The sequence below is a fragment of the Thalassophryne amazonica genome, chromosome 22, assembly GCF_902500255.1.
Source record: "Thalassophryne amazonica chromosome 22, fThaAma1.1, whole genome shotgun sequence".
Taxonomy (NCBI): domain Eukaryota; kingdom Metazoa; phylum Chordata; class Actinopteri; order Batrachoidiformes; family Batrachoididae; genus Thalassophryne; species Thalassophryne amazonica.
Genome location: NC_047124.1, coordinates 27,413,825 through 27,702,182, shown reverse-complemented (window position 1 = coordinate 27,702,182; position 288,358 = coordinate 27,413,825). Strand labels below are relative to the sequence as shown.

The 288,358-nt window shown below is 41.3% G+C and overlaps 1 protein-coding gene across 7 annotated transcripts; it reads left to right on the top strand.

Annotated features, from left to right (window-relative positions):
- The first annotated feature begins 71,891 nt into the window (after positions 1-71,891).
- On the top strand, positions 71,892-275,410 carry LOC117504381 (ELKS/Rab6-interacting/CAST family member 1-like). 7 transcript variants are annotated; one of them, XR_004558776.1, is made up of 24 exons: positions 71,892-72,525; positions 77,593-77,670; positions 77,878-78,033; positions 105,229-105,485; positions 105,580-105,751; positions 113,423-113,497; positions 116,235-116,390; positions 117,143-117,235; positions 120,282-120,449; positions 120,545-120,712; positions 125,906-126,043; positions 128,198-128,338; positions 131,196-131,336; positions 132,848-133,041; positions 133,283-133,393; positions 150,387-150,398; positions 176,410-176,545; positions 180,909-181,040; positions 189,620-189,780; positions 222,411-222,558; positions 232,729-232,836; positions 245,938-246,123; positions 272,555-273,560; positions 273,613-275,410. XR_004558776.1 is itself a non-coding variant. In XM_034163850.1 (23 exons), exons 1-23 carry the CDS (start codon positions 72,013-72,015, stop codon positions 272,690-272,692), a joined length of 3,582 nt encoding a protein of 1,193 aa, XP_034019741.1. In that variant the 5' UTR covers positions 71,892-72,012; the 3' UTR covers positions 272,693-275,410. The 7 variants fall into 7 exon arrangements, 1 of the variants encoding a protein (XP_034019741.1); XM_034163850.1 differs by having other exon boundaries at positions 272,555-275,410; XR_004558781.1 differs by lacking the exons at positions 272,555-273,560; positions 273,613-275,410 and adding an exon at positions 233,001-233,078 and having other exon boundaries at positions 71,893-72,525; positions 245,938-246,059.
- The last annotated feature ends 12,948 nt before the right edge of the window (positions 275,411-288,358 follow it).

Here is a 288,358-nt window from a genome sequence, read left to right as displayed (position 1 = left end):
ATCAGAATCAATCATATGCTGTTCACAACAAAATAAATTGATCTAATTTACTTGACTCTTTGTTGTTTGCTTCATTTGGGAGGGGGGTGGAGAACATAATTGATGGATGGCAAGTCATCCAACATAGAGAAATATTGGCCTCGTCCAATATAACTTTTCTTCATCCAATATTTCTCTATGTCGGACTCCTTACCATCCATTATTTGTATTATATATATATATATATATATATATATATATATATATATATATATATATATATATATATATATATATATATATATATATATATATTTGAAAGTGATCCACAGGTGTATACGTATAATTAAAGCGGCCACCTCATTGTTAATGCAGAATGGCACCGAGCACAAAAGAGCGATTTTGCAGAAATAAACAGATGAACACAAAGTTAAAAGTGGGATCACGGTGTAAAACTGACTGTGTTTAAATCCAGGGGAAAAAATAAAGCCAACAAGCCACAGATGGAAAGGAAGCCAGTGAGAAGGAGCACAGAGGCGGCTGTCCATAAATGGAGAACAGCAGCGCGTGTGCAATAGAGCGATTTTGCAGAAATAAACGGACAAATACAAAGTTTAAAGTGGGATCATGGTGTGTGTGTTTAAAGCTACAGAAGAAATAAAGCCAGCGAGCCACTGAGCCAGCGAGGAGCACAGATGCGGCTATCCAGGAACCCTTGGTTCGGTTCTAGCTGGTCTGGTGCATTACAGGTGGACAGCAGCCTGGCGCACAGTGCACAGCCGCGGGTCTGCACTGGAGCGTCTATTTTTGGACTGCATTTAAAAAATGTGACATCTTTAAATGTTGCTGTGAATCTGTGAATTGAAAGCCCACACTTTAAAGGGAATAGGTGTGGGAGGGCTGGAGGTTTGGACCAAGCCCTAAACGTGCCTCAACATTGCATTATCATGGCGCTATCATGGCACTATCACGGCACTACGTGGCTTAGTGTGGCTGATGCGAGCCATTCGAGGCTCTAATGACAGGTTGGTCGTGGCTCACTAGAGGCTGCTACGTGGCACATGCGGGGTACAGAGAGGCACATAGAAGCACCTTCATAGCTGATACGTGATAGATGAAAATGTGGGTCATTCTTCGAATAATCGTTGACACACCCATGCGTGGCTCATTATTCATGGCTTATTATTCGGTGGGACCCAAGCGTTAAGCTTATTACAGTATAGTCTACTAAGATCAAAGATTATTTTTAGGTCACCTTACCATCCTAAGAAGTCTTTTTCTCAGACCCACACCACTCGGTCAGATACACATCGTGCACCCTGCTCAGAGTGCCGCTCTCATTGGACCGACATCTCTGATATTTTGGAACTGTAGGATAGCTCGTACCCACAGACTGAACTCGCCGGACTACTTTCGCCACACTCTCACTCTCTCAGATAGATCTCTTTCAGTGCGGCTTCTTGTTATACTTTAACACAAAGTTAACACCCAAGTCTTTCATCGCCAACTGTAAATGGAAATAAGTGTCTTAAATATTTATTACAGCCACTCTAAAAACTTCAGTTGTCTTTATAATTTTATTACTGGTAAATTGTTGATTTGATTTAGATGAGATATACTCATTATCTCACAGGAATATATCACAATTATCTGGGAACTACTTTTTGCACAGGAATTCATCAAGCACGTCAGCCGTGGGCGTGTACTAACACAGAATAACCAGAAACTGGACAGTTGTTCGGCCATAACGAGAGCGTCCACTTTTAAGTTTGCCATAAGCTAAGCTAGTGGCGCTCGTGAGAGTGTGGGGTTGCACTGGACTCCCCTGAAATCTGATTGGACACAGATGATTGACATGTCACAGCACCGCACATCTGGTTGGAAAGAGCTGCATGATGAGCCACATCAACTGCTAGGTTCCTCCTGTCCACAAAAAGTTATAATCCACCTTAATAGAAGAAGAAAGGTTTTTGCCTCAGATTTGGACTGAACACATCGTTTGCACCAAGGACTTCTAATGGCACCAAACTTACAGTATATTGGTGAGTTAACAGCCATATTTTATACTTTAAATGAGGTCCAGGTTGTTAAATAAAGCACATCTCCTTTAGTTCGGGTTGCCTCATATACACATGTTTAAGATAACAGACAGCAGCTGGTTCATGCTCTGTTGGCTTATTAGTGCAGCAGATAACTGAAACAATCCTTCAAATGGTGATACAAGCATCAAATTCAGCACAAATACACCTTAGACATTACACTTTTGAAAAAAAAAAAAAGACTGGCCACGTGAATTTTCAACAGGCAGCCAGGTAGGGGTCAATTAAAGAGCATTTAAAAATGCTCCAATCAAATTGAAAACTACACTAGAGGTGGGCGGATCGATCCTAATATCGATAATATCGATACCAACACTGGTATTGATATTAAATGATCCTCGTGTAAAAAGATCGATACTCAAGCTTTTTTTCTCTCCTGCACGCGCTGACTGCTGCACACGCACATTCATCGAAGTCTACTCTCTGTCTGTAAGAGCAGCTCTGCACTGTCACACAACACGGAGCAGTGCACCCTTGTATTGTGGTTTGTCAGCCCTCCACCTCAGGAGATTTTGTTTTAAGTTGTGTTGAGTGATATTTTTTTAAACAAAAATGTTGATTGTGAGAATAAAGTATTTTGTTGTCACATACAATGTTTGGCGAAATTCTATCCTAGGTGGAGCTTTTGGATCTATGAAGCTTAAATATGAAAAAGTATCGGTATCGATATCGGCGATATTGGGCCTGTATTTACTTAGTATCTGATCAATACCAAAATTCCCTGTATCGCCCACCTCTAAACTACACCACATTACTTGTCTGATCATAAAGATTCCAAAAAGGTATAGTTTGGACTATCTGTGACTGACTGTTATGGAGTTATGGGGTAAAACCAGCAAGAAAAGTGACAAAGATCAATTTTAGTTTGTACAGGGGTCAAAAGTTAAAGTGGCTCAAATTTTGGTTAAAAGTGATTTAAATTATTGTTTGAACTAATAGGATTAATAAATGGAATAGAGGTTCCGGTGACGTCATTGTTCCGAATGGCAGCCTAAGTTAAGAGCTCCCTCCGAAAACATAATAAATACTCCGCAAATAGCCCAATTTGAAGCATTTCTACCATAAATAAAACGAGCTTAAGTCGGAGTAACGATGGGGGAAAAGGACACAAAACAGAAGTCATTAAACGAAGGACGGGCAAATGAAGAAAGCCTGGCGACGCAACATGCGGATGGGGCTGAAGCTAATGCTAGCACGGTCCGGGAGGCAAGTTTAGCTACGGTGCTACAAGAAATACGGGACTTTCTGGCAGAAACAAACCAACAACTGAATGATATCAGGTCAGAGCTGACTACAACAAATAATAAAATACTTGAAGCAGAAGCTAGAATTAGCAAGGCTGAAGATTGGGTTCAGAATATAGAGCAAGTGTTGTGTAAAATGATCAAAGTTATGAACCAACAAGAAAGTAAGCTACTGGACCAGGAAGCAAGATCGCGACGGGAGGATTTATAATGTTCCGGAAGGTGCAGAGGGAACGTCAATGATTAATTTTACTGAGAAACTTTTTCATGACTCTCTGGGCATCCCCCAAGGCACAAACCTCGACATTGAGAGAGCACATCGAGCCCTAGCTTGGAACACGTCCGGAAATTTACAGGATAAACCAAGATCGATAGTGATTAAATTCTCATGCTATACAACTAAAGAGGAAGTTCTGCGCAAAGCATGGGCTTTGAAAAAGGTCTTTCTGGATGGGAGACAAATATACTTTGATCAAGATTACCCCGCGGCTATATTAAAAAAACGCAGAGACTACGCTGAAGCTAAACGAGTGTTGAAACAACAGAATATCAGGTTTCAGACGCCATACCCTGCCAAACTCCGTTTATTCTATGAAGATGGGACCTGGCTTTATGAAACAGCAAAGGAAGCAACTACAGACATGAACACCAGAGGGCTGTCAGTCACCCTGATAATGTTGTGTGTTGGGTGGTTTGACTGGATATTTTTGTGTTGTTTTCTTTTCTTTGCTCTCCAGGTGGTATGCAAACTGGTTTTTGTCTGTGGAGAAGGTGCTGGCAGAAGAGTCCTTCACCCTCATCAGCATTACTAGCTGCACTTGTAGAGGATGTTCACGTGCAGGCCTAATGACTCGCAGCACCTGTGGATGATGCTCACGTGCAGACTTAAAGACTTTCAGCTGAAGCAGATAATGAGATGGCGTTCTGCATTTAAGCCATGAGTGATTCAAGCAGAATTGCCGGGAACTCGACCTTGTGACGTTCGTTTGTGAGACGCTGAGGACCGCGCCAGGGTTTGACACATCATGCCTGTGAAGGAGGACAGGTGAGGGACACATGCTGTCAGCACACATCAGAGGTGATTATTGTCTGAATGATCGTTAATAGTAATTTGGCATTTTGTTACGCAGTATATTTGAACATTGATGAGAATTGTGCAGTTTGCTTCTCACTGCCATGGCGTACGGACTGATGATCCTCCACCTGTTGTGAGAAGCTGCTCATTTACATAAAGCTTAAATTCAGACCTGAATGTGTTGCTGATAGTGTGTGCCTCTGAAGGATATTTGTTGTAGCTGTTGACTTACCTCACCTTTTCCATCCTTCACAGAGTCAGTTTGTCGTATCCACCTGGGGGGTGTTCGGCGGTGAGTCTGGGTCCAGAAGCGCCGAGCTTTGATCCTTTTGGGCGCTGGAGAGCGCGCCGTCCTTCACCTCTCCAGACAAACCGCACATTTATGTTGTACACAATTATTGCACAAAACCGCTTTCTGGTTATTTAGCGCTGGGTTCAGTCAGACGCTGGTCCGCTCCTCAACTCGCTTCTGCACATAACAGTAGTTCCTGGCCATTCTAAAATGGACCCAGCGGCAGAAGCGGTTCCATTTGCCGAAAGAGTTCAAGAATACTTGGAGAAAATATGGGAGCAATTACAGTATTTCGCAAACCTAATTAAACAAACAGATGCCTGCATTACGGAGCTTGCAGCGCAAGCCGTTCCGCTTCCTGCTGCTCCAGCTGCGGCACCATCAATACCGGTGCAGATAACTCCGTCACCCAGAGATTCGGTTTCCGAACCAATTATTTGCCATCCGGAGCCTTATGCGGGAAACGTTGAAGCCTGTGCTCCGTTTTTGATGCAGTGTTCTCTGGTTTTTGCTCAGCGACCGGGTTCCTTCTCTTCTGATGGTAGCCGTGTCTCATATGTGACAAATTTGCTCCGAGGTGACGCCTTAGCTTGGGTCACTGCATTGTGGAGTAATGACTCTCCATTGTTAGGGATCCTTTAAGGATATCTCCAGGTGTTCTTGGACAGGCATAATGATGGACAAAAAAAAAAAAAAAAAAAAAAATTAGTTATTTGGGCTGTTTTTGGTTTTTTTTTTGTAAGGGGTTATAAATTGTTTGGGGATTAGAGGCGGTTCTGGTGGAGTGAACGACTGGCAGTTCGGAGCTCGGCTGGACTCAGGTAATCATTATTTGAATTTAGGTAATTTTTGTTTGAGGATTGGGTCGTTTTGTTTTGTTGTTTATTTCCCTGCTTCCCTAACCCCAACCTCACATGCTCTAAGACCGTTTGTCTTTTGGTTGTGGGGTGGTGCAGGTTGGGTTACGCTGAGCGTTCCTCAGAAAACCTCTGCACCTAGGGGAGGGTTGTCAGGGGGCGTTTTTTGGGTTTGGTTGATGCCCGGTTCCACTCCAGCCCCGGTGGGCCTTTGACCGTTCGTCATTGATGTTACCGGGGTCTGGTGCAGCGGGAACGTACCTCAGTCGGAGTGGTGGGCCGATCTGTGCCGTTCGCCATTTCGGTAGTTCCACCCCTCCTGATGGGCTGATGGTATGGTCGGTTTGGGGCACCGGACGTATTTCTGGTTTTCCGCTGCGCTTAGGGGATGGGACTGGGTTCGTTTTTCCTGTTTCCTTCCCCAGCTTGGTTGTTTTGTGCCGTTCGCCAAAATTGTAGCTGACGATAGGCTCTGGGAGTGATCTGGGGTCTTTCGGGGTGCTGGGGGGGGTAACAGGGTTTTCCAGTTGTTTTATTTGCCCCCGGGGTGTTTTAATGAAGTCCGCCGGGGGTTGGATTTTTGTGTTTTTATGTTTCCTTCCAGGTTCCACCTCCAGGGTTGATGGGACGGTCCTCTGGGGGGGGAATTGATTGTGGGGCCGACTAACCAAGTGTGGCCGGGTCTGGGGTTCCTGGGTTGTGGGGAGGGTGCCTCTGGGGTTGATGGTACGGTCCTCTGGGGGGCGCTGTTCCTCCATGTATACCTTGGGACCTCTGTGTGATCCCGGTTTTGGTTATCACTCCTGGAACTGGCGGTAAAGGTCTTCTGGGGGGTGTTGGGCTCTGCAAGTCATTCTGGGGGGGGTTGTTTGTTATTTTTCTTTGTGAATTTATGTTTGTATTGTGTTGTTGGGGCTATGTTGGGTTATTGCATTTGGGAGTTTTTCTTTTCTTCCCGGGGTTGGATGGGACAGTCCCCTGGGGAGGGTTTGGTGGGTTTGTGTTTTTCTTGTATGTTGGGTTGTATATGGTACTCTTTTGGGTTTTGGTTGATGCCAGCCGGCCTTCCAGCCGCGGTGCCCTGTCCTGCTGTCTGCTGTGGACCTTGGGAGCGTTACGCCATCTGCTTCCTGTCGTGGACCCCGGAGGGAGGTGCTGTTCTCGGGCCTGGTCTGTTCGGTCGCAGGGAGGCTTCCCGTTGATGGGGGGGTACTGTTGTGTGTTGGGGGGTTTGGCTGGATATTTTTGTTGTTTTTTTTTTTCTTTTCTCTCAAGGTGGTATGCAAACTGTTTTTTGTCTGTGGAGAAGGTGCTGGCAGAAGAGTCCTTCACCCTCATCAGCATTACTAGCTGCACTTGTGGAGGATGTTCACATGCAGGCCTAATGACTCGCAGCACCTGTGGATGATGCTCACGTGCAGACTTAAAGACTTTCAGCTGAAGCAGATAATGAGATGGCGTTCTGCATTTAAGCCATGAGTGATTCAAGCAGAATTGCCGGGAACTCGACCTTGTGACGTTCGTTTGTGAGACGCTGAGGACCACGCCAGGGTTTGACACATCGTGCCTGTGAAGGAGGACGGGTGAGGGACACATGCTGTCAGCACACATCAGAGTTGATTATTGTCTGAATGATCGTAATAGTAATTTGGCATTTTGTTACGCGGATATTTGAACACTGATGAGAATTGTGCAGTTTGCTTCTCACTGCGTGGCGTACAGACTGATGATCCTCCACCTGTGTGAGAAGCTGCTCATTTACATAAAGCTTAATTCAGACTGAATGTGTTGCTGATAGTGGGTGCCCTGGAAGGATATTTGTTGTAGCTGTTGACTTACCTCACCTTTCCATCCTTCGAGTCAGTTTGTCGTATCCACCCTGGGGGTGGTGTCGGCGGTGAGTCTGGGTCCAGAAGCGTCAAGCTTTGATCCTTTTTGGGGCGCTGGATGAGCGCGCCGTCCTTCACTCCGCCAGACAAACCGCACATTTATGTTGTACACAATTATTGCACAAAAGGGAAATAAATGTTTTGTTTTTGGAACCGCTTTCTGGTTATTTAGCACTGGGTTCAGTCAGACGTTGGTCCGCTCCTCAACCTGCGTCTGCACATAACAGGTAACCCCCAAAGAGAGCCTGGCGGAGCAGCTCTCCAAATCAGCGTGGAAAGCGGTGGGGACTAAGCGGGGGATGGCAGATGAACGGGAGAAAGGCATCAGAGAAAAACTTCAGGTCTACAGACGGCAAAGCCCCCCCTAACCCAGAAGAGGCATGAGATTAACATGTGCACAATTTTTAGGAAGGATAAGAAAAACATTTTATTGTGTCCTAATTCCACATTTATGAGTAAAGACAATTAAGAGGGAGAAATTGTTTGTCAGATAGAGAACCAAGCCATAGGGGCCCTCCACTCATTCCAGAGAGAGGCTTTCCCCTACGTTTTGACACTTTTCCACCATGTTACAGGGTCCTTGGTTACAAGAGACCCCAACCTTGGAATCACACTGTTTTTGTTTTTGTTGTTAATAAGTTCTGTTATATTGTTGTTCAGTCGGGGTGTTGACCTAATTGTTTTTGTTGTTAATAAGTTCTTTTATATTGTTGTTCAGTCGGGGTGTTGACCTAAGTTACTTTTTACCACTGCTGTTAGATTTGAGTAAGACAAATATTTTATATGGCTAACGTTAAGGTAAAAGTTATTTCTTTTAATGTAAACGGTTTAACAAATCCAATCAAGCGTAGTAGAATACTGACTAAAATGAAAAAAGAAAGCTCATATCGTGTATCTTCAAGAGACGCATTTAAACAAAAGTGAACATGAGAAGTTAAGATGAATGGGGTTCACAGAACTTTTTTTCTCCTCATATAAATCAGGACGTAGAAGAGGAGTTGCTATCCTCATTTCAAATAGACTTAACTTTGAGAAAACAGAAGTGATAAAGGACAAGGATGGAAGATACATATTGGTACGGGGGAGTATAGATGGGAATTTAGTTACTCTGATGAATATATATGTACCCCCAGGAAGTGATTTTATTTTTTTCCAGAAAAATATTAATTTAATGGTTACTGAAACCAGAGGTTTATTAATAAGTGGAGGAGATTTAAATATCAATCAATCAATCAATTTTTTTATATAGCGCCAAATCACAACAAACAGTTGCCCCAAGGCGCTTTATATTGTAAGGCAAGGCCATACAATAATTATGTAAAACCCCAACGGTCAAAACGACCCCCTGTGAGCAAGCACTTGGCTACAGTGGGAAGGAAAAACTCCCTTTTAACAGGAAGAAACCTCCAGCAGAACCAGGCTCAGGGAGGGGCAGTCTTCTGCTGGGACTGGTTGGCGCTGAGGGAGAGAACCAGGAAAAAGACATGCTGTGGAGGGGAGCAGAGATCGATCACTAATGATTAAATGCAGAGTGGTGCATACAGAGCAAAAAGAGAAAGAAACAGTGCATCATGGGAACCCCCCAGCAGTCTACGTCTATAGCAGCATAACTAAGGGATGGTTCAGGGTCACCTGATCCAGCCCTAACTATAAGCTTTAGCAAAAAGGAAAGTTTTAAGCCTAATCTTAAAAGTAGAGAGGGTGTCTGTCTCCCTGATCTGAATTGGGAGCTGGTTCCACAGGAGAGGAGCCTAAAAGCTGAAGGCTCTGCCTCCCATTCTACTCTTACAAACCCTAGGAACTACAAGTAAGCCTGCAGTCTGAGAGCGAAGCGCTCTATTGGGGTGATATGGTACTACGAGGTCCCTAAGATAAGATGGGACCTGATTATTCAAAACCTTATAAGTAAGAAGAAGAATTTTAAATTCTATTCTAGAATTAACAGGAAGCCAATGAAGAGAGGCCAATATGGGTGAGATATGCTCTCTCCTTCTAGTCCCCGTCAGTACTCTAGCTGCAGCATTTTGAATTAACTGAAGGCTTTTTAGGGAACTTTTAGGACAACCTGTTAATAATGAATTACAATAGTCCAGCCTAGAGGAAATAAATGCATGAATTAGTTTTTCAGCATCACTCTGAGACAAGACCTTTCTGATTTTAGAGATATTGCGTAAATGCAAAAAAGCAGTCCTACATATTTGTTTAATATGCGCTTTGAATGACATATCCTGATCAAAAATGACTCCAAGATTTCTCACAGTATTACTAGAGGTCAGGGTAATGCCATCCAGAGTAAGGATCTGGTTAGACACCATGTTTCTAAGATTTGTGGGGCCAAGTACAATAACTTCAGTTTTATCTGAGTTTAAAAGCAGGAAATTAGAGGTCATCCATGTCTTTATGTCTGTAAGACAATCCTGCAGTTTAGCTAATTGGTGTGTGTCCTCTGGCTTCATGGATAGATAAAGCAGGGTATCATCTGCGTAACAATGAAAATTTAAGCAATACCGTCTAATAATACTGCCTAAGGGAAGCATGTATAAAGTGAATAAAATTGGTCCTAGCACAGAACCTTGTGGAACTCCATAATTAACTTTAGTCTGTGAAGAAGATTCCCCATTTACATGAACAAACTGTAATCTATTAGACAAATATGATTCAAACCACCGCAGCGCAGTGCCTTTAATACCTATGGCATGCTCTAATCTCTGTAATAAAATTTTATGGTCAACAGTATCAAAAGCAGCACTGAGGTCTAACAGAACAAGCACAGAGATGAGTCCACTGTCCGAGGCCATAAGAAGATCATTTGTAACCTTCACTAATGCTGTTTCTGTACTATGATGAATTCTAAAACCTGACTGAAACTCTTCAAATAGACCATTCCTCTGCAGATGATCAGTTAGCTGTTTTACAACTACCCTTTCAAGAATTTTTGAGAGAAAAGGAAGGTTGGAGATTGGCCTATAATTAGCTAAGATAGCTGGGTCAAGTGATGGCTTTTTAAGTAATGGTTTAATTACTGCCACCTTAAAAGCCTGTGGTACATAACCAACTAACAAAGATAGATTGATCATATTTAAGATCGAAGCATTAAATAATGGTAGGGCTTCCTTGAGCAGCCTGGTAGGAATGTGGTCTAATAAACATGTTGATGGTTTGGATGAAGTAACTAATGAAAATAACTCAGACAGAACAATCGGAGAGAAAGAGTCTAACCAAATACCGGCATCACTGAAAGCAGCCAAAGATAACGATACGTCTTTGGGATGGTTATGAGTAATTTTTTCTCTAATAGTTAAAATTTTGTTAGCAAAGAAAGTCATGAAGTCATTACTAGTTAAAGTTAATGGAATACTCAGCTCAATAGAGCTCTGACTCTTTGTCAGCCTAGCTACAGTGCTGAAAAGAAACCTGGGGTTGTTCTTATTTTCTTCAATTAGTGATGAGAAAGATGTCCTAGCTTTACGGAGGGCTTTTTTATAGCGCAACAGACTCTTTTTCCAGGCTAAGTGAAGATCTTCTAAATTAGTGAGACGCCATTTCCTCTCCAACTTACGGGTTATCTGCTTTAAGCTACGAGTTTGTGAGTTATACCACGGAGTCAGGCACTTCTGATTTAAAGCTCTATTTTTTAGAGGAGCTACAGCATCCAAAGTTGTCTTCAATGAGGATGTAAAACTATTGACGAGATACTCTATCTCACTTACAGAGTTTAGGTAGCTACTCTGCACTGTGTTGGTATATGACATTAGAGAACATAAAGAAGGAATCATATCCTTAAACCTAGTTACAGCGCTTTCTGAAAGACTTCTAGTGTAATGAAACTTATTCCCCACTGCTGGGTAGTCCATCAGAGTAAATGTAAATGTTATTAAGAAATGATCAGACAGAAGGGAGTTTTCAGGGAATACTGTTAAGTCTTCTATTTCCATACCATAAGTCAGAACAAGATCTAAGATATGATTAAAGTGGTGAGTGGACTCATTTACTTTTTGAGCAAAGCCAATAGAGTCTAATAATAGATTAAATGCAGTGTTGAGGCTGTCATTCTCAGCATCTGTGTGGATGTTAAAATCGCCCACTATAATTATCTTATCTGAGCTAAGCACTAAGTCAGACAAAAGGTCCGAAAATTCACAGAGAAACTCACAGTAACGACCAGGTGGACGATAGATAATAACAAATAAAACTGTTTTTTGGGACTTCCAATTTGGATGGACAAGACTAAGAGTCAAGCTTTCAAATGAATTAAAGCTCTGTCTGGGTTTTTGATTAATTAATAAGCTGGAATGGAAGATTGCTGCTAATCCTCCGCCCCGGCCTATGCTACGAGCAAATATACGTTTAAAACCAGAATTAGATAGTTCAAAATTGAAGAATTCGGACTCTAATACTCTACATAAAAAAGTTAATATGCTTTTTAATGAGGTCGGGTTGATTGATATATGGAGAAATTTATTCCCTACAAGAAGAGACTATACCCATTACTCTCCACCCCACCACCTCTACTCAAGGATAGATTATTTCATAACTTTCGGGAAAGACAAGGATAAGATTCAGACGTGAAATTGGGACAATAGATGAAATTGGGACAATAGATGATCTAAATCTGCAACCCAAAATAACCACTTGGAAATTAAATTCAAGTCTACTAAAAGATGATAACATTAAGGAACAAATAAAAAAGAACCTCCAAGAGTTCTTAGAGATTAATGACAATGGGAAGGTATCTCCTTCTATACTCTGGGACACAATGAAGGCCGTGCTTAGAGGTAAGGTTATAGCAATAGCGTCTTATAAAAAGAAAAAACGTATCCAAAAATGGAGGACTTACAAAACAAGTTGAAGCAACTGGAAAATGAACATAAATTTAAATACTCATAAAATGTTTTTGGAAGAAATTAAAAAAATTAGGGAACAGGTTAATGAATTGGAAACACAAGAAATAAAGAGAAAATTAATGTTTTTGAAACAAACGTATTATGAGAGTGGGTCAAAATCTATGAAAATCTTAGCATGGAAACTTAAAAAGAAAATAGCTGAAAATACAATAACTAAAATTAGACACCCTCAAACGGGACAGACAAAAAATAAGTTACAGGAAATTCACGATGCCTTTGAGGAGTTCTATAAGAAATTATACTCTAAAGTCCCAGGAGGAAATGAAAATGAAATTGACATTTTTCTTGATTCACTGAATTTACCAGCCCAGAGCGAAAAGATGATAGAGGAAATCACTGAAACTGAACTTTAAAAAGCTATTAGCAGACTAAAAATAAATAAATCACCAGGTTCAGATGGATATACGGCAGAATGGTACAAAGAATTTAAAAGTGAACTGATTCCTATAATGCTAGTTACGTTTAATTGGGTCCTTAAAAAAGCACAAACCCCACCTAGTTGGAAAGAAGCAATAATATCTACTATACCAAAAGAGGGTAAAGATAAAACTGACTGTGGTTCATTTAGACCTATATCTGTTTTGATTTTAGACTATAAGCTCTTCACCTGTATTATGGCCAGATGCTTGGAAGAATTTTTACCCATGTTAATACATAATGACCAAACAGGCTTTATTAGGCAACGTCAGACCCAAGATAATATTCGTAGAACTCTTCACATTATAAATCATATACAAAAAAATAAAACTAATGCAGTACTTATGAGTGTGGATGCTGAAAAGGCATTCGACTCCGTTAACTGGGATTTTCTTTACAAAACATTAATTAAATTTGGCTTCCATGATGTAATCATTGGGACTATAAAAGCAATATACCACAAACCTACTGCGAGAATAAAGGTTAATGGAAGCTTATCAAATAGATTTATATTACAACGCAGAACAAGACATGGTCCCCTTTATTGTTCTCCCTATATCTGGAACCGCTAGCGCAGTCAATAAGACAAAATGGGGATATCAAGGGAATTACTATTAAAGGCCGAGAACATAAAGTAGCCTGTTACGCAGATGATATATTGATATATTTAGATCAGCCAACAGACTCTTTATCAAAATTGATGCAGTTATTTGAACAGTATGGTCGACTTTCAGGATATAAGGTCAACATGACTAAAACTCAAGTACTAACATATAATTACAACCCCCCAAATGAAGTATTAATCAAGTATCCAATGATATGGCAAGCCAAATCACTCAAATATTTAGGTATTGACATACCAAAAGACTACACAAAACTCTTTGACTATAATTATATACCCTTAAGTAAAAGAATAATTGAGGATATAAATAGATGGAAATTAATACCTTACTTTTCTTTAAGTTCTAGAATTGACTCCATAAAAATGAATATCTTGCCTAGACTTCTCTATTTATTCCAGACATTACCAATAGAGATTAAACAAAGCAAATTTATAGAATGGGATAAAATGATATCAAGGTATATATGGCAAGGCAAAAAACCTAGAGTGTGTTTTAAAACTTTACAATTGGCCAAGGAAAAGGGGGGGTGGGGCCTATCATCTTTGAGGGAATATTATCAGGCAGCTCAGATTAAAGCAGTGATAAACTGGTGTGACAATTCATATACAGCACAGTGGAAGGACATTGAGGAAAGTATATTTCCTTTTCCAATACAATCTATTTTGGCTGATAATAATATTCAAAAATATATAGATGAGGCTAATAACCCATGGGTAGAATGTACTCTTAAGGTTTGGAAAACTGCAGTGATGGAATTTAAATTGGACAAAGACATTGTGGGTTTTAAGTGGTACGCCTACGATTCTGACTTTCATCCAAACAAAAATGTTATGTGTCGGACGCAGCTCGGAGAACCGACCAGCGTTTGAAGGACCCAGTATGAAATAAGCAGAGCACGGTTCAAAGGATAACTGAATTTAATACATAACAGTGATAATATAATAACAAAAAGGTGCGGCCTGGCGTGGTGCGCTCCCAGCAGCGCTAACGGTCCGGAGCCAGAAGCTGTTTCGGACCCAAGGACCCCACCGACACCCCCCAGGTGGCCGCAACAACCGAGTCTGTGAAAGAAGGAACCATTATGTGAGTCCACACTCTACACACAGAACACTTAAAGGTGTACAAACAGCAAACACTTCCTGGCTTGATTACTGATCAGCTTCCCAACCTGCAGGCATGGAACATCCCGTTCACAAAACTCCACTGCAGTGGAAGCTGATACATGACTAACATACAGCTCAATATAATAAGGTGTGAGGGACACCACATTTACTGACTGTATAACAGTTAGTCACAAAATCTAACGTACCTCAGGAAGTGTGCTGACGAGCGTGAGACCTCACCCCCTCCTCTTTCACAGACTGTGCATCAAACCTGGACGTTCTCAGCATCCGCTGCTGATGAGATGGCTCCCGAGACGACGATCTCACCCGTCTGGTCACAAGGTCGAGTCTCTGGCAAATACACACTGTGCACTCCAGTCTTAAATGCCAACATGTTCCAATCCATCCAGATGCACCACAGCTGTGAGTCCTGACGAGTCGCAGGTGATCAGGGTGAGGTCCTGACAGCCTCAGCAACACAGCCACTCAGTCCCAAACGCACGCCACCTGGGAGGAAAACCAAAAAACAGAAACAAACCGGCAGCCAGGCCCCCCCCCCAGCCATATAACAAAAAATGATTCACGTTTTAAGACATGGACATCAAAAGGACTAACAGTAATATTCAAATTCTTTAAGAATGATATTTTTGTTGAATTTGAAACACTACAAAAAGAGTATTCTCTTGAAAAGCAAGATTTCTATCGATACTTACAGTTAAGACACTATGTGCATACTAAAGTTAAGAATAAACCTGTAACTAATGTGAATTTTGTGGAAATGCTCAAGAAAGCATATAATGGTAATATTGGTAAGGGGATTATCTCACAGTTATACAAATGTTTAGTAAATGCTAAAACACATTCTACATTGTATCTGAAAGCTTTATGGGAGAAAGAGGGAGGTATATATATGTAGCGGGATGAAAGTCCCAGGTCCCAATTGAAAAGATGTTCCCGCTAGCTTGGCTAACGGGGAGTTCCCGTTGGCTGACCTGGTAGAGGAACAGTCTTTTGTGCGAGCCGCGTGGGTTCGATCCCCACCGTTGTCCCGGCCACGAAGGTCCTGCTGCTTCATATATAACAGAGGAGGAATGGGCATCGATCTGGAAAGCACAATGGAAATGTACAAATTCACTAAGATGGAAAGAGTTTGGATGGAAGGTATTGATAAGGTATTTTATTACTCCATGTCAGAAAACACATTATGATGGGACCCCTCCGGACTGTTGGAGAAAATGTGGAAACCAGAGTGCAAACCATTTTCACATTATGTGGGATTGTCCTCTCATTAAACAATATTGGATGGACGTACATGTAGCCCTACGAGACATCTTTAATTATCCCCTTCCATTTGATTTCAAAACGGTTTACTTTGGATGTCTACCACATTTACAAGACTGGAAAAAAAAATGGACAAACGCTTGTTTATTATTTTATTAGCGGCTGGTAAGAAGGCAGTGACTAAAAACTGGCTGTCGCAGAAGAAACCAACTTTGTCAACCTGGATGGATGTGACACTGGACATTTACAGACTAGAAAGACTAACAGCTGTAGTAAACCAAAAACTGGATTTGTTTGTTTCTTGTTGGGAAAAATGGCTTCAATATATAACCATTCAGAGGCCCAACATAGGGCTTTAATATATGACATGTAGATAACAGCTATTTTGTTTAATGGTCACCCCCGACAGTTCTGTGTTCTATTTTTATTTTTATTTATATTATTGTTTTTTTTGTTTTGTTTTTTTGTTTTGCTCTCCACTGATGTGAAAGTTTAATATATGTATTCACATGCTTGTAACCTCACATATTGTGTGTGTATTTGTAATGCATCATCAGTGATGTTATGTTAAAAAGCAAGAAATAAAGAATTTAAAAAAAATAAATGGAATAGTTTTGACAGTGCTAAATGCTTGGTCTCAAAAGTAAAGATGAAAAAAAGGTCAATGTCCACTGGATTCTAGGACATGTGACATATGTTACCCTGTAACATGAACTAAGCATGACACGATGCAAACTGTTACTTTTTAAAACCCGATTAACTCAACCAATAATTTGCTTTTTTTTAACCAAAATTGGCGCAACTTTAACTTTTGACCCCTGTACAAACTGATACTGATCTTGTTCACCATTCTTGCTGCTTTTACCTCATAATTCCGCTTGGTCACCACCCCAAACTACATCGTTTTCCAACACATTTTTACCCGAGGCCATCAAATATGGCCATCGGGTATTGGAAAGACTGCGTCCGTCCATCCCTCTCTGCTCAGCATAAGTTAAGTCCTATTACTGCCAGAGTCTTCAAATGAACAGGGAAACTTCTTGGGACACACCTTGGACAAGTTCAAAGATGGCTAACCTGGATATATTTTAAGAGGTTAAAATGTCGCATTCTATTCTTATTTTTAAGGTATAATCTCGCAGACGTTAGCATGGTGACAGCACTTCCTGGTCTTCAAATTCACAGGTAACATTCTTGGGACACAGACCTTGAACAAATTAAAAGATGACTAGCCTTGACCTGTTTTAAGAGGTTAAAAAGTCACATTCTGTTCTGTTTTTTTGAGGGGCGGGGGTGGCAGCCAATCAGAGGAGAGCAGCACTATGATGTCAGTGGCTGGTCTAGCTAGTTGCAAACTCTGTTTTGTTTGTGTGCAAATATAAGCTCCTTGTCATATATTGTAAAGGCGAGTGAGAAATAAACACTTCTAAAACTGAAAACACTGTTTTTGGAACACAATAACACCTCTGGAGTGATTTACAAGACATATCATGAATGTTAGCATGGCGACATCACAGGTTGGTCTAGCTAGCTGCAAACTCTGTTTCATTTGTGTATAAATATAAGCTCTTTGTCATATATTATGTAAAAGCTAGTGAGAAATAAACACTTCTAAACCTGAAAAAGCTGATTGTGTAACCTGATAACACCTCTAGAGTGATTTACAAGACATTTCGTGGACATCAGCATGCACATTAACTTCTGCTCATGTCAAAATCTCATGTGCGTGTGAGGCAAATGGCGTTAAAACATAAATATTGTTTATGATTGACTGATTGATAGAGGGGCTTTATTGAACATGTACAAATTGTACATAAGACAATAGAATCGTAATAATTAATGTAAATAACAATAAATGCACACACACACACACACACATATATATATATATAATATATATATATATATATATATATATTTTTTTTTTTTTTCATTTCTTCTCTGTTGTCAGTCTTGCCTCAGTCTTTCTTCTTCTCTTTTGAGGAGTAACATTTGTTGTTGCCTCTATTTTTCTCAACCTTCCAGAATTTACAAGTTCATGTTTTTTGGTTGATTTGCTCTGCTTTTGTTCCATCGTTGCGTTCACTCTGTTGTCAGTTTCTTCTTTCTTGTCTGCCATCCATTTTTCTTGCTTTACCTTTTGCCAATTTTTTATTTTTATTTTTTGCACGTTTTATTCTTTGTCTCCACGGATCAAATCAAATCAAATCAATTTTATTTATATAGCGCCAAATCACAACAAACAGTTGCCCCAAGGCGCTTTATATTGTAAGGCAAAAGCCATACAATAATTACGGAAAAACCCCAATGGTCAAAACGACCCCCTGTGAGCAAGCACTTGGCGACAGTGGGAAGGAAAAACTCCCTTTTAACAGGAAGAAACCTCCAGCAGAACCAGGCTCAGGGAGGGGCAGTCTGCTGGGACTGGTTGGGGCTGAGGGAGAGAATCAGGAAAAAGACATGCTGTGGAGGGGAGCAGAGATCAATCACTAATGATTAAATGCAGAGTGGTGCATACAGAGCAAAAAGAGAAGGAAACACTCAGTGCATCATGGGAACCCCCCAGCAGTCTAAGTCTATAGCAGCATAACTAAGGGATGGTTCAGGGTCACCTGATCCAGCCCTAACTATACGTTTTAGCAAAAAGGAAAGTTTTAAGCCTAATCTTAAAAGTAGAGAGGGTGTCGGTCTCCCTGATCATCCATCACCAGGTCATCCATGTCTTTATGTCTGTAAGACAATCCTGCAGTTTAGCTAACTGGTGTGTGTCCTCTGGCTTCATGGATAGATAAAGCTGGGTATCATCTGCGTAACAATGAAAATTTAAGCAATGCTGTCTAATAATACTGCCTAAGGGAAGCATGTATAAAGTGAATAAAATTGGTCCTAGATGCGGATGCGCATGACCCCACTCTTTGCACTTGTCATCACATTCAAAAAAGTTCCTGATCCTGAGGAAGTTGTCGGGCATTACTTAGAGTACTGCTGTTTTCTGGTGCTACTTTGGGTGTTCTTCCTGAACTCTCAGTACTACATCGTAGTGGATGAGTTCGGTGTGCTTGAGATATATTGCCACATTAGAGCAAACAACATTTGGGTCAATAAAATTTGGACAAAAACATAACCAAGTCCAATTATGGCCATATTTTGAGTACACGAATATACACATTCTTAACAAATGAGCTGCACCATGTAGCTCTGCATGGGTAGCCCACGTTCCGACCTGGTCCATTTTTGATGAGGGTTCGTATCCAACTATTCTTTGTGCCTGGATATCTAATGATTCCAATGTGACACCACCAGGGCACGTATTTCTGTATGGTTCCTCTGACTGCCAGTGAGAACATACGAGAGGGAGCGAAAGAAGCAATTACCGTCCCCAACAGTTTGCTTTGTTTCCACAGGTGGTCCCAAAGGTATCTGATTATATGGAAGATTTTGTACATTTGACTGACAGACAAAGTCAAGTGACATATCTTCACATTTCTGTAGCTGCCAGTGCTGGTCCACAGGACTGAAGAATCTTCTTTGGCTTGTCATATGAGAAACAATGGATGAATCATTTTTGTCAGCAACATTTGCCAAAAATGTTGTGGAGAGATCTGATATTCTTGGTCCCTTGGTCTGCTGTTGGGGTCCCTGCTGTTTACCAGTTTCCTTCTTTATTGGGTCCCTGGCTGTGGGGAGAACCGATATTCTGGTCCCCTCGGTTGGTTGATGGGGTCCCTGTTGTTTACCAGTTTCTTTCTTTATTGGGTCCCCGCCTGTGGGGAGAACCAATATTCTGGTCCCCTCGGTTGGTTGTTGGGGTACCTGCTGTTTACCACTTTCCTTCTTTATTGGGTCCCTGGCTGTGGGGAGAACCGATATTCTGGTCCCCTTGGTCTGTTGTTGGGGTCCCTGTTGTGTAGCAGTTTCCTTCTTTATTGGGCCCCCGTCTGGGGGGAGAACCGATATTCTGGTCCCCAAGGTCGGTTGTTTGGGTCCCTGTTGTGTAGCAGTTTCCTTCTTTATTGGGTTCCTGCTGTGGGGAGAACCGATATTCTGGTCCCTTGGTCGATTGTTGGGGTACCTGCTGTTTACCACTTTCCTTCTTTATTGGGTCCCTGGCTGTGGGGAGAACCGATATTCTGGTCCCCTTGGTCTGTTGTTGGGGTCCCTGTTGTGTAGCAGTTTCCTTCTTTATTGGGCCCCCGCCTGGGGGGAGAACCGATATTCTGGTCCCCAAGGTCGGTTGTTTGGGTCCCTGTTGTGTAGCAGTTTCCTTCTTTATTGGGTTCCTGCCTGTGGGGAGAACCGATATTCTGGTCCCCTTGGTCGGTTGTTGGGGTCCCTGCTCTTTACCAGTTTCCTTCTTTATTGGGTCCCTGCCTGTGGGGAGAACTGATATTCTGGTCCCCTTGAACTGTTGTTGGGGTACCTGCTGTTTACCAGTTTCCGTCTTAATTGTGCCCCTGCTTGTGTGGAGAAACAATATTCTGGTCCCCTTGGTCAGTTGTTGGGGTCCATGTTGTTTAGCAGTTTCTTTCTTTACTGGGTCCCTGCATGTGGGGAGAACTGGTATTCTGGTCCTCTTTGTCTGTTGTTGGGGTCCCTGCTGTTTACCAGTTCCCTTTTCTGTTTTGTCTCTGCCTGTGACTTCATGGACTTTGGTATAACATGCACCAGCACGCTACATGAAGACACAATAGAGAGGATGAATTGAAACCAAATTTAATACTTCAGATTTTTAATTTATTTATCAATTTCAGTGCAGTTTTAGTTTTTAAAAAAACAAAACAAAACATTACAACCTGTGATTCCGTCAGAACTGAATTTATCTAATTGAAATTCATCACATGCTCAACCTGTTAATCACTGTGAACAGAGGCAACCATGGAGTAAAAACAGCATTTGTCTTATTTATCAAACCAGTTCAAACAATGAAAATCCAAACAAGCTTTTGCTGGATTTGTTGTTCCACAAAGAAAAAGACAGAGCAATGAATTTCCCATCTGAACTAAGGCTTCCACAAGTCAGTTTTCTCCTCATAGTTTCCTCTCCTCCTCCTCGCGGAGCAAACTGAGATGAGAGGTAAGCCAGGAAACACCAGGACCTTCAACAGTTGGATTTTCATTCACCAAACACTGACCTCATGACTCCATAAGATCTTCCATAGCAACTCTCAAACTCAAAGGTAGAGGACTCAGAGATATTGACTTGTGGAGATAAGTCAATGTCTCCATTCACTGCATACAGATACACATCTGATGGCTGAGTCCACGATGTTGCTGAAAGCCCAGATCTTAGCCCGGTCAATCCAGTGTTTGACTGGATTGACCGGGCTGTTTTTCTCCATCTACAACCCCTGGCAATAAATATGGAATCACCGGCCTCGGAGGATGTTCATTCAGTTGTTTAATTTTGTAGAAAAAAAGCAGATCACAGACATGACACAACTAAAGTCATTTCAAATGGCTACTTTCTGGCTTTAAGAAACACTATAAGAAATCAGGAAAAAATAATTGTGGCAGTCAGTAACGGTTACTTTTTAGACCAAGCATTGGGAAAAAAAATATGGACTCATATGGAATCACCCTGTAAATTTTCATCGCCAAAACTAACACCTGCATCAGATCAGATCTGCTTGTTAGTCTGCATCTAAAAAGGAGTGATCACACCTTGGAGAGCTGTTGCACCAAGTGGACTGACATGAATCATGGCTCCAACACGAGAGATCTCAATTGAAACAAAGAAGAGGATTATCAAACTCTTAAAAGAGGGTAAATCATCACGCAATGTTGCAAAAGATGTTGGTTGTTCACAGTCAGTTGTGTCTAAACTCTGGACCAAATACAAACAACATGGGAAGCTTGTTAAAGGCAAACATACTGGTAGACCAAGGAAGACATCAAAGCGTCAAGACAGAAAACTTAAAGCAATATGTCTCAAAATCGAAAATGCACAACAAAACAAATGAGGAATGAATGGGAGGAAACTGCAGTCAATGTCTGTGACCGAACTGTAAGAAACCGCCTAAAGGAAATAAGATATACATACAGAAAAGCTAAACGAAAGCCATCATTAACACCTAAACAGAAAAAATCAATCAATCAATCAATCAATCAATCAATCAATCTATTTTTTTATATAGCGCCAAATCACAACAAACAGTTGCCCCAAGGCGCTTTATATTGTAAGGCAAGGCCATACAATAATTATGTAAAACCCCAACGGTCAAACGACCCCCCTGTGAGCAAGCACTTGGCTACAGTGGGAAGGAAAAACTCTCGTTTAACAGGAAGAAACCTCCAGCAGAACCAGGCTCAGGGAGGGGCAGTCTTCTGCTGGGACTGGTTGGGGCTGAGGGAGAGAACCAGGAAAAAGACATGCTGTGGAGGGGAGCAGAAATCGATCACTAATGATTAAATGCAGAGTGGTGCATACCGAGCAAAAAGAGAAAGAAACAGTGCATCATGGGAACCCCCCAGGAGTCTAAGTCTATAGCAGCATAACTAAGGGATGGTTCAGGGTCACCTGATCCAGCCCTAACTAAAAGCTTTAGCAAAAAGGAAAGTTTTAAGCCTAATCTTAAAAGTAGAGAGGGTGTCTGTCTCCCTGATCTGAATTGGGAGCTGGTTCCACAGGAGAGGAGCATGAAAGCTGAAGGCTCTGCCTCCCATTCTACTCTTACAAACCCTAGGAACTACAAGTAAGCCTGCAGTCTGAGAGCGAAGCACTCTATTGGGGTGATATGGTACTACGAGGTCCCTAAGATAAGATGGGACCTGATTATTCAAACCTTATAAGTAAGAAGAAGAATTTTAAATTCTATTCTAGAATAACAGGAAGCCAATGAAGAGAGGCCAATATGGGTGAGATATGCTCTCTCCTTCTAGTCCCCGTCAGTACTCTAGCTGCAGCATTTTGAATTAACTGAAGGCTTTTTAGGGAACTTTTAGGACAACCTGATAATAATGAATTACAATAGTCCAGCCTAGAGGAAATAAATGCATGAATTAGTTTTTCAGCATCACTCTGAGACAAGACCTTTCTAATTTTAGAGCTATTGCGTAAATGCAAAAAAGCAGTCCTACATATTTGTTTAATATGCGCTTTGAATGACATATCCTGATCAAAAATGACTCCAAGATTTCTCACAGTATTACTAGAGGTCAGGGTAATGCCATCCAGAGTAAGGATCTGGTTAGACACCATGTTTCTAAGATTTGTGGGGCCAAGTACAATAACTTTAGTTTTATCTGAGTTTAAAAGCAGGAAATTAGAGGTCATCCATGTCTTTATGTCTGTAAGACAATCCTGCAGTTTAGCTAATTGGTGTGTGTCCTCTGGCTTCATGGATAGATAAAGCTGGGTATCATCTGCGTAACAATGAAAATTTAAGCAATACCGTCTAGAAACTCACAGTAACGACCAGGTGGACGATAGATAATAACAAATAAAACTGGTTTTTGGGACTTCCAATTTGGATGGACAAGACTAAGAGTCAAGCTTTCAAATGAATTAAAGCTCTGTCTGGGTTTTTGATTAATTAATCAGCTGGAATGGAAGATGCTGCTAATCCTCCGCCCCGGCCCGTGCTACGAGCATTCTGACAGTTAGTGTGACTCGGGGGTGTGACTCATTTAAACTAACATATTCATCCTGCTGTAACCAGGTTCTGTTAGGCAGAATAAATCAATATGTTGATCAATATTATATCATTTACCAACAGGGACTTAGAAGAGAGAGACCTAATGTTTAATAGACCACATTTAATTGTTTTAGTCTGATGGTGCAGTTGAAGGTGCTATATTATTTTTTCTTTTTGAATTTTTATGCTTAAATAGATTTTTGCTGGTTATTGGTAGTCTGGGAGCAGGCACCGTCTCTACAGGGATGGGGTATTGAGGGGATGGCAGGGGGAGAGAAGCTGCAGAGAGGTGTGTAAGACTACAACTCTGCTTCCTGGTCCCAACCCTGGATAGTCCCGGTTTGGAGGATTTAAGAAAATTGGCCAGATTTCTAGAAATGAGAGCTGCTCCATCCAAAGTGGGATGGATGCCGTCTCTCTAACAAGACAGGTTTTCCCCAGAAGCTTTGCCAATTATCTATGAAGCCCACCTCATTTTTGGACACCCACTCAGACAGCCAGCAATTCAAGGAGAACATGCGGCTAAACATGTCACTCCCGGTCTGATTGGGAGGGGCCCATAGAAAACTACAGAGTCCGACATTGTTTTTGCCAAAGTTACACACCGATTTAATGTTCATTTTAGTGACCTCCGATTGGCGTAACCGGGTGTCATACTGCCGATGTGAATTACAATCTTACCAAATTTACGCTTAGCCTTAGCCAGCAGTTTCAAATTTCCTTCAATGTCGCCTGCTCTGGCCCCGGAAGACAATTGACTATGGTTGTGGTGTCGCTAATGTTGGAGTTATTCTGTAGATACACTGTTTTATTTTATCATGCATGTTTGTGTTCTCCTGCTCTGGTAGAATGTAGTTCTCTCTGCTCTGATAAGTGTATTGTTACTTATGTGATGGGTGAAGGTTACTTAAGATAGGTGACATGACATGTTTCTGCAAGTGTGGTATCTCTGTGTGCACACTAAGCTCTTTTAGGCCATGTGAAGATGACTCATGCAGGACGCAGCCAAAGCTGAGCAGTAAGATAAAGAATAGAGAATTGAATGTTCCAACCACAGTGTGATTGTGATACATCAGTCCTTTTGTCAGAAGAAGTGTGATTAATCGTTAGATGTCTTAAACACATCTTAACCGAGCCCAAGATTAAAAAGGTTCTGAACATCCTGAATGTATTGTGCAATCAGCAGTTCTGCGGCAACAGCTCACGCGCTATCACTCTTCCCCTCAGGAGCTGTACCGCCCATGTATGTAGGGAAGTCCTAAATAAAAAGAGCGGGAGCGCAGGCCAGACTTTAGTGTAGCTTTGGTGTACAGCCTGACTGCACTCCTCGCGAGCTTAAATTGAATTCTATCTCTCACTTGTTTTATTGCCTGGTTGTCTCTTCCTCTTATCAAAGGTACAGTATTCTAAACCCGACAGCTAACTTCACATTTCGCAAAACAGAGTCGCCAATAACCAGAGTTTGATCCTCGGCGGGTGTGTCGTCGACTGGGGAAAAACGGTTAGAGATGTGAACGGGTTGGCGGTGTACACGGGGCTTCTGTTTAGGGCTACGCTTCCTCCTCACAGTCACCCAGTCAGCCTGCTTTCCCGGCTGCTCGGGATCTGCCAGGGGGTAACTAACGGCGGCTAAGCTACCTTGGTCCGCACCGACTACAGGGGCCTGGCTAGCTGTAGAATTTTCCACGGTGCGGAGCCGTGTCTCCAATTCGCCCAGCCTGGCCTCCAAAGCTACGAATAAGCTACACTTATTACAAGTACCGTTACTGCTAAAGGAGGCCGAGGAATAACTAAACATTTCACACCCAGAGCAGAAAAGTGCGGGAGAGACAGGAGAAGCCACCATGCTAAATCGGCTAAGAGCTAGTAGCTACGCTAAGCTAGCGGATTCCTAAAAACACGCAAAGTGAATAATGTGTAAATAATTTAGAGGTGATTCAGCAGAAGGAGTGCTTTAGTTAAGGCACGTAAAGATTACACTGGGAAACAAATCGTAATCTAGATAACTAGATCAATCTAACTGCGCAGATTAAACAGCTAACAGATACAGAAAAACACCGCTGTGCTCCGGAACAGGAAGTGATACAATACCGCAGTGAGAGCCAACCACCAGTAGAGGCAAGCAAGAGCCTTCATGCAGCCAATGGGCTAAGGAAAAGCAATCGTGGACTGTGGATGACTGGATGAAAGTCATATTCAGTGATGAATCTCGAATCTGCATTGGGCAAGGTGATGATGCTGGAACTTTTGTTTGGTCCCGTTCCAATGTAAATTTGGGGCTGCATGTCAGGTAAAGGCACTGGGGAGATGGCTGTCATTACATCATCAATAAATGCACAAGTTTACGTTGATATTTTGGACACTTTTCTTATCCCATCAGTTGAAAGGATGTTTGGGGATGATGAAATCATTTTTCAAGATGATAATGCATCTTGCCATAGAGCAAAACTGTGAAAACATTCCTTGCAAAAGACACACAGGGTCAATGTCATGGCCTGTAAATAGTCCGGATCTTAATCCAGTTGAAAATCTTTGGTGGAAGTTGAAGAAAATGGTCCATGACAAGGCTCCAACCTGCAAAGCTGATCTGGCAACAGCAATCAGAGAAAGTTGGAGCCAGATTGATGAAGAGTACTGTTTGTCACTCATTAACAGTGATGCCGGTAACGCGTTACTCTAATCTAACCACTTTTTTTAGTAACGAGTAATCTAAAGCGTTAATCTTTCCAAATCAGTAATCAGATTAAAGTTACTTCTCCATGTCACTGTGCGTTACTATTATTTTTCATTGTGGGTCGATAGCAGCATTAAACTTGGTCCGTGGGCAGGAGGTCGGGGTTCGACTGAACTGCACACTTTAAGCGAGCTGTGAGCTTTTCATCCGCGGTTTTTTGCAGCTGCTCGACTCGTCGTCGTCTCCTCTTAAGGCGCGGTGATCAGCACACCTGCACTGAGCTTTACAAAGACATTTTATACTTTTTTTTCTCCTTTATTTAGAATTCTGAGCTGAGCCGCTCCGTATCTGCACGTTAAAACAGCTGATCCTCCGCGACGCGTCAACAACTAACACTATTTTCCACTCAAATGCACCTAAACTCTCTTTCTGAGGACCACATGATGTGAAAACACAATAAAACTTTCTACCTGTAAATCTGGTCACGTTTTCTGCATAAATAAATGTTATCCATTCTTTGTGCTCAAACGCCAAAGCAGGGGCGAATCCAGATGGAATGGGGGCGTGGGGCAGGGATGTGCCCCCCCACAACACCCCTAGATTAAAGGTCCAGTTTTGAAGCCTTTTTTTTACTACAACTACTAATACTACTTAAAATAATATTAATTTCGACAAGTAAAATATTTAGAGAGAATTTAAATGTTAGAAAAATGCTAGAATGAATTTAATAGTTACATTTATAAACAATGTAGGTTCGAAATTGCAAGTTTTACTGTTACAGTGCTGTCAACAGTTAAATATGAGGTCAAGAAAGAGGTCTTATTTTACTTTTTATAAAACAAGTATTATTTTCATTTGAAGTCAAGAAAGGGTGACTATAAAGTGAGTTTTGGCAAAACAGGTATCATTGTCATGTTGAGGTGGCAGAGGGTTGTTGTCGGGAGCTGGGAAAAGTAACTAAAAAAGTAACTAGTAATCTAACTTAGTTACTTTTACAATTGAGTAATCAGTAAAGTAACTAAGTTACTTTTTCAAGGAGTAATCAGTAATCAGTAATTGGATTACTTTTTCAAAGTAACTGTGGCAACACTGCTCATTAAGTCCATGCCTCAGAGACTGCAAGCTGTTATAAAAGCCAGAGGTGGTGCAACAAAATACTAGCGATGTGTTGGAGCGTTCTTTTGTTTTTCATGATTCCTTAATTTATTCCTCAGAATTAAGTGATTCCATATTTTTTCCCTCTGCTTGGTCTAAAAAAGTAACCGTTACTGACTGCCACAATTTTTTTTCCTGATTTCTTATAGTGTTTCTTAAAGCCAGAAAGTTGCCATTTGAAATGACTTGAGTTTTGTGTTATGTCTGTGATCTGCTTTTTTTTTTACAAAATTAAACAACTGAATGAACATCCTCCGAGGGCGGTGATTCCACAATTTTTGCCAGGGGTTGTATAAACAGACATCTGTCAATGTGTTGCTGAGTGAGCATATTCCCATCTTCACTGCATGATTTGGAGCTTTTTTCAGTCATCATGGATTAAAATGTCTACTTATTCACAATACAAATGGTCTTGGTTGTGATTTGAATCAGTTTTTTTAAAGTAACCTGGTATTTATGATTTGTTGATTAGGCTCGTTGCAGTTGATCAATAGGCCATCAAAGTGGAAAAGAAAATATCAACGCCACCTACAGACAGTGACTGACGACTACGCTGTTCCATAACGAAAAGCACGACACATCTTCCAGGTGGGAAATGATCGTGGAAAGACCGTTTGTGCAAGAAATCTTTCTTATTATTATCTGTGATACTGCTGCGGTGTTACAACAATGAACTGCAGGAAGTTTACCTAAGAAAATGCTTAATATGCTGTGAAGTGAACAAACTGCACAGAGGAAATTGAACTTACCAGATGTTCTGCAGAACGCTTTGGAACAACAGCAGGTGGTGTTTCTTTCCTGCAGGGAATAAAAGCAACACAAAGATTTATTAAAGTGTTCTTTTGCATGAAAGCCATGTGTGACTCCAAATATCTATCATACCAGTCATTACCGGCATGATAGAGTTTTGTGATTCATGCTTGATCGAACTAAGAGAGGACAACCTGCACCCTGCTCAGCGTGCCGCTGTCATTGGAGTGGCACGCTGCTGTTTTGGCATTGTGGGATAGCTCGCCCACAGATTGAGCTCGCCTAACTACTTTCGCCTCACCCAGTTTCCGGTTGTTTGCAAAATGGTGCTGAATTTGCTGACCTGAGAAGATGCTGCTGGACGAGTGTGAGTATTGACTTACGATCATTTAGGTGTAAAAACACACAAGATACACAAGTTCTTGTGCCAAATATTACTATTATCTGGGAACTACTTTTTGTGCAGGAAATCATCAAGCACATCGACCATGGGCGCATACTAACACAGAATATACAAAAATTGTACATGCATATTGTATTTCAAAGTGTATACTTGAACTGTAACCTGTTTACAGACACCAACAATGACCAATATGTTGCTAATATTGGTAGATGCTTACAAAAACTTGACATACAAATGAATAAATAAATTGGGGAATGCAGGAAGTCCTCTTAAATCACATTAATTTACAAAACAAATACGTTAGTATAAGTGTTTCTTGCATGAGGCCCAACATCCAGAAATCCTGAATTTTTTTTTCAGAATTCAAATCCAAACCTGTTGTAAATGGTAATGGGACAAACACATTTTGGTATTCTGGTGGTGCAGTCCTTGGAGCTTACCTTAGTTTTTTGAAGTGCCCATATCCAGCTGCAACATAAGACTCCCCATTTTGAAGCTCATCCAATCCAGTAACTCTGCGGCCTTCTGCTGTGTAAAGTTTCCTCACAGCACCAAATGGAGCATTAATCCTACTGTTCAAAAAGTCTAAGAGACTTTCAAAGCTTCGTATCTGTCTTGGATTAATAACAATTTGCTTTCCGAGAAAAAAGGCGTCTCCATTTCTGTAAACTATAATTTTTTTTACAGATGGTGATGATTTGTTGGTTGTATTTGGCATCATGAAAAGTTGCACAAGAGCAAAGTTTTTAAACCGTAGTTTCTCTTATTTAAAACCGTGGAATACTGATACACCGAACAAATTCTGCATCAGAGTCAACACGACAATATCCTAAACATTAAAGCAGAACACAAAGCTTTTACAGATAAAGGTACAGATGTAAAGATGTTTAACTTTGAACACATTAAAGCAACTAATCAACTTTAAAGTTAGAATTTTTGTTTTTAAACTAAAAAGAAAAAAAAATTCTGGTGTACTGCCTGGTACACAACACAGTTTCTGATGCTCAGACAAATACAAAATTATTGTAAAAAATAAAAGAAAATAATTTTTTTTTCAGAATAAATCTATATACATAAAGGACTAATTCTGTCTGTCTGTCTGGCATAAACTCCAAAACTATAACATGTAGCCCTAAAAACTATATATATTCTGAATCCTCATGACATAGGGAACAAACTGGTACCATTTTTTTAAAGTTCTGGGCAACCAATAATTAAATGCTTTAATCTGTTCTCTTTATCTATTTATCGTTTATGGTTACTGGGCAACCAATAATTTATTAGTTCTATTCTCCTTATCTTTTTATCTATTACAGAATTCAGTTTCCATCCCCCCACTCCACCCCCCAATCCTGATGATGTCATCAAGAAAGCCTGAGTACAACAATTACAAAGTGGTCAGAATTCTAATATCCCCTCCCATCCTGATGATGTCATCAACTTCCACCCCCCAGTCCTGATGATGTCATCAAGAAAGCCTGAGTACAAAAAGTACAAAGTGGTCAATTCTAATTTCACCCCACCCAAACTATAATATGTAGCCCTAAAAACTATACACAGTATATTCTGAATCCTCATGACATGGGGAACAAACTGGTACCATTTTTTTTTAAAAGTTGAACTGAAAATTACTCCCAAAATAGCCTTTTATGTAAGACCATACAGTGTTGTAACATGTGCTTTTCATGCTGCCACTTCTGTCTGTCCGGGATAAACTCCCAAACTATAATATGTAGCCCTAAAAACTCTATAACTTCTGAATCCTCATGGCATTGGGAACAAACTGGTACCGGTTTTTAAAAAGTTGAACTGAAAATAGTCGGCTGTGGGTATGACTAGGCAGATTCAAATTCCCAGCCCTGTATATGTGTTGGCCATCTCTGTTTATTTAATCCCTTTCTACAGCACACTCAGCACAGCACAGCCACAGCACACTCAGCAAAACAACAACATGCTTAGGCTGAGGCTGTGGGTATGACCAGGCAGATTCAAATTCCCAGCCCTGTATATGTGTTGGCCATCTCTGTTTATTTAATCCCTTTCTACAGCACACTCAGCACAGCACAGCCACAGCACACTCAGCAAAACAACAACATGCTTAGGCTGAGGCTGTGGGTATGACCAGGCAGATTCAAATTTCCAGCCCTGTATGTGTTGGCCATCTCTGTTTATTTAATCCCTTTCTTCAGCTACTTTATGTTCTCAACTGTTAAGCACCTGACTGTCCTGTACAACCGAGTTTGCCTTCCTGTCTGAATACATTCATTTTATGTTTGTAAAATTGCAATGTAAAAACAGTGAAATACACCACTACCTCAATTTTGATTCATTGATATTTACATTTACTGTTACCTACCTTTTGTGTGTAATTTTGTTATAAATTTGATTGCAAAACAAAGTCTGCATGAAGGACTTCCACTTAGTAATTAGACTTAGTTTGGGGAGTCCACCTCTTACAGTTCTGCTGGACAAACTTTAACCCATTAACTATTATATTTATAAGACATCAGCATTACAGAAACAAATGTTGGGCAATTGTTTTAAAATGACTGGCATTTGGCCTATGTCTAAAACGGTTAACCCGGGCAGTGCCGGGTACCCCAGCTAGTGACTTCATAAAGCAAGACATCTTGATGAAATACTTTAAAGTGTATCTCACAACACCAAAGAAGATAACGAAAGAAGCTGAACAAAAAACTATAGTTAATCTGGATCACCACCAAAATGCAACTAAATTTCTGCGCATCAGTTCGTCAAAGAGCGTGTGTGTGTGTTTATGTTTGAAGTTAATGTGCTTTCTATTACACAGAAAAACAGATTATGTCTGCTGACATTTTCCATTTGGTATGCTTATGTATTTTGGGTCAAGGATGAATGCTGCGAAAACAGAAAGTTGATAGGAGAAACATTTTTTAGAAATTAACAATTTTTGCTATAGTAAACAATGGACATTGTGCTGCAATGCACCATGGGAGTTAGAGGATTGGGGTTTTAATATGTTGTTATTGTGGTTCATGTTAGTTAAACAGTGTTGTTAGTGTTATTGATTTATTGTGTGTTTGTAGTTCAGCTGGTTTAGTTAGTTTAGTTACGTGTCATGTTGCCACTATGGCTGAAAAGTGTATTGCATTTGATGTCTTCTGCCACCATCTGTTTCTGCCTGTCTAAAAATAGAATCATTTACTTGCGGCAAAATGAGGAAAAGACAAAAAGCTCTGTGTGTGTGTGTGTGTGTGTGTGTGTGTGTGTGTGTGTGTGTGTGTGTGTGTGTGTGTGTGTGTGTGTGTGTGTGTGTGTATAACTTTGATCACATAGAAAGTGGGGAGAGCTGGGATTTGCCGATCACGACTACCAGCCCTGAATTTGGCCAGATAATGGCCTCCATTTTGGAGTGGGAATTCTCACTCCTAAATGACCAATAGGAGATCAGCACTGGAATTCCAACTCCTAAATGACCAATAGGAGAGCAGCGCTCACCCCACGTCAAAGTGAGGCTGACGTCAGCGTCTCGGTCGTCAGGCAATCATAGGCTAGGAGAGAGAGGCCAGTATCTGGCCCAATTCAGGGCCAGTTGTCGGGCAAATTTGGCCTTTGGTATGGTTATGTATTTTGGGCCAAGGATGGATGCTGCTAAAACAGAACATTGATAGGATTAATATTTTTGGAAAAGCTACGCCTGTTAGCTAATATCACTGAACAATGGACGTTGCCAACCCTTTATATTATACGTGGTCTATTAGATAATAAACCGACCCTTTTATTTTTTTTTTAACTATATGGATTTGAATGATGTGCGATTACACCAATCATGCTTGAACCCTCGTGCGCATGCGTGAGTTTTTTCACGCGTGTCGGTGACGTCATTTCCCTGTGGGCAGGCCTTGAATGAGATGTGGTCCCGCCCTCTCGGCTGAATTCCTTTGTTTCACACGCTGCTCGAGACGGCGCGCGTTGCTTTATCAACATTTTTTCTGGACCTGTGAGGAATATCCGAGTGGACACTATTCGAGAAATTAAGCTGGTTTTCGGTGAATAGTTTAACGGCTGATGAGAGATTATGGGGTGTTTCTGTCTCTGTAAGGACTTCCCACGCAGCGGGACGTCGTGCAGCGCTTCCAGGCGCCGTCGTCGGCCTGTTTCGACCTGAAAACATCCTAATTTAAGGCTTAATTCACCCAGGACGTCGTGAGAGAACAGAGAAGATTCAGAAGAGGCCGGCATGAGGACTTTATGCAGACATTCCACTGTTTAAGGACATTTTGTAATGAAAGACGTGCGCGCAAATTCGCCGAGTCGTTTCCGTGACGACTCGGCAAATCTGTGTGCGCCGCGACAGGAAAAAACACCTCCGTGTTGAAAACCATTTGTAAAATTCAGGCGGCTTTTGATGGCTTTCAACAAGTGAGTAACTGAGAAATTGTTTAACAGCTTGGGCATGTTCCAACTTGCCCGTTAAGGTTTCCAACGGAGGTATTTTTCCTGTCGCGACCCCCCGCGCTCGGGTCCGGCCCGACATGCGACTCTGCCCGCACGTTCTTTCATTACAAAATGTCCGTTAACAATGGAATGTCCGAATAAACTCCTCATGCCTACTTCTTCTGAAAGTTCTCTGATGACTTCCTGGATCAACAGAGCATGAAATGTGGAAGTTTTCAACTTGAAACGGCGAGACGCTGCCGCCTCGAAGCGCAGATCGCCGTCAGGCGCCGTGGGCCGTCCTTAAAGTGACACTACCAGACCAAAATCTCTCATCAGCTGTTATCGAATGGTGTCCACTCAGTTGTGCCTTACAGTTTTGAAAAAAGTTTGATCAAACAAAGCAGCAGTCTCTGAGCCATTCCTAAACAATGAAAAAAATGAGGAGAGGGTGGGCGACTCCTCATTCAAAGACTGCCCACAGGCGAATGACGTAACCGACAGGCGTGAAAAAACTCTCGCATGCCCACGAGGGTTCAAGCATGTCTGATGTAATAACACGTGATTCAAATCCATATGGTTTTTGAAAAAAATAATAAGGTCGGATACTTTTCTAATAGACCTTGTATATTCCTTCTCTTTGCTTAAAAAAAAATCTTGAATTCTAAATGGCAATTGCTTATTATGCCCCACCTCGCAGAAACTTCATATTTGGTGGGTACATGCCTTGGAGGAGTAGGTCCCATGGGTTTGACGTCCAGTGACCTTGACCTACTTTAAAAAAAAAAAAGACCAATAGTTGCATTTGTTCAAAGGCTACTGACTTTTTATGGTCACTGTTGGCCACATCCTCTAAGTAAATATAATGTCAATCTCCAATTTATCCACTGTGTAAATTTGGTTCCTACACTGACAATCCTGTGTAACACCAATAACTTTTAAAATTAATGGTTTTGTGCACGTTCTTGTGGCATTAAGTTGAAATTGATCAAAATGCCTGTTTTATTTCAATATTTTTTAGACCAATGCTGTGACATTAAATACATGCTTAATGTTTTAAAATACAATACCTTGGAGTTTTTTTTGTGTGTGTGTGATTTTAGCAAATATACGACACTGAAGGAATATACTAACTTGCGCCACTGATTGTTCTGGAGAAAGAACATTGTTTTAATTATTTTTGTTGATGGGAAATGCATCCTAAATTATAGAATGACTCATTTGCTAGCTTGAAGAACAATTTCCTGAGCTCAATTACAAGTCCTTCAACTGTATATTTCTATGTAAATGGGAATAAACTGTACTAAAACACTAAAATGCCCAATTTAGGCTCCCTATACTGGTGTACTTCCTTAACTTTGGTTACTCTAAGGGTCTTTCCCTCATTGTTCCATTCACACAATAGCAAATCCTAAAGAACTCTTACCTTCTACCCACTTTCCTGGCCTCCAGTGGTTCCTACAACTGGGGTATAAATAGACTTCTAGCTGAGGTTCTCCTTGAGAAAAACTACAGATAGAGTCATGGTTTGCTTTCTTAACCTGATCAGCAAAAATAATTATTTTGTATGTGTCTATTTGTATTAATAAAAGTTTTACTTTGTTGAAATTAAACTGCAGGAAGCACTACAAGTCTCAAATGCACAGAAGTACTTGACTTCCAAATCTTGTGCTGTACCCTGTGCTTTTGCCAGTAATTTTGAAAAATACATAATGAGCCATTTCCTCAGAAGCAGTCTTTTATTAAGCAATAATCAAAACAAATTGTATTTTACGAAACATGCCAAAAATCTTTATTGTAACAGATTATCAATACCGGCCTTCAAACATGAATTCCAACCTTGAGATCAAAGAGCTCCAGACAACTTTCCAGACTTTCTCTGGTGTCACTTCAATCTGAACAGGCATTTTACCATTTTATATCAAGATCTTTCCATGATGGAAGTTTTTCAGATTCTTAGCTCCATGCTGCTGCCAAACAGAACACATCATACTTAACTATGTCACCATCTGCTGGTCAGATAAGGAATTGTTGCATTTGTCCACAGGTTTTATTTCAAACTTATATAAACTGATATAACTCGTCTACTTACACCTTTTAAAAGCAGGACTGGAGCCAGTGTGAATGTGTCTCCGTGCAGGTTTGAATACCAACAATCCACACAGAAAACTGTATGTACTACATGCTACACTGGTAGCATTTATGTAAAAAAAAAAAACACACACACACACACACACACATATGTGAAGCCAGAAATAAAAACTGTTAAAATATTTCAGCCAAGTTATACATTGCCACAGGCATAAGTAGGAGTGTTTGGAGTGTGGCTGTCTAATGATTCTTAAGTAGACTTTCAACCATTGGGACAGAGTGAATCAGCCTGTGGCACCTCAGAGGCTCTGCTGCGGCAGTCTGTGGCACTTAAAAGTTATTTGCAAAACCGGAAGCAGTTTGTTAAAATTAGGGACTGCTGTTCTGCATATCTGGACATCATTTGCAGGGTTCCCCAGGGCTCTGTCCTGGGACCAAAATTATTTATTTTATATATTAATGATTTATGGAAAGTTTCCAATATGTTTAAAGCAGTTCTCTTTGCTGATGACACAAACCTGTTTTGTTCTGGAGAGAATTTGCAGCAATTGTTTGATTTGAGAACCGAATGTGAATAAGGTGAATATTATAAATTCATAATTGGGATTTGGCTGTTCAAGTGGAACAGGTAAAAGTGTTTTTCACTGCTCAGCTACAACACTCCAGGCTTATCTAGCCTCAAGGACAAATTGCCCAGTTTACCTCCAGAGGAATTTATTCAGACCTTGGTGAGATTATTCGGCTCCATTCTTATCTCAACCCACAAAGACAATAAACTGACAGACTTACACATGGACAGAAGCATGCTCCAGCTTTTCCCTTTCACCACCCTTCCTGCCCCCCTGTGGCAGGCCCCCATTCTTCCCAAGCTGGCAGGCGGCGCAGCTCCAGTTGCAGCGGCTACCATACACTCACATCGCCTCAATTTGGAAAACGGACTGTTTCAAGTTTAGTGCACATAAACAATGTCAAATGTGTATGTGTTGTCTTAATTCTGATGTGTGGCATTATTACGGTAAACAAGTAATAATTGTGGATTAATTGCTGTTTGTCCGTGGAATGTGAGTGTAGCAATCTCATTGTTGTAATGACAATGATAATAAAGCTATCCATCCATCCATAAAGTTGAACTGTTGGTTTGAGATGAACAAATTGTCATTAAATTGGTCTAAAACTAAAATTCTGTTATTTGGAAATTATAAACAGGATGTACAAATACAGTTAAATATACTTGGGGTAAATATAGATTGTGTCAAGGAGAATAAGTTGTTCGGTGTGATTATTGATGATAGAATCAACTGGAAAGTGCATATTCAAAATATCCACAAGAAAGTTTCTAAAAGTATTGCAGTATTTAATAAGGCAAAGAACATTCTAGATGGTAAATCACTACATACTTTGTATTGTGCATTGATTGCACCTTACTTTACTTACTGTACTGAAGTTTGGGGTAATAACTATAAAACTACATTACAATTATTATTCATCCTTCAAAAAAGAGCATTAAGAATAATTCACAATTCAGGGTTTCGGGATCATACCAATCCCTTGTTTATTAAATCAAAGATATTAAAACTTTATGAAATTATTTCATTTAAGACTGTTCAGTTGATGCATCGATTTGGGTTGACAGAAGAGATGGAATCTCATGGGAACTCAGTGAAACAGTGAAACAGGAAATGCCAAATGTTGAACACTTCTGGCATGGGTGGAGCTCGAGTGGAGGCCAGGGTTGCACCACCCTGCTTAGAGCGTCGCTCTCATTGGACCGCCATCTCTGCTATTTTGGCATTGTGGGATAGCTCACCCACAGGTTGAGCTCGCCGGACTACTTTCACCACACTGCTCAGTGTGCCTCTCTCGTTGAAGCGACAACACACAGAATGTGTGAGTGTGTGCAGATCATGATGATTTGCAACACTCTTTCACGAGCGCCACTAGCTTAGCTTATGTCAAGCTAAAAGTGGACACTCTTAATTATGGCCGAACAACTGTCCAGTTTCTGGGTATTCTGTGTTAGTACGCGCCCGCGGCCAATGTGCTTGATGAATTCCTGCGCAAAAAGTAGTTCCCAGATAATTGTGATATATTCCTGTGAGATAATGAGTATATCGCCTCTAAATCAATTCTAAAATTTACTAGTAATAAAATTAGAAAGATAACTGAAATTTTAAGAGTGGCAATAATAAATATTTAAGTAACTTAAATTTTATGCGCAAATTCCCGTTATTGCTCAAGCACATTGTAAACATTGACACGATGGAGTTTGATGGGGAAGAGTTCAGGAAAAATACGGCTGGATTGGTTTGATTACTGTTTACAGTTGGCCATGAAAGACTTGGGTGTTAACTTGGTGTTAAAGTCAAACTGCACTGAAAGATATCTATCTGGGAAGAGACACACCGTGTGCGCTGTCACTCCAACGAGAGCGGCACGCTGAGCAGGGTGCATTTGCTGGCGTGCAGTAATGACGTCACACACGCGACTCTCCTCCCAAGAGGAAATCGATTTCGTAACGTAGCGCGACAGTGCCACCCGCTGGACACTTTGAAAACCGCACCATGGACTCGTGCATCTATGCAGACCAAAAGTCACACACACGCAAAAATAAACAAATAAATAAATAAATGAATAAACTTTGGCAAAAGGTAAAGTAAGAAAAATGGATGCCAGACAAGAAAGAAGAAACTGTCAACACAACGATGGAAGAAAACCAGAGCAAATCAACCAAAAACCGTGAACTTGTAGATTCTGGAAGGTAGAAAATAGAGGCAACAACAAATGTTACTCCACAAAACAAAGGAAGAAAGACTGACAACAGAAATGAAAGGAAAACACACACACACACACATATACACGTTATTTACATGAATTATTAAGATCCCATTGTCTTATGTACACTCAACAATATAAACGCAACACTTCTGGTTTTGCTCCCATTTTGTATGAGATGAACTCAAAGATCTAAAACTTTTTCCACATACACAATATCACCATTTCCCTCAAATATTGTTCACAAACCAGTCTAAATCTGTGATAGTGAGCACTTCTCCTTTGCTGAGATAATCCATCCCACCTCACAGGTGTGCCATATCAAGATGCTGATTAGACACCATGATTAGTGCACAGGTGTGCCTTAGACTGCCCACAATAAAAGGCCACTCTGAAAGGTGCAGTTTTGTTTTATTGGGGGGGGGGATACCAGTCAGTATCTGGTGTGACCACCATTTGCCTCATGCAGTGCAACACAATTCCTTCGCATAGAGTTGATCAGGTTGTCAATTGTGGCCTGTGGAATGTTGGTCCACTCCTCTTCAATGGCTGTGCGAAGTTGCTGGATATTGGCAGGAACTGGTACACGCTGTCGTATACGCCAGTCTAGAGCATCCTAAACATGCTCAATGGGTGACATGTCCGGTGAGTATGCCGGCCATGCAAGAACTGGGACATTTTCAGCTTCCAAGAATTGTGTATAGATCCTTGCAACATGGGGCCGTGCATTATCCTGCTGCAACATGAGGTGATGTTCTTGGATGTATGGCACAACAATGGGCCTCAGGATCTCGTCACAGTATCTCTGTGCATTCAAAATGCCATCAATAAAATGCACCTCTGTTCTTTGTCCATAACAGACGCCTGTCCATACCATAACCCCACCGCCACCATGGGCCACTCGATCCACAACATTGACATCAGAAAACCGCTCACCCACATGACGCCACACACGCTGTCTGCCATCTGCCCTGGACAGTGTGAACCGGGATTCATCCGTGAAGAGAACACCTCTCCAACGTGCCAAACGCCAGCGAACGTGAGCATTTGCCCACTCAAGTCGGTTACGACGACGAACTGGAGTCAGGTCGAGACCCCGATGAGGACGACGAGCATGCAGATGAGCTTCCCTGAGACGGTTTCTGACAGTTTGTGCAGAAATTCTTTGGTTATGCAAACCGATTGTTTCAGCAGCTGTCCGAGTGGCTGGTCTCAGACAATCTTGGAGGTGAACATGCTGGATGTGGAGGTCCTGGGCTGGTGTGGTTACACGTGGTCTGTGGTTGTGAGCCTGGTTGGATGTACTGCCAAATTCTCTGAAACGCCTTTGGAGACGGCTTATGGTAGAGAAATAAACATTCAATACACAAGCAACAGCTCTGGTTGACATTCCTGCTGTCAGCATGCCAATTGCACGCTCCCTCAAATCTTGCCACATCTGTGGCATTGTGCTGTGTGATAAAACTGCACCTTTCAGAGTGGCCTTTTATTGTGGGCAGTCTAAGGCACACCTGTGCACTAATCATGGTGTCTAATCAGCATCTTGGTATGGCACACCTGTGAGGTGGGATGGATTATCTCAGCAAAGGAGAAGTGCTCACTATCACAGATTTAGACTGGTTTGTGAACAATATTTGAGGGAAATGGTGATATTGTGTATGTGGAAAAAGTTTTAGATCTTTGAGTTCATCTCATACAAAATGGGAGCAAAACCAAAAGTGTTGCGTTTATATTTTGTTGAGTATACAATTTGCACATGTTCAATAAAGCCCCTTTATCAAACAATGACTCAATTATGGTCGCAAAACTCCTTTTTACCTGCTCCACTAACGCATTGCTGGTAAAACACAATTTGTGACCGTAAAATCCAGCATTAATGGCCGCAAATCAGACACAACAGGGTTATTCCCTAATTCATTGTCAAATGTTTCTGCAGCTTTTTGAGTTGAGATATTCTGAACCAGCTGTTGAAGCTGTGCCCTGCAACAGACTGGCATCCTATACAGAGTGCACCCCGCCTCACGCCATTACTGCTGGGTGATTTATGGAGATTTTAATTTTGCACAGACCTTCAACAGAAAGACGTGTATTAAGCTATGCTATCCTACATCATCATGGTGTAGGATAACATATAGGATAGCAGCTATCCTACACCAAGATGGTGGCTGCATCGCTCCAATGAACAGCAGTGGCCAAGGCGACAGCTCCATCTGGTGGCAGCTCACATATAGACTCAGGATAAGTGACTGACAAATCAACACAATTCCTGACAATCTAAAAAACAAACGCTTGAATTGACTCTCTCCATGCACAAACACTTCAGAAACTATACTTTAAGCTGTTAAGTCCAAAAATCAGAAGATGTTGTCAGGAGACAGATCACAGACTTGATGTTGGGAATGAGTAAGTCACAGTAAAGTGTGCACAAAATGATTTAAATAGCTTTAAAAAAAAAAATTTTCAAATGGCCTCCATGTCCACTGGTTGGGATGTACTGACTGGGGGATGCGTTGAACTCTGTTATGCCCATATACATAGAACCTACGGGACTGGTTGTGTATGTACCCTAGTACAACTTTACTGTGTAATACTCAATGTTGTCAAATGTAATGTCCAATTCTGCTACAACTAGTTCTGCAACTTCAACTGCGAGTACTGCAGCATGTAACTCTAACCTTGGGTTTGTTAGACCTGCTAGAGGAGCCACCTTTGCTTTCCTGAATACAAAGCCCACTTCTGTGATGTCTGAAGTGGAAACTTTTATGTAGACAATAACGGCAATGGCTTTTACTGATGCATCGGCAAACACACAGTTCTTTCTTTTGGGGGTTTAATGTAGACAGGGTTATATATAGACGTAGTACTTGGAGATTTTGCAATTCTTGGAGTGAGTCTTTCCATTTACTCAACTGATTTCATGCTGTCTGGAAGAGGTGCACCCCAGTTGGCAGTAGTGGTGCTGAGTTCCCTCAGAATTAATCTGCCTTGAACTGTGACAGGAGCGAGAAACCTTAAGTGGATCATAGAGGCTATTAACGGTAGAGAGGACGCCTCTACGTGTTCAGGGTTTTTGATTATCATCAACTGTCAATGTGAACGAGTCTGCACCAATGTTCCACAACAGCCCTAGACTGCGTTGTACGGGTAAAACTTGAGCACACAAGTCTAAGTTCTCAATGTCTTTTGCTCAGTCCTCCGGGTGAAAGGCCTCTAGGAGGGCAGCACAATTAGAGGTGAATTTGTGCAGTCGGTGGTTTGAAGGTGCAAGGGTACTCAATAATGCCCGAGGACATTCATTATCTTTGTACCATAAGAAGCGGAAAAAGTCTCTGTGGTTCGCTTCAACAACAAAACAGTGGAACATGTGTTAAATATCTGCAGTTACTGCGACTCGCTCTTTCCTGAACCTCATCAGCACACCCACCAGACTGTTGTTGAGGTCTGGGCCTGTAAGCAACTCATTGCATTCTTTATCCCTATGATCTGTCAGCTGAATTGACTCGAGTTTTGTGAACAGGACTGTTTCCTCTCCGGTGCAGGCTGGTTAGAGCCGTGCAAGTTAAAATTGGGGTCAGTTCACATTTTGGCTTCAGTGCATATAAGTTGGAAAAGGCGGTGACATTTATACTTTGAGCCCTAAGTCATCCACTTCCCCTGTATGTTGTAAGATAGCTTGTTGACGATAGGTTGGATTCCCCTAGATTTGTCTAAATAAGACAAGCCAGGTAAATAGCCATCGAGTTTGGCAGCATCTAGCTCCAACAGCAGATCGGCGAGATCGCGGAGTTTAAAAGGTTCTCTTGCTGCAATTTGGGGGAAGGTTTCTACTTTATAAAACAGGGTTTGCTTTATGGACTCTGTAGAGCTGTATGTTTCCTCAAGTCTCTCCCAAGTCATCATTAAGTCATCTTCAGGGCACCTTATGTTGACTGCTTTCATTTGTTTGGCTGAGTTTTTAATCAAAGTACCGTACTAGCAGATCAAGCTCTTCTCTTGCAGATAAGTCTAAACCCGCTATGGCGCTTTGAAGGATGATTTCCATGCCCAGTACTTCATTGGCTGGTCATTGAAGGTGAAAAGGCCTGTCGTGAGTTGGCTGCGTGCAAGGTATTTGGCAAGATCATAGGTTGGTAGGGCTGGCATATACAACCCCTGGCAAAAATTATGGAATCACCGGCCTCAGAGGATGTTCATTCAGTTGTTTAATTTTGTAGAAAAAAAGCAGATCACAGAGATGACACAAAACTAAAGTCATTTCAAATGGCAACTTTCTGGCTTTAAGAAACACTATAAGAAATCAAGAAAAAAAGATTGTGGCAGTCAGTAACGGTTACTTTTTTAGACCAAGCAGAGGAAAAAAATATGGAATCACTCAATTCTGAGGAATAAATTATGGAATCACCCTGTAAATTTTCATCCCCCAAACTAACACCTGCATCAAATCAGATCTGCTCAGTCTGCATCTAAAAAAGAATGAACACACCTTGGAGAGCTGTTGCACCAAGTGGACTGACATGAATCATGGCTCCAACACGAGAGATGTCAATTGAAACAAAGGAGAGGATTATCAAACTCTTAAAAGAGAGTAAATCATCACGCAATGTTGCAAAAGATGTTGGTTGTTCACAGTCAGCTGTGTCTAAACTCTGGACCAAATACAAACAACATGGGAAGGTTGTTAAAGGCAAACATACTGGTAGACCAAGGAAGACATCAAAGCGTCAAGACAGAAAACTTAAAGCAATATGTCTCAAAAATCGAAAAATGTACAACAAAACAAATGAGGAACGAATGGGAGGAGACTGGAGTCAACGTCTGTGACCGAACTGTAAGAAACCGCCTAAAGGAAATGGGATTTACATACAGAAAAGCTAAACGAAAGCCATCATTAACACCTAAACAGAAAAAAAACAAGGTTAGAATGGACTAAGGAAAAGCAATTGTGGACTGTGGATGACTGGATGAAAGTCATATTCAGTGATGAATCTCGAATCTGCATTGGGCAAGGTGATGATGCTGGAACTTTTGTTTGGTGCCTTTCCAATGAGATTTATAAAGATGACTGCCTGAAGAGAACATGTAAATTTCCACAGTCATTGATGATATGGGGCTGCATGTCAGGTAAAGGCACTGGGGAGATGGCTGTCATTACATCATCAATAAATGCACAAGTTTATGTTGATATTTTGGACAATTGAAAGGATGTTTGGGGATGATGAAATCATTTTTTAAGATGATAATGCATCTTGCCATAGAGCAAAAACTGCAAAAACATTCCTTGCAAAAAGACACATAGGGTCAATGTCATGGCATAGGGTCAATGTCAATGAGCAGATCTGATTTGATGCAGGTGTTAATTTGGGGGATGCAAATTTACAGGGTGATTCCATAATTTTTTCCTCAGAATTGAGTGATTCCATATTTTTTTCCTCTGCTTGGTCTAAAAAAGTAACCATTACTGACTGCCACAATCTTTTTTTCTTGATTTCTTATAGTGTTTCTTAAAGCCAGAAAGTTGCCATTTGAAATGACTTTAGTTTTGTGTCATGTCTGTGATCTGCTTTTTTCTACAAAATTAAACAACTGAATGAACATCCTCTGAGGCCGGTGATTCCATAATTTTTGCCAGGGGTTGTAATCACTCAGAGCATTGCTTGTTTTGGGGACAGTTTGAATCTCAGGTGTGAGTGGTTTAAAGCTGGTTGACAGGGGTTTATCAAGGCCATTGTCCAAAGGCAGCATAATTTGATGCATAGTTCGGTTTGCTTTCCTGCTTTGCTACATTTTGGGGAGGAGATGCTGGAGTAACATTACCAGTCGTTGCTGGAATGTCTTGCTGTGCCGCAATAAAAGCTACTTGTTCTAATACATATTGGGCAGTGCGCTGTTTTTGGTCCTCAGTGTGAGATGACCCACAAGTTTCACTGCTTGTTTCAAGGCTCAATTCAAGTAGTCCAGCTTCTAAAGTATTTGCTTCTCCTATAGCAACTTCCTTTTCTTGCTCTGCCCTAAAAGCATCGAGTGGCTTGTAAACATGCTTGTTCAACTTTGATTTGTATTTTTTTTGTTCATAGGAGGCTCTGATTTGAGCAGCTTCAGCCTTTGCATTTGCTCTCAGTAGTTCAATGCTGGCTCTTCAGCTTGCGTGTGATGACGACTTTCATGAAAGGATTGATCGAATGTCACTTTTTTGGGATTTGGTTTCAGTCATTTTGAGGCGGTTTGTTTCCTGTGGAGAGGTGTTGAAGCACAGATTTCTGCTGCCGGGTCACTCTTGACTCAGCTCTCTGAGATGGCAGTGGCTCCACGTGGTAGCTTCTGTAGCTTTGCCGTTTGCTGTGGTGCCGTCTTTTCACTGTATATGGCCTCGCTAGAAACTGATCTAGCAACTAAACACAGATCCAGAAACTTTGCAGACTCCAGGGAGATGTTCAATGTAGTTTAGCAAACCTTATCTTTTTTGTGAAACTGTAACAATACAGAAAAAAACAGACAAAATGCATATCAATATTTGTACTAAAAAAAATAGTGTCAAGCTGCAACTAGCACATTACCATAAATCTAACCATGAGATATAAACGTTAGCTTAGCGATTAGCATCGCAATTAGCATGGATATTAGCGTACGGTTTTAAATTTTATAGTGCGGCAAAAACGGTTTAACTCTTAAATATGCAACCAAAGGACTGGTGTTAAATTATTTTTACTAAGAAATACTTACAGACGATGCTTTAACAAACACCAAAATGAAGGACCCAAAAAAAAGAAAGGCTGCTGTGACACCGTGTTTCAGTGACTTCCTGCCTGCCTGTCTTCTTCTTCTTCTTCTTCTTCTTCTTCTTGATTTCCGGCATTGCTGCCTTTCACTGGCAGACCATGACTACTACACTCTACTCACAGACTATGCTGCAAGCCAGAGCTAAACACAAAATCCATCAGGTCATTGTAGACCTCTTGCTGACGTGCAGACGGATCAAGCAGCACTTTAATAGAAACAAACTCAAAACCAAGATCAAAAAGATGTGAAAAAAGAACTCTCCTCTGCTCAGAAAATCTTTGACACTCCATCAGAACATGAGGGATAGTCTCTTTCTTTGTGCAGGTTTCACACAATCCATTGTGGTGTTTACCAATTAGACATAGGTCAGCTGCCAGTCCACAGTGTCCTAGGGTGATTCTTTAACTACGGGCACTATTGGCCTTGTAAATGTAATTTCCACCACACTATTGCCTTACAATATAAAGCGCCTTGGGGCAACTGTTTGTTGTGATTTGGCGCTATATACATGTGCTCTGATGTTACTGTTTATCTCCATAGAAACTACCCACACAACCTTTCATACAAACTTTTTAAAGGGACATTATTGTTGTGGTGGAAATTACGGCAATAGTGTGGGACAACTACATTTTGTTTAAAAAAATCACAACAGTTGTATGACATTGAATACCCCAATTATGTTTTGATTATTTTACTGATATTTTATTCAGAGATATTTTAAAACATTAGAAAAAACGTTTGTTTACTATTCATTTTTATCATTGAAGATCATAAGTCTGGGTGTGGGACAAGCACAAAACGGCAATATTTGCATATAATGATGCTGAAAAAAGGTGAAAAAGTCATCATAGACTACTAGGACAAATTTCTTAAAACACTTTCATTGTAAAGATAACTATAAAAGTGTGAAATTTCCCCTTTTTTCTTTTTTTCATAAAATATGATCAAGGGACATAAAAGTGCCCGTAGTCTAAGAATCACCCCCTAACCTCAGTCTTGTTAACAGCGCTTGCTCCCTTCTGTTATTCCCCCGGGTTGGGCAGTCACCAAAAACAGACTTCTGCACACTATAAAAATGCCTACCCTTATGTCCCAATCCTTCTGCCATTGAGCCCACAGTACTTTTTTAATCATGGCTTTATGTTCAGAGCTGCTATGAGCCACTTCAAGAGCTACAGTGTCATGTCTTAAAGCGTTCTTTGCAACCTGATCCACAATTTCATTACCCCTAACCCCTACATGTGCCGGGACCCACATGAAGCACACATCTGACCCTCCCTTCTCCACTCTGAGCAAAGCAGTCAGCACCTCATCCACCAGATCAGGCCTACACCGGGAAGAGGCTGACTCAACACAGCAGCTGAGTCAGAGCAGATGACAACCCTTTCCGGTCTCACTTCTTCCACCCATTCAAGAGCCCACACCATAGCCAAAATTTCAGCTGTAAATACTCCTACTCCATCAGGAAGTCGTCTGCCCAGACTCAGAGACAGAGCAGGAATAAAAATCCCAAATCCCCCTCTCCGGCTAGTGGGGTCAACGGACCCATCAGTAAACAATTGCAGATACCCATCCCAATTGTTCTGCATAGCCTCCCTCACCACAGTTACAGGACATATTCCCCCCTCCCCTTTGAGGCGATCTTTCACAGTCCAATCCACTTCCACTTGAGGGAGTAGCCAAGTAGGAACCGCTGGCCAGACAACTACCGGAGCTGTATCTCTCTGACTGAGCTCTGGCAACTCACCCTTCTTCTAAGATAAAGGTTTTCCCCCTCCCTCTTCCTGACTCCCATGAATCCTGAAGGAGTCTCCTCCCAGGGAGGTCACCCCTCTGACCCAGGGCTTTGCCTACAAACTGGAGTGCTAGCTTAAGCCGTCTCTTTTGAAGGGGCATCTCTCCCACTTCAACTAGGAGGCACAGAGGTTGTTCTGAATGCACCACAGCACACTCAAAGTGCTTTTGCTTGGATCACATCTAATTTTGCCAAAGTTGTTTTAGCTGCATTTCCAAGACAACCATAATCCGTAGCTCTATAAATCATCAGTAGTGTAGCTTTATCAGCTCCCCAGTCGCTGCCAGAAAGGCACCGCAATACATTTATTACTCTATTGCATTTATCCACCACCTTCTCAATGTGAGTTTTGAAAGTTCCCCTCTCATCAAAATGGACCCCTAAATACTTAAAAGATTTAACCCTTTCTAAATTTAAACCATATAATTGCAAACTTGCATTACCCAAATTTCTCTTCCTCTCACACACTACAAACTTTGAATTTTCCACAGATATTTTAAAACCCCAACTACTTGCCCACTCCACAATATTATTCAAGGCATTTTGTAACTTTGCAAATACAAAACCCACATTTCTAACTTCCTGCCTGAGTTCTTCTTCTACTGACTTAAACAAAGCACTACCACTAGATGGCGTATTTTACGAAGCTATACACGCAATATCCACAGTGAACATAACATATTATAGATAAAACAGCAGAAAATGTTTCTCTTGTATCTGCACTTCACTCTCTGTGAGCATCTAAATGCTTCAAAACCAGATACTTAAGTTTAATAAATATCAGAAACTTCAGTAAAGATGGCGCCTGCTAGTCACGTGACTTCTATGTAGCGTCTTTCTTCTAACTTTAAGGTCAAGTGTTTTTTTGTTTTTGTTTTTTTGTTTTTTCAAATTTATTGGGGAAATGTGACCTTTCTGGTGATGTTGAATTACTTCAAAAGGAAAATTTATGCAGCACCAGATAAACTAAGTGTAGAATGAGATTAAATAGGGCGGAAATTAATTAATTCATGCAGAAAAAAAGCTAATTTTATTTATTTAATTAATTTATTGACAGAGTGCAGTACTATGGCACATATGAATTTGTGTTATTTACTATGGACACTGATTATATTGATAAGAAGTGTTTGATTTATGATGGGTCCAACACTGGCGGCTCTAGGATGGGATTGATGGGAATGTAGCCTCCTCAAAATAATTACATGTAGTAATAATAATAATAATAATAATAATAATAATTTCACTATGACATAATCAGAAAATTGATATTTCTGTGGTCAGCTGAACTCCAACATCATGCAAAAAACTACATTCTCATTAGGACAGTAACCATTTCAGAAGTTGTGTTAAAAACATTTTAGACAGTTGTTGAGGTGACATCGTAATTGCAGAGAAGATCATCATCAGACGTTTACATACATTCATCATGGGAATGAATGCCATGATGTCCATGAACCACCAGAGTGGAATGACTGTACAGCAGACATCATTAATGACTAATGACTCTAATATACAATAATTGGGTGCACAAACTTGAAAACATTTTGTATCTTCTGTAATCACACATGGTCATAATTATGCATACAGGCTCAAATATATACATAAAATCACTTAAATCTTTTAATAAGTGGTGCTGAAGGTTCTAAAATGTCTTTTAACATGACAAGGCCAAGGCCTATTAACTCCTCGTTAGTGATCATGAATGACTACAACTGGTATAGTTTCTCTTTGCCAGCATAAAAAGCATGTTTGACCAAAACTGACCAATACTCAGAACAATGGGAAGGTCCCAGGAACTCAATGAAGATCTCAGAAGAAATGTAGATTTACACAACTTGGGAAAGTCTTTTGGGGCCATTTCTAAACAACTGTTGATACCAAGGTCATCAGCTCAAGCCCTGACCTCAACCCTAAAATTTGTGGACTACTTGTATGCTTAAAGCCGAGTCTCTGCCAGGAAACCAAACAATTTATAAAACCTCCAGCCAGAATTATGCCAAAAGCTTGTTGATGGCTACCAAAAGCATCTGGCTGAGGTGCATCTTGTTCACAAACACTTAACCAAATTATAGGTTGGGTGTGTGTATGCGTTAGAGCCTGTATGTATAATTTTGACCCTGTGTGGATTAGAGAAGATCCAAAATAAATTCAAACTTCTGCACCTTGGCAAAAGAACAGTTTAAACAAATCATTAAAGGAACAAAATTACCATGCTATTTATGCCCATTATGAGTGTATGTACACTTCTGACCAAAACTGTAGAACACGGACACAAATGGAACAATTCTTTGTTTAACCAACAGATGGCGCCATGGTTATGGATGATGGCTTATATATAATAAAGGAAGGTTGAAAACTGGAAATTAAATTAATCCAAATAAGGACATGCAAAAAATCTCAAATTTGGTGACTTAAAAAAATAAGTCACCAAATTAAAGCTGCTTGTATTTGCTGGTCAAGTTAACTAAGCTATTTTAAAGGAAAACACAGGTCTACTCATAGTTGACTTTTCCCAAGGGGAACTTAAGCCACAACACTATTTTTACCTCAGTCGTTGGACCTACTGGCGCCCAGGGAACTAGAATACTGTGTGAGACATCAATGGCTAGTTGGAAAGATTCCTTTAGGATGTGCAATTGTGTGAAAGGGAAAACGAGAACAAGTCCATTACAGTGACCAAAGTAACGGAAGCACCCCGGTGTACATAGATGGTCTGAATTGGGCCCCTTGGTAATTTCATGCATTTTGTCTCCATTTCTTTAGAAATATAAAGTTGAAGGACTTGTAATTGAGCTCAGCAAGTTATTGTTTATGCCATAAAATCTCAACATTATATTCTAGCTCCTAGCTAGCATGCAAGTCATTGCATTGACTGGGACAGGATCTATATTTGGCATGGTTGCTACCCTCACAAAGTTACAAACTGCACGAAGGGAATGTATTTGTATTGTTGTCTTTACCAAACTATTAGCGTCTTGATGTAACTGATTATAAAGGTTCCTGTCTGTTGCTAGGGCAATAATAAAAGCACAACAAACAAAAAAGCAGATAATATAATAGTCTTGACGATGGATGGGTAAATCCCCCTAAATATTACTTCTTCTTTTTTTTTTTTTTTATTCAATATTGGTGTAATATTATCTGTTTCTATAACAAAGAGACAACTGTCTGAGTGTGTGGGTGTGTATACGAGGTCTGTCCATAACATATCGTACCTTTTTATTATTTTTTTAAACTATATGGATTTGATTCATATGTTTTCACGTCAGACAAGCTTGAACCCTTGTGCGCATGCGTGAGTTTTTCCACGCCTGTCGGTGACGTCATTCGCCTGTGAGCACGCCTTGTGGAAGGAGTGGTCCCGCCCCGTCGTCGGATTTTCATTGTCTGGAAATGGTGGAATGACTTGGGGTTTTTTTTCCATCAGAATTTTTTCAGAAGCTGTTAGAGACTGGCACCTGGAAACTATTCGAAAAATTTATCTGGCTTTCGGTGAAAATTTTACGGGCTTCACAGAGAATAAGGTCTGTTAGTACAGCTTTAAGGACCCCTTTAAGGACGCTCAGTGCTCCGCGCTCCGAGCTGTGACGACACGGCACAAGCCACCGGACCATTTCTGAGCTGATGGCTCTGTGGATACGAGACCGTCGCGTGCTCTTTCTCTGATTATCACAAGAGCTGGACATCAGCCATTTTCTGGCAGAATTCACTTTTAACAAGAGATTTTGTCATGGAAAGCCGCGTGGAGGCTTCGCGCGTCACGACCGATTCGCTTTGGAAGCGAGACAAAGGAACACCTCCGTTTCTGCGTGTCAGAGGACAAGTTTGGACATGTCCAGCTCTCCACAATTTCACTGATACTTACTGGACTGGTAAGCATTGAAAGCCGAGATAGACATGTCCAAACTTGTCCTCTGACACGCAGAAACGGAGGTGTTCCTTTGTCTCGCTTCCAAAGCCAATCGGTCGTGCCGCGCGAACCCTCCGCGCGGCTTTCCATGACAAAATCTCTTGTTAAAAGTGAAATCTGCCGGAAAATGGCTGATGTCCAGCTCTTATGATAATCAGAGAAAGACCACACGACGGTCTCGTATCCACAGAGCTATCAGCTCAGAAATGGTCCGGTGGCTTGTGCCGTGTCGTCGCAGCTCGGAGCGCGGCGCGCTGAGTGCGGCGCGCTGAGCGTCCTTAAAGAGATCCTTAAAGCTGTACTACCAGACCTTATTCTCTGTGAAGCCCGTAAAATTTTCACCGAAAGCCAGATAAATTTTTCGAATAGTTTCCAGGTGCCAGTCTCTAACAGCTTCTGAAAAAATTCTGATGGAAAAAAACCCCCAAATCATTCCACCATTTCCAGACAATGAAAATCCGACGACGGGGCGGGACCACTCCTTCCATAAGGCGTGCTCACAGGCGAATGACGTCACCGACAGGCGTGGAAAAACTCACGCATGTGCACAAGGGTTCAAGCTTGTCTGACGTGAAAACATATGAATCAAATCCATATAGTTTAAAAATAAAAAATAAAAAGGTACGATACTTTATGGACAGACCTCGTATGTCCCTCTCCTGTACATTCAACACCTTGGAATTGAGTCAAACTTGGCACAAGTATACTTTGATGTATGGGGAGTAGGCTATTGAGCACTTTATTAGTACTGTAGTAGTAGTAGTGGTAGTAGTAGGGGAGAGACTTTTGTGCTGCAGAATTGAGCCAAACTTGGCACACATATACTTTGACGTACAGGGAGTGACACAGGCTACTGATCACTTTAGTAGGAGTAGGAGTAGTAGTAGTAGTAGTAGTATTAGTAGTAGTTAAAGGGAGAGACACTTATGTGCCACATCGTCATTGGTAAGTGTGCGAAAAGTTTGCTGTCACATTTTTCTATTCTCTTCTTTTTCCTTTGAACTTTTTACTTCATTTTTGCAAGTTATAGTAACATACTATAGTAGTACTATAGCAGCAGCAGCTGTCTTTTCTTGAGGCAGCTTTAGTCATGCCATAGCAGTTCTCTAGAATCCAGGATAAGTGGGAAGTGATAGCTTGTTGGTAAAGATGAAGTTTTCTTTCCAGTCTCTAACCTGCCCTGGGCTGGGTAATTGCCAGTATAATAATAAAATGGATGTATTAAAACATTTAAAATTGCTTACATGTTATTTATAGAAAACAAATAATGCTGGATGATGTTTTGGGGAATTATAAACAATTCTGAATATGTATTCTGTCTGTTAACAGTTAATTCGTTGATGCTAATACTGTAGCACCCCTAACACAAATCTTCCCAACAGCCATCTTGCCACCCCTGGCAGAGAGTAATGGATTTTTTGTTGTTGTTTGTTTTGTTTTTTCCATACACATAAATACTAAAAAGTATACATGACAAATATTGGATTTGTATCAAAAAGATAGCCGGGCCACATTGAATTTCTTTTCTTTTTTTTTGGACTTCGAGAAAGTCGTAATATTACGAGAAAAAAGTCGTATGACTTTATTCTCGTAAAATTACGAATTTATTATCGTAATATTACGACTTTGTTCTCGTAAAATTACAACTATTCTCGTAAAATTACGACTTTTTTCTCGTAAAATTACGACTTTTTTTCTCGTAATATTACGACTTTATTCTCGAAGTCTTAAAATTACGACTTTATTCTCGTAATGTTACGACTTTATTCTCGAAGTATAAAAAAAAAAAAAAAAAAAAATTCAATGTGGCCCAAAAACGCCGTGGTAGATAGCAGTATGATCAACACATGGTGATTTTCTTTATTTTCTTTTTTTATCTGCGAGAACGCGGAAGGGAGCAAGTGGAGGAGGGGGCGGAGGGGATACGTCTCGGGGGCGCGCATCACCGTGGTGACGTCACGGGAGCGCCCGAGCAGCGGGGAAGCCAGCAGCGGGAGCAGTGGGCGAGGAAGAGGAAAATACACACCGCAGGGCTAAATTCAGAGAGAAGGAGAACGTTTTACTCTATTTGTGTTGTCATGGGGTGTCACTTAATGATTCGACAGCCGCTGACGAACTGAAGAGGACCCGTGAGTGGCCTCTTTGTGATTATTTCACAACCGAGGGTAAGTGGACACACACAGCCGCAGTCAACTTAGCTGGCAGTCTGACTGTCTGCGTGTACGCACACACTCTTATATATATCTTTTTTTTTTTACTATAGGCCTTCATGTTTATGTTAGCCTGTGTTTCTCTGTTGGTGTGGAAAGACTATTTGTATTTTTGCGAGCACATTTTTCTCCATAAGCCAGCTGTGCGCGCAGCCTCTAAATGCGATTATCAATCTGTTCAGTGCAGATAAAGTGCTGCTAAAACAGCCTTTTAGATTTCCCAAAACCATATAAATAAACATGCAGTATTATTTTACAGTTATTGCACGTCATGGTGTCTCGAATGGTGTTGTAATATATTCCCTTGAGAGATTTAAAGGTGTCATTGTGTGAAGTCTTATTTTTTTTAAATATACAACCCCTGGCAAAAATTATGGAATCACCAGCCTCGGAGGATGTTCATTCAGTTGTTTAATTTTGTAGAAAAAAAGCAGATCACAGACATGACACAAAACTAAAGTCATTTCAAATGGCAACTTTCTGGCTTTAAGAAACACTATAAGAAATAAGGAAAAAAAAAAGATTGTGGCAGTCAGTAATGGTTACTTTTTTAGACCAAGCAGAGGGAAAAAAAATATGGAATCACTCAATTCTGAGGAATAAATTATGGAATCACCCTGTAAATTTTCATCGCCAAAACTAACACCTGCATCAAATCAGATCTGCTCGTTAGTCTGCATCTAAAAAGGAGTGAACACACCTTGGAGAGCTGTTGCACCAAGTGGACTGACATGAATCATGGCTCCAACACGAGAGATGTCAATTGAAACAAAGGAGAGGATTATCAAACTCTTAAAAGAGGGTAAATCATCAAGCAATGTTGCAAAAGATGTTGGTTGTTCACAGTCAGCTGTGTCTAAACTCTGGACCAAATACAAACAACATGGGAAGGTTGTTAAAGGCAAACATACTGGTAGACCAAGGAAGACATTAAAGCATCAAGACAGAAAACTTAAAGCAATATGTCTCAAAAATCGAAAATGCACAACAAAACAAATGAGGAACGAATGGGAGAAAACTGGAGTCAACATCTGTGACCGAACTGTAAGAAACAGCCTAAAGGAAATGGGATTTACATACAGAAAAGCTAAACGAAAGCCATCATTAACACCTAAACAGAAAAAAACAAGGTTACAATGGACTAAGGAAAAGCAATCGTGGTCTGTGGATGACTGGATGAAAGTCATATTCAGTGATGAATTTCGAATCTGCATTGGGCAAGGTGATGATGCTGGAACTTTTGTTTGGTGCCGTTCCAATGAGATTTATAAAGATGACTGCCTGAAGAGAACATGTAAATGTCCACAGTCATTGATGATATGGGGCTGCATGTCAGGTAAAGGCACTGGGGAGATGGCTGTCATTACATCATCAATAAATGCACAAGTTTACGTTGATATTTTGGACACTTTTCTTATCCCATCAGTTGAAAGGATGTTTGGGGATGATGAAATCATTTTTCAAGATGATAATGCATCTTGCCATAGAGCAAAAACTGTGAAAACATTCCTTGCAAAAAGACACACAGGGTCAATGTCATGGCCTGCAAATAGTCCGGATCTTAATCCAATTGAAAATCTTTGGTGGAAGTTGAAGAAAATGGTCCATGACAAGGCTCCAACCTGCAAAGCTGATCTGGCAACAGCAATCAGAGAAAGTTGGAGCCAGATTGATGAAGAGTACTGTTTGTCACTCATTAAGTCCATGCCTCAGAGACTGCAAGCTGTTATAAAAGCCAGAGGTGGTGCAACAAAATACTAGTGATGTGTTGGAGCATTGTTTTGTTTTTCACGATTCCACAATTTTTTCCTCAGAATTGAGTGATTCCATATTTTTTTTCCTCTGCTTGGTCTAAAAAAGTAACCGTTACTGACTGGCACAATTTTTTTTCCTGATTTCTTATAGTGTTTCTTAAAGCCAGAAAGTTGCCATTTCAAATGACTTTAGTTTTGTGTCATGTCTGTGATCTGCTTTTTTCTACAAAATTGAACAACTGAATGAAGATCCTCCGAGGCCGGTGATTCCATAATTTTTGCCAGGGGTTGTATATCAGACTATGTTTGGGGTTTCATAAGTGTCAAATTCCTGCAGTTCTATGAGTGTGGAAATTCCACCACTTTAAGTAAAATGCAGGCTTGAAATGGCTTATTTAAGACACATGTTACAGACTTGGTAGTTTCTTGAGACACGCCCACTGAGCTGTCATCATGCTGCGTTCAAAACGCTCGGAAGGTCACCGATTCCAACTGCTAGCTCAGGGGAAAAATGCCTTTGAAAGTTCGGTTGAGCTGGAATTTTCTCTCGTAACCCAAGGATTCCGAGTTGACGTCACAACCTTGGCAACTGTGTTTGCAACTGGTTGTACAACAGTGCTGCTAATGTTGAAAATGCATATTTAAAATCAAACTTTAATAAGACATTAATGCTATTAGCGGGGCGGACAAATGGGAATTTGACTACATCCGGGTCTTTCGTAACACAGCGACAGTGCACAGCCAGAGCGTGTTTACATTGAGCCTTCAGATTTGCCACTTCACCTGGAGTGATGTATAATAAGTTAAGCTAGCAGCACCACACATCAGCAAAAACATGTTTGAGGATTATTTTAGTCCAAAAGATAACAATAGCCTAGCCTCTACTGTGATAGGCTAAATATTTGATCCATGTCTCCGAGGTAATCTCGTGAATGCACTTTTTCCGGAAGTAGGGATTTTTTTTTATGTTGGGTCTTTCGGCGCTTCCGAGGGTTCTGAACGCAACGTCAGACCTCTGGCTACTGCACTGAACAGACATGTTTATTTTTTGTTAAATTTCACATCCAAAGCGGTGGTAGATTTACAGTTTCACAAACATCTTTCCACATTTTCAAACAAATATGATCAACAGATGAAATAAATTCCTTGCCAACTCTATAGTATTTGAGTGTGGGTTGGACGTTTGAGGATGCCACCTTAGTGAAGTTCAACTTTCTTCTTCAAGCTGGAGAGAAGAAGAGAGGGGGGCGTTGTGCCAGGTGTGACATTTGACACGCCCCCTTACGAGATGAGGTGTGACACTTCGGATTGCTAGAGAAGTCTAAAGTGAGCTGTTTCAGTGGGTCTAAATTTTGCTTATAACCCTATGAGAGGTTTTGCAGTGATGTCATGAGCCAAGGGGTGTGAATTAACATCCAGCATATTGTGATCAGATGCTCCTTATCTTTCATTTCTGTAATTATGCATCCCTGAAAGTCACGATCCATAACTATGACAAAACCTGCACCAGGGTACTAAAGTTATACTATTGGTGTACTGCAGTTGGCTTTGCACACATTCATGGGCATCCACGATCTTCAGAAAACTTCCCTGTGATGTCAAGGCATGTATGGCAGTAAAGGGGTAAAATATCACACATATTAAAGGGTTATTAACTGAGCGTGAGGTCTGTACGGGAAAATATCAGACGAGGTGTTGACAGTACAGACCGAGCGAAAAACACAGAAATCTGATACGTACAGATCGAGCAAGCAAGGATAATAATTTGTTTAATTTATATAATAAAACACGCAAACTTACAGTATCGCCTGAATATGAAAGCTGCTGATGGTTTTGGGCTCGTAGTCAGACCTGTTCGCTTCACCTCCACGAAGAACTTGCTAACACATGGTCCGGTCGTTAGCTGGTTAGCTTTCAAGTTGTGTGTTTTTTTTTCCGATGCTGTTTAGATATTTATGGAATACGTTCATGGCCGACTTGGTTTTTATAATCGTGTTTCTGGCTTTCTGATTTGTAACGAATGTGATACGCGATCCGGACCGATTGTCATGGTAACGGTCTGATATGGGAAAATATCAGACCAAAAAATCAGTCAATCAGAGCGCATGTAGTGTCGTAGCCATATAATAAGATGTAATACTTCCGGGGACCGCCCTCGCCTGTCCCCATCAGAAACATGGCACTTTTGCTCCATTTTTGGGCAAATTACACAACAAAGTGAAAATGCAAAGAAAAAGTAACGATTCGGTTTGTTTGTGACCCGGAGATTAAACATGCCGAGGCGGTTGTACAGGCGAGAGAGTGCAGCTACTTTGTCAGGGTGTGTCGGCTAAAACTTACCAACACAACCTCTCCTATTTGCCTTGTCTTCCCTTTTCTACTGGGAAGGAAAAAAACCTACACTTTTCGCAATTACTTTGGTGATTGCAGCCGAAAACAAAACAGTTGACTACACCATTTTTCCATTAGGGGTTCAAACGAGACTGCGGTTCCTTATATAAGTGATTTATTCCTGCTTTGAACGGACTGAAAATGCAACCCAAAATTGCTGTTTTTTTGTTGTTGTTTTTTTTTTCCAGACTCTATATGCCATTTTAAATATATTTTTTCCCTCCCCTGGCCTCACAAAAAATTCTAATGGGCATCCATGACATAGTGACCTTCACTGTTGGCTAAGGAAGATACACTTGTCCAACTGCCCAACCATAGTAAATATTACACTACGCAGGTGGTACACTACAAGTTGTATTTTTACATTTCCAGTATTGCAATATGTGTAGGACAGCTGTGTCTTGCAGTACAGTCATACATTGGTCCTTGCATTGTGATATATATCGTAGCGTGAGGTACTTTGCTATACCAAGGCCTACCTCTGATTTAGTCAGGAGGATTCAGATGTGTGGAGGGCGGGCTGCCGATACTAATGTGTAGATAACTCCTCAAAATGATGCATACAATGGAAATTTCCAGTGGCAATAATAACAACACGAGTTAACGTGACACCACAACTGTATTTATTTATTTAACAGATTTTTACAGAATGTCACCTATTTAAACAGCTCATTTTTATGTTTAAGCCAAAAAATATGTGTGTAAAAGTGCCGTACATGTTACATTACTGGCAGCCGTTGTCTAACATTATAAAACTGAAAATGACACATTAAAAACACGTTTGCATTCTCGTCTTGGCTGCCACTGGCTTCACTTCTTTCTGAAACGCTGACAAAAATAATTGTCAACATGGTTTCGGAATAAAATATAAAATCGGTTTTGGATTACTTTTTTATCCAGATGTGATCGCTCACGTTATGTCGTACTACCACTTTCATGAAAATTTCAAGTATCAGCTTGTTGAAAGTCTTGCGGGTACTGAAGTGATTTTTGAAGTGATACCCAAGAAATTCTGGGCTCAGGTGTTAAAATGACAAACAGCACTTTAAAGCTAAAACATTAATATTTTGAAATGCAGTTGTAAGTTTATTTATTTGAGTAATCTTCAGAAAAAAGACCTTATCAGCTGTGCTGCACATTATTTATTATAAGACCAACCCTTGAATAGTTTTGTTGAGTTTAGGTCAAAGGTCTGTGTTTAAATCATAAACAAAGGAATGCCCATTGAAGTACTTTTATGTGTTTGGATCCTTTGCAGGAATGTCTGTTGTTCTGTGCAGTTTCTCTGGACTGTCAGGTTGTCAGACTTCATGCAAAACGTTGCTGACAGCAACAAACTCTGTATGCAAATATTTCCAAACTAAATCGGTTTAAGCAAAATATATGATTGATCAAGAGAATTTCAATCTGCTGCGCGTGTTTTGTAATGTCTTACGAGGGGAGAAGTGTTCAGGGGTGGGGCTGTGAGAGAGAGAGAAACGCTGTGAGTTTCCGTCACATTCCTCCCACCGTTTCACTTATTTGCACCTCCCCTCTTTTGGGAGCAGGGAGTTGACGAACTGCACCGCTTCCGTCCACAGAGACTGTTGTAAACATTCAACATTGCATAAGTCCAGGCTGACCTGCAGACCGCAGTTTGCCTTTGTTCTCGTACTGTCAGGGTGTCCTGTTTCAGAATTTGTTTTATTGATTGTTGTGATGTGATCTGTGTGAACTTTGGATCATCAATCTACATCTCCGCAATATCTGTTTATTTTTTCTTTTTCTTTTGGCTCTTCGGCTCTTCTGTTTCCAGGATTAACATCAAAATCAAAAACTTTTGACTTAAGGGTCGGTGTCTTGGGAGCTGCACCAAACACACATAGTAACACTTTCAGATGCTTACCAGATGATGTCCGTCATACGACCATTTCATCAATGGCTTTTTTTTTTTTTTTTTGCCCCGCCCTCTACAAGGGCGCCATTAAAATGGGTTGCATCCATCCGTCACATCCCCATCACCGTAACTCATCGCTGCTTCCAAGTATCTATTTTGTATCAAATACACATCCTCTATGGGCCAAAATGTTGGATGTGTTTGCATATGAGTGCTCTGTCACCCTTCTTAAAAATAGGTCATATTCAAAACCTTATCACTGCATTAACTCAGTGCGTCCAGCATCACCTTCATGTCAGATACATGTGCTCTTTGCACCATAATCTTGGGAGGGTTCACATGTGAGTACTCTGTGACCCTTGTAACCTAGTTAACAGCAAGTCACCGTCAAAACCTTTTCACGAACATGCTGTATATGTACCATATTTTCTGGACTATATGTTGCACTGTAGCATTATTCACATCTGTCAAAAAAGGTGTAATGAAGAGGGATTAAAAAAACCATGCATGAGTTGCAACGGTTGATTACGACAGCGTTTTAGGGACACATTAAGGTTTTTTGTTGTTATTTTTAAGTCTTCAAGAATGAAGTCATAATATTACAAGAATAAAGTCGTAATTTTAAAAGAAAAAAATCATAATTTTATGAGAAAAAACTCGTAATATTACGAGAATAAAGTCATAATATTATGAGAATAAACTTCTAATTTTACGGTGTAAAACGTAATTACAAACGTAATTTTATGAGAGAAAAACCCTTTAAGTTGTACTTCAGTACAGGTTTTATAAATAAGGAAATACTTCATCTTTTGGCCCATCTGCACCACATTATCATTAGTATCAGAACTTTGAAAGGAATATGCAAGAAAATGCCTCTTCTGGAGGAGGAATCACACAGATTTGGAGGAAATCGTGCCTTTCCTGGAGGAAGAGGTGGCTGGAACTGGCAGTCTGCAGGGTTATCACTTCTCTCATAAATACAACTTCTCGTAATATTACGATTTTATTATTGTAATATTTTGACTTTATTCTTGTAATATTACGACTTTATTCTCGGCCTAAAAAAAACAACCTCAATGTGACCCTAAAATACTGTCGTAGTCGATAAGTCGCTTAAAAAAAAAATGGTGCGTTTCATGCAACATGAAGACCTGCCAGCAGAAATATTTAGTGTACATTCATCTCCTTGCCAATTTCCTGGGTATGGAGATGTAACCACATCATTGATAAAGGAGAATTTCACCTAATTACAACCTCAGCTATGTTTTCAGATATTTTGTGGGGTCATTTTTTCACTCACATTATGTACCTATAATGCAAACACTGCCTTAGGAAGCAGAAGCTAACAGGCTAGTTAATGTTGTGCAAAAAAACTCAGAGTGAAGTGCTTCTTGTCACCCCTTAACACATAGGTGTCAAACTGATTCCAGAAAGGGCCAAGAGGCATGTAACCATGCCTCCAGCAGGTGATTTCACTGATGAACTCTTCCCATCTGCTCAAAGTGATGTTCATCAGTGAAATCACCTACTGGAGGTGGTGGTTACAAAGAAAACCTGCACCCTCTTGGCCCTTTCTGGAATCAGTTTGACACCTATGCAACAGATGAAAACCTCATTAGAAGTGCCCAGATACATTGGGACACTTTAATAAGGATCTAAATGTGCGCACATTTATCTCACTACATGTAAATAAACATTTCAAAATGACTGATCATGCAGTTAGCCTTACCTTAGCCTTGCTGTCCACCTCTGTTGTGGCGCTCCACAGTCTGTAAACAAGTTGAGTGTCAGGTTTTACACCAGATGTCCTTCCTGACACAACTCTGTTTCGTTCATGGAGATTGGGCACAGATGGTGTTGAACTAGGAACATTCTGCTTTGAAAGCAGCCAAAATCGCATTTTATTCATGATTGTTTAAAACACATGGATGAATATGTATACTGTATTTGCCTCTAAACCTTTTGACCTCCATCTCGTACAGTAGATAGATGTTTTGATGGATCATGGGGTCACCTTTTCACCATCCTTGTTCAACTTAAACAAAGTGCACATTCCTCCTTACAGGCGGAGGAGTTACACTTGTGCATTCTCTTCCATTAATTACCACACTCTGCTGAAATAGTTTTGTGCTCCTTTTGCCTTTGTATTAATTTTCAAGTCCCAATGGTGCACTTTCCATATTTGTTTTGAAGGCAGGAGCCAAGATGAGAAAAATCTGCTGTTGTGTGGTTACATGAGTGTGATTCTCATTGAGTGTGTCTGTGTGTGTTTGCGTACATGAATGTGTGTGGGTGTGCTGCCGAATGTGTGTGTGTTTTGTTTGCCCAGTCTGCATCTCAGATTAATTTCCTGTGGTGCAAAATAGACAGGAGCTGATGCTATCTGTCTCTTATCACTGTTGTGCTTTTCCACTGCCTGAGCAATATTTTATTCATCTTAATGCTGTTAAGTCCGATGGCACATTTTGAAGCTACAAGTGGTAAAGTAACTTGCAAGGCAAAATCAGTATTCTGCCAGGTAGGGCTGTGCAATTAACCGAATTTCGATCACGATATCGATATTTGAATCAAACGATCTCCAAACTCGTATAATCGAGTAAAACGATTTAAGGGCCTTTCATCAGGCCAATCCGTCAATGTGTCCCAAGACGCATGACAGCAGACGCGTCGCTTCGGAAGCGGCAAGGGGGCAGGATTGCTACTCTGGCTGTTTCCACAACCTGAAAAAAGTTCAGCGATCGCCTTCTTGAATTTGCGTCGCCTGAACCACAAAAAAGCTTTAAAAAACAGCAGTAGAACGATTCTCCCATCAGCCTGCTGGGAGAAGCTTTTTTCAGCTACTTTTCGGAGTGACGCCAACCGAGGGAGGACTGACGACTTGGTGGGATATCGATCGAACAGCGACAGCAAGCCAATCCGTACGGAGAAGCCGGCCTTCAGGCATCATTCCTGGGCAGAGCGAGGCAGGCAGCCGGGGTGATGGAGCAAACCCACTCAGTCCGAAATCTCCCACTTTTTGGATATATAAGTCCCAGTTTGCCCAACGGAGTTTAGTTCTGCAGCTTTATCGAGGTGAGAATAATGTAAAAATAAAACGTGATGTTTACTGAACTGCTGTGAAAGTTTAATGATTGGCTAACATTAGCTTAGCCTTTTAGCACAGTTGATCTGAGTGAACGCTTTAATTTGTAAATGGTTCAGTCTTTTTTATTTTTACCAAATAAAGCTACAGCTTTTTTCAGACACCACAAAAGCTCAACTTTAAATAACTTATTTTTTCGGGCGTTTGCCTTTTTTTTTTTTTCCTTTTTTATATATAAACTGTTTAGTGTTTCTTTATATTTAAAGAAATATTTTTATTTGTCCCAATCAGGAACATTTGCTGTGCAGACAACCAAACTTCCATTGATGAGCTGAACACCACGTCGAGTTGAAAGAAAACATCTCTGCTCTTCAGCAACACCAGCAGAGTTCAAAGCTGCAGAAGAGACCTTCATCTGGATTCTCCTGAGAATCCAGCAGAACATCACCCGCTTCTAAATAAAAGGCTCTTTAAACAGCACCTATTTTATTATTTAAAAAAAAGCTGTTTCAGTTTATATTTTAACAATAAATGAACGGCTCATTAAAAATGTCCACGAATCAAAGTCCAAAGACATTTGCACAGGTAGAAGCTCTCCACTTATTGTGCTCAAATTCATATTTTAGAAATGACTCTGTCCTGATAACAACATTAAAGGCAATTACATATTTTGGCGAAATTACAAGTTGAAATGACCATTAAAAAATTCATCATGATTCATGAGGTTTATGTCACAGAAATCCTACTTTACAATCACACTGCAGTCATTGTTAAATTATTTCCTGTTGCATTTATAATAAACATTTGTATTTATGTACAGTGTCTGTTTTTCTGGTTGAAATGAGATATAAATAATCTACCAGACAAAAAATGTACAAATTTCCATGTTATTTTGTCTAAAAATAAATGTCCGAGGTTCCTTATGTTACACAAGAAATTATCTAATCTGAAATAAACAGGTGGTTTTAATTTACAGATGAAAGGTTTCTAAAGAACCATTTATTGATTTATTTAGCTATTTTAATTACAAGTGTTCTAAACTTTTTTTAAACAGTAATCAGAAATTCTGAGGTAACAAACAACAGCAAAAAACATTTCCAAGGATTTTTCTTCAGAAAACAGCTCCATAAATGAGCAGTCCTGTGACACGTACAGTCACTTGCCCAGTTCCGGATCATTGCCAGTTCCGGATCACTGCTGTCGTTTTTGCACCGCCGTTTCTTGTAATCGGCACGAATAAGCTAATACTTGGTACCATTGGAAAGATTGATGTTTTGTCTACAAATGACCACAAGCTCGACCGGATCCAGCCATCCTTGTGATCAGCAGAGGAATCAAAATATCCCGGTGTCTGCGGTGTGTGCGCTTTTTCTGGCTCACTCATTCCTGCAAGTTTTAAAGTAACGATCTCTAAAACATAGCAAAGGTGAGTTAGCCATTCAGTGTTTTACTTACTTACTTGGGTAAAAAATGTTGGGTGAAATATTTTTGGGTAAAATATTTTTAATATTTATTCATTTTATGTTTTTTAAGTATAGTATGTTTTTTTAAGTAAGTATATAGTATTTTATGTTCATTTTATGTTTTATACATGTAAGGTACAGTACATTTTCAATTTGGAGGTTTTGCGCACATTGTCTATAACAGTGTTTTTTTTAGAGTGAGAGAAATGCTGAATAAATGCATAGTGTAACTAAAAAAAATAATCGTTTGAATAATCGTGATTTCAGTATTTACCTAAATAATCGTGATACTGATTTTTTCCATAATCGAGCAGCCCTACTGCCAGGCATTTGCTGAACATAAGTGTTTAGTGTTGAGTATGCTAATGTTTCATCCCACATGTGCTCAGGCTGCAGGGCTAATTGAAAAAGCCAAGCCGAACTGAATATAGCTGGTGGAAGAAAAACTGATTATTAAAGTTGATGCATTTATTGAACAAAACAAAAAGTGGGTGAATATATACTGCAGAGAGGAGGAGATGTAAGATGTAATGCAGGAGGAAAAGAGACATGGCAACGGGAAAAACTTTTTTTTTTTTTTTTTGTGGATATAGCACATGCACCATCCATCAGAAACAGACACTTTATATTTGAAGTGAAGGAGAGTGAAATGTTTTTAAAATGTGCAGCTCTGAATTATGAAATGGTGAGACTAACGCAAGCTGTTGAGGAATCTGTGTGATTAAAATAAACTTGTTGTGTATTGAAAGTGAAGGAGAGTACGAATCTGCTTTTAAAACCTGCACTGCAGCTCTGTAGTGAATTGATCCACAATGAAACAGAGAGAACACATACCTATTTGGTGACTATTTATTAGATATTGATCGATCAAAAAAATGCATTGATTGGACTGAGTCTATTCACTTCCATTTGATCAGGACATACATAAAGTGAAAAGAGTAAAAAAAAAAAAAAAAACTGATGAGAACTGGTCTGCCTGTCTCCGTTACTACCTGGAGCAAGATTACACAATATCTAAGAGAACCCATGATGTTCTCAGGGGCAAGTCCATGGTGGGTGGGGTGGCCCTAATAGAGATTTGGACTCCACTGACTAATCGCGATAATACCCGTGGAGTTTTTTTTTTTTTTTGATCCAGGAAAACCCCTCTCTGAAGTAAGTGTGTGTGTGTGTGTGTGTGTGTGATGCCTGTTCTGTCGCTGATATTTACAAAGCCTTTGTTTATTTATTTCATCGGACTCTCCGGGTGGAGGCCTACATCAAACATTTAAGAAAACGCCACGTTAAATAATGTGAGGATTTTTTAACCGGATTAGAAAGATAAAATCAGCAAGGTAATGATGATTTACCCAGACTGACTTCAAATATGAGTAAAGTGAATATTTTTATTAATTTGTTTTGGTGGTTTCGTGTTGAGTTTCGGAAATGAGGAAATGTAAGTTTTATTTATTTTTATCAATTTACCTTTGCTAAGGGACCCATTCAGAAACACTTGCATTATACTTTTTACACTTGTTTATATGGTAATAAATACTGTTACCGTGAAGGGATTCAATGTATACCACGATATGAATTTTAGGTCATATCGCCCAGCCCTAATTCAAGTTTTTTAAATATTCTCAAATGTCGGTGCATCTCAACTGTTTTCCATAAAAACAAAGACCCTCCCCATCCTTTTTGTACTCTGGCTGCCACCCTTCAAAGTAAATATTCATCACTTCATGGTGTGCCCCATCCCCTCTCAATCTGTTTGGATGGATGCCACATAATGTTAAGTTTAGGTCGACAGCAAATACATTCTGCCTTCTGTTGAATGAAAGCAGCACTCCATTGTTTCCACCTCCTCTATAAGCAGTTGAATTAGAATTTTCTATTTATTTTTGGACTTTAAAAATCAATTCTCATATCGTAAAAATAAACATTGTGATATTGTATTGATTGATTTTGTTTTGTTTTTTTCATCCTGCCCCTAGCAGACAATATCTTATGACATGTGGAACCAAGCCAAACCACTCAGGGTGCATTAGTGAAAAACAAGCAGCAGCTTTTTATTTATTTATTTATTTGTTTTTTTGTTTTTTTTTATGCATTGAGCTACTACCACACAGCAGGCATGTGGTCTATTAGTGGCAGCCATTGACGTACTATATTCGCCGCCAATAACGGTGACTGCTGACGTGCACAGGGTTTAACGTAACATTTCATCTGCTGCTTCCTGGGCAGCGTTTTATCAACTTTGTCTCTGTTTTCTGACATTTTTATAATGGAGGAGACTATTGTGAGTGCTGTTAACCATGTGACATTAGGTGATGGATAGTGGCGAGTTGGGTGACAAGTGCTACGTGCACCTCTAAATGCTACACATGCTATGTGTGTGAGAGGGACTTTACATGAGCTTGCAGTGAGTCATTAAATTAAATCAGCCATTCAGAAGTGAGAATTACTGCTGAACTCTGGAGGGACGAGGACACAAAAAGCTGCTTGATCTTGCTTGTGCCTTCTCAGCTTTTCCACTCTTTCGATGTATCACAGATTTTCAGAAAGATAAGATTAAGATGGTCACACTGAAGTGGGTGTGAATATTTTTTTCTTTTAAAGTGTTGATTTTGTGAAGAGGAGGTGCAGAAATTAAATGTGCATCTCTCCCTTTCTTGCCAAGATAACATCCTGCGAATGTGCATCCCCAGACAGCACTGGTTCCTTCTAGTCACATCATATCACAGTGTGTCTGGTGGAAAGAGATAGTAATATAGAATAATAACGTGAAAGATGAGCAGAATCTGTTTTTACAGGATGCGGTCCCTAGGCTAGAGAGGAACTTTGTCGAATTCATCTCCCACGCCAAAAACGGCAGCCGATTAAGTGCAGGCTGAGGGCGTCTGTGCCTCATTGTGCCGTGTGATCGGCGAGCGTGTAGTTGTCACATAAATAGAACATGCCGAACACCTCCTGGAATGCTGACGGAGAAGCAGAGGGAGCGAGTCAGTCGGAGACAGTGAAAGCATCAGGGAGGAGAGAGAAGTGAGAGATAAAAAGATGAGTGTATTTGGTGGAGTGCTTGAATAAACCAAAATTCATCTCTCAGATGTGCTATGTGAGAACATGACTTTCATGCTCATCCTGTCATAGCTCATAAGATCGGCTGTTTCCTTCGATACAGGGTGCACGGGGTTCTGTCTGTGCACAGGATCACTCCCAAAGCAATGAACAGACTTTCTTTAAAAATATATCAGAGCTTGGCAGTGGAAACACATAATTACATTTTGTCAAATGTGCCAGATCTAAGTGCAGCTTCTAGATTAAAAAAAAAAAAAGTCATAATTGGAACATTGTTGTTGATGGCACATTGCGTTCTACATTTGGTGATAGGCTTAAAACAGATTTTCTCATTTTATGCAGTTAGATGTTCCCGTTACCAAATCTTTGCCCAAATTGAATAAAATCCTGGTAAGGAACTGGATTTGCAATTTTTTCATGAATTCTAATTGAATATTTTCAGTACTTTGGCTTGTGTCTCCTTTGATATTTCCTGCAGTTAGCTGTGTAAGCAAGAGAGAAATAGAGTCAGTCAGTGGGACCACAATATTTCTAGACAGGCCTATCAGGTTGCTTATGAAGTCTTGTTGGTAATCGCAGGGTCTAGGTGCTGATTGTGTTTAATTTTTAAAGGGAACTCTTCAACATGGGCCTTATCGTTAATCTGTTCATTTCTAGAACAGGTAACTCAGTAGATAGCTGGTCTGCAAACATGTAGACCTGTGTTCAAATCCCACTCATGCTGGCTGTCTCTGACCTTGGACAAGACACTTAATCTACATTGTCTTATAGTCTTATAGTCCACCTAGCTGGAAATGGGTACCAGCCTCAGCTTGGGAAGTAACCTGTGTCAGACTGGTGTCCTGTCCAGGGGGAGTCATAGACTATCATCCGCTTGACACTACGGAATTCATAGATAGGCACAATCAGGTCTCAGGGCCTATGAGACTTATACTCAACAAAAATATAAACGCAACACTTTTGGTTTTGCTCCCATTTTGTATGAGATGAACTCAAAGATCTAAAACTTTTTCCACATACACAATATCACCATTTCCCTCAAATATTGTTCACAAACCAGTCTAAATCTGTGATAGTGAGCACTTCTCCTTTGCTGAGATAATCCATCCCACCTCACAGGTGTGCCATACCAAGATGCTGATTAGACACCATGATTAGTGCACAGGTGTGCCTTAGACTGTCCACAATATTTTTTAACGATTCTCAAAAAGAACCGGTTCTCGATACCAAACCCTAAGCGTGAATGCCATTGTGGTTTGACATTGAAAGCTTGCACAGTGAGCAAACCTCATTCTTGTTTTGAGCTAATTTCAAATAATCCTGTACTTTTGATGCCTTCTGTCTTTGGGAACTTTTACCAACCGGAGTCTGACTGCTGGAGCCGCTGCAGTCTGCTTGCACTTGATAAATGCAATGTTACTTAAGTTTGACTTTTTTAAAATAATGATGGTGACGATTATTATTACAATTAATGTTTATAACCACTAAAACACCATCAGGTTTTCATCCATGTTGTTCAGTCAGTATTACTCTGATTCCTGTTTTACAACTACAGTGCTGCACAATGTGGAGTTGGCAGGAACATATAAAAATCAGTTTATTTTGTAAAAATCAATAAATAAACACATTAAGAAGGAGCTTCTATTGAACGTAGTTTTTCTTAGTGCTTTGCAAGGCTGTTGAGTTGTCAAGCATAAACATTAAATAGACTTTAATGTACTTATAGTGTGTTATCTGGGGACTCGGTATTGGCAGATCCTCAATATTAGATGACTCAGATTAAGGTCAGAAAAACCCCTACCACCAGTTAGACTGCTGCTTTGCTTGCTTTTTAAGGCAATTCAAGTACGTTTTTTGTCTGCGGTCTTATATATTGTTCATTCCCTTCCCTGCTGTCGTAGCACATCTCGAATATCTGCTAACGTACTTGGCGCTCGACCACATAGACTCTCTTGGCAGCCTCCTGTGATCGTCTTAAGAGGCTCAAGATTGTGTCAGTGAGGAATGAAGAGACAACAAGACTCTAGGAACAGTACAGGAAGGTGAAGAGTTTTGTACACAAGGTGAATAAGAAGTTATGTTTCAGGATCAATTCAGTGGTCGTGGGCTTCACTCGGATTTACTTTATTTATTTTTATTCATACAAAGTCAGCTAAGATGTAATTGCAAATGCGGATAACTGAGGATTTGGCAAATGGTGCTAATTGTGGAGCGGAGAGTTTGGTGTGATTACGCAACTGATTTCATAAGTCACACTTTTAGTAGCGGTTTGCAGTTAGCATGCACATGTTCCAGTAATCATCGAGTTTAATGTGTGCGTTATTTGTCAGTAGCAGAGGCATGAAAGTGCAAGTGTGAATGGCAGAGAGGGGAGGGTGAGTTTGTGGGCAGATGGCGATTGGGGAGTCATGCTTGTGTTTCCTGGGTCTCCTATGCTAACTGCGTCATAAGCGTGTTCGACGGTGCCTGTTGCCAGTGTCTCCAAGAAGTTGTTTGGACAGCCAACGCAAATAGATGTGGGTAGTGCAGTCAACAGCGCAGAGAAAAGTGCAAAGTTGAGCGGTTCATGAGAAATTATGAGTGACTGACTGATTTATAAAATCTACACAAAATTTCAATGAGCTAAGAGTGATCTTTTAAAATGTTTTGTCTGATTAACATATACACTGAGAGATAACAGAGATTCACTTGTGAGATGTTAAAACCAGGAATAGTTGGTGTTTGCCACACCGAGAAATGTAGTACTCTTTGTATTTCATAATTACGTATGTAAATGAAGTCCAAGACATATTTAGTGATTCATGTATCCATCCCCTCACTTGTCCCAAGAAAACAGATTGTAGAAGTGATTATTTAATCCATATATTTAGACAAAATTTCAACTCAAAACCTCAACTTTTTTGGAATGTGGAATGCAGGAATGAATCAATAATGAAATGAAGTTGACTACACAAAACATGAAATGTCATTGGGTCATGCTGACTGCAATAAAATAGAAGTCAAAGTAAATGAAAGGATCACAGCCTTTTTCTTCTTCTTCTTCTTCCTAAATATGCTTTTTCCATATCTTTTCAACTTTTTCTGGGGTTTTATTTTACATAGGATCAACACAAATTTTTGTTTTTGTTTTGCTTCCATCCAGTTAAATAGTAAGTCCCTTGTTTGCACTCGGGGTCGCCACAGCAAATCCAAGGTGGATCTGCATGTTGAATTGGCACAGGTTTTACACCGGATGCCCTTCCTGACTCAACTCCACATTACATGGAGAAATGTGGCAGGGGTGGGATTTGAACCCGGAACCTTCTGAACTGAAACCAAGCGCATTAACCACTTAGCCACCACTCCTGCCCTCCGCCTCCATCCAGTTAAATTAAAAAAAAAAATAATAACGCTCCCTGCAAAGAACCTTTAATTTGGCACAATACAGACATATTCCCCCAACACTGTAACTACAGAACAGCTATTTATTTTGTAATATTGTATTATGTTACATTGTTTTTGTTGATTGGATAAAAGGTGCGTTATTTTTCCTATTTGCTACATTTGCAGTATTATTTAGTTATTTATTACAGTTTTGCACAATAAATGTTCTAAAATACCTCTGTATTACTTTCAGTTTGTTTTGTTTTATATAGCACCAAGGCATCTCACGGATGTTAGCGTGGTGACGTCACTGGCTGGTCTCGCTAGCTGCTCACTATATGTTTCTCTGTAAATCTAACACTTTTCTCATATATTATGTATGAGAAGCTAGCAACAAATAAACACTTCTAAAACTGAAAACTCCATTTTTGTAACAGCTCTGCAGTGATTTGCAAGACATCTTGTGAACATCAGCATGCATGTGCATCACACACGGTCAAAGCTAACTTCCACCCTTTTCAAACGCTCATGTAGGCACACACGCACATGTTCCTGGAGACGCCGTTAAAATGTAAATAAAGATATTGTTTGTGATTGATTTATTCTGCGATATCAGTATACCATAATTTCCAGACTATAAGCCGGTACTTTTTTCACACGCTTTGAACACTGCGGCTTTTACAATGATGCCGTTAATTTATGGATTTTTACAGGCTTTTTCATTTGCCTTGCCTTTAAAACACAGAAAATTAGCAAATGAAAGAAGAACAAGTCAAAATCTGTCACCTTTAAACCTGATAAAAGATTTGAACAATCAAAATAGTTGCAAATAATTTGATCTAGAATAACAATTGCATGAATTGACTTGTGGTTTCAAGTCCACTGAAAGCCCCTGATGATGTATTTCGTGTATTAATGTGTGAGTTCACTGATGGGGATGTGGCTTCCTGTGTGTTTCTGCACCTGTGCATCTTTTGTTTACGTAAATCAGCCGTTTAAGTGCACATTTGTGTGTGTGCATCACTGCTGGAGACAGGGTCCTGGTCTGCTTCTGTCCAGGTGTGTTATTGGCCTGTTGGGAGGCAGCAGATGGCGTGTGCCTGCTTATGCCCACGGTTGTGCTCGTTTGGCCGTCAGTAATATCTCTCCAGCCAAAGATGTGCACCGAGCAGAACATCAGTCGAAAAAAGATGCGCCACCTCAGGGATGCTCAAGGATCAGGTCAGGACCCAAAAATAGGGGTCCAGTTAGATTGAAATGGGTCATGAGAAATCACTGGCCTGTTAATAAGCCTGAAACTGAGATGTTAACTGTTGATATTGTCAAAGGCTGAATTCTACTTATGGGAAGAAAAATTCTTGGGACCATTTTTGGAAATATTGTGACTATGAGGTAGAATACATAGATAGACCGTTTTAAGTTAAGCAGGAACAATGTCAGTGGTGAGCGATTAAATTAACAACACTCAACACAGAAGGTCCCAAGAATGACCTGAGATCTTCAATGACCCAAGCTGGAAAAATGTCAAAAACACAAATAGTACATGTAGCATCCCTGACCACCTTTGACAGACACTGTGGGGAAATAATGTCAAATCGGACCCAACAGTTGTTAAAAGCTCATAAATGCTGAAGATATTTAGTTTAGAATGGTATAAAATGAAGAATTGTAAGAGGATCTTTAGAGCTAATGGGTTTTGAAATGCTAATGTTACTTTTACTCAAGTAATGCCTGTATTTTTTTTTTTTTTTTTTTAAGCAGTGTGTGATAGTTGTATATATTCAGTTGAATATTACACCCATTTTGGCACCTCTTCACTGGCTTCCTGTCTCTGTGAGATCAGATTTTAAGGTTCCACTACTGGCCTATAAAATTGTTCACGGACTGACACCTCCCTACCTGGCTGACCTGATTAAATCCTACGTACCGGCCTGGGCTTTGCATTCTCAAGGTGCAGAGCTTTCTCTTATTGTGCCCCTGTTCTGTGGAATGATCTCCCTGCGTCAATAAAGCAATCAGATTCTGTTGAGACTTTCAAGTCCAGACTAAAGACGCATTTATTTTCCCTTTCGTATGGCATCAGTAATTATTCAGATGAAGAAATACCGTATTGATTAACTAACAGATTTTTCTTTTTTCAGTGTGGTTGTAGTGCAGAAAGCAAATGTTTAAAGTCTTGTTCCGATGTTCATTAGTCATTTCTTGCCTGTTCTTCTTTTCTCTCTTCTAGGTGATTGCATCATCTCAGATGTGGTAGACTGAACGCAGTAGCTGCCTTATCAGAAGCGATGCCCCGTTGATTACCGCTTGGCGCTCATTGGATTACAGTGATCATGTCAGGAAGGCTTTGATAGCAGCGATGTTAACACTGCATCAGGATACGTCCCACCGAGGAGGACGCCAGACAGGATTTTATGTTCTCAGATGCTACATTTAGATTTTTTTTTTTTTCTTGATGCCCATTTCTCATTTTTTGCCTCTGGTGATCTGACGTTTGCCCCCCAAACTACTCATTAAGTGGTTAATTACTCATCTAGATTGTGATTAGTTCTTACAGGGTTTTTCCAAATAATCTTTCTCAGGACATCAGCGGACTTTGGACACTGTTGGTTCATCTGTCTACGTGTTCACTTGGACTTCTTTTGTTTCTTCAGAATACACTCTACATTTCTTCACCATGTACAACAGCTCTCGCTCTGTCACCAAGTTGGACGTGGTTGGATCCAACGGCAACGGATCGGTTTCTGGGAGCCCTGGCCGATCCCCTCGCCTCCCTCGCTCACCACTCCTTGGAAACAGACGAAACAGTGGCAGCAGCTCCACTGTTGGACTCAGTGGCTCTGGCAAAACCTTGTCAATGGAGAATATTCAGTCTCTTAATGCTGCGTATGCTACAAGCGGGCCCATGTACTTTAGCAACACGGCCGAAGACCCAGTCAGTCTTGGTAGCAGCATGGGTAGCGGGCTGAACCCTTCAGTCCCAAAAAGCACCATGACCCTGGGCAGGGCCGGGGCCAGGGTACCCTACGGGGTGCGAGCGGCCGTCATGGGCAGCAGTCCGAATATACACACTGGAGGAGGAGGAGGGGGGAGCGGTGCACTGGTCATGCCCAGTGATGCAATAGCATTTGGTGGAGAAATTCAAAGCCAGTCTCCTCAGGCGGCTACTGTGCCTCACTCCATGAGACAGGTGAGGCCTTAATTCCTTATTTCCCACACCTTCCAAGCTACAGTTCATAACCTGAAGGGTAAAAGTTGTACTGCTTTTATTTAAATGAACAAATTTTCTTCCTTTGTCTGGTATTTTTGGATTCAAGTATTATTGCTAGTTGGGTATCCTGACAAAGTTGTTGATTTGTATCACAATCGTATTGTTTGTGTCTTTATTTTTTTTAATTCAGTCTGTAATATCCTTGTTTCTCCCCATCTCTGCTCCTACTCACACCTCTGCAGGCAATAGTAACTGAGAAGAAAAACTAAAAAAAAAACCCCACCTTTCCCGACTGACAGGAGGCCTGCTTTTACCAGGTGTTTTAGTGTAATTTGTCAGACAGCGCATCAATAGCATGTCACTGCAGTTTAAACCACATTTAAACATTTCCACGTTTTCCCATAAGACTGCAGTGAATGCGCTTTCATGCTGCTGAACACGGCACTCTGCTTTTTGGAGGCAAGAGGGGGTTCAACAGAGTAAAGATGGGCCACATGCTCCATGATGGTATGATGTGACTGTGATAGTGTAATGCACTGCTAATAAATGTAATTCAAAAGCATTTTGCAGAAGAATCACAGGACAGAGCGCCTGTATTCATACAGTGGAGGAGGAGCAAGACCTGCGTGTTGCTGCACAAAATGAAATTAATATGTAATGAAGATGCATTTTGTTGAACACTAAAAATGCTACAGTTGTATGCAAATGTTTGGGCACCCCTGATTATTTCCATGATTTTCCTTTACAAATCATTGGTTGTTTGGATCAGCAATTTCAGTTAAATATATCATATAGCAGACAAACACAGTGATATTTGAGAAGTGAAATGAAGTTTATAGGATTTACAGAAAGTGTGCAATAATTCTTTAAACAAAATTAGGCAGGTGCATAAATTTGGGCAACCCAACAGAAAAAATACATCAATATTTAGTAGATCCCCCTTTTGCAGAAATAACAGCCTCTAAACGCTTCCTATAGCTTCCAATGAGAGTCTGGATTCTGGTCGAAGGTATTTTGGACCATTCGTCTTCACAAAACATCTCAGGTTTTTTGGTTTCCGAGCATGGACAACCCACTTAAAATCACACCACAGATTTTCAATAATATTCTGGTCTGGGGACTGAGATGACCATTCAGGACGTTGTACTTGTTCCTCTGCGTGAATGCCTTAGTAGATTTTGAGCAGTGTTTAGGGTCATTGTCTTGTTGACAGATCCAGCCCCTGCGCAATTTCAACTTTGTCACTGATTCTGAGCATTATTCTCAAGAATCTGCTGATATTGACTGGAATCCATGTGACCCCCAACTTTAACAAGATTCTCAGTACCTGCACTGGCCACACAGCCACACAGCATTTTACTGTATGTAGCAAGAGTTTTTCTTGGAATGCTGTGTTCTTTTTCAGCCATGCATACCACCCCTTGTTATGTCCAAATAACTCAATTTTAGTTTCATTAGTCCACAGGAACTTATTCCAAAATTAAGCTGGCTTGTCCAAATGTGCTTTAGCATACCTCAATCGACTCTGTTTGTGGCGTGTACGCAGAAAAGGCTTCCTCTGCATTACAGCATCTTAAGAGGGCTTCTTAAAGAAAAATTAACAGGTCTATGTGAGCCAGAATTCTTGCTGGTTGGTAGGTGTTCAAATACTTATTTGCGGCAGTAACATACAAATAAATTATTTAAAAATCATACATTGTGATTTCCGGATTTTTTTTTTTTTTTTATTATGTCTCTCACAGTGGACATGCACCTAAGATGAAAATTTCAGACCACTCCATGATTTCTAAGTAGTAGAACTTGCAAAATCACAGGGTGTTCAAATATTTATTTTCCTCACTGTATATATTTTTCTCGTGTACGATTTATTAAACTGTGCAAACTACACTCAACAAAAATATAAACGCAACACTTTTGGTTTTGCTCCCATTTTGTATGAGATGAACTCAAAGATCTAAAACTTTTTCCACATACACAATATCACCATTTCCCTCAAATATTGTTCACAAACCAGTCTAAATCTGTGATAGTGAGCACTTCTCCTTTGCTGAGATAATCCATCCCACCTCACAGGTGTGCCATATCAAGATGCTGATTAGACACCATGATTAGTGCACAGGTCTGCCTTAGACTGTCCACAATAAAAGGCCACTCTGAAAGGTGCAGTTTTGTTTTATTGGGGGGGTGGGGGGGGATACCAGTCAGTATCTGGTGTGACCACCATTTGCCTCATGCAGTGCAACACATCTCCTTCGCATAGAGTTGATCAGGTTGTCAATTGTGGCCTGTGGAATGTTGGTTCACTCCTCTTCAATGGCTGTGCGAAGTTGCTGGATATTGGCAGGAACTGGTACACGCTGTCATATACGCCGGTCCAGAGCATCCCAAACATGCTCAATGGGTGACATGTCCAGTGAGTATGCCGGCCATGCAAGAACTGGGACATTTTCAGCTTCCAAGAATTGTGTACAGATCCTTGCAACATGGGGCCGTGCATTATCCTGCTGCAACATGAGGTGATGTTCTTGGATGTATGGCACAACAATGGGCCTCAGGATCTCGTCACGGTATCTCTGTGCATTCAAAATGCCATCAATAAAATGCACCTGTGTTCTTCGTCCATAACAGACGCCTGCCCATACCATAACCCCACCGCCACCATGGGCCACTCGATCCACAACATCGACATCAGAAAACCGCTCACCCACACGACGCCACACACGCTGTCTGCCATCTGCCCTGAACAATGTGAACCGGGATTCATCCATGAAGAGAACACCTCTCCAACATGCCAAACGCCAGCGAATGTGAGCATTCGCCCACTCAAGTCGGTTACGACGACAAACTGGAGTCAGGTTGAGACCCTGATGAGGACGACGAGCATGCAGATGAGCTTCCCTGAGACAGTTTCTGACAGTTTGTGCAGAAATTCTTTGGTTATGCAAACCGATTGTTTCAGCAGCTGTCCGAGTGGCTGGTCTCAGACGATCTTGGAGGTGAACATGCTGGATGTGGAGGTCCTGGGCTGGTGTGGTTACACATGGTCTGTGGTTGTGAGGCTGGTTGGATGTACTGCAAAATTCTCTGAAACGCCTTTGGAGACAGCTTATGGTAGAGAAATGAACATTCAGTACACGAGCAACAGCTCTGGTTGACATTCCTGCTGTCAGCATGCTAATTGCACGCTCCCTCAAATCTTGCGGCATCTGTGGCATTGTGCTGTGTGATAAAACTGCACCTTTCAGAGTGGCCTTTTATTGTGGGCAGTCTAAGGCACACCTGTGCACTAATCATGGTGTCTAATCAGCATCTTGATATGGCACACCTGTGAGGTGGGATGGATTATCTCAGCAAAGGAGAAGTGCTCACTATCACAGATTGAGACTGGTTTGTGAACAATATTTGAGGGAAATGGTGATATTGTGTATGTGGAAAAAGTTTTAGATCTTTGAGTTCATCTCATACAAAATGGGAGCAAAACCAAAAGTGTTGTGTTTATATTTTTGTTGAGTGTATATGTCATCACACTTTTTCATTATGGAAGCTCAGGTGCAAATTTGTGTGCAGGTCTTTGAGCCAATGTATGTGTAACATCTATATAACACCATGCAGTGTACCTTATAATGTACAAGTAATAAGGAAAATACTGCAGTCGCATCTCTGAAGATGCTTGAATTTCTGCGAGCCAAGATGCAAGATCCTACGAGAATTTCTTGTTGCATCATCACATCATGTGCAGCCTACTTAAGGTTGATTTTAGCAGCAAATTGAAATTCGAAGCTTTTTATAAAAAGCAGTCAAACATCTTGTCAAGAAACCATGAAGAAAAGGGTTTTTATTCTTTAAAAAATAAAACATTATTTAACTGTCCAACCTGGTTAAATTGCTGACCTGTGATTTTGATTCATTCTTATGGGTGCCTTTGGTAGTTTTGACAAAAAGCATTCAGACAGGAGAATACACTTTTTTTCTGGTTTTAAAAACATTCATCCATGAGTCAGTTAGTTTTACAGAACGTTACCGTCAGATAGAAGATGCAAAAGTGTATAATGAAGTTTAGAATGTCAGTAAGAGCTGCGTGGGGGGGTGAAGCGCCTTCTTCACCATTAGTCATCATCTGTAAGCTCGCAGACTCAAAGATGCGTCATCCTCCACTTGTTTCTTAAAATGTCTCAGAGAAAACAAGAATCCTTTTTGTCTTTTCACATTTTACATCTCAGCCACCGTCGGCTTATTTGTTATGTTTATTATTCCGATGAGTAGTTATACTTTTCCACATGCAGTATTTTGTGAGCTGAGGATGCTCTGGACACAACAGCTCTAGTTATCCTATTAAAACGGCAGATTTTAATTCATATATACTCTTCTATTGTGCTGACGGGCTTAATTACACAACTTTTTGTGAAAAATATCAAAGCGCAATGTGTCCGACAAGTTGGAGCTGCCCATCTTACCTTGAAAAAAGTTGGACTGAAAATATGACTTGATATTGTATATATGCGTTTGGTAGATTTACGTTTTGGCACTCATGGATAACCCTAACCTAAGGCAAAACCTGGATGTCTTCGGTCATAGCTCCTGTCGGATTGTCCTTGCTTGCCACAGCAATGACTTTGCGTCAAATGAGCGATTACTTTGGACGACTCGGATGAGGAGCATCACATGCATTTTGATTGAACAGTATCTACAACATTTTGGCCATGTGGGTGGTCATCTGTGCATGATCCACAGCAAGGAGAAGCATGGAGAAGGCCATATGGTTGCGGCAGATAGATTGCTTTTGACACTTGAGGATGGGCCAGTTGTTCGCCTGGTTGTTGCCATCCAGGACCCAACGTGGTTCCGTGGTGCAGCACCAGCACAGGCCTCCAGAAAAGATTTATAGCAGCAATTTTTTTTTTTTAAATATTTGTTTGTAAATCTCTTCCTATGAGGTGTTAAACAGAAAATGATATATAATAACATCATTAATATTAAATTATGTGTTGTTTTTCTCTTCAAGTATGGAGTTTAATGGTGTACTGTGTATCTGGATGTGTGTACCAGGTGAGGGATGGTGCCATGTCGGACCTGCAGACACAACTGAAAGAAGTGCTCAGAGAGAACGAGCTACTACGCAGAGAAGTACGGACCTACACTTTAAATTTAAATCTCCAAGGGTTTTTTTATATTTACTGACTAACTCATGGGGATTCCGCGAACATCTTGCCCTGACTTTAAGCCACATTTATTATCCAGTACTTTACTATGACACACCTCAGTGATAGATGTAATATGATACAACAAGGTGGTCAGAAGACGGATGCCGACGTGTGTATTGCTCTCTTTTAGCTGGAGGCAAAAGAGTCCAAACTGAGCTCCTCTATGAATTCCATTAAGACGTTTTGGAGTCCAGAGCTGAAGAAAGAGAGGGCGTTGCGAAAAGATGAAGCCACGAAGATGAGCGTCTGGAAGGAGCAGTACAGAGTTGTGCAGGACGAAGCCCAGGTAGGGAACAAGCGCAGATCGCGCGTACTCACCCCCGCTAGTCACTTCAGAAAGACGTGTGTCTGTACGGAATATCCACAGGGATAGGTGCTCACATTTTTAAACACTGGCCCCACGGGCAACCAGACCACTAAAATTGGTGGCCATAGTACATTTTTGGTGGCCCAACGTACATCTGTTTCAAAACAAGTTAAAAAACATGGCTTTACACAAGTTCTTCCTTTCCTGTTCTTCAATAAATTAAATGTCATTAACTGAGTGACATTATGTAACTATTTTAAGTTGAATTTAATTCAAATTATGTGTTTTTGGAGGATTTAACTGCAAGCTGTGCTGCCAAGAACCACAAGTGTGATCCACGTTTTCCATGAATTGTGAGGAGGTGTTTCCTGAAAGGATGGTTTCTTATGGGAGTGGGGAAAAAAATTACCTCGACATCTTAGCTAGTTGAGTTAACCGCTGTCATGCACCGCTGAAACTCTTGCTTTAATACGTGTCAAATTCCAGCCACTTAAACAGCTGCTTCCAGTCGCTCCCCCATCCCCGTAGACTACCTTTTTTGTTTCTGGTTCAAGTTGTGTAGTTATGCTAGCAGTTTAAGTAGGCTTGGTAAACCCATACTTCAGTAGCCCCGACATATTGGTAACTAAAAGGCAGCTGACGCCGAGGACAGTACTCGCACAGACGTTTTCCAACGGCATCATTACTCTTCGGTTCACTGTTTTTATTAGAATATTTGACTGACAGATTTGAAGGCTTGGGATGTTTGTGGAATTGTTGGGTAATACAGCATTTGTGAAGACGTGAAACATGGTGGCCACAGGGGGCCACTTACATGGAATATCTGCTGGCCACAGAACATCTTTTGGTAGCCATGGGCCACCAGTCCTTTGGTAACCTGTGATGTACACTTTGTACTGCAACTTTGCTGTGGAGTATTTGTTGATTGTGCCAACGTTATTATTGCCATTACAGCTATTCCAGAAGCGGGATTTTCTTTCAGCCTCAACAAGCCACAAAATTCAGGAAATGCAAGTCTGTAATTTGCTCATCTCGACATATTTAATTTGTAGTTTCAAAAGGATTTTTGGGATTATCTGCTTTAAACACATTATGTTGGATCTGACTTGCTAACAACAGATCTTAAAGGCGGGTTAACAGATTCCACAGACAGCCTGGTCGGGGATTCCCAATTTTCTGGCGAGTCAAATCCCACCTGGTTGAAACAGCTGGATTACATTTAAACTTGTGTTCCATGTGTGAACACGTTCGTCAGCACATAATGGACACAAATCTCTCAGTCAGTGATCTCAAATAAACTACCCGATGCACTCCAAGCAAATCAGGTGTTCCGAGTCAGTTCCAATTCAGAAATTTTACCGGGGTGTGGTGAAGCGGTTAAGTTAGTTGCCATGTAGAGTAAATTTGTTTCTTTCTGTGCTGCTTTCTCTCTCTGCTGTCTCTTCATTCTTTCTGTCCTCTCTCTCAGCCAGCAGTTCACTCACAGATTCACTGAGTTTTTAGTCACATGAATCTTGGCCTCAGCTGAACTTCCCAGCTCTGCTGATGAGCTCACATTTGGTTTTATTTTTTACAGAGAACAAAATGGTTCGTTGTTGGGAAAGTTTTAAAAGTGACATGTATATATTAAAAGCCAAGTGGCTCTGTGTGTGTGTGTGTGTGTGTGTGTGTGTGTGTGTGTGTGTGTGTGTGTGTGTGTGTGTGTGTGTGTGTGTGTGGCTTCGATCACAGAGAAACTGGGGAGAGCAGACATTTTCCGTTTGGTATGTATTTTGGGTCAAGGATGAACGCAGCCAAAACGGAAAGTTGATAGGACAAATATTTTTGGAGAAATTAGGCGTGTTACTTAACAGTGAAAAATGGCCATTGATAATTACATTCTGAATTCACAATCCATTCCAGCAGGGGGCGGTATATCATCTATATATTAAAAGCCAAGTGGCCTCTATGTACGTGTGTGTGTGTGTGTGTGTGTGTGTGTGTGTGTGTGTGTGTGTGTGTGTGTGTGTGTGTGTGTGTGTGTGTGTGTGTGTGTGTGTGTGTGCCTTCGAACACAGAGAAACTGGGGAGAGCTGACATTTGCCGTTTGGTATACTTATGTATTTTGGGTCAAGGATGAACGCCGCCACAACCGAGTGTTGTTAGGACTAATATCTTTGGAGAAATTACAAATATTACGTTAACACAAGTGGATGTTGATATTTGCATTCTGGACTCACACACTATTCCAAATCATTATTGAAACTTTGCATAATTTATTACCACCCTTGAAAAATGTCAGCTACCTATTTTCTAAACACTACCCAATCTAAAGCCCATGCGTCCCCACGGGCAACGCTCTAGTGTACAATAAAAGGATTTGGGTGAAATATCACTATTGTAAGCATAGAGTTGGTTGATTTAACTGACAGAAGAGTTCAGTATGCAGGATTAGTTCATGACCATTAGAACTTTGAAATGTCAGTGTTCATTTTGATTTTTTTCTCAGTTTCTGGGCGATGGTTGATATTCAGTAGGCTCACACAATGTAAGAAAACCCTGCAATGTGTCACTGTTCAGTATTGTTATAATGATATGATGCAATAAATGAACAACTATTTAAACAAAAGCTCACTTAAGGGCTTTCACTCAGAGGTCATTAGATTTAAGCTTTGCCTGCAAGCATGCCAGTGAAATGACAACTCCTACAAGTTTACTTTTCAGGTCTAAAAACTGCCATTTACGTTCTAACTTGGTTTAACCTAAATTGACGGTGTGATTTTATGCTTCTTTTTTTTTTTTAAAGTAAGCCTTATATAATGGTGCAATTTAATGATATCCAGCACTGAACTTAGTAAGTTCAGGGTTTTTGTTTTTGTTACGGGTGCTGCTTAAAATCATTCATTCACTCATTTTCTGAGTCTGGGTCATGGTGGCAGTACACCAACAGCTCTTCCCACACTTCCCTATCCTTGGCCAAATCCTTCTCCTGCTTATTTACTGCTTATACTTAAAACACAGCAAATGTACCATGATATTTTTTATTGTGTGCATTCATTATGGTTTTGATTAAAATCCTGGTGAACTTCACCATACAACCTAGACTTTTTGGAAGCGTTGACATAAACTTTACATATGTGATTGTCACATTAAATTTTAGCTAGTGACTTTATTAGTGACATGCTAATGTAGCTAACATTAACATGTTCTGAGCAAAAATTCGGTTGTCTTTGTTACCTGGTATCTACCTCAACCACTACGTTGAGTCAGTTTTTGCTGGATTCAGGACTTGTCTTCAGTCAACAACATCTTGTTTTAATCTGCTTGGTTTTGGTCACTAATAGGTGATGTTTGGTTGCTTTGCCACAGAAATTTCGGCGAAATACCACCCAGCTTCAGTTCTGTAAAAGCTCCTTAAGTTCCAGTAATTACAGCCCACCTCCTAAAATGATCTGATGTAGTTTCTGGGTACTTCATTTCCTCTGACATACCACAGTTTTTGTTGTTGAACTCCTTTAACCTTTAATCCACTCACCAAAAAAAAAACAAAACCCTAGAATGCCAAGGGCTCTGTGGGTTACCGGCTCAATTAAAGCTCAAGGCAAAATGGCCATTTTTGGCATAAAAATGGCTGCCATTTCCAAACAAATGAATCTACGCACATAATTTTGGGAGGGGAACAATGTCGATGACCAATATTGTGCCCTATTAAAAGAAAAGTTATCGGACAGTTTTTGAGAAAATCGGGTCGAACTACCCACATTGGCTATTTTCAACATAAAAATGGCTGCTATTTTCAAACAAACAAATCTGTGGCTTTAATTTTTTGATGTGAAATATGTCAGTGACCCATATTACACCTTGCCAAATTAGAAAAAAATTATCAGACAGTTTTTGAGATATCGCAATAAATGGACGACGATGCCAATGACTGTAGCAGACGCTGTACCACGACATAGGGTTACCGGCCTATAGGCTGGTAATCCAACAATTAAGTTAATTATGTAGCACCAACATGTAATATGGATTCAGATTGAAGCAAATAAGATAATACGTGAAAAATACTGTAAGAGCTATTCGGCGTCATCAAAACCAGCCAGTTGAAAAAATGTGTAAGAATCCAACATGGAGGATAAAAGTTTATCATACTGGTCTGTATGATTAAAGTACAAAGTACCTTCTGGTTAAATCAACTTTCCATGTGTACCATTTTTAATAATACCTGATAAGACAGGATGTGGCCTGTGGGCTCCATGATTATGGACCTTATCCGGCCCCCTGACTCTCAGTTTGAGACCACTGCACTAAATCCTGACACCTTTTATTCTTATGATGATTTAAATATTCATGTATTGGAATTAGGATGTGCTTTGACTTTTAGCGTGGGTTTTTAATTCGGGCGTTAATATCACTGTCAAAACTAATTTAATGTGGGGCAAATGACAGCAGCTTGTGAGTTTGTGCCAGCGAAATGAATCACAAAGTTAGATTTACAGCCTGATTGGTACACCTGTGAGCGCGCCCGTGTGTGCATTCACGAATGAGTTCAAACGGATTTGTGTGTATTTTGTGTGTGGGTTTATTCAAAGTAACAACGAAGCGGATGATCTGTTTATCACTTTCTCTATTGCTGGGCCGCCGCCAGCTGCAGGAAACTCTACTTGCCGTCTCACTGAGTCAACTAAAAAAAAAGAAAGAAAACCTCGTGCTGAGGCATGTCAGAATATTTCTGATCTCTTATGTCAGCAAATATGTTACTTGTCTTTTAATCTCTTTCACTTTCATTCTTACAGATGTTTTTAGCCCAAGGTCCGATTTTCATTTCCCACACTCATTATTTCTGCTCTTCGTCTCCATTTTTCTGTTTGGCTTTTCTTTTATTCCACAAATCAGCTTGAGCTTCTTCTCTTTTTTCCCTCTTCTCTATCTTGGCTGTCAAGTTTGTGTACGAAATCAAATAAAGTAATTTCGGGAAATGTGTGGATAGACGCACTTGTACTCGCAGGGTCACGCCCCAACTGTGGAATGTTTGGCAGTTCCACCCTATGTTTCTTTCTTCCCTTCTTTTCTCCATGCTTCCTCCTTTTTCACTCTTTCCTTCTCTGCACTGTTTGCGCATTTTTCCTTTCCTTGGCGCTATTCTTGTGCCTGTTTTTGGCAAACTGATTTGTGCCACATAAAACAAGTACAGAAAAAGTGAAATGTGGAAAAATGAGAGCAGCTTATGAGTTCATGCCAGAAAAATAAACCATGAAGTTACATTTACATCCATTTACATTGATGTGCCTGTGAATTACTTGAAATATGTGAACGTGGCCAAATCCAGGAAGTCATTGAAATCAGTATAGTGAAAGGTTTTAAAATTTAAAAAGCTGAAAATTTAAAATTTAAAAAATTGAAAGTGAAGGTGCCACATTCCACTGCAGAAGCTATCTTGTGATTTTGCTGAAGTTGAATCAGGATTGTGGTACCAGAAAATGTTGTTCGGGCTTATTTTAAAACATTGACAACTGATTTACATGGCCACTCTGATGCTATAGGTTTAAGTTGGAATACAGTAGGTACTGTATTTTCTGGTGTATGTTGTGTTTTTTTTTCTATGCATCCTGTGACGCGTAAAAAAAAAAAAAACAGCATTATCATCTGCAGCCACAAGATGGTATTGTCTACACAAGTGACGTGCTGCTTCTATATACTGATCTGCAAGAGATACTGTCTGATGCATACTCCAGAGCAGAAGGTGGTGGCAATACACCATTAAACTGAAGAAGATCTGAATGAGGAGGGTGTGTTGGATCTTAGAGAATGAGTGAAATTAATAAATCATGGTGTCAAACTGATAGATTCCCCCCCCCCCCCCCCCCTTGAATAAAGAGAGTGAATAACCTTCATGCACTCATGAATAAAGATGGGGAATAACTTTTATGCTACTAGGCATTCGAATTCTTTGCACATTTTGGGACAGCCAGAACCCCAACTAAGAGGATGGCTAGGCTAAGGTAAGGCTAACTGTAATGATTTAAAAAAGGTATAATCAATTTAAAAGGTTTTTTACATTTAGTGAGGTTAATGTGCACACGTTCAGCTCCTCCTTGACGTTTTCTTCTTTTCAGTACTGACAAGAAGCAGTTTACTCTTGAGTTCGTTGCGTCTTTTACAGTAACATTAATTAGCTCGTTACCTTCTGCTCACTAACATGATGTTTCGGTTATAAATAAATAATGCACGAGTTAAATACATTTTCCTTCTTGATCCTTGAAGCAGTAATACCACATTGCAAAAATAAATACGACTTATAAAATCAGGCGAGATAATACTTTATTGTCAGATCAGAGAGCTGAAATTTGTCTTACATATTCAGTAGCTCCGTTACAACACAGTACATAAACAACACAAATATTTCACAAACAAACAATCCATACAACAAAAATTTACTCGCATTACAGCCTTGATAATGTTGTTATGGATTAAGCTCCTTATTTAGTTTAAATATCAACTGATGCACAAAAGAATGTCTGACCTTATTAAACCGTGGAACACTGTATCGGCGTCCAGATGGAAGAAGGACATATTCACTGCTCAGAACGTAGTTAGTGTCAGAGATGATGTTTTTTACCAGCCTATTTACACTCTTGCCCTGAGTGTGTGAAATTTTCATGAAGGGGGCATTTATTGGCGATCATTTGCACACAGGTGCATCCATGCATGCTGTCCACAGTACGGCCTTATGGTACATGCGTACTGCATGCAAGAGAAGCAGCACAGACTTGAAACAAATGTTGTTTTTCTGTGTGTAGTAGCTGCTATGGAGTTACATAAAATGGTTCTGTGCAAATGTTGTTAGTCGGCTGTGTTCAAGCTAAAAGTTGTGAAAGAAGCGGAAGACAAGGGGCAGCACCATGCCACTTGGATTTTCCTTGTCGAAATGCGTCTGGGAGTGGTGTAGGAACAAGGATAAGCTTGAAACCCTGGCCAAAACCCTGACCAAGGGAAAGGTCTGAAAGATGAGGCACTACGGGACGCAGCCGGCGTGGTGCGGCGGCACAGGAAAAACACCTCCGTGTTGATAACCATTTGTAAAATCCAGGCGGCTTTTGATGGCTTTCAGTGGAGTGAGTATCTGAGAAATTGTTTAACAGTTGGGCATGTTCCAACTTGTCCTTAAGGCTTCCAACAGAGGTGTTTTTCCTGTGGCGGAGCGTCGCGGCGGCTGCGAGCCGACGCTGCAATCCGTCCGCACGTCTTTCATTAAAAAAATCTCCTTTAACAGTGGAATATCCGGATAAAATGCTGAAACCGACTTCTTCTGAAACTTCTCTGTTCTCTCACGACGTCCTGGATCAATAGAGCCTGAAATGTGGAGGTTTTCAGCTTGAAACAGGCTGACGACGGCGCCTGGGACCGCTGCGTGACGTCCCGCTGCGTGGGAAGTCCTTAAAGCGACAGTATCACCTCAAAATCTCTCATCAGCCGTTAAAATTTTCACCGAAAACCAGCTTAATTTTTCGAACCGTGTCCACTTCGATGTGCCTCAAAGGTTTAGAAAAAATTTTGATCAAATAAAGCGCCAGTCTCTCAGCAGCTTCTCAGACAAAGGAATTCCGACGAGGGGCTGGATGACTCCTCCCACAAGGAGTGCTCACAGGCGAATGACGTCACCGACAGGCGTGGAAAAACTCACGCATGCGCACGAGGGTTCAAGCATGTCTGACGTAAAAACATATGAATGAAATCCATATAGTTTCTGAAAAAAATAAAAAGGACTTATACTTTATTGACAGCCCTCGTATATAGTTTTTTCTGCTCTTGATGGTGCATTGTTGCACAGTTGCCTCTAATACTCAGATATGATATGTACACAATCCAGGATACACAGGGGGAGTTATGATTAATTCTATAGCCTTCATTGACTTTTGAAAGTGTAGGTTGACCTCAAGGATGTTGCTGGGAGTGTGAGGCAGAAACACAAAATCCTTGTGAAATGTATCGTTGGTAAAACACAAACCGCAACCTCCTGCTCAGGTTACAAACCTGGCCAGCGTGGGTACCAGAGCGACAGAAGAGGAATGTGAAAGATGGTTTGCATCACCTCTTGTTACAGACGCCTTGTTGCTTCCTAACTGAGCAGATTGTAATATTGCCGCACTGCCTGTTACATTCTCTTGTTTCACCTCCCACATCCAGTGATTTCCCTGCCACGCCTTGTACCCACTGATCTGACGTGCAGCATTTTTTTTTCTGCCCCCCCTTCCCCCACACCTCATTATCTCTATCTCACCATTTCACTCCCACATTCCATCTTCCTGTATTTCACGGCTCCCCTCTCCTCTTCTTCTTATTCTTCTTCCTCCTCGGTCCATCTGGGCCTGCAGAGCAGCGTTGCCATAGAACTTCACTGAATAGAGCCCACACTCCCCGTCCTAACAAACCCACTGGTTTGGAACAAGGATGCGTGTTCTGTACAGCTTAACACGGCTCTCTGTGTCGTCTGTTTTTTGTCGATTGTAACAGTGCGGCTCCTTTTGGCTTTTGTTGCGTGCTTGTGTTCACCCAATTCATTCCACCTCCCTGATCACAGCAGGTGAGTATAATGTTGCACACACAAGCACAGTATTATTGGAAGAAAAGAAAGAGATGAAGGAATGTCTGGCAAACCAAAGCCAAGTAGTTACGTACTCACTTATATGCTGTCTTTGTGCGTTTGGCGCAGTGACGAGTAAGCACAACCTCACCGGGTGAGATCTGCTCAAAGTATTGCATTCTGGTGCCACACCTGACTGAAAATAGGTCCTACTAAGAATTTAATGCTGAAATGTCATGATGATGCTTGGTTTTTTTCAACCACACATGCATCTTTTGGTCCCTCGTTGGTCTACATATTATGAATCATAGCGCCCCCAGAATAGGAGTTCTTGTCCAGATCTGGAGAGGCTACATGCTATCTGTTGTCCACTGTACTCCACGCTGGACACGTGACCTCACAACCAGAATTGGCAGGATGAGTGCGGCAGAATCTGCAGTCTTACACACAGTGTGTCTTCTGTGTGTCTGAGATGTGCATGTGTTGTATATGAGTGCATGTTTTGGCTGTGGTTTGCAATGGAATGGGTGTTTTTTGTCGGGGGGGGGTTGTTAGGCTTTGTGTTTCTCAAGGAGAAAAAGATCCTGTATTTTTGTAGGTCTCTTCACAAAAAGTGCTAGGTACAGGTAATTGCAACCCAATAAACATGAAAATCTGAACTTTAAATGTATTGTTAGCTTTCAGCTATAGTAAACTGTGCTGGCTGGCTAATATACAAATAGTGAATGTTTGCCTTTGTGCAACGGTAAGAATGATTGCATGAGCTAAAAGATTGAATTGGAAAATTGTAAATGGTGCTTCTATCTTTAATCTTTCAAGAAATAAAAATATTCTTTCAATTACATGAATTGAAAACATTCATTATTTGTTTTGTATGACACCTAAATAGAGCTGCATCAATTGATATTTTACTTAAAATTAGAGAGGTGTTTCTTCTCAGAGCATTAATTGTAGGGCAGTGGGATGCAGCAGTTCACTCCGGCTGGCGGGTAACTCGGCCGACACGCCGCTGAGCTGGGCGAGTACCTGAGGAACTTAACAGTATGTGTGTAGGAACACCAGAGAAACACGTCTGCTTTCTTAAATCAGATATGTGTTTCTCTTGTTGTGATTTGTGAAAGAACTCATCACAGGAACTTGTCCAGTTCTTATACAATTAATTGTAGCAGTGTGTTGCAGTTTACTTTTCGAAGATATCTGGTCTGTTGGTGGCAACCCTGATGAAAACTTGCAGCCGACTCTCTAAACCATCCGTTTCTGTGAGGAGCTGGTTGACCACTCACATTAAAACAACCAAGTTTTGGACGTGTGGCATTTGATCTTCTCAGAAGAGAGTTTACAAAAATGCTTTTTTTCCATCTACGTTATATTGCAAATATTTATGATACGATGACTAGATGAAGTAAATATATCTTTTTGTTTTAGTGTAAGTCGACTATGTTGGGAGGGGTTCAAACTGAAACATTCACTAGCTGTGCCTATAGTCGTTCCTTTACTTGTTTGTTATTGTTGATATTTGTTACATTAATTTATTGCTTTCTTTTTTGCCCTTTTCTCGTGAAGCACTTTGTCACTAAGGTTTTACACTCAACAAAAATATAAACGCAACACTTTTGGTTTTGCTCCCATTTTGTATGAGATGAACTCAAAGATCTAAAACTTTTTCCACATACACAATATCACCATTTTCCTCAAATATTGTTCACAAACCAGTCTAAATCTGTGATAGTGAGCACTTCTCCTTTGCTGAGATAATCCATCCCACCTCACAGGTGTGCCATATCAAGATGCTGATTAGACACCATGATTAGTGCACAGGTGTGCCTTAGACTGCCCACAATAAAAGGCCACTCTGAAAGGTGCAGTTTTGTTTTATTGGGGGGGGATACCAGTCAGTATCTGGTGTGACCACCATTTGCCTCATGCAGTGCAACACATCTCCTTCGCATAGAGTCGATCAGGTTGTCAGTTGTGGCCTGTGGAATGTTGGTCCACTCCTCTTCAATGGCTGTGCGAAGTTGCTGGATATTGGCAGGAACTGGTACACGCTGTCGTATACGCTGGTCCAGAGCATCCCAAACATGCTCAATGGGTGACATGTCCGGTGAGTATGCCGGCCATGCAAGAACTGGGACATTTTCAGCTTCCAAGAATTGTGTACAGATCCTTGCAACATGGGGCCGTGCATTATCCTGCTGCAACATGTGGTGATGTTCTTGGATGTATGGCACAACAATGGGCCTCAGGATCTCGTCACGGTATCTCTGTGCATTCAAAATGCCATCAATAAAATGCACCTGTGTTCTTCGTCCATAACAGAAGCCTGCCCATACCATAACCCCACCGCCACCATGGGCCACTTGATCCACTTGAAACATTGACATCAGAAAACCGCTCACCCACATGACGCCACACACGCTGTCTGCCATCTGCCCTGAACAATGTGAACCAGGATTCATCCGTGAAGAGAACACCTCTCCAACATGCCAAATGCCAGCGAATGTGAGCATTTGCCCACTCAAGTCGGTTACGACGACGAACTGGAGTCAGGTCGAGACCCCGATGAGGACGACGAACATGCAGATGAGCTTCCCTGAGACAGTTTCTGACAGTTTGTGCAGAAATTCTTTGGTTATGCAAACCGATTGTTTCAGCAGCTGTCCGAGTGGCTGGTCTCAGACGATCTTGGAGGTGAACATGCTGGATGTGGAGGTCCTGGGCTGGTGTGGTTACACGTGGTCTGCGGTTGTGAGGCTGGTTGGATGTACTGCCAAATTCTCTGAAACGCCTTTGGAGACGGCTTGTGGTAGAGAAATGAACATTCAATACACGAGCAACAGCTCTGGTTGACATTCCTGCTGTCAGCATGCCAATTGCACGTCCCTCAGATCTTGCGACATCTGTGGCATTGTGCTGTGTGATAAAACTGCACCTTTCAGAGTGGCCTTTTATTGTGGGCAGTCTAAGGCACAGCTGTGTACTAATCATGGTGTCTAATCAGCATCTTGATATGGCACACCTGTGAGGTGGGATGGATTATCTCAGCAAAGGAGAAGTGCTCACTATCACAGATTTAGACTGGTTTGTGAACAACATTTGAGGGAAATGGTGATATTGTGTATGTGGAAAAAGTTTTAGATCTTTGAGTTCATCTCATACAAAATGGGAGCAAAACCAAAAGTGTTGCATTTATATTTTTATTGAGTGTACGTACCTACTTATTTCAGGTTAGCGTGTAAGTGGGCAGTGCCTCTGTTCTTCCTTTTAACAGCTTCATCTACTGGAGCCAGAAAAATAGTTTTACAAGAATAAAATATAGTTCTAAATTTAGTAATATAAGTAATTAAAGATCAGCCTGGACACAAAGAAGCATTTTAATGGTAAATACAAATTGTACCAGTTTGTGTCTTGGTAAAATGATACATACTTAATGTTGTTGTGCAGGGACTTGATTCAAGGACCTTGCATTTCTAAACTCATTACTCAAAGCTGCCATTGAGCTTGTCCTTATAGGTTGACAGTTGATGGTGCCAAGGCTTCCCTGTTTGTGATTTCCATTTACTGTACAGAAAGGAAAAAAAAATGTAGACAGCAAATTTTTGAGCCAGCTGGCTGCAAAACTGCTTTGCCTTAAGATCCACAGTGGTGCATGTCCGTGAGAGGAGCAGAATGCACGGAGAAGATGGATTGAGATGTAAAGATGTGTAAAATGGAGAGAGAATGATGACTGAAGTAAGGAGAGTAGATGGGAGCGATAGATCAAAATGGAAACACGTTGGAGAGAAGCCAGTAGAAGGACAGATGAATGGATTCTGCTGTCAAATTGAATGGGGAAAGTACAGGTAGAATCCTGAGAAATGGGAAGTAATGGATTAAATGGAGTATGTGGTATAAAAGTGAAAACTTTTACAAAGACTAATGAAATGCTTTGGTTTTGTACAATTTTGTACAGTACACATGAAACCATTAACGTTAATCAGTTCCTTTAAACAGCCATTCTAAAGGAGTTTGACCTCTCATGGTCATCTGGTGTGATCAAACCCAAACTGATATATGACTTCACCTCACTTTCTGGTGCAGATTATATATTCCAAAGTGCTTTTATAGCTGCATATCAAAATGTATTTGAATAACATAACATGAGAAAATTAATACAAAAATTAAATAAAGCATTCTTAATTTATAACACCCAAATCTCAAAATAAGGATAATAATTATAAACAGAATCATCCTGAGGGTGAGCACAGCGGATTAGTGGTTAGCACTGTTGCCTCACAGCAAGAAGGTCATGGGATCGATTCCCACCTGCAGCCTATCTATGTGGAGTTTGCATGTTCTCCCCGTGTTTACGTGGGTCCCCTCTGGGTGAGTCGGGGAAGACTATTGTTCCAGTCGTCTTCCCCAACATGTCTTGGTCAATCAAAGAAAAGACATTTTGTCTGGAGGCCTATTTCACCAACAAATCATACCATTTGGAGCAAACGTTTGGAAGAATATGACTTATAGGCAAAGCAACCAAGATAACTGAAACTTTGGGGAATGATCGTACACAGACTGATGTTTATGTCCAGCAGTTTTCAAGAAATTTACTGGACCTTTTTAGGATATATTATGATAAATTAGTTCTGGTTTTTTTTTGGGTCACCCTGTACTTGACTGCATTTCACTATAATTGGGACACTCATACGTAAGGGGATGTAAAACAGTTGGTGATAGAAAGTTTTTCCAAGTACTACTTGGAAAAAATCTGGCATGCAGACTTCAGCAAAGTTTAATATGTTTTTTTAGTTTAGTTTTGTTTCAGTGCATTTTGACTCCACTTCGTCTCTGCGCGTTGTGTTCCTGCAGTCTGCAGCTCGCTCCGTCCTCTGCTCGCCAACCTGTGACTCATTATGCCTCTGCTGTGCCTACATATGTACATGTGCTGTATGTATGTATGAGCTTCAAACATCCCGATTTAAAGTGAAAACCTAAAAAAAAGTTATATTGTGTGTGTGTGTGTGTGCGTGTGTGTGTGTGTGTGTGTGTGTGTGTGTGTGTGTTTTGCATGCTTGGCTGGTCATCAGCAGCAGATGGCTGTGTGTTTACTCAGTGAGGATGGATAAATAGGTGAGGGAGTGATAGAAGGAAAAAGAGAGCAAAAGGTAAATAGTGAAGGATGGCAAAGTGAAGGAGGCAGATGGAGGTAAGGAGGAGGAATAGTACAGCAGATAACTGTAAGAATCGTTCAAATCCAGTTACAAGCACCAAAATTTGACTGTGTATACCTTTTGGTCCATATTGTAGAAAAATAACTTTAGCCATTTGAATTTTCAATAGGGGGCCAAGTAGGGGTCAATTGAAGAATTGCACAGGGTCAAAATTAAAAAAATGTTCCAATCATATTAAAAGTGACATTATGTATCTGATGACAATGATTCCAAAAAGGTATAGTTTGGACTATCTATAACTGAATGTTCTGGAGTTATGGGGTAAAAACAGCAAGAATGGTGACAAAGGTCAGTTTCAGTTTGTACAGTGGTCAAAAGTAAAAGTTGCTCCAGTTTTGGTAAAACGTGGTGCAAATTATTGGTTGAACTAATAGGATTAACAAATAGAATAGTTTTGACTGTGTTGAATGTTTGGTCTCCAAAGTAAAGGTCAAACAATGTCGACGTCCATTGGATTCTATGACTTATGACATATGTTACCCCGTAACATGATAACTAAGCATGACACATGGTGCAAACTATTGCTTTTTAAAATCCTACTAACTCAACCAATAATTTGCATCATGTTTTACCATAATTGGAGCAACTTTAACTTTTCACCCCTGTGCAATCTGAAAGTGACCTTTGTCGCCATCCTTGCTGTTTTTACCCCATAACTCCAGAACATTCAGTCACAGATAGTCCAAACTATACCTTTTTGGAATCTTTGTGATCAGACACATAATGTGGTATAGCTTTCAATATGATTGGAACTTTTTTTGACCCCTATGCAGTTCTTCAATTGACCCCTACTTGGCCCCCTATTGAAAATTCAAATGGCTAACGTTATTTTTCTAAAAATGTATACACAGTCAAACTTTTGGTGCTTGTAACCGGATTTGAAGGATTCCTCTGCAAATAACTGAGGATGAGAAATAATACACCCAACTCCCCCTGAAAAAAAAGGAAGAGAAACTGCTCTCTAACAGTGTTTTCACAGTTTCACATTTGTAGTGTTTGTTTTACAGAGAACCACGAACGGAGGGATTTTGAAACTGAAAGGAGAAGAAAGGTCAGTTTTCCTTTTCCTCCTCCAAGGCTGTGATTTTACAAGTTGTCTTCCTCTCGCTTTCTGTGGAGGCCTGCGGTAATCACGTCTGTCCTTATAAGGAGCGCGTTTGGGAAGAGTCGCATTGAGGAATGAACAGGATTGCGCTGCAGTCTCTCCCTTTCTCCTGCTCTTCATTTTTCCCTTCACCTCCTCTCACATTTCCATATTTCTGCCTGTTTTTTTTTTTCCCCTTCTTTTCTTTCTGTATGTCTGCTTCAGTTTGCCTTGAGTCTCCGTGGTGCTAATGTGGAATAAATTTCAGTCCCTTCAAACCCACGACTGACCCTGATATTGCATCTTTAATTAAGGTCAACATCTCTCTCGCTCTCTCTCTCTCTCTCTCTCTCTCTCTCTCTCCTTCTTTCATTTGAGCATAATCGTATAGTTCAAGCCCTTGAACTAGGGGTGCGCTAGTTGCATATTTCAGATCAGTATTGGCCTGATTTTGGCCAAAACGACAAGCAGCATACAAACTGTTACTACTTGGACTTTTTATTCGAATATTCTTCGCATTTTTTGCATGTTGACAAAATAGGTGTCAGAAATTCTTACCCCATTTCTCTATTTTCTCTTCTGCCAAGAAAATGTTTTTCATCCCCGTTTATCTGTAATAACCCTATTCCACAAGGTGTCATTCTACTGCGATCACCCATAAAACAGGAAGAAACGGCTTCCTTCAGCTTTCTTTCGCCTAGCAACGGACTGGCTTATAAAGTGCCGACCTGGCAACCTGCACGAAAATGAAAGTAAGGAGCTGCGCCCTCAGCCAGAACCACAAAAAAGCACAATCAAACAACTTTCACGCCGTACTCACTATGGAAACCCCACTGAAAGACGATTGAACATGATTGAAGCTGTTACGCACTAGTGGCGATTTTGCGCATTGACCCCGATTTCAAAACTGATGCAGATGTTGGCCGTAACTACTACGTATAACAAGATTGACAAAGATGGATAAAGAAGTTTTTCAAAACATTCTCCGATTACCTATTTGGGATGAAACAAGAAGGAACAACGCTCCGCGGAATAGCCCCGTTAGTTGGATTGATTTCTGTGAAACATGGTGGAGTCGTGCGGCGTGGTTCCAGGAAGAACCCGTTTAATTTAGCTTATATTAGATAATGAAGCAGGTCTCAGATCTTTTTTTTTTTTTAAATCATTCCTCAACCAAATTGTTGTTTTTTTTTTTTTATTATTAAATTTGGTTTAGAGATTGGACGAGGGACAGGGCAAAACCCCTTAAAGTTTAGAGTGGCTCCATGAAGGTCTGTCACTGCAGTGTTCCTCTAATTTCTCCGGGGGAAAAAAAAGAGTTTTTGACTCTCAGTTAATGAGAATTCAACAGATTACAGGTTTTTGACCTTGTGTCTCTGAGCGTGTAAATAGGAAGATTTTCAGACATACAGGTGGGTTCAGGTGCAGATCCACATGTGGAGGCGCGCGTGCCCCCACGTGACCTCCTGTTTTTTTCTTTTCCTTCTGTCCTTCACCACCCCTTCATCCTCCATTAAAGCAGAGCACACGCGCCTTAATGTGCCTGTTGTTTGCTGCCTGAGTGGGCGAAGTCTTCATACTGATCACGGTCGTTGCACACACAAGCAGCGTGTGCGCGCGGCCGTGCACATGTGGGCGTTATCCTCTGCTCAACACGCGTCTTTGTCCATCCAACTGTGTTTACAACAGGGACGTGTTGAAGTGTGTGTGTTTGTGTGGGGGGGAATTAACATGACTTACCCAGTGCAGAATAAGCAAAGGATGATATGGAGGAGTAATAACGGAGAGATGGTTAATTGTGAAGGCCGGGTGAGCAGTGGCCTGAGGGAAGGATGAAGAGCGGATGGAACATTTGTTGTCATGTCCAGATCTGAATGTGGCTCGGATTTGTCTCCACAGCACATCACAAACCTTTTTATTCTTATTTCTTAATTTGTCAGCAGCCACAAATTTGGACAGACGTCCCGCCGTGTTGGCTGTGGAGATACGGAAATACACACTGCCAGTACACGCGTGAGTGCAGTTCTTTTAGGGTGCGAGTGCACCGTACAGTTTGTGTTTTTCTTACTCTGGACCGCTCATTGGCTGCTGTGGACTCAGGAAGTGTTTCGACTGAGGTCAAAGGGGAAAGCGCCAAAGATGACTCAGCAGACTCCGCGGAATGCAATCACAGCCCAGCCCGTCGCTGCACGTTTCTCCTCCTCACAGATTCTTCCAAACACAGTCTGCACTGTTTTCTCTCACTTTCACTCCCTCTCACTCATCGCCTCAGTTTTTCCTTTTATACTTCATCCCCTCTTTTTTTGTGGTTTTTCTCAGCTCTGCTTTCCACATATGTGTGTGCGTGTGTGGGTGTGTGTGATGAAGCGCACACGCATGAACGTGCATTTTATTTTATGCTTAAACTGCAAATGAATGAATAGTTCCTGGGGATATTGTGCTTCCACACAGTGGCGATGGCTCAGCGGGGGAGTCTCACTGATGCAAGAAAAGGGATCAAATCTAGGCTCGAGTCCCCCGTCTGCCTTTTTCACCAAACTGTAGCTGAAAAGTCTTATTTTTAGGAAAATGCTGAAGCTGTGTAACTGGAGAGTTTATTGATTATTTCATTTTAACTCCATTTGTAGTAAACAAACACCACAGATGCAGAATGAAAAAATCGTTCACCGGGTGAAACTGTATATAGACCTGATCCCACCCTCACTGGCTAAGGGGTGGGGTCCACCCTGGACACTCCGCCAGTCCATCACAGAGCAATTATTATATTATTAGAAATCATTGTGGTGTCTGCATTATAAGTATAAATTGTTTTTAAGACCATGATATTTTTCTGGTGTTAATGAAGTACGTCTTTCACTGTAGAGTGCTCTTCAGGCCTCATCTTTCCCTCCGAACCCGACCCGCGCCTGACAGAGTAGTTTTCAACCCCGATACTGTTGAATATGAGGCCCGAACCTTTATTTCCATGCTAATGTAATGATACTCTGTTTGACACAAAACACATTTGTGAAGGGAAAACCTGCCTTTGTTTGACAACTGAAATTTTCTTTTTAAAAAAATCTTTTAATTAACAACTAGAGTGTCAAGGGCCCTGTGGGTTATCAGCTCAATTAAAGCCCAAGGCAAAATGGCCATTTTCAGTATAAAAATGGCTGGCATTTCCAAATAAACAAATCTATGCAAATAATTTTGGGACAGCAACAATGTCAATGACCAATATTGTGCCCTTGTTAAATTAAAAGAAAAGTTATCAGACCAGTTTTGAGAAAATTGGGTCCAAATACCCAAATTGGCTGTTTTTGGCATAAAATGGCTGCCATTTCCAAAAAATAAATCTATGAATGTTATTTTTAAACAGGAACAATGTCAGTGACCCATATTACGCACTTGCCAAATGAGAAAAAAGTTATCCAACAGATATCACAATAAACAGACGACACTTAGGATGGATGCCAAGACATAGGGTTATTGTCCTATGGGCTGTTACCCCCCCCCCCCCCCCCAAAAAAAGAACATTTGCATAATGTGAAGCAGACCTGTCGCCTACCCTGCGTAAAACATTTTGAAATGATACTCTGGTTTGGGTCGGGTTCAGTCACGTCAGCACAAAGACACTGCTGACGTGACCGAACCCAAGTATCATTTCAAAATATCTGTCTGAATCCTTGCCTGACCTGTGGGCCCCAGGTTGGGTAGCCGCGCTCGACTTTACTGGTGTTTTGGCACCATCTGTTGTGGATGTATGATATGTAAAAGTCTTCTCCGCGGTTATAAGGCTCCCCTATATTTTTTGGATGTGTTTTTAAGAAAAAAAATGATCATATTGTATTGAGGCCAGTACAGAAACATATGATGTAAGTCAGGGGTGCCCAAGTTCAGTCCTTGGGATCTACCTTCCTGACACTCTTAGTTGTCTCGCTGTTCCAACACACCTGAATCCAATGAAAGACTCCAGATGTAAGTAATCATAAAATACATGTTGGGAGGTGATGGTCTAGTGGTTAAGCATTGGGCTTGAGACCAGAGGATCCTTGGTTCAAATCCCAGCCTGACCGGAAAATCTCTAAGGGCCCTTGGGCAAGGTCCTTAATCCCCTAGTTGCTCCTGGTGTGTCGTGAGCACCTTGTATGGCAGCACCCTGACATTAGGGGAAATGTGAGGCATCGTTGTAAAGTGCTTTGGGCATCTGATGCAGTTGGAAAAGTGCTATATAAATGCAGTCCATTTACCATGTACATGTTAATAACTTGACAATATAATTTTCAGCTTGGGGGGAGGGGTAGACTTGGACTTGGGAACTCCCCAGGAAGAGTTAGACAACTTGGCCAAGGATGGGGAAGTGTGGGATGAGCTGCTCGGTCTACTGTCACCCTGACCTGGACCTGGATAAATGACAGAAAATGAATAAATGATCCAGTGTACCTCAGTGCTGAGGATCCAAGAAACTGGAAAGCAGGTCAAGCAGGACAAGCCTACGCTTCCAGACCTGACGAGAAGATGTAGACTTTCTTTACTTATGTCACAGAACTCTAAAATGAACTGAATTCTGCTTGTAGCAGAAGAAATGCAGTGTGCAAAGTCACAGAATTGCAACTGTTGAAGTTAGGCAACAGATTTTTCACAATAAGACCCAGTTACTGCTCCGTATCATGACTGATTACTGTGTGTGCCTGATCTGTCACCTGTCAGATTGATTTGTGATGCCTGTTTCATCCTTATGTGGTACAGTACAGCCGCTGAGTATTTCTGTTCCCCAGATACTGAAGAACCATTCAATCTGGATTATCTTCTGTAGAGTGGGAACACATCCCCTATTTTTTTATTATTATTATTTATTTTACATTGTCAGCTGGAGGAACAGCCTTTGAAGTACATGTGGGTGATGAGTGTGTAAGACAGATACTTTATCCCTCAGTGTGTGTGTGTGTGTGTGTGTCACTAGGGCTTCAGGAACATCCTAGAAATGTCAGCGTTAGCGTTCCACTCTCTGTCTGTTTGTGTGAGGACTCGTCGACTCAATAAGGACATGACATTATGAAATAGAAAAAATGTTACTATCTATATATTAAAAGTGAAGTAGCCTCTGTGTGTGTAACTTCGATCACGGACAAACTGGGGAGAGCTGATACTTGCCCTTTGGTATGTATTTTGGGTCAAGGATGAACGCCGTGAAAACGGAAAGTTGATAGGACTAATGTTTTTGGAAAAATTAGGGATTTTAGGTAACAAAAGTGAACAATGGATGTTAATATCACCATTACTCAGTCCCTGGTAACAAAGGAAATATCTCAACCTTGCCAGTTAAAGTAATAATTGTATTTAATAAATACAATTATTCACAAAACTTTCTCATTTTCATTTCCTGAACTTTCAGTTAAAATCATTATAGAAACGTTGCAGAATTTATTACCACCCTTGAAAAATGTCAGCTACCTATTTTATAAACACTACCCAAACTAGATCCCATGGATCCCCACGGGCAACGCACTAGTAATCTAATTAACTGCATTAGGTTGTTGTTTTGCCAATCGCCAACATCATGTGGCTGCTCTTTGTCAGCTTTCTGTTGTTACACTTTCAGTTACCGTGCCAAGACTTTCCAACCTGTCTTTGTCTTCGTTCTGTAAACACTCGTTGAGTGTTGTTGCAATGACCTGCCTCTTGTTCCAGTTATGTACAGCGTGACATACTTTTAAAAGCTCAGGGACATCATGATGGCATCATTTATAACGTGTCCTTCAAAGTGACTCCCATGTTCAGTCGTTCCCACTTATCAGTACCACTTACAACGGAAGCATGAACCTTATTGCAGCTTTCTTTCTTTGGTCTTACCTCGGAACAGAAAGTGGTGTCACTGGCACAGAGAGGACACCCCATGTTTCTCTCAATTCCCCATCTAGGATCTTATTTAGAACCAGAACCACATCGTCCGCAAACAGCAGAGACGAGATTCTGTAGTTCCCAAACCAGACCCCCTCTACACCCTGGCTGCGCCTAGAAATTCTGTCCATAAAAATAATGAACAGAACCGGTGACAAAGGGCAGCCCTGGCGGAGGCCAACATGCACTGGAAACAGGTTTGACTTACTACCAGCAATGCGAACCAAGCTCCTGCTGTGGTCGTACAGGGACCGGATAGCCCTTAGCAAAGGACCCCGGACCCCGTACTCCCAGAGCACTCCCCACAGGGTGCCCCGAGGGACATGGTCGAACGCCTTCAGCGTGCACTGGGGAGGTTTGCAGCCGAGTGTGAAGCGTCCGGGATGAAAATCAGCACCTCCAAATCCGAGGCCATGGTTCTCGACCAGAAAAAGGTGCTTTGCCCTCTTCAGGTCGGTGGAGTGTCCTTGTCTCAAGTGGAGGAGTTTAAGTACCTCGGGATCTTGTTCCCGAGTGAGGGACGGATGAAGCGTGAGATCGATAGACGGATCGGTGCAGCATCTGCAGTGATGCGGTCGCTGTATCGGACTGTCGTGGTGAAGAGAGAGCTGAGTAGGGGGGCAAGGCTCTCGATTTACCGATCGATCTACGTTCCGATCCTCACCTATGGTCATGAGATTTGGCTCATGACCGAAAGAACGAGATTGTGAGTACAAGCGGCCGAGATGAGTTTCCTCCGCAGGGTGGCTGGGCGCTCCCTTAGAGATAGGGTGAGGAGCTCGGTCACTCGGGAGGAACTCGGAGTCGAGCCGCTGCTCCTTCACGTCAAAAGGAGTCAGTTGAGGTGGCTCGGGCATCTTTTCCGGATGCCCCCTGGATGCCTCGCTGGAGAGGTGTTCCGGGCACGTCCCATTGGGAGGAGGCCCCGGGGAACACCCAGGACACGCTGGAGGGACTACATTTCTCGGCTGGCTTGGGAACGCCTTGGGGTTCCCCCGGAGGAGCTGCGGGAGGTGTGTGTGGATCGGGAGGTCTGGGCGGCTTTGCTTGAGCTGCTGCCCCCGCGACCCGACTCCGGATAAAGCGGAAGAAAATGGATGGATGGATGGATGGATGGATCTTATTTAGACTTTTGCTAACAACTATTTTTCTGTCAATTAATCTATCGGCTATTTTGCCTTTTAGTCGATTAATTTGAATGCGTAATTTTACTCCAGAACAGTGGTTTCAGTTGCTAGCATCAATCATCGCCATTATTTGGCTCCTTAACTAAATGCAACTAATGTATTTTTTCAGTCTTTCCACTTAATAAGAGGAAACTCGCAGACATGAGATTTATATACTTATTTTTTTAAGGAGAAGGTGCAGCTTTAAAACAATATAGTTCTTTTTCAATGTGTCCTCCTGTAGAGGTGCTGCAGGAAGACCAAAAACGTTACTGTATCATTTTGTAAAGTAAGCTGATAATGCATTAGCTTTTGAAACAACCAAATTTAATATTAATAGACATTACTTACAGTACTTTCCCCTCCTTTTGTGTACAGTTCATCGTCCAGAATTGCACCTGTGTGTTTCCTCTTGGGGTGTTCGTGCGTAGTGCTGGTGCTGCTGTGCCATTATGCCAGTGAAAGCTAATTTGAAATAATCCCATACATTTAATGCCTTTAGGAACCTTTGTTTACTTCGCTAGCTGTTGTGAATTATTTATTTATGTATTTTTAAGGTGGAGCCGAGCCGTCCGATGACTGGAGCCAAAAACGACTCTAGTCACCTTAGCCACGCTCGCGCAGCAGTCATGTTGTGGCATTGAGGAATAAAATTTATTTGAAGTGTATTGGAAAGCAAAAAGGTAAATTTGTCATAAACGTTTTTTGCATAAACTACAAATATTGTTGATGTTTTTTTAGCATTGATGTATTTATATTTGTTGCGGCAGCACTACGTCTTAGAGTTTTATGTGAAAACTGGATAGTATGTGTTGTGTTTAACGTAACACATACTGTCATAACTGAATAGAAATCAAAATTAATTTGTCATTTCTCATTTACCGACAAAAAAAAACAAAAAACACAATCAGCCTCTCCTGTTTACTTTTTGAGTAGAACCATCTTAGGCCCGGTTTCATGAAGCAGTCTAATCCCATTTAGTTGACTTTTTTTTTTATGTTGTCTTTGCACAAAGGGATTAGTTGGCTAAAGTTTTGCATTACCCGACTAAAGTTTTTAGCCTGGTACAGAAGTGGCTAATTTTATTTTAGTCGACAAACTTCAGTGTCTTGGCTATCATGTACCACCAAATGATGGAGCAGAAAGGAAGGAGAAACTTGTGGCAGGAGCGGGTGTTCCAGGACTGGAATAATCCATTGGCGATGTTTACGGATGCCGAGACTGGGACGGCTTATTTTGTGGTGCGGCGTACTTGGCCATGTTTGTAGCAGACGACCAACCTGGAAGTAAACAAAACTGTCGTGCACTGGAGCCATTTCTTGACAATGGCACTAGCGAGGCCGCTTATGCCTGTGAAAATTCTTGACTAACCTTAGACGGCTAATCTACAAGTTTAGCCATCGATGTGAAACGGAGATTAGATTAGAATGTTGGGTGACGAACCTTAGTTGACTAAGTTTAGTAGACTAAAAGATTGTTGTTGTTTTGCTGTAAGACCAAGCAATGCAGGAAGCACATCGTGCCAACACGTTTCCAGCATTAAGTAAACAGGAAAATGACCAAGCAGCAAGACAAAACCATATTAATTTGTCCTGTTCAGATCACATCACATTTTGGTTCGCATCTATGGTAATTGTCGTGATTGTTTTAGGTTTTTGCACGCAAGGTTTGCATCCGAACATCTGCCATTCCCTGTCTCACTTAATACCTCACATGATTTCACGATCCGTACCTACAACATATCTGCACATAATACATAAACATAATACAGAGAATCCTAGGCAAAAAAAAACAAAAAACTCAGCATGGAGATGGAAATATGAAAATTATTACCAGCTGGATGGTTTTTCATGTGGGAAAGGGGCTTTAGTGTCTGCTGTGATATACACTAGATAAATCAGCCATTATTATACCCTCGGATATTTCCATGTGACTCGCGGTATTGTTTTTGGTCACTTTTCAAGTTTTTTTTTTTTTTTTTTGTGTACCTCCCACATATATGCATTTTTAGACACCATGTCTTGCATGCATTTGCCAGTTGACACAAAGTGTAAAATGACATAAACAAAAAGTAAGATAAATCTTTAATTAGTCTTTTAATTACTTCTAATTACAGCGTGACTGATGTTACACCAAAAGTACTTTGTTTTCTATATCTACAACCCCTGGCAAAAATTATGGAATCACCGGCCTCAGAGGATGTTCATTCAGTTGTTTAATTTTGTAGAAAAAAAGCAGATCACAGACATGACACAAAACTAAAGTCATTTCAAATGGCAACTTTCTGGCTTTAAGAAACACTATAAGAAATCAAGAAAAAAAGATTGTGGCAGTCAGTAACGGTTACTTTTTTAGACCAAGCAGAGGAAAAAAATATGGAATCACTCAATTCTGAGGAAAAAATTATGGAATCACCCTGTAAATTTTCATCCCCCAAATTAACACCTGCATCAAATCAGATCTGCTCATTGACATTGACCCTATGCCATGACATTGACCCTATGTGTCTTTTTGCAAGGAATGTTTTTGCAGTTTTTGCTCTATGGCAAGATGCATTATCATCTTGAAAAATGATTTCATCATGCCCAAACATCCTTTCAATTGTCCAAAATATCAACATAAGCTTGTGCATTTATTGATGATGTAATGACAGCCATCTCCCCAGTGCCTTTACCTGACATGCAGCCCCATATCATCAATGACTGTGGAAATTTACATGTTCTCTTCAGGCAGTCATCTTTATAAATCTCATTGGAAAGGCACCAAACAAAAGTTCCAGCATCATCACCTTGCCCAATGCAGATTCGAGATTCATCACTGAATATGACTTTCATCCAGTCATCCACAGTCCACAATTGCTTTTCCTTAACCCATTGTAACCTTGTTTTTTTCTGTTTAGGTGTTAATGATGCCTTTCGTTTAGCTTTTCTGTATGTAAGTCCCATTTCCTTTAGGTGGTTTCTTACAGTTCGGTCACAGACGTTGACTCCAGTTTCCTCCCATTCGTTCCTCATTTGTTTTGTTGTACATTTTTCGATTTTTGAGACATATTGCTTTAAGTTTTCTGTCTTGACGCTTTGATGTCTTCCTTGGTCTACCAGTATGTTTGCCTTTAACAACCTTCCCATGTTGTTTGTATTTGGTCCAGAGTTTAGACACAGCTGACTGTGAACAACCAACATCTTTTGCAACATTGCGTGATGATTTACTCTCTTTTAAGAGTTTGATAATCCTCTCCTTTGTTTCAATTGACATCTCTCGTGTTGGAGCCATGATTCATGTCAGTCCACTTGGTGCAACAGCTCTCCAAGGTGTGATCACTCCTTTTTAGATGCAGACTAACGAGCAGATCTGATATGATGCAGGTGTTAGTTTTGGGGATGAAAATTTACAGGGTGATTCCATAATGTTTTCCTCAGAATTGAGTGATTCCATATTTTTTTCCTCTGCTTGGTCTAAAAAAGTAACCGTTACTGACTGCCACAATCTTTTTTTCTTGATTTCTTATAGTGTTTCTTAAAGCCAGAAAGTTGCCATTTGAAATGACTTTAGTTTTGTGTCATGTCTGTAATCTGCTTTTTTTCTACAAAATTAAACAACTGAATGAACATCCTCCGAGGCCGGTGATTCCATAATTTTTGCCAGGGGTTGTAGAAGACTGAAAATGCAAAGGAAACATTGTAAAATGCATCTTGCCTAATTTTCCCTTTCAGCATGGAAATGCCCCTTCACAAACAAATTAAAAGAAAAAAAAATACATCATGTTTGTCAATTACATGTACAGTTTGATCCTTTTAAAAAGATTTCTTACCATTGACTTTATAATACATGCCAGCAACGAGTGTGACACAGTGAGTGGACACGTTCTGTGAGCTTGATCGTGGCTCTGTAGTTGTCATTGTTCTCTGAATACAGTTTAACACAACTCACTGGTTTTACATTAACAGTCTTTATTCATCACACACTACAGTTAAGTGTACTGTTTGCTTCTAACCCAATACAGCGTGACGTTTGTCTTAGGCCTTTACACTCCAGCATCAGCAGCAGTCTCTGCCTGACACAAGCGCTCCAAGAAGGCAAAGATAATAGACAAAAGAGACAACTGTCTGACCTACCTTCCTAGGCAGCCCTAGAAAATGCACAATTGGACTCTTCCTATCCAGCCACACATCTGTCCAGTCATTTTTGATTTGCTGGACTCAATCACGGGTGGCTTGAAACAAGATTCCCATGCGCCCGCTGGCCATTTGAGCCGCACTGTGTAAATCGTCTGGATTTCATAGAGGAGAAAACACCTCCTTACCAGGTGTCATGTCAGCTAGATCATCTCAGTGTGAAGAGTCAGGCATCCAGCTGGCACAGTGTTGATAACATGAGTGTTTAAAAATACATCCAACAAGTAAACCAGACTGGACAAACTAAGCAATAAATAATAAACGCATACCTTGTAACACAACTGCATCCTGCTGATTTTACTTGTCCTGAAATGGTACAGCAGCCACGTAGAATATCATCCTGCTGTTTAACGCCGCTTTGGACTTCACAGGTATGTGCATGCTTTGATGCTGCAAAGTTCTGTGAAGTCCATGTGACGGTCAATAAACATCTGATAGTCATCATCACAGTTGTTTCTTGATCCTTTCATTTGCCCAACTACAGTCAGTAAGCAGGTGAGCATAGCGTTGCATTTAGCAGTGCCGTTAGCTATTCCAGTGAGATTGGCATTGAGAGCTGTTCACTGTAGTCACCAGACGTGGCTTCGTCTCCAAGGTTTTGCGGTCACATTCTTCTAAAATCAGCTAAACTTGCGTGTCTTTATTGTACACACGTAGAAATGAAACAGCTGCTGCAGGATGTGATTCAGTATGTGAGAGTGACCATAACGTCTGTTGACTAGAAAGAAAAGGAAAAAAAAAAACACGGGATGTTGACAACTCAATGCATTGTGGGTCGATTTTACCTATGTGCGATAGGGAGTTTGGCCCCTAGAGAGACCCACAATATGATGCAGTGATTCCAGTTATATCCAAAAACCAGGGGATACCAACTTGGAAGAGGTGGAGGATGTTGCTAGGGAGAGTGACATCTAGACTACCAAACCTGGCTTAATGCTGACATGACCTGGAACTGGATGAGTGATGGAAAATATGGATGAACTGATGAAGGTTTTGCTCATTTTGACCTAAAGAATACATGGAGATTTAGCTGTTTCTTGTTACTAAGCCACTTCCAGGTTTACGAATCTTACCTGAGTTTCTTGTGTGTCTCCACCAGCATCTTCAGTGCACCATCCAGGCTTTGCAAGATGAGCTTAGAATCCAACGCGATCTCAACCAGCTGTTCCAGTCCGATTACTCAGACTCAGCTCACCTTGGAAACCAGACCCTCTCCCCTCAGGAGATGACGGAGGAGAACTTCCTGCGTCTCCACGGAGAGTACGAGCGTCAAGTCAAAGAGCTCTTCCTGCTGAGGAAGACTGTGGAAGAAATGGAGCTGAGGATAGACACGCAGAAACACACGCTAACTGCCAGGTACAGACAGCGCGCAACTTAAATTTAATGGGGTTTTTTTTGTTTGTTTTTATGTCTTCAGAATTCAAAGTGTGATTGTGTTCTTTGTGAACAGGGATGAATCTATTAAGAAGCTACTGGAAATGTTGCAGAGTAAAGGGCTGTCATCACGAGCGGCCGAGGAGGATCACGAGCGGACGAGGCGGTTGGCCGACACAGAAATGACCGTCCACCAACTGGAAGGACTTCTGGAACAAAAAGACAAGGAGATGCTGCAGCTCAGAGAGGTGCGTGTGAGAGATAAAAACAAAGAGGGATGCATTCTGTTGGGCGTGCGAGGTTTTCGCGCACAGCCAGATGTGACTGTGTGGGGTTCAAACCGTGTCATTGAGGCGAGGCCCTTGGCAGCATCTACTCTTGGCTCGTCACTCAGCTTTTTAAGAAGCTTCAGGAATGCACTGTGTATCTCCTTTTCACTCTCCCCTAAAGTCACACAGCTGTTTTAATTTTGTGTCACTTTATGCATATGTTTTATACAACATCTCCCTCTAGTGTTAACATGCTGCTAATAAGCAACACTTGATTACAAATTCTGCTTGAACGAGTTAAAGCAGGGGTGCTCAAGTTCGGTCCTCGAGAGCTACCTTCCTGATACTCTTAGTTGTCTCCCTGTTCCAATACACCTGAATCCAATGAAAGACTCGTTAGCATACTTTTAATGAGCCTTTCATTAGATTCAGGTGTGTTGGAGCAGGGAGACAACTAAGAGTGTCAGGAAGGTAGCTCTCGAGGACCGAACGTGAGCACCCCTGAGTTAAAGCATAGTTTTTTTTATTTGCATTGTACACACATTTAGTAGAGTTGTGTCTCTCCCAGATGCATTTATCTCTGCAGCAGTATTTTATGAATGAATGAATGAATAAATGAATTTATTTGGCACACAGAGTGAAAATAATGGAAAACTCTTAAAGAAACAATTTAACAACGTACCCATGTACCCAAAAGGGTGTAGGCATCCGGACCCACCTTTATTTTTTATATGTCTAAGGGAACTGAATGGCCACTGTTGCATTTCCAACTTGTCTGACAAAAGTTTAAGTTGGAACGTTTTGTGAAATTATTAATATATGGGGGATTTAAATGTGCCTTTTTAAAAACGGCAAAAAGGCACAATAATACAGTGAGAGGAGCTGAGGTTATTATGGATGAATTTGTCCATATTTGTTTTTCTTGGTTGTTTTTCTTTTCTTTTGGAGCTTTTGTTTTCTCTCGGGGTCAGGGGTCACCGCAGCAGATTCAAGGTTGGTCTGGATGTTGATTTGGCACAAGTTTTACGTCGGATGCCCTTTCTGACACAACTCCACATTACATGGAGAAATGTGTCAGGTGTGGGGTTTGAACCGGGAACCTTCTGTACTGAAACCAAATGCACTAACCACTTGCAACAAGCTTTTATATTATATTATGACATGCATTATTAATTTTTAATACATTATTATGCCCAAGGCTGATTCTTCTTTTCTCTTCCTTCTTCTTTTTTCTTCTTCTTTTCTTTTCCTTCTTCTTTCTTCTCTTCTCTTCCTTCTTCTTCTCCTTCTTTTTTCTCTTCTTTTCTCTTCTTTTTTGTCTTCCTTCTTTTTCTTCTTTCTTTTCTTTTCTTTCCTTTTTCTCTTCTTTCTTTTCTCTTCCTTCTCTCTTCTTTTTCCTTCTTTCTTCTTTTTCCATCTTTTTCCTTCTCCTCTTCTTCCTTCTTCCTTCTAATTCTTCTTTTTCTTCCTTCTTCTTCTTCTTCTCCTCTTCTTATTTCTTCTTGCTCTCCTCCTTCTTTGGTTTTCTGAAACTAGTTGGAGTAAATCCAAAGAGTGAAACAGGGGTTGTTGTGTGTGTGTGTGTGTGTGTTTTTTTTTTTTTTTTTTTTTTTGAGCATCTTTTCTGTCCAAACTGCACCCAGAAGCAGTGTAGTTCTGCAGTAAGTTACTGTCAGATCATTCAGCGTTCATGCTCCATACTATCGTCCACTTAGGGTTGCCAACCGTCCCTTGAAAAACGGAATCGTCCCTTATTTGGAAATAAAAGTGTGCGTTCCGTATTGACCTGAAACGTATTTCTGTGAGAATCAAAAAGTCTGTAAAATGTCAATGGAATTGACTGGCGCTTTATATGGAAACTTACGGTAAATTTGATCCCAGCCTCTCTCCTGCTTTTCACCAATGAGCTGACAGACACGAGTTGACAATACAGAATCACTCTTATCTCATTGGTCGAGGGACATCTGCTCGCAAGAAGGTACCGACGTCATGAGCCGTCGACGGTCGCTGGACGACAATAACAAAGCAGCATGGCCGATATCGATGCAGACACCGACACTGGCACTGCAGATATGCCTACGGACAGCAATGTCTGTAACGTCGTTACTCCTCCTCCTAAAAAAAAAACAAACAAAAAAGAATGCAAAAATACAGGGGAGAATGAGAAAAGGAAAATGGCTGGGTGGAAAAGGAGCGCGACAACAGCTATAAGTATTGTTTACTTTTCAGACTTTATTTTTTGCACTTTTTATCACACTAAATGTGTAAATGTGCACTGTTACATTGTTTTGCACGGTTACATTGTTTTGGATGATGCAAATTTTCAATTGTTTTTTTGTTAATTTATACAATTTTAAGTTAAGCACTACAGAGAAAGATTTATTTTTAAAGATTTTTTTTTTTATTTTATGCTTTGAAGCAGGACAGAATGCTCATATTGAAATTGTGAGTGAAAATTTATTTTGCACTAAAAATAAATTGTTAAATAATAATTTGTTTTCCACGTGTTCATATCAGAACAAATGCATGTATGCATCTACTTAAATTCAGGGTCAAGTCAACAGTCAAATGGTTAAAAATCGTTTCACACAGACGCTGGGAAGAGTGAAGGCAATGGTCGGTCGGCCCTGGCGGTGAGGTGTCCCTTATTTATTTTTCAGAGTTGGCAACCTTACGTCCACTAGATGTCTTGTAAATCACTCCAGAGGTGTTATCAGTTTCAAAAAATAGTGTTTCCAGTTTTAGAAGTGTTTATTTCTTGCTAGCGTTTACATTATATATGATAAAGATGTTATATTTAGCCAAAAATGAAGCAAAGTTAGCAGCTAGCAACGCCAGGAAGTGACGTCACCACGCTAACGTCCGCTAGATGTCTTGTAAATCATTCCACAGGTGTTTTCAGGTTCCAAAAATAGCATTTCCAGTTTTAGAAGCGTTTCTCGCTAGCTTTTACATTATACGAGGTCTGTTAGAAAAGTATCCGACCTTTTTAATTTTTGCAAAAACCTGATGGATTTGAATCACGTGTGTTTGCATGAGCCAACCTTGAACCTTCGTGCGCATGCGTGAATTTTTTCACGCCTGTCGATTGCGTCATTTGCTTGTAAGCAGCCTTTGTGTGAGGACGTGTGTAGTCTCTCGTCGTTTTTTTCTTTGCAAGGAAATGGCAGAATGACTGGAGCAGCGCGACTGCATCAAATTTTGCCAGAAACTGGGCGACAGCCAGGTGGAAACCATTCAGATTATTCAGTCGGCTTTTGGTGACGATCCTACGGGCATCACACACATTAAGGAGCGGTACAACCGGTTTAAAGACAGCCGCACAACGGTGGAGAGCGAGCCACGCTCCGGGCGGCCATCAACATGCTGAAATGACTGGATCATTACCAAAGTGAACGCTGTAATGATGCGGGACCGTCGTGTGACTGTCCGAGAAGCTAGCAGCTAACAACACCAGGAAGTGACATCGCCACGCTAACGCCCGCTAGATGTCTTGTAAATCACTCCACAGGTGTTATCAGGTTCCAAAAATACCGTTTCCAGTTTTAGAAGTGTTTATTTCTTGCTAGCTTTTACATTATACGTATATGATAAAGATGTTATATTTAGCCAAAAAAATGATGCAAGTTCAGATGATCCAGTTTTAGGATTTCAGGCAGCCTAAATGATCACAGCGTCCGTATCCACAGCCTTTACCTCCAACTCAAATGAATGTGGGACTCCACAAGCTCCTGTCTGAACTCACTGTGATGCTCTCTGGCACAGTCCCAGGATGCACCTCTCTCTGTGCTGCCGTTGGGCAGCTTCTTACACAAACTGCATTTTATTTCAGTCTTTCCCAGGCTTCAGCACGCAGGCCTGATGTGAGCATTTGTGCTTGAAGGAAATGATGTTTCTGGCATGTTAAGCGTCATTATTAAAGTACGGGTTTGTAACATTTACACGGTCACACTGCTGTTTGTTGATATTGATGCATCTTTACTGTTGGTCAGTTTTGTCGAAGGTCAGTGGATGAAGAGAATCATATTTCAAAAGAATTAATCAAACGTACACTGGTTGAAAGTGAGAATAGGAATTTAAGCAGCGACTCTTGTAAGGGCCTGCTTTGGGACTTGAAGCAGACTCTGATTTAGCCATAAAAAATTTTGAAATGGTTAAAAATAGGTGTCCCTGTCTGGTTTAAAAGTGTTTTAAGATACTCTGCTAAATGAACTTTACAAATAGAAAACCTTTGACATCCTGCAGTCTTTATGGTTGGGCACTGAAATGACCATGAACAGTCTATATTTACATGTGTAGACAGATTTCAAAATAAAAGTCCCTATGTGAATGTGGAAGAGAACCATCATAGGCCATAGAAATGCAACTTAAAATACACTTTGAAAGCTCCTCAATTTCAATTTATTTTTCAATTTATTTTCCTTTATATAGCGCCAAATCACAACAGAGTTGCCTCAAGGCGCTTCACACAGGTAAGGTCTAACCTTACCAACCCCCAGAGCAACAGTGGTAAGGAAAAACCCCTCAGTCATTATTTATGAGAATCAAAATTTCAATAAAAATAAAAAAAATAATAGATGAGCTGTTTTAACTTACTATTTCCTGGGGGAAAAGATGCTTTGGCTCAGGCTGGAGTTAAGCTGTGTGCTTCAAACAGGAGTGACGTGGGAAATTTGACACCAGTTATTTAGGGTTGTGTGAGGAGCTGATTAAATTTTTAGTATTCACTGAGCAACACCAAGGTAATGCTGTGTGTCAAATTTCAAAGCAGTGCGTCAAAGATGTGCAAGTGGACCTTTAGAAATAGGGTCATGTTTGAAACTGAAGAGAGGTTGGGGTTCTGATTGGGGCCACTGTGACAAGTGTGTTGAAAACTGCGGCGTTAAAAATATCCAAAGCTTTGCACTGAGATGTCTTCATTGACATTTGTCTGTTCATGTCTGTTCATTACTTTGATATATTTTCAGCAGAATATTTTCAGTGAAATTTGGGGGAGTGTTAAACATTGTATCTTTTTTAAAGTTTGCTGCAGATATGTATGAAGAGGTGTAGCTTTGATCTTGAGTCTTTTTGTCCTGATCTGCCTGATCTTTGATTTGTGTTCCTTATTGCAGCAATCCTGATTTCAGGATCACAGGAATCAGGATCAGAAATATGCTGGTGACACACAGCAAGTCAGCTACAACAAAAACACAACATCTTTCATAAAATTCAAGTTCAGGAGTTCAGGATCAAAGATGAGTGAGCAGGGTTAGTGATCAGGTTCAAAGATGAGTGAACAAGAATGAAAGTCAGCATTTAGGATCAAGGATATGGATTTAAGTTCAGTGGTCATGATCTAAGGTCAGGATCAAAGATGAGTAAACAAAAATGAAGGTTAACAATTAGGATAATGTATATGGATCCAAGTTCAACAATGATGATGTATGGTCAGGATCCAAGATGAGTGAACAAAACTGAAGGTCAGGATCAGGGATATGGATCAAAGTTCAACACTTCTGACCTAAAGTCAGGATCAAAGACAAGTGAACAGAACTGAAGGTGAGCAATTAGGATCAAATGTCAGGATCAAAGAGGAGTGAATAAATCTGAAGGTTAACAATTAGGGTACAAACTATAGATCAAAGTTAAGCTATCATGATCTGACATCTGGCTCAAAGATCAGGATCAGAAATGAGTGAACAGAACCAAAGGTCAACAATTAGGATCAAAGGTCAGGTTCAAAGATGAATGGACAAAACTGAAGGTCAGCAATTAGGATCAAGTATATTGACCAAAGTTCAGCGGTCATGATCTAAGGTCAGAATCAAAGATGAGTGAACAGAACTGAAGGTGAGCACACACACACACTCATCTTCAACCACTTAGTCCAGTTAAGGGTCGCGGGGGGCTGGAGCCTATCCCAGCAGTCATAGAGCGTGAGGCGGGGTACACCCAGGACAGGACCCCAGTTTGTCACAGGGCCACAAACAGACAAACAAACAGTCACACCCACCTGCACACCTACGGACAATTTTAAAGATTCCAATCCACCTGACCCGCATGTCTTTGGATGTAGGAAGAAACCGGAGCACCTGGAGGAAACCCACGCAAACACGGGGAGAACATGCAAACTCCACACAGAAAGGCCACAGGTGGGAATTGAACCTATGACCTTCTCGCTGTGAGGCAACACTGCTAACCACTAAGCCACAGTGCTGCCCTAAAGGTGAGCAATTAAGATCAAATGTCAGGATCAAAGATGGGTGAACAGGATAAAAAAAATGAGTGAACAAAACAAAAGGTTAGCAATTAGGATCAAAGATGAGTGAACAGAACCAAAGGTTAGCAATTAGAATCAAAGATGAATGAACAGAAGCTAAGGTTGGCAACCCGGACCAAAGGCAGAGCTTTGCACTCTCTGGTTTCTGTTCTTGCTTTATATAATCCAGTAGGACAGGATGAACCTCGAGTGGATCACAGTCACACGAGCACAATCTTCATTATATAGTGTTCTTTTCTTTGTCCTTATAAGCATTACCGTCTAGTTCCATGTCTCACACTGTTCAGATTTGGTGGAGAAATGCGCTCATTTAAGTGCCTTTCTAGTTTTACTTGTGACACTCTCCACGCCAAAGGAGGAGGGTTTTTTTTTCCTGATATTGTTCTAGCATTAAGTATATTGTGTGTGAGCGTTGGTAGCAGCACCTTGAGCCGGGTGGTCTCCCGTCCCTTCTTGCACACTCCTGCGTATGTACTGGCGGGCTCATGCATTAGCCGTTCTTGCTGCTCTCTAAGTGTTTTGTCTATAGAAAACCAGCGATGCATGCGGTGCTACATCGTCTCCTCTGCTTTCATTCTGTCGTTCTCTTGTTCTCTTTCTCTGTGTCCTTCATTCACTTCATTATGCCTCCCATCCAAAGATTGCACCCCGTCCTCTCTCCCTTTTTAACTCTGTTAACTTTGCGCAAAGAGAGAGTTGTGACATGGCTCCAACTGTCAGACGCACAGGATTTTATTTCACGTAGGAAGGCTCAGGAAACAGCGTCAAGAGAGCCGCAGCACGACTCCGGAGACCTCGACTGGACTTTGTTTGGTTTCATCGTTGTCACTGAAGATCTGAGATAATTGACTGAATATCGACTTTAAAGCTGACGCATTTCCTTCATTGGCGTTTGCGGCTGGATCTGTTAGCGGCGTGAGGATGTGGGATGGAGGGATTGACCCCAGGAGGCTAAAAGCCGCTGCCCCCACACGAGGAAAATGCCACCTCCCTGCTTCTCCTTCCTTCCCCGTCTCTCCGCCATGCCAATTCCGCCTCCTTTCCACACACCTTCCCTTTTTCGGACCTCTCCTCCTTTTTCCATTTCCCCCTCACATCATCCCCCTCTCTGCGCCTCTCCATCCTTCCCCATCCCCTCTCCTCCTTCCCATCACCCCTCTAAATGTCCCTCCTCTTGTCCTCCACATCATCCCTCTTTTGCGGCGACCTCCTCCATCCATCCTTCCGTGCAGCCCTTGCCCTCATTCCCTGCTCCCTGTCCATGGCCTACACCCCTTCCATCAGTGGCCCCCTCTTCCCCCAGCCTAAGGTCTTCTCCTTCCTCACTCCATCCTTCACTGTCTCCTTCTTTGTCGTCTGCTGACCATCGTGGTGTGTGTGTCTCCCAGGAGCTCCACAGGAGATACGAAGCAGCTCCAGAATCGACCAAGACCAAGGCCCTGCAGACAGTCATCGAAATGAAGGTAAACGTATGAAAATCAGTCATGTTATACTGCGTGATGCTGAATTTACTTTTAATCTGTTTTTGAGATTGAGGAAAGACGGCACAATCTGTAATATAAATAAGAACAAATATTAAAAGACTGATTTGAGCCTGAAGACATTAAATTCATGCAACAAAGTAAAATTATTATTTGGTGATTCTATCAAAAGTTTGTTTACATTATGAAAAAAGTTCTATATAATGAGTTTTAAGTATAAAATGCATATTGTAAAGAAATCAAACATTTCTATTGCTTGAATAGAGTTAAGTTACAGTGCATCCGGAAAGTATTGCACTTCTTTTTTTCCACATTTTGTTATGTTATAGCCTTATTCAAAAATGGATGGAATTCATTTGTTTCCCGTGACAGTGCTAACACAATACCCCATAATGACAATGTCAAAAAATGTTTTTTGGAGATTTTTGCAAATTTATTTATTTAAAAAAAAAAACTAACAAATCACGTAAATATTCACAGCCTTTGCCATGAAGCTCAAAATTGAGCTCAGGTACATCCTGTTTCCACTGATCATCCTTGAGATGTTTCAAAAGCTTAATTGGAGTCCACCTGGGGTAAATTCAGTTAATTGGACATGATTTGGAAAGACACACACCTGTCTACATATAAGGTCCCACAGTTGACAGTGCATGTCAGAGCACAAACCAAGTATGAAGTCAAAGGAATTGCCTGTAGACCGCTGAGACCGGATTGTCTCAAGGCACAAATCTGGGGTGTACAGAAACATTTCTGTTGCTTTGAAGGTCCCAATGAGCACAGTGGCCTCCATCATCTGCAAATAGAAGAAGTTCAGATCCACCAGGACTCTTCCTAGAGCTGGCTGCCCGTCTTAACTGAGAGATCATCGGTGAAGGGCCTTAATCAGGGAGGCGACCAAGAACCCGATGGTCACTCTGTCAGAGCTCCAGCATTCCTCTGTGGACAGAGGAGAACCTTCCAGAAGGACAACCATCTCTGCAGCGATCCACCAGTCAGTCCTGTATGGTAGAATAGCCACACGGAAGCCACTCCTTAGTAAAAGGCACATGGCAGCCCACCTGGAGTTTGCTAAAAGGCACCTGAAGGACTCTCAGGTTTTTTCAGCAGCAGGAACTGGGAGACTAGTCAGGATTGAGGGAAAGATGAATGCAGCAATGTACAGAGACATCCTGGATGAAAACCTGCTCCAGAGTGCTCTTGACCTCAGACTGGGGCAACGGTTCATCTTTCAGCAGGGCAATGAGCCTAAACACACAGGCAAGATATCAAAGGTGTGGCTTCAGGACAACTCTGTGAATGTCCTTGAGTGGTCCAGCCAGAGCCCAGACCTGAATCTGATTGAACATCCCTGGAGAGATCTGAAAATGGCTGTGCACTGATGCTCCCCTTCCAACCTGATGGAGCTTGAGAGGTGCTGCAAAGAGGAATGGACAAAACTACCCAAAGATAGGTGCACCAAACTTGTGGCATCATATTCAAGAAGACTTGAAACTGTAATTGCTGCCAAAGGTGCAGCAACAAAGTATTGCACGAGGGGTGTGAATACTTATGTCCATGTGATTTTTTTTTTTTTTTTTTTTTTTTTTTTTTTTTAGGATTTTTTTTAGGATTTTTTTTTTCATTTTTAATACATTTTGTAAAATAAAAAAATCTTTTTCCATGTTGTCATTATGGGGTGTTGTGAGTAGAAAATGTGGAAAAAGTGAAGCATTGTGAATACTTTCCTGTTGCTCTGTATGTTTATGCTGTGTCCTCTAAAGAAGACTTAATTACTGTAATCAAACAACAGATTGTCACAACATATCAAGCAGCTGCTTGAATTTTGCATTTGGGTCATTCTTTAACTGCGGGCACTATTGGCCTTGTAAATGTAATTTCCACCACACCATTGCCTTACAATATAAAGCGCCTTGGGGCAACTGTTTGTTGTGATTTGGCGCTATATACATGTGCTCTGATGTCACTGTTTATCTCCATAGAAACTACCCAAACAATCTTTCCTACAAACTGTTTAACGGGACATTACAGTGTTGTGGTGGAAATTACGGCAATAGTGTGGGACAGCTACATTTTGTTTAAAAAAATCACAACAGTTGTATGACATTGAATACCCCAATTATGTTTTGATTATTTTACTGATATTTTATTCAGAGATATTTTAAAACATTAGAAAAAACGTTTCTTTACCATTCATTTTTATCATTGAAGATCAAAAGTCTGGGTGTGGGACAAGCACAAAACGGCAATATTTGCATAGAATGATGCTGAAAAAAGGTGAAAAAGTCATCATAGACTACTAGAACAAATTTCTTAGATAACTATAAAAGTGTGAAATTTCCCCTTTTTTCTGTTTTTCATACAATATGATCAAAGGACATAATAAGTGCCCGTAGTCTAAGAATCACCCATTTATGACTGTAGGCTCTATGAAAACTTAATGGGATACTGAAGATCAAGAGTTTACCTTCTGACTGGAAACCAAGATTGGCTCTGGTTGCATTTATTTTCACTTTTTGCTTCTGTCCATGTGACCTTTGATTTGACCTCTGCCTTTGAACTGATTGAATTTAGCTTCCAGCTGCGTTCCTGACTCCAATATTGGAAGAACTTGTTTCTTTGAAAACATTTCTGGCACAGTCACCTTGAGGCACACCTGTTTTCTTTTAATTTTTTATTTTTATTTTTATTTTTTAATGTGAGTGTGTTGATCTGCCGCCAGGATGCGAAGATCAGCTCGCTGGAGCGCGGCATGCGAGAGCTGGAAGAGGAGGTCAACATGCTGAAGTCCAACGGAGCTCTGAGCAGCGAGGAGCGAGAGGAAGAGATCAAACAGATGGAGGTCTACAGATCTCACTCCAAGTTCATGAAGAACAAGGTGATGGATTCCACATGCACACAAACAGACCTCTAAAAAATAGAAATTGGCTTAAAATTTTTCAGTCTTTCACTCTGGTTTTTGCAGATACAACAGTACAAAAAAATCAAATCAGTGATTGTGCAGAGATGAGACCACTTGTTTTTAGCATATGCAGATGTATTTTGCTTATAGTCAATTAAACATGGGTAAAGGATTTTCTGATAGCATTCCCTGCCCTAATAACCTATTGCAGCTGGTGAATTTTGATCCACCAGATTGAAACATACAGCAACATTGATTTGCCTGTGTAACGTTCTGTAGATGTACTACCACCTGCTGGATGGTTAGTGGAGGTGCAAGCATTCACAAGCATTTGTTTTATGGATGATTAGTGGATGATGGAGAAATTTTCAAAAATCACAATCAGCTCTATTTAAAACTAACGAGATCATAACCACAGGAAGAAACATTATGCCCACTTTGTAGGCAAATATGGGACAAAATATACAACTAAACCCAGAATTAAACAATAGATAGAATGTGTGACTGGGGATAGCGCCAAAACCTGTTATCAGTTCTGCAGTTTATTTATTGAGAGATCATCCAGCTCACGGTCCAGTAGTGGTCCATGAACTGTTGTTTGGGTCCAGTACTCAAGACAGGTATTTTTGTGTACTACATCAACATGTGCGATTCAAGCGTGCACGGTGGCTAACGACCATGGCAGCTGATATTTATTTGGTCATGGTGACGCCCTCCTCTCCTGCCAGGTTGAGCAACTGAAGGAAGAGCTAAATCACAGCCAGTCAGAGAAGGAGGATCTCAGGCAACGAGCCAGTGAGCTGCAGCTGGAGGTGTCTGCAGTAAGAGACGCTCCCGGCGTGTCTGTTTGTCTGTCTTTCCTTCCTTTCTTCCCTCCCGGAGTGACTGGCTGATGGCTGTTGCTTGACTAGATTAGCACAGAATAACTGTTCCATCATCAGTACGCTACTGTAGCACTTTCACTCTGTGTAGACTTAAAAAGCTTTTCCTGCTGTGTTTATATGAGCAGGTTTTGAGGTCTACATTTCCCCCGTTCTCGTGTGATTAATGGCTTTTGATAGCGTAGTCGTTTCTGGCAGTCGGAATACTCCCAGATTCCAGCTGTGACTCCAGCTGCACTTTGCTTTTTGCGCCTCTAACCTGTTTTCTCTCCTGGCATGAGTTTTCTTGTAGCTAGTGACTTGGACTTGCTTGCTGTGGGGGGGTTGATGGGTAAACAGTTCCTTATTTTAGTGTTGGCTACTTCAGGTGTTCATTTTCCATTCACTCACAAAATTCACTTCACATCCATCTCACTGAGGTGCCAATAATGTTTTGTCATTCATGAAAATTAAGCATTTTTTTTTATAGAATATTTGGTTGACTGTATTTTATTACCTTTTGAAAAATGAAAAACAAGCATATTCTTCTCTTTATTAAGAAAGTCTTTGTATGTTTTTGTGGGAGTTACAGTGAGTCACTTACTGTGTGTAGGATATCATTAGCAATTAGCATATCATTAGCAATTGCTTTGTCTGTTATATGCAAGAAAATCTACAAATTAGCGTTCATTCCAATGATGTGGCTCTTGATTTTCCCATACCCCCACTTTATCCGCTTTATAAGCACTACGGTTGATTTTGCCTCCACAGTTCTAACGTTAGCGTTTTATCCCCTGCGCTTCACTTTGCCTTCTGTGGGGAATTAGGCCTTGCAGTTACATTTCTTTCCTGTAGGTTATGCAGGTCGACAAGGAAAGTGGCAAATCTGCCACCTCGGTTGAAGTATAAAATATATCCAAAATAATGTGGCTAGCCATGTGAGTTCTATATTAGCTAGCACGTGTGTTTACGCTCTACAGAAGCATAAACTGTTCCAACAACAGATAGTTATAACTTTCAATCATATGTAAGACAGCAATGAATTATACAGTTACACTCCCGCCACAAAATTATCTCATTACTGGCTAGCAGCTATTCAGCCAACGTGCTCTGTGTACCTGATCCCATCAGATCGCAGAAGCTAACCAGGTCCTGATTAGTACTTAGCTGGGAGACCACTTAGGTGGACCAGGTGGCTGTGTGTTTATCTGAACATCTGGCGTAAAACTTGTGCCACATCCCGATGTGGATCGACTGGAGCCGCTGTGAGAAACATTGGCTAGCAGCTACGCTAACTAGCCAGCTATATCACAGCTTTTGAGACCTGTTGTGCATTCCTTGATGTTATCTGATTTTAAAAGGTTCTGAGATTTGTAATCAGTTGTTCAACAATAACCTCCCTGTAGGGTATTTTTCTGGGCAGTAGCCATAGCTAATCTAGCTACATTAGCATGTTAGCTGGCTCAGATTGTTTGTGAGCAAATCATGTTTTCTGCTAATGTTCACTGGCTGGCGTCAAGGTGGTATCCAGTTGGTGAGTTCATGAAATACTTCTACCTTGCAGTTGTATTGGTGCATATTTGTTTCTGATTAGCTCCACGTTAGCAAAAGTAAATTTTTTCATCTTCTTTCCTTCTCATTTTCAAATCTGCTAATTTGGCACAAGGTTTATGCCAGTTTTTCTTCCTGATGCATCCACATTACATGGAGAATGAGCAAGGGTGGTCTTGAACCAGGAACCTTCTGTTTTGCAAGACAGTGACTCAACCGCTCATCCATCAAATAGTCAGCTCCACATTGTTAACTCTATAGAAAGTAAATAAATAACAAAGTGTATATTTTGCTGGATACGGCAAACATACACACCTAGCGATATTTGACTGGATCACCTCACTGATTGGCCAGTTGAAATGACGTCATCACAGAGGGTATTTCAACATTGAGTGTTGTGGCGCCCTCGGTATTGAGTGTTTTCATCTTTAAATGCCGTTTTGGATGCCATAAAGTAGTTTGAATCGGAACAGAAAATCACAGACTGGTGGAGGGATTCTCGGGCGCTAAAAGCAGCTCAAAAACGTGACATAGCCGTGCCCAAAATTATTTTCCCTGTGTGGCGAAAATTATTTCCACCGTGCCCGAAATTATTTCCACCGTCGCGCCCAAAATTATGTCCACCGGCGCTTTTCGCCACGCGGTGGAAATAATTTTTCCAGTCTTGGTAATTTTCTGTGTAGGGCAGGGATCATAAACAAAACCTGCAAATTCAAGACAGAATAAAAATGAAAATACAGAAGTCCACTTCGGCACGTGTGTTTATCCTGTTTTTTTCTGTCAGTGTCATGTCTGCAAAACCTTCGATCAGTCCACCCCTGAAAATAGTGAATGGTAAAATATGCCAATTTTCAATAATGAAAATCACAAATATCGAGCTACTATCATGAATGTGAAATAAGGAGATCTTAAACTTTGATCGTCTTTAAGTTTCCGCCCGACTGCGGCCGTTCTGTTCTGTTGTGAATAAATTTAGACAGCCGGCAAAACGGTGCAACCTGCCATTTTGCCGGTGCCGTGTATGGTGAAATACCGTCCAGTTCAACTTTGCCGAGGGTGCCGCCGTGTTGAAATAAAGTCTACGATGATGTCATTTGAACTAGCTAATCAGTGCGGAGTTACGGTCAAATATCGCTAGGTGTGTGTTTGCCGTATCTGGCAAAATATAACCTGCCAATAAATAAATAAAATAGTTCCATCCCCTTCCATTTCTGTAGATCAAGTGAATAAATTTGGATATTGTTGAAAATAAAACAGGAAAAATACATCAGTGGATTCATGTTTGCGTTATTTCTGACAGGTGCTACTTTATTCAAAAAATTATTGGAATTATTTGAAGTAATGGCCACTGCTCACTAGATGTTCTTCCAAACACTTTCATGAGTTTCATCATTTTAAAGTAAATTCCATCAGTTATGTGGAGTCGCTGTGTTTGACGTATATTTTTGTTTCTAAGATGGAGCAGGTGAAGCAGGAGCTGAGTCGCAAGGACAGCGAGCTTTTGGCTTTCAGAACCAAACTGGACACTCTGAACAATCAGTTCTCTGACAGTAAACAACATGTGGACGTACTCAAAGAGTCGCTGACCGCCAAAGAACAGAGAGCAGCCATACTGCAGACTGAGGTACGGTTCCTGGTACTGTTGTCTGTGGCTAATCGTGCTGCATTTTCATGGGGTTTTATGACTTTTTTTGATTTCTGATGTGTTTTGTTTCGCAGGTGGATGCGCTGCGTCTCCGCCTAGAGGAAAAGGAATCTCTCCTCTCTAAAAAGAGCCAACAGATCTCAGAGCTATCGGAGGAGAAAAGCACTCAGCACGGAGAGATCACCGATCTCAAAGACATGCTGGACGTCAAGGAGCGCAAAGTTAGCGTGCTGCAGAAAAAGGTACGACCGCCAACAAAGAACACAAGTTAAATCTGTGGAAATCTTTAGGGTTTTGTGAAATATTTGGTTGTAAGCGCTGAATTGGATTAACCATCAACATGAGTAAACTGATCTCTGTGACCGATGAGGCGAACATGATCTAGAGTGTAGTGTAAAGACCGTCTCTCACTGACAGTGTGTGCGTCACATTTAAAGGCGCATGGAGCACTCGCCACCCAATTCACCACTATTTGCCACAAACACATCACACAATGCAAAATATATATAACATTTATGAATGGACATAGTCACACACAAATGTCAGGGTGCTGCCATGCAAGGCCCTCACTACACATCGGGAGCAACTAGGGGATTAAGAACCTTGCCCAAGGGCTGGGTTTTAAACCGAGGATCCTCTGGTCTGAAACCCCTAGACCATCACCCCCACCTGTCCAAAAAGCCTCTATCAAAATAGACGATGACAAATTTAATAATCAACGTAATCGTCGCAAGGCAGAATCTGCAAGGCAGAATGTGCCTTTCACAGCTGCACATCGGCGATGGAGGAGCATCTGAGAAGGAAACACGTTGTGGCTAATTTGGACGAAGCGAAAGTCGTCTCGATAAGCTAATTGGGTAGTTAGCTGCTAACATTAACGTCTGAAGTGAGCTACTTACTTAGCTGTAACCGTTAACATTAACGATGACGATTTCATTAGCCTTAGCATACGTGTTTGCTGTAACGATATAACTGTGATGTCACGAAATGTGATAACGCTAATATTTTATAACACTATGTTACAGTGCTAAAAAAAATATGTTTTTGTTACCAAGTAAAAGTTGAATGAACTATCATCTTAATTGTTTTTATTTTCTAGTTAGCACGTACCTTAAACACTTCAAGCTTGAAGCTAATGATGGTTATATAATAGCAGCTCCATGCAACCCGCAATTTACATATGATCTGATTAGTCGACTAATTGCAAAAATAATTGGTGACTAGTCGATTATCAAAATAATCGTTTGTGGTAGCCCTACTGCTCAGTGGCATTTAATGTAGTGTGTTGCCTGCTGCTTCCTGCCCAGTATTTTATCAAAGTCATCTCTGTTTTCTTCCATATTATCAAGGATTTGGAATTTCTGCGCAACCTGGTGCTAAAGGAACACGAGGGGACTTGAGTGGCGAGTGTGTTGAAAGTGTCCAAAATGGTGTGTGATGTGTTTGTTGTAAGTAGTGATGCGTTTACAGAGGATAGTACAGTGCTGCCAACTGTCCCGCATTGGGCAGGACAGTCCCACTATTTACCTCCATGTCACACATTCCGCAGTTATGTGGGTCCGGGCATACCCCCAGATCCCCCTAGTTATGCTTTGCACCCTAGGCGTTTGTTGCCACGCATGGGTGACCCACATCAGTATGTTCAAATATTGGCAGGTATGATAGTAGCCAGTTTGGTGGCGAGTTTTACACATGTATGTCAACAACACGCGCACACGATCTGTGTGACAGGCTGACAAGCACCAAGTTGTTTAGAAATAACAAATTCATGATAAAATAGAAGAAAACAGACAAAGCTGTTGAAATAGTATCCAAGAAGCAGCAGACGATGCGCTTCATCTGTGAGTATGGCACACCAGTGATGGCCACTACCACGGCAGGAACACGTCTTCTGTGTGAGAGCAGCTTTACAAATACAGAAATACCATATCCAGATTACCCACCACATCCAGGAGAATTGTTTCACTGCACATCTCTTTTTTATTAAATCTGTGCAAATGTAACATGCATTTAACCACTAGATGTCACTGTGGTGAGATTTTCTGAATGTTCAGATCAATGGTTGAATTTGATTCAATCATTCAAAAGTCCCATTACTGCCATTGGTGCATTTGTTATCTCAAAATAATGTCATATCTGTAAATGTTATATGTAAATAATGTTCAAGACATATTCAGTGACTTGGAAATGTTCATGTATCCATCCCCTGACTCATCTGAAGAAAACTGGCAATTAAACTGATTATTTACAGGTATTATACCAAAGGGGCTGATTACTTATGCAACCCTTCATCTTGGATTTTATATTTTTAATTAATTTATATCAAGTTGTAGAGATTTCTTTTCAGTTTGAGTCTAAGGAAGATAATTTTAGATTTTTTTATATTGAGAAGCCTGATTTACTTTTTGTATTTGAAATGCCATAAACAAATTAAAATGCGTGAAATCCTTTTTTTAAAAAAAAAAAAAAAAGAACCTACAATCAACCCTTACACACAGTGACTCTGTGTGTATGCTGTCATGGAGCAGCACAGCCTGTAGATGGCGATATGAGACCGTTTCTGGTGCTGAAGCTGAAGAACACAGATGCACAGACAGGAACTTAAAGGAGCCTTCTGCATATTTTAAATCACGACTTGTGATTGTTAAAGAAAAATAAACATCATCTCACCTTGCTGAGAGTCTTATAATAACATCGGGTGACTGTGAATGTTTGGAGAGTAAGGCGAGGATCTTAAAGTAGTATGGACAGTACCACACGGGAACACATCGAAAAGGACACGGAGAGGGGGTGAGGGGATAATTGTTGGAGACAATCAGGCTATGCGCTTCAGATCGGATGCATACTAATGACTTCCTCTTGTTCAATAAATGATGACCTCAGCCGTCTTCAAATAGAACCCAGTGCGCCGCCTGACTCCTCTTTCATACGCTCGATTCCTTCTCTCTGCTTCCCGTCTGTTTTCCCTTCAGCTAAAAATAACTAATGTTCCATGCACCTCATTGTCTTTACGTCTTAGTCTGTCCTTTTATGTCAGTTGAGTTTGCAGACGGGGAGACGTGGAGGTCTAACAGTTTGCAGGTACGTGTCGTGCGCCGCGCGTCACGACATATCGCGCATGACGAGAAAAGTCAGCGAGGCTTGGTTATTTATTTACATTGCAATCTGAGGTTTTGGGATGAAACTAGGACGAGACGCCGGCGGTGATCTGTGGATGTATGTGCTGCATCTGCGTGTGCAACGCTGTGCAAAAAAAAAATCCATCAGTTGTCAATTTCAAGAAGTGCAGACGGGATCAAAGTGCGTCTCTCCTCAGTGTCAAGTGTGCATGAGAGACAGAGAGAGAGAGAGAGAAGCTGTCAGTCAAGCTGACGGGTGAACAGGTGATTAATGAGGCGCCGGAAATATTTTTACTGCACGGACACACACACACACATGCACGAGCTGTGGTTGTGTGTGTGTCTCACCTGCAAGCATTTCATACCAATCTGACAATCAGACTTTTTGTCAATCACCCGGTTTAATTTCTCTCAAAGGGGAGAGGAGGAGATGAGCCACTTATAAGACTGCTTCTGCTTTCCGTCTCTCCTCCTGTAAATGCCACCAGGGAGTTTGTGTTTTCAGCTGCAGCTGTTTGTTGGTTCGTTAGCAGGATCACCCAGCCAATTTTCACAAAACTTTATGAAAATGCTATGTGTATGTGCCCTCAATTATAGCCATTAAATCTTGGGGAGGGCAGGTGTGCAAAACTTTTGACATATGTAGACACGTATAAAACACAGATTTGATCTGATTTAGGTAAAATTTGGTGGACTGATTGAGGGACAGTGAATTGATTAAAAGTCAAGGTCAAAGTTGCTTATGTATAGAGTAAAGGTCAGCAACCCGTCTCCAGGAGGTCACCTGCCCTACGTGGTTCATTAGCAACAGGTGGATCAGGGAGAGCTGCAAGACAATCGGAGCAGCTGTTCTCCAGACCTCTGATGATTATTTTGAAGAATTACTTAAAAATGAACCTATGGATACTGTATATATTAATAAAGTAATGTATGTGCTTTTGTAACATGATCTTAACAGGTCAAACTGAGGGTCATTGGAGCCCGTATAGATGATGCATGGTGGAAGTGTTGTGCATCATTCAAGGATTAAGTGATTAAATTTTTGTCATAATTGGGCACCGTAGTCTTATTTGAGTTTGGGCGCTAAAGGGGTAAAATATGACGCATACAGCACAATATTTCTTCTACCGGGGACAGCTCTCATATGTACCCATCAGAAACATTGCACTTTCTCTTATGGCCAAATTACACGGCAAATGAAGTGAAAATGCAAAGAAAAAGTGACACTGCGGTGGAAAGTGGACATGCATTGCAGTTTGTTTATGACCCAGAGCTCAAACATGTCGAGGCGGTTTTGCAGGCGAGAGAACGTAGCTACTCTGGTTAGCTCCTCTCCCATTTGCCTCGTCTTCCCTTGTCCACTGGGAACCGAAAAACCTGCACTTTTCGCAACTGCTTCGGTGATTACACCTGAAAACAAAACAGTGCACCGTTTTTCCATTAGACGTGATGCTGTGTTTGTGCAGGCTGTCCCCGGAAGTGGTCAAATCCCTTTATATCGCGCAGGGGTTTAAACGAGACTGTTAAATCCACACAGAACTGTATGTTAACATGTTGCTGATTTTCATTAAAACTGTTGAAATGTTTACCATCACACGGGATAATTTGTTTGTAGTTTTGGTGTAGATTCTAATAAAAGTCTATAGAAGATGGTCGTATTTATTGTTTCTGAGTTATCGTGTTTAAAACCTGTTGGGATGGACTCATCTGTAAATTTACCTACTGATTTACCCGCTTGCTTACTTACTCACCACACTGCAGGTCCTGCTGCACTGCAAGGTGTATTTGAAGAACATAAAACAAGGTACCAGTACTTGGAACAGGCTTTTCCAAAGCCTATGAGAAAGCCTTCAGTTACAGTTGTACTTTTGAGTTTTACATTTGTCGTGGTTGTGACTTTTACATGCATAATAAGCGTTGAACAATTGGCAAGAAAGATGCAGGCAGAACAGATCATTACTGTTATGTTCTTGTAATTTAATCATATTCTTCTCCAGGAGAAGTACACGATTAATGGACTCACTGAGTCCCCAAAACTTCTGTAAGTAACAGCATAAGAGTTCCTGCATATTCAGCTGTAAAATTTTGGTTTCTGATAGGTACAGGTAAGAACCAGTGAAAGTCCTTTTTTAGACCATTTTGGCATCTTTTTGGCCCATCAGGCCACTGTTTCGTTTCTTTTAGTCTACAATCTACAGTATCAATCCACCACATGGCCCCTTCAAATAAAGGGTTTTGTCTTAAAAAAATAAGAGATTTAATAAGGTGGAAAAGACTTCTTTTTTTTTCAAAGTAATTATTGTTTTGAATCTGCAGATTGAGAACCTCCAGGATCAGCTGAGGGACAAGGACAAGCAGCTGTCCGGTCTGAAAGACAGAGTCAAGTCTTTGCAGACAGACACTTCTAACACTGACACGGCACTGGGAACGCTGGAGGAGGCTCTGTCTGAGAAGGTATACACACACACACACACACAGCCGCTCGCTGTCAGGTCAGATCCACAGCAGGCTTATGTTAATAAAACCACAATAAGGAAAAGCATTCAGGGCCCACGCGGTGACCACATGACTGTGACCCCGTAATCACATTGGCTGCTTGCATTATTAAATCTTTTGCAGCTTGTGTTCATTTGAGAAAACAGGATCACGCAGCAGCACGTTAAGCTAACGGGAATCCAACCAAGTACATAGTAATTGTCTGGGCATACAGTCATAGTCTGGTCAGATAGTCATGATACATTGTAAAATTATGTGAGACTGGAGCCAACGGTCTCATTTTATTCATCAAGCTCCTTAGTGGGGGCTTGACCTTTATCCTCTGAGCCACACGATTCAGCTCAAGTGTTTACATTCAGCCACTTTATTAGGTACAGGTGTTCAAAGATGTTCAATTGCTTGTTAACACAAATAGCTAATCAACCAATCATACGGCACCAACTCAGTGCGTTTAGGCCTCTAGCCATGGTGAAGACGACACAAGCTGGTCTGAGTATTTCAGAAACTGCTGATCTTCTGCGATTTTCACATACAACCATCTCCAGGGTTTACGTCTTTCATTAAAAAAAATCTCCTTTAACAGTGGAATATCCGGATAAAATGCTGAAACCGACTTCTTCTGAAACTTCTCTGTTCTCTCACGACGTCCTGGATCAATAGAGCCTGAAATGTGGAAGTTTTCAGCTTGAAACAGGCTGACGACGGCGCCTGAGAGCACTGCGCGACGTCTCGCTCCGTGGGAAGTCCTTAAAGCGACAGTATCACCTCAAAATCTGTCATCAGCCGTTAAAATTTTCACTGAAAACCAGCTTAATTTTTCGAACCGTGTCCACTTCGATGTGTCTCACAGGTTTAGAAAAAATTTTGATCAAACAAAGCGCCAGTCTCTCAGCAACTTCTCAGACAAAGGAATTCCGACGAGGGGCTGGACGACTCCTCCCACAAGGAGTGCTCACAGGCGAATGATGTCACCGACAGGCGTGGAAAAACTCACGCATGCGAACGAGGGTTCAAGCATGTCTGACGTAAAAACATATGAATGAAATCCATATAGTTTTTGAAAAAAATAAAAAGGACCTATACTTTATTGACAGCCCTCGTATGATGCAATTATTAATAATTTACAGATTCGTCACAGGCTCTTGAAACCTAGATAAACCTTAATAGCAGAATTCCTGTCATCTGCAGCTGACGACATGAGGCGCTGTCCCAGTGCTATGACACAGACAACAGTTTACTTAAAAAAAGGAAGCGTTAGCTCTGATGGCAGTTTAAAACGTTACGTTTTCATGAGATTACAGATTCATCCCTCTCTGTAACAGTCCACAAATTATTCACATTTATCAGATTAAAACCGAGTGACTCTCTGTTCGCTGTGCACCTTTTCTCCTCGTTAAAGAAACTGGTTTGCAATCCGTCACTTACAGCTGACATCTGAGCAAAATATGGATTAAAAAAGAAAACCATATTCTACTTAAATGTAGCCCCATTTTTTTTTCTTTTTTTTAATATTTTCTTTGCTGATGGGTCTGATCATTAATCAGCGTGTATTATTGCAGGTTGGGCAAAATGGATTGACTCTCATGACGGGTTGGATAGAGGGTTAGGGTTAAAAACCTGCGCAGTGCTACACCCGTTGTCGTATCGATGATGACGTGGGTACTGAGTGTGAAAATGATAAACATGTCAGATGGAAACTACCAATAATACCTTGTGGCCCCAAGAAGATAGGGCCCCCTGTCTGTTTTAAAGCATGTGTAGATCTTTACTGTATATCACACAAACATTCAGGCACACAAACGACATTTCACACTTTTTGGCTGCTTTTGTAAGTCGCCGTGTACCTTCAGAGTGCCTGAGATGTTTTAATTGATGTGACTATAATTTTTTTTTTACCAGATTGTGCAGTATTACTGTCTAAAGTCACAGCTGGCTGTTAGAACCCGTCACCGTTGCCATGCACATAACATTTAATGTGAAGGTTGTTACTATAAAAATTTGATCCTGAGTGACTGCTGAAGGCGAATTTTGTTCTCAGTTTGTCTCCTAATTTTTAAGTCCTTCCTCCTTCACCTCTATCCCTGCTCTCATCCCTCCTTCCTCCCCCCACAGGAGCGAATCATCGACCGGCTGAAGGAGCAGCGGGAGAAGGAGGAGAGGGAGAAGGGGGAGGAGATGGAGTCCAGCAAGAAGGAGCTGAAGGAGCTGAAGGAGAAGGTTTCCCAGCTGCAGGCCGACCTGGCTGACCGCGAGGTAGGACACGCACCTTCAGTAGGACAGGTAATTGTGCCAAAAGTCGGAAAAACACGCGCCCAGTGCATGCTGTGTTTGTCAGAGAAACATGATTGATCCGCTGCTGTCACGCAGACCTCACGTCGTCCCAAGGACGAGATCGATAAAGCAGCGACGTTTCCTTGACAACACTGTGCAAGATCCACGAGCGTTCATTCTCTGTGACCTCTTTGACTCAAACAAGACGCAACAGCAGATGACGACGGAGCGTTTTGAAGCCCGTTCTCATCTTTATTCACACCATAAAAGCTACATCAGAACACCCCCCCAAACAAATATTTTAAATGTCATCTACCTGTAATTATGATTAATTCTACAGCTCTCTGGAAGACTGTGCAGCTTGTAGAAGTCATTTTTTGATGATTTCACACGGGGGGGGGGGGGGGGTAGATTTGAACCCTCCAAAATTTTGTGCACACACACACGTCCACATATACAGTTGTATGCAACTGACTGGATTCCTGTGAGCAAATTGCATATTTTATTTTTATGGCATCAAATAATTACAAATATGCCTCTTCGTTCAAAAACACACACACACACACACACACACACACACACACACACACACACACACACACACACACACACTCAACTTCAACCGCTTAGTCCAATCAAGGGTCAGTGGGGGCTGGAGTCTATCCCATCAGTCATAGAGCGCAAGGCCAGCTAAATCCAGGACAGGACGCCAGTCTGTCGCAGGGCCACAAACAGACAAGCAAACACATTCACACCCACTCGCACACCTACGGACAATTTAAATATTCCAATCCACCTAACCTGCATGTCTTTGGATGTGGGAGGAAACCGAAGCACCCGGAGGAAACCCACGCAAACACGGGGAGAATATGCAAACTCCACACAGAAAGTCCACAGGCGGGAATTGAACCCATGACCTTCTCGCTATGAGGCAACAGTACTAACCACTAAGCCACCGTGCTGCCATCGTTTAAAAACTTGAAACATAAATATATGAAGCACAAAATAGTGGCTCGCAGACGTGTGCATCCTTTAACGAAACGCAAACAGATCATCACTTTTACAGCCCGCTGGCTTTAGGTATCAGAGGATCAGAGGATGGATAAAAAGTATTGTTTGGAGCTTTGTTAAATCACTAACAGTGGAGTATTTCATTCAAAATGCTTACTTTTCCAATATGTTAAGACACATAAAGAATATGGCTTGACTTATTTTTCTGTTTTAATGTCATAAAATTAAATTGGATGCCCATAACGTTGCCTGTAAATGTAATTGGCAAAAACTAAAATGTAAAAATTTAAAAAATGTCATCATCCTCATCATCATAATTGTTATTATTACTTTTTATTAAATAATAACTGCCCCAAGTTTATTTAGAAAATGAATAAATGAATGAATAATAAATGTAAAGCTGTGACTATATATTTGATAAAAGGCAAAAATCCCCATGATTTCCAGGTAACTCACCTGTTGAGGGTGAACAAATAATAAGCAATTTGCAACTTGCTGACGAAAACTTATCGTTATCTGTTTATCTTCTGTTCGCGTGTTGGTCCACTCATTCCATCAGAGCATGAAATCCACAGAAAACCGAAGCATTAGATGATTTTTGCTACCAGGCAAATTATTAGTTAAGCCCGTTCTCATCGGTTGACTCAATCTGTCACAGTGTGTGATTCTGCCACAACTCTTGGACTGCAGTCTTTCAAACTGACATCATTATACTTACAGCGCACTTACAGCGAATACTTACAGCACACATTGATGACGTCATCACAGGTAAGATGCAAAAGAGATGAGGTTTTATTATTGACTTATAAGGTTGTTCATGGATCGGTGCCGTCTTATCTGGCCGATCCGGTGGAACCCTACGTGCCGGCCTGGACTTTGCGGTCGCAGGATGCGGGACTTTTCTGTGTTCCCAGGGTGAAAAAGAAGTCAGTGGGTCAAAGAGTTTTTTTTTTATCGTGCACTCTGTGGAACGGTCTTCCTGCGACCATGAGGCAGTCTGTGGACATTTTTAAGTCGAGACTTAAAACCTATTTTTATTCTCTTTCTTATGAATAGTTTGTATTTTTTATCTGTTTTATTCTTTCAATTCTGTTTTTAATTATGTACTTGAATTTTTTTCATTTTTATTTATTTATTTTAATTTTTATGTTGAACTGTTGTGTGTGAGGCACTTTGTGATTTGGCGCTTTATAAGCTGATTAAATTGAATTAAATGAGAAAAATATTGTGAAAACTCTTTTTTTTTTTTTTTTTTTTACTTTTTCTGATTTATTTTGGTCACAAAATTAATTTCTTTTTGGGTGCATGTTTAATAAACATTCTTCAATAAAAGGGAGTCGGCTGATCCTTGGCCAGGGGTGGACCAGCATGCGGATACAGTATATAAAAGTTTAGATAGCAACGTTTCTGCAACCAAAAGCCAGTCAAACATAATGATCTGTAGTCTAGAGCTGGTATGATCAGTCTAGGGTAAATTACATGTCTAAGTGCTTCTTGTGGTTTTTGTTTAGCTGCCTGACCAAAAGAGGAAAGTACAAGAAAAGAAATGCAGAGTGGCATCATGGATAGGCAGATTGAGCTGCAACAGTGAGGGAGGTCATGGGAAAAGATTGTAAACTCAAGTGCCGGAGTCAGTCTCCCGACTGGTTAGGAGGAGCTGAGCAGTGATAAGTGACAGTACTGTTTATATGCCGCTAAGTGAGATCTTTAACCTGAAGCAGCTCTCCACTGCTCACTTTCCAGCGTTAAGAGGTTGTGGCTGTTGATGGATCTTTATCCCTTTACTCTTCACCTCATCACTCTTTGTCATGCCTCCTCTTCTCACCAGACGTCTGTGTTGGATCTGAAGGAGAAGGCATCCTCTCTGGCTTCTGCAGCTCTGAAGAAGGACAATAAACTGAAGAGTCTGGAGATCAACCTAGAGCAGAAGAGAGAGGAGTGTGTCAAGCTGGAGAACCAGCTAAAGAAGGTTAGCTTTCAGGTTTTGGGAAAAGATTCGTATCCCCAGTATGTAACAAGTATTTGCTGGCACATTTTTGGAATACTGCCTCAATATTATTGCCAGCTATAAGAATGGAAACTGAGTTTGTAAGTTGTGGAAGATGGCAAATTATGTTTCAGGTGCAGTTCCACAAAGTTACCAGGTGATGGCAGTAGAAACCAGAGTAAACACGCAGCGTGGTTGTAATCATCCCACAGTGTTAGAAAGTTATCTACCCACATTTTATATGACAAGCATCAGGCCAGAGTTTGGAAGTGACATCACAGCAAGTATGACTTAAATGCACCCAGCAGTTCCTGAGATCGAGCGCTCGTATCATGGATGGAAACAAAAAAACTGTCAGTGTGAGTCGACTTAGATTGCGAGTGTGAGCGGCTATGTGTGCAGAATAAATTATCTTCTTGTTTCTCTTTCTTTCTTGGTGTCTTATAACATCATCAACGTTTTTCCTCTCCACATAAAGACGTGCAGCGTCTGTCGGGCGCTTCCAAAACTAATAGGGTTTATGTACTGAGGGACCGAGTCGATCTGTCCCAAGAGCAACATTCTGCTTCTGGGAAAGGCACACAGCTGTTCTAACCTCTAAGCCGGTTCAAACGTGTTTTTTTCTTTATTGTCCTTCATTTCTGTTTTTCATTCTCGGCACCTTCTGTGTAGCTGAGTGCGGCACTTTCCAGCCGGCTGTTTTAATCACCTTTTCATGCTGATGTTAATCTTTACACAAATCATACACGAGCAAAGCATCCAACGTAACAATCTGCCGAAATCTTTTGAGGATATGAATTGCTTACAAATGTAAATCTTTTGAAAGGAAATGTTGTTGCAGTCGGTTTTTAAATTAAGGAGTGCTTCTGAATCGAGCAGCAACATCCGGGGCTGAAAAATGAAGCCTACATGGAAGTGTCAAACCCTGCATTTCAGTTGAGACGATTTGCATGACAGCTTCTGTCCAGGTGGTCTCCCATGTGCACCCCACTAGCAGGCTTAAGACACCTTGACACTTGCATGAATTTGAGCCACGTGTCGTGTCATTGTGTATCATTGTGCACAGGAAGTCAGAACTGGAAATTGGTTTATGAAGAGATGTTACATCTATAATAAACAGAGTTTTGCAGATACATTATCAAACTCATAAGAAGAATTAAAAATGCAACTGTTTTACCAATCTGTTACAATATATATATATTATAAATAATTACCTTTGAGACAAGATTCCAAATTCTCATTTTAAAAATAACACCCCAAAGGCAGCCCAATCTTCACATCAATGAATTCCCCAGTAACATCTGTCTATCTGGATGTCTGTCTGTGAGCGTGGTTCATCTGCAAGTTAAAGGTTTGAACTATATGTGAAAATGTCGCTTTCGTCGGTTGGAAACTAGCAGTGACACTTCACCAGGCGGGTGATACGACCCTCCAAGGTTTTGTCGGAAACATAAACTTTGGATCATCTCATCAAAAGATGATTTTCATTCCAGGCCCAGAGTGCAGCGACGGAGACCCAGGCCAGCACCGAACTCTCAGAACGCATCTCCTGCCTGGAGCAGGAGTTGAGCCAGCACAGAGAGGATGCTGGGAAGGCCCAGACGGAGGTTGAAAGGCTGCTGGAGATTCTGAGGGAGATGGAGAATGAAAAGAACGACAAGGAGAAGAAGATCCATGAGCTGGAGAGGTGAGGCTGAAAAGGATGGGTAGATGATGGAACTGTGTCACGTAGACGTCTGTGAAGATTGACAGCGATTGATTAGGTTTCCACTTTGTCCTCCTCCGTTTTTCCTCCTCTGCATCAATCGTCTCCTTTTCCACCATCATAACGAATGCACGCGTGTCTACATCTGTATGACTCTGCACGTGTGTGTGTGTGTGTGTGTGTGTGTGTGTGTGTGTGTGTGTGTGTGTCCGTCACAACCCAGACATCCTTCTGCCTCTCATCTGTGGCGCTCGCAGCAGTCGCGAAAACAGGCCCCTCCCCCCGCTGCCTCGCAGCAGCCAATGGGGGGGCTGGTGTGGGAGTACTTGGGCACGTGAGTGGCTGCAGTTTGACCTCTGCACGATGGAACTCACTTTGCTTGTCAGAGGGCAAGAAATGAGGCCATGACAGTAAAAATTTAACCTCCCGTGTGGAAAAGCTGTCGGATGAACCTCGACTGCAGCCTCTGATTTGTTTAACAGAGGAACGGAAATCCAAAATCTTCTTTTCCTTGATTTTATTTGGTATAGTACATACAGTAACAAATGTAAGGAACGTCTGTGCCGGCATTTCTTTTCCACATGGATCACAGCCCCTTGTGTTCACTAATATTCACGATGAAAGAGTTGCAGCGTTGATTAATTTTCACAATGCATCTTTCCTATTTCCCGTTTCTCCTGACATCTATTGTGAGTGTGGAAATAAAATGATCATCTTATCATTGTTTGCGCCATGGCATGGAGGCAAACATCCCAGAAGTTCAGTAATGGGAGACGCACTTTGGCAGCTATACGGCCTGAAAGTCTTTGACCTGTAGCTGCCGTCAGTGATGCAACTCTTTCATTCCGTGGCTCCGTTTTCTCTGCTCTTGTTTAACTTTCAGTTCAGGATGCCTGACTTGCACCTTAATGCACCGTTTCGCTTTTAGACATCTAATATGATTTGAAAGGGCAGCTATTCAAGGAGCATTATGATGATACTACAGTTCTGTATTTTCTGTCCAAAATGTGTCATAAAGTGGAAAAAACATAAATTGTAGTCGTTTACTAGTCACATTTTTCGAAATGTGGTGCTACTGTTTCATGCAGCAAAAAGCAAAGTTAATTGAGTTTCTGCATTACTTATTTATAATGTACTATAAGTGCTGTATTAGTGAGCAGAAGCTAATGAGCTAAGTAATGTTATTGTGTGAGCCACAAAGAACTCAAGAGTAAACTGTTTCTTCTCACCAGTGTGCAGATGAAACATCTGCTCATAGCTACACGTGCAAGTCTGCCTCACAAAATGTAATTACACATTTTAAAATGTATATAGATTTGTGAAGCATTATAGCTAGCCTTACTATAGCCTCCCTATCCTTGTTGCTGTTCTGGCTGTCCCACAAAGTGCAAACATGTGGAGTACCGAGTAGTATGAAAGCTGTTTCATCTCTTGAGTCCAGAGAGTGTTTTTTTCAGTTTGAGAGCCTGATTTATTAATTTCACTCTTTTTTTTTTTTTTTTTTTTTTTTCTTTTTTTTTTTTAGACTCAACATGACCTCCTGATTCAGATCTTCTTTTTAGTTTTTATTTATTTGTTTATTTTAGTTAATTTCTTTCTTATTATTATTTTACAGCGGTTAACATCCAACGTAATGGTGCACTTCTGTCACATTTTGCTCCTGAGTGTGAATCGCAGTACACTTTTTCCGATGAGTATACAGGAGCAGCTTGTCATGCTTGTAGACTGTCCCATCTCATGTCCGCAGATGATAATGGAATTTTTTTTATATGTAAGTCAGTTCAAAATATCAGTTGCAGGACAAGCTAAACTAGTACAAAAAGCACATCTTAGTCTGGAAAATACGGTACATTAATCTTGTCTAACTGAAATGCATCTGGTTTCTCTTTTATATTTATTGTGGAATTAGTTGATTCACTGATTGCAGCACTAGAAAATCTGAGTGAGGAATCAAGACTCTATGGGTTCGCTCTTAGTCGTGAGATTGCTGGACAGAGGCGTTTGGTGCTGATACCTTTGTAGGATTCAGACAACTTTATTGATCCCAAAAAGGGCAAGTGCGTTTACACTCCAATTACCTCAGACATGATACAGCAATTAATCCACAATTATTACTTGTTTACCGTAATAATGGCACACATCAAAATTAAAGACAACACATATACATTTGACATTGTTTATGTGCTCTAAACTTGAAGCAGTCCGTCATCCGAATTGAGGCAAAGTGGGTGAAGGCCGCAGCAGGAGGGGTCCACGCCACCCCAGGAGAACAACGATTTCTGGGTCCAGATGCTTCCTGCATTACTGTTTAGTTGTGAGTCTTGCTAACCATTGACCTAAGGCAATGGATGGATGTGTTTGGCTCTAGGTCTTTTCAAAGCATCTTTGGGTAGAGCTGGAAGAACTTGAGTTGAACAAGCAGTTAGGGACACTACGATACAGAGTATAGTTTACATCCTCAGAGAATATCAGCTGCAACATTTTGGCCATGTAGCAGGTGATCCAGCACACAGGTGCCTGAGTCTTGAGAACCTAGTGGATGGAGGAGGCCAAGGGAATGCCCACGCTTCACCTGGGCACAGCAGATATAGGTGGTTACTTTTGAGAGGTGGGGTTGGACTAGCTGTCTGATGGATGGTTGCCATCCAGGACCAAAGGAGATGTGTGTGATGAAAGTGGTGACACGCAGCACCAGCTGCAAGACCTGACCTGAACTGTTTTTTGTTTAAATTTCTTGGATTTTTAATCCTAGTGTGCCTAACATATTTGCTTATGTACGTATGCTTGCCAAACGGACAGTGTTTACTTTGATGATACTCATGAGAAGCGTATTGTTGATTTTACACATCACAAAGTCTGAAAGAACTGTTTTTAATGCTTTTTCAGAATTTATTTAGAATTACACTTTTCAAAGTTAAATTAACGCTGTCCATAGAGTTACGTAACTGAACATTCAGCACTTTGCCAAGAGTTCATATTTAAACTCAAAACCGTGTAATTTTCAACACTAGACAGAGTACTTTAACACTGTTCTGATTTAAAAGTGTAATTGTTTGACTATCGAGAGAAATACCACAAGCAGAGGTCTCAGGTTGGGTTTGAACCCACAACATTCTGGTGAGGAAGTGGCATCACCAGAAGGTATCAACATTGAAAACTCCCAGCACAAAATCTTTATTTATTTATTTATTTATATTACATTACATTTGTAAAGGATGGAAATAACACTGAAAAGTGCAACACTGAGACACAGCTACCACTATGCAAAGTTACACTTTAAGAGTTAGAGTCAACTCTGAAATATTTAAGAGTAAATTATTTTATATACTAAATGTATAAAATAAAATATATAAAAATGTATAAAAAGTCTAGCCAAAGCAACAAAACAGAGTTTATTACCTCCGCCAAGGAGGTTGTGTTTTCGGTCGTGTTTGTTTGTCTGTCTGTTTGTCAGCAGGATAACTCAAAGTTTTGAACGGATTTTGATGAAATTTTGTGGAGTGGTTGGAAATGACAAGAGGAACAAGTGATTAAATTTTAGTGGTGATTCGGATCACGATCCGGATCCAGGAATTTTTTAAAGGATTCTTCACCATTACAGGATAGGGGGAATTTTGATATTCTAGTTTCTAACGCCACAAAAACAAGGCAGAAAGGCTTGGAAAAAAATTAGGGTGTAACATAGTCAAATGTTCTATCAAACAACAAAGTTTAGTGATGATCGGATCCGGATTCTGGATCTGGTGATCCAGAATATGCAAAAATATAGGGAAAATAGAAAATGTGTCAGTCTGAGGTGACAAATGAAGCTAGAGATGCACAACTAACACCAAATTGTAGCTGAATCTGTACTGATTCAGTAAGATGTTGTTGTGAAAGTGTGAGAGCACGGACCCACAACAGGGGGCGCAAATGAACGGACAATGGATAAAGCCAAATACAACACTTTACTGTTGTGAAAGTGCACAACAACAACAGATTACAATATTAGATAAGCTCAAATACAAAATGTCATGTGGGCAGGCTCGAAGATAGGAGACGTCAGTCCGAAGTCGAACCGGAACCACACGGTTCCTCCGCCACCGAACCCCGGGAATACTGGAGCCGCCAAGTCCCGAACTCCCAGGTGGCCACTGCCTCCGCGTGTCGGATCTGGTACTGCTGGCGATGAGCAAACACAGTTAGAAGTGGGTGCGTGTGCACCCAGCAACACGTATGGTGGGAAACCACCTCCACCTCTCGTCGAAAAAGGAACAGAATAAATGCTGTCCAATTCACACAAGCAACAGTTATTCAAAAACACAATCAGCTGAGAAGTTACCTCTTTGGTAGAGCGATATCTCGGCAATGAGGTGGAGATGCCGTCTTGCTGATATACCACTGTCGATCCGATGATTGATGACAGCTGTCGCCGGTGATAAGTGACAGCTGTCACCCCGGCTGCTCCTGTGAGGCGGCAGTGCCCTCTGGTGCCTGGAGCCCGCACTCCAGGCAGGGCGCCCTCTGGTGGTGGTGGGCCAGCAGTACCTCCTCTTCAGCGGCCCACACAACAGGACCCCCCCCTCAACGGGCGCCTCCTGGCGCCCGACCAGGCTTGTCCGGGTGGCGGCGGTAGAAGTCGGCCAGGAGGGCCGGGTCCAGGATGAAGCTCTTCTTCACCCAGGAGTGTTCTTCGGGGCCGTACCCCTCCCAGTCCACCAAATACTGGAAGCCGCGGCCCATCTGTCGGACATCCAAAAGCCGGCGCACTGTCCAAGCCGGCTCGCCATCGATGATCCGGGCAGGAGGTGGTGTCGGACCCGGAGTGCAGAGGGGTGAGGTGTGATGCGGCTTGATCCTTGAAACGTGGAACACGGGATGGATCCGCAGTGAGGCCGGAAGCTGAAGCCTCACTGCGGCGGGACTGATGACCTTGAGGATTTTGAATGGACCTATGTACCGTTCCTGTAATTTTGGGGAGGCCACTTGCAGTGGAATGTCCTTGGTTGACAACCACACTTCCTGCCCAGGACGATACGTAGGAGCTGGGGTCCGCCGCCGGTCTGCATGGGCCTTTGTCCTCATCCGGGCCCTCAGCAAAGCAGAACGGGCGGCACGCCACACCCGACGGCACTTCCGTAGGTGGGCCTGGACCGAGGGCACACCGACCTCTCCCTCAACCACCGGGAACAACGGGGGCTGATACCCCAGACACACCTCAAAAGGGGAGAGGCCGGTGGCGGACGACACTTGGCTGTTGTGGGCATACTCGATCCAGGCCAGATGGGTACTCCAGGCCGCCGGGTGCGCGGCTGTCACGCAACGCAGGGTCTGCTCCATCTCTTGATTGGCCCGTTCTGCTTGCCCGTTGGTTTGGGGATGATACCCGGATGAGAGACTGACCCTGGCCCCCAGTTCCCGGCAGAAGCTCCTCCAGACGTGCGAGGAGAACTGGGGACCGCGATCGGAGACAATGTCTGTTGGAATCCCATGCAGCCGGACGACGTGGTGGACCAGGAGGTCCGCTGTCTCCTGGGCTGTTGGGAGCTTCGGGAGGGCCACGAAGTGGGCCGCCTTGGAGAATCGGTCCACTATCGTGAGAATGGTGGTGTTGCCCTGGGACGGCGGGAGGCCCGTGACAAAATCCAGGCCGATGTGGGACCAGGGGCGATGAGGCACGGGCAGCGGCTGTAACAATCCCGAAGCCTTGCGATGGTCGGCCTTGCCCCTGGCGCAGGTGGTACAGGCCTGGATATAATCCCGGACGTCGGCCTCTAGGGACGCCCACCAGAAGCGCTGCCGGACCACTGCCACGGTTCTTCGCACCCCAGGACGACAGGAGAGCTTAGAGCCGTGACAGAAGTCCAGGACTGCAGCCCTAGCTTCTGGTGGGACGTAAAGTCTGTTCTTCGGTCCAGTTCCGGGGTCCGGGCTTCGTGCCAGGGCCTCCCGGATGGTTCTCTCTACGTCCCAGGTGAGGGTGGCCACGATAGTGGACTCCGGGATGATGGGTTCCGGTGGATCCGACAACTCCGTTTTGACTTCGTCTTCATGTACCCGGGACAAAGCATCCGATCTCTGGTTTTTGGTCCCGGGACGGTAGGTGATCCGGAAGTCAAAACGGCCGAAGAACAGTGACCAGCGGGCTTGCCTGGGATTCAGCCGCTTGGCGGTCCTGATATACTCCAGGTTCCGGTGGTCAGTGAAAACCGTGAATGGCACGGACGTTCCCTCCAACAGATGTCTCCACTCTTCAAGAGCCTCTTTCACCGCAAGGAGTTCTCGATTGCCGACGTCATAGTTCTGTTCGGCCGGGGTCAACCTGCGGGAAAAATAGGCACACGGGTGAAGGACCTTATCGGTCTTCCCGCTCTGGGATAGCACAGCTCCTATCCCTGAGTCCGAGGCGTCCACTTCAACCACTAACTGGCGGCTAGGATCGGGCTGCACCAGAACAGGTGCAGACGAGAAGCGCCGTTTCAACTCCTTGAACGCGGCATCGCAACGATCCGACCAGGTGAAGGGGACTTTTGGTGAGGTCAGGGCTGTCAGGGGGCTAACTACCTGACTGTAGCCCTTAATGAACCTCCGGTAAAAATTAGCAAAGCCGAGGAACTGTTGCAGCTTCCTACAGCTTATGGGTTGGGGCCAGTCTCTCACCGCCGCAACCTTGGCCGGATCAGGAGCGACGGAGTTGGAGGAGATGATAAATCCCAGGAAGGACAAAGACGTGCGGTGGAACTCACACTTCTCGCCCTTCACAAACAGCCGGTTCTCCAACAACCGCTGCAGGACCTGACGTACATGTCGGACATGGGTCTCAGGATCCGGAGAAAAGATGAGTATATCGTCTAGGTACACGAAGACGAATCGGTGCAGGAAATCCCGCAAGACATCATTAACCAAAGCTTGGAACGTCGCGGGGGCGTTTGTGAGGCCGAACGGCATGACCAGGTACTCAAAGTGACCTAAGGGGGTGTTAAATGCCGTCTTCCACTCGTCTCCCTTCCGGATCCGAACCAGGTGATACGCATTTCTAAGATCTAGCTTGGTGAATATTCGGGCTCCATGCAGGGGCGTGAACACCGAATCCAACAGGGGCAACGGGTATCGATTACGAACCGTGATTTCGTTCAGTCCCCTGTAATCAATGCATGGACGAAGTCCGCCATCTTTTTTGCCCACAAAAAAGAAACCTGCACCCATCGGGGAGGTGGAATTCCGGATCAACCCGGCGGCTAAAGAGTCCCGGATGTAGGTCTCCATTGATTCGCGCTCAGGCCGTGAGAGGTTGTACAGCCTGCTGGACGGGAACTCACCGCCTGGAACCAAATCAATGGCACAGTCGTACGGACGGTGGGGGGGAAGGGTGAGGGCCAGATCCTTGCTGAACACATCCACAAGGTCGTGGTACTCCACTGGCACCGTCCCTAGATTGGGTGGGACTCTGACCTCCTCCTTAGCCTGGGAACCGGCAGGTACCGAGGAACCTAAACATACCCGATGGCAGGTCTCGCTCCACTGAACCACTACCCCAGACGGCCAATCGATCCGGGGATTGTGTTTCAACATCCAAGGAAACCCCAAAATCACACGGGAGGTAGTAGGAGTCACAAAAAACTTGATCTCCTCCCGGTGATTTCCTGACACCACCAGAGTTACAGGTGGTGTCCTATGTGTGATTGGAGGGAGGAGGGAGCCATCTAGTGCCCGTACCTGCACAGGCGAGGTAAGAGCCACCAGAGGGAGCCCTATCTCCCTGGCCCATCTGCTGTCTAACAGATTCCCTTCAGAGCCCGTGTCCACCAGTGCTGGGGCCTTCAGGGTTAAATCCTCATACAGGATTGTAACTGGGAGTCGTGTGGCAATGTGGGTGTGTCCCACGTGAATGTCTCGGCCCACCCCTAGCCCAGTTTCTAGGGGCGGGCGTTGGCGTTTAACCGCTCGGGGCAGTCTCTCTATTGATGCTCTATCGAGCCACAAACAAAACACGCTCCGCGGGCCAGCCTCCTCTGTCTATCTGGTGCCCTAAATGTGGCCCTGCTCGTGTCCATAGCTTCGTCAGCAGGGGGAGCTGTCGCCACACGGAGCGCAGGGGCCGTGGAGCGTGGGGAGGGCGGAACGTGGTCGGAACCGGAAGGGAGAGGGACGACGCGTGCCCGGCCACGCCCTTCGTCTCGTTCCCGACGGCGTTCTTCTAACCGATTGTCTAATCGTATGACGAGATCGATAAGCCCATCTAAATCCCGCGGTTCGTCCTTAGCCACCAGGTGCTCCTTTAGAACCAGTGACAGTCCGTTTACAAAGGCAGCGCGGAGGGCAGTGCTATTCCAGCCGGACCTCGCAGCCGCGATGCTGAAGTCGACTGCATAAGCAGCTGCACTCCGGCGCCCCTGTCTCATTGACAGCAGCACGGCTGAAGCGGTCTCACCTCTATTTGGGTGATCGAACACTGTTCTGAACTCCCTCACAAACCCATCATACACCTGAAGGAGCCGTGAATTCTGCTCCCAGAGCGCTGTAGCCCAAGCGCGTGCCTCACCACGAAGCAAATTTATGACATAAGCTATTTTGCTAGCATCAGTCGCGTACATGACGGGATGTTGTGCGAAGACGAGCGAACACTGCATAAGGAAATCAGCGCACGTCTCCACACAACCGTCGTACGGCTCTGGCGGGCTTATGTATGCTTCCGGGGATGGTGGGAGGGGTCATTGAACGACCTGTGGAACGTCATTGTTTCGCACAGGGTCGACAGGAGGGAGAGCCGCAGCATCGCCCTGAGGGCGCGCTTCCACCTGTGCGGCGAGAGCTTCCACCCTGCGGTTAAGGAGGACGTTCTGCTCGGTCATTAAATCCATCCGAGCCGTGAAAGCGGTGAGGATTCGCTGCAACTCACCGATCATTCCTCCTGCGGCCGCCTGTGCGCCCTGTTCTTCCATTGGCCGTTCAACAGCCGGTTGACGCCCCTCGGGATCCATGACGTTGGCCGAGATATCCTGTTGTGAAAGTGTGAGAGCACGGACCCACAACAGGGGGCGCAAATGAACGGACAATGGATAAAGCCAAATACAACACTTTACTGTTGTGAAAGTGCACAACAACAACAGATTACAATATTAGATAAGCTCAAATACAAAATGTCATGTGGGCAGGCTCGAAGATAGGAGACGTCAGTCCGAAGTCGAACCGGAACCACACGGTTTCCTCCGCCACCGAACCCCGGGAATACTGGAGCCGCCAAGTCCCGAACTCCCAGGTGGCCACTGCCTCCGCGTGTCGGATCTGGTACTGCTGGCGATGAGCAAACACAGTTAGAAGTGGGTGCGTGTGCACCCAGCAACACGTATGGTGGGAAACCACCTCCACCTCTCGTCGAAAAAGGAACAGAATAAATGCTGTCCAATTCACACAAGCAACAGTTATTCAAAAACACAATCAGCTGAGAAGTTACCTCTTTGGTAGAGCGATATCTCGGCAATGAGGTGGAGATGCCGTCTTGCTGATATACCACTGTCGATCCGATGATTGATGACAGCTGTCGCCGGTGATAAGTGACAGCTGTCACCCCGGCTGCTCCTGTGAGGTGGCAGTGCCCTCTGGTGCCTGGAGCCCGCACTCCAGGCAGGGCGCCCTCTGGTGGTGGTGGGCCAGCAGTACCTCCTCTTCAGCGGTCCCACACAACAAGATGTCATCAGATTAGATGTAGATACAAATGTTATGGAGCTAGATCCAGAGGAAAACCGCCATTACCGAAAAATCGTTTTATATGAACTAATAGACATAAAAGACATAAAAGTGATTCCAAGTTCTAGTAGTATGTTTTCATGGTCAAGGATGTCAAATATAAAGAAAAGAAAAGTGTATCAATCAATCAATCAATCAATTTTATTTATATAGCGCCAAATCACAACAAACAGTTGCCCCAAGGCGCTTTATATTGTATGTCAAGGCCATACAATAATTACGTAAAAACCCCAACGGTCAAAACGACCCCCTGTGAGCAAGCACTTGGCGACAGTGGGAAGGAAAAACTCCCTTTTAACAGGAAGAAACCTCCAGCAGAACCAGGCTCAGGGAGGGGCAGTCTTCTGCTGGGACTGGTTGGGGCTGAGGGAGAGAACCAGGAAAAATACATGCTGTGGAGGGGAGCAGAGATCAATCACTAATGATTAAATGCAGAGTGGTGCATACAGAGCAAAAAGAGAAAGAAACACTCATGGGAACCCCCCAGCAGTCTAAGTCTATAGCAGCATAACTAAGGGATGGTTCAGAGTCACCTGATCCAGCCCTAACTATAAGCTTTAGCAAAAAGGAAAGTTTTAAGCCTAATCTTAAAAGTAGAGAGGGTGTCTGTCTCCCTGATCTGAATTGGGAGCTGGTTCCACAGGAGAGGAGCCTGAAAGCTGAAGGCTCTGCCTCCCATTCTACTCTTACAAACCCTAGGAACTACAAGTAAGCCTGCAGTCTGAGAGCGAAGCGCTCTATTGGGGTGATATGGTACTACGAGGTCCCTAAGATAAGATGGGACCTGATTATTCAAAACCTTATAAGTAAGAAGAAGAATTTTAAATTATATTCTAGAATTAACAGGAAGCCAATGAAGAGAGGCCAATATGGGTGAGATACGCTCTCTCCTTCTAGTCCCCGTTAGTACTCTAGCTGCAGCATTTTGAATTAACTGAAGGCTTTTCAGGGAACTTTTAGGACAACCTGATAATAATGAATTACAGTAGTCCAGCGTAGAGGAAATAAATGCATGAATTAGTTTTTCAGCATCACTCTGAGATAAGACCTTTCTAATTTTAGAGATATTGTGTAAATGCAAAAAAGCAGTCCTATGTATCAAAGTTTTGGTTGTAACACTGAATTGTTGAATAGATCACTGTGCCAAGGAGGGAAAATCTCTTTAGGGTCAGTGACCCTATGGCCTTGTTTAGAGAAGTGTTTCATAAATGTTAAAAAAATTCATATATTTGCAGTTTAGTTGAATAATAAATTGAATTTTGTCTCTTATTTGTTTTTGTCTATAAGCACATGCAATATCAATATCAGTGCTCAGATGACAGTAGCTTCTGGGAAAGGTGCAAGTTGCAATAAACTGTGATGCCAAGCGCTAAGGATGCATGCTATCCAGACTTTTTTAGGTTCAGTGATTCCACGGCGTGTAGATGTTATGGCGTCAGTGACCCCATGGCCTTGGCGGAGGTTTGCACTCTGAGTGCTTCTAGTTTATTATTAAGTAGGCTTTTACTCATTTAAAGCTGTACAGCCTTTGTTTTTTGTTTTTGTTTTTAAGATTTAAGTCATAAAATAATTTTCTTTGGCACCACTATAATTTTATTTCTTAACATTTAAATAAGGGATTCATAATATGATATTGCCAATATGCGCAAAAGTCACACTGTCTGGAATCCATTTAGAATTTCAACCCCTGAGGGGGAGAAATTCATATGATCAGACAGCCATGAACTACATTTGGTAACGACATCACAGATCATGCGGGGGTTTCACCTGATCTGCACTAGAGATGCTGGGAAGGACACAGTAACTGCCAATCAGCGTGACGAAAGGCAGCATGATGTCAGTTGGCTGCTTGCTTGAGCAAAATATGGTGGAAAATGCTCTGAAACAGCTTAATTCTGTATAAATCAAACATGTTTCTCATATATTTTGTAAAAGTTAGCGAGAGATAAACACTTCTAAATCTAAAAACCCTGTTTTTGAATGCAGATAACACCTCTGAGGTGATTTACAAGACATCTTACCAATGTTAGCGTGCACACCCCCAGAACGCACCTCAGGCAAGTGGATCAGGTCACAAGTAATCTCAAAACCTCACGCATGCGCACACATACACACACTTCCTCCTGTAGTTAGTCTGCACGATGCTGCAACAAGGAAAAGAAAGTAACATGTTCTCTTTATTAAAATGAGCTGTAATTTTGCAACACGTTACAAAAATAAACCAACATTATAATGATTAGATTTCAGTAGAAACTAAATTTTGTCAGTTTTATTTGTATTTACCATAGAGATTTTTTAATTTTATCTAATAAAATGTAAAACTTTAAGGCTGTGCATGCCAATGTATTGTCAATAAATAACACTTAAAAAAAATAGGAATAGGCAGACACACACACAAAGCTGTGGGCTCATGATGAATTAGAAATATTCACCAAATATTTCTGGTGTTGTTTACTGCATTAACTGTTTGTCTTTTTTGTTTTTTAAGCAATCAAATGCCTCACAATGCCTTAATATGTGTTCAGCACCACGGACAGCTGCCATTAAGTCTGCGTTTGCTCCTGTGATCTACCTCAGGATGTTTGTGGAAATATTCAGAAATGGTGTTTTTTTTTTTGTTTTTTTTCAGGAACCAAGGCCTACGTACATTTGTGACACTCCGTATAGATTATTTCTTTCTATAAATCGATACCTTGCAGCAGTGTGTTAAGTAGCACTTTAAAAGTGTTTATGGAGGGCATAAATAAAGAGGTTGTTTTTCAGAATAAGGGTTTCCTGTGTTGTGTGGGTTCGACAGAAGGTTCCATGATTGGAATAAGTGGTTTGTCTCAGTGCGCATTCTTCAAATCCTTTGGTTTGTGATGCTGTCATATTGTTATTTTTTTAAACTAATTGTCATTAATGGTTTTAGAGCCATTGAGCATTTACTCACAGCATGACTGAATTAATAATTCAGCGCCAACCGACTTCAAACTCCTGAGATGTCACTCGGGTGTGTGTTTGGGTCCATACACTTATATTTCAAAGATGTTGTTTTTCTTCCAGTGAAGCAGGAAATCTGAACTTTGTGGTCTGTACTCAGGAAGCACAAAGAAACACACATTTTGGCATTGCTCGTTTGACAAAAGTGAAATTAATGGTAAAATTAAGATAGATTGTTTTGTTTGAATAAAGTTGATGTTCTTTTTGCACGCTGGCACACTTGCTTCCACAGCTGCTGTTTTATAGAGCGCATTTCAGGACATGTGATACTTTTAACAATTCCACTGAAAGCTGTGGTTAAGCATTAATGTGGTTAGAAAATAGGATTTGGTATTATTTTTCTCTTAGTTCTTTCTTGGGCTTTGAAAACTCCTCTTAGAGCTCATTTATGCTGGACATTAAATCTGGAGATGGGCAGAGCCTTCGATTTTTGTGTTTGTTTTCTGCAAATTTATGGATATGGACACATGTGGGCAATACCTGTGGTAATCATGGGAGGCAGTGTGGCCAAAGTTCAAGTGATACACAACCTTAAAGCAAAAGTACATGATGAAGGCTGTTGTGTAATAGTTTGATGAGTATATCTTATTGTGATGTTTAAACTTGTCTTTCTTTTGTGGTCGAGACATTATTTAGACGTTTTTACTTTCACCATGTTTGATGATGTCAAAAACTTTCAAGATGACTGGCAGTGCCATCTAGTGGATGTTTTTCTTAACATTCTTGCGAATATGGGTAGTGGCTGTTAACCAGTTTGAAACATTCTGTTTTATTGCAGCTACTCCACCAGAATCTAGAATAGTTCAATAGATCTTCTTTAGTTTATTGAAGGATGACACCTTTCCTGGTTATGGGCTGCTTTACATTCAGGTCCATAAGTATTTGGACAGTGGCACAAGTCATTTTGCCTTTATATACCGCCACCGCCATAATGATAATAGTGGTAATGATTCTGTACCAAGAAAGACAGTCGCTTGATCGATTCCTGGACAGGATGGTGCACACCGAGAAAATCAGCGTCCAGAGTAGATCTAGAGATACCCATGAATGAGTTTGTTGGACATGGTTGCACGCCAACAAACACGCGATCCTTGACAGATGCTTAGCCTGCTCCGATGGCTGGGAAATCCCAGACAGTTGGGATGCGACAACTTGCTGCAGCCTTTATCCGTCTTCACAGCTGTTGGGTTACCTCCTCTGCGTGATCCACCATTGAGGACTTCTTGGTGTAGGGTTCCTATTGGGCCTTCGTCGGCTACGGGACACCGTATTTCACCCAAACAGGCAGTCTCCAACTTGACCTGTTACACAAATATCACAACAGGAACTTGTGGTTGGATTTTGACACAATAATAATGATATAATAATAATAATAATAATAATAATAGTATTTTAGGTCATTTCAAATTTATTACAAATTTGAAAAAACAAATAATTTTTCAAATCAAAGAACCCAGCAGGGGCTACAGCCCATACTTTCGGAACCACTGCTGCAGACTAAACTTCTTCATGATGCTATACCGAGTAAGCATGCATTTCCTGAAGCCCCAAGCAGTGACACTGTAATGTAAGGTGTACTAATGCCGTCTTCATCACAGGGTTACAACTTGCTGTAAATTCTAAGACGTTAGCCCCAAGCTAACAGGTAGAGCATCAGAAGAGGACATGTTCGCCTGTTCCAACTCTGAGCTTGGTACTAAGGCTAACCCTGGGCTACGAGTCAGTTGAGGCAAAGTTTGTAGTGAAAAGATCTGATGTGGGAATAACAAGGCTAAAAATCAACCCATTTTCTTCCTCAGCTGTAAGGGTACCAGGTTATTTATTTCAGTAACAAGGATGGTAATTGGAGCGGACGGAGTGACTTCACACCGAGGGGAAATGGAGCTGAAATCTACCTGATGGCCAAAATAAGGATTTGGATGGCACACTGGAAGATAGAGGAGAAGATGGAAACACAAAAGGAAGTTGGAAGCAACACACAAATGAAAGAAGGTTGTAGAGGAAAGAAAGAAAGGAGTAATATACAAGCTGGGAATCAAGAGGTAGAAATCAACAAATAGAAAAAATAAGGAAATTTAGAAAGTTGCAGCTTATAAATCTGAGTAATGGCAACTTAGAAAGGTTTATTGCGTGGTATATTGTTCTGTAATGACAATTTGTCTCTGGCATGCTGTCATTAGAGTGGACGTCCAGGCATAAGCTCACCCTGGAGTTTAGTCTCTGCCAGTTTGGCTGAACACCGATTGTGCGGGGTCAGCCAATTTACGAAGTGAATTTTTGAAGTATTTCATCTCTTAATAATTACATGCCTTATGCAATTTGGTGGAAAGATCTCCACGACTTCATGAGCCACGAACTCTTCAAATTATCCCAGTGGGAAGTGAACAAGGTCGTGTCCAATGTCTAAATCTCAGAAGAAGAAATAATTCATAGTGAATATAAAACATTTTCTCATGTCTTGTTTTGGTTGGCTAATTGCTGACTTTCTATGGTTTGTGGATAGTTTCTGCTGTGTTTGGGATTTTAAATGTTTGTTGGGATCATGTGAGGTGAGCAGGCTTGTACTGAACTTTAAAGAGAAACGCATGTATAAAAGTTTAAGCTCCCCCCCTTTTTGTTTCATTTTTGAAGGTGCAAAGACCAGCATAAGCAGACGAAGATGAAAGTTTTCTTGAAATTGTGGAATTTCTATTGTTTATTCCCGACTGCGGCGGCGGACTGCTGATGGCCATATTCAAGAAGATGCTAACCGTAGTTAGCATTACCGTATGCAGTCATGCGAACTGCAGTTGACACTAACTCTGACATAGCTGCCTTCAGCCATAGTTTCTTATGTGGCCCATCCGTAATCAAATGCACCATGTCAACATAAGTGTCCGCTATAAATCATGAAGCGCTTCACCTCCACAAAGCCAGTACCGGTAATTCTCTTAAAGGTTCCGTCTCTGGCAGTGTTACTCATACATATCATGTTCCAGACACTGACATGTGATAAATGCATCCATTTGGTATTTTCTTGTGCACGGCACAAAGACAGGAGATGAGGTGTGAAACTGTGGGAGTTACTTCTGATACAGCATAAAGGGAATTGCTGGCCCAAGGAAGCCGTACTGACAAATGGATCTCTCAGAACTATGGCTGAATTTGGATTGCCAATAAAAAAAAAAACATAAGGGCTGCCCCCCAAAACATAATTTCCTGACAGCTTTTCCTTGACATTAATGGAGAATGACATGCAGTCCAGGAAAGATGTGAAGGAGGACTTGGCAAAAGACAGTTGTAGTGCTAAGAAAATCCAACGGCAGTTTGCCGACACGATATAATTATGCAACAGTGGATGTTATTGATGTGAGTCTGCTATGCCAAAATAATTTTCCAAAAATGGTCTACAAAATGTACATCTTCTCCTCGTGTTGTTTCTTGCAGGCTGGAATGTGGACAATATACTTAAGAATAACACTTCCTGTCCACTGGTGTTTGTGGACATTAATCTAAATTAGTTTGAAAATAAATCTTGCATTGATGCTCTTCAGGCAGCACGTGTTTGTCCTTTCAATGTATAACTACTATCATTCTTCAGTTTATAACATGATGTCATCACCTATATAACATAGTACATGAAAGTTTAACATGTGGAAAGGCCAAAAAAATAGAGTATGTTAGCAAGTTGTGCCATAAAAAGGAAATTGTTTCATAAGTAACAATAGCTTAGATGGAGACATGTTGCTTCAATGCAGTAGGGTTCTTCTTCAACTTTTTCTTTGGATTAATCATTTTTGTTATAATATAAATATATAATTATTTTTAATTATTATTATGTAATAATATAAGTTCATGAATGGTAAGATGTAGAAGTATTACACAGATGTATAAATTAGGCTCCAAATTGCAGACAATCACACACCGACTAAGTGAAATAAGTGATTTTATTTACCAACAGATCAGAGTCAGAATCCAAAAACTAGGGATCTGTACAAACAGTCTAAAGTGTACCACAGACATGGGCAAAACAGGTGGCAAGGCTGGGTGCAGCCGGCACAGGAGGTGTATGAAGGAACTAGCAAGGAGTGGATGAATGAGTCAGTCTTTTAAACTGCACTAGAGTAGATGATTGATTGCAGGTGCTGGAGACAAGCAGGTCAGACACGCCCGGTCAAATCCTCACAAGACAAAACAGAAAAAGGTGAAATCCTCACAAGAAGTAAGTTCTAAGTAACTCAGGTGACTTACACTTAACCCTGGATCTTGGCAGTTGGCGGTGCTCTGCCTGTATGGCCTTAAACAGAAATCATGCTTGAAACAACCACACAATTTGTGTGCCCAAAACCTTCATGCTTGGTGCTGGTCTTTGCATTTGTGCCATTAACATGGGTCACTCCCTAACATTACCTCCCTGCCTGTTTTGGTCACGACCGTCTCCCTGCTCATGTGTCTGAATAACTGATTATGTCTGTCTGTCTGCCAGTTACTGCTCTTTTTCTGGTGAAACTCTTTGAAGAATAATCAAACCATCTAACCTCACACTCAACTCTTGTCTCCCCTCTCGCTTTCTCCTCTCTTTCCCTCTCTCTCTCTCTCTTTTATCTTTACCTTGCAACAATGTTTCCTGCTCCTCCCAGTTTTGCCTCAAGGTTAGTACTGCATGCCTATTTTTCTCTTTCCGTCACTCTGGCTCTCATCTCAACTCTTCTTCATTGTCATACTTCTTGTCCTTGTATCAAGATGCTCTCAGCTCCCTCACTCTGTCATAAACTCAGTTTTTAATCATTCTTATCGCATCTGTCTGTCTTTGAAGGAGATGCCTTTGACTTTCACTTTTCTTAGTAACATCACTGCCTCTTTGAAGAGGAAACAACAGTGGTTCTTTTGTGCATTCACCATGATATCACCCTGCTGCTCTTGGCACATATATTCCTCACTTTTCCGACATCCGGAGTTTGATGCTAGCGCTAAGTTTAATAACTTCAAGTGTGATGCTACTACTTTAGTCTAAACATTTGTGCAGTGTCCTTCTTATTTGATTTTGTTGTCGTGCATCCAAAAGAGAAATGATTTTGTATAACTTCATGTTTCTATTTTTATTGCATGGTTTAAATAACCAAACACTCAGCTCAAGCCATTGGGTGCTGTTTAGCACTCCACCAATCAGCTGAAAGGTCAGCAGATTGAGTGTTAAGGACTAAAGCAGCTCTCTCACCTGTTTACACCTTAACCACAGGTGGTCCTCGCCTGATTTGGTCAACCAGCTCTCACCTGGCAACATTCAGTGCTGAGTACTTCCTCTCAGTAAAAGACATGGTCCTTTTTTTCTCCCATGGAGCTCAGTGGACTTTCAGCTGCCTCGGTTCCACTTGTCCTTACCAGGAGACGATCTGAGGCAGGGCCAGCATAAATTGACATAACAGGGTAGACATGGTGTTCACTCTGTACTCAGTTCTTGAAATCGGGCGTTAACACTTTCCTTGCTGTGTGTGAAAATTGGATGCTGTGTGTGAAAATTGGATGCCAGTTTGCACCGAAACTGTGCCGGACTGTCCAAAGCTGAATAAGAGGCTGCTGTTGATGCAGGAAGTTCTGCCAAGCTCTTAAATATTCAGAACATGATTGAAAAACCCAACACTTTCCCCACTTGTGCTAATCTATGCCAAGAAGAATGTTGATCTTCCTGCCGGGACAAACTACCCAAAAATGAGAAACCCTAACCCAGTGGCTCCAAAAATGGTTCCCATGGAGGTATTAAAGGTAGAATACGACAAGGCAGATTAATCTGATTTGTTGGAAACAAATATTTTGTTGTGGTAGAATTTGTATGTATGCTTATATTTAATTAAATTTTGTATATCTAACATTTATATATGAAATATCTAATATTTTAAAGGTGAGGCTGCACAGTGCCAGATAAGGGATCTCTCCACGCTTTTTTTTTTTTTTTTTTTGCCAATTACAGACATATTTGATGATTTTTAGAAGATCTTAAAAAGTTTTTGGAGCCCCAATAGTTAAGAAATCGTTTTTCCGACGTCATTCTTGCCTGTTGTATTTAGACACACATACATTTGTATTTCCGACTCCAATATCTCCAACATGATGGCTCAATAAACAACAAGGATTTCACTACCGTGATCAGACCTGAGAGCAGCATCCGTTTGTTTTTTCACGGCGCCAAGCAGAAAATATGGAAACATTTTGGTGTCGTATCTGGACTGCTGTCATTCATGTTTCTTCTCTGTGTCTGAGTTTCACTGCTGCCAGGACTCGTGGCTTCGGTACATGCATGTGCACTTTGAAGTTGCACAACTTCAGTTTTTTTTTTTAAAGTTGACACGTCATGACAGTCAAGTTGTAGTTGACTAACCAACAATGATGTCATGAATAAAAACACAGGAGATGGGAAAGTTTTACACACGGCAATAACTTATCTGCAAAAAGTATAGCATACTGTATACTGACGGGTCAACAGAATACAAGAAATGGAAACAACAGCTTGCAACTCAGCAGCAAGTGCAACACTTACGTGCTACAATTTCCATTTAAGTGTGAAAGGAGAAAGATTGAAATCTTGGTATAAGAGAAAATGAAGTCATGAAAATTCCAGCCTGTCTTCTCAGGGTGCACTTTCTTAATGTGGAATTTCATGCTTTTCAAACTAAACCATCAGTCATTCATAAGTGTCCATTTCTAGATGTTTGAGAAGTCCTGAGCAAACCCACTTTTATTTTTTGCTGTTGCCGCAGTTTGATCCAGTAGTGTGGGCCGAAAAAGATGACCACGGCAGTACCCTGCCTTTGCTGGTTCCCATACTTTTCTGGATCACCATCTTGTATCCAGATAGCATGTTAATGCTCACTTCATGAACCAACAGAAACGTCTTGATTGTGATGTTGTGCTAGTAGTACCATGAGGCACCACCATTGTCACAATTACTTTTTGCGTTTTGTTCCACATTCCAATTCTGATGTCAGAATATTCGTCTTTGAATGGGTCTACCCTCATTAGTGCCTAAAATGGTCTTACAATGACAATAATATAGTTCATCTGAATTTTTTCTGCGACACAATATCATTCAGCAGAAGTAGATATTTTTGCCAGCCTCGTGTTGAGCATCAATCTGGAACAAACTTTGACATAGTGGTATCATGAAGTAACTGTAAGGACATTTTTGGCAGTATGGCTGCTACGTTATGGGGTGAAACTTAAGCTCTAATCTTTCCGGTGGGGGTTGGCCTCCGCCAGGGCTGCACCTTGTCTCCAGTCCTGTTTATGATATTCATGGACAGGATATGATATAATAATTGATCAACATATTGATTTATTCTGCCTAACAGAAACCTGGTTACAACAGGATGAATATGTTAGTTTAAATGAGTCAACACCCCCGAGTCACACTAACTGTCAGAATGCTCGTAGCACGGGCCGGGGCGGAGGATTAGCAGCAATCTTCCATTCCAGCTTATTAATTAATCAAAAACCCAGACAGAGCTTTAATTCATTTGAAAGCTTGTCTCTTAGTCTTGTCCATCCAAATTGGAAGTCCCAAAAACCAGTTTTATTTGTTATTATCTATCGTCCACCTGGTCGTTACTGTGAGTTTCTCTGTGAATTTTCAGACCTTTTGTCTGACTTAGTGCTTAGCTCAGATAAGATAATTATAGTGGGCGATTTTAACATCCACACAGATGCTGAGAATGACAGCCTCAACACTGCATTTAATCTATTATTAGACTCTATTGGCTTTGCTCAAAAAGTAAATGAGTCCACCCACCACTTTAATCATATCTTAGATCTTGTTCTGACTTATGGTATGGAAATAGAAGACTTAACAGTATTCCCTGAAAACTCCCTTCTGTCTGATCATTTCTTAATAACATTTACATTTACTCTGATGGACTACCCAGCAGTAGGGAATAAGTTTCATTACACTAGAAGTCTTTCAGAAAGCGCTGTAACTAGGTTTAAAGATATGATTCCTTCTTTATGTTCTATAATGCCATATACCAACACAGTGCAGAGTAGCTACCTAAACTCTGTAAGGGAGATAGAGTATCTCGTCAATAGTTTTACATCCTCATTGAAGACAACTTTGGATGCTGTAGCTCCTCTGAAAAAGAGAGCTTTAAATCAGAAGTGTCTAACTCCGTGGTATAACTCGCAAACTCGTAGCTTAAAGCAGATAACCCGTAAGTTGGAGAGGAAATGGCGTCTCACTAATTTAGAAGATTTTCACTTAGCCTGGAAAAAGAGTCTGTTGCTCTATAAAAAAAGCCCTCCGTAAAGCTAGGACATCTTTCTACTCATCACTAATTGAAGAAAATAAGAACAACCCCAGGTTTCTTTTCAGCACTGTAGCCAGGCTGACAAAGAGTCAGAGCTCTATTGAGCTGAGTATTCCATTAACTTTAACTAGTAATGACTTCATGACTTTCTTTGCTAACAAAATTTTAACTATTAGAGAAAAATTACTCATAACCATCCCAAAGACGTATCGTTATCTTTGGCTGCTTTCAGTGATGCCGGTATTTGGTTAGACTCTTTCTCTCCGATTGTTCTGTCTGAGTTATTTTCATTAGTTACTTCATCCAAACCATCAACATGTTTATTAGACCCCATTCCTACCAGGCTGCTCAAGGAAGCCCTACCATTATTTAATGCTTCGATCTTAAATATGATCAATCTATCTTTGTTAGTTGGCTATGTACCACAGGCTTTTAAGGTGGCAGTAATTAAACCATTACTTAAAAAGCCATCACTTGACCCAGCTATCTTAGCTAATTATAGGCCAATCTCCAACCTTCCTTTTCTCTCAAAAATTCTTGAAAGGGTAGTTGTAAAACAGCTAACTGATCATCTGCAGAGGAATGGTCTATTTGAAGAGTTTCAGTCAGGTTTTAGAATTCATCATAGTACAGAAACAGCATTAGTGAAGGTTACAAATGATCTTCTTATGGCCTCGGACAGTGGACTCATCTCTGTGCTTGTTCTGTTAGACCTCAGTGCTGCTTTTGATACTGTTGACCATAAAATTTTATTACAGAGATTAGAGCATGCCATAGGTATTAAAGGCACTGCGCTGCGGTGGTTTGAATCATATTTGTCTAATAGATTACAATTTGTTCATGTAAATGGGGAATCTTCTTCACAGACTAAAGTTAATTATGGAGTTCCACAAGGTTCTGTGCTAGGACCAATTTTATTCACTTTATACATGCGTCCCTTAGGCAGTATTATTAGACGGTATTGCTTAAATTTTCATTGTTACGCAGATGATACCCAGCTTTATCTATCCATGAAGCCAGAGGACACACACCAATTAGCTAAACTGCAGGATTGTCTTACAGACATAAAGACATGGATGACCTCTAATTTCCTGCTTTTAAACTCAGATAAAACTGAAGTTATTGTACTTGGCCCCACAAATCTTAGAAACATGGTGTCTAACCAGATCCTTACTCTGGATGGCATTACCCTGACCTCTAGTAATACTGTGAGAAATCTTGGAGTCATTTTTGATCAGGATATGTCATTCAAAGCGCATATTAAACAAATATGTAGGACTGCTTTTTTGCATTTACGCAATATCTCTAAAATCAGAAAGGTCTTGTCTCAGAGTGATGCTGAAAAACTAATTCATGCATTTATTTCCTCTAGGCTGGACTATTGTAATTCATTATTATCAGGTTGTCCTAAAAGTTCCCTAAAAAGCCTTCAGTTAATTCAAAATGCTGCAGCTAAAGTACTGACGGGGACTAGAAGAAGAGAGCATATCTCACCCATATTGGCCTCTCTTCATTGGCTTCCTGTTAATTCTAGAATAGAATTTAAAATTCTTCTTCTTACTTATAAGGTTTTGAATAATCAGGTCCCATCTTATCTTAGGGACCTCGTAGTACCATATCACCCCAATAGAGCGCTTCGCTCTCAGACTGCAGGCTTACTTGTAGTTCCTAGGGTTTGTAAGAGTAGAATGGGAGGCAGAGCCTTCAGCTTTCAGGCTCCTCTCCTGTGGAACCAGCTCCCAATTCAGATCAGGGAGACAGACACCCTCTCTACTTTTAAGATTAGGCTTAAAACTTTCCTTTTTGCTAAAGCTTATAGTTAGGGCTGGATCAGGTGACCCTGAACCATCCCTTAGTTATGCTGCTATAGACGTAGACTGCTGGGGGGTTCCCATGATGCACTGTTTCTTTCTCTTTTTGCTCTGTATGCACCACTCTGCATTTAATCATTAGTGATCGATCTCTGCTCCCCTCCACAGCATGTCTTTTTCCTGGTTCTCTCCCTCAGCCCCAACCAGTCCCAGCAGAAGACTGCCCCTCCCTGAGCCTGGTTCTGCTGGAGGTTTCTTCCTGTTAAAAGGGAGTTTTTCCTTCCCACTGTAGCCAAGTGCTTGCTCACAGGGGGTCGTTTTGACCGTTGGGGTTTTACATAATTATTGTATGGCCTTGCCTTACAATATAAAGCGCCTTGGGGCAACTGTTTGTTGTGATTTGGCGCTATATAAAAAAACTGATTGATTGATTGATATCGAGGTGTAGTCGGGGGGTGGGGGGTGGGGGTCATGACCACAAGTGAGCATGGGTATCGAGAACCGGTTCCTTTCAGGTATCGTTAAGAAATTATTCAATCCACCGACATCAATAACCTTTTTGCGTAACGATTCCCTTATCGGTCCTTCAGAGTAGCCGTTGTTTTGGGGGGTGTTTGTCAGGAAAATTATAATTTCTCTACATTGATTACAGACCCTACAGCGGGTCTGTAATCAACTTTTTTGCAGCGCGGCTTTGCTTTGAACCTTGAACCAATAGAAGCAGTGATTCACAGATCGAAGCAGTGCTTCGATCATTGCTTCATTGATTCATTTTTTTCTTTCGCTTATCTTAATTTTCCCCGCTAAAACGCTAAAGAGCATATGGCTGTGAGTATTATTTACCTTTTTTTGTGTTAAACCGACCTGTTATGGTTTTCTGAAACAGTTGATGTATTTTATAACTTAAAAATGGGACCGATGCTAACACGTTAGCATGTCTATGGCATTTTCAGTGTTAAAGTTAGCATTAAGCAGTTGCAGCTGTCAAGCGTTTGTTGTTGTAAAAGAGTCAAATGTATTACAAATTGTAATATTTTTTAATTGATTTTTGTTTATATATTAATAATCTATTGATTAGTTATTATATACAATTTTAGAGAAAGAGATAAAAAGAACCCGAATAGAAACACAACAGAAAATATAAAGCCAACTAATAATCAACATAAATAAATAAATACATATGTACATACATACATACAGAAATAAATGTTTCCTGTGAACACCTAGTAACTCTTATACCTCCATTTCATCCCTGTCTTATTTAAGTTTAATGACAGTTTGTTTCAGTCAAACCATATTTTCAATGTGTTAATTTCTTCAGTGATTTCCTCCAGAACTATCTGCCAAACTAGAAAACTGCTGCATCCTAGTAAGAGCAGAATACTACTGGAATGAATTTGAATAAGGAAAGTTGTTGTTTTTTTCTCACTAAATGGATGCTGCACTCACTCCAGTTTATCGTGTGGAATAGCCCCAGATTGTATTTCAGAGTATCTAGAATTGAAACATTTTCGTGCTGGTGGTGTTGGGGGGTAATTTTGGGTTTCAGCTTTTTTTGTTTTTCACCACTTTCATCCCTGAATATGTCAATCGTGAGTCACTTTTGTGCAGATTAAAGTTACTAACTGGGACTCCTGTCTTGTTGCGAGAAAGAAACGAGAATCGTCCTCCGTTCTGTTCACACAGAACGGAGGACAGCCGCACAGCTCCAAATGCTGTGCGGCTCTCTGCCGAGTCAAGTTAGAAGGATAGAGTCAAGTCGGAATTAATAACTTTAAAGTGAAACACCGTTTTGTTTATTTTTATTTATGTCCACAGATCAAGGATACAGTGACCAATTTCATATTTATTTACTTTGACTCAATGAAATACATAGAAAACCTGTAAAGCCTACTTTTAGTACAAAATTCACGAGGTATCGATAAGGGAATCGATAAGGGAATCGGATCGATAAGCAGAATCGATAATGGCATCGATATCGGTAAAATCTTATCAATACCCTAGTCATGACCAAAAGAACTCGATCACGACCTGATCCCGGATAAGTGGTTGAAGATGAGTGAGTGAGAGTGACTTCAGCTGTATCAGCTGAAATGGAAAACTGGATTTTAAAGTGCTTGAGAGAGCCTTGAAACTGACCCCAGGTCTGAATCCTCGCACGTGTCACCACTGAGGAAAACAGTGATCGTGTTTGCAGTATGTGGATGGATGACAGATGATTGGCTATCGGTTAGCTGGGTAATACTGATGGAATGTCCTGTGTGAGACATGAAAGCGTCCTGCATACAAAACTTGGAATGTTAATGGTTTCTTATGACCCCTGATCAAAGTGCACCAGACTCATTATGTCGAGATCAACTCATAGAACATACTGTATTAATAACTCTGGTTGTGTGCTGGATCCATGACTTTGAGCCAGAGACAAAGAGGCAAATGCATCGGTTTCCTGTTATGCAAAGGGTATTCTGTTTGTAGACTTCCACCAAAGGGTCAGACTGACGGTACAATGCCAGCTTGATGAGGCAGCTACAATTAAACTATCAACTATCAAATCAACTATCAAGCGCCAACGCAGAAAGCTGGAAAAGGCTAATTTCATCAGGGCAGTGCCCCAGTTCATACGGTGGTGGTTGGTTGACTCTCCTGATTTACTTTTGCATTTATTTGTTTGACAGATACTTTTATCCTAAGCAACAAAAACCAAAAACCTGAAACGTTGGCGTGATGGTGGCATTTTGCCGCTGAGAGCTTTTTTTCACCCATCCAAGTGAACGCGTCTGTGCCACAAAGACTGGGCAAAGCTTGTAGACCTCAAAGAGAGTTGTGTTGTGTCTCATCCATCAAAGGACATAATGAACATTTCTACTGTCCACCACCAGTTCTCTCTTCAATTTCAGGTGCTGAAATGCGAACTTGTCATGTGGATTCAAGCGTGTAATTGTTTGATGTTCTGTTTCCAGTGGAGGGAGTTGCGAGGGGATACACACTTAAATACGCAGAAATAATTCTGTAATTTATTTCTATATTTATTAAAATATCCACACAGCTGTCTAAGATGTGTTGTCTATTCCTCAAGGTTGAAAAATTCCAGGCTGTCAAGCCATTCTTTCTTTTTTTTTAATTGTTTCTAAACATTTGTGTGGGTTCTCAAGAGGCGACTTAATGAGATTCCGGTTTGTAAAAACTAAAGTGTGCTCATTTGTAAAAGACTTGCACACTAAGTAATACATAACTCTGGTGGTCTGCCTGTTTGTGTACCGCTGTAAAGGTCTCCCCAGTGCAACTTCTTCCTTTGTCTTTTCATCGTTTTTGTCATGTAGAGGCACTCTTCCACCGCTGGCCTGTCAGCGCTTTTTTTATTGCTGTTGTTCTGCTGTTTTGTGATTCAGCTGTAAAGAAAAAAAAATACCCCTTCTGTGCTGTCTGACATGCGACAGAAGACTTCTTTTGCTGTCCTTATTTCTGTCTTGTCTTCTTTTTTCTTTTTTTAGTTGTTTTGATCTTGAGCTGAGGAACTCCTCATCCACTGCCAAATATCTGACATCAAGGTTTTGTAGCTTTGAAAAGAATTGCATTATTGTGTGTGTGTGTGTGTGTGTGTGTGTGTGTGTGTGTGTGTGTGTGTGTGTGTGTGTGTGTGTGTGTGTGTGTGTGTGTGTGTGTGTGTGTGTGTGTGTGTGTGTGTGTGATCTCTTTGAGGTCCTGTGTGGCTGTGAGCTTTGCATTTGTCAGCTAATGGATGACAACAGACAGGAGCTCGCTATCACAGACCCACACTCATTGTTTTTATACGTTTTTCTCTCTCTCTCTCACACACACACACACACACACACACTCACACACAGAGAGAGATACATGTGCACGCACCATCCAGAATTTGCTGGTACATAGGTGACAGTAGTACTCTTTGCTCCTGAGAGTTGTCTAATTAACATTTTTTAACTGCACTCATGTTACAAAGAACAAGTGAATAAAACATCTTTCACTTTACAAAGTCACTTCAGAATAATAATAAAAAAAAAATGCTCAAACTGACAGTACACTTTTTCCTTCATTACATTTTATAATCTGCTTTTTTCATGGAGGTAACATTGCTGTTTTTTAAATTTCATTATAACAGCCAACATTGGCAAAATCACATTATTTAGTTTGCATATGAAATGCAATTTTTTACCTGCTTGCAGTAGTTTATGAGGGATGTATTGTTTGCTTCTTGTGTGTGTGTGTGTGTGTGTGTGTGTGTGTGTGTGTGTGTGTGTGTGTGTGTGTGTGTGTGTGTGTGTGTGTGTGTGTGTGTGTGTGTGTGTGTGTGTGTGTGTGTGTGTGTGTGTGTGTGTGTGTGTGTGTGTGTGAACAAAATAACTCAAGAGGTTTTGGACCTAAAGATCAGTCAAGGACAAAGTAATTTGATTTTTTTAACAAAAAAAATGGGTTGGAAGTCCAGATTAATGTCAAAGTCATCAGTTTGGTCAAGTTTCTAATGCTGATGTGTAGGTGGTATTTAGAAAGGCTCTTCCAAGACACCTGTGGTTACTGTTAATAATCTGAAGTTACTAGCTGATTACCCCCCTCAGGGTGGGTTTGATTCAGATACTGAAGCCTACACAGAAACATTGCGACCAACTGTGGGCATGAGGCCCTGGCACTGGTACGTAAGCTGGAAAAGACTGCTAAAAAGATAGCTAACTTTAGAAACCACTTAAGATTTAACCTGAGATGCAAACAAAACAATGTTATTCTCAAATGAATGAAGCAAAAGGCACTAGAAGCAGGTCACACAGCAGAATAGATCCAGCACAGTTACTTTAGGAGGATTTTGGGTCTTAGAATTAGAAGGCTTCATTTTAAAATATTAGACCTCCAAAATAATCTTGATAGTCTGCACAAAATGTTAGAAACTTTAGTGGAGGAAGAGGCCCATAATAAGATCAGAAAGTTCATAGTTAAAATTCAAATGGCTGAGCATTTAAAAAGTAAGGAGGGGCAAATCAGGAAGTTTCACAACCTTTTAGTGCAGAAAAGGCGTACTTTCAGTGGGAGTATTTTTAAAGATACACCCAGACAAATTAGTGACAACAGGGAAAATTGGGTAAAGAATCTCTCCAACAGGGTTCTTACACAGACGGAAAAGGATGTGCTCGCTAAAGGACTAAATTTCTCGGTGACCCCTAAACATATACCGACAGTAGATTACATCACTGCAGTAGAGTCAGCCATTAAACATAACAGTTTGTCAGAGTCAGAAGCTGGGGACCTCCGACTAAGAGTCACAGCAGTGCTGAACAGTGCTAAGCCTCCTCCATCCAACATCACAGGAGAAGAACGGAAAGCTTTGTCAGCACTGCAAAAGGACCAAAGCATCCTTATCCTGCCAGCGGATAAAGGCAGATGCACGGTGGTCCTGAACACATCTGACTACGAGGCCAAGATCAACAACTTGCTCAGTGACTCCAGTACATACGAACGTCTGAAGAGAGACCCCACGAGCGGCTATAAGAAGAAAATCATTAGCTACCTCCAAAACCTGGAGAAAGAGGGACTCATCAACAGGCAGACATACTACAGACTGTACCCTGGGGACGCCACTCCGTGCATCTATGGACTGCCCAAAATCCACAAACAGGACGTGCCACTCAGGCCTATTGTATGTAGCACAGATTCCATCATGTACAATGTGGCCAAGCACCTCAAGTGGATTTTGGCTCCTCTAGTGGGTAACTCAGAACACCATATGGAGAACACACAAGATTTTGTGAACAAGATCAAGGACCTGCAGCTGGAGGCAGATGAAACAATTGTCTTTTGATGTGACTTCCTTGTTCACCTACATCCCCACCGCTCAGGCTGTCTCAGTTGTGAGGCAGAGACTGCTGGAGGATGTGTCTCTACTTGAAAGGACCAAACTCACACCAGACCACATCTGCCAGCTGTTGGAGATCTGTCTTAACACCACGTATTTCCTGTTTAGGGGGAATTACTACAGGCAGATTCATGGCTGTGCAATGGGGTCTCCGGTATCCCCCATTGTGGCCAATCTGTACATGGAGCGAGTGGAGAAGACAGCCTTGACGTCTTTCACGGGCATCTCTCCCAGTCACTGGATCAGATATGTTGATGACACATGGGTTAAAATCAAGCAACAGGAAGTTGAGGACTTTACAGAACACATCAACTCGGTGGACGCCAATATCAAGTTCACACGTGAGGATGCCAGAAACAACCATTTAGCCTTCTTGGACTGTGATGTTATGATTGGAGAGAACAGGCAGCTCCAGACAGGGGTTTACAGAAAACCAACTCACACTGACCAATATCTGCTCTTTGGCTCAAATCACCCCCTTGAACACAAGCTCGGGATGATCAGGACGCTTCAACACAGAGCCCTACAGGTGCCCACAACTGCAGAGGGAAGGGCTAAAGAACAACAACTTGTCCGGAAAGCCCTCACAGTATGTGGGTACCCACGATGGTCCCTGGACAAAGTGCAGAAGTCCCAGAGAACAAAGAGACCAGATAGACAGGAGACGGAGACAAGAAGAAGAGTGTCTCTCCCTTATTTAGCAGGAGTAGGGGAAAAACTACAGAGGATCTTCAGACAGCACAAAATCCCAGTTTACTTTAACCGGTTAACACCTTGAGACAGAAATTAGTTCACCCTAAGGACATGATCCCTAGTTACAAACAGAGCAATGTAGTGTATTCTATCAGATGTCAGGAAAACTGTAACGAACACTACATAGGTGAGACTAAGCAACCTTTACACAAAAGACTATACCAGCACCGCAGAGAGGGCACCAGTGGACCTCAGTCTGCAGTTCATCTCCACCTTAAAGACATTAACCACACATTTGAGGACAAGGAAGTTAAAATATTAGCCAGAGAGAAGAAATGGTTTGAGAGAGGGGTCAACGAGGCATTCTTTGTGAAACATTTGAAACCTAGCCTTAACCGGGGAGGGGGTCTGAGACACGCTTTATCCCCTGTTTACAATGGGGTACTCAGGTCAAAGCAGTTTCAGTCTTTTGTTCATGGTAATGAGTCATTCACGTCATCAGCAGAGTCGTCAAGGGAGCCATCAGGAGAGGGACAGCTGCCCTGTCATTAGGAGGGTGTTAACTAGAGCACAATAGGTGCTAATTAGAGCTATTGTTTAGTCACTAGCCTATAGCAGTCTGCCTCTCGGTAGGAGGGGTCTGGTTAGGTTTAAAACTCCAGCTTTTGTAACTTCTTGATTATTCTTCTCTACAAGAGTCAAGACAGAAGTCAGACCACCAGAGCAAGAATTTTAGCTGAGGAAGCTTCTGCGATTTGAAGCGAAACGTCCTCGCGTCAAACAACCCAGTCCAGTCGAAGATTCAAGCTTCTGTACTTCAGATACTGAAATGAAAAACGTCATCTTCACTAACAAAGCTATCACCTCCCACCTCTCCCGGATTCAAGAGAACTGTTAAGGCATGACTAACGCTGCCTCAAGAAGAGACAGCTGCTGCTCCTACTACTACCAGTGCTAGTACTAAGTGAAGAGGCAAAAAGTTCAAAGAAAAAAGAAGAGAATAGAAAATTATGACATCAAGCTTTGAGCATGCTCGAGCACTGATGACGCAGTACAAAAGTTTCTCTCCTCTTGACGATTACTGCTAAAGTGCTCAGTAGCCTATGTCACTCCCTATTTGTCAAAGTATATGTGTGCCATATTTGGCTCAATTCCGAGGTGCCATTTTGACAGGAGAGGGAGACACACACACACACACGCAGTTGTCCCTTAGTATATTAATATATCACTATTGTGTTGGATTTTATCATCTTAAAATAGACCTTTGCAATGTAGTGAAACCCAGAGTGATACCATTCCAACTATACTAGCTTCAGCAGCCCTCTACCACCAGTGGGGGCCTTGATCCCCCCGGCATAAAATGTGGGGGATATAGCTATCAGCATGTCCGTCTGTCTGTCCGTCCATCCACCCATCCGTCTGTCCCTCTGTTTTCACTTGTTATTGCAATATCTCAAGAACCACTTGACCAGTTTCATTCGTATTTAGCAAAAGATTGTACTGGGGTGATCCCCTGACACCAGTTGATTACGGTGACCTTGAGGTCAAATTCAAGGTTACAGCAAGATATTCAAGATATTGCTATCGTCACCCTTGTTAGCGCGATATCTTAAGAACCACCAGACCAGTTTCATTTGTATTTAGCATAAGAGTGTACTGGGGTGATCCCCCGACACCAGTTGATTACAGTGACCTTGGGGTCAAATTCAAGGTCACAACAAGATATTCAAAATATTGCCATCGCCACCCTTGTTAGCACGATATCTTAACAACCAGCTGACCAATTTCATTCATATTTAGCATAAGTGTGTACTTTGGTGATCCTCGACACTTTGTATTACTGATTTGTGTTGATGATGACTCTTCTTATCTGAGAAGTCAATGACTTAGCCATCACGGCTTTCAGTAGAAGGCGCCAGATGTCAATCTCTGACATCTGCATGACAGATTTGACTCCTACTGGCAAACCAAAAGTTGGACATTCCTTCCACCATCCCAGAATATACTTTTGCACGGCAGATATGTTTTTTCATGAAACAGTCCCTTGCCAGTCGGGCAATATAAGGTGTTGAAATGTCTTTGAAACTCCTTCTCAATAAGACAGCTGCATTGCTGAAGGGAAAGTGTCATGAAAGATATAAAACTGATTCTTTAATGTGGTCTGTGTGATGATTTTGTCATGACAGCAACATGTTAAGGTGGGTGCTGTGCAGCGCCTGTATTAGGGCTGTTAGTTTGCAACCTGTGGGCAACAACCGGCCCGGCCTCCTTTTGTTTTGCGCCTTTTCTCCCGAATGCCTGGCGATAACCTGTCAAGCTTTGCAGGAATATTACTTACATAATTCTACTTAACACTTTAGCCTTTGCATTTTTAAGCACCTTGTGTTTTTCTTTTCTATGCACCTTGCGATTTCTTCCCCCATCCCCTGTAACATCCAGACAGAAAAAGTTCTAGGGGAACACTGAAGACATTGAAAGACACAAAAATTTCAGTTTTACTGCACTTTCCATCCTCTGAAAATGTCCTTGTAAGACTTTTTGCCTGATATTTGCAGTTTCTGTAGTCGTGCAGCAGTTGCCTTCAGCATTATTGTATTAAACTATAGGAAGAGGAAGAAGTTTCTTACTTGAGAGATAGATTTTCTATTGTCTATTTTGTGTGTAATTTTCCTCAGAGTAGGACTCTACTCTTACATTTTTTGGCATTTTTATTTCATAGTTTGTAGGAGCTCAATAAATGAAACCAATATTTCCTGTACTTTTAGAGGAAATATTGAGTTCCAACTGGCAAAAGGAAATCCTTGATGTTAATGTCGGGTGAACTATGTAGTCAACATACACCAGGCCCCCGAGCATTTCTGATCAAATATTTATACAGGACTCCACATGTAATATTAATATTACCTTAATGTGGGTCCCTGAATATCAGCAGCATGCTAATGAGGGAGATGAAAAAGTTTATTTTATTTATTTTTTTTAGACTTTGAGGTTTGTGTGTTTTCAGTTTTGCTGCTGGTTGCCATCAGTATTATTTTTTATTAACGACTTAGAAACGTGGTGCGCCTGCATGATCAGTATTGGACCTTTACTGAGTGTCCAGAAAGTATCCACAGCGCTGCTCTTGTTCTTATATTACAGCTTTATTCCAAAATGGATGAAATTAATTTTTTCCTCAAAATTTTACACACAGTACCCCATAATGCAATGTGACAAACGTTTTTGAGATTTTCGCACATTTCTGCTCCTTTGAAGGTCCCAGTGAGCACAGTGGTCTTTGTCATCCATAAATGGAAGACGTTCAGATCCATCAGGACTCTTCCTAGAGCTGGCCGTCCATCTAAACTGAGTGATCCATGGAGAAGAGCAAAGTGGCCTTCATCAACCGTAAATGGAAGACGTTTGGATGCAACAGGACTTTAGAGCTGGTTGCCCGTCTAAACTGAGCGATTGGGGGAGAAGGGTCTTAGTCAGGGAGGTGCCCAAGAACCTGATGGTCACCTTTTGACAGTGCTCCAGCATTCCTCTGTGGATAGAGGAAAACCTTCCAGAAGGATAACCATCTCTGCAGCAATTCACCAATCAGGCCTGTATGGTAGAGTGGTCAGATGGAAACCACTCCTTAGTCAAAGGCACATGGCAGCCCACCTGGAGTTTGCCAAAAGGCACCTGAAGGACTCTCAGAACAAAATTCTCTGGTCTGATGAGGTCAAGAGCGCTCCAGAGCGTTCTTGACCTCAGACTGGAGGGACAGTTCATCTTTCAGCAGGACAGTCACCCTAAGCACACAGCCAAGATATCAAAGGAGTGTCTTCAGGACAACTCTGTGAATGTCCTTGAGTGGCCCAGACCTAAATCTGATTTAAGAGGAATGGGCAAAACTGCCCAAAGATAGGTGCACCAAGCTTGTGGCATCATATTCAAGAAGACTTGAGGCTGTAATTGCTGCCAAAGGTGCATCAACAAAGTATTGAGCAAAGGCTGTGAATACTTATGTGCACATCATTTCTTAGTTCTTTATTTTTAATAAATTTGCAAAACACTTTTTTCAACATTGTCATTATGGGGTATTGTGTGAGGGGAAAAAATAATTTACTCTATTTTAGAATAAGGCTGCAACATAACAAAATGTGGAAAAAGTGAAGTGCTGTGAATACTTTCCGGATGCATTATGTGTACATGTTGGTACAGTATGTAATGTATTACGGTACTTGCTATTACATGCATGCATGCGTGTGTTTGTGCATGAGTTGTAAGGACTCTGGTTGTGTATATTTATCTCTGTGGCTGCGTGTGTGGAAGTTTACTTCCACAGCACGCTATCGGGAGCTGTGTTTACATCGTTGGTGGTAAAAGTGAACTCTCCAGTGACTCCGCAACCTCCCGCGGTTAGCAGCGGTTGTTAAGAGAGATTTCTGAGAGAACACACAGGATATATTTTGCATATTTAAAGAGCTTCAAATGGCGCCTTGCCTCTGCAGAGCAGCACCACAGTTGAGTCCTTAAAGTACTGAGTTTACCGCAAGTGCTTCTGTGTTTAATTAAAGATACGTACCATCAGAGCTGAAGCGTTTTAAAAAGGCAGCATTCATGTCATGTCTGTTTTAGGACTCAGGAGACTAAGTGTGACAGGGAGAGAGGGCTGGGCTGACGTCCATGCTGCATACCATAAAATAGAAAATGAACCTATGACACAACCGTGCAGCTCCATACTAATGCAGGAGTAATATTAATTTGATACTTAATCAGGGTTCATGTAGAGATCAGCACTCCTACATCTGGTTCAAATTTAGTTTAAGTGATGAAAGTATCATTTAATTGGCTTAGAAGGTGAAAAGATCTCAAAAAAGAAAAACTAAATAACAGAAAACCAAATAGTGAGGCAGATATGTGCAAGATATACTGTAACAGTGTGTTTTATGGTAAAAGCACCAAATTAAGCAAAGACATTGTTTGATATGTTAAAAAATTAGGTATCATGCAAAGCTTAATTTTTCTCCTGAGGATAATAAATACCAAAGTTTGAGATGGCTGCTACCCCATTCTGGAATGTCTTCAGAATGCTCCATCTTTATAACTATATGTCATACAGACACAAGTGAAGTGTTTTGTTACATTTAATCCGTTCCCACCACAATTACATAATTTTTTTAAGAGCTTGACATGATAAAATACTGAGAACCGTGTTGCAAAGGTTTTGAAACTTTCCTGAACTGTTTGAGTTTGTATCGCTAACTTGCAGCACTGACAAAAACTTTTATTATCCCCAGTGATATGTTGTAGCAATTCTTTAATTCCTGATTTATTTTCCCACTAGCGTGTTGCCCATGGAGATCCACGAGTACTAGATTGGGTAGTGCTTATAAAATAGGTAGCTGACATTTTTCAAGGTTGGTAATAAATTATGCATTTTTTTCATAGTTTTAACTGATAGTGCAGGAAATTAAAATGATTAAGTTTTGTGAATAATTGTATTTATTATTTGGCACATTTAGTTGATGTCATGTTTTACAACTGGCAAGGTTGAGCTACTTCCTTTGTACAGAGCTTGTTTGGTTTACCAGTACCTGATTAATGGTGATATCAATGTCCATTTTTCACTGTTATTACCTATTATCTCTAATTTCTCCAAAAATATTAGTCCAGAGGCCACTTCACTTTTAATATATGATTTACCGCCCCCTTCTGGAATGGTGTGTGAGTCCAGAATTTCATTATCACCATCCATTGTTCACTGTTGTTACATAATATCCCTAATTTCTCAAAAAATCTAGTCCTATCAACTTTCCATTTTCATGGTGTTCATCCTTGACTCAAAATACATAAGCATACCAAACGGCAAATATCAGCTCTCTCCAATTTCTCTGTGATCAAAGTTACACACACGCACACACGTACACAGAGGCCACTTGGCTTTCAATATATAGGTTGGGTTGTATATTTCATCCCATATTTGCCCATGTAGTGGGCATTGCCATTCTCCCTGTGGTTGCTAATGTAACTTGATAGCTGACCCTCACATGAAACTGTGCACCGGTGGGCGGAGCACATCGATGAGCATCTGACATGCCCCAGTGTTCAACAGGTGACAGACAAACTACATGCTAGTTTGTCACAGGTGTTAATAATTTTCAGTAAACCATCCAGCCTCCACTGACCCGACACGGTCATCAACACCGCGAATGTCAATAAATTTTGTCTGCCGCCATTTTGCTTAAATATGTGGGAAAAGGAGAAACAACTTGGAGTGAGTAGATTAGATTAGATAGAACTTTATTGATCCCTTGGGAAGACTCCTTCTGGGAAATCGAGGTTCCAGCAGCATTGTATACCAGCACACAGGGTAAGAAGCACACAGAGTATCAAAAGTTAAAGTAAAAAAGAAAAACAGTTTGCAGTACAAATACACAATATAAATACCACACATATTGATCAATACTGGTTTACTGGCTACTACTAATGGCACCAAACTGGAATTCTTCAACACCATATCACAATATAGGTAACGGAAAAGTAGAAAATTAGTCTTTCAATGAAATGTTCCTTTTCTGTCACATAATGATTGACAAGCTACCAATTTAATGTAAATAAAAAACAAAAACAATTTGGGAACACATTTTTTCCCCCCAGTGCTGCTTTTTCCATGCCTCTTAACATCCATTTAGCGATCTTGACTACAACTGGTAGCGTGCCAACATAAAAATAGCCATTTCTCAACAAATTGAGAGTCCCAAATAATCCGTTTAAAGAGTCGCAAAGTTGGGAAGAAGACCTAATCTTCTCCCTCTCAGCTGACAGGAAGTTGGTACGGATGTTCAGGAACAACCCAGAAAACACCAAGGCACAGTCCTACCATGAGCTGGAAGCTGCTGACGCACCAGTATCACAGTGTGCATTCAAATCAGTTTTGCATTGGATATGATGAAAAGTCACATTGGTACCACAAAGCCAAAAAATTGGAATGACTTGTACCAATTCTGTCAAGAAGAGCAGTCAAACGTCCAACTAGGATTCTACACAAGAAACTTGTTAATGTCTACCACAAACATTGTTGGGATTAAACTTGCTAAAGGACACTGAACCAAATATTATGTGTTTGCTATATGTATAAGTAAATTGCCTATACGGGCAATCAACTGTAAGTTGATTTTTAACTGTCAGCCCATCTTATTTTCAACTAAAGTTAACTTCTCACATGAATAAACAGCTGAGACCTTGCCGCACATTTAAGCAGCTTTTGTCACCATCCAGTGGGCAGTGTGAGCTTTTCAGGGCTTCTGTACATTTCTTACTTGAAACCCAAAATTGAGTTATCCCTCTGCTTGGTCTAAAAAAGTAACCATTACTGACTGCCACAATTTTTTTTTTCCTGATTTCTTATAGTGTTTCTTAAAGCCAGAAAGTTGCCATTTGAAATGACTTTAGTTTTGTGTCATGTCTGTGATCTGCTTTTTTTTCTACAAAATTAAACAACTGAATGAACATCCTCCGAGGCCGGTGATTCCATAATTTTTGCCAGGGGTTGTACATAGGATTTTTTTTTTTTTTTTTTTTACCCGAGGCCAAAATATGGCCATTGGGTATTGCGCAGGCTTTGTGTCCATCCATCCGTCTGTCTGTGCTCAACATAATTCCAGTCCTATTACAAACAGGGTCTTCAGATTCACAGGGAACATTCTTGGGACACACACCTTGGACAAGTTCAAAGATGGCTAACCTTGACCTATTTTAAGAGGTCCAAGGTCACATTCTGTTTCCTATTTTTATGCTCATACGACCGAGGGTATTTTAGCATTGTGTTATATTTGAGCGAGCGAGCGGTTGGAGATGTGGAAAAGAGATGTGCCTGTCTTTGTATGCTGATCAGATATAGTAGAATGTTGCATTGGCTGCAGAAACTCAATTTAATCCAAATATCAGTGAAAATGACTTAAGAATTTGACGGTAAAAATTCCCACATGTTGCCAAAAAGGACCAACTTGCCTTCGACGTCTCGTGCAAATGCTCTTGATGCTAAAATGAGATGCAGACAAAGTGAGGTTTGAGAAAACAAGCGTTTAGCCTTCACAGCATGACAGAGCGCGCGAGCAAAAGTCTTAACAAGGGCCGAGTCTATGGGAAAGATTGGGAATAAAACTAAACACGCACGAGTACTCGACACACACACATACTCACTTGTGCACGCGGTAAATGTAGCATGAAGGGGGAGAACCTTGGAGAGCCAACCAGATGCTCTGAGCTTTCTGGAAAGCCTCCAGTAGGAACATTCCTACTTCTTTATGACCTGTTACACCCGTTGCAAGACACAAAATCAATCCCAAATATTTACATAACTTGATCCCAGGTTTAGACTGCAAAGTGAAGTCAGGCCTGAACAAAGAAAACAGAAAAAAGGCCTCCTTTATTTCATCGATTCTTTCCCAAGTAGCGTTTGAACCCTGCAGACACACAGACCTTCAAAGTGCACACACATGCACACACATCTGATTATTATTCTGTGAGGTTCGTCTGGCCAGGTGCTGCGGAGCACTTTTGGCCCCGTCATCTCATTTAAATTTTTTTCTTCCAGCTTACCAAATTTCTCTGGAAGCTTTGGAATTGGGCCCCCTGGACCGTTTTAGAAAACACATTGAGGATTTTATATTACCATCGACCGCCAGTATCATTTCTCAACATTACTGGGAGTCACACTGATGTAAAAGCCATTTGATGGATTATTCCGATTGTTTTCTCTTAGTTTAGCAGGTAGTTTATGATCTCCAGAGAAGACAAGGTGAAGACAGTGCGCATTGTTACATTTTGAAATCAGTTTTGTACTCATGAACTCAGACAGCTCAAAGTGCAGCGAGTTTCAGTCGTATTGGTGTGAATGCAGTGTGAGATTACAGGATTATATGAGTGGAACCATCACAAAGCTTTGGAGCAAACACACTACAGTTAGGATGATTTTTTTTTAACACTTTATATCATAATCTCCTTCTTCTTTCAGTTGCTCCCGTTAGGGGGCGCCACAGCAGATCAAACGATTCCATCTCACCCTGTCCTCTGTATCTTCCTCTGTCAGACCAACCACCACTTCCCTAAACCTTTCTCAACCCTGCCTGCACTTTCTTCTTCACCTCTCTACCACACTCTCCATTACTTTGGGCAGTTAGTCAAAAAATATTTAAACTCATCTTCTTTCACCACTTATACTCCTTGTAAGCACATTCCTCTGCTCTCCAGAGCATATCTCCACCTTTCCAGGCTAGACTCAACCTGCTCTCTACTCTCACTACAGATCACAATGTCATCTGCAAACATTATAGTCCTTGGAGACTCCTGTCTGATCTCATCAGTCAACCTGTCCATCACCATTGTAAACAAGAAAGGACTCAGAGCTGATCCTTAGTGTAATCCCAGCTCCACCTTGAATGAGTCTGTCATTCCTACTGAGCATGTCACCACTGTCACACTATCCTTGTACATGTCCTGCACTACCCTCACATACTTCTCTGCCACCATGTGATCCTTTGTTGAGCTCTCACTCTCTTCTTTATTTTTACCTGTAAAGTCATCCTACAAACCACCATCCTATGTTGTCTGTCTACACTCTCTCCTGCCACTACCTTATAGTCTCCTCTTGCTTTTAGCTTGCATCTCCTACACAGAATGTAGTCCACCTGTGTGCACTTTCCTCCACTCTTATATGTCACCCTGTGCTCCTCTATTTTCTTAAAGTAGGTATTCACCACAGCCATTTCCGTCCTTTTTTGCCAAATCAGCCACCATCTGCCCTTTCACATCCATGTCCTTGATACCATATCTACCCATTACTTCCTCACCACCTCTGTTCCCTTCGTCAACATGCCCATTGAAGTCCGCTCCTATCAACACTCTTTCATGCTTTGGCACACTCTCCACCATCTCATCTAACTCACTCCAGAAATCTTCTTTCTCCTTCATCTCGCAATCTACTTGTGGGACATATGCACTGATGATATTCATCGTCACCCCTTCACTTTCCAACTTCACACTCATCACCCTGTCAGACACTCTCTTAACCTCCAACACACTCTTAAAATGCTCTTCCTTTAAAATGACCCCAACACCATTTCTCTTCCTATCCTCATCATGATACAACAACTTGAACCCACCGACTATGCTCCTGCTCTTACTTCCCTTCCACTTGGTCTCTTGCTCACACAATATCTCTACTTTTTTCCTCTCCATCATATCAGCCAGCCCTCTCCCTTTACCAGTCATACTGCCAACATTCAAAGTCCCATCTCTCACTTCCACCCTTCTTGTTTTCCTCTTTCTCGCTGTCTGCAGAACCTTACACCATAATCTTTATCACATTTGTAAATATCATCTTATATGTGTCAATAATATTGACATATTCTAAATCATTTCATCACCTTTTCTTTAATATGTAAATTCACCAAACAACCTGAAAATTTAATCAACTCACCTACTCTCTGTAAGTATCACGTGTTTGACAAGTATTGTTATTGAGTATTGTGTAGATATGTTTATAATTATTCTTCTGCACATATATACCTGAAATACCCCTAAAACCTAATCCAGTCATCTGTTTGCCAGGGTGTATATATGGTGTAAGTATGAAGTGTCTTCAAGTATTATGTTAAAAAAATAAACACATTCACCATCATTAATATGCAAATATAAGCATGACATAACATTAAAATCTAATCAACTCATCTATGTGCCAGGAAGTACCTACGTATGGTGTAAGTATCGTCTGCCAAATATTTTTTAATGAACATTGTGTTCACAACATAAATATGTTTTTCATCATTAGTATGCAAGTGTATGCACAAGATATCCTCAACATCTGACTCATGAGTATCTGTGCTGCAAGTATCAAGAGTCTACATAGTATTGTTCATTCATGTGTTCATGAGTTAAATGAGATAAATGACTTTTTCATCATTAATTTGCAAATATGTCCATCAAATAACCCTAAAACCTAATCAACTCATGTATTTGCGAAGGAGTACCTACGGTGTAAGTACCAAGTGTCATGTATTATGTATGTATTAAGTATTATGTTTACAAGATAAACATGTTTATCATCAACAGGAAAATATGTCCATCAAATAACCGTAACACTTGATCAACTCAACTATTTGGAGGGAGTACCTAGGTATAAGTACCAATTGTCTACCAAGTATAGTTGGAGTATTATGTTAACCAGATAAATACGTTTGTAGTCATTAACAGGCAAATATGTGTATCAAATAACTCTAAAACCTAATCCGCTCATTTGCCAGGGAGTACCTGTACACTGATCAACTCATCTATTTGCCAGGGAGTACCTATGGTATAAGCACCAAGTGTCTACCAAGTATAGTAAAGTATTATCTTTACAAGACAAATAAGTTTGTCATCATGAACACACTGAACTTTACTGGCATACTGTCATCATGAACTTACTGAATTTTCATGCAGATAAATGCACCAGATAACTGTGAAATCGAATCAACTCATCGACTTGTCAGAAGGTACCTATAGTGGAAGTGTCAAGTACCTTGTCAGGAATTACCAATGGTGTAAATTCATCCTGTATGTAGTTATGTTTTGTACATGCATAAACATTTATTATATACTACAAAGTGCAGACACAAAGCAGCTGCCTTTATTCACTCAAATCCATTTCTGAAGTCTGAGTCACACGAGTTCTTTGTTGGACATGTGATGGTTTGTCTCTGTCCGTGCATGCACACACACACACACACATACACACACCTGTGTCTATGCTTGTGTGTGTGCGCCTTCATTAATCCTCCTTGTTTGTGTTCCGTTTATTCTGCACCATGATTCAGTCATACCTAAACTTTCCCTGGAGTCTGGCTTGGCTCAGACCCCGTCTGTGCATGTGGGAGCGTGAAGGAGTGGTTTTCCCGATCCCGCCTGTGACGGAGCCACAATGGCTTCCAGACGTCTTAAACATGGCTTAAACTCTTTCTCCGTCTCCCAACTCCGCTCTTCCCATGAGGAATGACTCTCTTACCGTTATGTTCCCCTCGTGATGATTTTAGGCCTTGCTTCCCGACACCCGGTAATCCCTTTGTGAATACTTCCCACTTTGGAGAAATATTAAATGTCATGTAGTCATTAATTCACAGCCTTTTCATTCATTGTAGTCACTAATCTGTACGTTAAGTGAGCGCTGAGGGCTTATTCCTGTGTTCCCTCACACGCTCTGACTAATCCCACCGCTGCACTGTCACCTTAATGGCACTTAGGAATACGTATGTTCTGGTCTTTCCCCTGGATTGTCTTGTTGGCCCGTTGGTCATTTTAAGACTTTTTTCTTCTTCTTTAAAACAAGAAATGGCTCAAGTCTAGGCTCAGCTCTCCGATGTGCTGTCTTCAAACTGTAGCTGAAGACTTAAGAAAATCCTTCTCTATTCCACTCCACCATGAAGCTGTAGGATTAAAGTTACTCTACGTATGCACGGTTGATCTTACTCCTTCAGAGTCGTTTGGGTAACTTGGTGGCTTCCCTCACTTGTCTTACACTAGTCCATCAGTTTTTGAGAACTACCTGGACTACTCTGGTCATACTTACCGTACAGTATCATACTGTTGTATTTTTTTAATGATTAAAGTCCAAGAAATGTTCAGTGACTTGGAAGTGTTCATGTATTCATCCCCAAGTGGCATAAGTCACTTTGAAATATAAGTCATAGAACCAGGAAGAAACAATAAAGCAAAACACTACTTATAGTCTGGAAAACATGATACACTCTTTGTATAAATGTTCTCATTTCCTAAGCTTTGAAATAATCACACTGTTAAAGAGTAGTGACCATGTTTTAGGCGTTGTTCATAAAAAATAAATAAATAAATAAATTTAAGCACACCATTGGTATCAGCGCATCAACATGTTGCTTTTAGGCTATAAATAAATGACAGTACTCTTGTTGAGTCTTTTAAAAGTGCTGTATATTTGTGGTAAAGCTGTCAAACATGTTCTGTTTCTTAATAGTGTTATGATATTTATTGTACGTTTTTATTATTTTGTTTTTCATTGTATTGTTTCATGTTCTGTAATGTATTGACTTAGAATAAGTAATTCCATAATGCCACACACTCTGATCCAGTAGGTGGCGGTATGCAGCTCAAAAGCTGGTTTGTGACTTGCCAATAAACACGCAGAAGTAGTAGTAGTTACAGTTGTATCCATTATGTTTTCACCCTTGTTTATTTGTGTGTTTGTGAGCAGCCTGGAGCCCACAATTTGTCATATATCGTTATGAAATTTTTACTGAAGATTCATATCCTGATAGGCAAAAACTGAATCAATTTTCAAGGTCAAAGGGCAAAGTCAGTAAAAATCTTGGAAAATTGGAAAAATCTCTCTTTAACATTGAATGAATATTCAAAAATTCATAACTGTCAAAAATGATAAATGTTCTTCAATATTTAAGAGTGCTATGTAGGATGGCATCCTTTATTGACTGACAAAGTTTGATTGATCTAATCTGGATTGTGGATTTTATGGCCATTTAAATTTATGCATTTAACATTGAAAACCCCATTTAATATATATTTTATGTATCTTAACCAAACGTGCCCCAATCACTCTCATATTTGAACGTGAGGTGCAGACTGGCACTCACTCAAAGTTTGATCCGCATCTGATCCATATTGCGGATTTAGCGGATATTTTGAGTTTAACATTGAAAATATTTTGTATTATATTTTAGCTTATACGAGTATAAAGCCACTTTGCACAGGACTTTAACCTTGAAAATTTTTTCCAAGGTAAAAATTGTGGAAGAAGTGACCAAGATTGATTCATGATGGATTTAATCGTATACGCGTACGTGTGTTGGAAACGACTTCATCTTTTACATAGTGTGATGCTGCATTACTTTTGGTTCATTATAAATTTGGAAACACTGGAAGCGGCGGCGGTGGCCCAAATCTCCGGATAGTCCTTTTGTAGTGGCGGGCGGTTGTGTTGACTATGACTTTGTGTGTTTTGTGTCTGCAGGCAGATGAAGGATCAGTCGAAGAAGGTGGCAAACCTCAAACACAAGGAGCAGGTGGAGAAGAGCAGGAACGTCCAGCTGATGGAGGAGGCCAAGAAGAGAGAGGACAACCTGAACGAGAGCTCCCAGCAGATAAAGGTATGGCAGCGGGGGGGGGGGGGGTTGCAGCAAGAGGGCGAAAGTTGAAAAAAGTGAGACAGGAAAAGTTGGATATCATCCGCTATCACAACAACGCTTCATTGCAACGTGACAATTATGACAGGGAGCAGCCCGAGGCAATGTCAAACACACTCACTACACGCTGCTGCTCCCTCTCGGGGAACGCGCCAGAGGAGGCGAAGCTGGGAAAGAGTGATTGACACCGCAGGTGGATGCTGATGAGGAGGAGACGAAGAGTTGGGGAAAAAGTTGGAGAAACGAGAGAGGAGAGGAGACTGTGTTTGACTCCTAATTGTCTGCAGCGGTGTCAAGTGACCACGAGATTAACAGTCGCAGTCACATTTCAGATTTTATTCCCCCCGCTTCATCCTCACCTTCACTCGCACAGACTTCCTCTGTCCATCCTCCTTCTCGTCCTCTCTCTGGCCTCTTCCCCTCATCATTACCCCTCATCATTAACCCGAGCGGCCTCTGGAATTACAGGCAGATGATGAACGCGGCCTGGTTGCGCAGCGATGATCGATCTTGGGTTTTTAGGGAGTTTGGAAGGTGTCATTTGCACGCGGTTTGGAGATAAGCTGTTCGCCGAGCGTGCACGTGCACAGTGTTTTTCTCCAACTCGTGAAATGTGAGCATAATGGTTTGATTAAACGCGGTTTGACATTTTAATCCGGGCAGAGTTCAGCTCAGGCTGCAGAGGTTTCCAGTCAGGAGCAGAATTCAGGGTTTTTGTTGTTGTTGTTGTTGTTGTTGTTGTAGTTGTTGTAGTTGTGCTGAAGGTTTGATCACAACCGCTGTTACGTATCACCTCGCTCACACTCTTTATTGTCTTTATTAGTTATTCCTTCAACAGCTCTTATTCAACCAGATAAGACAGTTGTCTGACAGGCGGAAAATTACTACTTTATTAGGAATTTATGGGAAGCCAGTGCAGCCGTTGCAGCCGTTGCACTGTGCTCTTATTGTTTTCATGTGATCCTCAGAGGCAGATCAGATTGCGTAATTTCTTTTGCAAGTTCTTCCGATCACCAGCAGCGGAATGCGTAGGGATTTTTACTCCGCATTTACTCTTGAGACGTTTTGCACAGGAGTGACAAGCAGAGCTGCTGTTCTGAGAAACAGGCTGGGTTTAAAATGCAAGAGATCAAAGCATAGCTGAAATGGTGCGATGACGTTCAAAGTAGGACTTTGTCAGACTACTTGACGTATGAGCAGCCGTGGCCTTGGTGGCCACCAGATCCAGGATTTTGGTAATGAAAGAAACTGACAAGTCTCTTTCAAGCTGTAGGTATCTTTAACCACACCTGCTCGGAATTTTCACTATGGACGTGATGATAAATTTAGTTCCTCCAGCAAGTCCACACGTGTCCAGCAGATGGCAGTGTTCAGCAAGTGGGAGACGGATGGTTTAATGTACTACATAGCCAAAACAAAGTCACTTTTTTGGATGGTTGTAGTCCATCAAAGTTGACCAAATGTGTCGCCATTGCGTGACCTTTTAATTTTGTGAGTTAGAAGACAAGAATTGTTTTTATGTAATAACAGTCACCCTGGTATGAAATACGGGGGGGGGGGGGGGGGGGGGGGGGGGTATAGCGATCAGCATGTCTGTCCATCCATCTGTTCGTTTTTGCTTGTTGGCACGATATCTGAAGAACCGCTTATCCAATTTCATTCATATTTAATATAAGGGTGTACTTGGGGGTTTCCCCCAACACCAGTCGATTATGGTGACCTTGGGGTCAATTCAAGGTCACCGTGAGATATTCATGATATTGTCATTGCCACCCTTGTTACTGCAATATCTCAGGAACTAGTTGACCAATTTCATTCGTATTTAGCATAAGAGTGTACTTGGATGATCTCCAACATTTTGTATTACTGATTTGTGGGAAAAGGTGATATGTCATCTCTTAAGGCGTCCAAAACCTTTGCACATGCATGTCTCCACTTCAGAGACCGGCCGCCCCTGAAAGGTGACTTTTGGGAGTGAGATAAGTCCCTGCCCTGGGTACAAGTACTCCTGAGCAACCCTAAAAAACTACTGGATGGGAATGTCTGTTGGAGATTCTTAGTCTTCCAGGTCATGGTATTCAAGTAGCTCAAGTCAGGTCAACCAGACTTGTTGAGTTCCTTGGGTTGGGTTGTTGGTTGGGCCTTATTGCTGACTGGTCATTAACTCTCCCGGGAGGTTACTGAGGGAGACTCAGATGAGGATTATCATTTGCACTGTGAGGAAGCATCAGCTTTGACATTTTGGTGTTCATTTTTGGTCACGCAGGTGCTTCAGCCTCAACATTCCATAGAGTCTGTCCATAAGTTGGCCGTAACCCATCAGTCGTTGACTTCAAATATTGAACAATACCTAAACAGCAGTCAGGGAAGCTCTGATCTTGGCAGCATGGTGTCTTAACTCCTGAGTCATTCTGCTGGAGCACCCACGATGACTCGCAATAACCTGACGCATGTCTGTATAAATCCAAGACCAGGGACTATTTAAGTTTTTTTTTCTTTTTTTTCTGCATGCAGTGTTAAAAGTAGTCATTGTGTCCTGAGCCGCTGTTGCCACCGGGCCTTTCTGAGCTGTTTGACAGCCAAATAAAGACTCACTGGCATCTTTAATTTGTGTTCACTCTGCTTGACAGTCCTCATATAGTCATCAGTGCTCAAGTTGATCTCCGGCATTGTGAACACATAAATATTTGGTCACTCTAAAGCAGGGACTTTGGAATTTACAGTAGTGTTCAGAATAATAGTAGTGCTGTGTGACTAAAAAGATTAATCCAGGTTTTGAGTATATTTCTTATTGTTACATGGGAAACAAGGTACCAGCAGATTCAGTCGATTCTCACAAATCCAACAAGACCAAGCATTCATGATATGCACACTCTTAAGGCTATGAAATTGGGCTATTAGTAAAAAAAAAAAGTAGAAAAGGGGGTGTTCACAATAATAGTAGTGTGGCATTCAGTCAGTGAGTTCCTCAATTTTGTAGAACAAACAGGTGTGAATCAGGTGTCCCCTATGTAAGGATGAAGCCAGCACCTGTTGAACATGCTTTTCTCTTTGAAAGCCTGAGGAAAATGGGACATTCAAGACATTGTTCAGAAGAACAGCGTAGTTTGATTAAAAACTTGATTGGAGAGGGGAAAACGTATAGGCAGGTGCAAAAAATTATAGGCTGTTCATCTGCAATGATCGCAAATGGATAGAAGAATAACCAGAATGGCAAAGGCTCACCCATTGATCAGCTCCAGGATGATCAAAGACAGTCTGGAGTTACCTGTAAGTCCTGTGACAGTTAGAAGACGCCTGTGTGAAGCTAATTTATTTGCAAGAATCCCCCGCAAAGTCCCTCTGTTAAATAAAAGACATGTGCAGAAGAGGTTACAATTTGCCAAAGAACACATTAACTGGCCTAAAGAGAAATGGAGGAATATTTTGTGGACTGATGAGAGTAAAATTGTTCTTTTTAGGTCCAAGGGCCGCAGACAGTTTGTGAGATGACCCCCAAACTCTGAATTCAAGCCACAGTTCACAGTGAAGACAGTGACGTATGGTGGTGCAAGCATCATGATATGGGCATGTTTCTCCTACTATGGTGTTGGGCCTATATATCGCATACCAGGTATCATGGATCAGTTTGGATATGTCAAAATACTTGAGGTCATGTTGCCTTATGCTGAAGTTGACATGCCCTTGAAATGGGCATTTCAACAAGACAATGACCTCAAGCACACTAGTAAACGAGCAAAACCTTGGTTCCAAACCAACAAAATTAATGCCTTGCAGATGTGAAGAAATCATGAAAAACTGTGGTTATACAACTAAATACTAGTTTAGTGATTCACAGGATTGCCAAAAAAGCAGTTTGAACATAATAGTTTTGAGTTTGTAGCGTCAACAGCAGATGCTACTATTATTGTGAACACCCCCCTTTTCTACTTTTTTTTACTAATAGCCCAATTTCATAGCCTTAAGAGTGTGCATATCATGAATGCTTGGTCTTGTTGGATTTGTGAGAATCTACTGAATCTACTGGTACCTTGTTTCCCATGTAATAAGAAATATACTCAAAACCTGGATTAATCTTTTTAGTCACATAGCACTGCTATTATTCTGAACACTACTATATGTACATGATGGCTGACTGATATCATGATGTGGAGCCATCATCATGATTCAACCCCTTAAATTAATCCTGGGTCTCTTCATTGTGGTTATGTACAAAAAACAAAAATTGTGTCACTGTCCAGCTATTTGTAGATCTAAGTGAATGTCATCAGCACATAAGGCCTTGTTTTTCCTCACACATTGATATATGTCTGTGTGTTTGTCACAGGAAACCCTCTGCCAGAAAGAGGACCGTATAGAGGAACTGGAGGAGGCACTGAGGGAAAGTGTCCAGATCACAGCAGAGAGGGAGGTGGTACTTGCCCAGGAGGAGCAGGCGCGCACACACGCTCAGAAACAGGTACCGTCCTCTCTCTGTCCAGTGCTCGTTTTACTGCATTTGAAAGAAGAAACCAGTAATTGTGAAACCCAAACCGCAAGTCTTTCCTTCCACTCAACCCCTGTCGGTTTATTTCTTTCATAAAAGCACAAATATACTCATTTTCAAAGGATTTCTTTCTGTATTTAGGGCAACGTGTGGACAAACGCTAAAGGAAACGCACAGACACAAACATCATTAGGGCAATATAAGAAGTCTTTCTGACAGCTAAACATCGCCATGCCAAAAGTGGCCAATGGCAACAGTAACGTTCGTGCCCTGTGCCAACTGAGCTCATTCAGGTGTGGCCGCATGAGTGTGTTTGCCCAGTCACTCCTCATTTGGAGAGGAGGTAAATACATCTCTATTTAAAGAACAGTTTGATTTTTGTTCTCTTCAGCTGGCAGCACACAAACGGCTTTTACTTAAATGAAGCGGGTCCCGACCTAATTTTTCATTTTCTAATCTGGTTTATCTGTAATGAGAAGGATGGAGAGTTCATGACAGGGTTGAAGGAGAAGGTTCAAAGGGAAACTGTGAATACCTGTGACTTAACAAAGCCGTAGCGGTGGGGAATGTTCCTTTCAACGTTTATGTGTTTTGACAAGTTTGGCAAGGGGGTGAGGGGGGGCAGAGTGGGCTGTAAGGATGAACACTGCCCTGAAACAACATGGGCCGGTGTAGCTGTTGGCAAAACAGCTGGAATTCATTGTTGTTGCTGCCTGCAATGCGTTGCTTACCAGACACTAAAAGACAGCATGCCAACAGGCGTTTAACTCTCATACCTGTGTCAGGAGAAGCTGGTTTGTCATGCGTCTCATGGACACCAGTTGAATACATATTGGACCCATTCATTCGGTGTTGAATGCTGGTTGAATTCATGTTGACACCATTTACATAGAGTATTTTTGCAGTGCGACAGAATAAAAATAACCAAGGCCCCATTAAAAAACAAACAAACATTAGTTTATCATACTTGCACGCATGCCAAAATCGGCCCGCATCACTTTATTTTTTTATTTTGGAAAATTTCATTGACGGCAGTACAGCTGGTACAAGAATCGGCACGTCCACTAGGTGGCGAGTGTGCTTTGGCCAAAGACGGTCATTTACAACCACAGTCAGTTGCTCCATGTCACTCACACACAGTATGCATGTTTATCAGCTACTAGTGTGCACTACACTGACTGTATTCAACATGGAAACAAGATTTATTTTAAAAAATATCTGATATTTTCACTTCCTCACTTGGTGTGCAGGTGCCGTATGTGTCATTTCTCATGTTTGAAATCGCGTTGTATGTACCAGTTTCTAAAATAAAAAAGTTAAATATCCGTCTGCCCTCATCACTTTTTTCTAATGTCAAGGATAATAAACTAGTGTTTTTGTTTTGTTTTTTTTAATGGGGCCTTAAGGTCTTACAGCCCCAAATCACTAAACGTTGGGACGGTATGAATATTTCTTTCATTGCAGATGGTATGAACCCAAGATATTTCATAGTTGTTGTTTGTGTGTGTGTGTGTGTGTGTGTGTGTGTGTGTGTGTGTGTGTGTGTGTGTGTGTGTGTGTGTGTGTGTGTGTGTGTGTGTGTGTGTGTGTGTGTGTGTGTGTGTGTGTGTGTGTGTGTGTGTGTGTGTGTGTGTGTGTGTGTGTTGTGCTTCATTTCATTTTTCAATGTACATTCCAGAAACCATTGGGAGGCTGAAGCATTTGCTATTTTGTAATGTTGCCATTCCTTCTCAAAACACCTAAGATGTTTTGGCATGAAGGACAGCAAGCAATGACGTTTTTCAGGTGTTATTTTGTCCCGTTCTTCCTGTAAACATGTCTTACAGTGTACAACAGTACGGGCATAACAGATAGTTCAAAAACAATCCTGACGATGTAATCCATAGCTGGCGCATGTACTGACTTATTTGTATACTCGACTTCCATCTGCTTTTTCAGTCCAGCAGAAATTTGTCGAGCTCTTCATCTGACAGCGGCTCTACTTTACCTAGATGCGTCCCAGCAAATATTGCAAATGTCTCCAGATGGCTTGCAGCATACTGGATTTGTTTTTTTTTCTTTTATGTTAGAAGACTGAGCAGCCTCAATAAGCTGCTGAGCGCCGTCGCCACTAGTGTGGTCGCAGCATGCAATGGTACAAAACATATGGAACCTAATTTGCACGCTAAATGGAACCAAAATTTCACAGTAAGTGGAGCACAATGCCAAATGGGATGAATGATCAATATCACGTGACATACAAACCACCAATGAAATGACAAGGATCTATTCAGGTGTTACAAAGTTGACCACATAAAACATGAAATATCTTGGGTTTCATACGGTCTGCAATGAAATAAAAGGCAAATATAAGAACCATTACGGGTTGTCAGATTTGGGGTTGGATGACACCATCAGCAGAACATGTGAATTTGCAGGAAGAATTTGTGAAGCTATAGGCTTGAAATTTGTTTTGTTTTTTTCTCCATAATTTCTTTTAATAAATACATAACTACATTGCTGTGCATATATACTTTGGTAACCTCTACTCTGCACTGTCTCACAAGAAAAGTGGAACAATCATCTCCGATATATTTAGTCTGATGTAATATAACTTTAAGTAATTGTAGCAAGCGATCACCTACAATTTAGCAGAGATATATTGAAATGCTTCAAAATGCCACAAATGGTCATTTTAATTAGCACAGACAGAGTTCACTCAGGCCAGGACGGGGTGCTGGAAAACGTCCTCCTGTTGAAACGCTTCAGTGAAGGAGGAAGGATCAACAACGTCAGCGTGTGGTGAACGAGAGGCGATGGCAGCCAGCCGCTCGGCGCAGCGCTCACCCAACGTCAACAACACTAACTCAGCCTTTCAACGTGTGCACATGCATGTGTTTGCATGCTTGCAGACAGGATAGTGAGACGCACATGCAGGCGTACGGGCACACAGAGGAAAGAAGTGCTAACTGCTCTTCAAACAGCGCACCGACGCGCCGCACAACAGCGCATTCAGCAGGAGCCAAACGGACACAACTTTGGGTTTATAACTGGAAATGTGTCTTTATATACAGCAGTAAATTGCAAATAAATATTTTTGTGCTCACATTTTGGGACTGCGTCACTGCAATTAGCCTTTCACATAATGATTTATACAACGAGGACAGAGCGCGAGACAATTTCCCCTCTTAATGTGTGACTGTGCTGAATTCGGTATTAGCAATCAGGTGCACCCACACAGAAACACACTATAAACACATTCTTATATTGTTATTACTTTTCTGTATGTATTTCATTGATTAGTCCATGAAATTAAATCTAAATTTAACATGAAAATGCATAATATATTCCTTGGCTTTGGAAAAACTTAGACATGTATCTTGGAAAATGCAGTAAATAAATTAAACAGATGCATTACTAGTACTCAAAAACAATAAGCGCTACCGTCTTTGAACTGAACTAATTAAAATGGCATGTAATGAGGATAAACTGGTTGGAGGTTGGTTAAGTTAAACACACCAGCTTGTCAGTTTCTTTTGTTTTTGTTTGCAAAGCCTTAGTCTGGCTGTTTGTATTTATGTAAATAAATCAAATGAATAAATTATTTAATTCACAACTGGTCGCACACGGTTTTGGGAGCATATGTTGCTGCTACTGTGCATCATCACATCTCCCACACTACACAACTGTCCTGAGTCCTGCTTGACAACCAGGCAGGACAACTGGTTCATCTCCCAACATTAGCCATCTAGCTACTGCCGCGAAGGTACATGTGTGCAGAATCATGCTGTCAGAATTGTCCTAATATGGTAGTGACTGATATTCCCTCGCAATTTTAGCAGTATTTGAGATACAAGTAGTGTTTTGAGTCTCTTGAACTATTTGTTTCACACAAAGTCACCTGTCTTGAAAGCAGATGCAAGGAGTTGTTCAGTAGGCGCAAATCCATTTTGGGGTGTATCACGCATTTCCGTTCAAATGGTGGGGCAAAGGTTGGGTTTACCACATTTATTAGGCATGGACATGTGGTACTGCATTACCTAATTAGAGTGGTACATGTTAAACCGGTGTGAGTCAGGCACACAGCCCTGTGGTATTGAGAAAGCAGACGTGAGTGAGTTGATGGATTTGTGGCATCTTGTGAGCATGTGCAGCAGACACCAAAGTTCCCTGAGGTGAAGCAGTGAGGTAGCAAGATGAGATTTCTTCTTTTTCCATGAGTACTTTGATAAATGGGTGTTACTAGGGTTATAACAATTAACCTGTATGAAGCAAAAAAATAATAATTTCAAAGTGTTGTATGCCACTACGGCAATACACGGACCTCTGAATCGTTCTAAATGTACTATGAACCGGTTGATGGCTCGATTTTAGTTAAGCCTGCTTTGCTACTACTTCCACATCCTTCAAATTCTTATAATAATTTAAAAGTCTGCTCTTTTAAGGCTGGTGACAGGGGCATTAACTTTAAGTAAAAACCAAATCAACAGGCAGTAGAAAATAAACGTACCAGTTTGAACTTTACGTTTGGTTCACAGTTTGTTCATACTGTCATACCAGTGCAGAACAGGGAAGCTGTACTGCACTATTTATTCTACGCTAGCTTCTTCTTTGCTTCTTCTATGCTGTGTTTTATTCTACTGTATGTGGTGCTGCCCCCAGTGGTGAACAAAAGGAGAGCGGAGGCAGTGCTCACATGCTGCAGCATAGTAGTAAAAACCTGAAGAAGGTTCCCGTGACTGTAATGAGGACAGGCTGCACCCGGTATCACAGTCAAACCAGGACCAGATGAAAATACAACAGTTGTCATTTGTATGAGTCATTTTGTGAGGGTTGATCAAAGGTGTGTGTGTGTGTCTGTGTGCACGCGACACTGGGTAAACAGTGTGACACACTGCGTCTGTCTAAACCAAAGACCTCTCCTCATCCTTCGTCCAGACATTTTTAATTCTTTAACTCAACACCCTTTTATTCCTCTTTAAATGAAACATAAATAATTTTGTAGCTAATCGCTCCGATTCAAGACTGAAGCGGTTGCTCTCCTCCTCTCTGCTCCTCCTTTTTCCAACCCAGCCTCATCACTCCTCATCCCTCCATCCTTCCATCACTTGTGTCAACAAAAGGCCTTTTTCTCCTCCTCTCCACTCCTCTCCTCCTTTGCTGCTCCTCTTTCTGCCTTGTCTGGACTCCTTTTGTTTTTTTAAAGCACTGCCTGTTTCTTGCTGTGGAATATTTTGTGCTCTGTCTGCACTTTTCTCGCTTTCGGCTCCTTTTCTCTTTTTTGTTTTCTTCTTCTCTCTCGCGCTCTCTTCCTCTTTTGTTTTGCACATATAACGTATCTCTCTCCTTTCTCTTCCCCCTTTTTCCTTCACATTTTTGTTTTTTCCATCCACGTCTTTGTTAATTCCGACCGCCTTTGTTCTTGCCATCTTTGTCTTTTCACCCTTTGCTTTTTGCTCTTTTGAATTTCTCATTATTTATTCCCTTCCCATGATTTGCCCCCTTTTCTGACATTGCACATCTTCGCTCTACTCTTCTTCTTCTCGTTTCTCCTGTCTTTACTCTTACCTCTCTCATTGCCTTACATCCTTTTCTTTATCGTTTCTGTCTTTCCTCCCATCCCATAATGCCATCCTCACGCTTCCTTTTCTCTCATTCACTGCTTTTTTCCCCCGATGCAGCTCGCTCACATTTCAGTGCATGAGTTCACCACCACCAGCTTTAGGTGGTCAAAGGTAACAAACGCTGCACACCTCACTCACCTACATTTGACATTCATTCACATTTCCATCATAAAGCTTTTTCCTCTTTATTCCTGGTTCTAATAATTATTTTTCCTATTGCTGAATTTTAACTTAAATTACTTCTTTGGAATGCTTTTAAAAATCTTGTATTCATTAAAAATATACGCTAAATAAAATGTTTGGTTTCAACATGGTGCTTCTCTGTCTTTTCCATTTAATTATAAATAAACTCACTATTTCTAATACATGCCACATTAATTTGAAACTTCTGTTTGCAGCAACATGTTAGACAGAAATGGTGAATAAATAAAAACTATGTGAGATGATTTATTTCTAGGGCTCGTGTCTTGACTGTCTGTGGTGCATAGTGCAAGTCTATTTGGGGCCTGTCCATCCACACAATCTGATTTAGACATTGGGAAATTTTTGCGCAAATCAGGTCTTCCAGAGTGGAATGTCCAGAGATGTGTTGTAGTTCCTGTACTCTTCAAGGCTTGATTGGACTGGGTGTTGGGTTTGGATGTGAATCCCAGTGGATTAGGTTCTGTTGTTGGTGAGAAAAGTTTGTAGACCTCGACTTTGTGGGTGTGGCTGTGATCTTTGCAGAATCAGTGGTGGCCTGTACGGCAGCAGTTGAGAAGCAGAGTGAGGAATCGGAGTGTCTGAGTTTGTGACCGACCTGGATCAACAAGATCCAGGCTTTCAATGAGTTCCTGGACTCAGCCATCAGAAGTATATCTCTATGCTGTGAAAGTATCAGTGTTGTAGCGACATTGAGCGACGTCGGCAGTGACCTTCATGCGTCTGTGTCCGTGGCTTTTGAGATTGAGAGATGGTTGGGAAGAGCTTATCAGTCATGAGGTGTTTCCCCATTCAAAAATGTGACCTCCGTACAGCCAAAAGCAAATTCTGCTAAGGGTACGTCCTACCCGAAACAAAACATCGTGTAATATATCTATTTTTCTGTCTTTTTCTGATGTGTACTGTACTAATTATTATGTTTCTTGATGATTGTGATTAAATTTGCTCATGTCTATTCAGGGTGGCAATACTTGGTTGCCTGTTGTAGTATTAATTTTTATTGATTTTTTTGTTTGTTTGTTTGTTTTATTTCATAATTATAAGAATTTTGTGCTTACACACTGAGTAACAAAGTGTTGGACATGCCTCAATTACACTTACACTGTGTGATTTAGACTGTGCCATATAGATCAATAAGATAGGGCCTTTGTCTTTTTTTGTTGTTGTTTTGAGTAGTAGTTAGGTTTTTTTTTTTATTTATGTTAGCACCAAGTACCGCAGCAATTTCCTAATGTTGTGAACTTGTTCACTCATGGAAATAAATCTTTTCTGATTCTGATTAATTATGCAATAGTTGATTTCTTTGTGACACTTTTCTCTAAGTTAGTTCACTTCTACTTTTTTCTTATTTGCTTATCTTGTATGTGGTCTTAAAGAAACAATGTTGTTTTGTTTTTCTTTTTACCTCAGTATGTCAAAATATTGGGCATGTAACTGCACTGAAGAACTAGAGTGCCAAGGGCCCTGTGGGTTACCGGATAAATTAAAGCCCAAGGCAAAATGGCCATTTTCAGTATACAAAATGGCCACCATTTTCAAATGAAGGAATCTACACAAATAATTTTGGGACAGGAACGATGTCAATGGGCAGTATTGTGCACTTGTTGAATTAAAAGAAAAGTTATCTGACAGATTTTGAGAAAATTGGGTCCCAGTACCCAAATGAGATGTGTTTGAAATAAAAATGGCTGCCATTTCTAAACAAACAAATCTGTGACTATAATTTTTTTGACGTGAAATATGTCAGCAACCCATATTATGCCCTTGACAAATTAGAAAAAAGGTATAAGACAGTTTTTGAGAAAATTGCCTTTAAGTGCTCAAAATGGCTATTTTCAGCATAAAAATGGCTGCCATTTCCAAACGAAAGAATCTACGAATATGATTTTTAGACGAGAACAATGTCAATGATCCATATTACACTCTTGCCAAATTAGAGAAAAGTTATCAGCTTTGAGAATATCGCCTTTAAGTGCTCAAAATGGCTATTTTCAGCATAAAAATGGCCGCCATTTCCAAACAAATGAATCTACGAATATGATTTTTAGACGGAACAATGTCAGTGACCCATATTATACTCTTGCCAAATTAGAAAAAAGTTATCAGACGGTTGTTGAGGTATCGCAATAAACAGGTGATGACTATGCTACAACAGAGGGCTAGCAGCCTATTGGCCGGTAACCCCCCCCCCCCCCCAAAAAAAGGGGCTTCTATACTCGTTCTCTCTCTCTCTCTCTCTCTCTCTCTCTCTCTCTCTCTCTCTCTCTCTCTCTCTCTCTCTCTCTCTCTCTCTGTATGCATATATATATATATATATATATATATATATATATATATATATATATATATATATAGTCATACACCTGCATTTTGTTTTGCATATGGGTCAAATGGGACTTGAGACAAAAAAAAAGAAAAGGCAAAAGAAATAATTTGACTTGCGTGGAACACTAAAGAGTCAAACATTAATAATAAACGATCAGTTCTATTTGCACGATTTATTGAGACAATGATACATAAAGTAGTGAAAATAATAATTTTTGGCATCACACAAAGGGACGTATGTCACTAAAACCGAAATTAATCAGTGATTCAGACGCCTCCACAAAATGCTCAGATATAAATCATATCTGTGGGAAGCAAAACATAACGACAGTTAAACGGAAACAGAAATATCAGCTTGATGTAGTATGTTGGAACGCGAGAAGCCGTTATCAAATTAGGTTGCTGTGTGTGTACGTGTGTTAGGTGGAGGACTTAATGGTTGCCATGGAGAAGGTGAAACAGGAACTGGAGGTGATGAAAGCCAAGCTGTCATCAACTCAGCTCTCACTGGCTGAGAAGGAAGGTCACCTGACCGCCCTGCGGGCTGAGAGGCGGAAACACCTGGAAGAGCTGCTGGAGATGAAGTAAGGACACAAAAGCACATTTTAAAATCTTTATGAACATAAAGTCACGCATACACCCCCTGGACACTTCTAACTTCTACACTGTATTCCTGCATTTGTACTGTAAACAGTTTTTCATAGTTTTCTCTATTGTCTCCTGAGAATTATTGTAGTAGTATAATTTAATCCAGTCGTATTTTGTTTCATCATTGATTTTTATTTTTAGTGAGTCAGTGCAATATTAGAAGCTCAGATTTTGCTTGTGGTTTGATTTTGTGCAGGGGCGTAGCCAGTAATTAATTGTGAGACAGGGTAGGCATTGTGATCATTTTCCACCACTAAGTTAGCGGAGTCTTTGCGATTCAAAAGCGGGATACATTTTATTACACTGGTTGCTGAATCTGTGACATTTTGCTTTGAATTCTGGCAACACTGGATGAAGGAGGGACTCATTGATGTTTTCTCATTAATAAAGCCAGTGTGAATCCTTATCTATAGTTTGTAATGAAGGTAATTTCGTACTGATATTCCCATGATTTCAGGAGAGAGCTGTGTATTTTTCTGTTTTCCTCTCTTTGAGTCACTCTTCAAAACATGCTTTGCACACAGGGTGGCTTTCCTCCTTTTCAACTGTGGTCATCAATTATTTATTTATTTATTTATTTACACATTCAAAATATTGCCACATTTATTCAACCGTGACATCCAGGTTCTCGGCATACAAAGTTAAATATCTGAACTATATGAAGCTATGATAGGCTTTTTATTGTTACGGTTTTGGAACTGTGGCATTTTGAAATCACATGCATGCTTTGAAACCTTAATCAGATCCATCACAGGCGTGACTATATTGTTCAAAGTGTCTTTTCTAAGGCTTTTTTTTTTGTGCTTCCAGCAGTTTGACACAGTGAATTGTCTCCTGAAGCAAGTGTTTTATTTTAGTGTTGCAAGTAGGATTGTCACAATAGTAAGTATAGAGTACATCATCCCCAAGACCAGATTTTGTACCATAGTAAAAACTAAACATTAAATTAAAATAAGAAGAAGAAGAAGAATGGCACTGTGGTGGCCAAGCAGTTACTGATCCAGAGCAGAAGGTTGCAGGTTCAAGACCACCCCTGCCCATTATCCATGTAATGTGGAGTTGTGTCAGGAAGGAGATCCTGTGTAAAACTTGTACCAAATCAACAAACAGATCCATCTCAGATCTGCAGTGGCGAACCTGAGTGTAAAAAAGGAGAAGTCAAAGGGACTTACTTACTTATAACACTAATAATAATTTAATAAAAATAGAGCTCAAATAGAGATGTTGTTTAGATAAGAAATAGCTATTCTTTTATGCATTAATTAATAGTATTTACTCAGTACATACATTACCAGTCAGAACTCCAACCAGTCCAAACATGTGACTGGTAGTGTTCAATGGAATTGTACAATCCAGTCATATAGCAGATAAAGAAAAACCTACGGCAGCTAATTAAACTGTTTGTTGAGTTGGGGTTGTTCTACACAGTGTATCTAGTCAATAACGACTATAATATTACTTGATAGAGAAGCCAAAAGAAAAATTACTTGAAATATTACAGTATTGTTTTTCAAAATATTTGACCAGTAGGTGTCAGGATGAGCTGTGATCCGTGCAGATTTGTATGACCCATGATCCAGGAACTTTAGGAGATCTGTACCAGTAACGTTTCAGCACTCAGACATGTCTTTTAACACTTTCTCTGGACTTAGCCGCACTTGTGGTATCTCCAGCAGCTTCCCACGCTGCATCAGTGTTCCAAGAAGCTGGTCATTGGCCACCCTGACATCATCTTCACCAGACACCTCATCAACTATCTTCCTGTCCGTGCCTTCTTCTCGTTATCTCCTCTCTCGGCCTCGGGGCACTTTAAAGCCACGCGGGTTACTACTGCATTAATGCAGTAACTGTGTACCACTGTCGAGCTCCTCATGTGATGATGTTACTTAATATTACTTAAATCGGTGCATTTTGTTTTACATCCTCACTGAAACAATAGAAGAAGAATGTCTGCATTAACGTGCCATACTTGTTAAAAGACATGCAACCTTTACTGTGGCATCGAGGGAACAGAAGGGCATGCAGCCTTTTTTTGTGCATTCTTCTTTTCTGTTTGCACATCTGTCCAGGTGAACTGATTATTGGCGAGTTTATCGTCGTAGGTTCAGTGCTTCAGGGTACGAGACCTTGTTTCGGTACACGAGTTTGATTGTGTGCACAAGCACGTGTGTCGGCAGACAATTTATTGATGTTTCTGGCATCCAGCGGGCCTTCGTCCTTACTGTACGTACATCACACGCACAATTAGATTTAACAGTATCCCCCGGGCTGTCGTATACCGCCACCACTCCACGGCGCCCATCACCTTTTGGTCAGCAATTTGTTCCTTCTCATAACCTGAGCTGTGGTCTTTATGTTTCCATACGCAGATTGTACGTTTTCTACAGAGACCATATATTTATGTGCGGATGGTCTTTCTGCAGCTGATACACCATCTGCACTTTATATACGTCGTCAGGGGATGAATATTGATGACTTATGCCTCCCATGTGTGATAAGATAACCGTGGCAGTTACGCTGTTGACTCGAAAACCGGTGAAGCAGTTTTTCCGAACGTTCATACAAATATTGGTTCTAATACTAACAGGTAAAGCCACAAAATTTAATTGATTAATCAGTTTTGAATTGATTATTAAATGAATTGGCACTTTTTAATTAATTAATTTATTTATTTATATTTTTTGAAGACATCCAAACTTCCATTTCATCTTCTTAAATGTGAATATATTCTGGTTTCTTTACTCTTCTCTGACAGTAAACTGAATCGATTTGGCTTGTGGACAAAACAAGACATTTGAGGACATCACTGGGTGATATTTTTCATAATTTTCTGACATTTTATGGTCTAAACAACCAATGGATTACACCAGAAAATAAACCTCTGCCAATGAAGTTGGAGGAGGTTATGTTTTCTCCCCTGGTTGTTCATTTGTGAACAGCCTGGAGCCCACAATTTTTCATATATCGTTATGCAATTTTTACTGAAGATTCATATTCTGATAGGCAACAACTGATTCGATTTTCTAGGTCAAAGGACAAACTCAGGAAAAATCATGGAAAATTGGAAAAATCCCTGTCTTTAACATTGAACAAATTTTCAAAAATTCATAACTCTGTCAAACGAGGTGCAAACTGGCACTCAAGGAACAGACTGAGTTTGATCCGCATCTGATGCGTATTGAGGATTTAGTGGATATTTGATTTTAACATTGAAAAGCCCTTTTGATATTTATTTTGTATTACAGTTAAGCTTATGAAAAGCCACTTAATAAATTAGCAAAATAATTTTTTTGTTATGTTGTCATTATGGGGTTGTGAGTCGAATTTTGAGGGGAAAAATGAATTTCATCCATTTTGGAGTAAAGCTGTGACATAACAAAATGTGGAAAAAGTGAAGTGCCGTGCATACTTTCTAGATGCACTGTATGTAACAAAATTATTGCTGTGCAAAAGAAAGATTATTTTTCTGATTTAAATCATTAAAAAAAAATCAATTTTTAAATCATAAAATCTCTGGTATGAAAACCTCCACAGGATATTAGTGTTCTTCCTCCATATCTGTAGTCCAGACAGTGCAGTTTTGTGAAAGTTCTTCTCATCCACGCTGCTGTTTGTGTTGGTCAGCACTTCCTCTGACTTCAGAGCATTTCCAGCTGCTGCCAACTGTGTGCTTGTTGTTTCTTGATCAAAAGCAGTTCAGTTTGTCTCACCTAGAGCACATTAGAAGTGCTTTCACTTTCAGAAGCTTGCAAATTCCCTGCAGAGCTGTTTCACGCACAGATAGGGTGGTTATTTTCAAACCTGTTGCAAAATAAATCCTGGTGTTTTTAACATTATGCAGCTGCAAAACACAGCAGGATATTTTTTTTCAGAGAGTACGCTGATGTTCTTGAGGATGTTTTAATCCATTTCCCCTCAGTTAGAAGAAGTTGAGATGTTTCAAGTGGCAGCTTGTTTTGCTGTGAATTCTGCATGTGATCACATTTTTCTGCAGACGTTTCTGGCTCTCTCCCACGTGCAAAACATGAGATGTTTAATGTCCTGTGTGTCCGATTATCTTGGTGTAATGCGCATGAAACCTTCCGCACACGTGCACACCGGTGTGACTCTGAGGTTTGATGTCTGAATTGTTGTCCGGTTTTACATCAGTGTAAGGTTTAACATTGCAGGAAGATGTGATATACGACCCGCCGGTTTTCACACGCAGACATAGAATATATTAACTTTCATCCAAACACACTCTCTCTAATGCTGAAATGCAACAAACACAGCTGGAACAAGGTTTACGCCGACATTCTGTCTTTCTCGTCTCACTTTCTCACGTTTCCTGCTCCTGCACACTCGTTTCCGTACACAGATTTAACCGTGTGTGCTGCAGTTTTCTCCAGGCTGTCGTATGTGTCGCCGTTGCTCCTTCTCCGCGGTAACCTTAAGTCCTTGATGTGTGTTGTGTCTTTTGGGTGTCCAACAACTTTCTGCACATGTTGCATCATATGTCATGAGGTTGCGACGACAGAAAAGCATCACAAAATGTGGCTACACACTAATGAGATGTTTGTGGCTCAGATATGCTCCAGACACACGTGCATTCATGAGCGTGACAGGTGACGTGTTGGCAGTCGAGCGGCTCCAGTGAATATGTCGAATAATAAAGCATTTTTCATCTCAACATTTCATTCTGATTTCCACCGAACTTAAGGGAATGATATTTGAACCCCAAACTGACCATTAATCTGGTCTCCAATCACTGATTTCTGACACTCAACTGTGCATGTTTTTGACTTTAAAAAAAAAGACTAAAAAAGGACATCAAATCGTGGCGTGAAACCATGTAATCTGTGGTAATAGTGCCATTGTAAAATATAGAGAACCAATCGGTAAAGTTTTGTGCATTTTAAAAAATAAGAAAATCATGACACATCATGAATAATTGAGTGTAATTTGGGCAGAAGGGGTAATATGCGCCTTTTAGTTAAAGGTGTACTTTAACTTTAGCTTTTTAAGATTTAACTCATGAAAATAATTTTCTTTGGCACAGCTATAATTTATATATTAGCCTTTAAATACGGGATTCATAATATGACATAATATGAGAAGAGTTCACATTTTCTTGAAAAATTAATGAATAGATCCCCCGAAGGGAAAAATGCCAAAATAACAGACGGCCTTAAACTGCTGACAGCGGCAACCCTTACAGTCAGTGATAGCTTCCATGTGGGGTCTGACTTGCGCGTGGGATGCTGGGAAGCACATGTTGACAGCCAATCACATTATTGAAAGCCTAGTGATGTCACTTGCTGCTCTCTCGAACAAAATGATTCAAAATGGTGGAAAACTCAGAAACGGCTGCATTTCTGAATAAATCTATGTTTCTCATATGTATTTTAAAAGCTAGCGAGAAATACACATTTCTAAATCTAAAAGCGCTATTTTTGAAACCAGAGAATACAGCTGAAGTGATGTACAAGACATGTTACTGATGTTAGCCTGCACAGTGGGTGCACGCGCCTCACACGAGGTCAATTTCAAAACCTCATGCATCTGCTTAAAATTTTCGTTTTGGAATACCACCTCCCCCCCCTCCTTTCCCCAGGTAAATATGTTCTCTTCATTAAAATTAGCTGGAATTTTGCAACACGTTTAAAAAATAAACCAACATTATAATGTTTGGATTTCAGTGACCGTCTGTCCAAACTTTGGACTGTTCATGTACATCCATAAAGGCATGCCGCGCTCTTCAGCAGAAGACAGTTTTTAGATCTTAACATATACATTGTAGCTTTGTAGTTGTATTGTTGTGTTAAACCACATATATTTTTGCTTTCAGTGTCGCTTGTAATCAACATTAACCTGGTGTATGGACAGTTGAGCCTGAATACCTAATTTTTGTGATTCAGACGTCAATCAGGGGTGGAAATCGGCAATGGGAGACCGGCTTAAATTGTGTACTTTGGCAAACTTCTTTGACATCAGAATTAAAGATCAGAATTTTGATCCAGTCCATCACCAAACCTTGCACATGGAGCTAAATCACGTTAGTGCACGAGTCATTCAAGCAGCATTAAGAATTGAATCAGGCCTGATGCACAAACCAAACCACACATAGATCGACACACGTGCACTGCAGGGACTTTCCCACAGATTAATCATCCGCTCCGGCCTTCACACATGTGCACTGAGCTGTAAAACACACGTGCAGATATGTTTTCTTTGTAATATGCATTAAATATGCACCCTGGTTTTGTGTGTGTGCGTGTGTGCGTGCGTGCATGCGTAAGATGCAGCCAGCTGGAGGAAAGTGCTGACACTGAGGTTGTAACAGCAGGCTGTCGGGTCTGAAATCCCAATCTGGATAAATTAAAGTCTGACAGGTTGTGCTTACAGTTGTGGTCAGATGTTTACATACACTCATCGTTGATATCGTGGCAGTGTTTGGGTTTTCATTGACTTCCTTGAAGTCTTGTTTATCTGGGGGCCATCACGAATAGGAGAAAATAAGAAGGTGATGCACAATTTGTGAGTTCCTACAATCAAAAAACATCTGCATTGTCTCAATCCACCAGGCTCTAAACTGGAACCGGCATCAGGTGGGAAAGTAACTTACAGTGGATTGACATCCTGTCAAGGGCAAGTCAGACTTATCCACGATACACTGCAGTATTCAGGGGTAAACACTGGCTCAGTGGGCCTCAGGACCTGTATTAGTCTTTCATTATAAAATCAATGCAGGGTTAGAATTATGCGTAGGCACACCTCATATTTTGTCGAATGTCCCTTAGCATGTTTCACCTCGGCCAGAAACTCTTGGTAACTATCAACAAGCTTCTGGCAGATTTCTGGTGGGATATGTGACCAGTCTTCTTGGCAGAATTAGTAAAGCTTGCTAAAATTGTTGGTTCCTGGAACAGATCTGACTTTGAAGCATCCATCCATCCATCCATCCATCCATCCATCCATCCATCCATCCATCCATCCATCCATCCATCCATTTTCTATACCCACTTACTCCAATTAAGGGTCATGGGGGTGCTGGGACCTATCCCAGCAGTCATAGGGCATGAGGCAGGTTACACCTTGGATAAGACGGCAACCTATCGCAGGGCCACATATAGAAAGGCCCCCATGACCTTCTAGCTGTGAGGCAGCAGTGCTAACCACTAAGCCACTGTGCTGCCAATTTTGAAGCACAGGTCAGATATTTTCAGTGGGTTTGAGGCCAGGTCTTAAAGACGTCTAATCCTCAAACAGCTTCAGTGTGTTTGGGGTGGGTGATTGTCCTGTTGGAGCCACCAGTGGTATCCAAGTGTCATCTGTCTAGCTGTTGGTTTGAGGTTTTTACTGAGTAATTCTGTGGTAGTCATTCTTCACTGGTCCAACCATTTTGTGCAATGAACCAGTTCCACTGGCAGCAAAACAGCCACAGAATATGCAGACCAGAACAGTCAGTCCACTGTTCTTAGGGTTGAATGCCTCAACTTTACTCACCCAAACATACCTGCGGTCATTGTGAGCAAACAACTCAAAGAACATTCGTCCAGTATGTTTTTTTTTTCCTTTGTCCATGCGGTCAGCTTCAAATTTTAGCCTAGCTTAAAGGTGTCAATTTGGGAGCAGGCGCGTGTGTGGTTTTGTGTTTATGGGCGTGTCCCTGCAGTCTGTCTTCTGCTTTATTTCGTCCATACTTAGTCACGACTTACTAGTTCCTTGTTTTTTCTCCTTGCATTTGGCAGATTATCATGTCTACTCCTGTGTTTTGTAATCATCAGTGCTTCTTGTCTCCAGAGACTTTTTCCTGGTTTGGTTAGTCTTCTGCTTCAGCATCACATTTAGTTCATCCTTGTCCTTTGCCTAGTGTGTAAATGTCTTGTAAATAATGTACTTAAGCTTGTTTGACTGTAGGCGTGGACGCCGGTGTTCCACCAGCTTCCACTTCATGGCAGGTCTGTGCTTTGGTGGTTCCTGGGTTGTTCCAGTTTGGATCTTCTTCCAGACATTGCTGGTTTCAACTTACAATAACTTGTGCTTGCGTACAGTTGTTTGAACCGATGAGCATGGAATCTGCAGTCCTTTAGAGTCATTCCTCACTTGTCTAAATCCATGATTGTCTTTCTCGGATGTGCATGGAGTCTCTTGGACTTTCCCCATCATCGTGTATGTCTTTCAGTTTAGTGAGTGCTGTCTAACAAACACTTTTATGTTGACACAGAGAAGCTACCGGCTGCAGTCAGTCATGACTAATAGGAAATTAACAGACAAGAGAAAACAAATTTCATCACCACTGTCTCTATAATCTAAGAGTATGTGTGTAAATTTTTAACCAAATTCCTTTTTCATTCTCCTGGAAAGGTGTCAACATCACAAGCTTCTAGGCTTCTGTGGATGTGATTGGAGAAATTGTGCACAGTGCATGTTTTGCATTTTCTGTCACCAGTTATACAGCTTCATGATGAAGATTTTCTTCAAAAGAAGAACTGAAAGTTCAGCTACAATTTTGCCAGAAGGTACATCTGAGATACAAGACTAGATTTGATGTTTTGGTGAAAGAAAACCCTCCTCTGTACCACCTCATCATGCACTGTGCACAATTGCTCCAATCACAGCCACAGAAGCCTGTAACTTCTTCTGGGTTGTCTGGGTGTCTTGGTGGCTTTCCTCACTCTTCTCCTTCTTGCACAGTCACTCAATTTTTGAGAACTGTCTACTCCACACAGATTTACCATAGAGTGCTATACTGTTTGTATTTCTTCATAACTGTTGTAAATAAAGTTCAAGACATATTCAGTGACTTGGAAATGTTCATGTATCCATCCCCTGACTTGTCTGAAGAAAACTGGCAATAAAACTGATTATTTACAGGTATTATACCAAAGCATTCCATTACTTATGCAACCCATCATCTTGACTTTTATATTTTTATGCTCCGCTTGCGCCACGAGGCGGGGCATATAGCATCTGGGTTGTCCGTCCTTCCGTCTGTCCGTCTGTCTGTCCATCCATCCGTCCATCTGTCCGACCGCAATTTGTTCACCATAACATAGCTCAACACCTATTGCTCGCAAAAACCTCATATTTGGTGGGTATTTGCCTTCGAGGAGTACTCTGCATGGTTTTGAAGGCCGGTGACCTTGACCTACTTTCCAAGGTCACCAGTGGTCACAACTGTCAAATCCTTTGCCGCAGCGTAGCTCAGCACCTATTGCTCACAGAAACTTCATATTTGATGGCTACATGCCTTGGAGGAGTACTTCGCATGGGTTCGAAGGTCAGTGGCCTTGACCTACTTTTCAAGGTCACCAGTGGTCACAACTGTCAAATCCTTCACCTGAAATTTGTTCGCCGCAATGTACCTCGGCACCTGTTGCTTGCAAAAACTTAATATTAGGTGAGTACATACCTTGGAGGAGTACTTTGCATGGGTTCGAAGGTCGGTGGCCTTGACCTACTTTTCAAGGTTACCAGTGGTCACAACTGTCAAATCCTTCGCCTGAAATTTGTTCGCCGCAATGTACCTCGGCACCTGTTGCTTGCAAAAACTTAATATTAGGTGAGTACATACCTTGGAGGAGTACTTTGCATACTTTTTAAAAATTGCCAATAGTTGCATTTGTTCGAAGGCTACTGACTTTTTATGGTCACTGTTGGCCACATCCTCAAAATAAATATAATGTCAATCTCCAATTTTTCGAATGTGTATCCCAGTTTACATCAAACACATGAGGGTTCAACCAAATGCCTACCCCACACATGTACATATTACTGCACTTTACATGGAAAATAGTACTGCGCGCGGGGCATTTCGTGATGAATGACTCTAGTTTATTAATTTATATCAAGTTGTAGAGATTTGCTTTCAGTTTGACTTTAAGGAAGATAATATTCAAAATCTATATATATACGAGGTCTGTTAGAAAAGTATCCGACCTTATTTTTTTTTTTGCAAAAACCTGATGGATTTGAATCAAGCGTGCTTGCATGAGCCAACCTTGAACCTTCGTGCGCATGCGTGAATTTTTTCACGCCTGTCGATTGCGTCATTTGCTGGCAAGCAGCATTTGTGTGAGGACATGTGTCGTGCTCGCTGCGGTTTTTCATTGCAAGGAAAATGACGGAACGACTGGAGCAGTGCTACTGCATCAAATTTTGCCAGAAACTGGGCGACAGCCAGGTGGAAACCATTCGGATTATTCAGATGGCTTTCGGTGACGATGCTATGGGCATCACAGATTAAGGAGTGGTACAACCGGTTTAAAGATGTCCGCACAATGGTGGAGAGGGCGCCACGCTCCGGTCGGCCATCAACATGCTGAAATGACCAGGTCATTGCCAAAGTGAACGCTGTGGTGATTCTGGGACCGTCGTATGACTATCCGAGAAATTGCGGAAGAGGTGGACATCAGCACTTTTCCGGCACATTCCACTGTGACAGAAGATTTGGCCATGAAAAGAGTGGTGGCGAAATTCGTGCCGAAGCTGACGGCGGAGCAAAAGCAACTTCGTGTTGAATTCTCACAGGACATGCTGGACTCCGAAAAATGATGCCCACCTCTTCCACAATTTCTCGGATAGTCACACGACTGAAAAGCCACCGAAAGCTGTCTGAATCTTCCGAATGGTTTCCACCTGGCTGTCGCCCAGTTTCTGGCAAAATTTGATGCAATAGCGCTGCTCCAGTCATTCCGTCATTTTCCTTGCAATGAAAAACCACCGAGAGCGCTACACACGACCTCACACAAATGCTGCTTGCCAGCAACTGACACAATCGACAGGCGTGAAAAAATTCACGCATGCGCACGAAGGTTCAAGGTTGCCTCATGCAAGCACGCTTGATTCAAATCCATCAAGTTTTTGCAAAAACAAATAAGGTCGGATACTTTTCTAACAGACCTCGTATATGTAATTTTTTCAAACAAATTAAAATGTGTGAAATACCACGTGTTCCAGTGCTTTTGGAGAGCATATGTATATCAGTAAAGCACATTATTTCACCTCAGTAACACCCATAATCCACTGCAGGGAACAGCGGCTGGATGTGTAGCACCTTTTCACAAAATGCAGATTTGCAATAAAATGTGGGAGAATTTGTTTGATTTTTTAAATAACAGTCTCAGTTCAGCACAAGAAGGTCCCTCAGGCAAAGAATACATTTCACACAGAAGTTGATTTGATGAGGTTTGACAACACAGATTTTTTTTTTAATATGCATGTGCTAATTTGCTCAATTTCATCCTCAAAGACTGCAGATTCTTCCCAAAAAGTTGTAAGAATTGTGTTGATTCTTACAATAAAAACATTGTAGATTCATGGTTATTCCAGCATCCTAGATTCACATATCAGGTTGCAGTCGCTCTTCATCTGTGCTGTGGTTGGACGCGGAATGATCGATTTAAATGAACTGAAGACGAGCCAGAGTAAACATTTCCTCAGTTTGAATTACAGTTTATTGAGGAGAGGACGAAAAACAAGGAGAGGACACGAAGACGAGCACCTAAAGGGGTCAGGGCAGAAGTTATAAATCAACTTTTGGAGGGCAGACAGTCAGAGCGCAATAAAAGGAAACAAAAGAAGCAGACACGCTTTTTTGGCAAAGACAAGGGGGACGGGGAGCGGAGAGGAGATGACGAGAAGGACAGCTGTCCAACAACAACTTACGGGAGCCAGCAAGACGGCGTGATATCCAGAAGAAATGATCCATCTTTCAGTCTTCAGTGTATATGGAACGAAACACCACTTCCACCATTAATTACATCCTCTTTTTTAACATACATACAGAATTTTATATTAATATATTCATCATTATTTCCTTTTTTCCACACATGAATTATGCGTAAAACACTTTCATTCATATTTAGACACAGCTTTCTGTTTATTTGTGGCGTTGTTATGGAGATTGTGGCACTAATGACGCTTGAAAAGGAGGCGTTTATTACAAAAGCAAACACTGAAGCCTCGCCGGAGAATAATAAGGGCAGTGATGCACTTTGACAACTTCTTTGGCAACGCAGATGGCGAGGGCTTCCAGCAACAGGCAATGTAATGAGGCGCTTTACTTTTATTGGGGGGCGGCGGCGGTGCAGTGACACCACGTGTTTTAGTCACGCTGTCATTGTGTGGGAGGCGGCCTCAGGCTGTGACAGAAAAGCGATAATCAGGTATCGGTGTGTGATTCACTGGGGATTTTTGTGCGCGTGCACGTTTTAACTCCCAGCTAAAATCTATGCATCACCTTGCATCCCCTGAAATATGTCTTGACGCATTGGCGGTAAAAATGCAGCAGACAGAGCTGATTTCCTCTCGCTGCAATGCTAAACTTGTGCATTACATGTGTTTTTTTTTTTTTTTATGTTTAGTGTGTGTTTGTGCACAAACACTGTTTTGCACTGCATGCACAACGAGCCTATAAAGCGCACAGACACAAAAAAGTTGCTTGTCTGCCTTCAGCCTCCTGCAGTGAAGCTTTGGCTGAAGCCTCCTCAAGGTGAACGCCATAAATTCGATTTATTCCTCCGCTGCTGCTCTGCTCTTTTCTTTATCTCCCTCCAGCTTCCCTCCGCCTTCTGACATCCATCCACTCCTGCTCTCGCAGCCCGATCTCTCGTTCGGTCGTGCTGTCGCCCTTCCTTTTCACCAGCTCTTCTTCGCTCCGAGCGCACGGCGTCCTCGTCCCGTAGCACTCGGATGGCTGGTGTTTCTCCGTCTGTCACTACTGTACGTTGCGAAATGCATCACTTGTTTGTGCACTTCTCAGTTTGTGTTTTGGAGTCTAATGTTTTTCAGACACTCTTTCATTGGAATAACAGTCTGCGCTCTTCCACTGAAAGAGCGCGCGCGCACAGAGTATCTCACAAAACAAGACAAGACAGCGTGACTGCTGAGACGCTTTCAGTCCCGGAGGAATACTTAGCGGTGAATATACACACATGCACACACACACACAAATATATACATCTTCCCACACAAACGCAGGCGCGCACGCTTATGGCGACGCACCAAAACACCCATGCACATCCTTTGATCCCTTCAGACAGCAACGAGATTAATCCACAGCGTGCCAAAGCAAGTTTGTGTGCACGTTTCTGAGAGACAGACATGTTGAGAGCTTAGTATGACAAAAAGGGCTGTGTATCTTTGACACTTAGACTTACAAGCTGAAATCAGGGCGCCTCGCTCTCCAGCGCCGCTCTCCATTTCTTCTTGTTCTTCTCCTTCCTCCGCCTGCCCCCCGTCTCCCCAAGAAGCTGAGAGAGAGATTAGAATCAAGAAAATGGATGTAATAAAAGATGTGCTTAAGTAATAGGTTGTGGTTCTTAAAAAAAAGCAGTGGCTTTGTTAGCGTCTCTGAAGGCCGATAAATCAGAGATCTTCTGCTGAAACTGCAGCAGGGACACAGTCTGCTCTTACTGCTGTTTCATCTATTCATCATTTTTTACAGCTGCCGCAAGAAGTCCTCCTAATCAAATCCACCGATACCGAAAATGTGGCAATGGCAATATTTTGAATTGATACTCTGGTGTTTTTTTTATTATTATTATTATTATTATTATTATTATTATTATTATGAATTTACCTTTTGATTACTATTATGCTTCAGGTCAAACAGTATGATTGCTGCATGGGTGATGTGACATAAGACGTGTTTTGGTTTCCGTCATTGGTCCAGCCAAGTGATCCAGTAAGGCATTTACAAGATATGATGGACACTTCGTACCTACACCGTAGGTATTCCCTGGGCGTGGATGAGCTGGTTACATCTTATCGTTGTTTGTTGTACATATTGACATATTTTTGAGGATGAAGTGACTTTTTTCTTATTTGGTCTACTGCCAGTTCTGCCTTGACTCGAGTGCTGATGTATAACTTTTTTAAAACCAGTCAGTGACTATTATCTGCAGGCAGAGCGCTCTGCTTTTTTTCTCTCTTTTTTTGGCTTGTTTACAAAGTCCAGTTTTCGTTCTCTCTCTCTCTCTGTGTGTGAGTGAGCAAAGCTGCACTCAATGTCAAATTTCAGTGCAGAGCTGAACAAAGAGAAAAAAGTCTGAAAAGCAGAGAAGTGATTAAAACAATAACTCCTCCAGTGTCCGTAAAATGCTCTTAAAAATGCTCTTACATCCAGAAATTAAGTTTTTTCCCCACAGATTATCTGCTCCATGTTAGAGGCGTCGCTTTCAGCCATCTACAGGGGAGGAGGGGGCGGGAAGGGGGGTGAAATTATATCCATCCAGTGTTAATGTTTTTTACCGTTAACATTATTTATGACCTGTGCATAACATCAAACAACAGGAAATATAACATAAAATAACAAAATATGACATTTGGATCATATTTAACTTAAACTGCCATAAGTTGTGGTTCTTAACAGTAGATTACAAATCTTGAATTGCTTGAATTTATTCTGCTTCATATAGACCCCCAAAAATCGGTTGACTTAACTTTCGAAATAAATATATAAAACTAAAAGGAGTAGCTTTTATTAAATTTGATTTCTATTTGGCAGATCTGTTAATGGGTGAAACATGCACAATGGATTGATTTTAAATGTGGTTGCAAAATGTTTCTGTGCAAGTCTAATTTCTAGGAAAATACAAGTATACACGCATCTTGACTACGTCCTGAACATAACGGCTGCGTAACAGATGTTACGGGATATGTGATCGTTTTGTGGTCGTTGTTCAGGAAGTAGCCGCGATGCTTTGTTTCGGGTATCATGCTGCTGTCAGTATCGTTTGCTTTACTGTGAAGCAAATTTAAAATCTCCACCATGAACTTTAATGGGTTGAAAGGATCTTGTCCAGGTCTGCCAGGTTCAAGGGGCAGCAGGGGGAGCGGTCTTGCCAAACAGAGGAAAGGCAGTGAGCACACACGAAACGTGTCCAAAGTCATTTAATGACTGGAACATTTTTCCTTTTGACCGTTTTGGTCAGACTGCGAGGACTTCAGTATTTGCATGATTCTGTAGCTGTCCAAAGGCTATTGCGTTACTAGCTCGCCTTACTTGAGGTTATTGCTCACTAACCGCAGCCCACATCCTGATGCTCTTACGTGTCCCCTGCCATGTGAGATCATACAAACTACTGACTTAAATGTAAATATTTACTAGAAAGTGTTGTGTTGTCTGAAGAGGCAATCGTCCAAATTTGAAACAAACAGCAGCTCTACTGAGCCCTCAACTATCTCCTTATATAATATAAAGGCTGAGTAAGTGAATTAAAACAATATATTTGTTACATAGTAAAATTTCAAAATGCACTTTATTAGCATCTGGTTAATTTCTGGATGAGCAAGTGTTTGAGTTTAGTCCTGAATATTAAAACCTTGTGAACACCTCTTGGGACTTACACAGCAGTATAGAGTGGACGGGGCATTCCTTTAAGCAATTTTTGTTGCCTCTCCCACACCAGCTTAGTTGAGTGGAAGGCTGTGGTGTAAACGCGTTGCCACACACCCTCCAAACTGTTTTTTTGACCGAGCTGCCCCCTGACAAATAAATGAAGGTGTATTGTTTCAGTTAATCACACTACATCACATTTCTTTACACGTCATTATGATACTGTCATTATGTTAGTTCATTCTGTCCATTTACCAGTCCCCAGGATGTGACACGATATTTTGAACAACATTTGAACAAGGTGTTCAGGGATGACACAACATATGCGTATATGAACCTCTGTGATGCAAAAATGGGTTTGCTCAAATATTGAAGGGTAGCATACTGTATACCCCTCAAATGACGCCCTCATACACGATTATGATAGCATGAAACAGATAGGAAACAAACTGTATACATAAACAGTGTAATCATCATCAAATTGCCTATGGCAAAGGCTCTCGGCACAACTTAAATACAGTAAAGTACAATAATCACCATGCTGGAAAAACAACCTCAATGCAAAGGTCCTGCCAGAAACCCCTCAAAATTTTTTGATTTCCTTTCACACACATTGACTTATGTAAATATTTAATTTAATAAATAGAATTTTGCCTAAACCGAACAATCTGTGTGGTCTCCCAACCCTCTCAGTCGACTCTGGTGGAAGAGGAAAAAGGCATCAAAGTTACTTTGGAACATCACATTCACCTTCCTGTCTGTACTTGTGAAGAAGGGAGTCAACTAAACAAAATCCCTTTTAGATCTCGCTATCCCGTTGCACAGCACTAAAGGGACATACTGTATCGCACGTTTTTTAAACTTGCTCTCCTGCAGCCCTCTCCAGTCAAAAAGCTCCAGCTCCCGGAGAGAAGCAATAGGGGAGGGCGATGTTGAGCTCCTCATCATCGGGATCTCAGCTGCGGCGAGTGGTGGAGCACCATCATTATGTGGTCCACCTTAAGCTGGAGTTCTCCAAGTTGCTCTAAAATGAGCCTTTCAACAACCATAAAAATTAGAGGAAGAAAAAAAACAGCGAGAAAGCAATAAATCACTAATAATACATTAGATGTGGCCAAATGAACCTGTGCAGTTATCAGGGGCAGCTCAGGCTGGCGGAGAAAGTCTTAGACCTACAAATAGCAAAAACAGAAACAAAAAACAAATGTCAGCTGCACCCAAACTTAGAGGAACCGCAATGCAGTAAGATGTGTGTTTAAAGTGTGTAAGAGACAGCAGCCCTGATTATTTTATATGTCCTGACTGTGTGCTGGTCTCTCTTTTTTTGTATGTTGGATAATAAACACAAGATAAATGATAAGATTAATGGTTACAATTTTCTTTCAAAAAGACATAATTAAAAGTGCTTGGTCGCACGGAAAAGGAGGCAGCCACTCACCAGCAAAGCTGTGTCACTTCTGGGAAGATTTTTGTCCAGAAGTGACATCGCACACCGGCAGCGGGGATATTTATTTATTTATTGGTGTTATGCTTTAAGTTTGCATGTGAATTTTGCAGTGAAAAAAAAAACACAAAATAGTATTACTAAAATCATCTGACATGGCAGAAAATGCTCAGAAACAGCTGCGTTTCTGTGTGAATCTATGATGTTTCTCAGTGAGAAATAAACACTTCTAAATCTAAAAATGTTGTTTTTGTAACCACGGTTTTTGATGCATCGCTTATTGAAGATAATAGACTCGTTCGCAGATACCACCATCTTTGCTGTCCGCAGTGCATTCTGGGAAGCAGAAATAGGAGCAGCGTCTCCTGACTTCTCTACATTTATGGTGGAATAACTGAAAGATTTCTTCACGTACTCCAAAATAGTCGCCTTTTCAAGATGTTTCGAGAGTGAAGCTTTGGTCGGTTGTTCCACGGCCATGACGGAACCCGCGTTGTTCCTCTTCAATCAGACTAACATTTGACTGACTGTTTGGAGTGCTCAAATTTGACTTTTTACTACTTGAATATCAGTTATTATAACTTACTTTTTAACTTGTCTTGTTCACATAAGTTGTGAAATATGTTTGATTAAACACTTTCTTCTGTTGAAATCATATATTCTTTTCACCCAAATGCTAAAATGCAGGAAATGCAAGGAAAAAAGACACAAATTAAAAAAAAATTTCTGTGGGGAGCATACCCCGGACCCCAAGCAACCTCTTTTTTTTTTCTTTCTTTCTTTTTGCCACTCAGCCTTCTGCATCTGCATTGTTAAGATGTGGTATTGATGTAGGTGCTGCCTGTTCTTGTCAAACTCCACTGGATGAATCTTTTTAACTCTGTGAGACGACCGTTTCCATTCTTTCTGCTGAATGCATTTCACTGAAGTCCGTTTTAAGGGTGCCAGGTTTTAAACTGCTTAACCAACACGTGGAGGTGAATCGGCATCTATGTTATGCTCATTTAACACGACAGAGCAAAGAATCTCCTAATAAACACGTGAGCAGGTTTCCACTGTGAGTTCGAGCCGACTGATCGCAACGGACATCTGTTAGAGCGCCATCGAAAGGGATTTACGGTCAACGCAAAGCTGTGTGTGTGTGTGTGTGTGTGTGAGAACCTGTTTTTACACTGTCATTTATTAGTGTGTGAGTGCGTGCGTGTGTGCCTGAGGGAGAGAGAAAATAGTTTTTTTTTAAACAGGAAAAAAGGAGAAATATGTCAAGAACAGATCCTCTTTCTGTCATCCAGGAGTCCCACCTGCCCTTCTCTCTCTCTCTCTTACGCTTTCCGTCCTCACTTCCTTTGTCTTCTCTTCTCCTTCACATCTCTTTGATTTGTTTTCCCTCCAAATCCTGCTGTTATTTCATTCCAACCTGTCAGTGCTGTTCTCTCTCTCTCTCACTCTCTCTCTCTCTTTCTCCAATTCTCTCTGATGCTCTCTCGTCCCGTATCCGCTATCTGCACTAAATCATTCATGTCCAAGTGCCTCTGACCCACTTCCGCTGTAGTTTAGGACACGTTCTCCCCCCTCGCCCACCGTCAGCGCTTCCAGGACACCCGGCTGTTGCCGCTGTGTTGTTGTGCGTTATACAACAGGCGGCTTTATTTAATCTGAGCCGTGTCAGTCAAAGTCAAAGATAAAACAAACCTCACCTCACTCAGCTTCCACCGATTCACGGCCTGGCTGCTGCAGCGTGAAAATCACTCAGCCGTCTTTTTACTTGGGTCTGTTGTTCCACACTTTGTGAACATGTAAACGCTCCTCTGCTTTCAGCCCGACAATCATTTTATCGTTTTATTCTCTTCAGATTTCCTTTGATGCGTTTGTTCCTGAGACCGAATCTTAAGGCACATAACTGATCTTTTTCCCTTATTAACTTCTGTTATAATCGAGTGAAGTGAAACTTTTTGTTTGCTTTTTTACAGGCGAGCGCGCAGCAAATGGCTTTCCATAAACTAAATTTTTATTGCCCGTATTCTCTTTGATGCTGTGCACATGGCGGTCCGGCACCAACAAATGTGTCATAAAACTTGTCCTGATGTGTGTATTTACTGCCCCGGGCTTTCTCCTGAACGACTATAAACGTGTGTGGCATCTCTGTGTGTGTAATCCTGCAACATGACTGATCAGAACTGAGGCCTTACTTTGAAACTAGATCACCACCACTATCATGGTAAATCTGTCTGGAGGAGGCAGTTGACAAAAAAACCAAGTGATCGTTGAAGGAGACAAGCAAGGAAAGCCACAATGATGCCCATTTCACCTTCGGTTTGCCAGAAAGGCAGAAACGTTGCATGATGCCTAGTTCATCCAATTACAGCTGTAGAAGTGTATCTTTTTCAGAGTTTTCGTGCATCTCTTGGTGGCTTCCCTCACTCGTCAACCTTCTTGCACAGCCCCTTAGTTTTTGAGAACAGCCTGCTCCAGGCAGATCTTCTGTCACACCAATCACCACGTCCTCCCTCAGTACATCTGTAAACCTCTTTGGCTTCCCTCTTCTCCTCCTGCCTTAGCATCCTTCCCAAAATATCCTGAGTTTCTCTTTTGCACATGTCCAAACTATATCAACTATACCTATACCTATATTAACTATACCTGTGCAATCCCTTTGATATGTTCATTCCTCATCTCGTCCATCTTAAGCTCCGCTACCCATCTTTTTGTTAGCACATTGCTAATGTCTGGAATTCCGGCTACTTCAAAACACCCAGCTCTTGTTCTTCCGCTGTTCTTCTTCCTCTTCTTTGAGCAGCACCTCCTTCTTCTTCCTTTTTCTCGGTGGATATCTGTCTTTCTCTGTTTGACTGAGGGAGGACCTGTGCTAAGTGCATGAGCACAGCCTGAGTGCACGTTTGTGGAGGATCCGTCACAGATTAAAACCAACCAGCCTGGACAGTGAAAGGAATTTGAAGACCTCCAGCACTGAGAGTCTGCAGGCTTACAAACCACAATCCCATCAGGTGCACTGCAAAAGTTATTTCATTCCTGCTTGCGCCCTCACTCCTCCCCCACTCGCTCACATGAAGGTACTGGATTGAATTTAAGGAGGGCAGTGAAATTTTAGCACACTGATAAGACGAATGGCTCCATAGTAGGATTCGGATCCCTTCATTCATACGAAAGAATCTGCTCACAAACAACACAACAGTAGCCACCGCCTCTAAACTGTACAACTGTTCTTACTACTGTCTTCTAAACGTTCCCTTTCACTCTTGCAGAAGCTATTTAGTCACAAATCACCTCTGCCACCCACTTCAAGCCACCTGTGCTCTCTTCTGCATCTTTCTACTACACTCTCCATGACTGTGGATAGCTGATCCCAACAAAATAAACTCAGCTACCGTCACCAGTTCAACTCCTTGCAACCGCACTATTACACCGTGCTCCCCTTCAGTCATACACATGCACTCTATCTTGCTCTAACTGACTTTCATTCCCTAGCTCTTCAGAGCATATCTCCACCTCCTACAGGCAAGTCTCAACTTGCTCTGTACTGTCATTACAGATCACAGTGTCACCTGCAAACATCATAGTTCATAGAGACTTCTGTCTGATTTCATCTGTTAACCTGTCCATCACCACTGCAAACAAGAAAGGGCTCAGAGCCGATCCTTGATGTAATTCCACCTCCACCTTGAACGCATCTGTCATTCCTACTGAGGTTTCATCTCCTACATAGAATGTAGTCCATCTGGCTGTCCTTTTTACAAAATCTACTACCTTCTAGCCTTCCACATTCCTCTCCTTAATACTGTATCAACCCATTACTTCCTCATCACCTCTGTTCCTTTCACCAACATACCCACTGAAGTCCATTCCAATCCCCTCTCTTTCTCCATTCCAATCCCCTCTCTTTCATCCTTGGGTACTCTCTCTTCCACCTTATCAAACTGACTCCATAAATCATCTTTCTCCTTCATTTTACAGCCTACCTTCACACTCATCACCCTGTCAAACACTTAATTTCCAGCACACTGTTAATATACTCCTGTGTTGTCTTCCCATCCACACAATGATACAACAGTTTGAACCCACCTCTGATGCTCCTGACTTTACTTCCTTTCCACTTGGTCTCTTTTACACACAATATGTCTACCTTTCTTCTCCCCATCATATCAGCCAGTTCGTTCCTTTTTCCAGTAATACTGCTAATATTCAGAGTTACAGTTCTCACACACTTCTATCTTTCCTCATTTTCTGCTGCCTCCAGTTATGTTTGCTGTCTCTTCTTCCTCTTTGGGCAACAGTAGCCCTGTTTCCTCCGGCACCCTGTTGGACAACAACATCGGTGGTGATCGTTGTTGACCCAGGCCTTGACCAATCCAGTATGGAAATTCGATCTGAGATTTGTGTGTTTGGTTTGATAAAGCTTATGATTATGCTTGGGAATGGTTCCCAGAATGTACTAGCTTGTACCCCCCAAGGTAGTTGAGAATTGACAAAAAGCTATGGTGAACGCCATTCCTGCTTCTTCCCTCCTCATTTAACTGGGCATGGGACCAGAATCCAGAAGTCTTTGGCTGTCGAACCCATGCTGCTGACGTGTTTGTATTTCTTAATGATTTATGTAAATGAGGTTCAAGACATATTCATTGACTTGGAAGTGTTCTTGTATCCATCCCCTGACTACAACCCCTGGCAAAAATTATGGAATCACTGGCCTCGGAGGATGTTCATTCAGTTATTTAATTTTGTAGAAAAAAAGCAGATCACAGACATGACACAAAACTAAAGTCATTTCAAATGGCAACTTTCTGGCTTTAAGAAACATTATAAGAAATCAGGAAAAAAAATTGTGGCAGTCAGTAACAGTTACTTTTTTTAGACCAAGCAGAGGGAAAAAAAAATATGGAATCACTCAATTCTGAGGAAAAAATTATGGAATCATGAAAGACAAAAGAACACATCACTCCAACACATCACTAGTATTTTGTTGCACCACCTCTGGCTTTTATAACAGCTTGCAGTCTCTGAGGCATGGACTTAATGAGTGACAAACAGTACTCTTCATCAATCTGGCTCCAACTTTCTGTGATTGCTGTTGCCAGATCAGCTTTGCAGGTTGGAGCCTTGTCATGGACCATTTTGTTCAACTTCCACCAAAGATTTTCAGTTGGATTAAGATCTGGACTATTTACAGGCCATGACATTGACCCTATGTGTCTTTTTGCAAGGAATGTTTTCACAGTATTTGCTCTATGGCAAGATGCATTATCATCTTGAAAAATGATTTCATCATCCCCAAACATCCTTTCAATTGATGGGATAAGAAAAGTGTCCAAAATATCAACGTAAACTTGTGCATTTATTGATGATGTAATGACAGCCATCTCCCCAGTGCCTTTACCTGACATGCAGCCCCATATCATCAATGACTGTGGAAATTTACATGTTCTCTTCAGGCAGTCATCTTTATAAATTTCACTGGAATGGCACCAAACAAAAGTTCCAGCATCATCACCTTGCCCAATGCAGATTCGAGATTCATCACTGAATATGACTTTCATCCAGTCATCCACAGTCCACGATTGCTTTTCCTTAGTCCATTGTAACCTTGTTTTTTTCTGTTTAGGTGTTAATGATGGCTTTCGTTTAGCTTTTCTGTATGTAAATCCCATTTCCTTTAGGTGGTTTCTTACAGTTCGGTCACAGACGTTGACTCCAGTTTCCTCCCATTCCTCCCTCATTTGTTTTGTTGTGCATTTTCGATTTTTGAGACATATTGCTTTAAGTTTTCTGTCTTGACGCTTTGATGTCTTCCTTGGTCTACCAGTATGTTTGCCTTTAACAACCTTCCCATGTTGTTTGTATTTGGTCCAGAGTTTAGACACAGCTGACTGTGAACAACCAGCATCTTTTGCAACATTGCGTGATGATTTACCCTCTTTTAAGAGTTTGATAATCCTCTCCTTTGTTTCAATTGACATCTCGTGTTGGAGCCATGATTCATGTCAGTCCACTTGGTGCAACAGCTCTCCAAGGTGTGATCACTCCTTTTTAGATGCAGACTAATGAGCAGATCTGATTTGATGCAGGTGTTAGTTTTGGGGATGAAAATTTACAGGGTGATTCCATAATTTATTCCTCAGAATTGAGTGAGTCCATATTTTTTCCCTCTGCTTGGTCTAAAAAAGTAACCGTTACTGACTGCCACAGTTATTTTTCCTGATTTCTTATAGTGTTTCTTAAAGCCAGAAAGTTGCCATTTGAAATGACTTTAGTTTTGTGTCATGTCTGTGATCTGCTTTTTTTAAAATAAAATTAAACAACTGAATGAACATCCTCCGAGGCCGGTGATTCCATAATTTTTGCCAGGGGTTGTAGTCTAAAGAAAACTGACCATAAAACTGATTTCTTTTAAAAATATTTCTAGTATTTTGTTGATCAAATTATTTATGGCCTCTGAAAATGGAGGCATTGTGTTTTACAAATGGTTGTAATACCTACTAAATGGTTCTTGTGGTGTTTTTGTTAAAAGCCTTGAGCACATCTTGTGTGTTTAATTTCAGCTCCTTTGTGGTGGTGTGCAGAGGCAAAATTTCAACAACTGTCATTGTCCAAATACTTTTGGGCCTGACAGTATTTAATGTGGAAGGTTCCTCCAGTTTCATTCCTCGCTGGCTGTTTCAGTCATTTTGTTGCTGGGCGTCTGCCACGGGGCAGAAACTGTCAGCTCAGAAAGAAAGACTGCTCTGCCCAGCTTCGCTCTGGAGAGCCTCATATGCCGTGTGTGTTTGTGTGTGTGTGTGTGTGTGCGCGCATCCGCAATGGCATTATGCACAGTCATGAACCACTGGGTCCAGATGTCTTCCAGGTTGCGTCTCTCTCGTCTCCTCCTCCCATGAGTCTACATAGAAGCCGGTTAATTAAGTAATTGGTCGGATGTGCACGTGAGGTTGGCGCTGTGCCACAGCTGTACATCACTTGTCATCTCTGAAACACACTTCCTCCAATCTTTTTTTTTTTTCCTTCCTTTCAGCTGTGCATTGTATTGTGCAATATTCGGAACTTCCAAAAATGCATAACGTTATTTGGTTTTAATAGCTTGTTCAAAGAAGGATGTGCACTTTCTTTTTCATATTCTGGGTAAATTCCAGTTGATATCTGGGAACTTCTTGCTTTTTAGTCCTTTGGAGCAAATTTCATAGGACTGATTTGCACCATACGATGATTTTCTGAAAATCCTATCATAGAGTTTTTCTCACATTTGCTATAGGGAATCTTTGGGACTGTTTGGTCATTGGGTAGCATGGTGGGTTAGTGGTTAACACTTTTGCCTCACAGCAAGAAGGTTGTGGGTTTGGTTCCCACCTGGGGCCTTTCTGTATGGAGCTGCATGTTCAGAGTTTGCATGTGCAGAGGTCAATGAGTAATTTGCCCTCTTATAATCAGCTCCTCTCATCTATCCTCACCTCCTCCTCTCCTGGAGGTGTGGCACTTCAAAGTGGGAACTGATCAGGTACAGAACTGCACCCGGTCCTGGATGGCAGTCACCCCAGCAGGCCACCAGTCCATCCCCACCTCCCCAAAGTAGCCATCTATTGCTCATAGGCAATTGATACATGGTTGTCCCGTTGGCTTTCTCCAGCCACTAGGGACTTTAACACTGAGGCACCTGCCCACTAGAACATGGACAGAAAAGTGCACCACATGGCTAAAATGCTGTAACTGATATTTCCTCATAATGCAATGCTCCTCACCTGAGTCTCCCTAATTGTTTGCCACAATGTTAATCCAGTGTTATCCAAGCATTCTCCAAAAAGACAAGGTACCAAAGACATCCAGCATGTGATCTTAAGTTACTGCTTAGCGTCCAAGTTATACAACCGTACAGTGAAACAGGAAGCACCTGGACTTGAATTAGTTGGACTGTCATTCTGCTGAAGAAGGAGGACTATATTTTTATAGCAGTTTTCATCTAGCAGATACTCAAAATGCTTTACAATGATGCCTTGCATTTACTTCCACAGCCAAGGCTGGTACCCATTTTTACAGCTGGGTGGACTGAGACAGTGCAGATTAGGTACTTTGTTCAAGGAAACAGACGGGTAACATGAACAGGATTTGAACCCAGGTCTACATATTGGCAGGTCAATTCCTTATCCATTCAGCTATCTGGCAAGATCATCAAACATCTTTGACCACCAGCTTCATAACTCCATAAGTTCTTCCCAGGTGTCACTATGTGAGAAGCTGAAGACTCATAGACACAAATGTCACTGCCAGGATAGCTGAATCCTTCTACAAGTTCAACACTTTCATTGCAAGAAGTCATTGAAAGCCTGGATCTTAATCTTGATCCAAGACAATCATAAATCCAGACAATCCAATTCCTCACTCAGCTTCTCAAGTGCTGCAGTCATTGATCCTGCAAAGATCACAACATTGTCCGCAAAGTCAAAGTCAGCAAAACTTTCCTGGCCAACAGGAAAGTGCACAACCCCACACAACACCCAGTCTGTGCAAGCATTGAACACAGTAGGAGCTAGAACAGATCCCTGAGGAACACCACAGCACTGTTGCCAGTCAGGTAGATGTGCTCAATTCAGTTTTGTCAAAACTCATTCAGTTGTGGAACAGGACAAAGAGGGCTGAGTGATGGAGGTTCCCTCTTCCAATGGCCTCAGCACCATTAAAAACATCTTCACTTGCTTTGACTGTAATTGTGTGAAGCCTGCAGATCTCCAGCATGCAGCGGGAAACCGTGTTTGTCTTGGAAAGAGACTGGACAGTCTCACACCTGACTGCAGCAGCGCTATTCTCTGGTGCACACACACACACACACACACACACCGCCGTGAAACAGACACAGATTAAACACCAAAACACATGTGGGTTAATCCTCATACACGCGTGTTCAGGAATACACGCTGTCAGTTACACGTTGTAGATTGTAGTGGAGTGTGACAGCGTGACGGCGATAACGCAGCGCACACAGGAAGTTGCTCTGCTGTATGTTGAAATATGTGAGTGATCTCAGACGAGGCTTTACTGCTCCTGATAAAGTGAGGGCGCTTAAGTACTTTTAGGATGGAGAGAGAGCCTCCCTTCATATGTGCACTCTGAGGCTGGGGTCAGGTGTCCGCCGCGTTAGCGTGTGCATCTGCTTAGTATCATCCTTGTCGCCACGGCGATGACATCATGACATATGGCCGCCAAACAATGGAAAGTATTTTCCCATCTTCTTTTTACAGTAAGGAAGAATGCGAGAGAGGAAGCGGGAAGCTCCAGTGACAAAGGAAGGGGGTGGCGGGGGGGTCGGAGAGAAAGAGAGATGGTGATAGAGAAGAGGAAAGTACATGGTCTGCATTTCTGCAGCTCTTTTCCATCTGCTGTAGACACTTGCGCTGATGACATATTTTCAAAGCAGAGAAAGGAGACTTTAGGGGGGATCAGTACTACAGCTCATACTGACGGCATTGAGTCCCGTTCCAGACAGCGGCCTCAAGGTGGTAGCTGGTATGCATCAAAAACAATGCAAGACTCAACGACGCTGCATTCCTAAAAGACGTTCACTTAATGCCACGATAAAACTTTGTTTAGCGGGACAAAAATCAGAGCAGATGGACTGGTGATCAGTGTGAACATTCGTCATTATAACTTGCCTAGATAATGAGATTTTGCTAACAGACAACATTTATGATTACAGACAAGCAACCTTAATTTTTTTTTTTTTTTTTTTTTTTTTTAAATGCCTGTAATCCTGTAAACATTAAAGACAATGCTTCAGGTATGTCTTTTCTTTTTTTGTGACCCTCAAAACACAGAGTTGGACATCGCATTTGTCAGCTTTTCTTGCAGAATAATAACTTTCCTGCAGAAAATAGATTAAGTGGTAATTGCAGCATTTAATTAGCATAATGCATTTTTGTCATTTTGCACATTTTATTAGGCTGTACCTTTGGTCTATTGCTTGAGAAATGTCTAAGATGTGTACATGTGAACAGTGTGCATTTATTTAAATTGTATGATAATTCTGAATAGGAAGTTTTAGTCATTATGACATTATGGTTATTTTTCAAACCTAAAAAGTAAAATAAAATCTGCTGTGCAGAATCCTGTGAGCGGTTAGGTTTTGGTTTGACATCTAGAAGCAACTGTCAGAGCTTTTCAGGTGTGCAGAAAGTGTGTCAATGTGGGGGAAAAAAAGCAGCAGAAGCAGCAGTTTGTAACAGCTGCCACGGCTGAACAAAAGAACGCTGGGACTTTACAAACCAAAACTCCAAATTTTACAAAATCACGTCACGGCATTATGCACCTGAGTGATGTGCGGTGTGACACGTGGCAGAATTTTGCTATAAAAGTATCAGAGAAAAGTAAACACGAGCAAGTTTTTTCTTCAGTTTGCGTTTCACCTGCAGAAATGATTTGAAAGGAGAGTTCCCGTTCTCAGGTTGGTTGCATTTCCACTGGGGAAGCTCGGGTTGGCTTCTTTTTCTTTATTTTATGTGCAGTGTACGAGCAGTACCAGAGTTTACCATGTTCTAAGTGCCATCTTAACAGCAGAATTATCTGAAGATTCAGCAAACGAATGCTGCACTTGAAAGAGTTTTTATGATCACAGAATCAGCAGACGTCACAACTGTGACACGGCACACACGTGTTCATGTCTGGAGCTCGGAAGGCCAGCGGAGAGTGTTTTAGGTATAGTGTGTCAAAATCTAGTTTCAGTAAATTTGTCACTAAAATTAAGCCAGAAGAGGTTTATGGGTCAGAAAGTGTTCACTTGGATGATGTGTTACATAGCAAATACACTGAAAAGATTAAGGGCCCTATCTTCTACCTGACAGAAAGGAACAAAAATCATAACATACGAACTTCATTTGTATTTTGCACCTGATGCAGTCGTGGTTTTCACTCTGAGTACCTACAGTAGTGTTCAGAATAATAGTAGTACTATGTGACTAAAAAGATTAATCCAGGTTTTGAGTATATTTCTTATTGTTACATGGGAAACAAGGTACCAGTAGATTCAGTAGATTCTCACAAATCCAACAAGACCAAGTGTGGCATTCAGTCAGTGAGTTCGTCAGTTTTGTGGAACAAACAGGTGTGAATCAGGTGTCCCCTGTTTAAGGATGAAGCCAGCATCTGTTGAACATGCTTTTCTCTTTGAAAGCCTGAGGAAAATGGGACGTTCAAGACATTGTTCAGAAGAACAGCGTAGTTTGATTAAAAAGTTGATTGGAGAGGGGAAAGCTTATACGCAGGTGCAAAAAATTATAGGCTGTTCATCTACAATGATCTCCAATGCTTTAAAATGGACAAAAAAAACCAGAGACGCGTGGAAGAAAATGGAAAACAACCATCAAAATGGATGGAAGAATAATCAGAATGGCAAAGGCTCACTCATTGATCAGCTCCAGGATGATCAAAGACAGTCTGGAGTTACCTGTAAGTGATGTGACAGTTAGAAGACACCTGTGTGAAGCTAATTTATTTGCAAGAATCCCCCGCAAAGTCCCTCTGTTAAATAAAAGACATGTGCAGAAGAGGTTACAATTTGCCAAAGAACACATCAACTGGCCTAAAGAGAAATGGAGGAATATTTTGTGGACTGATGAGAGTAAAATTGTTCTTTTTGGGTCCAAGGGCCGCAGACAGTTTGTGAGTCGACCCCCAAACTCAGAATTCAAGCCACAGTTCACAGTGAAGACAGTGAAGCATGGTGGTGCAAGCATCATGATATGGGCATGTTTCTCCTACTACGGTTTTGGGCCTATATATCGCATACCAGGTACCATGGATCAGTTTGGATATGTTAAAATACTTGAAGAGGTCATGTTGCCTTATGCTGAAGAGGACATGCCCTTGAAATGGGTGTTTCAACAAGACAATGACCCCAAGCACACTAGTAAATGAGCAAAATCTTGGTTCAAAACCAACAAAATTAATGCCTCGCAGATGTGAACAAATCACGAAAAACTGTGGTTATACAACTACATAAATACTAGTTTAGTGATTCACAGGATTGCTAAAAAAGCAATTTGAACATAGTAGTTTTGAGTTTGTAGCATCAACAGCAGATGCTACTATTATTGTGAACACCCCCTTTTCTACTTTTTTTTACTAATAGCCCAATTTCATAGCCTTAAGAGTGTGCATATCATGAATGCTTGGTCTTGTTGGTTTTGTGAGAATCTACTGAATCTACTGGTACCTTGTTTCCCACATAACAATAGGAAATATACTCAAAACCCGGATTAATCTTTTTAGTCACATAGCACTACTATTATTCTGAACACTACTGTATATCGTCTAAATTCCAAATCGGGGGTATTGCTCTAAAAATGAGGTGTGGTCAGGTGCAGTTCAGGTGGATTGCTACCACTAGGAAGCAGAAAATTGATCTGTTAACTCATCTGAAAACCTTTTTTTTTTCTTGCTCTCTTTAAGGTAGAGTGCTGTGCACCTAGCGCACTCCAGTTTAAAGCGAATACTAGAAGATGCACTGATTGGATTTTTCACATTATGCCCAGAATACATCCATGATTAAGAACATAAATCCAACCACTTTGTGCACAGCGTCCAACTTTCCACGTGCCCTCTTGATCATACAGATGAGTTGGACGCGCCCAAACTGGGTTTGTGTTATGTGACTATGAAGCGTCGACTGTGAGCTATAATGTCGTCAGTAAAAGGCCCCAAAGGCATTTTCACATCACTCTTCTTTGGTTCAACCTGTTTTTTGTTTTTGTTTTTTTTTTAGTTTTTCCAAAGAGTTTGAACGCTTTATTTTTTGCCCAACCACAACAGGGGTCACGTTTTCAATCATATTGGTTCATGTTATCATTTAGTTTTCGATTGTTTTTCGTGTCATAGCTCATGTATCTATATTCACATTATCATTTTAGAAGGGAATGATGTACAATAAAATAAAACACACTCATCAGAGTCCAGTTTCCCAGATTTGCAGTTGGCGGCGTGTTAAGCTAACGGACACTGAGCGATTAACTGCACCCTTTCCGACTGGATATTTTATGGGAATCGAGCTGCAAACCTTCTGGTCTCCACCTTAAATTATCTCAGCCCCTGTAAAGCTGGCTCTTCTGTGTTATCGCTGCATGATGGGACACTTGCACACTGACAGCGCAGTGACCGAGGTCGGCCAAAGAATCTTCTGGTCCTCAAACACTCCCGACGTGTAATCCGTCTTCATTTAGACCTTCTCATTCCTGCATTCTGCACTTCACCACGACGCGAGTGTGAGAGACAGGGTCATCAAAACACTTGAAAACAAAAAAGGAGGGGATGGGGGGGGGGGGTGGTGGTGGAGGATGAGTGCCTGTGCACGAGTGTAAAGTTGTGACTGTTTTTGTCTTTTTTAGAATGCAGAGATAGCAAGTCTATCCTTGAACCCTCAAACACGCACTGTATGTGTGTGACCAGAGTGGTCGCGTGATTGACTGTGGCCATTCTGGAAGTCTGTTTGGATTATAGAAAAGCAGACGGTTTAGCTTCTCCCTGCAAAGGGACAGAATTCCGAGAACTGAACTTTGGGTGTCCTCAGCAGTGGTTCAGCCAGACCTAGAGTGTGTGGGCCAGATGGGACGTGGCTGATTGTTTTCACCCAAACGGAATGCTTAGCTATCTCTCTGCGCTGCTCATCCAGACAGAGGAAGGAGATAAGATGATGCCAAAAATGGCTTCAGTCCAAAGTCTCGGCTTCTGCTGTCATTTTGAGAATAAACACCTGCCTGAAATCTTGGTGAACATGGTGTTGATGTCTTTTTGCTGTCTTCCTGCTTTATAGCGGAGACTAAGTATCCTAATGATCAAAAACGCAAATCTTATATTGGTCTAATTTCTACTCAGACTATCTCATCTACAGTTAGTATAAAACAAAGCCACTTAACAAGTAAATGTAAATGTGTAACACACAAAAACGTGGCATACAGAGTGTACTATGAGGTAAAGGTGAACAGTTTTTACCATATCATTACTGGTGCTGCAGTCAAAGTAGCTCGGTCTTCCTTCGCCAGAAAACCTCTAACTTCTCAGTGCACCCTGTCAATAGCAAAATGCAAGAGCGCCATCTTGAAGGCACAGACTGATGCTGCTCTGATTGGTTGACTTAACTTTATGTCTACATGCCTGTTACTAATTTGATGACTTCATCTAGCACACTTGTACTTTGTGCACTTATTTGCAGTAAGAGTTACTGCTGCATAAATACCAGTGTATAGGCAGATATCCCCTACATAGTTCATAGCATTTTATTGGCCCTCAGCCCTTGTGTGTGATAGTTTGGACGTGTTTCTGAGTGTTGTATCAAATATTTATGTCCTGACACAATTATATTGCATGTAGGACATTTGTTATTTTAGTGCTGTTTGGTGCATATACAGGTAAACCCTGTTAACTCACGCAAGTTGGGGTCTGCAAAATTGACCCACGACTTAGCTGAAAGTGTGAGTTAATAAAGACGACCAAAAAAAGTTAAACTCAGCTTACCTTGCCGTATTCCAATAGTTTCGACCATTTAAAGCGTGATTCCTTCGGAAATGACGGCCACTTGCGTATTTGAAAACTTTCTTGCTTTAACAACCAGTACTTGCTTGTTTGAAAATCTTTGTGGATCTTGCTGGAGACAACGTGGGCAATGATTTGGTTCAGATTGGGCCGGAATTTATACATGCGCCTGCCCCTCCCAAAAATGGTCAAACTTGATGAAAATGTTGACTTTTATACAGTAGTCTAAATTTTCGGAGCCCACATATCGAAGGAGAGTTGAGCCGAAACGCGAGTTAACGGGGTTCACCTGTATTTGCATATTAAAGAACACTTCCTGATGGAGGAGTCTGGGGCCCATCTTAAAAAGACGCCCAAACATTTTGATGTCCAGGCAGTCGTAAAGCCAGAAGGTGGACATAGAAATGCACTCCATGAACTTGTCCATACTTCTACCCATACATGGGGAAAATTTATTGAATTTTCACCAAATTTGAACAGGACATTGCACATGAGTGTTGGGCAACTTTGAATTTTAGCACAAGGACCTCTGAGGACCACCACTTTCCCTACTGGTTGTTGTAGGTTTATTATTTATTTATTTATTTTATTTTAAATCATTTGTTTATTTATTTGTCTGTCTGTCTGCCTGCCTTTTAGCAGGATTATTACATCAAAACTACTGCACGGATTTTGATGAAATTTTTATCACAGATAGATATTAGGCCATGGAAGTCCATTAAATTATGGAGGTGATCGGGATCTGGATTCTGGAAGGATTACATTAAAAAAGGTACTTCACGGATTCTCACCATATTTTCACAACAGATTGATATTACGGCATGGAAGACTCCACTAAATTTTGGATGTGATCCAGATCCGGATTGATGGACGTCATAAATCTCGGATTGCTCTTGTTTTGTCTGTGTTGGTTATACACCTACAATCAGCCACAAAAACCCCATCTGTATTTGGTTTGAATAAATTATGAATCTTCCAGCTTTAAACTTTGAAAGCAGAACTGCCAATATTTTATTTACCCAAATCCCCATGTGGTAACGTGGTTATGTCAGCAACACAGCTGATTGTTTTTATTACCAAATCCAGGATCAGAACACAAAAAGCCGTGCTTCAGTGACCAAAGTGACCAAACCAACGCTCAGTTAGTTGAACTCCGCAATGCTGATAACTCACGACAGCTCCCTCGTCTCCACGCGCTCTATGAGCAGCGCCGGCGTTTCTGCTGCCGCCGCCTCATCGACATCCATAAACTGACTTGTTTTAATGTTTTGTTTACTGTGCAGGCAAGAGGCTCTGCTGGCAGCCATAAGTGAAAAAGACGCCAACATCGCGCTGCTGGAGCTTTCCTCATCCAAAAAGAAGAAAACCCAGGAGGAGGTGGCGGCTCTGAAGAGGGAAAAGGACAGTCTGGTCCAACAGCTCAAACAGCAGGTAGGATTACACACACACACACACACACACACACACACACACACACACACACACACACACACACACACACACACACACACACACACACACACACACACACACACACCAAATAAAGATAGAAGAGAACGTGAGGAAAGGAGGTGAGGGGAGCCAAAAAAAGGCAGTTACAGGGGGCACACGTGCATGCACACACTTCTGCAGGTCTGAGGTGACACTTGAATATGATTTTGTATTTCTTTAAATTTACAGGCTGGCTGCAGATAAACAGAAGCAAACATCAAGCACACTGCCATGGAAACGTGTTTACAGAATTCAAACACATAAACATCTATAAGGCCGCACTCAGCCGAGCCAAAAACAAGCTTATAAACACGACCAAACACCTCGGTGGTTTCACACAGAGCTCTATTCACACACACACACACAGTAAACGTTCATGTGGCTCCACTCTGAACCTGCTGCTGGGACTGCGGTCCGTTTGCTTGTTCTGACTTCGTGTCTGCAGTTTTCTTGCTGCTCTGCATCACTTGTTTTCTTGTGATTCTCTTCCTTTTTCGGAAGTTACAGTGCACATCTTTCTTCTTCTTTCTTTGCCTGTTGTGCTCCTCCTTTCTTATCACATTCTCTTTTTTACACCCATGCACAGCGATGCATTCTGAGGTGTTGTTATTTTTGGTCACTTTTTTTTTCTTCTTGGTGTTTAAACAAAGTAACTCAAAGAAATCTGATCCGATTTTGACCAAACTTGGTGGACTGACTGAGAATCAGCCAAGAACAAAGTGATTTGATTTTGCGAAGAATTGGTTATAAGTCGAGGTCACAGGCCAAGGTCAAATATGGGGCCAAATGCTTTTATATACTGAATATTTAGAATGACTCTTTTGTTGAATTGGTTACAGATCCACCTGTGGATGTTATCAAATGCAAGTACGTATCTTGTGTCATCCCTCCATCTTGATCTGTTCTTTTTGATGTCTTTTATGGCACGTTGGTCCAAAAATTTGCCACTGACAGCACAGAGAGCTGTCTGCTGCTTTGTGGGCGTCGACCAGGGCGTGAGCGGTTTTTGCTTCCCTTTAGGTCTTAATTTTCAGTCCCGTTCTCTCCTGAGTGTGTGTTTTCAATCTGTGTGTGGCTATGCAGTATTTTTTGGCTTGCTCCTTCACAGTGACACCCACACACACTGTCACTGATAACCTGCTTGACAGACGGGCAGATAGATGCAGAAAGAATAAAATAAAATCAGAGGCTGGTTCATCATAATCTGTAGACAGGAGATACTAATTTCCTAGGCTTTCTGGTGAAAATAATCCAGTTAACTGACATGGGCAAGGTTAAAAGTCAGCAAGCAGTTCTGAGGAACTAATGAAGGTGTTTCAGGCATCAGATAGAAATGTGATGTCACGCACCTCCATCACCATGCCCATAACATCGGGAGGACACGGGCCGAGTCTTTTTTTTTTTTTTTTTTTGTAATAGTTTTGGATTACTGGCTTTCTTCTTTATGGAGTGCTCCAAACTTAGATGATGTCACATTTCTCTCTGATGCCTCAAACTCCATAATTTCCTTTAAATATGATCCTGAGGTTCTGCTGGACCTTTAGGACAAAAGTTAATTTGTAGGTCTTAATTTGGGCCTCCTCATGTAAAGTCAGTGTGGTTCTTAGATTTGTGTATGATACATAGATTAGATAGCTGTTGTTGGTATCATGAATCTTTTTTCGATGGTTTCTAAGGAGGAACCTGACGTGAAGATTCAAAATTAGCTCCAGAAGCCTTGGTTTAAATCTTGAGATTCTTTCTGCAAACTCTCCTTTAGGTCGGCTTTTCCCAGCCTCTGGTAGGGTTCATCTTTCTCAGCTGCTTCTTCGGGTGTGTGTGTTGGAGGGGGGGTCGTTCATGATGTTGTTTATTCCATCCAGCCCACAGATATTCTGTAACACACCTGTATGTGTTAAAGAATGTGTTTGTCCTTCAAAGTGTTTCCTGAGGTTTGACCTTTGACTCCCAGCTGCGGCGGAGGCAGACAAAAGGAGACGAGTGTGTGAACGCAAGAGGAGAAGGAGGGGAGCAGTGAAATTTATGAACAGGAGAAGGAAGAGGGGGAAGGTGATAGATACACCGCCGTCTCCTGAAGGAGACACATGTGGTCCACATTTACAGGTGGTCCGTGTGTGTGTGTGCGTGCATGTGTGTGTGTGAGAGACAGACAGACTGTGGCCTCAGCCATTGTCCTCCACCTGCGGGACGAAACCTGGATTTTACATGCGAGTGTTTTAAGACTTGACCTTTTCTTATCACTGGCTTTGGATGGATCCCAGGATTTTAGAGCTATGTTAAAGGAGTCTCCCTTTAATCTATGGCAGAACCATTTGTTTGATCTCATTCATAAAAGCCAGATTTTCTTGTTTTAATAGCACAAAACCACATTTGGTTTAGTGCTTCATTAGTCACTGTCCAATGAATCCGAAATCAGATTCAGATCAGTGATACTGCACGTGCATCCAGGATTGCCGTGATTGGACTTTTGCTGGCATGTTGCATGTAGACAGCAATTTCAACAATTTGAGCAATTTCTGCTCATATTAAAATATTATACTGTATAACGCCTAAATAGATCCTTGTCATGTGATTGGTGGTTTGTATGTCACGTGATATTGATCATTCATCTCATTTGCAATTTTGGTTCTATTTACCGTGCAATTTTGGTTCCATACGTTTTGTACCATTGCACACCTCAACCACCTTTAAAACACAGCGACGGCACTTAGTTTAAAAACAAACTTGGCGCGGTGTGTTTTTATGACAGATGATGATTTGAACAAGCTTGCTGACAGTGCTCATTCTTCTAACACGAAAAGGAGGCATTTGCAGTATTCGCCGGGACGTTTCTAGCTAAAGTAGAAGCTCTGTCGGATGGAAAGCTTGACAAATTTCTGTTGCAATTTTTCACTGGACTGAGGAAAGTAGGCGTTGGTCTGTACATGAACAGTTTTGGATTGGATTAGACTGCTATTTAAAGTTTGTGTTGGACTGTTTGGAATCTCTTTACCTCAAAGGACCAGTGACGCACACCAAAATGTAATTCTCTATCTCTTGTTTAGAAATTAATAAAATATCAAATGACAGGATCTATTTTAGCTGTTAAATAATAATAATGCATATTTTTTTTATTTATATTTTTTCTTTCATGCAATGAAAAGAATATTTCATTCTGTGAAAAATGGAACATTCCGTCTTTCACCTCATGAAATATTCTTTCCATTGTACTCGTAAATTCAACAATATAGCCACGTGGCCTCTGTGTGCGTGCATGCGTGCGTGTGTGTGTGTATGTGTGCATGCGCGTGTACATAAAAAACAGGGAGAGCTGACATTTACCATTTGGTATGCTTTTGTATTTTGGGTCAAGGATTAACACTGCCAGAACAGAATATTGATAGGACTAATATTTATCTGATAAGCTAATTTATATTAGCCAACATTGCTAACTACATTCTGGACTCACATGCCATTCCAGCAGGGGGCGGTAAATCATCTTTATATTAAAAGCGTGAGTGTGTGCATGCTTTTTATTTAGTAAGTTCAGTGTAAGTACATAATATCATTGGAAATTGTAAATGGGCTGCATTTATTTAGCGCTTTTCCATCTGCATCAGAAGCTCAAAACGCTTTATAATTATGCCTCGCATTCACCCATTCACACAGACACACACACTGATGTCAGGGTGCTGCCATGCAAGTCATTCATTACACACCAGGAACGACTTACAGTTGATTGATTGATTGATTTTTATTTGTATACAATGTGAACGTGTTAAATAATTCAGTATAATAAAAATGTATTAAATAAACATGGGTACATAAATATACTGAGTAACACAAAAAGCATAAACGCTGGTTTCCATTGTGGCCCAACAATGGGCCACAATATTTCCAAACTAAATATGCTAAAAATACATGATGACACAAGAAAGTGAAAACACTCATTCCATTGTAGTCCATTTAAAAATCAAAAGGCAAAATAGAATTAATGAAATAATAATAATAATAATAATAATTATTATTATTATTATTATTATTATAAAAATAAACAATTTATAAATACATTAAGACAGCAAATTAACATTAGAAATTACTTAATAAACAAGAAATAAAAGGGTTGAGTTCTTCTAAAAATTGTTGAGGTGTAAGTTCTAAGGTTCTAAAAACATTCTGGCCTCACACACACCATTCCAACTCATTATAGAAACTTAGAGACTATTTTATAAACACTACCCAATCTAGACTCCGTGGATCCCCACACGCAACACGCTAGTTATTTGTATATTATTAGTAATATACTTTGATAATTGCACTGAAATAATGCTGTTGGCCTCCCATTTAACAGTCGTATGTTCATGCCATGAACAATGTGGTGAAATATGTCTATCTTGTTTTGTTCTGTAAAATACCACTTGATATCAGATCATCATCTCTGCTATAAATAATGAGGGTGCTGAGTGTGAAAATGAGAACTGGGCAGTGTAACGCACAAATTGTCTCATTTGTCCATGTTGGTTAACTTTGCTGTTTCCCTCATTCCGTTTTGAATGCAAAGAAATTTTGTTGCTGGTGTTCAATCAAAATGACACAAGTCTTTATCTATGGAGCTAAATCAAGGCCAAAAGTTTTGTAATCTGAAAATAAAAAAGATTGAAAAAATAAATTTTGAAACTGAAAATTAAAGTTTTGTAATCTGAAAATAAAAAAGATTGAAAAAATAAATTTTGAAACTGAAAATTCAATGTTTGTTCTTGAATTTTATAATCATTTAAAAAATATTATTAAAATAAAAATAAGTGTAAGATATATATTTTTTAGTTTAAGTAAATTTTTGATTCAGCTCTGTAATTTTTTTTGATCAAATTTATTTTCATTCATATTTCTTTTTTTCACCTTCAGATCTTTTTTTCCACTTTCAGATCTTATTTTTTCAGTTTCAAACTTTTGGCCCTGTTCTGGCGTGGGAGGGCGTGGCTTCGATTGAGAGGGGCGTGGAGTTGTGAGTGACAGGAGAGCAGTCAGTCCTCACATGATGTTGCTTTCAGGAAACGTGGGTACTTTGATAGATAGTACTTTTTATTTTCAGATTACAAAACTTTTGGCCTTGATTTAGCTCCATATTTATCTGCGTTCTTATTTTTTTGATTGTAGCATTTAGTAGAACATTTCTAAAAGCTGTGTTTGTGTACTTTATGTATTAATTTTCTTTACACACTATAAAGTAAAAAATAAATAAGGTAAAGTCTAATTTAACACTTTGCTGAAGTTTCCTTTTTCAAAAACACCCCTCAGTGCACAACTCGGGTGCTTCATTGTCATTTATAATTTTCTCCCTCTGAACATTGTTACCTTCCTGACAGAGAAAAGGAGGGAAAACTAATCTAATTTTTTATTATAATGGAATATGTCTCATGGAAGCAATGACTCAGCATCTTTTCATTATTGATAATTGTGCAGATATCAACAAGGTTCTCCTTTCAGTGCAGGGAGTGAAAGAAGAAACAATAATCTAATCTTTTCTTCCCCCCAGAGTCTTATCACGATGAAATAATTTTCTGTCAGCCATGACTCAGCAGTTTTTCCTCCTCACTTCACTCCGTGTTCATTTGTTTCCCGTTCGGCCCATTGTCAGCGAGCTACAGCGGAGCCACGGGAGCGACGGATAGAGCGACGGGGTGGAGGGGCGAAATAATGGTGTGATGATTAGATTAAGTTAGAGAGACTTCGCAGAGATACAATTGAGTTGAGGTCAGCATTCCTGACAATTAGGGAAATGGGAAGATGTAAGAAAGACTAGAGAGAAAATTAGGAGAAGAAAAAAGGGGGCAAAAAAGAATGTTAATTCCTTCCTTTGTTCAATAGTATTTGCTCTTTCTTTCACCCTTTCTCTTCCCCCACACTTTAATCAGTTTAATTCAATATTCTTTGCAACCCAAAATCAAAATTTATTAGTCCAGAACAAACAAATTCCACATTGAATGAGTTCGGTCAGTGGCGGCCCCAAGCATTTTTCTCGGTGGGGCTCGGTTAGGCATCAGTATTTTGTGGTGAAAGCAACAGAATTTTTAGGAAAAGCTCCCACATGCAATTTAAAGTAAATTTTAAATGCCTACTAAACGTGTCTTGTTAATTCACATGTACAATAAACAACTGCAACTAGTAATTGACAGTTATTTCACCGCCATAGCATTATGTTCTTCTGACATGAAACAAATGTTTGGAGAAAAAAAAAATTGCAAGCAGAACGAAAAATACAATTAACAACAAGTGAAAGTCAGGATCGATGCTGCTTACATGGAGGTGGTGCTATTCTCTTTTACGCCATCCCCCAATGTTTCAGTTTCTCCAGGTTCTGGTTTCCTGAATGGAGTTGCCTGGCAAGAAACATTTCATTTTTAATCATGTTAACATATAAAAAGTTGGGTCTATGGAACTGTCTTTGGTCCTGGATGACAACCACCTTGGCAGAAAACTGGTTCATTCTCTCCTTGCAAAAGTAACCATCTGTCTGCCGCAGCCATGTGAAATGGGTGTGTCCCCTTGTCCTTTTACAACCACTGAGGTCCTCAAGAGAGAAATAAGTCACATGACCAAAATACCATTGCTGACATTCTCTCTCAGTGCAGTTCACACTCCTCATCTACAACTCTCTATGTGACCATTCAGAGCCATTCCAATGGTACCCAAGGATCCTACAAAGAGACCTAGTACTAAAGACATTCAGTCATCACTGTTGGTCACTGGTTATGTCCATAAAATCCATAATCCAGATCAGATCCTTATCAGACTTTGTCAGGTGATGGTGAGTGCCAGTCTGCACCTCATGTTCAGATATGAGAGTGATTGGGGCACGTTTGATCAATGTTAAATTTAAATGGCCACAAAATCTGTAATCTGGGTCAGATCCAGATCAAACTTTGTCAGTCGATAAAGGATACCATCCTACATAACACTCAATTTTTTTTTTCCTAAATATTTATATTGGATTTTTACACCAATAATACAGAATACAGGTATACAAAATATATTTGCTTTTTTTTTTAAAGAACAGAACAAAACCAACCTTCCACAGTGCCCAGCACAATCAAACCTCAGTAATAAAATATTGAAATAAAAAAAAACAGCTACAGAAGGTACAATCTGAAGAAAGAGGTCTAATCTTAACAAAAGTATTAAGATGTGCAATGTAGGAAGCTTAAAAAAATAATAGCAATAATAATAAAGAAAGAAATATGTTAAAAAAGAAAAGAGACAAAAGAAAAAAATTAAATAAAAAGAGGCGGTCTTCATTGTGCAAAGACAAAAAGAAAAAGTACTGAGATAAAAGGGTCAGTAAGTACTAAGCTAATTATGACCAAATAGTTAAATTTGAGTTAATCCAGATAATATAAAGGGCAATAATATAAGGGTCAAGCATAAAATATGCGACTATACCTGAAATTCTGTTACAGTTACGTGGGTACCTTCTGGGTCTGCAGTGTCCGAGTGTGATCAAAAAAAGGTTGCCAGATCTTAATAAATTTTGAGGTGGATCCACGTAAGGTAAATTTGATTTTTTCGAGTTTGCTGAAATATAAAGAGTTGTTGATCCAAATTTCAAATGATGGACAAGAGGCTGATTTCCAACACAACAATATCCTACGTCTTGCCAACAAAGTAAGGAATGCGACAAGATCAGCTTTGAGTTTTGGTAAGGTGACTCTGCCAGGGACAACCCCAAACAGTGCTGTTAAAGGATCAGGTTGGATGGTCAGCTGGACAACTTCTGACAATGTTGCAAGTCTTCCTCCCATGCCGCTTTGATAGTTAAAATATGAGATTCACGCAAAGAACACAATCTCTCATACAGGCATGATATAAGACCCTTTTGTGGTGGGGGAGGCAGCAGAAGATTCTCAAAATCCTGGGCAGGAGGTTTAGATGGAAACACAGTAGTTTTCTCTTTAACATAGCTTCGAACTTGTAAATAACAAAAAAAGTGGCTTTTTGGGAGATCAAATTTCAAAGAAAGATGTTCAACAGATGCGAAAGTACCCTCAAAATAGAGATCATTGAATGATTTAATACCAAGAGAAAACCAGAAGGAAAATGCAGAATCAATCAGGGAGGGCTGAAATAAAGGGTTTTTTAAAAATAGGGGATTGCAAAGAAAAGAAGTTAAATTTAAAGTAGCGCCGAAACGGAAACCAAACCTTCAAAGTTGTTCCTACGATTTTATTATTAGAGATTTCAGTGGCTGATAACAATTTCGGAGTGTAAACCAGAGCTGAGAAGGATGATCGCACACACGATGAGGTTTGCAAGCTAAGCCACTCTGGGGTATTGTCCAAGTCATTTGACTTAAGCCAGTATGTAAGAATACGGATATTAGAAGTCCAATAGTAAAACATAAAATTTGGTAACGCCATTCCACCAACATTTTTTGGTCTCTGTAGATATGATTTACGGATCCTAGATGGTTTATGATCCCAAATAAAGCTGGTAATAATTTGGTCCAGTTTACTAAAGAAAGAGACAGGGATAAAACAGGGACACATTGGAAGAGAAAAGTTGGAATTGAAGAAACTGGTTTTGAAATGTAGAGAAGCAAATCGTCAGCGTACAGGGAAACCTTTTGTTCAATGCCAAGTTTCGTGACTCCAGTGATATGTGCATTAGAGCTAAGTGAGATGGCCAGTGGTTCTATGGCAATCGCAAAAAGTAATGGAGACATAGGGCAGCCCTGTCTAGTGCCTCTAAAAAGAGGAAAAAATTTTGAGTATATAGAATTTGTTTTGACAAAGGAAAGTGCGGTAGTGTATAAAAGCTTTATCCATGAGACAAACTTATGACCAAATCCGAATCTTTCAAGCACATAGAAAAGGTAACTCCACTCGACCCTGTCAAACGCAGCACTCTCAAATATGAAAGAAATTTTTAGATTTTTTTGACAACGGTATGAATTTTTGAATATTCATTCAATGTTAAAGATAGAGATTTTTCCAAGATTTTGATCTATGACCTTGAAAATTAGTTCTTAGTTAGTTAAATCAGTTCTTGCTGATCAAGATATGAATTTTCAGTAAAAAAATTTCATAACGATATATAAAAATGTGTGTGCTCCAGTCTGTTCACACACACACAATCGGGGCAAAAACATAACCTCCTCCAACTTCTTTGGTGGAGGTAATAATTTTAATAAAACAGTGAACAACCGAGGGTGAAAACAGGTTTTTGAATGACAAATGACAGGTTTCAGATGGCGTGGCTGAAATTCTTGGCGTGCTACAGTCACATCACGTAGAGCCAACAGTCAGAACACTTTGGACACAGCAGCATTTTTGCAGTTACACAAAAACAATGTCAAAAAATATGGACCAACTTTTGGAAAACTACAGGCGGTTGACAGAGAAGACCACCTCCAAATGCACGATTAAAGGGCGCACTACCATTCTGTACATTAGCAACATGTTGTATAATTCCTCTGGTCGCTCGTCACGTTGGTGCAGTAAAGCTCAAGGTCTCGTTCCCCTGACACACACAGCTGTGCAGGATAACACAAACCTGCTGGAGATGCTCTTGTGGATTTCCAGTAACAAACGGTTGAGTGGATGACGAAATAATTTAAACAGCTTGCTGAAGTGTGTTGTGGTGAGGAGCGGAAGAGGCAGAGAGGGAGACAAATAAACACCTGTCCACAGCTGTTTTGTCTGCCGGAGCAGCAGGAATTCAAGGTCCTTACTTAATGTGGTTCCATCATAAACGCTTTGCCATCCGTGTTTGTTTGAAATAATAAACCATCACAAGGAGCAGCGTATACATTACCACCACTGGGGGCGCTCTGTGGCTTTACATGCGCACATGCAGAGATAAAAATCGCGCTCGTTGACATGTCTTTATATGTCAAAGACACAGAAAACCACAGTCTGGTCTCCGTAAGCCGTTACTCCTCGTAGGGCTGAAGGAGCGGCTCAGGGGATTTAGACCGAGCAAGACTGAGAGAATCATGTGGACTCCCCGCCTCGCTTTTTCTCTCTGACTTCTGCTTCCCCCTTTTTTTCCCCAAATGATCCTGAAATACAAATAAAGTCTCTCTCTCTCTCTCTCTCTCTCTCTCTCTCTCTCTCTCTCTCTCTCTCTCTCTAGACTCAGAACCGTATGAAACTGATGGCAAACAACTACGAAGACGACCACCTGAAGGTCGCGTCTCCAAACTCTGAGCAGTCCAACAACCAAAAGCCCTCCCCAGACCAGGTGAGGACCCCCCCCCCCCCCTTTCCCAGTCCCAGTGTCTCCTTATTTCCATTAACAGCTCAAAGTGTTCCGTCTTCCCGTTTGACAGCCAAGTTTCTGTTTCGCCAAACTAACTCACTGCTTTCTCTGAACGCACGCTGCGGCTGGACCAAACCTAACCATAGGACGACGAGGAGGGCATTTGGGCCTAGCCAATCACATGCCTTCTTTCCCTCCCTCGGTCGGCCATTTTGTACAGAAGGGTGAGCGCCCGGTCGCATTTTGATGTCCTCATCATCTGTCGTCTTTCTCACGTTTGCTTCATTTGTGCGTTGGTGATCTGGGTTGCGTGTTTCTCTGATTCATTTCCAGGTTTTCTGGTTACTTCATCTCTTCCTCTCGTGCCATTTTGTTTGTTTGTTTGTTTTTGCCATCTTTTGAACATGCTGTGAAATGTGGAGTATCTTTCATTTGTTCTTTTACAAAAAAATCATCACACCAACAGGACAGATGACATGAGATTTCGTTGCTTCAGTTTTATGTCTATAAAATACCTAAAGCAGTGAAAAATGAGTATCATTTTTTAGAATGAAGCAAATTTATTTTAGTGATGGTTTTGTGGAATTTACAGGATTTACCACTATTTAACACTGTAAAATGACTCCAAATCAATATGATGATTATTTAAAACATTTTGCCTAAATTACAATTAAAGAACTGTTATTATCTCCGTTTTCTTTTTTTAATACACCTGACTCATCAGTGGCAGGTCAAAGGTGGTAAGGACACCCCTTATTTCTTGAAAATTTAACTGTGGGCAAAACGTGGCCCACAGACCCCACATTGGGCAGCACTGGTTTACACAGTGTCAGGTGTCAGCATCTTGCATCTTGAACCTTGTCTTGAATGCCCTGATTAGGAGCCAAATTAACAAAGATGGAGCAGGATTAATTTGGTGAGAGGTTCCAACTGTTGGTTTGGATACATTTTGGTTAATTGCCCTGCTGGTATTTGTACTGAATACTTTTATTAAAAAAATTATATTTATTTATTAGCCTATAAAGTGATCTTGGACCCTCAACTATCTCAATCTCTAACTCTTGGAACCAACATGCTTCCACCAAATTTCAATCTTTTTTTGGAGATATCATGTTGAACAGACAATATAGCAAACGCTAGTCATAACATCTTTGCCAAAAATGGATTTTCAGTATGATTTCCACATGGACTGATCAGTTAGTTGACTAGTATTAAGTGGATCTGCAGAAAGCTCATGTTGGTTTGTCCAGTGCGAGTTCTCATTAGGATGCTAAATTCACCACAGAATACAAATTAATCTATATTTGACCCAGGTTATTAATTCATGGTTGCAGCTGTCTGCTGAGGAATAACTGACTCAGACACACACACACACACTTCTCCTCAGTGTGTAATTCTCCACAGCGCATTACACTGAAACACTGAGCTTTTGTTTTTATATTCTGTAACAAGGTTCTAGGCTTGGTGCGTAAGTGACAATATTCCATTTTAATGGCACATTAATGCTGAATATGTTTGTGCCTCTGCTCATGAGATTGAGTCTTGACTTGTGTCTGTTGGTTTTAGTTCAGTAACACCAGAATGACTCAAAAACCCAGAAATGGATTTTTAGAGCACTTGGGGAAGGGGTGTGGCACGGGCCAAGGAGCACTTTGACATTTTTTAAACGAGGCTGTATTTTTAGATGCATTGACGTTGCAGTTTTAACTCAGAGACAAAGTTTGTTTAATCTGCACATTATTGATTAAGAACACAAACAGTGCTGTGGCTAACTGGTTAATTAACATTACTACACGATAAGAAACGCTTTGAGTAAACTACTTGTCACCACTGAACGGGCGAAAATGTTGTTCGAAGAGTACGGTTACAATCACTGAATGTAAAGAAACATTTTAAGATTCTTATAAAGTTAGCTCCTTACCTTAGCATCTTAGTTGACATCTGGTTCTGCTCTTCACTAAGTAATTACAAGATAATTGCCGGGTGGGGGGCCTTATGGAGCAAGTCAGGTGTTTTGAAGCATTGTTTACGCAACCTCTTCATAAAGACTCTTGCCTTGTCCACACGGAAACGTAACATTCGTCTACGAACTTTTTCTTTGTCGTTTTCAGAAAGTTTTCCATAAACATGCCAACCACTGAAAATGTAGTATATATGCCAGGCCTGTATGTGGTGCTGTAGATGTGGAGCGTGCGCCTTGAACTTCTGGATTACAAGTCGATGAAACTAGAAAATGTTGACTGGCAATTGTATCACCCTAAATACACTGATATAATGGGAGGGTTTCGGGCGCAGTGTGCGAGGTATCCGACAGAGAATGATGTGACATCTTGCAACCGGCGTTAAGTCTGAGGTTAGAGGGGTGGGGCTGTGACATCATCATTTTGCGAAAGTTGTGTATTGGTTGTATATATGAAAACACAAAGGCGGCATTTTGAAATTTATCCACTCTGGAATCCGTTTTCAAGAACTGGTGTTTTCGGACTCTAAAAATGCCGGTTCTACGTGGACAAAAGTCCGACATGATGCAAAACTTTTGCGGATAAACTTGTCTCTGTGTGGACGGACCCTCTGTATCAATGTCAAACGTCACACAAAATGGCGTAAACTTCAGACAAGTTTCAACATTGGGCACGTTTTAATGCTAAATGCAGCCACCAGGGGGCTGGGTCTCAGAACCCTTTTGTATGCGATATCTTGTCAAAGATTTCGTAAATTAAGGTGAACTTTGGAACACAAGGGCATTTTTGTAAGACCTGGCATGTGTTTGCTGTTAGACACATTATACTTCTAATTTCGGCCAACAGGGGCAAAGACTCAGGAATTGAATCTGTTGCAAGGACTTCACAAGGTCTTCAAAGAAACTCATGATGAAACTTGCCAAGTTGCTCCTCCTACTTTCCTCAAGATTGTCTTACCATTTCAGGGATCAAACCAACAACCTTGCCTGTTGGTCCTTTTGGTTTGATCAGGAGAAAGTTCGGTTACTTCCTCTGGTGCCGTTATGTTATGTGCCATATAGCCGTTTTCCTGGTCAAACATACTTGTGTATCTGTTAAGAAAGATTATGGTGGTTACACGATGTAATGTGGCACTCGGTTCTTTAAAAATGCAGCCCGTCCGTCGGTGAGGCTGCAGCTGAATGTGTCTCTTTGGGGTAGTTTCACTGCGCAGTAAGAGTCTGGGAGGCAGGGACAAGCACAGCACACAGTATAATATCATTTTTCCTGTGGGACAGTTTCACAGTACACTATAGGTACCGTGGACTCATTAAATACAGCAAATGTTGAATATTGGAAGCAGTATAATCTTATAAAAACATGTATGTACATTGTGTACTTACACCTTAAGAAAATCAATAAATTTAGTTTCCTACAAAGACTTTCAAAGGTCAAATTTTGGGTCAGTGATTTGTTGCTGTTTCATATTATAGTTGTTGGTGGAAATCGGGTAGAACTCTTTACAACCTACAGGTCTTTCTGCCAAAATGACATACTGAAAAATTATGGTTTATTACTCCTAAACATAAGCTGTCATTTACTTTATATCAACTTTGTTTTAAAGTATCAGGAAAAGGAGTTTAAATATATTGGGGTTCAACAATGATGTTGTAAACACAAAAATATTTTAGTGAACAGATGATTTTATTTCCAGTTATATACACATTTTTCATTATATACAAATCCCTAGGATATTTTACATGAAAATCTGCCTGAAAAGGGGGCGGGCTGATGCACGTGCATGGCCAATATTACATTTGTTGGAAAACCCATTTAAATTAAATATCTGATTTCATCACAAAAAAAAGTGTTGTACTTCTTCAAAACTTCGAGTGGACATCAGACAGAAAACTTTCCAGATAGTTGTTTTGTCCTGTCCTTGTTCGTAGCTTGACTGTGGCCATCCAATCGATGTTAAGGTGCTTTCGCACATTGACAGCATAGAAACCATCACAACAGAATTCCGTTTTAACCTTCACAAAGCTAGGCATTGTTCCAGAACACTTCTCATTTTCTTGTTCAGAAGTCTTTCAAAATAAGGGCACATTTCACCAGCGCACATTTATTTTGGGCGGGCTTTTAATAAACTTTAATAATAAAGAATAAATAAAATTTTTGGTGGGCATTTAACCAAATTTCTTGAAAGAAGGAGGTGGGTTGATGCTCGGCCCAGGGTGCTCGGATGCACGGATACGGTAATTATTTCAAAATTAAAACAAGCCAGATCCTTGGATTAACATCTGTGGTGTTGCTCATTGTCTAAACTACAGAAAGATTTGAAATTATTGAACAAACAGGGGGAAAATGACATTTGGCTCCATTTAGTTCATGCCACAACTAGTTTTTGTAAACACACAAAAACCCCTTCAAAAGAAGTACATATTCAAATAGTTTTCTACACATTGCAAAAGAAAAAGAATCCATCACTTTGCTTTGTTCCTTTACCCAGTCAGCGAGGGACCCGTCATTTGGTGCATGTTTTAAAGCGTACATGATGCTGTCACATCCTGTAGTCGAATCCTGTACTCATCTGCTCTTGAGTTAAAGTGATGGACTTTAAAATTTAAAGCCTTCCTAGAAGTGACATCATCAGAAAGTGAGGAGGCTCCGTTTTATCCTGTAGCCTTTTTTGTGTTTTGTTGGATTTTAGTCGGGATTGCAGTGTCGGAAAATGCCGTGCAGATTTTGTTCCAGGGATGTTGGATTTTATGTTAGTTGGGGGGAAGGTAATCTTTACTTTGATGTCAATATATTGCAGTTTTGTTGAGAAATAGCAACTGTAAAATATCATGGCGCTGACCAACAAGTTGTTGGTCTCACCAGCCACTCACTTTGGTTTTAATATTCTTTATGTTCATCATGAAAATGTTTTTGAAAATGCTTCAGTTTACATCTAAAGGAAAATACGAAATGTCTTCTTTATATCACTATTGTTCCGTCTGTTTCTCATTTGTCCTCTGTTTGATCTGCGGAGCTCCTCTGCGGGTTTGGAAAGACGAGGTATTTTTCTTTTTTGTTAAGCTTTTTGATGGAGTCGTCTAGAATAGAGGGTGTGAGAAGGCAGCTGCTGCACATATGTTGGGTGTGTTTTTAAGGCGGCAGAGCCAGATATTGAGCCAGATATTGATCGTTTGCTTACTGTCAACACACCAGTTTTTAGTCGTTCTAGTTTGGAGTCTGGATTAAAATAGAGAAAACCATCATTTTCTCGTTGCTTCTCTTTTGCTCCCTCACTTGTCCAGATGTTCAGTGGTGTCTCTCGTAATGAACTGTAACCTGTTCGTAGGTAATCGCTGGAAAAATGATGTAACTAGTATTTATAATTCCGATAATGATGCCAGTGTTTGTGCCCCCCAAGTGAGTTTGGCACAGTCTCGAGAAAGACTTAAAATCTTTGTGTATTTGTTTTGTTTGCGGTAATAAAGGTTGGGACTTATAATCAGAAGTGGCAGTTACTTTGATTTATTGTCAACTTTTGTTGCTACCATAATTCTGCTTGAGAAATTAGTGGAAAACTGTCAGATCCCCCCCCCAACCTTTAACTTTTTTGTCCAGATGCTGAAACACAGTTTTTGAAAAATAAATGTTGCCTCTACATGTAGTGTTATAGGCTATTCACATATTAGAAGATGTAAGTTGTGTATATGTAGGCCCTGAGACCCACTGGGACTAAGCTTATCCCCAGACTCCATACTGTGAAGCGGGTATGAGTTTATTACACCCCTTGGACGGGACGCTAATCTGTTGCAGTTTACATCCCCAGCCAAGGCTCACTACTGCTTAGTGGACTGGGGCAATGCAGACTGTCTGGTCCAGGTACACACCTGAAATCAAATCTCGCTGTTGCAGCCCGAACGGTCCCCCTTAAAAATCATTTCGTAGCTCAGCAGGTCGACCGATACCTAAAGGGCAGGTGCTTGAGCACATGTGCCTGCTGCTCACCGCATCCAGGTCTGATATGGAAAGCGTGAGGATGGGAATACCGGTGTAGCAGACCAAATGGCCCACCCCTAAAAATCGGTCCGCCTTTTGCATCTGCGCATACTGTGCATCATTTTGGACCACAGCAGCACATTTAAGACAGAGTCTCACCCAAAGCGATCAAATGGATTAATGGGATTATTAACCATCAGATGACAAAGTAAAACCTCTTAAATCATTCTAAAGTCAGTTTTAAGCAGAAACGAGGCGATAATTGGTGACGCTTTGAAATGACGGAGGCGCAGTGAACACATCAGCTAGCAGCTTGTGTAGCTACGGCGCTCTGATTGCTTCCTCCATCTTTTCTGATGAAATAATGCTGAATTTATGTGGAAATGATTGTTGTACAAAAGCTTCAATGATCTGTCACTGAGACAGATGATGACTGGAGTGCAGTTTGAAGCAGAAACGAGGTGATAATTGGTGAACCACAGCTGATGACGCATGTACAGTGAAGGCAGGGCGGACCAATTTTTAAGGGGGGACCGTTCGGTCTGCAACATGGGTCTATATATTGATAGTCCCACATAACCGCCCTTACTGCAGTATATTCACATTAGTAGTGTTTCAGATCCATCTGTGGATTGATTTTCTTTTTTTCTAACCACAGTTTTGGCAGCTGAGGTTTGCGTTCTGATGTAGAAAAATAAATCAGTCCTCTGCAATCTAAATATTTTCAACACTTGTAATTTTCAATTAACATGGGCCCATTTTATAATTCAGACAGTGCAGCATGGTGGCTTAGTGGTTACCACTCTTGCCTCACAGCAAGAAGGTCATGGGTTCAATTCCCACCTGTGGCCTTTCTGTGTGGAGTTTGCATGTTCTCCCCGTGTTTGCATGGATTTCCTCCAGGTGCTCCAGTTTCCTCCCACATTTACAGACATGCAGGTTAGGTGAATTGGAAACTTTATAATTGCCCATGTCTCCCTTGCCCTGATCTCAATGGGACTAACCTGGTTAAAAAAAAAAAAAAGACTGGTCTTTTTAAACAAGTAAATATCTAAAAACATGTTAAATTATTAGTTTACAAATGTACTTTTACTTGAATGCTGAACAATCAGTTTTAAGTATTGGCAAACAATTTGTAGTGATTTATTTATTTAGTTATTTATTTATTAGAAAAACATGTTCAGGCGTTAGTGTGTGCAGGGGTATTGTTGTCAGTCCTGTGCGTTCAGACATCTCGAAGATTTTTCATCCGATTTGAACATAACTTGCTAAACCTATTGAGGATCAGCCAATCACAAAGTCATTTAGTTTTTAGAAAAACCGGGTAAAGCCAAGGTCAAAATTTGAGCCTGATGCTTACAGTATGGTTATCAAGTCAAGTCTGGGAACATGCGCTGGTTTCTCACATCACTGCATCCACCACACTGCAGAAACACCTTGGGTGCTGGATGTCAACCACCCAGGCAGACAATCTGTCCACCCCTACGTCTCAAAACTAGGAGGGAGGAAAAACCATAGTCACACAGGTCTATAAATCACATTTATTTTTGAAACCTGGTGATATTGCTTCATCCCACAAGAAGCAAAATGAATTTAATTGGCACATTATATATAATGGAAACACTGCATCATCAAGCAGGCGTTAATGGGCTAACACTTTTTTTTTTGTACCTGGAACAAAGAACCCAAGAGTAAACTGCTTCTTGTGACCACTAAACAGATGAAAACATCCATTCAGAGGTTCTGTTCATCAGTAAACGTGTATATTTACCTCACTAGATGTTTTAAACTAGCTGTATAGTTTTAAAACACAAAACCTAGCCTTTCCCTTAGCCTAATTGTCCTAAACATTGCTGTTCTGGCTGGCCCACATACCCCAAACAAGTGACTTGCAGAGTAGTGTGAAGGTTATAGTTCCGGTTTTTATTCAAGAGCTTGGTCTTTCACATTGAGAGCATGATTTATTAATTTTACTCATTTTGTAAGACCTAATATGTCCTCATCATTCAGATCATCTTCTTTACAGCAGTTGGCATCCATCTTAATGGTGCATTACCACCACTTTCTGTTCAGGGAGTCAACAGGAGCAGCTTTTCACGCATGTAGATTTTCCATCTTGTGGCCATAGAAGATAATGCAATATTTTTTCATACATGTCGCTTTGAAATATAAAATGCAGGACCAGCAAAACTTTTTTTTAACCCTAAATTATAATCCAGAAAATACAAGAATTCAATACTAGACTGATTAAAAATTTATGTTCTCTGTGAAAAGTTGAACCCCACAAAAACCAAATAAGACCTAGGTTGAAAAATTCAGCAGTTCCCCTTTAAAGCCTTTTTGTTAAACAACAATTATTACATTACAAATGCTTACATTTTGCTCAAATTTTGAAATGTTACAATTAGAATATTGTTGTTGTTGTTGTATTATTGTTTAAAAGTAAGTCCCCTCGGCTGCTCCCTTGTTTTTCACTCCGGATCATCACAGCAGATCTGAGGTGGGTCTGCAGGTTGATTTGGCACAAGTTTTACACCAGATGCCCTTCCTGACACAACTCTACATTACATGGAGAAATGGGGAGGGGTGTGGCTCAATATTTTTAATAAACTCCCTTACTACACATCATGGCAAAAATGTACAATATAGAAAAATTTGTCTTGATTAAATGCACAAAGATAAAAAGTAGAAACCTGAGATGACAATAAGTGGCTCAGAGAAGGAATATGAATGAATGAAAGGACGCTGCCATCAGAGATGCTCTGTATGCTGAACACAGAGCCTAGGCTGCAGACAAACGCCACTGGGATTAAGTGCACTTGACACACACACACACACACACACACACACACACACACACACACACACACACACACACACACACACACACACACACACACACTTGTAGGCCTCTTAACATGCTTCCTCTCAACTTAAATCTTCCTGTTCCCTAAGGACAAGTGTGGGTCTGTATATCTATTGTGGGCGGCCCAGTCATCCCAGACTGTGTGTCGGATCTGTTTTGCTCGTCTGAGCGTAATTGCCACACACAGAGTGGACCGTTAGACCGGGATGATGTGCACAGATGTCTGCCAAAGCCAATAGTCCTCTTGTCTCGTTACGGTACAGTGACAGAATTAAGGTCACCACCCCCACAAAAACATACTTAGTTGCACTGGACCTGGGGTCCTATTCTCCCTATGTAGATTACAGTGTTATGTGGATAAAACCGTTGATGATTTGGTGTGATACCTCATTCCTCAGGTCTATGAAACAGTTGCTGGATTGGTTGTGACACCAACATAACCGTAAAGTCAAGCCTACTTAGGAGCAGGTTTATTCAATGCAAGTGTCAGGAAATTCGCCCAAATGTTAGCAAAACCATTTTCGTCCATTGTTCACTCACTTGCTCATCTTCAACCGCTTGTCCAGGATCAGGTCACGGGGGCAACAGCTCCAGCAGACCCTAAACTTCCCTTTCCCAGGCCACATTAACCACCTCTACCTGGGGGATCCCAAGGCGTTCCCAGGCCAGTTTAGAGAATATTGCATCCTTGTTACAGTCCTTTAGCGCTGTAATATTTTAATGCTTAACGAACGAGGCTAAGAGATGTATTTTCTCTTTAGCCACAACTAGTTTCCTTGAGCCACACGATAGCAGCCAAGTTCATAAACCAAAGGTTGCTTCAAAGGCATCTGACTATGTAGTTACCACAGTAATTGCACTTTGGTGTGTAATTTCTGTGAACTAGAGTGATTTATTACTGTTAGAGGTGCCACCTCCATCAGGAGGGGAACATTTTATCTGTATTATAATACAATTATTTTTACATTCCTAGACTGTGGAAAAACCTGGTCATGTATCCTGTAAAATGCAGTGAGAGTACACATTGACAGATAAGTAGACGAGTCCGCCCCCTACAGTTTGTCAACACAATACGTCATCAACAATAATTCCTATCACGAAAAGGGAACAAGAATGAGGACAATCTCATTAAATTTAGATTAACTTTGATGGCACCAGGTTTCGTTTACGTACTGTAATATCCCATAGATGTGCATGTCACATGCTGGGTGGTTAGTGAATGATGGATTAGGAGTAGGTGTGGCTGTCAGTGACACAGATAGACAGACAGTTTTTCCATAGAAATGGACTAAATCAGATGAATAAAGGGCTATTTTGTGATCAACAGCAGTTTCCCTCGAAAACTTAAATAATAAGTCAGCTCAGCACAACAACACATCGAGGATTTAGTATGAATGCATCCAAAGCAGACACTTCTTCGTTCTTGCGACGTACAGTATACTCGGGTTCATAGGTTTTTGGACAGTGACACAATATATACAGTATATTGTATCTCCAGTTCTACAACTTCATGGTTGGGTGAAAGAAAGAAGGATCTTCTTATAAAAGATGTGAGGTTTCAGCTACAGTTTGCCAGAAGGCACATAGGAGACTCAAGCCCAGATTTCAGTTGCTTTCTTGTAAGAAAATTCCTTGTGTTCCACTCCACCAATAAGCTGTGCCCAGCTTTGTCAGACCTGTCAAAGGACATGTCTGCCTGTCTCTTCATTTGGCCTACTCCTCTCAGGTCCTTTTGGTGATACCTGCCAGTTTCGATATGTTAGTAAAGACTGCCCCTGAAATTTACTCTTGAAGAATTAATTTTGGTCAAAGAATTTGATTTTCAACCGGATATGGGCCAAATGCGGCACACACATTGGTGGATTCCAGAATTGCCCTGGAAAGGTCAGTCAGAGGTCAATCATTTGGGGGAAGGTCAAGGTCATTGGGTTTAAATGTCAGATTTCCTTGGCACTTTATGTCTTCACGCCCACGGGTACTGTTAGCTAGTATAGAAGAATAGACTATGAGTAATTCCGCCACAACACATCACAGGAGCTGTAGCAGTGGGATTCGTCCATCTGTCTGTTGGACATTGTCATTTGGTCACAAAACCTTGTTAATGCGACTCCTCCCACATAGATACAGATACAAATTTGACCTGGTTAAGTATAGTTAAGGGGTATTGTGTAGTTTGGCTCCTCATATTTTCAAATCAATTCTATTTATTTGTATAGCACAAACTCACAGCGCAGGTTGTCTCAAGGTGCTTCACAAGAGCAGGGTCCCAAAGAACGGACCCAATTAAGCTGGGCAACCAGCCATTCTGGCAACTACAATAATGTAAAACATCAACAAAAAGCAATACGCAATAGAAGAGGTTTGTCACAACTAACAGCAATGAAAGCAAAATTAATAAAACAAAACAATACAATTAAATAAGATCAATTCAAACATTTTGAGCTTATTTCAATAGCTGGAAATAGTTGTTTGTATTTTGAGACTTGACTGGTTGGTTTAGAATAAATGGACTGTACATCACTTTATGTTTGTTTTAATTCCTTCACTTTTCACATAAATTCATGTGTTATCCATCCATCCATTTTCTTCCGCTTTATCCGGAGTCGGGTCGCGGGGGCAGCAGCTCAAGCAAAGCCGCCCAGACCTCCCGATCCACACACACCTCCTCCAGCTCCTCCGGGGGAACCCCAAGGCGTTCCCAAGCCAGCCGAGAGATGTAGTCCCTCCAGCGTGCCCTGGGTCTTCCCCGGGGCCTCCTCCCAGTGGGACGTGCCCGGAACACCTCTCCAGCGAGGCGTCCAGGGGGCATCCGGAAAACATGCCCGAGCCACCTCAACTGACTCCTTTCGACGTGGAGGAGCAGCGGCTCAACTCCGAGCTCCTCCCGAGTGACCGAGCTCCTCACCCTATCTGTAAGGGAGCGCCCAGCCACCCTGCGGAGGAAACTCATCTCGGCCGCTTGTACTCGCGATCTCGTTCTTTCGGTCATGAGCCAAATCTCATGACCATAGGTGAGGATCGGAACGTAGATCGATCGGTAAATCGAGAGCTTTGCCCCCCTACTCAGCTCTCTCTTCACCACGACGGTCCGATACAGCGACCGCATCACTGCAGATGCTGCACCGATCCATCTATCGATCTCACGCTCCATCCGTCCCTCACTCGTGAACAAGACCCCGAGATACTTAAACTCCTTCATTTGAGGCAAGGACACTCCACCGACCTGAAGAGGGCAAAGCACCTTTTTCCGGTCGAGAACCATGGCCTCGGATGTGGAGGTGCTGATTTTCATCCCGGATGCTTCACACTCGGCTGCAAACTGCCCCAGTGCACGCTGAAGGTCCTGATTTGACGAAGCCAACAGAACCACATCGTCCGCAAACAGCAGAGACGAGATTCTATGGTTCCCAAACCAGACCCCCTCTACACCCTGGCTGCACCTAGAAATTCTGTCCATAAAAATAATGAACAGAACCGGTGACAAAGGACAGCCCTGGCGGAGGCCAACGTGCACTGGAAACAGGTTTGACTTACTACCGGCAATGCGAACCAAGCTCCTACTGCGGCCGTACAGGGACCGGCTAGCCCTTAGCAAAGGACCCCGGACCCCGTACTCCCGGAGCACTCCCCACAGGGTGCGCCGAGGGACACGGTCAAATGCCTTCTCCAGATCCAGAAAACACATGTGGACTGGTTGGGCAAACTCCCATGAACCCTCGAGCACCCGATGGAGCGTGTAGAGCTGGTCCAGTGTGCCGCGACCAGGACGAAAACCACACTGCTCCTCCTGAATCCGAGGTTCGACCATCGATCGAATTCTCCTCTCCAGTACTCTGGAATAGACCTTACCGGGGAGGCTGTGTTATTTATTTATTTATTTTTAAATTTGCAAAAATCTCAAGCTTTTTTCACATTGTCATTATGGGGTGTTGTGAGTAGAATTTTGAGGGGAAAAAATGAATTTACTCCATTTGGGAATAAGGCTGTAACATAACAAAATGTGGAAAAAGTGATGCTGTGTGAATACTTTCTGGACGTACTGTATTTCTCTTGTCCTCCCCTGTTGTTGCATGTTGAAATCTGTCCAACTCTCATTTCACTTATAATTTATGTTTTTGGCACCACATGCGTTTCTTATTTCCCAAAACAAACAGCATTAACTGTGCGTCATTCTCTGTGTGTGTGTTTTTGTTTGTCTTGCAAAATCCCTAAAACCTTATCATCCGTATCGTCCTCTCCTCCGCTTTGACCTCTGACCTTTCTCCTTCTCTTTCCCTCCTCCAGATTCTCCGTCCTCTCCTGGATCTCAATCAGAACCGCAGCAAGCTGAAGCTGTACATCAGTCACCTGACCTCACTGTGTCAGGAGCGAGACCCTGTCATACTGCAGGACTTTGCCCCGCCCCCTGCCTATCACCGCACTGACTCCGCCTCCTGGCACACGCAGCTGCACAGCATGACGCAGGAACAGGTGAGGAGAAGCGCTCGTGCAGAAAGTCTAGAATCTGTGTTTGAAAAACCCAAATAACCCACAGGAGTGTGTTTATTGTGCGTATGTACTCGTGTGCAGATGTCAGGTCACGTCAGTTGGCCTGGCGAGTTTTTTTTTTTTTTTTGCTTCCCTTTTGACATAATTGAAATGATTTGCATCGGTGGGTCACCTGACGACAAGCGCTTGGCTGCAGAGCAGAAACTGTAAATGCTGCTTCCAGCCGTTGGCAGTGAAAGGAGGGTTTGTTCACATGCTGTGAGAAGAATATTTATTTCACCGTCAAAAGAGATGTCATCTAAGAGACGGGCGAGACGAGGAAAAGCAAGTCTGACCTTGCTGAGATGTAGCCCCTGTTCTCATAGCAACAAGCTGTGTGTTTTAGATATTGAATGCAAACTGTGTAATTGAATTTAAAAGTTTCTGTACATTTGGCCGCATGTAGCCTCTCTGTCCATATTGAAAACATATCAGGCCATATATATTGAAAACCAGTAACTCTACACGTGCACACGCACACACTGGCAGTGTGACAGAGCGTGCGGTTAGGTGCAGCACACTACAGTCCTCATAACCGTACCTCTGCACGTCTCTTTGGGGGGACTGCTGCTGCAGACAAGCAGCGGTGGCCTCGGTGGCCAGCAGATCGAGGCTTTGGAAAACTGACAAGCTCATTTCGAAATCCACGTGACTTCAAAACCGCACGTACTGCACGGCGAGGCAGAGGGAGACTGAAGAAGTGTCTGCTTCGGCTACGTTCGTACAGAAATTTTCCTGCAGGGTTGTGTGGATTTGTGACCACAAAAGTGAATTTCAGTCCGCAAAACGCTCTCTCTCTCACAGATTCCATTCATTCCATACCTCACGTGGCCCTCTTTTTTTTATGGCTAATCCCTTTCCGCTGTGTTGTGTAGTGGTCTGACCGTGTTGTAGGAGTTTCATAATGTAACCACGGGTAAGCAATCAGAAAATAACTTTACTTCTTTGATTTAGTAAATTTCTTTCATCAGCGCAGCATCCGTTAGCCATCCCGCAGATGGCAGGGTGATCGGACGTTACGTATGCAAAGCAAAGTTGCTTTTATGATGGATTTAGTGCATCAGAGTTAAACAAATATTACTCAGGTTGTTAATGCAATATCATTTACTATTTGTGAGTGGTTATGTTAACAAACTGGAGGGATGGACTTATCTACCTCCCTACCTACGGCTTGGTATGAATCACAGTTTCATGGCTGAAGAATATGACACTTAAGATTAAGATGTACTGAAAAGTATAATTTAATAAGGAAGAACTTTAGATACAGAGAAACTAAATGGAAGGTGACAGCACTCTGTTATTCTTCATCATTCAAAAAATAATTTAAGCTTTTCTCAACAAAAATTTACTTTAAAGTAATGCTAATTACGTGGGCTGCTGTGAAGGCCGATTTGACAAGAGTGAGTGCTTTTGACAATCAAATTAAGCTGACGTTATAATGAGGTGTGAAAGCTATTTTATTCCACTGAATGAAAAAAAAACTGCTCATCTCTGGAACAAGATCTCAAAAAGGCAACTATGTTTTCCAAACTTGTGTTTTCCAGTTTGTCACAACTTGCTTTATACATCAATTAAGTGAGGATAAATAACCCAAAGTGCAGCTAACCCAAACATACTGGGAGCATAAAAGCTCATAATGGCCATGATGCAGCAAAAAAATAGAAATTAAAAAATAATTCCCTTCAAAATTCACAAAAAAAAAAAAAAAATCACCCAGTCATGCTAGAGAGCTGAATTTTATTTTATTATTATTATTTTTTACCTCAACTTTCTATCTTGCCTAAAATAACTCCTATTAACACCAAACTTGACAAGATAGTTGCCATCACGTGCATGAGCCTGAAGGTCTAGTTCGCGTCATCTGACTTGTTTCAGCTCGACGCGCTCCAGATACAGTCTGTGTCGGGGGCTTGAACCCCGTGTAAACCTGCTTGTAGGTCTAGTTATTATTATTATTATTGTATTATTTGATTTGTGTCCTGTTTTTTTTAGGTCAAAGAGGTCAAACGTTTCTAGACAGAGAGCGCAGTTACCATAAGGCTTTGTGCCCTACGATTAATTGACTGGAAACTCTTCTGCTTTAATTTGACCTTTTCTTTCATCCCCTTTTTTTTTGCTAATGCATGGTTCTTGTTTTTCTCCAACCCGCCCACCACCATCGCTTTTCACTCCTCGCCAGTATCTACAGCCAACAAATGTTGAAAATACCACTTGCTGTTTTTGTTCCGGGCAATCTCTCTGCTTAATGTCACTCTTAAAGTCTCCTGCTTTCGCTCTGTCCAAACCCAACCGGACCCCGGCAGTGCCACGCGGCGCCGTGCGTCTGCTTTTGGCGCTGTCCGCTGCTTGCATACAGTCATAGACACACACCGCCACTCTTTGATCCAGGCCCGTGTTTCTCGTTTTCCCTCATCATGTCTCACCATCACCCTGGCTGACCTTACATGCACATCACCAGGCTCCCTCCAGACCACCGTGTGCCAGCAGACCACGTCTTGTGGCGAGCGCGTGTGTGTTTTACAAGCCTCGGCTTGGCTCTGTTAAAATGCCTGGCACTCTGTAAAGCCACCAGGACAATCTTAAAATAAAGTGTAAAACACGCGTCGGTGCGTAAAAACACACAGAAACCCACATGTCCACACACACGCACACACATTAATAGTAATTCAGTTTCGTTTTGGTTTTTTTTCACCGATAACATTATATCTGACGCATTAACTTAAATTGAAGGAAGAGCCAACAAAGAGGGACGGGGTGGTGGAGCAGAGCGGGTTCGTTTAGGAGTTTATCGACTTGGTGCCTCCCAGCATGAAAAAAAAAAACTAAATCTTCAGGGAGCCTCTGCAGTGAATTCAGACACCCCAGACTGATTCCGGTTAATGTATTTAAAAACAAGATTTGGCTCAAACAAATCGTCTGCTAGAAGGAACTCGAGCTCATAGTCATTCTCAACCCTCTGCAGTCCTTCCTGTTTGGCCTCACGCGGGATCCATGAGTTGAAGAAACGGTAAATGGACTGCATTTCTGTAGCCCTTTACTTGCAGATGCTCAGAGTGCTTTACATTGATGCCTAATATTTACCCATTCACACACACACTGATGTAAGCATGCTGCAATGCAAGGTGCTCAACTATGCACCATGAGCAATTTAGAGATTTTGGACCTTAATTAAGGGCACCTTCCTGTTTATCCGCTGTAACCGCCAGGACTATTTTCCTGCATATGCGAGTGAGGATTGGGGTCTGGTTATTAGTACGTCATGGGTCAGGTCAGGTTTGGGAGCATACGCTGGTGCCATCCGTCACCCCATCCACCGTTTATGTCCTGGATGGCAACAAAGCAGGCAGACAACCGGCCCATCCCCACCGCTCAAAAGTAATCTATCTATCTTTTGCAGCCGGCTGAAATGTGGGCATCCTGTTGACCTTCTCCAGTTGTTGGGTCCTCAACACTGAGGCACCTGTATAATTTTCCAATTTATTTTCATTTAAATAGCACCAAATCACAACAGAACAACAGAGTTGCCTCAAGGCACTTCACACAAGTAAGGTCTAACCTTGCTAACCCCCAGAGCAGCAGTGGTAAGGTAAAACTCCCTCTGAGGAAGAAACCTCAAGCAGACCAGGCTCAAAGGGGTGACCCTCTGATAATTTGTCAGCATTAAACAACAAGAAAAACAGGAAATACTAAGGTGATCGCCAGCCACTAGCCCTAAGCTTCACTAAAAGACCCAGAATTTAGGTAAAGTTGAGGTCGCGGCCCGCTCCGTTTTCTTAATAAAATTTATTAAAAGAGTAAAAAGCATAGAACCATACTATGCCAGTATGCTAGCCATACGAAAGGGAAAATAAGTGCTTCTTAAGTCTGGACCACAGAATCTTACTGTTTTATTGTTGCAGGGAGATCATTCCACAGAACAGAGGCACGATAAGAGAAAGCTCTATGACCTGCAGACTTCTTATTCACCCTAGGTACACAAAGTAGTCCTGCACCCTGAGAACACAAAGCCTGAGCCGGTACGTAGGATTTAATTAGGTCAGCTACAGTGGGGCCAAAAAGTATTTAGTCAGTCCCTGATTGTACAAGTTCTCCTACTTAGAAAGATGAGAGAGGTCTGTAATTTTCATCATAGGTACACTTCAACTATGAGAGACAAACTGAGAAAAAAAAATTCCAGGAAATCACATTGTAGGATTTTTAAATAATTTATTTGTAAATTATGGTGGAAAATAAGTATTTGGTCACCTACAAACAAGCAAGATTTCTGGCTCTCACAGACCTGTAACTTCTTCTTTAAGAAGCTCTTCCATCCTCCACCTGTTACCTGTATTAATGGCACCTGTTGGAACTCGTTATCTATATAAAAGACACCTGTCCGCAGCCTCAAACAGTCAGACTCCAAACTCAACCATGGCCAAGACCAAAGAGCTGTCGAAGGACACTAGGAAGACAATTGTAGACCTGCACCAGGCTGTGAAGAGTGAGTCTACAATAAGCAGGTTGGTGTGAATAAATCAACTGTGGGAGCAATTGTAAGAAAATGGAAGACATATAAGACTATTGATAATCTCCCTCATCACTGCTGTAGAGGAGATCTGCATGGAGGAATGGGCCAAAATACCAGCTACAGTGTGTGCAAACCTGGTGAAGACTTACAGGAAACGTTTGACCTCTGTCATTGCCAACAAAGATTATGTTACAAAGTATTGAGTTGAACTTTTGTTATTGACCAAATACTTATTTTCCACCATAATTTACAAATAAATTCTTTAAAAATCCTACAATGTGATTTCCTGGATTTTTTTTTTCTCTCATTTTGTCTCTCATAGTTGAAGTGTACCTATGTTGAAAATTACAGACCTCTCTCATCTTTCTAAGTAGGAGAACCTGCACAATCAGGAGCTGACTAAATACTTTTTTGCCCCACTGTAAGTAGGGAGGTGCCAGTCCGTGAACAATTTTATAGACTAGTAGCAGAACCTTATCTGATCTCACTGGGACAGGAAGCCAGTGAAGGGATGCCAAAATGGGCATATACAGGATTATACCCAGGAAAACGTGCCACATGTCCAAAATGTCATAGATGAGTCCCCCCATGTAACTGTTGGTCCTTTAGAGAGACCTAAAACCAAACACATCACATCACAGGAACCCCTCCTTAAACATAGGGATGAGAATGGAAAACTGGCTCCAGTTGAATGCTGATTACAAATTTTTCACTCTGTTGAAATCGCATGGCTCAAATATGATCACTTCCTTTTATCAATGCTGACATGTTCTTCTAACAGTTCAGTGCTGCAATAATCCACACGCTGTGACATCAGATGTGATGTCAGAGCGCCAAACTCTGAATCTAGCAACAACTTGTGTAGATCAGCGTTTTTCCACACAGAAAATTTATCAGGAATCAATAAAAAATTGGAACAATAATTAGAATTGTTAATAGCATCGACATTGATGAACTCTCATCAGTTCTCGTCCATCCTTATAGACAAGTCGATTGTTGGTGACGAGCTCATTCACGTTGTAAACGATCTGTAATGAGTCAGTGGAGGCCGGTGCTGCTTACTGGGCAGGACGGGAAGGTAAGCTGCCCATGTAAAAGGTCACTTTAAAAAGTTTATTCATGTTGAGTGAGGTACACATGCACATTTAACACTGTTGGGATCCTCGCTATGCTACCAGACATTCCTATTCCTAACGACTTTTTTCACCCATTTACAATTTACTTTGTGTGTTTATAGCTTGCGCCACAAAATTACATTGTGTAGCCATTTCATCCACGATCGTGCTAGCGGTCTAAATCATTATTAGGCTGGCTAAAATCGTTTCAAAGATGAACCCAGAATCATCTAAAAGTCGAGCCCAGGTTGAAAGAACTTGAACTTGAGGCTTTTATTGAAGTTGTATCCACTGCGTTAGCGTTTGTTAGCTCGGTAACTTTATGCACAGCGTCTTTAACCATCACTTAAGCCCAGTCATAAGCGAAGCCTTTTCTCAAAAAGATTGTTTCTACGTCAGTCTTTAACCTCAACTGAACTACAGAAGCAACACCGATTCCAATGGTGAGGTTTTACTCAAAGAACTGTTTTTCTGCACCGGAGTCATAATAATAACCTTTATGGCTCAATGACGTCTCTAATGAGTATGAAAGAGAACTGGCATCATATTCCACGCTTAAAGACGCACAGACACACACACACACATAAAGGTGTCTGCTATCTGTGTGTACGTGCACACGCGTTATGTGGAAAAGCCATCAGGACAAAACACTGTTTGCATCCATGAAACTGCAAGAGGGGAGCGCACATCTGTTTGTGAGTCGGAGTCTGTGCAACGATGTGCATTTGGTGTCGTAAAAAAGTGTATTAAGTGTTACTGGCTACGGCCGGCATTATGTCGCTGCTCTTATGAATCCATCATGAACTGTCAGACGCTATCTGCCGAAGTAAAAACAGCTCCCACTGGGCAAATCCGATGTTCCCGAGCCAACTCAAACTGGAGAAACCTCAGTGAAATCTCAGTCCCTGTATTTACAACTTTACAAGCCGTCATAATGAAGGAGAATACCGCACAATTACACACTTCAGATGCCATTGCTGTTGCAGTACAATCTCCAAATAGCGGGTTTCTGAGGGAAAACTGAAGAGGTCTTGCTTTCTTTTTGGCTTTTGTGCACTGTTTTAAATAACGTAACAGGGTTTGTCAGTGGGTTCCACAATCTGATGGCACTGATGGCAAACAACAACGTGTGTCAAATGAGCAGGTAACAAGCGTACAAGGAAACAGCACCAGCAGGTCACTAGTCTGCCATGCATTCAATATGATAAAAGAGAAAAAGAAAACAGAGCAGGCTTTAGCACACGAATTTTATTTATTTTGCAATTTTCAAAACTGTCCTTTCCTGAAGAAACATGAAAATGAAGATAATGTACAAAACACAAACTGTAGTATCATATTTCTAGAGTGTAAGTTGCACTTTTTTCTGTGTTATCTCATTAATTTGGGATTTTTATGTATTGCTGTCATTTACTTTGTATTACTGGCATATATTCTTTTATTTTTGGATTTTAATTTTCTGCTTTAATTCCTGTGAAAGTCCTACATAAATAGTTATTATAATAGTTAATAATAGTTATATACTATTATGTATAAGAAATACGTGATTTTTCGGTATATAAGTCAGTATATAAGTCGCAGGGCGTCCCAAAGTAGTCACAAACCCATGACTTATACTCCGGAAAATACGGTATATGACAAAAACATTTAAGCACATTTGTGTTTTAAGATCATTTTAAAATACATGAATAAAATGAGGTAATAATTTAAACAATAAAAAAATAAAATATATAATATACGCCGTTTCCACCCAACACAATTGTCATTTTCACTCCGAGTGAGTGTTCACATCCTCTAAATACCAAGGAAAATAGTACTCATCTGTGCGCCCATGTGCATGTTGGTGACACTCCAGCAGACACGTCTGTGGGATATTATATATGCTAAACAACGTTCCTTTTGGCATTGATCGTTTGTCCTCGGTATATGCTCTTTTAACGCGGAGATGTAAAAGATGATAGGGTTTGTTGTTTTTGAGTTATCTCCACAAGCTAGCCTGGATGGACTAAATCGCTCACTCACTCATCCACATTCTTGCTGTACGAGGTCTATTAGAAAAGTATCCGACCTTATTATTTTTTCAAAAACCATATGGATTTGAATCACGTGTGATTACATCAGACATGCTTGAACCCTCGTGGGCATGCGAGAGTTTTTTCACGCCTGTCGGTTACGTCATTCGCCTGTGGGCAGTCTTTGAGTGAGGAGTCGTCCACCCGCTCGTCGATTTTTTTCATTGTTTAGGAATGGCTCAGAGACTGTTGCTTTGTTTGATAAAATTTTTTTCAAAACTGTAAGGCACAACTGAGTGGACACCATTCAATAAATTCAGCTGGTTTTCGGTAAAAATTTTAACGGCTGATGAGAGATTTTGGTCTGGTAGTGTCGCTTTAAGGACGGTCCACGGCGCCTGACGGCGATCTGCGCTTCGAGGCGGCAGCGTCTCGCCGTTTCAAGTTGAAAACTTCCACATTTCAGGCTCTGTTGACGCAGTAAGTCGTCAGAGAACAGAGAACTTTCAGAAGAAGTCGACATGAGGAGTTTATTCGGACATTCCATTGTTAACGGTCATTTTGTAATGAAAGAACGTGCGAGCAGAGTCGCATGTCGGGCTGGACCCGACCGCGGGGGGTCGCGGCAGGAAAAACACCTCCGTTGGAAATCTTAACGGGCAAGTTGGAACATGCCCAAGCTGTTAAACAATTTCTCAGTTACTCACTTGTTGAAAGCCATTAAAAGCCGCCTGAATTCTACAAATGGTTTTCAACACGGAGGTGTTTTTCCTGTCGCGGCGCACACAGATTTGCCGAGTCGTCACGGAAACGACTCTGTGAATTTGCGCGCACGTCTTTCATTAAAAAAATGTCCTTAAACAGTGGAATGTCCGCATAAATTCCTCATGCCGGCCTCTTCTGAATCTTCTCTGTTCTCTCACGATGTCCTGGGTGAATTAAGCCTTAAATTAGGATGTTTTAAGCTCGAAACAGGCCAACGACAGCGCCTGGAAGCGCTGCAGGACGTCCCGCTCCGTGGGAAGTCCTTACACCGACAGAAACACCCCATAATCTCTCATCAGCCGTTAAACTTTTCACAGAAAACCATCTTAATTTCTCGAATAGTGTCCACTCGGATATTCCTCACAGGTCCAGAAAAAATTTTGATAAAGCAACGAGCGCTGTCTCGAGCAGCGTGTGAAACAAAGGAATTCAGCCGAGAGGGCGGGACCACATCTCACTCAAGGCCTGCCCACAGGGAAATGACGTCACCGACGCGTGAAAAAACTCACGCATGCGCACGAGGGTTCAAGCATGATTGGTGTAATCGCATGTCATTCAAATCCATATAGTTAAAAAAAAAAAATAAAAGGGTCGGTTTATTATCTAAGAGACCTCGTATATGACACTGTTACACGCACAGGGAATGTAATAGAAGTATGTCACATGCTCTAATTTTTAGGAAGCCCACAAAAAAGGGAAGACTATTGTTTTTATAGTGAATTTTTTAAAATTTACTAGCTGTACTTAGCGATTGCCACTCCTTAGCATTGTTTTTATGAGCTCCGCCTTTGAAAAGGGAAGTGTGTTTGTGTGTAAATGAGATTGTAAGTCACAAGGAGGAGATGAGGATTAGATTGGAGCAGAGTTTTGGGGCTGGCAGCGAGCGCAGACTCAGACTCATCCATTTGTGCTCGGGGTCTCTCTCTGCTTTCATTAGGCCGCTCGGCTTCCTGCTCCAAGGATGATTGTTTTCTCTCTAAATAGGACGCTGAGGTCCTTGACGGCCGTTACACACATGCACAGTGTCTGCATAAACTCTCAGACACACACGTGGAAATGGGCAACAGGAGAGAGACGCCCACACGTGTGTGACCCTTGGTGCCCATTTCTCACACACACACACACACACACACACACACACACACACACACACACACACACACACACACACACACACACACACACACACACACACACACACACACACACACACTCTCACAGACTAACTGCTGGTTTTTGTGCAGATTTATTTGATCCATTCTTAATGTCTTTACCAGTCTGTCTGTTTTAAATGCATTTGTCTTTTTTCTTTTACTTCTTTTATCTTTTTGTCTCTCTGCCATCCCTCTTTTCTTTCTTCTTTGCTTTTCTGTAGCTCTAAAACACAATAAAAAAAATGCTATGCAGTTTGTCAGTTACAGCCTCATGTTTTTCTGTTTTGTTATTAATGTGGACATTTTTTTAAGGATTAATTTTCGGACATTACGACATACAGTTAAAATAGTACTAACTTTAATGGAACAATTGATATGTGTAGTATTATGTCATCAAAAAGTCTGAGATAATATAATTATATATAACCTTAATGTAACCCATACCAGACTGATATGCAAACAAACAGTTAAAAAAAACCTCAAGACAAATTTATTCCTCAGAGTTGTCATATTTGTACGGATCAAACGGGTTCTGATTACCTCAGACTTTATTTAAAGTTGGATTTCATTATAAAATGGACACACACCAAATTTTTGGATAAAATTCTAATCTTTGGGGACTATTCTCATTGTGCTTTAAACAGTCATCATATATATATATATATATATATATATATATATATCTTGACATGTTATTGACCTACTGTGTATCTACTACTATAAGCAAGAGGTTGGTCATTGTCTTGTTCCATGGTTCTTGAAATGGAGCAATATCTCCACCAGGTGGACATTTCCTATTAATGCAGGTACAGTAGAATTTTGTCAAGAGCTCTAGTATTCATATACCTGGTATCCCGCTCATACAAGCAACGTAACTTAACAAATGCCAAAAGGCAGATTGATTCATAATTAACATTTTTAATTTAAAATTATTAAAGTACAGTATGTAAACATCACTTTATGTGTGTAGTTATTTCATATCAATTTGTGGCCACAGTCTTAGCCTTCCAAGGATTTTTCTAGTGCAATAGATAGCACACATCATCTCTGTGATAGACAAATGTAAATTAGTCAAGTCTGGGCGCATGTGCTGTTGCTGCGCATCACCACATCCACCCTTGAAACATATCAACAAAGTGATATTGGCTGACTTTGAGGTCCTCCTATATTCACCGACCTTAACTAATACGTTTTACTTTTGCATTGCTGATTTTTGAGGAATGTGGCGTGAAGATTTGAGATGGCGGCTGCCAAAGACTTTTGTCACACCAGATTTCATATTTCGGTCATCCTTGGTGACTTGTGCCAAGATGACCAATGGAAATTTTGTAGTAAAAATTGGTTTGTGTTCATTTTGTTGGAGGTACTTCCCGTGACCCAAATGGTAAATGGACTGCATGTATATAGAGCTTTTCCATCTGTATCAGAATCTCAAAGTGCTTACAGCAATGCCTCACATTCACCCATTCACACACACTCACACACCGATGTCAGGGTTCTGCCATGCAAGGCGCTTACTACACACCAAGAGCAAATTGAGGGTTAAGGACTAATTGCCCGAGGGCCCTCAGCAATTTTTCGGCCAAGGTCACAGCCTTTCTGATCCTTGTAAAAATGACTTTTTAAACCTTTCTCAGTTTTCTGGTAAGGTTTACACTTTGCAAAATACAAGATGGAAAAATGAACTGAATCATAATTCTCTAATTGTACTGTAAATATTTTTGTGAAGTGATTTCTTGTCTTTTTGCCCGCCAGGATTGTTTTGAGCAGTGACTTTTTCTTTTCTGAATCAACAACTTTTGTAACACACTGTACTTCTGCACATTAGCGCCATCCTGACCACAGGCAGTTGTGTGTCTGCCCGCCTTTCTAGTTCCACATTACCACTAGGGACAGTGTCTTACAGGACCGGAAAACTCTGTGTAGAAGAAGCCCGGAGCGTCAACACTTTTCAGCCTATTACTGTAGCTTCTTTCACTGTGTGGCAATGAAACTCTTGGGAGTTGGGAGAGCTACACATCATCTCATCAAAAAAGCCTCTACAGCATTTGATTACCCATAATTCTTTTCTCTGTGTTGCCGTAAGCGATGCTGACGTGCAGCAGTGCAATAGGTAAAGCCAGCCCTGTATTTTGCTTTCCATTTACAGGGAATCAAAGCATGTATGTGATTTTATTGAAATGGTTGTGTTCCCAGAAACCCTGTTTTATTTATATTGCACATTTCGAAGCACATTCAGTGTTTTATATAAAACAAACTTTGCATTTAGCAGTAATGGGTATTCAAGAAGAACATAAGAAAAATTGAAAATGCAAAAACACTCCACCAATTTGGACTGACTTCTAAAACATAAACCACAAAATCGGACACCAGTATGCACTTCTTGAGATGAGACTTTTGAATTTGGTAAGTGGCCATTCCTAAAGAATGTGCCACCAGTACAGTGTGACTCTTGAAGGTAAAGAAGAAGTTCAGCCTTGCGCATATTCAACATATATGTCTGTCCACCCATCCATGAGGCTACACCATTAGTTTCTTCTTAACTGGATTCGACCTGAAACCCACTCAAGAACGATTGCTAACAGCAGTTTGAATGGGGGTTCTAGTTGTCCCTTTAGGTCATTGGTAAGCGTCCATATCTCGCAACCATAAAGTCAGTCAGTAAACACCAAGATCCTTAAGACTTGGCCCTCCATTCTCCTACAAAGATATCTGCCTTGCTGGACTCTTCTGTATCTTCCCAGGCACCTGTCAAACTCAAAGGCTTAAGACCCAGAGATGTCAATGTCACTGTCGAGAAAAGTAGATGTCTCAACAAGTTCAGCACTTGTGAAACGCAGTGTCAGAGGTACTTTCTTGGGGTTGTCTGTGCTGTATTTGCTGAGAATAGAACACTGGAATCGGCTGTGAAGTCATAAAAGCAACATTAATTGGGGAAGTCAACCCAGAAGCGAGCAGGTCCCCAGTCGAAGTCATGAACCAGCTATTGGCCTCTCAACTGGTGCCTAACACACAGCTTATGGCTCTTGTTGCCTTACTTCAAGAAGCTTTACAGAAAAATGACCAACCATGACTTGGTGCGTCCCCGCACATTTTCATTATTTACTTCCTGCACACACATGCCGCCCCATGGCTCCTCCTACTGGAGGGACATGATAAACACACATCAATACATAACGCATAGCTTTTTTTCCACCTCTACTTGAACCCATTGGAGGAATCTCCTAGAGCCTGAAATTGATTAGCTGAAATCAAGTACTTCCATTGCTGTTCTGTTGTTATCTTCATGTTCGTGAGATGACTATAATGCAAGACACACTTTTAAAATTGTACTTCTTCCTCTGGACTGTTGTTGGTTTGAAAACTAACTTTTAGCAGATTACCACCATGGTGCAAACAGTATAGTGCAGACAGTATTTGTAGATGTACCATGAGGGAACAAGCGCAAATTGTTGACTTCTCATTGTTTAAAAAAATGAGATGCCTGGCTCTTGGATTCAGTGTTGAAGTATTTAGAATTTGTAGCCACAGATGGAGACTTGCAAAATCCAGGTTTCCCTCTATCATGAACTTGCAACCTAAAAAATAAACAACAAAAAAAAAACCAACAACAACCTGTGAACTGCTTTCTGCAGAATTTCATACACATTTTTAGATTGGCCAATTGGGAGCTTAGATCTCCACACAGTCAATACTACAGTCTGTTTCTGCTGTTTATTTCTGCTGCTATTAGAGCTTTAAGTCCAGCTATGTGTTGTTGGTCCTGAAGGACCAGTTTCCTATCTGTTTTATATACTATATCCTGTTCCCTCTGAAGGCATTAGTTGCTGCTGAAACTCATGGTTGTAAAGTGATGTTGCTAGATGGAATAAAGCTGCATGGGACGGAGGCAAACATGTCTAATATTCTTGAAGAATTACAGTACATCCAGAAAGTATTCACAGGTCTGCATTTTTCCACATTTTTAATGTTAGACTTATTCCAAAATGAATACAATTTTTTTCCTTAAAATTCTACACACAATACCCCATAATGACAATATGAAAAAAAGGTTTTTTAGTATTATTAATTTTTGCAAATTTATTAAAAATAAAAAAAAGCAAAGCAATCTCATGTACATAAGTATTCACAGCCTTTGCCTTGAAGCTCAAAATTGAGCTCAGGTGTATCCTGCTTCTACTGATCATCCTTGAGATGTTTCCATAGCTTAATTGGAATCCACCTGGGGTAAATTCAGTTGATTGGACATGATTTGGAAAGACACACACATGTCTACATATAAGGTCCCACAGTTGACAGTGCAGGTCAGAGCACAAGCCAAGCATGAAGTCAAAGGAATTATCTATAGACCCTGAGACAGGATTTTCTCAAGGCACAAATCTAGGGAAGGGTATAGAAATATTTCTGCTGCTTTGAATGTCCCAGTGAGCACAGTGGCTTCAGTCCTCCATAAATGGAGGAAGTTCGAATCCACCAGTACTCTTCCTAGAGCTGGGCGCCCGTCTGAACTGAGCAATCTGGGAGAAGGGTCTCAGTCAGGGAGGTGACCAAGAACCTGCTGGTCACCCTGTCAGAGCTCCAGCATTCCTCTGTGGAGCGAGGAGAACCTTCCAGAAGGACAACCATCTCTGCAGCAATCCACCAATCAGGCCTGTATGATAGAATGGCCAGACAGAAGCCACTCCTAAGTAAAAGGCTCATGGCAGCCTGCCTGGAGTTTACCAAAAGGCACCTGAAGGACTCTCAGATCAGGAGAAACAAAATTCTGTGGTCTGATGAGACAAACATTGAACTCTTTGGCGTGAATGTTTGGAGGAAACCAGGCACCATCCCTACAGTGAAGCATGGTGGTGGCAGCATCATGCAGTGGGGATGTTTTTCAGCAGCAGGAACTGGGAGACTAGTCAGGATTGAGGGAAAGATGAATACAGCAATGTACAGAGACATCCTGGATGAAAACCTGCTCCAGAGTGCTCTTGAACTCAGACTAGGGCAACAGTTCATCTTTCAGCAGGACAATGACCCTAAGCACACAGCCAAGATATCAAAGGAGCGGCTTCAGGACAACTCTGTGAATGTCCTTGAGTGGCCCAGCCAGAGCCGAATCTGACCTGAGTCTGGTTCAACATCTCTGGAGAGATCTGAAAATGGCTGTGCACCAACTCTCCCCATCCGACCTGATGGAGCTTGAGAGGTGCTGCAAAGAGGAATGGACCAAACTGCCCAAAGATAAGTGCACCAAGCTTGTGGCATCATATTCAAGAAGACCTGAGGCTGTAACTGCATCAACAAAGTATTGAGCAAAGGTTGTGAATACTTATGTACATGTGATTTCTTAGTTTTTTAATTTTTAACAAATTTGCTAAAATAAATTTAAAAAAATCATGTTGTCATTATGGGGTGTTGTGAGTAGAATCTTGAGGGGAAAAATTAATCCATTTTGGAATAAGGCTGTTAACATAAAATGTGGAAAAGGTGAAGCGCTGTGAATACTTTCTCAACGTGCTGTACTTCAACTGCCCTTCAGCAAGGCACCGTCCAGCAGGCTGCTGCCCTTTGAGTTACTGGGTCCCTCCCTCCTAACTACTCCTCAAGGCAGAGCCTGTGAATATGAATGTGTTTCTGTAGTAAATTTACCTGATTAAACGATGTGCTGAGATAAAATTTCAACTTTACTGAGCTTTTCCCACAACACACATTGCCGTTGTATTTTTCTCCTTTTATAAGCACACAACTACTGTGGTACTTTTGGTCCACAAGGAGCTGTTAAAGGTACAAGTCCTCAAGCGGTATTCCCATCGCAGCTCGTTAGCTTGCGCCGTTAGCTGAGTACAGATATACTGGACTAGCGCGCGCACATTCACACACATAGGTTTTGGCTCACGGTCATTTGGGCTTGGCAGTGTGCAGGCAGCCAAATTATAATGCTGTCTACAAACAGTATAAGTCTGTTAGAAGTTGCTGGTTCAAACGTAGGGACAGAGGGATTAAATCGTCCATGCAAGGCTATTATACTTTATCCTTTTGTTCTTTTATAGAGTGATTTCTTTATGCCGTTCAGGGGTCTGTTTAAACCTTCATTGATCGTATCTTTACCTCTTCAAACTTAAGGCAGCCAGCCAATTTAATTGTTGAAAAGAAGCCCTCGTGCCAGCGACATGAAGTGGTGAACACCCAAGAAAATCAACAACTTTCCATCTCTGATACTTCCAGTTGCACCAGTCTTATGTATTTATTAGGCAGCTGTGTCATGGTTTCTCCAGGCTGGGTGTTTTTTTCCTTCCAGGCCTGCATTGTACTTTATTCTTAGACCCGGTTCAGACTAGGGTTGGCAAGGATTCAGCCCAAATCCCACTCAACCCGGTTAGGTTTTTTCTAAATCTGAACGGCTTGAATCGGATTTAAGATGGATTATTTTCTGATCGGCTCAGCTGGCGTAATGAGCTGGATTTGAGTGGGATTCACCGCAGTCTGAATGCAAATACAGCTGGAATCTAGTTAGCTCGGGACCATGACATCAAAATATGTCCGTGCAGCCAAAAGGTCTTCTCCAGTAAAGCACTCATTAAAGCAAACAACCTTCTTTCTCTGAATCACCTTACTGGCACACAGAAATGCGCATGCACACTCAAACCGGTGCACGATCAGATATCACTGTCAGAAAACCATCACATCAGTTGTTCCAGCAGAATTTGTGTCATCTACAGGTTGATGCTTTTAAAAAGTTAACTTTCTGTGAGGATATAAATTAATTCCTTTCTAAAATATCACACAAATTCATGTTTATCTGTTTGAAGGCAGGCAACTCTCTGCACTTAAATAATCCATCAAGTTGTCTATTATTCCTCCTCATTAATGATAAAACATAGCCAGGTTGTCCTCGTCTCTCCGGTAAGCAGCAATATCCCATGTACACTCACACACACATGCACGTGGCTGGAATTTGGCTTGAGCTAGATTGAGTTTTTGGTCACATGTTGGATGAGCCAGATTTGAAAGACAGGTCTGAAGGATGTCCAGCTAGAGAGCAATCTGGATTGAATCTGGCTGGATTGCAAACCCTAGTCTGAATGGGCCTTACTATATGTCCTGCAGATGAACACAGGTCATCAAAAACAATGAAAAATTGATCATGCTAGTGACAAAATTACTAGCCAGTATCCTCGTGAGGGTGGGCTGTTTCTTATTGACCCACACTGCAGGTCATCCACCGAAACAAATGTTAGTGCGCTTTTTTTGCAGTGTTCAGGATTGTTTGGGCTCAAAGTGTTCTGACCTCTGAGCAGTTATTTAAAAGAATCAGATGAGGCTTGTTACATGCATTCTGAGCTGCAACACTGTAACACTGCAGCCTGGATTCTTGAGCATGATTTCCCCACGCAGGAGGGGATGACTGATGGTTGGACCTGGCTGCAGCAGAGAGAACATGATGATTGTTTCTGGGAGATGAAGTTGCACCGAAGCAGCAACTGTCACATTCTTTAGAAAACTGGACTTTAGAAGAGTGTACCACCCATTGCAACCATCTGTGGAAGTGGGTCAGTGGGCCCCACTGTGGTCAGACCTGCTCTATGAGCATAATTTCCTCAAAACCAGTCAAAGCGAGGTTAAAGGATAAAGACAGCGGACTGATTAAAAAGACGCCTCGCATCAGAAAAATCTGCAAATGAGAAGATTAAAATGTGTGCATCAGGCAGAGAGTAATCAACGGCAATGAGAAAAAATATTTCTCTCTCTCGCTCTCAACTCTGTTGCTTAATCTCTCAATCCTGATCTCTGTGTGCTGAGTTATGGTTTCTTTAGGAAACATTAGCATTCCTCTGCAGAGAGCTTCAAGCCCTGCACAGTGTGTCAGGGGGTCATTACACACACACACACACACACACACACACACACACACACACACACACACACACACACACACACACACACCCCTTCATCATTCCCGTGCTGATAACCTCAGTGTGGGTCAAACTCTGTTTGTACATGTGCGTGTTTATGCACAAGTGCAACACTGTGTGTGTGTGTGTACCCTGATAAGACAGATAATGATCCATCAGGATAACAGAGCTTTAATGGTTGCAGAAACAATCATCTTTGAGCCAGTGTGTGTGTGTGTGTGTGTGTGTGTGTGTGTGTGTGTGTGTGTGTGTATAAGATCATCTATCTTTGCGAGGACACTGCTCGACAAACTACACCCCCCGAACCCTAAACCTCATCCTTTACATTAACGCTACAATCAGTTATTAATCCCCAAACCGCAGAAAAGTGGGGACCTCAGATGGTTGAAGTGGAAAACTCGGGACGTCCCGACTGTTGTTTATGTTTTAGTTGTTAAAATGCATTCATCCACATCACTGTTACTCGCACTGGCATGAAGTGCACATCAGTCAGTGTTGTGTCAATACCAACCTGCTGACATACATTTTTATCTTACTTTTGACTCACCAGACCTTGTCTTTGTAACTGCAGTGACTGAACCTTTACCTCATAACAGGACATTGTCTAACTGAACCTTTTTTATATTTAATTTCTTCAGGACGTTAACCTAACTGAATTTTAATGACTTTTTGCGACATTGTGGGCCTTATTCTTTGTTTGGTCCATCATTAGAGCGGTAATGTCTATTTCTTGCAAATGTTGTCCTATAGGACAAGTAAAGAACCAGATTTTAAACTGTACATCAGGTCAAAGACCAAAATCACTTCATTAAAAAGTGGGCAAAGATGAGGTGCCCACATGTTGCAGCACTAATTACAGTATTTGAGGGGTCTCATGCAGTTCTTGCCACATTTGGACTTTTTACACCGCTGATTTGGATGTTGAGTGTTTTTTTTTTATAACACCTGCAGAGTCCACACAGTGCAAAAATTACCTTAATTAATGTCATTTACTCAAACGTTCAAAATGCGATGGCGGTGCAACATAGTGGGCACCTGCTGCCATGGAGATATGAAGGGCTCATGCTAAGCTCATGAAAATGCATCAGTTTATTGTTGCAGGTAATAATACACTAATGAATAGATGGTGATGAATGCTATATTCCATTTCTCTTCGTAAACACCCCTGAGTCCCACAGAGTGTAGCTATACCTCTTTATTTAGGAAGACTTTCAAGTTAGCTCAAACATGCTAACATTAACTGAGCACAACAGTGACACCATTTCTCTGCTTTTTGAATACTAAAATGCTTTTTTCTTGGGTTGGGTGTCAGTCATCTAAGATCTAAGAATCTAAGATATCAGCAGCAGCTTTCTATGTTTCACTTATGGCCCGAGGTAGCACATTTAATTTAACGTTTTCAACAATTTTAGGCTCAACAACTGCCAGCTTTGGCCCAGCATTCTGCCTGGCCTGTACAATGGTAGGGAAACCCTCGTATAATCCAAATACAGTTCTATATTTGGACCCAGGGGCGCTGAAAAGGGGAGATAAGGACAAGGATTCTACGAGCCCATAACTGACAGGGGCCCAGAGAGGCCCCGAATACAATTATAATACTGACAAAACAATATAAGACAGTAATAAACTTACAATCAATTTTCATTTCAATTTATTTGTTTATATAGCGCCAAATCACAACAAAACTGCCTCAAGATGCTTCACACAAGTAAGGTCTAACCTTACCAACCCCTAGAGCAAGCACACAGGCGACAGTGGCGTGCAGACTGGATGACTGCTCTCAGTCCAATCAGAGAAAGGTTTACATTTTCTGGAAATGAGAAGATTAAAGAGCAACAACCATATAGCCTCATATATGTATTTTTATCAGTCTAGATGAGTATCTGTCTTCCAGCAAAGAAATTAATCCAAATTAATTTAATTGTTTATTTCAGTGCATCCTCTACCAAGTAACTGTCAAATCATGTTTTTCTGTTCACAAATATGAGAATGATAGTCAAAAATATCATTAAAATGCATAGTTCTATTAAATTTAAATTAAAACTAAGTGGAGGAGTTTAAGTATCTCGGGGTCTTGTTCACGAGTGGGACGGATGGAGCGTGAGATCGATAGACGGATCGGTGCAGCGTCCCGCAGTGATGCGGTCGCTGTATCGGACCATCGTGGTTATGAGAGAGCTGAGTAGGGGGGCAAAGCTCTCAATTTAACGATCAGTCTACGTTCCGATCCTCACCTATGGTCATGAGATTTGGCTCATGACCGAAAAAACGAGATCACGAGTACAAGCGGCCGAGATGAGTTTCCTCTGCAGGGTGGCTAGGCGCTCCCTTAGAGATAGGGTGAGGAGCTCGGAGTTGAGCTGCTGCTCGTCCACGACGAAAGGAGCCAGCTGAGGTGGCTCGGCCATCTTTTCCGGATGCCCCCTGGACGCCTCGCTGGAGAGGTGTTCCGGGCATGTCCCATCGGAAGGAGGCCCCGGGGAAGACCCAGGATACACTGGAGGGACTACGTCTCGCAGCTAGCATAGGAATGCCTCGGGGTTCCCCCAGAGGAGCTAGGGGAGGTGTGTGTGTGGATCGGGAGGTCTGGGCGGCTTTGCTTGAGCTGCTGCCCCCACGACCTGACTCCGGATAAAGCGGAAGAAAATGGATGGCTGGATGGATGGATTAAAACTAAATTTTCCACCGGCCTAGTGGCCGGCTATGGCTGGAGGGCCCAGTAGGGTTTCTTTTCATGGGGCCCAAAGTTCCTGATGGCGCCCCTGTTTGGACCCATGCTTTAGAACCATGTTTCACCTATTCAGCCCTGATCTTTAAGGACGGCTTAAAGCCTCTTTCCCTGTTGTAAGTCGGTGTGTGCGAGTCAGAGGGCTAAGGACAGCAGACACACTAAATCGTTTATCTCTCCTGAATTGTCCTAAAAGCTTATCTTTACTGCCGTGTTTTTCTGGGGGATTGTGCTCAAATGCAACGTCGTTAAACCGAATCACCTGCAAACACACACACATAAAGTTGTATGTGGAAAATATGTGCATACACGTGCATGGTTCATAAAACGTGAGGGCTCTCACACACAGCGACGTATGTGGATTTTGGCCTGAGGATGTTTATGGATGGGGATAATAAAATGGGAGATGGGGGTGATAAAAATCAAAGTGTAGACGTTTGTAGAGGAGAGTGATTAAAAAACCTGGGCTACATGCACAACGCTGCTGTACTTCTACATCTGTGCACAAATGGTCTGTTTAAGTTTAGGAGAACAGAAGATTGGTTTCCAAACAGCTTAAATCACAAGCGCTGTCTCCATGTGCTCTTCACCTCTCTGTCCTCTTTTCCATCCATTTCTCTGTCTTCACCTTCATCTGTATCCTGTCTTCAGCTGTCTTTGCCAGGAACTTTGACTCATTTTGCTCATATTCTCTTCCCCTGTCCGTTTTAAATATAGCTTTTGCAAAAGAAGCTCTTTCACTCTGAACTGGTTTTAGTGTGTATACGTTTAGAAGAAGAAGAATTAATAGTACAGCACATAACTGTTAAGAATCGTTCAAATCCGGTTACAAGCACCAAAATTTGACTGTGTATACCTTTTGGTGCATATTGTAGAAAAATAACGTTAGTATTTGAATTTTAGGGGGCCAAGTAGGGGTCAATTAAAGAACTGCGTAGGGGTAAAAAAAGAAAGTTCCAGTCATATTGAAAATGATACCACATTATGTGTCTGATGATAATGTATCCAAAAAGGTATAGTTTTGACTATCTGTGACTGAATGTTCTGGAGTTATGGGGTAAAAACAGCAAGAATGGTGACAAAGGTCAGTTTCAGTTTGTACAGTGGTCAAAAGTTAAAGTTGCTCCAGTTTTGGTAAAACGTGGTGCAAATTATTGGTTGAACTAATAGGGTTAACAAATGGAATAGTTCTGACTGTGTTGAATGTTTGGTCTCCAAAGTAAAGGTCAAACAATGTCGACTTCCATTGGATTCTATGACACGTGACATATGTTACCCCGTAACATGATAACTAAGCATGACACATGGTGCAAACTATTCCTTTTTAAAATCCTACTAACTCATCCAATAATTTGCATCATGTTGTACCATAATTGGAGCAACTTTAACTTTTGACCCCTGTACAAACTGAAAGTGACCTTTGTCACCATTCTTGCTGTTTTTACCCCATAACTCCAGAACATTCAGTCACAGATAGTCCAAACTATACCTTTTTGGAATCTTTGCGATCAGACATATAATGTGGTATAGCTTTCAATATGATTAGAACATTTTTTTGACCCCTATGCAGTTCTTCAATTGACCCCTACTTGGCCCCCTATTGAAAATTCAAATGGCTAACGTTATTTTTCTAAAATATGTACCAAAAGGTATACACAGTCAAACCTTTGGTGCTTGTAACCGGATTTGAAGGCTTCATCTGCAAATATTCTGTTATCTGCTGCACTGTAAGATTGTACTCACGCATGGTCCCAACCCAATTGTGCCGCCTTCCGCGCAAGCCTGTGCTCACATCACGCTACACGTCCTGAGCCCGAGCACGTTTATGTTAATACGACGTGACTTTTTTTTTTGCAGAAGGAACACGGTCACACACAGGGTTGCCAGGTTTCTGGAACAAAACCAGCACAATCATTCCGCGTTCTACTTGATACTGCTCCATTGTTTATGGGCCAACAGCAGTAACGTTCTACACCCACGACCTGCATAAGTTTCCAAATTTGAACATCACCAATGTTTGTTGAATTTGCAGGCCACAGCCAGCAAATTAAATAAAAGCTTTAAGTGACCATATTTTCCAGAGTATAAATTGCAGCTTTTTACGAGTATTTGAGGCCCTACGACTTATACTCTGGTGCGACCTATATACCAGAAATCACAAGTTTGTTCTTAATTATAATTATTAGAATGTTTAGTGCTTTGATTCCTGGGAAAGTTCTATATAAATAAGATAATTTATATAGAACTTTGCCAGGAATCCAAGCACTAAACATTATAATCATTATAATTAAGAACAAAGTTGTGATTTTTGGTATATAAGTTCTATATAAATAAGATAATTTATATAGAACTTTCCCAGGAATCAAGGCACTAAACAAAATAAAGTCCAATAACAAATCAGTAAATGCAAGTTATAAAAAGTACACAACAACAGTACACAAAAACCTCAAAACCTCAAGTGCTCATAACACACAATAAGAACATTAACAACATAACATTAATAAAAGAACAATTAACGTTTACTTAACGTTAACCAGCATCAAATGTGCCCGGTCATCCTTCTATTTATGAGCTTCATTCGGTTAAATTCTTTACAACGCTGTAACTAAAATCAAATCAGATGTGTGCAATGTTCACCATTACCTCTGTGTTGCCACTAACAGAAGCTGTCTGGCCAGGGAGGAAAAGTCTGGGCTATCCCTAAGAGTCCATCCCGTCTAGTCTGATAGCGCAGCAACGCATAAACAGTAAATGTTTTCATCTTGTACATCTCCAAATTATGAGGGCAAACACCGAAATTGGGTGAACTTTGAAGCACCAGCTCAATAGAGAATGCAAAAGGGCTTTGCTTATGTAATATCTGATAGACCTTCCAGACCTTCCTGCCACCTACTGGGTGGCTATTAGAAGGCTGGATGGATGATGGTAATTAGGAGCAGGTTTGGTTGACGTTACATGTAGCTTGAAATGAGCTTCTTTCTTTTATTTTGAAAGTCTAAGTCTGGTTCCCACCAAGGCCACTTTCATTTTTAATAAAAAAAAAAAAAGCCTATGTTGGCGCACTCATAGTGAGACGTGGTATTAAGATAGTGACGTTCATGTCAGCGTACAGAACGCTGCTGAAGAATGTAAACGTTGAACAAATCCTCTCTTCGTGTAACAGCATGCACTAATATTTATACATGACTTACTGGTGAGATTTTCTTTCAGCATTAACGTGATTATTTGTGATGTCAGTTTTACACGTGCACGAGGCCTGTGTGATGTAAAGCGCCACTGGCGCGCACACGAGAGCAGCAAGAAGAGGTTAAGTCTTACCCGGCAGATTTTTGCCAGGACAGTGTGTGAGAGTCGGCTCTCTCTCTCTCTCTATCTCTCTCTCTCTCTCTCTCTCTCTCACACACACACACATATAAATGTGGGCTTGTGTTACATGTCTGTTTGAGCGCGGCTCTTATTGATACAGATGTATTTGTCATTAAGTCAGTTGGGTTTGACGTCTCAGCCTGTCTGCAGCCAAAGAAAATAGAAATGTTCCACTCAGTACGGTCAGAAGGAGCTACGCCGTGGCGTGTTCAGATTGCAGCGTGATACGGACGTGTGGGTTACCGTCCTTTGTGGGTGCAGCCGCGGGAACACGATCTGCTCCTGACAGTTCCTCTCTGTTAGACTTAGATTTCTACAAGTTTCCTTCCCTTCACAGCCCATCTCGTACGCCTCTTTAGCCTCGTTTACACAGAGGAAATTTTACGGTAAAAAAAAAAAAGTTTGAGCGTGTTAATCAAGCTTGGTCCCAAATCCAGACTGGCCAAGCTCTCCAGTTTGAGGTGGGCGTGTCCTGGACCGAGTTTGTCATGGTGATGCATTTCATGGTGTAAAGTTGGACTGCACAATGTTAGAGGAAATTGACATTGCAGCATTATTTTTTTTCTGCGATATATATATATATATATATAAATTACGAAGTGGGTAAAAAAAAAAAAAAATTAGGAGTTTTCCCGCACATAATTTGAACTCACTGTAGAAACATTTGAGTGATTTTGTACGGGAACACATCTGCACAGAAAATAAAAACTTGTCAGTTTTTAAAAAAAGAGACTTGAAAGATTCTGCAAGAACCTCTCAACAAACATGTTTTTGGTCAATGTCACGTTTTGCACACAAACTAATTCCATATAACTGATGTTGATTTTTTTTTTTTTTTGAGCTCTTTCTTTCTTTTTCTTGTGTTTTCACTCATTTTCAGCACATTTCTGCCCAAAGATCAGCTCTGCCACAAGAAGAGAAGAGCTTCTTACAACAAATACAACACAAAGAGAAGAGCACATACCGAGTTTCTGTTCTGACATTTCACAATAAAAGTGCATTTCACAATAAAAGTGCAGGACCAACAGACTTTGTCCCTTAGGCCATCAGACTGTACAACTCCTCACTCAGGGGAAGGAGGAGTGACAGGAAGACAGAGGACAGGAAGGAGAGGAACAGCAGCAGCCAGTAAACCAGTGTTGATCATTATTATTACTTTACCAGGGCGTTGCTAAGCCGGTATCGTAGATTTACGTCGACGCTATCTGGCTATACCCGCCTGTTGTACGTAAACAAATGACGTCATAGTGCGCAGCCCAAGAACTGTCCACAGAGGGGAAAAAAAAAACTGTCCGCAGAGGAAAAGATGAAAAGGCGTGAAGTGTGTTTTGGTCCCAATATGGATATTCTGGATGACTTTCTCATGGATAGTACGACAATGAACAGCAGCTCAAGCAGCCAGCTTCATGAAGGAGAGCAGCGCGCGCCAAAGGCAACACGACAAAAGTGAGCCAACTTTTTATGTACGCGTGTACGTGTTGTGTATCTCAGTAAAAAGTGATAATAATGCAAATAACATGCTGCTGTCGTGCAGTATGCATTTTTCTGAGTCCCTCCGTCCTTGCCCAGTTGCCCAAAATGACAGGGCGAATAGCTGTCATTTTGGGCGACTGGGCATGGACATCGGGCCTCTTGAAAATGCATACCGCCTTCCAAAAGCATGTTATTGTATTAGTATGTCTGGTATTTATATTTTTATTTGCAAACTGTTTCTTTTTTTTTTTTTTTTTTACTTTCACTTGGGTACTCTGTGTGCTTCTTACCCTGTGTGCTGCTATACAGTGCTGCTGGAACCTCAATTTCCCTGAGGGAATCTTCCCAAGGGATCAATAAAGTTCAATCTAATCTAATCTGATCTAAAAGTCAGAAATATAAGCAATAACCAGCAGTAACCTACATCAACTCAGAGCATTTTCATAAGAGACAACACGATTAAATAGTTAATATCCTAGGTTTGAGATCAGTTTTGCAGGGTTGCTGGCACACATGCTCACATTTCCAAGAACCTCCTTCCCTATAAGTTAATACTCATGGATGCAAAAAAAAAAGCTGCAGACGTTTGGAACGGTGTGTGGTTAACTTGACATGTAGCATCTGCATGTTGCTTACAAGCAGGAAAAAAGCAGCAACAACAAAAAAGCATCCATGCACACAAGAACCGGTGCACTTGGCTTAGTTTCTACTCCCACGTACACTTGTTCCACGTAAATTCAAAGTGGACTTGACCAAGGTTGGACTCGGCACACTTAAAAACAAGAAGATGCGAACCAGCACTGAATGAGCTCATGACCTAAATAAATTGTAAGATGTCTTAGAGTCCATCTCAGGTTCTATCAAATTTTTATGTGAATAGCTCAAGTAGTTTAATCTTTATGTGCCAGAATATGATTTTGAACTCATTGACCCCATCACTCAATTAATATGGAGATTTGGTCACAGTTGCTATAGTGACTAGTCCCCTTCCCACTGCGACTACCCATGTGCTCAGTTTGTTTAGTTTGGGCCCAAGGGCCTTGGAGATATAGTGGTAAATATTCAGACAGATATCTTGGACCATTGGTACATTTCTTCAAGTACCTTGTCTTGGTCCAGTGCTGTCCAAGAATATTTGTATAAATATCATAACCTATAACACCTGTGAGTACTGGATGAGACTCGAAGATATGTAAGTTCTAGGTTTTACTCGTAATGACGCTTTAACATGTCTTATGTAATGACTTAGTGCCTTATAAACTGAATTGAGTTTGATTAAAAATTTCTCTCCTATAATTTGCTGTTTGGAATATTTTCATAGCGCTTGCCACTTTTTTCTTTCTTTGTCTTGCTCAGTTGGAGGCGGAGTTAGAGCTATGCGAGAGGGAAGGGGCGGAGCTACAGGAGTACGCCAATCAGGTCCTGCAGCAGATCGCCGACCGGTGCCCTGACATTTTGGAACAAGTCGTCAATGCTCTGGAAGACAGCTGCTGACACACATACATTTAACCCTCTGAGGTCTGGAGGCACTGGTGCAAGAAGACGGCCCTAAAACTCAGCACCAGCCAAGAGGAGTGCTGTTATCTCCATCAGAACTTTGTGATGTCATAAAGCAGTTCTGTAAAATAGCATAAAAGGAAACCTTGGCTCACAATGTAAAAAATATAGGAAAAAACAATGGCCACAAAAGGAAAAACTTCTTTCTAAAGCCAAGGAACGTTTCTCCGTATATTTTCTATGGTCTCCAGTGCTGATTGGTGGAGATGAGCAAAGCCATTATCACTCGTTCCTACTTCGCTCCGGCCTACTGAGGATGGTGCTGTGGCCTTGGGATTTGGTCGACCGCCCACACAAGTATGATAGAAATGAAATGGTATTGCCATGTTGTAATTTAACCAAAGTTCTCCTGCGTTTGATGGCTCTTGGGGGCGTCTCCAAATTTAGTGGTTTGTTTGATGCGTATAATATACAACTGGAGTTTGCTGATATAGGCAGGTGTACATCACGTTTTATGGACGCTAGATCTTATGGTAGAGCATCACATATTGGTGTACGCTGATGTTTTCAGTAGGATGAATTCCGCAGTGTGCCAACGACCTCAAAGGGTGAAACACTCACTCACTCACAAACAGGACCAATCATTGGATATACACACAAAAATGGTGGCGTCAACCCTGTTTTCAAGAAAAAAAAAATTCAACATCATTACTCAGCTTCCACCGCGTCTCGTGCCGACATCATTTTGGATGAACTGTGGCGGCTGAAGGTTCTGTCAGGAACTTTGTTGCCCTGTAAATGAAATTTAATTAGAAATGTTTGACATTATTATTATTTTCTTTCCTGTTTTGGGTCCTTCGAGCCGGTCAGCAGTCGGGTGTCTAACTCGATGCGGTTTGTGAGGGGAAATCTTTCAGCGGTAGGAAGTGTAACAGTGAGCTGGTGTTGCCAGGTTGGTTGTGATGGCAGTCAGACCTACCAGCTGTTGCCATATTATGATTTAATTTGTTGAGATCTAAATTGTTGATTTCAGCTGCCTTTGGTTTTTTGCATCATTTGCTGCTAATTTTTTTAACTTTCGTTTCTTTCGCAGGTATGTGATGAAATGTTGTGGCTTACTTTTTTCCTCCAGGATTTTTTTAAGGTTGTATAAATTGTAAAGAGAGAAATTTAACAGAAATGCTTTTTTTTTTTTTTTTTTTTTTTTGCTTTCATCTCTGGCACGACCGACAGGAAATCTTGCAGCGTTCCCTTTAGTCAAACACTTCGGTGTAGATATATATTTTCTTTGTTTTTTTTTTTGTTTTGTTTTTTTACCTGAGAAAATACTATCATTTGCAGAATCCTTGTGACAATCCCTTTATAGTTCACGAGTTAACGTGTGAATGTAATCATTTCCCCTTATCAAAACTTTTTCTTTCATGGCAAGGAGGGAAGATAAAATTCTGATGTATTTTTTGCTTTTGCTAATGTGTGACACTAATGTTTAACTGAAATGCTGTTATTCTTTATGGTTTGTAAGCTTCAACGTGTTTGGAGCTTTGATTCAAAAGTAACTAGTTGTTTTTTTTTTTTTTTTCATAACCAAGAAGTGGTTCCAGGGATGTTGCACTTTTACAAGGCTTTGTGTCCACTGGGAAAATTTTTGACTTTCTGAATGACAGCTTTGACTTTGACATTGCTAACAGCCGTAGCATGATTTTAACATTTGCAGTACCAAGCTCGAAAAGTTCACATTATTACAGCTGGCAGACTGTATTGTTGCGTATGGCTCTTGGGGTGGAGTTTGAGTTTAAGCACCTCCCAAATATTCTATGCACACATAAATTAAGCGTTTTGTTTTTATTTGTTTTTGTACTTCAACCAATGAATTGTTTTGAAACATTTAACAAAAAACTAAATGAAAGTTGCTTCACAAAAGATTCACTTTTGAAACATGAAAAACTGGATGAAATAATGGGTTTAAAAAGATTCACTGCTTCAAAATGCTTGTGAGAACAAATGAAACAATTTTTTTTATGATTCTCCATTTTAAAAACACTAAACAAAGCAATTGTTTCAGAAAATGATTCATTGTTTTGAAGTACTCAGAACACAGAATGAACCACTTGTTTCAAAAAGATTCATGAATCTTCACCCCATCATTGATTATTCTGTGTACCAGAAAATGTGAACGATCCACCTGCTGGACACACAGCCTGAAGAGGGAGATTTACTCTGCACACTCTAATCTGATTTTGTACACAAAGTTAATATTAAACCTTTTGAGAACAGGTTAAAAAAAATATCCATATTTTGGCATAAACGAGGAGCTTTGTTTCAAAATTTTGCATAGTCTCCATTGGGAAAAAAATGGCTACCTGTTGTTTTATTTTTTAAGATGTTTTAAAAAATGTAACAATTATCCAGGATTTCCTTTGAATTTACTAAAATCTGTGATTCGTCTTATTTTGAAATTAAATTCCACATCCACCCACATCCAGCAATTAAAACTTTGGCTGCAGTGCTTTGAAAGCAAACAGCAAGCCTACATTTAGACGGTGTATATCTTCATAAAATGAGTCTTTTGTGTCACTGTCAGGTTTGAGATGAAGCAGCGAATTGTTCCGTTGACACTGATGATGTTTACAGTGATGAACGTGACCGTCCTCGACTTTGTTGTGGAGTGAAAATCGAAATGAGAGAATGGATTAAAATATGGATTTATCTTTTGTTCTTTGTGGAACCGTTTTGTCTTATTTTGTTTCTCAGAAACTTGACAGTTTTTAAAAAAATTAGCATTTTTATTTTGTGCTGAAATAAGTTTTTGTGAACTTATTTCTGCGGTATATCACTAAATTACAGTTGTTTATTTTCGGGAATGCCACGACAAATATCGAGAGTTTGCTTCGTGGGATTTTGCAGACGATATGAAGGAAACTAGGAATTCAGAATTTTCAGCTTAGAACGAGGGAAAATGTATCTAAAGCTCTGGTAAAATGTTTGTCTCCCAACTCTGTAAATTTTGCAAACCGAGTAAAAACAATGCAAGTTTCGTTACAGTGACGAATTATACGGCAGACCTGTGTGTGTTTTGTTTTACCTGTCCAGTAGATACTCACCAAAACCTTCATGTATAATTTGTCCCGATTTTATCTGGAGTTTTTCTAAAGAGGATGGCCTACTGTGTTGATGTTTTTTGTTTGTTTGTTTGCTCCATGATGCTAACACGAGCATAATGTAGTGCAGCAGTGTGATTCGAGCATAGCAGTGCTCGAACAGCATGCTGGGAAACTATGCCTTTCAAGTAGAAACCCCCCCTCTCCTCCCATATTGACTCTAATAAATGCACCCCTTTGATTTTTTTTTCATCACATTGCATGTAGTGAAATTGTGAATTCCTGAGAGAACTGAGTAAAATGAAATCTAAAGTCCTATATCCTGTCGCAAAAAGAATATTTCAGTGAAATTTTTGGTCGATGCTAATCACGCTATTACGTCCCGCAAATCTGTACTTCATTGGCGGGTTGGGAGTGGTAGTTTGATTACATGTAAACATTCACTGAGATGGCTAACCTATCCGTAACCCTGACATGAAATTCTGAAATCAACACACAAAAACTTTCTAACAGTGAAATCTGATGAACGCAAGTAACAGAATGAGAAAGCTGCTGTTACATGGAGCGGCAATCGGAGCAACATTAAATGGTCTTGTTTTCTGGAATGCTGTTTATGTTTACAAAACATAAACAATGAATATTTCATACTTAGGTCTTTTTCGTGACCAAATTGGGAACCTTGGTGCATTGTGCAATTCGCAAGCAAATGTTCCAATGGTGAACAAGCAATCCATGTTAATCGGCGCGGCGTGCCGTGTAACAGCAGCTGAAGATCACGATTTGCAGCTAGTGTCCAAGACTGTCATAGTCCTCCTTTGCCGAAGTCTTGGCATCATCTTCACTTTTCAGCACATCCGACTCAGGGAGGACGATGTCTGACGCGAGTAGTGCGATACTCAGGTCTTCTTGTACCCATGTACACACTGCTAATACTAGCATAGCCTGGCCCCCGTGATATACTGTTGCTATGCAGTTAATGCAGCAAGTCTATCTGCAGTGATTGATCTATGGTTGAGTGGTCAGTAGTACGGTAACGCCGTACGGTGTACAGCATGGACGCATATGCAAACGATCGTCAGTTTAACTCTAATAAACACTCTTCACAAAATAACATTGCCACAGAAAATGTGTTATCACTGTATTTTAATCCACATGGGTCAGAAATCTAAACTGGCTCCCAACGAGGGGGATTCTGATTATCTTGGCGATGCAAGATGGTGAATCCTTTGTTTGATGACTAAGGAGAAAAATTTTCATGGTGCAGAAGGAAATCCTTTTCAGAATCAGAATCAGAAGAAGTTTATTGCCATTGCCAGTGAACAGGATTCACAGACTAGGAATTTGCTTCGGTACAATGGTGCAACATTAAGAAGAGAGAAAATGCTAAGATAAAATATAACATATGTGTCAAAATAAGATAAAATATAAGATAAAAAAAAAAGAAATATGAAAGGCTGTGTGCAACAGAGAAACAGAAAAAACAGTGCAGTGGGAGGAGTGCAATTAAAAACCAAAGTACATTGTCTAAAGTGACCCGTGATAAAATGATAAAGTGACAGAGTTAAGCTTAAGGTGACTGAGTTATGAGGTGTTCATGAGTCTAACGGCAGAGGGGAAGAAACTGTTCTTATCAATCAATCAATCAATTTTTTTATATAGCGCCAAATCACAACAAACAGTTGCCCCAAGGCGCTTTATATTGTAAGGCAAGGCCATACAATAATTATGTAAAACCCCAACGGTCAAAACGACCCCCTGTGAGCAAGCACTTGGCTACAGTGGGAAGGAAATCTCCCTTTTAACAGGAAGAAACCTCCAGCAGAACCAGGCTCAGGGAGGGGCAGTCTTCTGCTGGGACTGGTTGGGGCTGAGGGAGAGAACCAGGAAAAAGACATGCTGTGGAGGGGAGCAGAGATCGATCACTAATGATTAAATGCAGAGTGGTGCATACAGAGCAAAAAGAGAAAGAAACAGTGCATCATGGGAACCCCCCAGCAGTCTACGTCTATAGCAGCATAACTAAGGGATGGTTCAGGGTCACCTGATCCAGCCCTAACTATAAGCTTTAGCAAAAAGGAAAGTTTTAAGCCTAATCTTAAAAGTAGAGAGGGTGTCTGTCTCCCTGATCTGAATTGGGAGCTGGTTCCACAGGAGAGGAGCCTGAAAGCTGAAGGCTCTGCCTCCCATTCTACTCTTACAAACCCTAGGAACTACAAGTAAGCCTGCAGTCTGAGAGCAAAGCGCTCTATTGGGGTGATATGGTACTACGAGGTCCCTAAGATAAGATGGGACCTGATTATTCAAAACCTTATAAGTAAGAAGAAGAATTTTAAATTCTATTCTAGAATTAACAGGAAGCCAATGAAGAGAGGCCAATATGGGTGAGATATGCTCTCTCCTTCTAGTCCCCGTCAGTACTCTAGCTGCAGCATTTTTAATTAACTGAAGGCTTTTTAGGGAACTTTTAGGACAACCTGATAATAATGAATTACAATAGTCCAGCCTAGAGGAAATAAATGCATGAATTAGTTTTTCAGCATCACTCTGAGACAAGACCTTTCTGATTTTAGAGATATTGCGTAAATGCAAAAAAGCAGTCCTACATATTTGTTTAATATGCGCTTTGAATGACATATCCTGATCAAAAATGACTCCAAGATTTCTCACAGTATTACTAGAGGTCAGGGTAATGCCATCCAGAGTAAGGATCTGGTTAGACACCATGTTTCTAAGATTTGTGGGGCCAAGTACAATAACTTCAGTTTTATCTTAGTTTAAAAGCAGGAAATTAGAGGTCATCCATGTCTTTATGTCTGTAAGACAATCCTGCAGTTTAGCTAATTGGTGTGTGTCCTCTGGCTTCATGGATAGATAAAGCTGGGTATCATCTGCGTAACAATGAAAATTTAAGCAATACCGTCTAATAATACTGCCTAAGGGAAGCATGTATAAAGTGAATAAAATTGGTCCTAGCACAGAACCTTTAGTCTGTGAAGAAGATTCCCCATTTACATGAACAAATTGTAATCTATTAGACAAATATGATTCAAACCACCGCAGCGCAGTGCCTTTAATACCTATGGCATGCTCTAATCTCTGTAATAAAATTTTATGGTCAACAGTATCAAAAGCAGCACTGAGGTCTAACAGAACAAGCACAGAGATGAGTCCACTGTCCGAGGCCATAAGAAGATCATTTGTAACCTTCACTAATGCTGTTTCTGTACTATGATGAATTCTAAAACCTGCCTGAAACTCTTCAAATAGACCATTCCTCTGCAGATGATCAGTTAGCTGTTTTACAACTACCCTTTCAAGAATTTTTGAGAGAAAAGGAAGGTTGGAGATTGGCCTATAATTAGCTAAGATAGCTGGGTCAAGTGATGGCTTTTTAAGTAATGGTTTAATTACTGCCACCTTAAAAGCCTGTGGTACATAGCCAACTAATAAAGATAGATTGATCATATTTAAGATCGAAGCATTAAATAATGGTAGGGCTTCCTTGAGCAGCCTGGTAGGAATGGGGTCTAATAAACATGTTGATGGTTTGGATGAAGTAACTAATGAAAATAACTCAGACAGAACAATCGGAGAGAAAGAGTCTAACCAAATACCGGCATCACTGAAAGCAGCCAAAGATAACGATACGTCTTTGGGATGGTTATGAGTAATTTTTTCTCTAATAGTTAAAATTTTGTTAGCAAAGAAAGTCATGAAGTCATTACTAGTTAAAGTTAATGGAATACTCAGCTCAATAGAGCTCTGACTCTTTGTCAGCCTGGCTACAGTGCTGAAAAGAAACCTGGGGTTCTTATTTTCTTCAATTAGTGATGAGTAGAAAGATGTCCTAGCTTTACGGAGGGCTTTTTTACAGAGCAACAGACTCTTTTTCCAGGCTAAGTGAAGATCTTCTAAATTAGTGAGACGCCATTTCCTCTCCAACTTACGGATTATCTGCTTTAAGCTACGAGTTTGTGACTTATACCACGGAGTCAGGCACTTCTGATTTAAAGCTCTCTTTTTTAGAGGAGCTACAGCATCCAAAGTTGTCTTCAATGAGGATGTAAAACTATTGACGAGGAGCTACAGCATCCAAAGTTGTCTTCAATGAGGATGTAAAACTATTGACGAGATACTCTATCTCACTTACAGAGTTTAGGTAGTTACTCTGCACTGTGTTGGTATATGGCATTAGAGAACATAAAGAAGGAATCATATCCTTAAACCTAGTTACAGCGCTTTCTGAAAGACTTCTAGTGTAATGAAACTTATTCCCCACTGCTGGGTAGTCCATCAGAGTAAATGTAAATGTTATTAAGAAATGATCAGACAGAAGGGAGTTTTCAGGGAATACTGTTAAGTCTTCTATTTCCATGCCATAAGTCAGAACAAGATCTAAGATATGATTAAAGTTTTGGGTGGACTCATTTACTTTTTGAGCAAAGCCAATAGAGTCTAATAATAGATTAAATGCAGTGTTGAGGCTGTCATTCTCAGCATCTGTGTGGATGTTAAAATCGCCCACTATAATTATCTGAGCTAAGCACTAAGTCAGACAAAAGGTCTGAAAATTCACAGGGAAACTCACAGTAATGACCAGGTGGACGATAGATAATAACAAATAAAACTGGTTTTTGGGACTTCCAATTTGGATGGACAAGACTAAGAGTCAAGCTTTCAAATGAATTAAGGCTCTGTCTGGGTTTTTGATTAATTAATAAGCTGGAATGGAAGATTGCTGCTAATCCTCCGCCCCGGCCCGTGCTACGAGCATTCTGACAGTTAGTGTGACTCGGGGGTGTTGACTCATTTAAACTAACATATTCATCCTGCTGTAACCAGGTTTCTGTAAGGCAGAATAAATCAATATGTTGATCAATTATTATATCATTTACCAACAGGGACTTAGAAGAGAGAGACCTAATGTTTAATAGACCACATTTAACTGTTTTAGTCTGTGGTGCAGTTGAAGGTGCTATATTATTTTTTCTTTTTGAATTTTTATGCTTAAATAGATTTTTGCTGGTTATTGGTAGTCTGGGAGCAGGCGCCGTCTCTACGGGGATGGGGTAATGAGGGGATGGCAGGGGGAGAGAAGCTGCAGAGAGGTGTGTAAGACTACAACTCTGCTTCCTGGTCCCAACCCTGGATAGTCACGGTTTGGAGGATTTAAGAAAATTGGCCAGATTTCTAGAAATGAGAGCTACTCCATCCAAAGTGGGATGGATGCCGTCTCTCCTAACAAGACCAGGTTTTCCCCAAAAGCTTTGCCAATTATCTATGAAGCCCACCTCATTTTTTGGACACCACTCAGACAGCCAGCAATTCAAGGAGAACATGCGGCTAAACATGTCACTCCCGGTCTGATTGGGGAGGGGCCCAGAGAAAACTACAGAGTCCGACATTGTTTTTGCAAAGTTACACACCGATTTAATGTTAATTTTAGTGACCTCCGATTGGCGTAACCGGGTGTCATTACTGCCGACGTGAATTACAATCTTACCAAATTTACGCTTAGCCTTAGCCAGCAGTTTCAAATTTCCTTCAATGTCGCCTGCTCTGGCCCCCGGAAGACAATTGACTATGGTTGCTGGTGTCGCTAACTTCACATTTCGCAAAACAGAGTCGCCAATAACCAGAGTTTGATCCTCGGCGGGTGTGTCGTCGAGTGGGGAAAAACGGTTAGAGATGTGAATGGGTTGGCGGTGTACACGGGGCTTCTGTTTAGGGCTACGCTTCCTCCTCACAGTCACCCAGTCAGCCTGCTTTCCCGGCTGCTCGGGATCTGCCAGGGGGTAACTAACGGCGGCTAAGCTACCTTGGTCCGCACCGACTACAGGGGCCTGGCTAGCTGTAGAATTTTCCACGGTGCGGAGCCGAGTCTCCAATTCGCCCAGCCTGGCCTCCAAAGCTATGAATAAGCTACACTTATTACAAGTACCGTTACTGCTAAAGGAGGCCGAGGAATAACTAAACATTTCACACCCAGAGCAGAAAAGTGCGGGAGAGACAGGAGAAGCCGCCATGCTAAATCAGCTAAGAGCTAGTAGCTACGCTAAGCTAGCGGATTCCTAAACACACGCAAAGTGAATAATGTGTAAATAATTTAGAGGTGATTCAGCAGAAGGAGTGCTTTAGTTAAGGCACGTAAAGATTACACTGGGAAGCAAATCGTAATCTAGATAACTAGATCAATCTAACTGCGCAGATTAAACAGCTAACAGATACAGAAAAACACCGCTGTGCTCTGGAACAGGAAGTGATACAATACCGCAGTGAGAGCCAACCACCAGTAGAGGCAAGCAAGCCTCTACTGGTGGTTTCCCTAATTTCCTTTCCCTAATTCTTATGGCGGGAGGTTCTGGTCCGGATGGACCGTAGCCTCCTGCCCGAGGGGAGTGGTTTGAATAGACCGTGTGCAGGGTGAGAAGGGTCGGCTGTGATCCGACCTGCTCGGCCCAGAGTCCTGGAGATGTGCAGGTCGTGGAGAGATGGAAGGCTACAGCCGATCACCTTCTCAGCAGAGGCCACAATGCGCTGCAGTCTGTGTCTGTCCCTGGCTGTGGCCCCGGCGTACCACACCGTGATGGAGGAGCAGAGGATGGACTCGATGATGGCCGTGTAGAAGTGCACCATCAGCTGGACAGGCAGCTTGGCCTTCTTCAGCTGCTGCAGGAAGTACATCCTCTGCTGGGCCTTCTTGATGAGGGAGCTGATGGTTGACTCCCACTTGAGGTCCTGGGTGATGGTGGTGCCGAGGAAGTGGTGACAGTCCACAGTGGTGATGGGGCTGTTGGTGAGGGCGAGGGAGGGCGGGGGGGCTGTGGCTTTCCTGAAGTTCTCGATCATCTCCACTGTTTTCTGGGCGTTGAGCTCCAAGTTGTTGCTGCTGCACCAGCTTTTCATGAGGCTTTCCATGAATTGACTGGCAAAAAAAGGGAACTGCACCTTTAATGTTTGTAGCTTACTTATAGCAACATCTTTGTTGTGAGTTATAAGGTTTATTCAGTTAGAAAATCTGCTCCTCCTATATAAAATGGTCTGACCCTGATGTGACCTTTGACCTCCAGGTGGGTTATTTACCTGCTACAGTCACAGCAGCATTGTATCATGGGACGCTTTGTTTTTGGGGGGGTTGACACAGTAAAACATGTCCAATGTGCCGAGGAGTGACTCCTTCAGTCCATAAAACTAGCATATGTGCTGTTTACCTTCACATGTGGCAACGCTATGTGTGACCCCGCACGTACGCCGTGTGTCGATCTGCTTTCTCCATCTACTGTCCTAATAAAAATTGCTGGAGGGAGACGGAAGGAATGGACAGAGTGAGAACGAGGAGGGGAAGGAGAAACGTCTGTGTGACTCCCTGATTTATGCCACTGAGGGAGAGATGTATAGGAAAGAGTGGAGACACAACCCACTGCGTGCCAGGCATCATTTCATCACCGCGTCTCCGCTACAGCACTCGGAATTTATTTTGCCTGTTCATCAGCCAATTTGAAAACAAGGCCTACGTATGTAAATACAAGTTCAAATTAGTGTTGCCTACGAGTGGATCACAAATTAAACACGTCAACAGGGTCAGAAATGAGGGACATACTTGGTCTGTCTTTCAAATTTTGAGGTGTGGCCAGAATACTCAAGAGAAAAACATGAGGAATTCATGGTTTCTCCCCTATACGGTGTTGGGAACATCCCACTAGTTCTAGGGTCCACTAGTCCTACTATTAAGGAGAGCATGTTGAAGTTGTTTTTACTTTTATGGTAGGCTATATGCTCCATTAAAGTAGGTTAAGTAATGCTACAAAAGTGTAACAATTAAAAAAAAAATCAATTATAGTGAATTACCATTATTGGTTGATTTTCAATTCAACAAATATATACAACGGTACAATTAAAGGTGATTAATGTCAACAGGATCATGTTTTATTTTTGTAAACTGAATGAAACGATTTGTTAGCTACTTCGAATTATTACATTTATTTGAGAATTTTTAAAATCAGTTTGGGGTTGTAATATACACCATCAAATAACAAAAAGCGGTTATGTCCAGTGGTCCCTCCCCTACACTACCGTCTACCAATTGCTAACTCAGGCTAACAATTTTGAGAATCCTGATTTTTGTGAAATGAACCATTACTTATCATAAGTGAAGGTAACACTGCAGTCACATTAGCAACAAGCAGCAGAGGCAAAGCAACGACTCACTGTTCATTTTCAATCAGAGCGGTTGTTTTGCAGCAACAAGAGAACGGTCGCTATCCCACCAGCTAGGTGGGGCCAGAGCAGATGAGATGTCTATTTTATGCAAACGCTGAGAGATGCGACGTAGTAACTGCCAATTTGAGAGAAAATGCAGTGTGACATCAGCTGGTTGTTAGCTTGAACAAAAATAATCCAAGATGGCAGAAAATGCTCAGAAACTGCTTATTTCTGTATAAATCTAATATGTTTGATATTTTCCTCATATATTTAGTAAATGTTGGTGAGAAATAAACACTTCTAAATATAAAAAACACTGTTTTTGTAACCAAATAATACCACTGAAGTGATTACAAGATGTCAACCAGAGGTGTTAGCATGCTAACTAGTGATACAGGAAAATTACTGTGAAAGATTTTGGACTGAGGCTGTGTTCAAAACACCTCTAGGTCCTTTAGTTTGTGGGGGGAGGAATGCCTTGAACGGTCTGTTGGGTCAGAAATTAGTGAGGCAATTGAGCAACCCGAGGTATCTGAGTTGATATCACAGCCACAGCAGCAGTGTTCATGGCTAGTGAGACAACAATGTTACAAATGTTGAAAATGCACCATTAAAAATTAGTTTTTAACATTACCTCTATATGTAATATTCACATTTTATGTACAATTAGCTAATTTAGCAACACTACACACCAGCAAAAATGTCTGAGAATTTCATTTAGCATAAAAGATAACAATTAGCCTAGCTCTTCTGTGATAGCTAAATAGTTGATCCTTATTTTTTTCTCGGAGGTAATCTCATGAACACACTGTTTAAGGAAGTAGGGAATGTTTTTATGTGGGGTCTTTCTGAGCTTCTGAGGGTTATGAACGCAGCATGAAAGACATCAAGGAAACTTTGGTTGCGTTAAGCAGTCCAGCATGAAGCACAAAATCAGTCGGGTTTTCCTGTCCGTTATAATCTATCGTTAAACATGCACACATTAATGCCAAGTAACCACGAGCTGGCCATGCCATCGGAAACGCCCATCAAGTGACAAACGATGACTTTTTGTCACCCTTTGTGTCTTTCGCTTGTGGCTAACGTGACCGAAGGGTTAGGAAGCATAAACCCATAGCTAAAGAGGCGAAAACGTGAAAGGAAACAAAACTGACAGCTTAATGCACTCTGCAGCCTCGCCACTAGATGGCACTGTGTCCTACACACTGTAGCTTTAAACAGTTTTTAGGTTGGAAAAGAATTTAGTGGTCTGTGACTTTTTAAGTACAAACTCAATAAGATTCTTGGAGTCTGGCTACTTATCACATATGTGAAGCTTGCTAGCAATGCAATGTGCAGAGAGCAGATCATTGTTATTTTGCACACAATCAAATTTTAGGTCCAAAAATGGTTCTTGTGACCTCTGTCTTTTACCGCCTCAACTCAAAAATGACTGCGGATCTTGGCGTTGGACAGCCTTACATACATGCGTCGTTTGGTGACTGTGTACAGCAGAAATGTTCACGTTTAAGCTATTTTTAGGTTAAAAACTCATCACGAGGGAAATGAAAAGAAAAGAATGACCAAGGCCAAATTCAGCTGTTTTTGGCTGCAGCACACACACTAAAAACTAACCCTAGATATGATTCAAAGTTAAACAGTTCTTGCTCTTGGTGTGGTTTGAAAGCTTAAACTTGAAGACTGAACATGAATGTTCTGATTATTGTTTCTTGTCTGTGCTGGTAACAGTGTGGAGCTCGAACAGCAAAACTATAGATGACTGGATGAGTGAGTGAGGGAGTTAGCTTGTCCCAGCCAGCTGGTTTAGACAATAACTCAAAAACAATAAATCCTATCATCTTTTAACTCACAAAATTAAAAGAACAGAGAGCGAGCTCCCTTAATGTAATGTATGGTGAACTTTGATGGACCAGAACCTTTGGAAGAGTAAGTTTATTTTGCCTATGTAATGTCCCACAGATGTGCTGCCACCTGCTGGATGGTTAGTGGAGGCGCCCACTTTCAGAAGCATCAGCTAACAAGTCCTGGATGGTTGATAAATTGAGATTAAAACCTACATGTAGTTTGTCTGCCTCAAGAACACTGGACACGCTGTGTGCTCATCGCTACGCTCCGCCCAGCTAACAAGTTAGCATCCACAGGAAGACAGGCCCAACACAGCGGCAAATTTGTGATAAACAGAATTCAAGACTAAAAGCGGAAGCTTTATATTCTGTTTTAGCAGCTATCCTTTCAGTTAGCTTCTATTCATATTTTCTATACATTTAAGTTTTATTCCGTTAAGACTTGCAGCCTTCCAGTTAGCTTGTATTCTGTTGGCTTTATGTTGTTAGTTTTGTAACATAATTGGAAGGCAATGGATATTCTTCCGTGATCGGAAGAGGACTTGGCTATTTGTCCGGAACATGCTGTGATTAGTTGAGCGCGATGATGTCATCATGGGACCCACTGTAGCGGATCAGTGAGTTTTTAATATTTTTATGACCTGTTTTTTTATTTTTCTATTTCTAACTCTGCACTTCCCCTGAACCCCACAGACTTCCTTGTGTCACCTGAGACCCCCCCATCACTCTCCCTTACCTTAACTGTAACTCCCCAGAGCCCCCCAGACTCCCCACTGCATCACTTTCCCTAACCATAGCCCCTCCAGACCCCCCACACCACCCCAGATCCTCCTGCATCACTCTCCCTTCCCCTAACCATAACCCCCCAGAGCCCCCTAGACTCCCCCCCACATCACTTTCCTTTCCCTAACCCTAACCATAGCCCCTCCAGACCCCCGCGTCACCCTGGACCCTCCCGCATCACTCTCCCTTCCCCTAACCATAACCCCAGAGCTCCCCAGACTCCCCCCACATCACTTTCCCTTCCCCAAACCTTAACCATAACCTCCCTATACCCCCCACATAACACCGGATCCTCCCGAATTACTCTCCCTTCCCCTAACCATAACTTCCCGGGGGGAGAGAAATATGTTAACATTATAAATAAATAGAGGCGCCGTTGTAAATCTGTCTTGGAGTAGGCAAGTTCTCAAGAACTGAGTGCAAGAAGGCGACTGATGCGGGAAGCCACCAAGACGCTGCTAGTAACTCTGAAGACGTTCCAAATATCTGTGGATGGGATTGATGAACCTGTAACTGGTCCAAAAGACTGAGCGGTTGAAGGTTCTAGAGTTGAGGATTCATTCCTCACTGCCTGAAGACACTTCTAGTCTGTATTTGAAGGTGCAGAAGGTGCAGGTTCAAATCCTGCTCCAGGGAGGTTATAAAAAACAAGTTCAGTTTTTGTCTTTGCAGTTCTGCTCTCATTTGTGTAGTTCAGTCTTTGCTTATGACCAAGAAGCTTCCGAACACAGTTTGACCCTAAATTGGAGTTCACAGAAACTCTCGGGATGACCGAGAGTTGGAAGATGTGATTTTACTTCCAAATGACTGAAGTTCTCCAGATGGAGGCGGGTGTTCGAATCCCACTCCTGACACGTGCTTCTCTTGTTCCCTCCCAGCAAACACACAGAGTTAAAAAAAGTGGAGAACAACTTACGTCGCTGAGGTTTCGTGACTTTGTTTCCTGTCTGGACACTGTTTTGTTTATTTTTTTGTCTCCGTCTGAAACTTTTTTTAACCCGCGCGCGTGAACTCTTTCGCTCCGCCCCCTCCTCCTTTTTCTCCCCGCGTGCGCGAGGAGTTTTTGAAACTTGTGATACGCGTGAAGTAAACCTCACTTTTGTCCGTGACACCTGTCGCGAGGACACCGGCGCGAGGACGAGCGTCAGTGATTTAATTGTGCCGTTTTTTTCTCCGCTGGACGTGATTTATTTTGTTTGTTTGTTTGTTTATTATTTTTTTCTGTACATGTCCATAAATTTGTGAGTCAGTCAAAGTTTTCGTGTTTTGTTCCGTTGAGCGACTCAACCCGTAGAGCGACTGATGTTCGTGTTGAGCGACTGTTCTGGGATCAGTTTGAAGCCTCCAGCGGACACCGGGCTGCCCGCAGAGAGTCTGATGTCAAAGTGACCAGCGGGTCTGGGATCAGTTTGAAGCCTCCGGTGGACACCGGGCTGCCCGCGGACTCTCAGCCGGACACAGAGCCGCTCTGCTAGGACCGGAGCGCTTCGGCTGCCCTGGGGGAAAACTTTTCTGAGAGCTGAAGTGAGTTTGAGCGTAGCACACAAGGTAATAGTTTCATTCTATAGTTACAGTAACAGCTGTGAATTTAGTTGGAAAACGGCGCATTTTAAAGCAACGTTCATTCTTTTAAACCCTCAAATACAAAAAGAACTGAGTTAAACTTCTGTAAATAATCCATGATTATTCCTTATGCTGCTTTTGATTTTAAGACGGTTACCAAGTCTGAACATTTA

Coding starts and splice junctions, on each gene's coding strand:
- LOC117504381 (XM_034163850.1), top strand. CDS start 72,013: ATGTACAACAGCTCTCGCTCTGTCACCAAGTTGGACGTGGTTGGATCC. Junction 128,339..131,195: donor CCGACCTGGCTGACCGCGAG/GTAGGACACGCA, acceptor TCTTCTCACCAG/ACGTCTGTGTTGGATCTGAA. Junction 181,041..189,619: donor GCACACACGCTCAGAAACAG/GTACCGTCCTCT, acceptor TACGTGTGTTAG/GTGGAGGACTTAATGGTTGC.